We start from the raw sequence: 288,358 nt of genomic DNA, 5'->3' as shown, positions 1-288,358 counted from the left end.
GTGCATGTAGTTGATGACCGCGTTGCTGCCTTTGCTTGCTTGGGCCAGCTCTCTTTTTGATGGGAGACATTTGATCATTCTCCTTGTATGACTGGTGGAGGAGAGTCAGGCATTTTCTACTGATACTGAAAGACAAATTCCAGATACAAAAATTTTAACATTATTATACAATAGATGCAAAATGGCATTCTGAGATAACATCACTAGAAACAGTTCATACACGTCAGCTGGCTAGCTAACTGCAAGCTATAACGAGCAATACAAACTGATTGTCATAGCTAGCTAAAGTTAACCAAATAGGTTCAATGTTAGCTTGTTAGCTAGCTAACATTAGGCTATAACTAGCAATGTGAATTGGCATTCTGAGAAAATATCACTAAAGTTACACACACAAGTTCATGTTAGCTAGCAAGCCAGCCATCTAACCTCAGCTAACGTTAGCTAACAGCAAGCTTTAACTTGGGGTCTTTTGTTTAGACATGTCATGTTAACGTTAGCTAGCTAGCTAAAAAAATAACTATAATCCCAATCCATAGAGTAACGTTACTAGCAATACAAACTGATTGTCAAAGCTAGCTAAAGTTAGCCAAATAGGTTCAATGTTAGCTAGCAAGCCAGCCATCGAACTCCAGCTGGCTAACAGCAAGGTTTAACCTCTACGGGCCACGGGGGCAGTATTGAGAATTTTGAAAGAAATATGTGCCCATTTTTAACTGCCTCCTACACCAACTCAGAAGCTAGGATATGCATATTATTAACACATTCGGATAGAAAACACTCTGAATTTTCTAAAACAGTTTGAATGGTGTCTGTAAGTATAACAAAACCCATATTGCAGGCAAAAACCTGTGAAAAATAGATAAAAAAAAATGAGAATTTTGTGACTGTACTATTTAGTGTCATTGTTTTAAAGATACCACAGTGAGAAAGGATTCAGTTCGCAACTCCTACTGCTTCCACTAGATGTCAACGATCTTTAGAAAGTTGTTGGAAGCATCTGTCATGAATACAGACCGAATTAGAAAGCTTACAAGTTGACACGTCATCACTTCATTTTTTGCGCCTGCGCATGAATCTGAGAAGAGTGCCTTTGTCATTATCGTTTATTCTAGACACTTGATAGGTTGTGTGAAAATATTACTGATGTTTACTGATGTTTCACGTTAAAAATGGAACAAAAGATTAGTGCTAAACAACGTTTGACATGTTTAAACAAACGTAAATAGATTATTTACTAGGTTTTCTTTAGCTTTTCGACGTGACTTTACACTGCCCACCTCATTTTGTGGGAGCCTACTGAACGCTAACTATTTGGACATAAATTATGAACTTTGTCAAAAGAAACCACATTTGTTCTGGACCTGGGATCTCTGGCAGCGCCTTCTGATGGAGATAATCAAAGGTAAGGGGATATTTAGAATGTTATTATCGATATTAGATGATGCTAATGCTAACGGTATAGCTTAGCTTAGCTTAGCATATAGCTTATTGTTGTTAGCATAGTACCCAGTTTATGCAAAATGTGATTTCCCAGTAAAGTTATTTTGAGATCTGGCCATTCGGTAGCAATTACGAGATGATAATATATTATTCTTTGAATGACAATATTATAATTTACCAATGTTTTCGAATAGTAATTCCGTGATTTGTAATGCTGGATTCACTGGGTGCATTCGAGCCGAAAAAAATTCTGAATTTCACCGCGACTGTAAATGCTGTTTTTGGATATAAATATGAACTTGATGGAACTAAAAATGCATGTATTGTATAACATAATGTCCTATGAGTGTCATCTGATGCAGATTGTCAAAGGTAAGTGCATAATTCTAGCTAGTTTTCTGTCTGTTGATGCCCTTCTTTGAATTGGCTAAACATTACACGCAGCTATTGTCAATGTACTCTCCTCACATAACCTAACTTTATGCATTCTCCGTAATGCCTCTGAAAATCGGACAGCGTGGTTAGATTTAGGAGATATATCTTTCAAATGGAGGAAAATAGTTGATTATTTGATTTTTTGAAATGATTACTCTTGCAGTTTTGAATTCCCCGCCATGGTCACATGACAATGAATCCCAATACCGGGATAAGATCGGGATAAGATCCTCAACAGGTTAACTTGCAATGAAAACAACTTTCTGACCAAAAATAGAAACATATAATATCTGAAACTTTATCTAGATTCTTACCCGTAGACATGGATGAAAGCTTCATGACAGACTGCAACCCCTTTTATTAAATAAGACTTCCTGTGTCGTTTCTGTTTAGTTTGCACAGTTTGTTTGGCCCGTTGTGTTCCACTGATTTCAAAACTTGGTCAACTTCTTTCGTGACAACAACACTGTTGATCGCCGTTTCTTCACCATCACTGTCATCAGAAGACTCTACAATGTCTTCTTCAACTAATTTTTTTTAACCTAAATCAGGGATTTCCTCATCGTCTGATTCATTTTCAGAGTCAGAGTGAGTCAGCATGGCACAATCGTCCTCCAGAAAGTAGTCCATCACAACTTTTTCCCGCTGACCTTTGTCGATAGCGCCTGATAAATTCAGGGCAGCAATGTTATTGAGAGCAATAGCAACATTTTTGCAGTTCTCCATTGCTAACGTTATATCTTTCGAAAAAACTGCAGTAGAAAAGCTTATCTACTCATAACGAGCAGCTGATTTTATAGAGACAAGATGCTACACCGCGGACCAATCTGAAACTCATCTCTCGGCATGTCCAGCCCACTCATTATCTCAGCCAATCATGGCTAGCGGGAAGGTTCCTGACTTTTTCTTTGGTTAACCAACTAGGCTCGTAATTTAACAACTTTATTTGTATTTACAGTTTATTATTAAGGCACATGAAAGTTCAAACGTTCGAGAAGGCGTTTCTGCCCAAAAAAAATGCATTTTGCAGAATTTTGTATATTTTTTTTCAAATGGCTCTTCTGTGAATTCGTGACTTGTAACATACGCCTAGTATACTGAAAAGGTGTTAGTATTTTTTTATCTGTGAGTTATTTAGTCTTTTTGTACGCTTTTCAATCCTGTCCCTTCTACAGTTCACTTTGATGCCTACTGCCCCAGCTTTATAGGGCAGTACTGCCGTGTGTCTGCCCTGCTGGAGCTGGAGTTGCTCATGTCCCAGCAGACCCTGAGGGAGGCCTTCTCCGAGACGGAGCTCCACGCTGCCAAGCAGAAAAATCAGCAGGTCCAGGAGCACATGTAGGTAGATGGAAGTCCTAGCTGATATAACTTCTATTGGCTAAGTGGGACGCTAGCGAGCGGGACACAGCCAGTGAAATATCAGGGTGGCAAATTCAAAAACAACAAAATGTCATAATTCAACTTTCTCAAACATATAACTATTTTACACCATTTTAAAGATAAACTTCTAGTTAATCTAACCACATTGTCCGATTTCAAAAAGGCTTTACAGCGAAAGCAAAACATTAGATTATGTTAGGAGAGTACATAGACAAAAATAATCTCACAGCCATTTTCCAAGCAAGGACATGTGTCAATAAAACCCAAAACAGAGCTAAATGAAGCACTAACCTTTGACGATCTTCATCAGATGACACTCCTAGGACATTATGTTACACAATACATGTATGTTTTGTTCGATAAAGTTCATATTTATATCCAAAAACAGCATTTTACATTGGCGCGTGATGTTGAGAAAATGTAATCCCACCAAAATGTCCGGTGAATGTGCACATCAATTTACAAAAATACTCATCATAAACGTTGACAAAATATATAACAATTATTTTAAGAATTATAGATAGACTACCCCTGGATGCAACCGCTGTGTCAGATTTTAAAATAGCTTTATGGAGAAAGCAAATTTTTCAAAATTCTTAGTACATAGCTCAGCCATCATGGTGAGCTATTCAGACACCCGCCAAGTTCGGGGCAACCTAAACTCAGAATTAGTATTAGAAATATTCTCTTACCTTTGCTGATCTTCGTCAGAATGCACTCCCAGGACTGCTACTTCCACAAGAAATGTTGTTTTTGTTCGAAATAATCCATATTTATGTACAAATACCTCTGTTTTGTTCGTGCGTACAGATCACTTATCCAAATGCATAACGCGCGAGCGTGGAACGAGAGACGAAAAGTCAAAATGTTCCATTACCGTATATAGAAGCATGTCAAACACTGTTTAAAATCAATCTTTATGGTATTTTTAATGTAAAATTGCGATAATATTCCAACCGGACAATAGCATATTCATTCAAGAAGAAAAAGAAGGAACGGCGTGCCTGCGTGACCGCACATATCCAATCCCTTTGTTGCCAGGCAGACCACTTAGTGAATGAGCTCCTATTATCTGCCCAGTCACAGGAAAATGCTCAAACCACTTTCTGAAGGCTTTAGACAGCCAATGGAAAAGGAAGCGCAACGTCACCCCACAGACACTGTAGCTTCGATAGAGAATCAAAAGAAGAACTACAATTCTCAGACTTTTCACTTCCTGCTTGGATTTTTCTCCGTTTTTTGCCTGCCATATGAGTTCTGTTATACTCACAGGCACCATTCAAACAGTTTTAGAGACTTCAGAGTGTTTTCTATCCAAATCTACTAATAATATGCATATTCTAGTTTCTGGGCCAGAGTAGTAACCTGTTTAAATTGGGTATGTTTTTCATCCGGCCGTGAAAATACTGCCCCCTAGCCCAGACAGGATAACCATAACCCTGATATGGATTTAGTCTCCAGGTGCTCAATAGTGATAACTAGAGCCATATAAGCGCTAAGATATTATCACACAAGGCGCTAATAGATTACAGGTCACCTGGAGTTCAATTATTGCACATGATGTTTCAAAGAGCACTAAAAATAAATAGTTTATTTTTCCTGTGTGTTTCCCCTTTCTACAGCAAATGAAGGAGGTGTGACCGGAGGCACGGTGGATCATAGATGCTCTACAGTATGCCAGCTACAAGCAGCCCACAGGTGGCCTTTCCCTGGCCTGGATCATCAACTTCTCCAGTGACGTGGTGCCTGACACGCTCCGCTCCACCTCCTCCCAGCCAGACTACCTGCCCTTGCCTATGCCCTCCCCCGAACCCAGCCGCAAGCACTCTAGTGAGACAAGGATAGGGCCACAAGTTTTTCATTCTGATAACACGGTCTTGTGGTGTTGGGTCCGTTTTACAAGAAAATCAATTATTGTTTGTTTGTGGGTTTTACAAAAGTGAATAGTTGTGTGTGTTTTACTTCAAAGGGAATGATTTTGTGTGGTTGACCCAAAGATAAATAATTGTTCTGACCACACGGTCTTATGATGTTGGGTCTGTTTTACAAGAAAATAAATAATTGTTTGTGTGTGGGTTATCTTAAGGTGAATGGCTGTTGTGTGTATTTTACCCAAATGGGAATGCTTGTGTGTGGTTGACTTAAAAATACATAATTATGTGTGTTTTGTTTCTCCCTCCCAGTAGACTTCCACGGTCTCTCCTACAAAGAGGGTTCCTCTGAGGTCTTCCTTACCACCGACAGTGACTACAATACCAGCCATGCCCAGAGCCCCCACGACAGTGTGCTGGAGGGGGTGGAAAGGGTTCAAGGATGGGGGAGTTGAGGGACTCCACCCCCGACATCCTCCAGACCTCGGAGCCCCAAACGGGCCCTGCCGGCGAATGACAGCAGAGCGGAGTGGAGCCCGGGGGGAGAGGCGAAGGGACAGCGACTTCATCCTACTCAGCCGGCAGATCGAACTACTGAGGATTGCGGAGAAGAGGCAGGCCTTCTGTGTGAGAACCAGTAGTCTTGATTTCTCCTCTCCCTCTGGTGGTCATCCTGCCCACTCACCCTCGCCGTCGCCATCCTCCTCCCTCCACCCACTGCTAGCACCGACCCTCCTCTGTGGACTGCTACTGCCCTACTGAGCAGTGCCTGCCAAACCCCCTTGCCCGCACTCTGTCAGAGGACAATGGCACCCAGAGGCTCTCGGGTGCCCCCTCCCCGGTACCCACAGGAAAAGCTGGAACGCCACGTTACGGGTGTACCCACAGTACCGAACAAGGCTACCCAAGGAAACCAGTGTGAAGGTATGGGGAACTTGGCTTGAGGATGTCAGGTTATAATGAATTGTTGTCCAACTTCCACTGGAACTTTCTCTCCTTTTCACCCTCTCTTTCTCTCTTTTTTCCTCTTTGGTTGTTTTTCCCAACCAACTACTGTACAGAGACTAGTAAATGATTTTATGTTTGTTTATGTTCATTTTTTTGTTAACTGAAGTGCTTCTGTGAGACTCTGTTTCCATGAGGTCTCCTCCCATCCCATGTAAACTTCCCTTCCTTCCTCAACGCTCATCTGGACACCAAATGGACAAAAGCAAATGGAAAACGGTTATTTTTATATTATTTGCATCATCAAATGTTGGAGCCCAAAAAGGATGGTGATGATGATGGTGTAGAAGATCAATGAATTACACATGAATTACTCACATCAATCATCTCCAATCCAAAGTGAAATCTAGAATTGGCTTCCTATTTCGCAACAAAGCATCCTTCACTCATGCTGCCAAACATACCCTCGTAAAACTGACCATCCTAACAATCCTCGACTTCGGCGATGTCATTTACAAAATAGCCTCCAATACCCTACTCAACAAGCTGGATGCAGTCTATCACAGTGCCATCCACTTTGTCACCAAAGCCCCATATACAACCCACCACTGCGACCTGTATGCTCTCGTTGGCTGGCCTTCACTTCATAATCGTCGCCAAACACATTGGCTCCAGGTCATCTACAAGACCCTGCTAGGTAAAGTCCCCCCTTATCTCCGCTCACTGGTCACCATAGCAGCACCCACCTGTAGCACGCGCTCCAGCAGGTATATCTCTCTGGTCACCCCTAAAGCCAACTCCTCCTTTGGTCGTCTCTCCTTCCAGTTCTCTGCTGCCAATGACTGGAACGAACTACAAAAATCTCTGAAACTGGAAACACTTATCTCCCTCACTAGCTTTAAGCACCAGCTGTCAGAGCAGCTCACAGATCACTGCACCTGTACATAGCCCATCTATAATTTAGCCCAAACTACTACCTCTTCCCCTACTGTATTTATTTATTTTATTTATTTTGCTCCTTTGCACCATATTATTTACATTTGAACTTTGAACTTTCTTCAAACTACAAATCTACCATTCCAGTGTTTTTCTTGCTATACTTTATTTACTTTGCCACCATGGCATTTTTTTGCCTTTACCTCCCTTATCTCACATCATTTGCTCACATTGTATATAGTCTTATTTTTTTCTACTGTATTATTGACTGTATGTTGTTTACTCCATGTGTAACTCTGTGTTGCTGTATGTTGTCGAACTGCTTTGCTTTATCTTGGCCAGGTCGCAATTGTAAATGAGAACTTGTTCTCAACTTGCCTACCTGGTTAAATAAAGGTGAAAATTAAAAAAAATTAAAAAAATTAATGCCACGGTGCTCTGGCATGAAGCGTGATTGACGGCAACATATTTTGTCGCCTGCGTTGCCAGAACACCACGGTTTCGTCATCTGCAGCCACATGCGGGCAGACAAGCCTTTTTCTCTGGAAGAAATCTGGAATCTGTCCGGCAATTTGACCAGCCAGCTTGTCACTCTGTCAGACTCGCCTTCGTTGGCCACTGTTTTGACTTTGGGAAGGAGAGAGCTAGGAGAACACATAAGACAGAAGGATAGAAATAAGGAGGGCGGGAAGGAGGGAGGGATGGGAGAAAGGAGGATGCTATTTCTTTTGGATCCTGGCACTTACTTTCTGGTGTTTCTTTTTCATCCTGAGAGCAGGAACAAATACTTTGTGCATGGCATCTCCCGCCATACTGTGGTAGAGTCATAGAACAAACAATCATCTCATCCAAGCTATCGATAAGAAAGGAAAAGACAACAGATTTGTATTTATATTTTACGAAACACAAACAGGAACAAAAGAAAGAGAAGCAATACTTGACTTCTGCAAAGTTTTTTCCCCATTTGTTTCTTTGTGATTCGAGACAGTTGTACATCTTCCAGAATTCCTCCGAAGACTGGGTCATGCTTGTCATGTGCTAACCGTTAGTCAGTGCAGTGTTTTGTGTTATCTGACCAGTAAGATTTGTTTGTCACCTCATTGGGGGTCTGTTAGTCATTACAGTACTGTAAGTACTCCAATGGAAATAGGAATGGCCAAGTTGACCTTCAACGTGATACTAGTAAGCTCTTTGAGCTCACGGTGGCTGCAGGTTTTGGTTTTAGTCAAGCACTCATCTCAGTGTTCATTTGGTGGAAATCCAATGTAGCAAAACCTTCAAGGCACTCCTAAGTTCTTTGAAAGGGTTCAAACAGAAGGCATTTATGAAAGACCCTGGTTGAATATAATGCCCTGATGTCTGGAATGAAAGCCTGCACTTACTGTGACATTGTTGGTCCAGAAAAGTTTAGACCTAGAACCTTCTACCCTGTTCTATAGCCTTTCCTTAGACGTGATTGGGTTCTCCGAGCCAGGTTCTCTAGTTTCCTTTACCCTCCCCCCCCCCAAAATGTGTGTTTACATATAACTACGAAAATAAGTCTTAAAGAGCAACTGATGTGAAGTTGTAATTGAAAAGTCTTGGTTTTAGTGATGTTTTGAACTCTTGTGTTAGCGCTTAGATGTATCTTTTATTCACATTGTTAAAGACTGTTTTTACAAGGGCAGATTGCAAAAAAATACTTGGACATAGAGAAAACGGTACTAAATGTATCTACTGTTAGACGTCAAGCTACTGGATCTGTCAACAATATAGAAGTCAGAGGACAATTCTGAAGGGTGAAAGGGCAGAGGGTGAGGGGGGTTTGCAAGTCCCTCACCAGCCAAAGGAGAAGGAAAGCCTGATTTTTACAAGACCCCTTTGGCAGATCCACTGGGCACAGTCATGAAGGAGGCATCACGTCATAAAAAATATATATTTTTTTTTATTGAACAATAAATGAATATTATCAAATAAAACCTCCATTGTTTTGAGTTTCTATTTTACAGATCACTGTGAATAATTGTAGAAGTAGACATGGGTGCACGTTCACAATACTCAAAGTTCGGAGAGGCTTTTTTATATGATGTCGGTCCTTTTTAACACATTCTGCACTGTAAGACTTTACTGTAATTTCAACAGAGAAACACTGTAGGATGCACAGTATAATACCATACATGTGTTTTACAGCTTTCATGCCGTAGATTGTACTGCATTGTGGGTAAAATACTGAAAAATACTGTTATTAACTGTAATTCGGAAGCCTCCTGTAAAAATCACTCTAACATACTGTATTTCTTTACAGTAATATCTTATGCCTACTGTAGATTCAAATTAGCAGTTTCAGACACCAACCTCATGGTGTCAGGTGAGACACATGAAGTTCAGACTACTTCAGTAAATCTCTTCTTGAAGCGGCTGTGAAGTGTAAGAATATTTTCAGCAGCTGCTGGGTAGGTACCTTGACTTGTTCATAAGTATATTTATTGCGAGCCAACGTTGAATTACTGCATGTTTCCTTAGCTAACCTAGCTAGCTGATTAACATTTGCCAGCTAGCTCAAGTTGACAAAAGCCATTTCGGTCTGCTCCCGATTGCTCGTAAATGACCTACAAAAACATCACCCAGAGAATAATTATTGTGATTATAGGCTGTATCGCAGTGCCAAAGAGAATATCTTGAGTGCAGATTCGTGACCATTATGTTTCCACCATTATCACAGAGAAAATGGCTTGTTTCTAACAGTTCAAAAGATGACCCATATTTTTGCGCACTGTATCACCAGTGCGCACCTATAGGCCGGTGCGGTCGATACCAGCACTTCACCCGTGCTGGGCTAGGGTAACTATCCAGCCAGAACGGGTTGTGCAGGCTGTGACCTTCAGACCTCCAGTGCGTAGTCAAGGCCCCTTGTATCCAGTTCCTGCTCCTCGCACTAGCTTTGAGGTGCGTGTCCCTAGTCTGGCGCCTCCAAAGCCAGCCCCACGCACCAGGTCTGTAGTGAATCAGTCCAGTCCAGTACGTCCTGTTCCTGCTCCTCGCACTAGCCTTAGGGTGCGTGTCTCCAGTCTGGTACCTCCAGTACCAGCCCCACGCATCAGACTTCCAGTGCGCATTCCCTGTCCAGGACTTCCGGCAACAGTGCCCCGTCCAGAGTGTCCGCCAACAGTGCCCCGTCCAAAGTGTCCGGCAACAGTGCCCCGTCCAGAGTGTCCGGCAACAGTGCACCGTCCAGAGTGTCCGGCAACAGTGCCCCGTCCAGAGTGTCCGGCAACAGTGCCCCGTCCAGACTGTCCGGCAACAGTGCCCCGTCCAGAGTGTCCGGCAACAGTGCCCTGTCCAGAGCTTCCGGCGATAGTGCCCCGTCTAGAGATGGCCCACAGTCCAGAGCCAGCAGACACGGCCCACAGTCCGGAGCCGACAGAGATGGCCAACAGTCCGGAACCGACAGAAACGGCCCACAGTCCGGAACCGACAGAGACGGCCTACAGTCCGGAACTGACAGAGTCGGCCTACAGTCCGGAACCGGCGCAGCCAGAGTCGCCCTCCAGTCCGGAGCTCCCAGAGTCGCCCTCCAGTCCGGAGCTCCCAGAGTCGCCCTCCAGTCCGGAGCTCCCAGAGTTGCCCTCCAGTCCGAGGTCTCCAGTGACGCGCATCAGCCCGAGGTCTTCAGCGATGCGCCATAGTCTAGAGACTTCGGGATGGGTAAAATTTAATAAGCATTTAGCGGGGGTGGACAGGTTAGGTTGGGGACTAGGGCCGGAACCTGAGCCACCTCCGTAGGGGGGAGGATTGGGGAAGGATGGGTGTTTGCAAAGGAACCGTCGGTGATGGTGCCCACCCTCCCTTTCCTCCCTTTATTTTGGGGTTATTGTTTTGTTCATTTTTTTTTTCAGGTGCATCTGGGGTCTGCACCTTTGGGGGGGGTACTGTCACGTTCTGACCAGTAAAAGGGGTTATTTGTTATTGTAGTTTGGTCAGGACGTGGCAGGGGTGTGTTTGTTTTGTGTTGTCGGGTTTTTTGGGGTATTGTTCTATGTTTTGTATTTCTATGTTCGTATTTCTAGTATTTGTATTTCTATGTTAGTTTTGGGAATGACCTCCAATTAGAAGCAGCTGGTTGTCATTGCTTCTAATTGGAGGCCATATTTATATGGGTTTATTTTCTCTTGTGTTTGTGCGTGATTGTTCCATGTATAGTCAAGGATACCTTACAGGACTGTCGTGCGTTTTCTTGTTTTGTTTCAGTGTTCACGTATGAATAAAAATATAAGTATGGACACTTACCACGCTGCGTATTGGTCCGATATTTCTTACTCTTCATCAGAAGACGAAACGTATGACAGTGTTTTTCCTATTTTGTTGAATTACAACCTGTAATTCATATGGATTTTTATTTGGATTTCATGTAATGGACATACGCAAAATAGTTCAAATTGGTGAAGTGAAAAAAATTACTTGTTTCAAAAAATAAATCATTTTTTTTAAAAGGAAATGTGGTGTGTGCATATGTATTCACCCCCTTTGCTATGAAGCCCCTAAATAAGATCTGGTGCAACCAATTACCTTCCGAAATCACATAATTAGTTAAAGTCCACCTGTGTGCAATCTACGTGTCACATGATTTGTCACATGATCTCAGTATATATACACGTGTTCTGAAAGGCCCAGAGTCTGCAACACCATGAAGCAAGGGGCACCACCAAGCAAGCGGCACTATGAAGACCAAGGAGCTCTCCAAACAGGTCAGGGACAAAGTTGTGGAGAAGTACAGATCAGGGTTGGGTTAGAAAAAAATCAGAAACTTTGAACATTCCACGGAGCACCATTAAATCAATACAATTTTTTTTTAAAGAATATGGCACCACAACAAACCTGCCAAGAGAGGGCCTCCCACCAAAACTCACAGACCAGGCAAGGAGGGCATTAATCAGAGAGGCAACAAAGAGACCAAAGATAACCCTGAAGGAGCGGAAAGCTCCACAGTGGAGATAGGACCACTTTAAGCCGTACACTCCACAGAGCTGGGCTTTACGCAAGTGTGGCCAGAAAAAAGCCATTGCTTAAAGAAAATAATAAGTAAACATGTTTGGTGTTCACCAAGAGGCAAGTGGGAGACTCCCCAAACATATGGAATAAGGTACTCTAGTGAGATGAGACTAAAATTGAGCTTTTTGCCCATCAAGGAAAACGCCATGTCTGGCGCAAACCCAACACCTCTCATCACCCCGAGAACACCATCCCCACAGTGAAGTATGGTGGTGGCAGCATCATGCTGTGGGGATGTTTTTCATCGGCAGGGACTGGAAAACTGGTCAGAATTGAAGTAATGATGAATTTGTTCTTAACCTCTATGGGCTATGTGGGACGCAAGCGTCCCACCCCTGGTACACCCTATCAACAACAGGTGAAATATCAAGAGCGCCAAATTTGAAAACAATTAAATGTCATAATTCAAATTTCTCAAACATACAACTATCTTACACCCTTTGAAAGATAAACATCTCCTTAATCTAACCACGTTGTCCGATTTCAAAAAGGCTTTACGGCGAAAGCATAAAGTTAGATTATGTTAGGACAGTACATTGAAAATAGCTGTGTGTAATGTTTTGTCAATGCAAAGACACGCGTCACCAAAAGCACAAAACCAGCTCAAATTATGCACTAACGTTTGACAATCTCCATCAGATGACACTCCTAGGATATTATGTTAGACAATACATGCATTTTTTGTTCTATCAAGTTCATATTTATATCCAAAAACAGCGTTTTACTATGGCGTTGATGTTGAGGAAATATTTTCCCTCCAATACCGGCAGTCAATCAGCACAACAAATTAAATAATTACTATTCGAAAACATTGGTAAAATATTATATTGTCATTCAAAGAATTATAGATTTGCATCTCTTGAACGCAACCGCATTGCCAGATTTAAAAATAACCTTACTGGGAAATCACACTTTGCAATAATCTGAGCACTGCGCCCAGAAAAATACGCTTTGCGATACAGACTAACCGCCATGTTGGAGAGATCTAAAATCGAAAATACTATGTAAATAATCCATTACCTTTGATTCTCTTCATCAGATGTCACTTCCAGGAATCCCAGGTCCATAACAAATGTAGTTTTGTTCGAAAAAGCTCATAATTTATGTCCAAAAAGCTCCGTGTTGTTAGCACATGAACTATGCCCACCGGACTTGTCTTCATGAAAGAGGGGGAAAAAAATATTTACGTTCGTTCAAACATGTCAAACGTTGTATAGCATAAATCATTAGTGCCTTTTTCAACCAGAACTTGAATAATATTCAAGGCGGACGATTGCATTCTCTTTTAAAACGTATTGGAACGAGAGTACCCAACATGAACTCGCGCGCCAGAGTCTTATCGGCCACCACCGTTCCAAGGCTCTTGTTCGGTCAGATCTCACAGTAGAAGATTCAAACCACTTTGTAAAGACTGGTGACATCTAGTGGAAGCCATAGGAAGTGCTAAACGATTAATAAGCCCCTGTGTGTTTCAATGGCATAGACTTAAAGGTAATTCAACACATCAGGTATCCACTTCCTGTCAGAATTTGTCTCGGGGTTTTGACTGCCATATGAGTTCTGTTATACTTACAGACACCATTCAAACAGTTTTAGAAAATGCAGAGTGTTTTCTATCCAAACCTGAAATAATATGCATATCCTAGCTTCTGAGTTGGTGTAGGAGGCAGTTAAAAATGGGCACCTATTTTTTTCAAAATTCTCAATACTGCCCCCTAGCCTCAACAGTTTTAACTGACTTGCCTAGTTAAATAAAGGTTAAATAAAAGAGGGTGTCAATGATGCTGAATGGGTGTAGACAAAGAAGTTCTCTCCAGTAGTAGTACCAAAACATTCAAAGGCCATTTCTCAAAAGTGAGTTTCCAAGTTTATCAATGTTCAAAGCAGAAATACTTTCCCTTTGTTCCTCAACTGTAGTGTATTAGATATACCATTTTGTAGCTCTACCTTGATCCAATGTAAAAAAAAAACACAATTTGAAGTTGTGCTACATAAGACCGATTTGAGCCGGTCGCTCACATATGTAAAGACCAGATTAAACTGAGAATCCTCTAATGGGTGAGAATATTATCAGTGCTTTTCAAAATGTGAATGAGAGACTGAAGAAGTGTGTGCAGTATGCGCAAGAAACAGAGCAGAGCACACTCATGCCATTTTTGTTAGCAAATAATCATTAGATTTGCATCATGCAGCATTAGAATGTATTACAAATCAACTAAAATAAATTAAGCATATTGGAGGACCTGTTTCAAATGAACACTTTGTTAACTGCTCAATAGGTGCATGTGCGCACTCCCTCAGAAATCGTTTGGAGAAAATATCCTTTCTATTTTATGTAATATATGTTCAATTGTATTCTTCTTACATAAAACAATATAAAATAATGTCATGGACATTATAAGCAAATCTTATCTGCTAAATGAACCAGTGTATCCCACAGCAATATGGCATAGCCAGATCAGGGCCTAACCCATACGGATGAGACCATTGCTATATAGCATATGTAGGAACAAGTGAGCTCTATTTGTCACTCATTCTCCTTCATGTCAAGCCACTAGACTGGTCTTTGGTTGCGTATGCTCCTTAAAGTCGCTCCAGTTTCATTTCATGTGCTCTGCTGACATTTGGCAGGGCACCCGTTTTGTAACCGAAATTGGATTTCCTCATGTATGATCCTTCTGATTGGAGCTGGTTTGCAAGTGGATGCCTTTATTAATACAAGATGCCCTTAAAACATCCAACATGACTAGTCTGAAACATGCAGCACTAACCTTTGACAACCTTCATCAGATGACACTCCTAGGACATCATGTTACACAATACATGCATTTTGTGTTCGATAAAGTTCATATTTATATATAAAAACAGCATTTTACATCGGCGCGTGACGTTCAGAAAATCTTTTCCCTCAAATGCTTCCGGTGAATTAGCGCTACTATTTACAAAACTACTATTCGAAAACATTGTTAAAATGTAATATTGTCATTCAAAGACTTATATATTAACATGTCTTGAATGCCATCGCTTTGCCAGATTTAAAAATAACTTTACTGGGAAATCACACTTTGCAATAAACGACGTGGTATGCCCAGAAAAATAGTCTAGGCTATACATGTTTTGAGCCATCTTGGAACGATCAACCATCAAAAATACTATTGCAAAACATTAGATTATGTCATTAGAGTACCCAGCCAGAAATAATCAGACACCCATTTTTCAAGCTAGCATATAATGTCACAAAAAACAAAACCCCAGCTAAATGCAGCACTAACCTTTGATGATCTTTATCAGATGACAACCCTAGGACATTATGTTATACAATACATGCATGTTTTGTTCAATCAAGTTCATATTTATATCAAAAACCAGCTTTTTACATTAGCATGTGACGTTCAGAACTAGCATAGCCCCCGCAAACTTCCGGTGAATTTACTAAATTACTCACGATAAACGTTCACAAAAAACATAACAATTATTTTAAGAATTATAGATACAGAACTCCTCTATGCACTCGCTATGTCCGATTTTAAAATAGCTTTTCGGTGAAAGCACATTTTGCAATATTCTAAGTTGATAGCCCGGCATCACAGGGCTAGCTATTTAGACACCCACCAAGTTTAGCCCTCACCAAAGTCAGATTTACTATAAGAAAAATGTTATTACCTTTGCTGTTCTTTGTCAGAATGCACTCCCAGGACTTCTACTTCAATAACAAATGTTGGTTTGGTTCAAAATAATCCATAGTTATGTTCAAATATCCTCTGTTTTGTTCGTGCGTTCAAGACACTATCCGAAGGTTAAATAAGGGTGACGCGCCCGACGCGTTTCGTGACAAAAAAATTCTAAATATTCCATTACCGTACTTCGAAGGATGTCAACCGCTGTTTAAAATCAATTTTTATGCCATTTTTCTCGTAAAAAAGCGATAATATTCCGACCGGGAATCTGTGTTTTAGTACAAAGAGAGAGAAAATAAAAACATGGTGTCGCCTCGTGCACGAGCCTCAGTCTGATTGTCCTCTGATAAACCACTTACCAAAGGCGCTAATGTTTTTCAGCCAGGGGCTGGAATTACATCATTCAGCTTTTTCCCGGGTTCTGAGAGCCTATGGGAGCCGTAGGAAGTGTCACGTTACAGCAAAGATCCTAAGTTTTCAATAAACAGAGCCAAGAAGCCCAAGGAATGGTCAGAGAGGGCACTTCCTGTACAGAATCTTCTCAGGTTTTTGCCTGCCATATGAGTTCTGTTATTCTCACAGACACCATTCAAACAGTTTTAGAAACTTTAGGGTGTTTTCTATCCAAAGCCAATAATTATATGCATATTCTAGTTTCTGGGCAGTAGTAATAACCAGATTAAATCGGGTACGTTTTTTATCCGGCCATGTAAATACTGCCCCCTAGCCCTAACAGGTTAACAATACCACTGAAAATATAAAAAAAGAAGGTCCAAGTGTCTTCGACAGAGGGGATCAAGCTGATTCTATACTATTTTACAGAGGCCAGTTCATGGAAGGCTTGCTCATTAAAGTTTTATAACAAGCGTCTATTCAGGACAGGTCATTTCACTGAGCAGCCATTATGAACACAGGCTGTAAAACAGTGATCACTAAGGTCATTACAGAAAACACCAGACTGATGCCTATCAGTATTATTTGTGAGGATAACATCGAGGAGAGTAGCCTTTTCTGGGTGCTTAGAGTCAGAGCACACACTGGACGGTCTGACCGATGAGTAGGGTTGATACGAATGTTCTGACCTCACAACGGCAGTCAGGCACCCAAGATAACTGGCTAACATTGGCTAGCTTGCTAGCTACTCCCATACACAAATGAGAGAATACCCCACGCTGACCATTTTACTCGCCCTAGCAGAGCTGGTTAGGCTGTTTTCATGTTATCCAGAGCGTTGGTGACTGTAACTCTGCTGCTGGCAACAATTGTATAAAGCTTTTTTGCCAACGTTTACTGACACGGCCATATTCAACGTATGTTCAGCGTTCGTAAATTCATCAGTTATTCTGCGCTCTGGCACACTCAGACGAGAGTGCACTAAAATCAGAGTAGATGGGCAGACTGAATTTACGAACGCACCCAAAATGGTTACTTGCATAGTGGTGTCTTTTGTTAAGACATATAGCTAGCTAGCTAGGTAAACAATGAACCATAATCCCAACTCATGACGCTACTACACCCTGCATGAATCTGCAGGTAGCTAACCAACCAGGTTCAATGTTAGCTAGCTAACATTAGGCTATAACTAGCCAAGCAAATGGGTCTGACATACAAATAATAAGATCATACACGTAATGTTAGCTAGTGAGCCAGCCAGCTAACGTTAGCTAGCTAACAGTACACTTTCACTTGAAATGAAACCACTTTCTGTCAAAATTTAAAATGTGTAATATCTGAAAATGTAGCTAGCTAGTCTATCTTACCCTTATACATCATGGATGTACGCATCTCCTGTCGGATGCCATGGTTGCCCTTAGTTTGAAGATGTAATCCGGAGACAGGTTTTTTCCATAGCCTTAGCTATCATCCTCCAATTCCACTGATTTCAAAACTCTGTCCTCCAGAAAGTGGAGAGCAAAACTTACGTAGTTTTACGACACGATACATTTAAGAAAAATCTGCGTTAGACAGGATTACCTACAGTGCTTCCTCCTTTAAAAGTTGCTGCTGCAGCATTCTTTGGCATGTTATCTAATGGTCAGCCATTCGTTCTGTTAATGCAAGTTATTGCTAGTTTGACCACCAGTTTGACCACCAGAGAAGCATTTGATAGTCTTCCATATTGCATGCATGCAGGGAGACCGGGGTTCAATTCCCCGATGGGGAGGAAGGAGTAGGCTGTCTTTGTAAATAAGAATTTGTTCTTAACTGGTTGCATATGTGTTATTTCATAGCTGTGATGTCTTCACTATTATTCTACAATGTAGAAAATAGTACAAATATTGAAAAATCCTGGAATGAGTAGATGTGTCCAAACTTTTGACTGCTACTTGCTTAATACATTTGATTAATATTATGGTGTTTCTATTCCATGAGAAACAAAAAACCCTCTGGGTTTTTGTTTGGATGGAACGGAAAATATAGTGCTGTACAACGTGACGGTCGGCAGTACAGTACTGGGATATTTAGCTAAAGAATCCCTGTGTCGTGCTGGTGGGAGACCGGGGTTCAATTACCCGACGGGAAGGAAGGAGTAGGCTGTCCTTGTAAATAAGAATTTGTTCTTAACTGACGTGTACTGACACCGGACATATTCAAATTCATTATTCTGCGCTCTGGTACACTCAGGGGAGAGTGCTCTGAAATCAGAGTAGATAACCAGAGACAATTTACGAAAGCACCCGAATGTCCACTGAGTACGCACAACGACTATACCATTTAGCTAAGCTAAGAATGATGGGAATAATCAAGTCAATAAACTATGGGTAGTTAGAGCCTATAGTTAATATGCTGTCAAATTTGATGTATAACTACTAATGTTAGGTAGATAGCTAACATACCGATACATACTGCTGTAATGATATGCTATGTGGTTCGTAAGGACAGCGTAGCTAACAAATTGTCAGCCAACACAACATATAAGGTAACTTATTTGAAAAGTCATTACTTTATTACACTGAGTAGCAAGCTCTGCAGCTTGAGCATGCTCTTATTGCACAGTCGATAGTGCGCTGGACTTCTGGCTCTTGCCAGTTAAGGGTTCGAAACCTGCTCCCTGCTTGTTTCATTTGAAGTCGTGCACAATTATCAGTTTATTATTTGGTTTATATTGCCCATTCATTGTCAGTCAGAGACACAGTAGTGCATTGGGACCCAAAAGCATAATCAGTGCTCTAACTCCCCCATGGTCATTAAGGCAAATCTGGTCTGTGATAGGACAGGGGTTTTTCATACCTAGCTCAGCTATTAGATTATTCTTTAGTAAAGGTTGAATAGTCTATTGTTCAGCTATTAGCCCCCCTCCCCAACTTGCAACAAATGGATGTCTTTTTGTCGAGAGCAAAACTTTTATTTTCAATAAAAAATAATTGTTCTGAAAGCAAAAATGAGGCTTCAAAGTAAAAAAAAATGTGGTGATCAAATATTCTGTAATAGAGCGCAAAACTAAAAAATATTTAGAGAACAAAAAATATATTTGAAAACAAAACTCCAATTTATTTTCGTTATCAACCACCCTCCATTTTGGCCATTTTTTGAGTGTCAGTTTGGCTACAACCAATACTGTTCAGTCTTTCTTTCCGACACAAAGGAAGTCATAGAGGACACCTACGAAGAAGGACTGTGTGATGATGGCATCTCAGGTAAGAAGCACTGGGCGTTCTTCTGTCCAACTTCTACATAGCTAGTAGTTAGCTCCTACGATTCAGTGTCGGTTCATAACATACATACCGTAGAATACATAGATACATACATACCGTAGAATGATTAATCATGCAATTATTATTCTCAAGCTATCCAAAATCAAATCAAATCAAATCAAATGTATTTATATAGCCCTTCGTATATCAGCTGAAATCTCAAAGTGCTGTACAGAAACCCAGCCTAAAACCCCAAACAGCAAGCAATGCATGTGAAAGAGGCACGGTGGCTAGGAAAAACTCCCTAGGAAAAACTCCCTAGAAAGGCCAAAAACCTAGGAAGAAACCTAGAGAGGAACCAGGCTATGAGGGGTGGCCAGTCCTCTTCTGGCTGTGCCGGGTGGATATTATAACAGAACATGGTCAAGATGTTAAAATGTTCATAAATGACCAGCATGGTCAAATAATAATAATCATTGTAGTTGTCGAGGGTGCAACAAGCACGTCCGGTGAACAGGTCAGGGTTCCGTAGCCGCAGGCAGAACAGTTGAAACTGGAGCAGCAGCATGGCCAGGTGGACTGGGGACAGCAAGGAGTCATCATGCCAGGTAGTCCCGAGGCATGGTCCTAGGGCTCAGGTCCTCCGAGAGAAAGAAATAAAGAGAGAAAGAGAGAATTAGAGAGAGCATATTTAAATTCACACAGGACACCGGATAAGACAAGAGAATACTCCAGATGAAACAGACTGACCCTAGCCCCCCGGCACATAAACTACTGCAGCATAAATACTGGAGGCTGAGACAGGAGGGATCAGAAGACACTGTGGCCCCATCCGATGATACCCCCGGACAGGGCCAAACAGGCAGGATATAACCCCACCCACTCTGCCAAAGCACAGCCCCCACACCACTAGAGGGATGTCTACAACCACCAACTTACCGTCCGAAGACAAGGCCGAGTATAGCCCACAAAAATCTCCGCCATGGCACAACCCAAGGGGGGGCGCCAACCCAGACAGGAAGACCACGTCAGTGACTCAACCCACTCAAGTGACGCACCCCTCCCATGGACGGCATGGAAGAACACCAGTAAGTCAGTGACTCAGCCCCTGTAATAGGGTTAGAGGCAGAGAATCCCAGTGGAAAGATGGGAACCGGCAAGGCAGAGACAGCAAGGGCGGTTCGTTGCTCCAGCCTTTCCGTTCACCTTCACACTCCTGGGCCAGACTACACTTAATCATAGGACCTACTGAAGAGATAAGTCTTCAGTAAAGACTTAAAGGTTGAGACTGAGTCTGCGTCTCTCACATGGGTAGGCAGACTATTCCATAAAAATGGAGCTCTATAGGAGAAAGCCCTACCTCCAGCCGTTTGCTTAGAAATTCTAGGGACAATTAGGAGGCCTGCGTCTTGTGACCGTAGCGTACGTGTAGGTATGTACGGCAGGACCAAATCAGAAAGATAGGTAGGAGCAAGCCCATGTAATGCTTTGTAGGTTAGCAGTAAAACCTTGAAATCAGCCCTTGCCTTAACAGGAAGCCAGTGTAGGGAGGCTAGCACTGGAGTAATATGATCAAATTTTTTGGTTCTAGTCAGGATTCTAGCAGCCGTATTTAGCACTAACTGAAGTTTGTTTAGTGCTTTATCCGGGTAGCCGGAGAGTAGAGCATTGCAGTAGTCCAGCCTAGAAGTAACAAAAGCATGGATTAATTTTTCTGCGTCATTTTTGGACAGAAAGTTTCTGATTTTTGCAATGTTACGTAGATGGAAAAAAGCTGTCCTTGAAACAGTCTTGATATGTTCTTCAAAAGAGAGATCAGGGTCCAGAGTAACACCGAGGTCCTTCACAGTTTTATTTGAGACGACTGTACAACCATCCAGATTAATTGTCAGATTTAACAGAAGATCTCTTTGTTTCTTGGGACCTAGAACAAGCATCTCTGTTTTGTCCGAGTTTAAAAGTAGAAAGTTTGCAGCCATCCACTTCCTTATGTCTGAAACACAGGCTTCTAGCGAGGGCAATTTTGGAGCTTCACCATGTTTCATTGAAATGTACAGCTGTGTGTCATCCGCATAGCAGTGAAATTTAACATTATGTTTTCGAATGACATCCCCAAGAGGTAAAATATATAGTGAAAACAATAGTGGTCCTAAAACGGAACCTTGAGGAACACCGAAATTTACAATTGATTTGTCAGAGGACAAACCATTCACAGAGACAAACTGATATCTTTCCGACAGATAAGATCTAAACCAGGCCAGAACTTGTCCATGTAGACCAATTTGGGTTTCCAATCTCTCCAAAAGAATGTGGTGATCGATGGTATCAAAAGCGGCACTAAGATCTAGGAGCACGAGGACAGATGCAGAGCCTCGGTCGGACGTCATTTAAAGGTCATTTACCACCTTCACAAGTGCAGTCTCTGTGCTATGATGGGGTCTAAAACCAGACTGAAGCGTTTCGTATACATTGTTTGTCTTCAGGAAGGCAGTGAGTTGCTGTGCAACAGCTTTTTCTAACATTTTTGAGAGGAATGGAAGATTCGATATAGGCCGATAGTTTTTTATAATTTCTGGGTCAAGATTCGGCTTTTTCAAGAGAGGCTTTATTACTGCCACTTTTAGTGAGCTTGGTACACATCCGGTGGATAGAGAGCCGTTTATTATGTTCAACATAGGAGGGCCAAGCACAGGAAGCAGCTCTTTCAGTAGTTTAGTTGGAATAGGGTCCAGTATGCAGCTTGAGGGTTTGGAGGCCATGATTATTTTCATCATTGTGTCAAGAGATATAGTACTAAAACACTTTAGTATCTCCCTTGAGCCAAGGTCCTGGCAGAGTTGTGCAGACTCAGGACAATGGAGCTTTGGAGGAATACCCAGATTTAAAGAGGAGTCCGTAATTTGCTTTCTAATGATCATGATCTTTTCCTCAAAGAAGTTCATAAATGTATTACTGCTGAAGTGAAAGCCATCCTCCATTTGCGAATGCTGCTTTTTAGTTAGCTTTGCGACAGTATCAAAAAGAAATTTCGGATTGTTCTTATTTTCCTCAATTAAGTTGGAAAAATAGGATGATCGAGCAGCAGTGAGGGCTCTTCGATACTGCACTGTACTGTCTTTCCAAGCTAGTCGGAAGACTTCCAGTTTGGTGTGGCGCCATTTCCGTTCCAATTTTCTGGAAGCTTGCTTCAGAGCTCGTGTATTTTCAGTATACCAGGGAGCTAGTTTCTTATGACAGATGTTTTTAATTTTAAGGGGTGCAACTGCATCTAGGGTATTGCGCAAGGTTAAATTGAGTTCCTCGGTTAGGTGGTTAACTGATTTTTGTCCTCCGACGTCCTTGGGTAGGCAGAGGGAGTCTGGAAGGGCATCAAGGAATCTTTGGGTTGTCTGAGAATTTATAGCACGACTTTTAATGCTCCTTGGTTGGGGTCTGAGCAGATTATTTGTTGCAATTGTAAACGCAATAAAATGGTGGTCCGATAACCTGTTATGGCTAGGGGGCAGTATTTTCACGGCTGGATAAAAAACGTACCCGATTTAATCTGATTATTAGTCCTGCCCAGAAACTGGAATATGCATATAATTATTAGCTTTGGAGAGAAAACACTCCAAAGTTTCTGAAACTGTTTGAATGGTGTCTGTGAGTATAACAGAACTCCTATGGCAGGCAAAAACCTGAGATGCTTCTGTTCAGGAAGTACCCTGTCTGAACATTTCTTGCCCTTCTTTATTATCTCTATCGTTTACAAAGGATCTCTGCTCTTACGTGACAATTCACACGTCTCCAATGAGGTCTCATAGCCCGGGAAAAACAGGAATGACGTAATTCAAAGCCCTGGCTGAAGCACAGGAAGGCAAAAGCTAAGTGGTCACTCAATGGTCTAAGCCTTAGGCGCGTGACACGCCCCGCCCCCGGTTTTCGGTTTTTTCCTCAGTTTACAGACAGGCAGATTCCCGGTCGGAATATTATCGCTTCTCTACGAGATAAATTGCATAAATATTGGTTTTAAACAGCGGTTGACATGCTTCGAAGTACGGTAATGGAATATTTAGAATTTTTTTGTCATATTTTGCGTCATGCTCGTGGCCGAGATTTAGCGTTGGGATAGTGTCTAGAACGCACGAACAAAACGTCGCTGTTTGGATATAACGATGGATTATTTGGGACCAAACCTACATTTGTTATTGAAGTAGAAGTCCTGGCAGTGTATTCTGATGAAGAACAAGCAAGGTAAGAACATTTTTCTTATAGGAAATGTGATTTTGGTGAAGGCTAAACTTGCAGGGTGTCTAAATAGCTAGCCCTGTAACGCCGGGCTATGTACTTACATTATTGCAAAATGTGCTTCATCCGAAAAGCTATTTTAAAATCGGACATATCGAGTGCATAGAGGAGTTCTGTATCTATAATTCTTAAAATAATTGTTATGCTTTTTGTGAACGTTTATCGTGAGTAATTTAGTAAAATCACCGGAAGTGTTCGGTGGGAATGCTAGTTCTGAACGTCACATGCTAATGTAAAAAGCTGTTTTTTGATATAAATATGAACTTGATTGAACAGACATGCATGTATTGTATAACACAATGTCCTAGGTGTGTCATCTGATGAAGATCATCAAAGGTTAGTGCTGCATTTAGATATGGTTTGGGTTTATGTGACATGATATGCTAGCTTGAAAAATGGCTGTGTGATTATTTCTGGCTGGGTACTCTGCTGACATAATCTAATGTTTTGCTTTCGCTGTAAAGCCTTTTTGAAATCGGACAGTTTGGTTAGATAAAGGAGAGTCTTGTCTTTAAATAGCTGTAAAATAGTCATATGTTTGAAAAGTGTACGTTTTCGGATTTAGAGGAGTTTGAATTTCGCGCCCCGCCCATCATTGGATATTGGAGCAATCGTTCCGCTAGCGGAACGTGTAGATGTAAGAGGATAATCCAGGATTATGAGGAAAAACATTAAGATCCACAACATTTATTCCATGGGACAAAACTAGGTCCAGAGTATGACTGTGGCAGTGAGTAGGTCCAGAGACATGTTGGACAAAACCCACTGAGTCGATGATGGCTCCGAAAGCCTTTTGGAGTGGGTCTGTGGACTTTTCCATGTGAATGTTAAAGTCACCAAAAATTAGAATATTATCTGCTATAACTACAAGATCCGATAGGAATTCAGGGAACTCAGTGAGGAACACTGCATATGGCCCAGGAGGCCTGTAAACAGTAGCTATAAAAAGTGAGTGAGTAGGCTGCATAGATTTTATGACTAGAAGCTCAAAAGACGAAAACGTCATTGTTTTTTTTTTTTATAAATTGAAATTTGCTATCGTAGATGTTAGCAACACCTCCGCCTTTGCCGGATGCACGGGGGGTATGGTCACTAGTGTAACCAGGAGGTGAGGCCTCATTTAACACAGTAAATTCATCAGGCTTAAGCCTTGTTTCAGTCAGGCCAATCACATCAAGATTATGATCAGTGATTAGTTCATTGACTATAACTGCCTTGGAAGTGAGGGATCTAACATTAAGTAACCCAATTTTGAGATGTGAAGTATCACAATCTCTTTCAATAATGGCAGGAATGGAGGTCTTTATACTAGTGAGATTACTAAAGCGAACACCGCCATTTTTAATTTTGCCCAACCTAGATCGAGGCACAGACACGGTCTCAATGGGGAAAGCTGAGCTGACTACGCTGACTGTGCTAATGGCAGACTCCACTAAGCTGGCAGGCTGGCTAACAGCCTGCTGCCTGGCCTGCACCCTATTTCATTCTGGAGCTAGAGGAGTTAGAGCCCTGTCCATGTTCGTAGATAAGATGAGAGCACCCCTCCAGCTAGGATGGAGTCCGTCACTCCTCAACAGGCCAGGCTTGGTCCTGTTTGTGGGTGAGTCCCAGAAAGAGGGCCAGTTATCTACAAATTCTATCTTTTGGGAGGGGCAGAACACAGTTTTCATCCAGCGATTGAGTTGTGAGACTCTGCTGTAGAGCTCATCACTCCCCCTAACTGGGAGTGATTTAGCTACGAACACCTGTTCTCACCATTTTCAGTTGAATTCATCTTTATTTCATGGGAACTCATAAGCAGGCCATGTCCTATTTGCTTCATAGTCGATATATAATCACTGTTTCACAAGATGACAGCCTGGTATGCTGGTTTTCTCAGGAGTCCCTAAAACACAAATTACAAATGCATACTCATGTCATAACACTAGCAAGCTAGCTGGCTAATGTTAGCTAGTCAGCTAACTTGCTAAATAGCGATTTTCGTAAATTAACTTTAAGATAAATATGCACAATCGATTGCCTCTACATTAACTAACATGTACTTCTCAATTGTAATGTTTTGCTTGACTCGTTATGACTTTATAAATACTTATATTTGCTTCCCTGTTTTGTCAGCCATCTTTGCTGAAGAAAGTCACCAGGGACGGGTGGCTTGCGTCAAATTCGTCATTGGAACCACTCGATATGATTGGTGATATAAAAACCTTGGGACCCAAATGCATAATAAGTGCTCTACCTCCCCCTTGTGGTGGTCTGGAGCAATGAAGCCTTGACGCTGGGTACCTCTAGTCCCGCGGTATAAGCTCGCAACTTTTAAAGGAGTAACCACTGCAGACATACTGACCAGCTCAAATAGACAGAAGCGTGCTAAATGGCAGACCAATCCAAACTCATCTCTCGGCATGTCCAGCCCACTCATTATCTCAGCCAATCATGCATAGCGGGAAGGTTGATCACCTTTTCTGTGGTTAAACCAACTAAGCTCGTAATTTAACATTTTTATTTGTATTTACAGATGGCATACAAGTTTCTTATTAAGGGACATTGAAGTTAACATGTTCGAGAAGTCATTTCTGACAAAAAAACGTATTTAGATTTTTTTTAAAGTTTACGTTCAAACGGCTCTCCTGTGAAGTAGTGACCCGCGACATATGCCTAGTTTCCTGAAACAGGTCACATATAGCCTACTAATACAGTGCCTTTAGAAAGTATTCACGCCCCTTGACTTTTTCCACATTTTGTTATGTTACAGCCTACACAATACCCCATAATGTCAAAGTGGAATTATGTTTTTAGATTATATATATATATTAATAAAAAATTGAAAGATGAAATTGACTCTAAGTATTCAACAACTTTGTTATGGCAAGCCTAAGTAAAACATGTCCTTAACAAGTCACCTAATACATTGCATGGACTCACTCTGTGTGCAATAATAGTGTTTAACATGATTTTTTTATGACTACCTCATCTCAGTACACCACATATACAATTAGCTGTAAGGCCCCACAGTCCGAGCAATGAATTTCAAACACAGATTCAACCACAAAGACAAGGGATGTTATCCAATGCCTCGCAAAGAAGGGCACCTACTGGTAGATAGATTTTTTTTTTAAAGCAGACATTGCATATCTCTTTGAGCATGGTGAACTTATTAAGTATGCTTTGATGGTGTATCAATACACCCAGTCGCTACAAAGATACTGGCATCCTTCCTAACTTAGTTGCCGAAGAGGAAGGAAACTGCATTGCGATTTCACCTTGACGCCAATGGTGAGTTTAATGTCTGTGATAGGAGAAAGCTGAGGATTGATTAACAACATTGTAGTTACTCCACAATACTAACCTAAATTACATAGTGAAAAGAAGGAAGCCTGTACATCCTGTTTGCTATAAAGCACTAAAGCAGAGGTTACCAACCGGCCAATTGCGATTGACTGGTCGATCTTCAAGGCATTCCTAGTCGATCACCAAACTTTTCTGTAGAAAAGCCAATGATAAAATCTTCCGCTCCTTTTTTTTACATTTGTGTTGCGCTTGATTCAGAAGCTCTGCGCATGGGGAAGGTTTAGTGTTCCCATTTTGCAACATTTAATTTGTCTGAAAGACAAACTCTGCCAACCCAGCCAACCGGGAGATCTATGGCTAAATTGAGTGTGCCTACTGCGCTGGCCAATTTCATAGCTCAGATCACAGTACCTACAGCTTCCAAGATGTGAGATTTCATAACTTTTAAAACCATGACCAGAGCGAGACTGTCAAAGAATAAAGCAAAGAGCTGCTGTTTTTCTGAGTTTTTATTCAGCACTGTCAACACTGTTTTCATTCAACACTATTACAAAACATAAAATGCACTTATCCCTACTTCCACTCGCATTGCAGCTGCAATGAATGAGTAGCCAGGTGTATTGATGGGCCTGCATTTTTTAAATTATTAGCAGCTCGTCGTGTCTAATTTAATTTAGAGGAATATTTTACTTTCTCTGGTCATAAATTAATTTGTGCATGAGGCAGATGCGGTGCAACTCAAGTTTTGCCATCAGGTGGAAGACAGTGTCCCCTCTCTCTGGTCAGTTTCACCGGAGGAAAGGAAGGAGAGAGCAGGGACCATGAAAGGCGGACCCTCTGTTGCTCTCTCCCTCCCTCCACTGAGACTAATGCTGCGTTCACAACAACTGGGTACTCGCAAATCCCCGACTTCCGACTTCAGTGCATTCAAGACAATGCAGAAAAAACAAGATCCAACTGGGAAAAAAAGTTTTGAATTGTCATACAACTCGGAATTCCAAATAGTAAATGCTGGCAACATTCTAGAGCTCAGACTTTCCGACCTGAAGATCACTGACTTCATTATTTGACCTCATTTTCTTTTCAGAGTTCCCAGTTGTCTTAAAAGCACCATGACCATCAGTTGCAGGTACCATCAGTCCAGTAAAATAAACGCTAAATACTGTGCATTCAGAAAGTATTCAGACCCCTTGACTTTTTTCACATTCTGTTACTTTACAGCCTTATTCTAAAATGTATTAAATAGTTTTTTCCCCTCATCAATCTACACACAGCACTTTCAACTGTGGGACCTTAGAAAGCTGTGTGCCTTTCCAAATGATGTCCAATCAATTGAATTTACGACAAGTGGCCTCTAATCAAGTTGTAGAAACATCTCAAGGATGATCAATGGAAACAAGATGCACCTGAGCTCCATTTCGAGTCTCATAGCAAAGGGTCTGAATACTTATCTGTAGAAAAGGCCCATGGAGTTGGTGGAAGAATCCTTTAGTTCATGGCCACTTGCTCAGCTGGGCCAGGGGCGCTTTAATTAGGTCAGGTGGAAATGTCAGACAGATCTCCACTCATTAAAAGGAGGAAATCGCCATCGCCCAATCTCGTTGCTTTCTCTTCCTTAACTTCGTCTAATCCAGAAGTTCTGTGCGTCCATGAATCCACACTACCCAGTAAATATACCACTTCATGGTTAAAGGAATTCCTGCCTCAGTCTCATCCATTCCTCTGTCACCTGGCCTGTGACCACCTGTTCACCTTCACTGTCAGTCATCCTACCTGTCCAGATACCCACACAGATTCCACTAATCTTTCATATGTAAATAAGGAATTTGAGTTTTGTTTTTTTTGTTTTTAATATATTTGCAAACATTTCTAAAAACCTGTTTTCTTTTTATTATTATTGTTACGTGCCTCCAAGTAGGAGGGAGGTGCAGGAATCAGGAGCAGGAGAGCAAGGAAGTCCCAATGGCACAAACATTTATTAAAGCAGTCCCAACTCAACCACAATATGGGGGGAAACACGCTCAAAACTAAGTCGCCACACACAGGGAAAGTAACGCAACACACGGAGGAGAAACCTCTACTCCTTTACAATCTCTAAATGGTAACACTACCGAAAGAAAAGAAAACCCCATGGTGCAGACACGCACCCCTAACATAGTACACATATAAACAATCCCGCACAAAGACTAGCAGGCAGCGGAGGTAAATAAACCCACCGAAATCAACTAAATGAAACACAGGTGTGACAAAACAGACAGACACAAACGAAAAGGAAAAATGGATCAGTGGCAGCTAGTAGGCCGGCGACGACGACCACCGAGCACCGCCCGAACAGGGAGAGGAGCCACCTTCGGTGGAAGTCGTGACAATTATGGGGTAATGTGCGTAGATTGATGAGGAACATTTTGTATTTAATCATTTTTAGAATAAGGCTCTAACATAACAAAATGTGGAAAAAGTCAAGGGGTGTGAATACTTTCCGAATGCGCTGTATTTGCAAATTATTTAAATGTATGCTCATCTCTACCTCGCAAGTGCTCACACCAATTGATCTATTTGGTTATCAAAGCTCGGATTTTGAAATATAATATGGTCTGAGAAGAACAACATTGTCAGGCCAGGCATTTTTTAATGTTTAAATCTGAGCGGTAGATCTCGGCTTGCTTTTTGACTGCTAAAGTGATTTTGACTCAGAAAAGGTTGGTGACCACTAAGCTAAAATAAAACTGCAAAAATGTGGCAAAGAAATACAAAGTGTTATGTTTGGGGCAAATCCAACACAAGATGAGTACCACTCTTCATATTTTCAAGCATGGTGGTGGCTGCATCATGTTATGCCAATGCTTGTTGGACTATAGGACTATTGAGTTTAAAAAAAAATAAAAAAATAAACAGAATGGAGCTAAGCACAAGCAAAATTCTAGAGGAAAACATGGTTCAGTCTACTTTCCAACAGACACTGGAAGACAAATTCATCTTTCGGCAGGACAATAATCTAAAACACAAGGCCAAATATACACGAAGAACAGCAAAGGTAATAACATTTTTCTTATAGTAAATCTGACTTTGGTGAGTGCTAAACTTGCTGGGTGTCTAAATAGCTAGCCCTGTGATGCCGGGCTATCTACTTAGAATATTTTTAAAATGTGCTTTCACCGAAAAGCTATTTTAAAATCGGACATAGCGAGTGCATATAGGAGGTCTGTATCTATAATTCTTAAAATAATTGTTATGTTTTTTGTGAACGTTTATCGTGAGTAATTTAGTAAATTCACCGGAAGTGTTTGGTGGGAATGCTAGTCACATGCTAGTCACATGCTAATGTGAAAAGCTGGTTTTTGATATAAATATAACCTTGATTGAACAGACATGCATGTATTGTATAACATAATGTCCTAAGATTGTCATCTGATGAAGATCATCAAAGGTTAGTGCTGCATTTAGCTGTCTTCTGGGTTTTTGTGACATTATATGCTAGCTTGAAAAATGGGTGTCTGATTATTTATGGCTGGGTACTCTGCTGACATAATCTAATGTTTTGCTTTCGTTGTAAAGCCTTTTTGAAATCGGACAGTGTGGTTAGATTAACGAGAGTCTTGTCTTTAAAATGGTGTAAAATAGTCATATGTTTGAGAAATTGAAGTAATAGCATTTCTAAGGTATTTGAATAACGCGCCACGGGATTCCACTGGCTGTTGAGTAGGTGGGACGCAAGCGTCCCACCTAGCCCAGAGAGGTTAAACATGAAACTATTTGTGAAAAGATGTAATGTGATGTTAACCTTCTAAATGAGAGTCTGGATTTTCATATGAAGATTAACTAGTCAGTGGCCACACCCCCGTGAACCCAGGCATCACATTAGGCGTCACAGAACCGCCCCTTCTTCCACAGAGTATAAAACCCACTTCCTACAAAATATACATTAAGTCAGAGAACGCCAGGACATAGTCCCCACATTGGAATGGCTACAATTCTATAGACCATTAGACCATACAGCTGTAGTTTTGGCTACATGGCTGGCAATGGTTAAACTCTGAGACTATCGATCACTACAGAATAAGAGCAAATTGTAGATGTATAATTACTAGTCTGCAGCTAGAAATTACGTAAGTCTAGAACGAGAATACCAACAACCGCCTAAGCATCTATTCTATGAGAACATTTCCTAATAGTACCCTGAAGTATCCATTCTAACCACCTACAACCACAAAAGACATTGTGACTTCTGGGGAAGTTAACCAGAGTCTCTCTGGTGAACTGACTCTCCAGCAGACGGACAGGCGATTCCAACATGGAAGACAACAACGACATATGGGCGTAAATATATACACTGCAATTATTCTCGAATGAGCGGCCGTTCATGTGCAAAGGATTAGCATTTCAGTGAATTTAATTATTCACTGTGTGTAGTGAATCCATTTTGTATTTCCCACTCTTTCTCAGTCCCCACCCCTTTCCTTTGTCTACCAAGCCATCATATCGGCTTCGTCCGCTAGGAACTTTTTCTTTGTATCATGTAGTAACCCAAATATCTACTGTTTGTATGTTATGTAATTCTGTGTGATTATTTAGTTAGTTAGTAAATAAATAATTAAGCCAATTTGGATATCGCTGATTCATGATTTAGGCTAGGGTTTGTGCAGATAACCAAGGGTTTGCGACGTTCAGTAATGAGAACTGAAGAGGTAATAATAATAACGAATTAATAGAGGACTAATCGAACAGATATTAAAATATCTGAAGAGAAATATATTCTGAAAATTATAACTCTGTAAATCTTAACATTTTCCATGGTGCCCCAACTTCCTAGTTAATTATTGTTTACATTATTAGTTGAATTACGTAATAATTCAACCAAGAGAACTGATTTTATATAAATAAGTCTTCACATTTAATGATAGTCCAGACACGACAATTCCATACATAAGTTAAGGCCATGCAACCTGAGTTGAAACCTGGATGAGGTGCATGTACAGTACATAAACAGATGCATGCACCATATATTTATGTGGTGGACACTTGACACATATTGTTGTGGTACATCACAAAATCATGTTACAACCACACATCAATATTCATTTTATATATCAATATTTTACTAAGTCTTGCAAAGTGCATGGTCTCTACAGTAGGTTTAAAAGGTACAGCCAAATGGCTACTTGCATAGTACCAATATCAAAAATAGATAGTGTCAATATAAATAAAAAAGAACAATATCAAAAACGATATCAGACGAGGTAGTTATTTGCAAACAATCAGGGGTAAAGTGGCTGAGCAGCAGGATAATAAAAACAATCATAGCAGCAATGTATGGCGTGTGTGTTAGGAGAGAGTCTTTTGAATAGAGCCACTGCAGATAGTGCTGATGACTGGTCCATCTGAACAACACATGAGAAGGGAATCTATTTTTGGAGAGTCTGTTTCTGTCCTGCCCTTGACTTTGGTGCAGGGCATGTGATGTCCATAACCTCTTCGTCTCAAAACTCCCTGATCTTCTCAAAAAGATAAGTTTGTCTAGCTGTGTGGTGCTTGTACAGGCTGACCATCTATGGGAGGAAGGATCTCAGCATTGCGCAGCAGCTAAAACCTGGTCCCGTCTGAGTTCGAACGCTCCTTAGCAACAACACCAGGCTCCAGAGCATCGAAGCTGTATAACAGGAAATAACAAAACATGTATTTGAAGACATTACAACCTTGCACAACATTCACTTCCCAAGTTTGAACTGTGGCAGTGGCCTGAAGTACAGAGTCAGGTGTTGGTTTCTTAGCATCCTCCAGTTCAACCAGCTGTGGGATGTTGACCCCTGTCACAGTGCTGTCCTTCACAACACCAGCAATCTCAGATTGTTCACTCTGGTCTTTCTAAAGCACTGCTTGATGAGGCCGAAGCACCAGTCGGGGGCAAACTTGGTGTGGCCTGTGATCAGGAAGTGAAGTCCCAGACTGTGGTGGTGCTTGTGCATGGTCCACCAGGCACAATACCAGAGCACAAACTTGTTCTTGTTTTGGCCACTGTAGTTATCACAATTCAGGTCCACACGTGTTTCCCCAAATCCGTAGTCGTTGAAGAAATGGTGCATGTAGTTGATGACTGCACTGCTGACTTTGCTGGATGACATGCCTTCATCAATCAAGTAGTTGACTTGTTGTGGTATTCCTTCACAACAGACACCAAACAAGCCACACTTGCGAGGAGTTAAAAAGATTGGACCTGGCTGCATATGGTCAGAAGGATAGTGCACCTGCAAACAACAAAAGACCATTAAGATAAATTGCAATTAATTGTCTCACCCCTGTCAATCTGTCTTTACACCGCTCTGTGAAATGTATTTGCCTGCCTCCCATATATATGCAGTTGATGTCGGAAGTTTACATACACCTCAGCCAAATACATTTAAACTCAGTTTTTCACAATTCCTGACATTTAGTACTAGTAAACATTCCCTGTCTTAGGTCAGTTAGGATCACCACTTTATTTTAAGAATGTGAAATGTCAGAATAATAGTAGCGAGATGTCACGCCCTGACCATAGAGATCCTTATTATTCTCTATGTTTGGTTAGGTCAGGGTGTGACTCGGGTGGGAAAATCTATGTTTTCTGTTTCTTTGTTTTTGGGCGAGTGTGGTTCCCAATCAGAGGCAGCTGTCTATCGTTGTCTCTGATTGGGAATCATACTTAGGCAGCCTGTTTTCTTCCTGTGTTTGTGGTAGGTTGTTTTCTGTTTAGCCTCTGTTGCCTGATAGAACTGTATGTTTTCACCTTTTGTTATTTTGTTTGAGTGTTTTGTGATAAGAAAGAACCATGAGCACTTACCACGCTGCGGTTTGGTCCACTTCTCCTTCAAATGACCGTTACAAGAGAATGATTTATTGCAGCTTTAATTCTTTCATCACATTCCCAGTAGGTCAGAAGTTTACATACACTCAATTAGTATTTGGTAGCATTGCCTTTAAATTGTTGAACTTGGGTCAAACATTTCGGGTAGCCTTCCACAAGCTTCCCACAATAAGTTGGGTGAATTTTGGCCCATTCCTCCTGACAGAGCTGGTGTAACTGAGTCAGGTTTGTAGACCTCCTTGCTCGCACACGCTTTTTCAGTTCTGCCCACACATTTTCTATAGGATTGAGGTCAGGGCTTTTTGCGACCAAGCTTTAACTTCCTGACTGATGTCTTGAGATGTTGCTTCATTATATTTACACAAATGACTGATGTTACGACCTGGCTCATAGTTCGTAACAACAAAAGGAGACCACATATGGCTTAAATGTAAAAAGGAATACATGTATTAAACTAAATAATAATAAATACAAAAATGTAACATAAGCTGTGGACGTCTGTAGGATCAGCAGTTTGCGGAAGAGTGGAGAGGTTGTTGAATGGTGAAAATAGACCAAAAAACCAAAGGTAGTGGAAGCCAGCCTGCCAGTCAGAGAAGATAGAGAGTGTTGGCTGATGTGGCCACCTTTATAGCCCACTTGCGCCACATCAGCTGACGATCCTCCCAGCTCTGCCCACTGGCCTCTTGCAACAAGCAGACTACCAAACAGGAGAGATCCTAGTAGATCTCCTGTCCCCCAACCCCCCCACCCCTTAAGAATGGGGTTCCACCACAAACCTAAAACAAAACAGAAACAACCAAAACACACACAAAAAAGCCTTATTGCGCCACTTATTACAACAAATAAAAACGTGGATCCTAAGGAGCACTTTAAGAGGGAGAGAAAAAGAGACAGTACCGGGGAAGCAGTAGGGAGACAGGCGAGGGCGCGGGACAAGGCATCGGCAATGACATTTTCTTTGCACTTAATATGGCAAATGTCCGAATTGTATTGCTGCAAAAACCGCGGCCACCTCATAAGCATCTCATTTGGGTTTTGCAAGGACCGCAGATACGTTTGGGGATTATGATCTGTGTACACCACAAGAGAGGTGCCACCTGAACCAACATACACATCAACATGTTGGCGAGCCCAAATAAGCACATGCGCTTCCTTCTCTACCACAGAATAATTGAGCTGATAGGAGTCAAACTTCTTGGAGAAGTAAATAATTGGACGGTCCACCCTCTGGACATCTGCCTGCAACAGAACAGCGCCAACACCTACATTACTAGCATCTACAGTGCATTCGGAAAAGTATTCAGACCCTTTAACTTTTTCCAAATGTTATGTTACAGCCTCATTCTAAAATGGATTAAATAAAAACATGTTCTCATCAATCTACACACAATACGCCATAATGACAAAGCAAAAACAGTTTTTTTTTTTTACATTTTCACAAAAAAATTATATAAATACCTTATGTACATAAGAATTCAGACCCTTTGCTATGAGACTCGAAATTGATCTCAGATGCATCCTATTTCCATTGACCATCTATGAGATGTTTTTTCCAACTTGATTGGAGTCCACCTGTGATAAATTCAATTGATTGGACATGATTTGGAAAGGCACACAGCTGTCTATATAAGGTCCCACAGTTGACAGTGCATGTCAGGCCAAAAACCAAGCCATGAGGTTAAAGGAATTGTCCGTAAAGCGCAGATAAATGATTGTGTCGAGGCACAGATCTGGGAAAGGTACCAAACATTTCTGTAGCATTGAAGGTCCCCATGAACACATTGGCCTCTTCCTAGAGCTGGCCGCCCTGCCAAACTGAGCAATCGGGGGAAAAGGAGGTGACCAAGAACTTGATAGCCACTCTAACAGAGCTCCAGAGTTATTCTGTGAAGATGGGAGAACCTTCCAGAAGGACAACCATCTCTGCAACACTCCACTAATCAGGCCTTTATGGTAGAATTGCCGGACAGAAGCCACTCCTAAGTAAAAGGCTCTTGACAGCACGCTTGGAGTTTACCAAAAGGCACCTAAAGGACTCTCAGACCATGAAAAACAAGAATCTCTGGTCTGATGAAACCAAGATTGAACTCTGGCCTGAATGCCAATTGTCGCGTCTGGAGGAAACCTGGCACCATTTCTACAGTGAAGCATGGTGGTGGCAGCATCATGCTGTGGGGATGTTTTTCAGGGGCAGGGACTGGGAGACTTGTCAGGATCGACAGAAAGATGAATGGTGCAAAGTACAGAGAGATCCTTGATGAAAACCTGCTCCAGACCGCTCAGGACCACAGACTGGGGAAAAGGTTCACCTTCTAACAGGACAACGAGCCTAAGCACACAGCCAAGACAAAACAAGATAGGCTTCGGGGACAAGTCTCTGAATGTCCTTGAGAAGCAAAGGCAGAGCCCGGACTTTAACCCGATATAACATCTCTGGAGAGACCTGGAAATTGCTGTGCAGCGACGCACCACATCAAACCTGACAGAGCTTGAGAGGATCTGCAGAGAAGAATGGGAGAAACTACACAAATACAGGTGTGCCAAGCTTGTAGAGTCAAGACTTGAGGCTATAATCGCTGCCAAAGGTGCTTCAACAAAGTACTGAGTGCTTATGTAAATGTGATATTTCAGTTTTATTTTTTGCATAATTTGCAATAATTACTAAAAAACTGTTTTTGCTTTGTCATTATGGGGTATTGTGTGTAGATTGATGAGGTAAAAAACATGTCATCCATTTTAGAATAAGGCTGTAACGTAACAAAATGTGGAACAGGTCTGAATACTTTCTGAATGCACTGTACATTCAAACGAGGGTCAAGAAGCACTGGGGCAGAACACATTCTCGAATGCAGCTTGACATCTGTCCGACCAAATATACTTTACCTGAGCCTTAAGCAAGTCGGTCAGGGGTGCTACCACTGAGGAGAAGCTCTTACTGAAGCGTTGATAATAACCAACCATGCAGAGAAAGTGCGTAAGCACTTTCTTAGTCATGGGAGGTGGACACTGCTCAACAGCTTCAACTTTGGCATGCACTTGGTGAACCACACCCTGACTGACCACTTTTCCCAGATAAGTGACCGTTGCCTTAGGAAACTCACATTTGGCCAGATGAACTATCAAACGCACCCATGCCAACCTATCAAAAAGTGCTTGTATACGTTGGACATGCTGAGACTAGGTGTCACTATAAATTACCACGTCATCCAAGTACACTGCACATCCATCCAGACCAGAGACAACACGGTTCATGAGGCTCTGAAATGTTGCAGGTGCATTACACAAACCAAAAGGCATAACTGTATAAGAATAACATTCCAGAAGTTGTAATGAAAGCACAAATCTCCCTTTCTCTTGGAGTCAAGGGGACCTGCCAGTACCCTTTTAGAAGATTGAACTTGCTCACAAATTTTGCAAAACCCACTTGATAAACACAATCCTCCATATGAGGAAGAGGAAAGGAATCATGCTTCGTAATGTTGTTAACTTTACGATAGTCTGTCCATGGCCTTAAAGATGCATCAGGCTCTTGACTAACAGACAAGGTGAAGCCCAACTGGAAGAAGAATGTTCAGCAATATCATTATCCAACATTTACTTGACATTTACATTTACTTGACTTCTGCGTCTAAGTGCTTGCGCTTGTCACGGTAGAAATACGGTAGAAGTGCTGCCTTATTGGCTGAGCATCTCCAACATCAACATCATCCTCAATGAGATGAGTACGAGAGGGCATATCAGAGAACAGTTCCGGATAACTTTCAATGAGTACAACTAACTCAGTACATTTACCATCATCCAAATGCCCCAACAGAGCATGCAAATTCCCTAACTCTCCTGAATTTTTTTAACAGCCTTGCAAAACACCATCATCAGGAGCTGAACTCTCCTCCTCATACAATGTATGAGGCAAAAGAAAGTCTAGGTTAACTGAGAATTCTGAAAGGACAGACCTAACTCTCAGTGAACTATCACCTGACTTAGCAGGAGTCGATGCCGATGAAAGAGAGTACCAAGGTTTCAACAAATTCAGATGAAAAAAGGTGGCCTTCTGCGCTTAGGAGTTGCAATCAGATAGTTCTGTTCAGACACTTTGCACACCACTGTGGAAGAACCAGTGAACTTAGCCTGAAAACGAGAACCTACAATAGGTAAAAGAGCAGGAATGGTCACCTGGTCACCAGGGCTAAATTGTCTATGTTCAGACCGACGGTCATAAATATGCTTCATCTTTACTTGTGCACTTTTCAGTTTCTCTTTTGCCATTTCACCAGCAGGGAACAGTCTATTACGAAAACCATTTACATAATCGAGTACATTTTGTGGTGGCTCTACTGTTCCCCAGCTGTCCTGCAACACAGCCAGAGGGCCACCCACTGCATGTCCACAAACCAGATCATTTGGACTAAATATTATACTCTTCTGCCGACAGTAACCATGACCAACCTTCCAAATCACAATTTAGCTTTGTACAGTATGGATGTAGGAAAGACTTTAGGGTTTGATGAAAACACTCTAGCGCACCCTGAGACTGTGCGTGATAGGCAGAGGACTGGTTATGCTTGACATGAAGCTGGTGTAGCACTTGTGCAAAGATGTGAGAGGTAGAATTAGAGACTTGTTAACTCTGAATGACCTTAGGAATGCCAAACAGAGATGAACTGGGATGAAGCCTACACGACAGACTTAGTAGTTATTGTGTTTAGCGGATAAGCAGCAGGGTACCTGGTTGCTGCTTGGCACATCACTGTAAGCAATAACTACTGCCAGACTTAGAGCGGGGCAAAGGACCATCACAATCAATGATCAAATGTTCAAAAGGCTGACCAACGGCATAGGATACAGAGGAGGTTTAATTGATTGATTTGGCTTACCAGTCAACTGGCATGTTTGACATGTTTTAATGTAAGCAGAGATGTCACGTTTCAACCTTGGCCATAAAAAGTAACAAACAAATGACCATACGTTTTCCTAACTCGCAAGTGTCCACAACATTATCATGGGAGGTTTGAAGGACTGTCTGGTGAAACTTAGAGGGAACTACAATCTGCATGATAGGACCACCTACAAAGTTTCCCCATGAGGCACCTACCTCCGAACTAGCACTGTTTTGAAGCGAGTAACCTTGTGCAGAGTTTTCTATCCCATCAGTTGGCAACACTCTGTCAAACAGCTCCTTCAAAGAAGGGTCATCCTGCTGTTCCTTCACGAAGTCATCACGAGAAACAGACAAGAGATGCTCAGTTAAAGACGAGTCAAACGATTTTGTAACACACACAGAATTTTGTTCAGTTACTGACGGCTCATGGCACATGTCACTGCACAAGCTGGATAGATAACGGGAGAGTTCTCTGACTCCTCAGGAGCAGGGAGAACAGGTGTTTGCTCTGTAACCACAGAAAAGGTGGTGGCACACTAGCCCAGACCTGTACACCGGTTAACTGGTTACCCAGAATAAGATCAATACCCTCAACTGGTAGATGAGGACGCACACCAACACAAACCATTCCTTTCACAAGATCTGAGTCAAGTTACAATGTATGCACTGGAACAGGAAAAATTAACAACCCCATCCCAAGAATGAGTATAGGATCATCTGTATCAGACTCAGAAGAGATACGGATTAAAAAACAAATGGTTCCACAGATCCTGTGTCTTGCAAGATGTTGGCTGTGAGAAGTTGATAGAGAAGTTGATAATAAAAAGATTGTGGGAGCTGTTTTGTTAGACTTCAGTGTAGATTTTGATATTATCGATTATCTGCTGCTGGAAAAACGTAAGGGTTATGGCTTACGGCTGCAATAATGTGGATCGAGAGTTAGCACGGCTGGCCCTTAAATGTACATTTTTTATTTATTTCACCTTTATTTAAGCATGTAGGCTAGTTGAGAGCAAGTTCTCATTTACAACTGTGATCTGGCCAAGATAAGGCAAAGCAGTGCGACACAAACAACAACACACATGGAATAAACAAACATACAGTCAATAACACAATAGAGAAAAAAAGTCTATATACTGTGTGCAAATGAGGTAAGATAAGGGAGGTAAGGCAATAAATAGGCCACAGTGGCGAAATTATTACAATTTAGCAATTAAACATGAGTGATAGATGTGCAGAAGATGAATGTGCAAGTAGAGATACTGGAGTGTAAAGGAGCAAAAAATAAATAACAGTATGGGGATGAGGTAGTTGGATGGGCTATTTACAGATGGGCTATGTACAGGTGCAGTTATCTGTGAGCTGCTCTGACAGCTGGTGCTTAAAGTTAGTGAGGGAGATATGGGTCTCCAGCTTCAGTGATTTTTGCAATTCGTTCCAGTCATTGGCAGCAGAGAACTGAAGGAGAGGCAGCCAAAGGGGGAATTGGCTTTGGGGGTGACCAGTGAAATATACCTGCTGGAGCGCGTGCTACGGGTGGGTGATGCTATGGTGACCAGTGAGCTGAGATAAGGCGGGGCTTTACCTAGCAAAGACTTATAGATGGCCTGGAGCCAGTGGGTTTAGCGACGAATATGAAGCGAGGGCCAGCCAACGAGAGCATACAGGTCGCAGTGGCGGGTAGTATATGGGGCTTTGGTGACAAAACGGATGGCACTGTGATAGACTGCATCCAATTTGCTAAGAAGAGTATTGGAGGCTATTTTGTAAATGACATCGCCGAAGTCAAGGATCGGCAGAAAAGTCAGTTTTACAAGGGTATGTTTGGCAGCATGAGTGAAGGATGCTTTGTTGCGAAAAAGGAAGCCGCTTCGAGATTTAATTTTGGATTGGACACCAATTCACATATAGTGTCCAGGGCACAGCTGGGGGCAGAAGGTGGTCTATAGCAAGCAGCAACGGTGAGAGACTTGTTTCTGGAAAGGTGGATTTTTAAAAGTAGAAGAGCAAATTGTTTGGGCACAGACCTGGATAGTAAGACAGAACTCTGCAGGCTATCTCTGCAGTAGATTGTAACTTTGCCCCCTTTGGCAGTTCTATCTTGTCAGAAAATGTTATACTTAGGGTTGGAAAACAAGGATTCAGACACAGCTAGGACATCCGGGTTGGCAGAGTGTGCTAAAGCAGTGAATAAAACAAACTTAGGGAGGAGGCTTCTAATGTTAACATGCATGAAACCAAGACTTTTACGGTTACAGAAGTCAACAAATGAGAGGGCCTGCCTGGGGAATGAGAGTGGAGCAAGGCACTGCAGAGCCTGGATTAACCTCTACATCACCAGAGGAGCAGAGGAGGAGTAGGATAAGGGTACGGCTAAGGGCTATAAGAACAGGTAGTCTAGTACGTTCGGAACAGAGAGTAAAAGGAGCAGGTTTCTGGGTGCGGTTGAATAGATTCAATGCATAATGTGCAGACAAAGGTATGGTAGGATGTGAATACAGTTGAGGTTAACCTAGGCATTGAGTGACGATGAGAGAGGTATTGTCTCTAGAGACATCAATTAAACCAGGTGAGCTAACCGCATGTGTGGAAGGTGGGACAGCTGAGGGTTAGCTGAGGCAATTTGAGCAGGGCTGGAGGCTCTACAGTGAAATAAGTCAATAATCACTAACCAAAACAGCAATGGACAAGGCATATTGACATTAGGGAGAGGCATGCGTAGCCGAGTGATCATGGGGTCCAATGAGTAACTGGACGGGCTGGAGACACTGCGATTCAGACAGCTAGCGGGCCGGAGATGGCAAGCTAGCAGAAGGGCCTTAGAGGGACGGCGTGACGGAAGAAGTCTGTTGTTGTATCCCCCTCATGCGGTTACATCGGCAGACCAGTCGTGATGGATCAGCAGGGGTCCGTGTAGTAAAAGGGTTCAGGCCAATTGGCAAAATAGGTATAGTAGCCCAAGAAATTGACTGATGGACCACTTCAGCTAACAGTCCGGTATGCTCTAGACAGCTAGCGGGCCACAGCTAGCAGGCTAGCAGATGGGCATTCAGGGGACAAATCCCTCGGGCAGATTACGTCGGTAGTCCAGTCGTGATGGATCCGTATCGGCAATAAAAGGGGTCCAGGCCAATTGGCAAAATAGGTATTGTAGCCCAAGGAGTGGCTGATGGACCTCTTCAGCTAGCCGGGAGATGTGCCTAGCATAGGGTAGCTCCTCCAAGCTAATTTGTGCTTGCTTTGGGACAGAGACGTTAGCCAGGAGAAGCCAATCGGATAGTAGCTAGCTAACTGCGATGATCCAGGTGAAGAGGTTCAGAGATTGCGGTAGGAATCCGGTGATATGAAGAAAAAGGAGTCCGATAAACTCTGGATTGAAACACGCTGTACAGACTGGCAGGAGTTGTCCTGGCTAAAGGTTAGCTGATGACCACTAGCAGTGGCTAGCTGACTACTAGCTAGTAGCTAGTTACCTGCCTAGCATCTGTTGGGGGTTCTGGTTCTAAAGTAAAGAAAATAGCAGATCCATACCACATTGGGTGAGGCAGGTTGCAGGAGAGTATGTTGAAGTTGAGGTTAAGAAAAATATTTTAAAAATATGCAAAGAAATAAGATATAAAAAGATATATATAAAGATATACACGGGACACGACAAGACGAAGACAAAAGATGCCTGACTGCTACGCCATCTTGGATATGGAGAGCTAAGATTAATAATATGCATGTCAATCTCTCCTGGCTCAAAGTAGAGAAGAAACTGACTTCACATTGACTTCACCACTACTTATATTTGTGAGAAGTATTGAAAAGTTGATTGCACCGAGCTGTCGGTTTTAAATTACTAGCACACAGCTCAGACACCCTTGCCAGAAGAGGTCTCTTCACAGTCCTCAAGTCCAGAACAGGCTATGGAAGGCGCACAGTACTACATAGAGTCATGACTACATGGAACTCTATTCCAAATCAAGTAACTCATGCAAGCAGAAAAATCATATTTTAAAACAGATACAAATACCCCTTATGGAACAGCGCGAATTGTGAATAGACACAAACACAGGTACAGACACTTGCATACATGCAGACATGATTACATATGCACTATACATACACGTACACATGAATTTTGTGTTGTAGATACTGTGTGGTAGTAGAGTAGTGGCCTGAGGGCACACATTTAATGTGTTGTGAAATCTGTTGTGAATGTCATTTTTTTCATGGTATATAACTGCCTTAATTTTGATGACCACAGGAAGAGTAGCAGCTCCCTTGACAGCAGCTAATTCGGATCCATAATAAATACAAATAAAGGCCATCAAAACTCTGTTTCCTCACACAATTGCATAGCTTAGCCTATAGGAATGTTGTGCAACATGGGTTTATAGGAACACTTATTTCATTTCATGCATCAACCAGCTATGAGGAGCTGGTTCTCACTGCGCAACGAGTCATTTTATTCTGCTCAAATTCTGAATGGCAGTGCTCTCATGAACAGTTTAATTAGATTTTCGATTGCATTTGCATTGATGTCAGAGTGATTAGTCAATAGAGCGCTGATTACGAGGCCATTAGCGACTGGTCTTCAGCAAGTTTAGTAGGCTACTAATGACCATCAGCAGCATCAGAGTTTTGGAGAAGCCTAGTTATCATGACTCAAAGGTCACATGGACTATGGTCATGACTTGTGACTGCCGGTGTGGCAGTAATATGGTCAACGTAGTTATGAGCCCCACAGCCATAGTTATGAGTTGATCTGTTATCTTCATTATCGAATATCAAACATTACATGAAAAAGAGGAATTCATACTTAACACCTACCGTATATTGCTGCTTATTTTCTGCAATAACATATCATCACACTGCCCCCTTCCACACGCACGCACACAGAAACACACACACACACACACACAAACATACAGTACCAGTCAAAAGTTTGGACACACCTACTCATTCAAATGTTTTTCTTTATTTTTAGTATTTTCTACATTGTAGAATGTTGTAGAATTCAGTAGACATCAAAACTATAAAATAACACATATGGAATCATGTGGTAAACAAAAAAGTGTTAAACAAATCAAAATATATATTTTAGATTCTTCAAAGCAGCCACACATTGCTTTGATGACAGCTTTGCACACTGTTGGCATTCTCTCAACCAGCTTCTTGAGGAATACTTTTTCAACAGTCTTTAAGGACTTCCCACATATGGTGTGTACTTGTTGGTTGCTTTTCCTTCACTCTGCGGTCAAACTCAACCCAAACCATCTCAATTGGGTTGAGGTCGGGTGATTGTGGAGGCCAGGACATCTGATGGTGCACTTCAAATAGCCCTTACGCAGCCTGGAGATGGGTTGGGTCATTGTCCTGTTGAAAAACAAATGAAAGTCCCACTAAGCGCAAACCAGATGGGATGTCGTATTGCTGCAGAATTCTGTGGTAGCCATGCTGGTTAAGTGTGCCTTGAATAAATAAAAAAAAATCACTGACAGTGTCCCCAGAAAAGCACCATCACACCTCCTCCTCCATGCTTCACGGTGGGAACCACACATGCGGATATCATCCGTTGACTTACTCTGCGTCTCACAAAGACATGGAGGTTGAAACCAAAAATTGCTAATTTGAACTCATCAGACCAAAGGACAGATTTCCACCGGTCTAATGTCCATTGTTCATTTTTCTTGGCCCAAGCAAGTCTCTTCTTATTGTAGGTGTCCTTTAGTACTGCTTTCTTCGCAGCAATATCGACCATGAAGGCCTGATTCACGCAGTCTTCTCTGAAAAGTTGATGTTGAGATGTGTCTGTTACTTGAACTCTGTGAAGCATTTATTTGGACTGCAATCTGAGGTGCAGTTAACTCTAATGAACTTATCCTCTGCAGCAGAGGTAACTCTGGATCTTCCTTTCCTGTGGCGGTCCTTATGAGAGCCAGTTTCATCATAGCTCCTGATGGTTTTTGCGACTGCACTTGAAAAAACTTTAAAAGTTCTTGAAATGATGGACTGTCATTTCTTTTTGCTTATTTGAGCTTTTCTTGCCAAAATATGGACTTTGTCTTTTACCAAATAAGGCTGTCTTCTGTATGCCACCCCTACCTTGTCACAACACAACTGATTGACTCAAACGCATTAAGAATGAAATAAATTCCTTTTAACAAAGGACACCTGTTAGTTGAAATGCATTCCAGGTGACTACCTCATAAAGCTGGTTGAGAGAATGCCAAGAGTGTGCAAAGCTGTCATCAAGGCAAAGGGTGGCTACTTTGAAGAATCTCAAATATAAAATATAAATGATTCCATATGTGTTATTTCATAGTTTTGATGACTTCACTATTATGTAGAAAACAGTAAAAATAAAGAAAAACCTGGAATGAGTATGTGTGTCCAAACTTTTGACTGGTACTGTACATACATACATATACAGTTGAAGACGGAAGTTTAAATACAATTAGGTTGGAGTCATTAAAACTCGTTTTTCAACCACTCCACAAATTTCTTGTTAACCAACTATAGTTTTGGCAAGTCGGTTAGGACATCTACTTTGTGCATGACACAAGTAATTTTTCCAACAATTGTTTACAGACAGATTATTTCACTTATAATTCACTGTATCACAATTCCAGTGTGTCAGAAGTTTACATACAGTAAGTTGACTGTGCCTTTAAACAGCTTGGAAAATTCCAGAAAATGATGCCATGGCTTTAGAAGCTTCTGATAGGTTAATTGACGTCATTTGAGTCAATTGGAGGTGTACCTGTGGATGTATTTCAAGGCCTACCTTCAAACTCAGTGCCTCTTTGATTGACATCATGGGAAATTCTAAAGAAATCAGCCAAGACCTCAGAAAAAATTGTAGACCTCCTCAAGTCTGGTTCATCCTTGGGAGAAATTTCCAAACTCCTGAAGGTACCACGTTCATCTGTACAAACAATAGTACGCAAGTATAAACACCATGGGACCACGCAGCCATCATACTGCTCAGGAAGGAGACGTGGTCTGTCTCCTAGAGATGAACGTACTTTGGTGCGAAAAGTGCAAATCAATCCCAGAACAACAGCAAAGGACATGAAGATGCTGGAGGAGACAAGTACAAAAGTATCTATATCAACAGTAAAATGAGTCCTATATCGACATAACCTCCTCCAAAACTGCCATTAAAAAGCCAGACTACGGTTTGCAACTGCACATGGGGACAAAGATCGTACTTTTTGGAGATATGTCCTCTGGTCTGTTGAAACAAAAATAGAACTGTTTGGCCATAATGACCATTGTTGTGTTTGGAGGCAAAAGGGGGAGGCTTGCAAGCCCAAGTACACCATCCCCACCGTGAAGCACGAGGGTGGTAGCATCATGTTGTTGGGGTGCTTTGCTGCAGGAGGGACTGGTGCACTTCACAAAATAGATGGCATCACGAGGGAGGAAAATTATGTGGATATATTGAAGCAAAATCTCAAGACATCAGTCAGGAAGTTAAAAGCTTGGTCGCAAGCTTTTAATGGACAATGACCCCAAGCATACTTCCAAAGTTGTGGCAAAATGGCTTAAGGACAACAAAGTCAAGGTATTGGAGTGGCCATCACAAAGCACTGACCTCAATCCTATAGAGAATTTGTGGGCAGCCCTGAAAAGTGTGTGCTAGCAAGGAGGCCTACAATCCTGACTCAGTTACACCAGCTCTGTCAGGAGGAATGGGCCAAAATTCACCAAACTTATTGTGGGAAGCTTGTGGAAGGCTTCCCGAAACGTTTGACCCAAGTTACACAATGTAAAGGCAATGCTACCAAATACTAATTGGGTGTATGTAAACTTCTGACCCACTGGGAATGTGATGAAAGAAATAAAAGCTGAAATAATAATTCTCTCTACTATTATTCTGATATTTCACATTCTTAAAATAAAGTGGTGATCCTAAATGATCTAAGACAGGGAATTATCACTAGGATTAAGTGTCAGGAATTGTCAAAAACTGAGTTGAAATATATTTGGCTAAGGTGTATGTAAACTTCAGACTTCAGCTGTAAACTCACACTCTACATCCCCTGAGAAAAGAAAAAGCTGCATGTTTCCCTACCAACAGATACTACACACTAATATGCAGCTGGACACATCCCCCTCACACACACACACACACACACACAGCGTTAATATAATAATATATATTAATATATTCATGCAAATGCACATGCATACAGAGACCTTTATGCCTTTACACACACACACACACACACAGCATGACACACTTGAAACACACACACACACACACACACAAGCACACTGCATCTTTAAAATAAGTCCTTGACCGTTTATCGACAGTAACTTAAGAATTGTCCTGGAATTCTGACACCTCGTAATTTTAAACCTGAAGAGTCTGGGAAGACCATTGCTAATTTTAGGCCATGGCAAATCTGGAAATACTTCTAAAAAAATGTTTACAAATGTCCATGAATAGTGGCAATTCACACTCACAAAAGACATTGAAGGGGAGTGGATTTAGCCCTGGTGCAATGCCTCGTCAAATACATTAAAAAGTATGCGGACACTTACTCGAACATCTCATTCCAAAATCATGGGCATTAATATGGACGTGGTCCCCCCTTTGCTGCTATAACAGCCTCCACTCTTCTGGGAAAGCTTTGCACTAGATATTGGAACATTGCTGCGGGGACTTGCTACCATTCAGCCACAAGAGCATTAGTGAGGTGATCACTGATGTGATGCGATTAGGCCTGGCTCGCAGTCAGCGTTCCAATTAATCCCAAAGTTGTTTGATGGGGTTGAGGTCAGGGCTCTGTGTAGGTCAGTCAAGTTCTTCCACACCGGTCTCGACAAACCATTTCTGTATGGACATCACTTTGTGCATGGGGGCATTGTCATGCTGAAATAGGAAAAGGCCTTTCCCAAACTGTTGCCATCAAATTGGAAGCACAGAATTGTCTAGAATGTCATTGTATGCTGCATCGTTAAGATTTCTCTTCACTGGAACTAAGGGGCCTAGCACGAACCATGAAGAACAGCCCCAGACCATTATTCCTCCTCCACCAAACTTTACAGTTTGAACTATACATTGGGGCAGGTAGCGTTCACCTGGCATCCGCCAAACCAAGATTCATATCGGACTGCCAGATGGTGACGCGTGATTCATCACTCTAGAGTATGAATTTCCACTGCTCCAGAGTCCAATAGCGGTGAGCTTTACACCACTCCAGCCGACGCTTGGCATTGTACATGGTGATCTGGGAAGACCATAGGCTTATGTGCCACTGCTCGGCCAAAGAAATCCTTTTCATGAAGCTCCCGACGAACAGTTATTGTGCTGACGTTGCTTCCAGAGGCGGTTTGGAACTCGGTAGTGAGTATTGCAACCGAGGACAGACGTTTTTTACGCACTACAAGCTTCAGCACTTGGCGGTCCCTTTCTGTGAGCTTGTGTGGCCTACCACTTCGCGGCTGAGCTACTGTTGCTCCTTCACATTTCAACTTCACAATAACAGTTGACCGGGGTAGCTCTAGCAGGGCAGGAATTTGACGAACTGCCACGTTGAAAGTCACTGTGCTCTTCAGTAAGGCCATTCTACTGCCAATGTTTGTCTATGGAGATTGTATGGCTGTGTGCTCCATATTATACACCTGTCAGCAACAGGTGTGGCTGAAATAGCCTAATCCACTAATTTGAAGGGGTGTCCACATACTTTGTATACTGTAGGTACAGATAGGGAGACAGATATAGAGAGGGGTACAGAACATTGTTAAAGTAACTACCCAGTGTTCCCAGATTTCTATGAAATTTGACCTTTAATTACTTACAATATGAGTGAAATAGTTTCCTTTAATTTTTTTATTAAGTATATTAAAAAGCAGTTTTTCTGTGTTGGAATTGTGTGGGTGTACCCTAACAACAGAATGGTGTGGGCATATGCCAGTCATTAAAAACAATTCATGCAAGTAAACCGCTGATTGGCCAGCTCATCCTCCTCTAGACTGCTGATTGGTCATTTCATCCTCCTCAGGGTGATTACATCATGTTCTATGTGGAAATAGCAAGCATTTTTGAAACGGTCTGTTGGAGATACAAGTTTGAGTTGGGTTTTTTTCTCAAACTTTTCTCCAATTTAGTCACTGAGCTCTTCAGTAAGGCCATTCCATTCTATTACATGGCTGTGTGCTCGATTGTCAGCAACGGGTGTGGCTGAAATAGCTGAATCCACTAACATGAAGGGCCATGAAGTGTATCTGTGATGAGAGAGAAATAATCTGGGAGATAAATTTGATCATATTCTTTCTACAGTGCTTACTGGATCCGAAAGTGATGATTCAGAGGCAGACACCTGTGAAGTCCTGCTGCTGCTGTGTGTGTGTGTGTGTGTGTGTGTGTGTGTGTGTGTGTCCTGATGAAGGTCCCTGTCCTTAATGCAGGGGTGATACCCCCTGCCTCAGGGTAGCAGCCCAAGGGTGTAGTGATCAGAGTACCTTATAAATGACCTTACACACTCTTCAAGCACATACACACACACACTTTGGAATATAAAATGAATCCATCCTTTTGTAAAATAAGTGTTTTCTATTAAAGGATATGAAAATTCAGGACAGTAAATACATGCTGTCATATATTTTATATTATGTAATTTGTTTTGACAGGGTGTCTGTTGTGCCGGTGACAGACCAGAAACTCTCTCCTCTCATTCCATTTCATTCCTTCATCCTGTGATCACCTGTTTCCCCCAGTTCAGCCCCATACATCCACACACACACACAGCTAGCATTAGCAGCAGCAGTGCGGTGGGTGGAAAAACAGGGCTGCGGTGCATAGATTACTGCATCACTCAGCTCTCTCTCCCCAGGGCCAATAAACCTTTAAAGCACCTATAAAACACTTGGCAAGGACTTTTTGAAGTTTTTATGAAGATCTGCTTTATTGTTCCCCAGAGATGAGACCCGCTCCACTGGCGCCTCGGAGCTTTCTGGAAGTGCCAGTGAATTCAGAGGAAGGGAGGGATTAAGGGAGAGGGGGGTGTATGGAGGGATTCCCAGAGAGGAGAGGGTGTCTGCAGCAGTGGAGCCTCTGTTTTTAAGCATTGTGTGTCTGCGTGTGCACACGCAGACACACAACGGGGGAGCGTAGCAGTAAGAGTCATAGTGAAAGTAGTTGCTATTGACATAGCATGATATTGTATAGAATTAGTGACCCTAGTTATAGTAAAGGTAGGTGCTTTTGCTGTGGTAAAAATAGCATTTCTCTTGGAGCACTATATATGCCATTTAGCAGATGCTTTTTTTTCTAAAACCCCGGGAATAGAACCCACGCCATGCTCTACCAACTGAGTCATACAGGACTATCATCGTAAAATAGTAAATAACACCTTGGCCCCAAAAAATGATGCGCATGCTTGTCCATGTGTGCATGCCTACATGCTCGCTTGCCTGCCTGGGTGTGTGTGTCTGTGTGTGTAGACTGTTGCCAGTAGTGTCAGAGAGTCAGTGCTTGTTTTTGAAGTAGGGGCACTGTTGTTCACATGTAGCTGGTCCCCCCCCTGTGTCTGATCCGTCGGCACCGGCCTTCCCTCCCAAATCCTGGCTCCGCCGCCACCGCCATCCCTCAAAGGAACAGTTGGCAAACGGTCGCCCATTAAACTGCCTCCACAACAGGCTGGCGGCCCGCTCACCAGCACTTGTTGTTGAGAGAGAGAGAGATAAAGAGAGAGAAGGAACACAGCCCTAATCCAATTGAAAAAGCATTTCACAACACACACACACAGACTCTCTTTTTCTTCACACACACACAGCTAATAAATGGAGCAGGAACAGTCATGATTCACTGGCTGTGACATTAGAAGTTGCTGGTGGCTTTGACCATGTCTTTGATCTAAACAGGACCCGTCTGATTTTTACCAAAAGTGAGGGATAAAATCCCTTATCAGTCATTGAAACAGTTTGTTTTTGTCCTTTTTCTATGTATTAATTCTACCTTTATTTTACCAGGTAGTCCCATTGAGGTCAAAATACCTTTTTTAAGTGCTGGAGTCTTGTGTAAAGGTCTAAGCTCCCGACTGAGTACCATATATGCTCACCTGGCGACAGGGGTTCGAGCCCTTGCTTGGCTTACTGTCTGTGTCCTTAAAGTAACTGCCCAGTGTAAATCTCACTCTTAATAATTAATACTTTGGTTACTCATATCCCAAATAATGTTGTTGACTTGTTCTCTGCTTGTATATGTGGCCCCAAAAAATTATTGGAGAAAAAAACCCTCAAACAGACTGTTTAAAAAATGCTTGCTATTTCCTCATAGAGCATGATGTAATCACCCTGAGGAGGATGAGATGGCCAATCAGCATTCTAGAGGAGGATGAGCTGGCCAATCAGCGGTTTACTTGCATGAACGGAAACTATTTCACTCATATTGTAAGTAAGTAGTTCATATTTCATAGAAATCTGGAAACACTGGTCAGTTACTATAACAACGTTCTATACCCCTCTATATCTGTCTCCCAATCTGTACATACTGTACATAGTATGTCCTGTCAAAAACAAAATGAATACTTAAGGGGATCGGAACTCAAGGGATGCCTTCATGCTTTTGAGTGAATATATAGCTGAGAAACATTTGCACAAAAGCATAAAGATGATTGCAAGCATTTTTTGTGGCATAAGTTTAGGTAGGAATACACTATTTGTAATAGCTAGTTAATTAATCTGTGGCTATTTGGTAAATAATAGTTGGTATATTAGCAATGTTTGTGTGTGTCAGATATTCTGAGATTTTGTGCACCTTTCTTTGAGATAATAGGAATGTTATGCCTGGAGAAAGACAGACAGCTAGAGAGATGGAGTGAGATAATATATTTCACATGCCATTTAGCAGACGCTTTTATCCAATAGACTGGCAGTCATGTGTGTATACATACATTTTACCGTTGGGTGGGGCCAGCAGGGCTCAAACCCGTAACCTTTGGAATTGCAAGACCATGCTCTATTAACTGAGCCACACAGGACCCCACAGGACCACACCTCTGGAAATGCTGAGAGAAAAATAGACATTGGGATACAGAAAGTAAGATAGTGTAGTGAGGATGATAGATGGATGTATAGAGAAAAGGGAGGAGGTGAAACAAGGGAGGGTATAAGGGGTATATTGAGGATTTTGTGAAATTAGGTAAATTCTGGGTAAGTATAACAGGTTTCTGAGAGAGACAGACAGAAATAGAGAGGGAAAGCTGAAAGAAAGAGACAGAGAAATAGAGAGCTGGAGAATGTAAATAAGAGAAACAAAGGAAAGAAAGAGGAGACCGAAAGTTAAAGGAAGAGACAAGAGAGGAGTAGGAGACATTAGCGTCCAGAGCAGCTGAAAAGACAACTGGCTCTCACAGTCTCATGTTAGAATTAGCAGTTCATCCATGTTTCTCAAACTTCAAGTGTTTAAGGTTAAGTTTAGGCATTATCTCCAAAATCTTAAGGTTAGTCATTCATTCCGAGTGGTAAAGGTAAGGGTTAATGATCGGGATAGGCTTAAAACAAAAATCTCAAAAGCAACTTTCTATCGCTGGATTCAAAGACGGATGCTTACACACAGCCTCCATTCCCATCCAACACCCTAGCAAAAGCATAACCTACTTGAAGGTAACAACGCTCACTGTTGCCCCTTGTGGCCAGTTTCCACATCATCTCCCGACGTCCTCGGACATGGAAGGACGTCGAATACTGACTCTATCATGGGTGACCTGACTGGGAAAGGGCCGGTGTGCTGTAGTCTGGCCAGGCAGCAGTGTTGCTATGTGACTGATTGGTGGGTTTGTTGGTGCCCCCTCGCTCCCTATCCCGTACACTCACCCCTCCCTCTCTCCTCCCCAACCCCCTTTGTTAATGGGATGATGTCATGCCATCTGAAAAACATGGGGGGCCGAGGACGGGGCCGAGGGGATTCCTCGGGTTCCTTTTAAGTTTAGCAGAGGAGAGTTGTTCCCCTGACCAGCGGAGACAAGCAAAGGGGCAGGGGGCTCAGTGCAGGACCCCTACAGGAGCAGTCACATTAGGCACGCTCCCGCCGCGCCATCAAAGCCTGCCGCACACCGTAGACACACGCACATAAGCTCAGAGATGTGCGCGTACTCAAACCATCATGTTCACGCTCAACTAAAACAAACACATAACTAGATACGGAGATGTAACGCAAAATCACCTGTCACATACATAGACGTACACACATTTACTCACTCAAAGAAACACACTCACACAAAACACACATAAAATTACCACTGTTACCCTGACACACACTGTCATACACACACACATATTCACTCACCCCACCCCTTCACTCTCACACATGCACACACATACTCAACCGTGCGCACACACACACTCACACAATTGAATCGTGCCCCCCTGGCCCTGTTATTGTTTTTAAAATATGATTGCTCTGACGTACAGAGTGATGATCTGAGAGGGGCTGGCGCGAGTGGCAGGCCCCTCTATTGTTCTAAGCCAGTGTGGTGCTGTGTCCATATCTATAGAAACCAAGCCAGACTGGGAAGGCATGCTTTCATCTCAGCAATCGGCTCACACTGGCAATAAGGGGTCAAATAAATCCCTCAACGCACGCGCGCACACACACACACAGGGTCACACACACAGTCAAAGCCACACACACACGCGCAGGCACACGCACAGGCACATAGACAAACACACATGAGAGAATGCACACAAACACATACAAATAGACACACACACACACACAGTCATTCTCTCATTGGAACAGAGGAGAGTCAGGCTACTTGTAACACATATTACACACGCTCATAGCCTCAAACATTTTTGCAAACATCTTTCAAGATTTATCTTTTAAATAGTTATTTTCCCTTATGATCAATGGCTGCCAATTCTTCAAGAGGGGAATTCCGACCCGAGCTAAGTGTGCGTAAATGGAAAATAATTCCTTTTTTATGCACTTTTCTCTCTACACGTACAGTATTCTGCCCTTGAAGTTAAGCATGAGAATAGCATCCTATTCACCCGCTATTCGTTTGGGGTGGAGATCAAGGAAATTAAGGTGTGGCGGGGGTGTGTGTACAGATACGCCGTATTCTGACCTTGACTTAATTCCCTCATAACTTTATGCACAATGAAACGATGAATAAGGTTGAGCAACCTGTCGGTTCCAAGTGGAACACCTACTTGTTTTTTTCCCAATATAAATTACGCCATTCTCCATGCACTGTCATTTACAAATATATAAGAGCTATTGATAAGAGCAAGGTAAATGAGTAAGTCATTTGGATAAATGGATTGTAAATATGAGAATCTATTTTACCTTATGATCTTGAAAGCAATCATATGGCAGCAAACTGAAGCATATGAACATGTCACCTTTTTCACAGTGGAGTTTGTAAAATGCAGGTGTCACGGTTGTCGTCGGTGAAGGAGGACCAAAACGCAGCAGGTATGTGTATGCTCATCTTGCTTTTTTAATAAATACAAAATGAACACCATAATAACAAAGAACGAACGATCAACAAAAACAGTCTGGTAAGGCACAAGGCTAAACACAGAACAATCTCCCACAAATGACAAACACACCCCAATATATGGGACTCTCAATCAAAGGCAAAGAGAAAACACCTGCCTTTAATTGAGAGTCCCAACCCCAATTAATCCACCATAGACATACACTCACTAGACTCCACATAGAAATACCTAAACATAAACCAAAACCCGGAAATACTAAATCAAACACCCTTTTAACAAACACACCACCCTGAACCACATAAAACAAATACCCTCTGCCACGTCCTGACCAAACTACAATACCAATTAACCTTTATACTGGCCAGGACGTGACAGCAGGCCTTATAACTGAAATTTGGAGACCTAAACTATATACTCGATCACCTATTCTGCCTTCTTCTTGTAATGATTTAGTTGATAACTTTAACCTTTTCACGTGTGAGTTCCAAATATCTCTAACGGTCGCCCCAGAGTGAGTTTATTTATGCACGTGATGTCAGAATGTTCCAAAATGTGATTGTTAAGCAACAGTATAGTTAACCCGTGCTGCCCTCAAACTAAGACACGCTGCCTGCTAATTATCTATAGGCTATGTTTCAACTTGTCAATTTCAAATAATTTTCTAAAAAGTTTTATTTTCTAACAAGAGTTTAAATTGAGGTGTGTTCCGCCTCCTCATTAATTCACATTGGAGTAGCCCATTTCACTGTTGCGGACAATTTATTTTTGAGGATTTACTGAACTGGAAAAACTTCTCTCTTCAACGAGAGCACAAGTACTTCCCGTGTTTCCCCAGATCATGTATGCAGAAATTTGCGCAGGGTTGCACAAACTTTTTCCCCCTGGCACATTTTCTGGCTGGCACTCGCATTGATTTCATTGTTGTGTGCGTTCCTATCAACGTAAGTACCTAATTTTCTGTATATCGTTGTCATTACGCACACCTGGTCCCCATTTCCCTGATTGTAATTGTATAAATGTGCCCTTTGGTGTCCATTGGGTTGTCGATTATTGTTCCAATGTCCGTTGGTCGTGTGAGTACCTGTGCTGTGTTGGCTTTCGTGCCACTTGTATTGTGCAGATGATTACGGGTTTCGTCCCGTGTAGTATCATTGTGCGCCCCGTGTATTTATTTATTCGAGGTAATCCTCACTCTTTTGTTTGGGTTTCAACCCTGTGTTTTGTATACGTTTGTTTGTTCTTCGTCACCGTGCCTTTACATGGCACTCTGTAATTTGGGTCAATAAAAACCCCTATTACACATTCCTGCGCCTGTCTCCCGATCCCTTTATACAAACATGACAATCGTGTTGTCGTTTCTACTGTAGTACCGTATGTATGGAGCATAATGTATTTACTGTTTTATTCACGTTTTCAAGTACTGGTGATATCATTAATTCCGATTCTTATATAGATTGTATGATGTGTGTAAAATAACCTTTTGAAGGTCATACTGATTATGATGAGCTAATGCTAAGCTATTCCCTAGCTATGTTTGGCGCCATGTTTGTTGACATTATACAATGCATTCTGGGTGTCACATTAACATCTGTCAGACCAAAGATGTTATTACAAAATTAAGTGAAGGGATGTTTCACTCATCTTTCGAGTAAACCTCCGAAAGTGAACGAAGGGAAGTGAATGATGGTAGATGAGACACCACCTTCAAAATGCATACTGCAAACAGATCGAACTCATCTTGTCTCATCTTATCTTTGGTTGACAGAAGAAGAAAAAAAACATGGCAGCGCACACAACTACCCATCGTCGGATTAGGATTATTTTTTTAAGTGTTTTACTATGGATATATTTTGGTTGACAGACATTCTCATTAAAGTCATCACAACGTAAGCCTTCTATCTGCCTTCTCGATCCAATCCCCAACACCTTCAAAACAGTTTTTAATTGCATATCAGAAGAAATGCAAACTATTGTTAATCACTCCCTATTCCCTACTGCACTAAACTGCTATGGTGAAACCCCTTCTGAAGAAATGTAATCTAGATTCTTTAGCTCTTAGAAATTTTCTGCCAACATTCCATTCTTAAGCAAAATTCTGTAGAAATTCGTTTTCAAACAGCTAAATTATTTTTTAAGTGACAACTGTATTTTAGAAAAATTCCAATCTGGTTTTCAAGCCTGTCATGCCAAATAGTGTCCCCATGACAAAAAGTGTCACCCTCTGCGTCACAATGAGATTCGATGAGTTCTAGCTTCCGTTGCTAGGGCTGTTGCTAGAACTTGCAAAATTCTGACCAGCCTACGTAATGAGCCAAAGTGTCCATTGCTATGCTGGTTGCTTGGCTCTATTTTACTTCATAGCGGTCGCGTAGGACGGAAGACGCGGGCAGTTCTAGTTCGATTTCACCTCATAAGTGCTCGCTGAGTCCGTGTAAATGTATTACCTCAGAATTGCCCTCCAGGGACAGTGTTTTTGACGGTGACTACCTGCTGACTACCTACTTCTTCAGAGGACTGAAAAGACTGGAAAGTTAACACTTTCTTTACCATTATATTTGTCTTTATATAAGAAAATGCTGTTGAATTGAAATAAATAATTTAAGCTGTTTTTTAGATTGACACTGCTACCTACTGTAACGTTACTTATTTACCTCCGCCTGCCTAGCCAGCTAGCTAGCTAGCTAGCCAGACAGTTTTATTTAGATAATGTTAGCTAGCTAACTGTTATTGAATGTTCTGTTTATATTTAGCTTGCACTTCAATGGCTTCCCTTGAGGAGATTTTCTTTTATCTTTGCAACCAGGCGAAGTAGTAAGAAGGCACCGCTGACCTCGACAAGAGGTGCAACATTCGTAGGGGGCAGACAAATTCACAATTCAGTGTAACATTAAGCAGTTTACTTATATTAGATTACTGAATGGCTTTAGCTATATACAACCATTTTTCAACAACTATTTTCCATCTAGCTACTTGGTCATCTACATGTTGCTAGCTACACATATAGATAGTTACAGTTGGCGTCATTAAAACTCGTTTTTCATCCACTCCACAAATTTCTTGTTAACAAACTATAATTTTGGCAAGTCGGTTAGGACATCTACTTTGTGCATGACACAAGTCATTTATCCAACAATTGTTTACAGACAGATTATTTCACTTATAATTCACTGTATCACAATTCCAGTGGGTCAGAAGTTTACATACACTAAATTGACTGTGCCTTCCAGAAAATTATGTCATGGCTTTAGAAGATTCTGATAGGCTAATTGACGTAATTTGAGTCAATTGGAGGTGTACCTCTGGATGTATTTCAAACTTCAAACCTTCAAACTCAGTGCCTCTTTGCTTGACATCATGGGAAAATCTAAAGAAATCAGCCAAGACCTCAGAAAGAAAATTGTAGACCTCCACAAGTCTGGTTCATCCTTGGGAGCAATTTCCAAATGCCTGAAGGTACCACGTTCATCTGTAAAAACAATAGTACACAAGTATAAACATGAGACCATGCAGCCATCATACCGCTCAGGAAGGAGACGCATTCTGTCTCCTGGAAATGAACATACTTTGGTGCGAAAAGTGCAAATCAATCTCAGAACAACAGCAAAGGACCTTGTGAAGATGCTGGAGGAAACGGATACAAAAGTATCTATATCCACAGTAAAACGAGTCCTATATCAACATAACCTGAAAGGCCGCTCATCAAGGAAGAAGCCACTGCTCCAAAACCACCATTAAAAGCCAGACTATGGTTTGCAACTGCACATGGGAACAAATATGGTACTTTTTGGAGACATCTCCTCTGGTCTGATGAAACAAAAATAGAAATGTTTGGCCATAATGACCACCGTTATGTTTGGAGGAAAAAGGGGGAGGCCTTCAAGCCGAAGAACACCATCCCAACCATGAAGCATGTGGGTGGCAGCATCATGTTGTGAGGTACTTTGCTGCAGGAGGGGCTGATGCACTTCACAAAATAGATGGCATCATGAGGGAGGAACATTATGTTGATATATTGAAGCAGCATCTCAAGACATCAGTCAGGAAGTTAAAGCTTGGTCGCAAATGGACAATGACCCCAAGCATACTTCCAAAGTTGTGGCAAAATGGCGTAAGGACAACAAAGTCAAGGTATTGGAGTGGCCATCACAAAGCCCTGACCTCAATCCTATAGAAAATGTTTGGGCAGAAGTGAAAAAGTGTGTGCGAGAAAGGAGGCCTACAAACCTGACTCAGTTACACCAACTCTGTCAGGAGGAATGGGCCAAAATTCACCCAATGTCACATCCTGACCAGTGAGAAGGGACATTTTGACATTGTAGAATGGTCAGGGCGTGGCAGGGGGGTTGTTTTGGGTGTTTTGGGGTTGGTTTGTTTCTAGGGGCATTTGTTCTAGTTTTCTGTTTCTATGTTTCATTTTCTATGTGTGGCCAGGTATGGTTTCCAATCAGAGGCAGGTGTCTTTCGTTGTCTCTGATTGGAAGCAATACTTAGGCAGCCTGTTTTTCTTTTGGTTTTGTAGGTGTTTGTTTTCCATATAGTCTGTGTTACCTTATGGAACTGTTTGTCGTTTGGTTATTTTGTTTAACCTGTTATGGATAGGGGGCAGTATTTTCACGGCCGGATAAAAACGTACCCGATTTAATCTGATTATTACTCCTGCCCAGAAACTACAATATGCATATAATTATTAGCTTTGGATAGAAAAAACTCCAACGTTTCTAAAACTGTTTGAATGGTGTCTATGAGTATAACAGAACTCATTTGGCAGGCCAAAACCTGAGAAGATTCTGTACAGGAAGTACCCTGTCTGACCATTTCTTGCCCTTCTTGATTATCTCTATCCATTACAGAGGATCTCTGCTGTTACGTGACACTTCCTACTGCTCCCATGGGATCTCAGAAGGCGGCAAAAAGCTGAATCGTGGCTTTGCAGGCTCTGGCTGAAAAACATTAGCGCGTTTGGATAGTGGCCAGTAACAGTACTATGAGACTCAGGCTCGTGCACGAGGGAATAGCATGCTTTTATTTTCTCTCTCTTTGTACGTATACACGCTTTGCCGGTCGGAATATTATCGCTTTTTTACGAGAAAAGTGGCATAAAAATTGATTTTAAACAGCGGTTGACATGCTTCGAAGTACGGTAATGGAATATTTAGAAATCTTTTGTCACGAAATGCGCCATGCTCGTGACCCTTATTTACACTTCGGATAGTGTCTTGAACGCACGAACAAAACGCCGCAGTTTGGATATAACTATGGATTATTTTGGACCAAACCAACATTTGTTATTGAAGTAGAAGTCCTGGGAGTGCATTCTGACAAAGAACAGCAAAGGTAATCAAACTTTTCTAATAGTAAATCGGAGTTTGGTGAAGGCTAAACTTGCTGGGTGTCTAAATAGCTAGCCCTGTGATGCCGGGCTATCTACTGAGAATATTGCAAAATGTGCTTTGACCGAAAAGCGGACATAGCGAGTGCATAGAGGAGTTCTGTATCTATAATTCTTAAAATAATTGTTATGTTTTTTGTGAACGTTTATCGTGAGTAATTTAGTAAATTCACCGGAAGTTTGCGGGGGTATGCTAGTTCTGAACGTCACATGCTAATGTAAAAAAGCTTTTTTTTATATAAATATGAACTTGATTGAACAAACATGCATGCATTGTATAACATAATGTCCTAGGGTTGTCATCTGATGAAGATCATCAAAGGTTAGTGCTGCATTTAGCTGTGGTTTTGTTTTTTGTGACATTATATGCTAGCTTGAAAAATGGGTGTCTGATTATTTCTGGCTGGGTACTCTGCTGACATTATCTAATGTTTTGCTTTCGCTGTAAAGCCTTTTTGAAATCGGACAGTGTGGTTAGATTAATGAGAGTCTTGTCTTTAAAATGGTGTAAAATAGTCATATGTTTGAAAAATGGAAGTTTTGGGATTTTTGAGGAGTTTGTATTTCGCGCCACGCCCATCATTGGATATTGGAGCAGGTGTTCCGCTAGCGGAACGTCTAGATGTAATAGGTTAAGTGTTCTCTCAAATAATTGAAGATGAGCACTATACCTGCTGCGCCTTGGTCTAATCCTTTCGACGCTTGTGACACCCATCTTATTGTGTGAAGCTTGTGGAAGGCTTCCCGAAACGTTTGACCCAAGTTAAACAATTTAAAGGCAATGCTACCAAATACTAATTGAGTGTATGTAAACTTCTGAGCAACTGCAATGTGATGAAAGAAATTAAAGCTGAAATAAATCATTCTCTCTCCTATTATTGTGACATTTCACGTTATTAAAATAAAGTGGTGATCCTAACTGACCTAAGACAGGGAATTTGTACTAAGATTAAATGTCAGGAATTGTGAAAACACTATTAAATCTATTTAAATCTATTTGGCTAAGGTGTATGTAAACTTCCGACTTCAACATAATATACCTTATTTACTATTCAGTCCCTTTACTATGAGACTCGAAATTGAGCTCAGGTGCATCCTGTTTCCACTGATCATCCTTGCGTTGTTCCTACAACTTAATTGGAGTCCACCTGTGGTATATTCAATTGATTAGACATGATTTGGAAAGGCACACACCTGTTTATGTAAGGTCCCAGAGTTAAATGAATGTCAGAGCAAAATCCAGGCCATGAGTGTGGAGGAATAGTCCGTAGAGCTCCGAAACAGTATTGTGTCAAGGCACAGATCCCGGGAAGGGTACCAAGAAATGTCTGCAGCATTGAAGGTCCCCAAGAATACAGTTGCCTCCATCCTTCTTAAATGGAAGAAGTTTGGAACCACCAAGACTCTTCCTGGAGCTGGCCGCCCAGCCAAACTGAACAATCTGGGGACAAGGGCCTTGGTCAGGGAGGTGACCAAGCACCAGATGGTCACTCTGACAGAGCTCCAGAGGTTTTCTGTGGAGATGGGAGAACCTTCCAGAAGGACAGCCATCTCTGCAGCACTCCACCAATCAGGTCTTTATGGTAGAGTGGCCAGACGGAAGCCACTCCTCAGTAAAAGGCACGACAGTCTGCTTGGAGTTTGCTGAAAGGCACCTAAAGGACTCTCAGACCATGAGTAACAAGATTCTCTGGTCTGACGAAATTAAGATTGAATGTAAAAAAAAACTCTTTGGCCTGAATGTCAAATGTCACGTCTGGAGGAAATCTGCTACCATAGCTATGGTGAAGCATGGTGGTGACAGCATCACACTGTGGGGATGTTTTTTGGTGGCAGGGACTGAGAGACTAGTCAGGATTGAGGGTAAGATGAACAGAGAAAAGTACAAAGAGATCCTTGATGAAAAACTGTTCCAGAGCACTCAGGACCTCAGACTGGGGCAAAGGTTCACCTTCCAACAGGACAATGACCCTAAGCACACAGCCAATACAATGCAAGAGTGGCTCCAGGACAAGTCTCTGAATGTCCTTGAGTGGCCCAGCCAGAGCCCGGAGTTGAACCTGATCTAACATCTCTGGAGAGACCTGAAAATAGCTGTGCAGCAACGCTCCCCATCCAACGCTCCCCAGCTGACAGAGCTTGAGAGGATCTGCAGAGAAGAAAGGTAGAAACTCCCCAAATAAATGTTAGCTAAGCTTGTGGCGTCATACCCAAGAAGACTCGAGGCTGTAACTGCTGTGAAAGACGCTTCAACAAAGTACTGAGTAAAGGGTCGGAATACTTAAGAATATGTAATATTTCAGTTTTTATTGTTTTATAAATTTGGGAAACTTTCTAAAAACCTGTGTTTGCTTTGTCATTATGGGGTATTGTGTGTAGATTGATGCAGGGAAAAAAACGATTTAATCGTTTGTAGAAAAGGCTGTAACGTAACAAAATGTGGAAAAAGTCAACGGGTCTGAATACTTTCCAAATGCACTGTACCTATGGGGGAAGGATGACCAGCCACACAGGAGGGTGATTTTTACTAAGGAGGAGAAAGAGGCCGTACTGACCGAGATTCATGCTGGCCATTTCCAAGAGAAGCACATGATTGCCAAAATCAACCTACGCTTCTTCTGGCATGGAATTGTCAAGGGTGTGGACAGCTGGGCAAGTTAAATAAACTTTTGTTTATCAATCACTATCTAGTATATCTTAAATCATTATTTCAATGAATATCATATCAATGTTTCAACTTGTCACTTTGTGCTTAAAGATTAGTACCCTGTCTAGCCTGCCAGAAATTTGAGAGGTTGAAGACTGTGGTGCCGGAGTTGAAGCCCATCAAAGTTGTTTCACCATGGCATATGATCGGTAAGTGTCACAATTCAACATTTTCCCTAATAAGTTGTTTTGTAATGGTTGCTTTATTTGACCACAGCAGAGTTCAATATTATAGAATGTCTGTGTGTGTCAGTATCCTTACAAATATGAAAATCTGCATACTGTATGACACAGAAACGGGTAGGAATAAATTCATCTTCTCTCTAACACTTTAAATGTTAGGGGTGGACCTCATCGGACCCTTCACAAATTCCAAGAATCAAGAATGGCAACAGCTGATGTCTGACGGCGACCGATCACTTTACCAAGTGGGTGGAGGCAATAACCATTAAGGTCAGTGAAGAAAGAGAATGTGCTTAACTCTAAATTCCCTTCTGTAACCCATTAAAAAGGGTGATTGGAACCCAAAAAAAGATTTTTGTTTTGTCGGATAACCAACAAGGATGAGACTGGCGAGGCCGCCTCCAAGGTGATGATGGACTTCTTCAACACCCTCGGTTCTCCTGAGGTCATCTTGAGTGACCGAGGTTGTGAACGCTGGAACAAGGTACGGATGTTATAATCTGTCACCAATGGTTTGTTTATAAAAAAAAAAATCATGGTACATAATCAGAAATATTTCAATATATTACATTGTCAATAGATATCCCTTTCCTATCCCCTCTTCCAGGTTTGGATGATCGGCCCAACCAGACCCTCAAGACCCCCATGGGCAAGTCCCTTGACGGGTACCAGGAACGGTGGGAGGACAACCGGAAGGTAATTATCTTTGCACACAACAGCAGCGTCCACTGAGTACTCGCCCTATTGCCTGCTATACGGATGGTAGCCTTCAAGGACCACATTCAGGCACAGACTGAGAAGGATGTAGAGGTAAAAATGATTGTCCGCTGTTAAATGTAACTAAATGTATTTGTAATATGAAATATAATTACATTTATTCCTGTTATCAATCAAGGTGAAACTGAACATTGACAAGGCTCAGGACAAACAGAAGGAGAGCTACCAAAGGAGAATTTAGAAGGGGACCAAGTGCTTCGACATCTGGGTGAATTATTTGGTTTGGAAAAAGGATGAAAGGAAGGCTAGACCTGGGAAACCTCGCTGCTCTTTCACTCCTAGCTGGTGTCACTATTTGTTAAGGTGAATATATAAATCTCAGGTAATAACTATTTGCATTTGCATACAAAATAACCTGGAGCTAGTTTTAGTTTCCTTAACACTGATATTTTTTTCTTTGTCTTCCTAGGGTTACCTCAGTGGAAGCCAACAATCTTCTCCAGTTGGTGCAGTTGGATGGTCAACCACTGACAGCCCTGAGTATGTTAAGCTTTGGTTGACATTTGAGAAAGCAAGAAATGGTAGTTATCCTGTCTGGGCTAGGGGGCAGTATTTTCATGGCCGGATGAAAAACGTACCCAATTTAAACAGGTTACTACTCTGGCCCAGAAACTAGAATATGCATATTATTAGTAGATCTGGATAGAAAACACTCTGAAGTTTCTAAAACTGTTTGAATGGTGTCTGTGAGTATAACAGAACTCATATGGCAGGCAAAAACCAGAGAAAATTCCAAGCAGGAAGTGGAAAGTCAGAGAATTGTAGTTCTTCTTTTGATTCTCTATCGAAACTACAGTGTCTGTGGGGGACGTTGAACTTCCTAAGGCTTCCATTGGCTGTCTAAAGCCTTCAGAAAGTGGTTTGAGCATTTTCCTGTCACTGGGCAGATAATAGGAGCTCAGTTTCTGAGTGGACTGCCTGGCAACAAAGGGCTTGGATATGCTCGGTCCCGCGAGCGCGCCGCTCCTTCTTTTTCTTGTTGAATGAATATGCTATTGTCCGGTTGGAATATTATCGCAATTTTATGGTAAAAATACCATAAAAATTGATTTTAAACAGCGTTTGACATGCTTCTAAGTACGGTAATGGAACATTTTGACTTTTCGTCTCTCGTTCCGCGCTCGCGTGTTATGCCTTTGGATAAGTGATCTGTACGCACGAACAAAATGGGAGGTATTTGTACATGAATATGGATTATTTCAAACAAAAACAACATTTCTTGTGGAAGTAGCAGTCCTGGGAGTGCATTCTGACGAAGATCAGTAAAGGTAAGAGAATATTTCTAATACCAATTCTAAGTTTAGGTTTCCCCGAACTTGGCGGGTGTCTGAATAGCTCACCGTGATGGCTGAGCTATGTACTCAGAATATTGAAAAATGTGCTTTCTCCGTAAAGCTATTTTAAAATCTGACACAGCGGTTGCATCCAGGGGTAGTCTATCTATAATTCTTAAAATAATTGTTATATATTTTGTCAACGTTTATGATGAGTATTTTTGTAAATTGATGTGCACATTCACCGGAGACGTTTTGGTGGGAATACATTTTCTCAACATCACGCACCAATGTAAAATGCTGTTTTTGGATATAAATATGAACTTTATCGAACAAAACATACATGTATTGTGTAACATAATGTCCTAGGAGTGTCATCTGATGAAGATCGTCAAAGGTTAGTGCTTCATTTAGCTGTGTTTTGGGTTTTATTGACACATGTCCTTGCATGGAAAATGGATGTGATTATTTTTGTCTATGTACTCTCCTAACATAATCTAATGTTTTGCTTTCGCTGTAAAGCCTTTTTGAAATTGGACAATGAGGTTAGATTAACGAGAAGTTTATCTTTAAAATGGTGTAAAATAGTTGTATGTTTGCGAAAGTTGAATTATGACATTTTGTTGTTTTTGAATTTTCCGCCCTGATATTTCACTGGCTGTGTCCTAGCCCATAGAAGTTATGCTGAGCTTATAAAAATATACCTCTTCAATTTACTGTACCTCTCCAAATTACTTTAGGACCATCGACTGTCCGAGCCCCACAGGAGGTATCTGATCCATCAGAGCCAGTGAGTTCGGATCAGTCTGATTCTCTGTGCTCTGAGTCTGAGGCACAGCTTGAGGTAGGCTATGCCTTCCAAAACTGTTGAAAAGTACATATCTCCCATTTATAACACTGCACTAACCCATAACATTTTCTCACAGTAAAGTGTAACCTGTGTGCTTGCTTGTTTAACGTCTCTGTCCCCTACCCGGTTCCCTTTAACTCTGCTCCTGTTCTCCAGGACCTAGGGGTTCTGCCCAACACCCAGATGTGGATCCACCTGATGACCTCCATTACCAACTATCCTCCAACTTTTCATTACATCATCTACAGCTACGGTTACTGTCATGTTGTCATTATCTGCTAAAAAAGTGTTCTTTCTCTATCATATTGGGCACAGAATATATGAGATACACCGATTAACTAAAAAAACTAGCACTGCAAACACTCAGAACAAAGAGAGCAGCAGTGCCTTGACTTTGCAGTCTCCCTCTTCAAGTCTCCCTTCCGAGATCCACCTCCTCTATATTCCAGACACCAGAATTCAGAATTTTAGTCTATGATTGCCATGTGAATGTACAACAAATCTGAAAATAAATTAATGACACAACTAAAAAATATCAACTTTTATATACTGCTCAAAAATAAAGGGAACACTTAAACAACACATCCTAGATCTGAATAAAATAAATAATCTTATTAAATACTTTTTTCTTTACATAGTTGAATGTGCTGACAACATAATCACACAAAAATAATCAATGGAAATCCAATTTATCAACCCATGGAGGTCTGGATTTGGAGTCACACTCAAAATTAAAGTGGAAAACCACACTACAGGCTGATCCAACTTTCATGTAATGTCCTTAAAACAAGTCAAAATGAGGCTCAGTAGTGTGTGTGGCCTCCACGTGCCTGTATGACCTCTCTACAACGCCTAGGCATGCTCCTGATGAGGTGGCGGATGGTCTCCTGAGGGATCTCCTCCCAGACCTGGACTAAAGCATCCGCCAACTCCTGGACAGTCTGTGGTGCAACGTGGCGTTGGTGGATGGAGCGAGGCATGATGTCCCAGATGTGCTCAATTGGATTCAGGTCTGGGGAACGGGCGGGCCAGTCCATAGCATCAATGCCTTCCTCTTGCAGGAAGTGCTGACACACTCCAGCCACATGAGGTCTAGCATTGTCTTGCATTAGGAGGAACCCAGGGCCAACCGCACCAGCATATGGTCTCACAAGGGGTCTGAGGGTCTCATCTCCGTACCTAATGGCAGTCAGGCTACCTCTGGCGAGCACATGGAGGGCTGTGCGGCCCCCCAAAGAAATGCCACCCCACACCATGACTGACCCACCGCCAAACCGGTCATGCTGGAGGATGTTGCATGCAGCAGAACGTTCTCCACAGCGTCTCCAGACTCGTCACGTCTGTCACATGTGCTCAGTGTGAACCTGCTTTCATCTGTGAAGAGCACAGGGCGCCAGTGGCGAATTTGCCAATCTTGGTGTTCTCTGACAAATGCCAAATGTCCTGCACGGTGTTGGGCTGTAAGCACAACCCCCACCTGTGGATGTCGGGCCCTCATACCACCCTCATGGAGTCTGTTTCTGACCATTTGAGCAGACACATGCACATTTGTGGCCTGCTGGATGTCATTTTGCAGGGCTCTGGCAGTGCTCCTCCTGCTCCTCCTTGCACAAAGGTGGAGGTAGCGGTCCTGCTGCTGGGTTGTTGCCCTCCTACGGTTGCCCTCCTCCACGTCTCCTGATGTACTGGCCTGTCTCCTGGTAGCGCCTCCATGCTCTGGACACTACGCTGACAGACACAGCAAACCTTCTTGCCATAGCTCGCATTGATGTGCCATCCTGGATGAGCTGCACTACCTGAGCCACTTGTGTGGGTTGTAGACTCCGTCTCATGTTACCACTAGAGTGAAAGCACCGCCAGCATTCAAAAGTGACCAAAACATCAGCCAGGAAGCATAGGAACTGAGAAGTGGTCTGTGGTCCCCACCTGCAGAACCAGTCCTTTATTGGGGGTGTCTTGCTAATTGCCTATAATTTCCACCTGTTGTCTATTCCATTTGCACAACAGCATGTGAAATGTATTGTCAATCAGTGTTGCTTCCTAAGTGGACAGTTTGATTTCACAGAAGTGTGATTGACTTGGAGTTACATTGTGCTGTTTAAGTGTTCCCTTAATTTTTTTGAGCAGTATATTCAAATCTTTAATATTGCCAGGTTGGTTTTCACAGCTGTTTCACAGGGTGTTCATTATTATAAATGATATGATATCCCTTGATGGTATTTTTAGTTCCACATTATACATTTTTGTATGCTAGGACCTACAATAGATACATATATATATATATATATATATATATATTCAACCACAAGGGTGTACTAATGAGCTATGAGAGATAGAACAAAAATGTATCATAATAGAGGACTACTGAAATAATAGTATTTCAGTGTAGATAAGGGAAGGGCAGGTTAAAATAAAAACATCCCAGCCAGACATGCCAGTGTATGAATCAAAAGGATTTGCATATGAAAGGAGTGGAAATTAGCTGACTTTGTGATCTGTAAGTTAAGTGACAATGTGTCAAGCAGATTACATGTTTTCTTTGCTATTTTCAAAACGTAGCAAAGTTTAAGCCATGGATTTCATGTTGTTGTAATGTTAACATGGTACCCAAAAGTAGTTTGAAGAAATCTTTTCATCTTATTAGCTAAACAAAACTTGTTTAAACAGCTAAATTGTCGCAGATATCAGCTTTTTTTTCAAATGGCTGCTGTTTTATTGCACACTGTCTGTTACCCAGATAAGGGGGAAAAGAGAAGAGGATTGTATCGTATTATTGAGGATTGAAAAGGACTGCATTTTATTTCCATGGGGAGGTCTGAAATTACAGGAGGCCTATTATGCACGTTGAACATTTTGTTGTTGTTTTTTCGAATCCTAAAATAAAAATGACATCAAAAATCTGATTTCTGTATTGTATTTCTATAATTTCATCAATGCAACGAAACATAATACATTAATATTATAATGGAAGTTAAACTTAAAGCACCATCGTACAGCAGAGTAGTCACGTGGTGCGTCATTCTCTCCAGGATGCGCTGCAGGTAAAATAAACGTTTAATCATGAATGCTCATTATGTATTTGTAGCCTACTTATCATTTTGATAGTAGGCTAATATAGCTAATATAGACACTTACAGCATGTGTTGCCTTCATTATAAGGCTTATATAAGGCTTTTAATTTTTTGCGGCTCCAGACAGATTAGTTTTTCGTTTTTTTGGTCCAATATGGCTCTTTCAACATTTTGGGTTGCCGACCCCTGTTCTAGACAGACTGGAGAGGTGGGCTGGCCTCTTCGGTCCACTTGTAAATTGGTTTAGGACCTATTTATCCGAATGAGAGTTTTTTGTCACAATAGGTAAACATAACTCAGAGAAAATACATATCGCGTGACGTTCCACAAGGTTCAGTTTTGGGTCCGGTACTGTTCAGTTTATATATGTTATCCCCTGGCAGCGCTATCAGAATGCGCAGCATTGATTTTCACTGCTACGGAGACGATACAATACTTCGCATTTCTGTGTCACCAGAGGATTTTAGCTCCACAGATAAATTATTAGACTGTATTGGTGATTTACAGTTGAAGTCAGAAGTTTCAATACACCTTATCCAAATACATTTAAACTCAGTTTTTCGCAATTCCTGACATTTAATCCTAGTAAAAATGTCTTGTCTTAAGTCAGTTAGGACCACCACTTTATTTTAAGAATGTGAAATGTCAGAATAATAGAGAGAATTATTTATTTCAGCTTTTATTTCTTTCATCACATTCCCACATTGAACTTGGGTCAAACGCTTTGGGTAGCTTTCCACAAGCTTCCCACAATACGTTAGGTGAATTTTGGCCAATTCCTCCTGACAAAGCTGGTGTAACTGAGTCAGGTTCGTAGGCCTCCTTCCTCCCACGTGCTTTTTCAGTTCTGCCCACAAATATTCTATAGGATTGAGGTCAGGGCTTTGTGATGGCCACTCCAATACCTTGACTTTGTTGTCCTTATCCCATTTTTCCACAACTTTGGAAGTATGCTTGGGGTAATTGTCCATTTGGAAGACCCATTTGCAACCAAGCTTTAACTTCCTGACTGATGTCTTGAGATGTTGGTCCAATATATCCACATAATTTTCCTGCCTCATGATGCCATCTATTTTGTGAAGTGCACCAGTCCCTCCTGCAGCAAAGCACCCCCACAACATGATGCTGCCACCCCCATGCTCCACGGTTGGGATGGTGTTCTTGGGCTTGCAAGCCTCCCCCTTTTTCCTCCAAACATAACGATGGTCATTAGGGCCAAACATTTCTATTTTTGTTTCATCAGACCAGAGGACATGTCTCCAAAAAGTACCATATTTGTTCCCATGTGCAGTTGCAAACCGTAGTCTGGCTTTTTAATGGCGGTTTTGGAGCAGTGGCTTCTTCCTTGCTGAGCGGCCTTTCAGGTTATGTTGATATAGGACTCGTTTTACTGTGGATATAGATACTTTTGTACCTGTTTCCAACCAGCATCTTCACAAGGTCCTTTGCTGTTGTTCTGGGATTGATTTGCACTTTTCGCACCAAAGTACGTTCATCTCTAGGAGACAGAATGCGTCTCCTTCCTGAGCGGTATGATGGCTGCGTGGTCCCATGGTGTTTATACTTGTGTACTATTGTTTGTACAGATGAACGTGGTACCTTCAGGCGTTTGGAAATTGCTCCCAAGGATGAACCAGACTTGTGGAGGTCTACAATTTTTTTTCTGAGGTCTTGGCTGATTTATTTATTTTTCCCATGATGTCAAGCAAAGAGGCACTGAGTTTGAGGGTAGGCCTTGAAATACATCCAGAGGTACACCTCCAATTGACTCAAATGATGTCAATTAGCCTATCAGAATCTTCTAAAGCCATGACATCATTTTCTGGAATTTCCAAGCTGTTTAAAGGCACAGTCAACTTAGTGTATGTAAAGTTCTGACCCACTGGAATTGTGATACATTGAATTATAAGTGAAATAATCTGTCTGTAAACAATTTTTGGAAAAATGACTTGTCATGCACAAAGTAGATGTCCTAACTGACTTGCCAAAACTATAGTTTGCTAACAAAACATTTTTGGAGTGGTTGAAAAACAATTTTTAATGACTCCAACCTAAGTGTATGTAAACTTCCGACTTCAACTGTAAATACTTGGAAGCCTCACAACTTCCTCCAGCTAAATCAAGACAAGACTAACGTACATATGGTTGGAGCCAAAGCACAGAGAGAGAATCTGTCCACACATTTTTTAATTTACGGGCAATTAAGATAAAACACCAGGTAAAAAATCTAGATGTTATTTTAGATTCTGAACTCAATTTGGAATCACACAGGAATGTGACCAAAATAGCTTTTTACCACCTGGGGAACAAAGTGCGGCCGTTTCTCTCTCAGGCTGATACAGATAGACTCATCAAATGCTTTTATTACAAGCAGGCATGACTACTGTAATACTCTCCTGTCTGGTCTACCCAAGAAAGCCATTGGTCAACTGCAAAACATACAGAATGCTGCAGCACGGGTACTGACCAAGACCAGACAGAGAGCACACATTATATCGATTTTAAGGTCTCTGCACTGTCTGCCTGTGAGTTTTTGAATTCATTTAAAGATTCTTCTATTAGTTTTGAAATCAATCCACGATTGTGCACCCCAATAAATGTCAGACATGCTTTTAAGTTAAGTACCCAGTAGGTCGCTCAGGTCCTATGGCACTGGCTTTTTAACTATCCCAAAGCCTAGGACCAAAAGGCAGGGAGAGGCAGCCTTCAGAAACTATGCTCCCAGTTTCTGGAATAGCCTGCCAGAGAACCCGAGGGGGGCCAAAACTGTGGACATATTTGGACCCTTTTTTTATCACCCAAAATGACACCCAAATCTAACTGCCTGTAGCTCAGGACCTGAAGCAAGATATGCATATTCTTGATACCATTTAAAAGGAAACACTTTGACGTTTGTGGAAATGTGAAATTAATGTCGGAGAATATAACACATTAGATCTGGTAAAAGATAATACAAAGAAATTAAAACATGCAGTTTTTCCCCCATCATTTTTGAAATGCAAGAGAAAGATCACAATGTATTATTCCAGGTTAGGTGCAATTTTTGGGGGGGCCACTAGATGGCAGCAGTGTATGTGCAACGTTTTAGACTGATCCAAAGAACCATTGTATTTCAGTTCAAAATGTTATATCAAGTCTGCCCAAATGTGCCTAATTGGTTTATTGATACATTTTCAAGTTCATAACTGTGCACTCTCCTCAAACAATAGCATGGTATTATTTCATTGTAATAGCTACTGTAAATTGGACAGTGCAGTTCGATTAACAAGAATTTAAGCTTTCTGCCCATATCAGATATGTCTATGTCCTGGGAAATGTTCTTGATACTTACAACCTCATGCTAATCACATTAGCCTCCGTTGGCTCAACCATCCCGCGGGGGGACACCTATCCTGTAGAGGTTTTAAAAGAGATCTTAAAATCTCTTAGGGTGATTTTTTTTATTTGTCCAGTTTTTATTGTTATTCTTTAGTTTTTTTATCCTCTTATGTTTGTTGTGTAGTAAATATTTCAGTTTTTACACGTTTTTTCCTGTGAAGCACATTGTGTTGCATTCCATGTCTGAAATGTGCTGTACAAATAAAGCTTGATTTGATTTGATATGCTTCTGTAGCCATGCGCGAATGACAGTATAGCGCCAAACCCACCGAGTTAATTTATGATTTCTAGAATGCTTTAATTATATGCCCAGAATTTTTCACTGTATTTTTAAACATTTGCTATCGTGTTAAATATTAGCCGCTATCGGTAGCCGGCATAAGTTATACCTGTCACGCCCTGACCTTAGAGTTCCTTTTTATGTCTCTATTTTGGTTTGGTCAGGGCGTGATTGGGGTGGGCATTCTATGTTCCCTATCTATGTTTTGTATTTCTTTGGTTTTTGGCCTGGTATGGTTCTCAATCAGGGACAGCTGACTATCGTTGTCTCTGATTGGGAGCCATACTTAGGTAACCCTTTTTCCACCTGTCTTTTGTGGGAAGTTGTTTTTGCATTGCTGTGAGAAGCCTGCGAAACTGTTCGTTCGTTGTGTTGCTTCTTGTTTTGGTTTTTGCTGGTTCACCGTTTATATTAAAGTATGATGAACCCAACCCACGCTGCGCCTTGGTCTCATTCCAACAACGGACGTTACAATACCCACATACATTTATAACTGACACTTTAGTTTCCTTACATTTCGCTCCATTCCATTACCTTCCTTTCCTCTGTCACGTCCCTGTAGTTGTTCCTGAGGATCGCTAGCAATAGTGGATCATATTAAGCTAATGTTATGGAAGACAGGCAATATGTATCAGTTTAAACCTGGACCCTCTCCCATGGTTCACAACGACTGGACCGTTGTCATCACAGTTTCATGATTAGTGAGGATTATTAAGGTAGATTTATAGGACTACTGTTCAACCCTTATTGTACACTTTTCTCACCTTCCAATATTTCATGATTTGAACAATTGAATATGGTAACTTTCAGGATGAATCAAACCACTGTATTTTTGATTCACCAATATATTTTGTGCATAAAAGCTCTCCAAACCTATTTTTTTTATATTCCAAAATACTTTCCTAACCTTAAATCAGAATAATTTTTTATCTACAAATTGGTGCTGAAAAATAGAAAAATGTGCATTTTTACATGGCTTTCTTTCATTGATCCCTAATATTCTGAACTATTATCTCCGTATATTATAGTGTCTGTCTAGAAAATTCAAATTAAAAGTACACCAAATTTAAAGGGATGGCTTTAAATAAATGTACTGAAAACCCTATTGAATGAGAACTTCACGAGAAAATCTGTTGGCCAGCAAGTGGGAGGGTTTTCAGCGGATGAATAAAATGTATTCAGCATGCGCAAGGGAACCATGACTTTGTTTTTCATCATGAATCTTGCTCTGGAGGCAGCTCTGCAGAGTGGTCACTAGCTGGCACAGCCACAAAGTCTTAAAAGCTGAATTTATTAAACATATCGCTAACCGTAACCCTAAACTCAACCCTTAGGCTACAATTTCCACACCACGCGGAAACCCAATTAACATAATAAAAAAATCCCCATAAAAATATGTCTGTTTAAACTGTTTTTTTGCATGGGCTGCATCTCAATCCACCCCTTCCACCGATATCGCCGTTCCACATCTGTGGCAGACCATGAGACATCCCGAAAAGCGGTCTGTAGCGTCCGAACGGTTTGGCCTATTGAATGATGACTCTCACGAACACGATGGTTCTCCGTTTTGTTCGTGGGTGCCCACAAGCCTCACAAGACTCTTCTGAAGGTCCTCAATACCAGTTAAAAAAATGTATGGAAGTATATATGGAGATAGTTTAGTACCTAAAATAAGGGGTTAAATAAAGGTTTCCTGATCTTTCTTATATCTCTCAGATATAGGACAGACACTTCAGAAAAAGCTTCATTTAGATTTTTGGGGGGACTCTTTGTTGTTCCATGTAGTGAATCTGTTATTCAATGTGTTTCTATTGGCTAATAGCAGTAATGCCAAATTCAATGTTACATCCAATATTATCTATATATATTTTTTCCATTCCTTAAGGGGTCATAAAATAAAAAAAAATCTAATAGCTAAATTATCATTGATATGACTATCTTAAAACAATTCCACATGTTAGCTTAGAACCCCCCCCCCCCCCCCCCCCTGCTTAGACAGGTTTTAGACTCGGGTTAACCACATTGCTAACCCTAATGCCTAACCCAATGCCTAACCCAACCTTAAATTAAGTCCAAAAATCACATTTCATTTTTCATACATTTTTACAATATAGCCAATTTTGACTTTGCAGCTGGCCTATGTAAAGGGAAATTACATGACAATAAACGTCAACCTGCATTCCGCACCTGCATAAGGTAAGTCTAAATACCAAGTACTGAGAACTGTAAGGTGTGGGCCAACATTTTCTAAGTCTGAATTGCGCCCCAATTCAACCAAAGGAAAACCAGCAAGAATTGAGACCTCACAGAAATTAGCGTGTTACATCGCTTTGTAATTGAATGTGTGAACTGTTACTTTGCGTGTTTCTGGAAAAGCACTGGTTTCTGGAAAAGCAGCTAAATAGGCTGGAGTGTGTCTGCCTGTCTGTGTGTGGGTGGGTGTCTGCCTGTCTGTGTGTGGGTGGGTGTGGGTGTGTGACTGCCTGTCTGTGTGTGGGTGGGTGTCTGCCTGTCTGTGTGTGGGTGGGTGTGGGTGTGTGTCTGCCTGTCTGTGTGTGGGTGGGTGTGGGTCTGCCTGTCTGTGTGTGGGTGTGGGTGTGTGACTGCCTGTCTGTGTGTGTGTGGGTGGGTGTGGGTCTGCCTGTCTGTGTGTGGGTGTGGGTGTGTGTCTGCCTGTCTGTGTGTGGGTGGGTGTCTGCCTGTCTGTGTGTGAGTGTGGGTGGGTGTCTGCCTGTCTGTGTGTGGGTGTGGGTGGGTGTCTGCCTGTCTGTGTGTGGGTGTGTGTGGGTCTGCCTGTCTGGCTGTGTGTGGGTGTGGGTGTGTGTCTGCCTGTCTGTGTGTGGATGTGTTTCTGCCTGTCTGTGTGTGGGTGGGTGTCTGCCTGTCTGTGGGTGGGTGTCTGCCTGTCTGTGTGTGGGTGTGTGTCTGCCTGTCTGTGTGTGGGTGTGGGTGTGTGTCTGCCTGTCTGTGGGTGGGTGTGGGTCTGCCTGTCTGTGTGTGGGTGTGGGTGTGTGTCTGCCTGTCTGTGTGTGGGTGGGTGTGGGTCTGCCTGTCTGTGTGTGGGTGGGTGTGGGTGTGTGTCTGCCTGTCTGTGTGTGGGTGGGTGTCTGCCTGTCTGTGTGTGGGTGTGGGTGGGTGTCTGCCTGTCTGTGTGTGGGTGTGGGTGGGTGTCTGCCTGTCTGTGTGTGGGTGTGTGTCTGCCTGTCTGTGTGTGGGTGGGTGTCTGCCTGTCTGTGTGTGGGTGTGGGTCTGCCTGTCTGTGTGTGGGGGGGGTGGGTGTCTGTCTGCCTGTGTGTGTGTGTGGGTGTGTGTCTGCCTGTCTGTGTGTGTGTGGGTGTGTGTCTGCCTGTCTGTGTGTGGGTGTGTGTCTGCCTGCCTGTCTGCCTGTGTGTGTGGGTGTCTGCCTGCCTGCGTGTGTGGGTGTGTGTGGGTGTCTGCCTGCCTGCGTGTGGGTGGGTGTCTGCCTGCCTGCCTGTGTGTGTGTGTGTGTGGGTGTCTGCCTGCCTGCCTGTGTGTGTGTGTGTGGGTGTCTGCCTGCCTGCGTGTGTGTGTGGGTGTCTGCCTGCCTGCGTGTGTGTGTGTGTGGGTGTCTGCCTGCCTGCCTGCGTGTGTGTGTGGGTGTCTGCCTGCCTGCGTGTGTGTGTGGGTGTCTGCCTGCCTGCCTGCGTGTGGGTGGGTGTCTGCCTGCCTGCCTGTGTGTGTGTGTGTGGGTGTCTGCCTGCCTGCGTGTGTGTGTGTGGGTGTCTGCCTGCCTGCCTGCGTGTGTGTGTGTGTGGGTGTCTGCCTGCCTGCGTGTGTGTGTGTGTGTGGTTGTCTGCCTGCCTGCCTGCGTGTGTGTGTGTGTGTGTGGGTGTCTGCCTGCCTGCGTGTGTGTGTGTGTGTCTACCTGCCTGCCTGTGTGTGTGTGTGTGTGTGGGTGTCTGCCTGCCTGAGTGTGTGTGTGTGTGGGTGTTTGCCTGCCTGCGTGTGTGTGGGTGTCTGCCTGCCTGCGTGTGTGTGTGTGTGGGTGTCTGCCTGCCTGCGTGTGTGTGTGGGTGTCTGCCTGCCTGCGTGCGTGTGTGTGTGTGTGTGGGTGTCTGCCTGCCTGCGTGTGTGTGTGTGTGGGTGTCTGCCTGCCTGCCTGTGTGTGTGTGTGTGTGGGTGTCTGCCTGCCTGCGTGTGTGTGTGTGTGTGGGTGTCTGCCTGCCTGCGTGTGTGTGGGTGTCTGCCTGCCTGCGTGTGTGTGTGTGTGGGTGTCTGCCTGCCTGCGTGTGTGTGTGGGTGTTTGTCTGCCTGCGTGTGTGTGTGTGTGGGTGTCTGCCTGCCTGCGTGTGTGTGTGTGTGGGTGTCTGCCTGCCTGCCTGCCTGTGTGTGTGTGGGTGTCTGCCTGCCTGCGTGTGTGTGTGTGTGTGGGTGTCTGCCTGCCTGCCTGCGTGTGTGTGTGTGTGGGTGTCTGCCTGCCTGCGTGTGTGTGTGTGTGGGTGTCTGCCTGCCTGCCTGTGTGTGTGTGTGTGGGTGTCTGCCTGCCTGCCTGCGTGTGTGTGTGTGTGTGTGGGTGTCTGCCTGCCTGCGTGTGTGTGGGTGTCTGCCTGCCTGCCTGCGTGTGTGTGTGGGTGTCTGCCTGCCTGCGTGTGTGTGTGTGTGGGTGTCTGCCTGCCTGCGTGTGTGTGTGTGTGGGTGTCTGCCTGCCTGCCTGCGTGTGTGTGTGTGTGTGTGTGTGGGGGTGTCTGCCTGCCTGCCTGCGTGTGTGTCTTCAGAAACAATCACAGACAGTCACAGGAGCAGTGTTTTGTCACTCACCCATCAGCGCCACTGAAATAATTACCATGTATGTATGTGTGGAGCAGCCCTCCAAAAGGCTGCCCTTGTTTGGCCACTCAAAATATTTGTCCAGATTTGTCCAGGGGACCTCGCGTCTTGGACATAAGCAGACTGACAAGTGGCCAAACTGGTCCCAGAGGACAACACAGGTAACATAGGATCACAACGTTGAGCGTAAATATTCACAGTGTCTCGAGACATTCCTGACTGGATAATCAGCGCTTGACTTGGGCAGGAGCTCACCGGAGCTGAGTACCGGTATATCAAATGTTCTACTGCTTGACCTCCTGCTCCTCTTATAGAATATAAAATCAAAAGTATTGTAGAGCTCCTGCACCTAAATGTAAACAGTACCGGCACCCAAAATGAGTACCGGCAAATGTTTCAGTCCAAGTCAAGCAATGACACACAAATACCCCTGGTCCATGTATCAAACCAGACATTCCCTTCATTTTCAAGATGCCATAGACCCATCCCAGCTGTGTACCTCAGCCCCACAGGATTAGTGTCAGACCCCACTGCTTAGGGCACTGTGTGTGTGTGTTCATTCTTGCATGCGTGTGCGTGCTGCAGGGAGGGGAGGTATAAGGGCCACAGGGGGCTGGCGTGGAGACAGAGGGGTTAGCAGATACAGACAGACAGGTGAGGTAAATGGACTCCTTAGCCAGAAGAAGATGAAAGGATTATGGATATATGCACTCTCATCACACATCCACAGTGTCAGACCCTCCCCCCCCCCCCCCCACACACACAGTAATGTGACTCACTGACTCACAGCATCAATTTATTAGACACACACACTCAGGCTTATAAGGCCTATGCAAAGACTTTGACTGAAACATGGAAATGCTGGCTTACATATCACCTCATTGATGCATACACTAGGTATGTGGTTCACTAATGAACACACACAAACAAACACACACACACACTCATGGAAACAGCCGCACACATACACACATACAGAGAAAGAGAGAGAGAGAGAGCAGAGACAGCTTTCGTGTTAACACCTGTGTGTGAGCAGGACGGGCCGGGCACGGTGTCTCAGTGAGCGAGAGACACGGAGACAGAGGAGCGAGAGGAGAGGGAAGGTCACCGCATGCCAGAGACAGAGTGACGATACTTAAACTGGGCTCCTCGCCTGTGACCTGGGTGTAATTACAGCACACACACACTGGAACCAGACGGTCTCTCTGTCCTCTCTTTTGAAGGGTTCTCTGGTCACTTGTCTGGTTCAGTACTGTGCACAGCTGTGTGGTCATTTCACTGGTCACTTCTGATGTTGTTGTGTAACACACACAGTGAACGACATTAATATCACAGCAATGTACAGTGTTGTGAAAAGTATTTGCCCCCTTTCTGATTTTCTTTTTTTTAAAAACATTTTTCATACTGAATGTTATCAAATTTTCAACCAAAACCTAATATCTGGTTTTGGCCAGACATAATAGGACCCATGTTGTCCAAAACCGTATACTTTACATCTGTCCATAGAGCATTCTTCCAAGAGTCTTGATGATCATCCAGGTGCTTCTAGGTGATTTCTGGCAAACTTGAGTCTACTTTTTGGATGAGATGGGTCCCATTATGTCTGGTGAAAACCAAACACTGCATTCCACAGTAAGAACCTCATACCAATGGTCAAGCATGGTGGTGGTAGTGTGATGGTCTGGGGATACTTTGCTGCCTCAGGACCTGGACGACTTGCCTTAACCCTGGTGCTTTGCTGAAAAAAAATGACGGCCCTTGTGGTATGGGTCAGATTGACCCACACAGTTTAAACACACTCAAGACGTTCAAAGAATCAAGTAAAAAAAAAAAAACTTTATTTTGTCTTGTCAGACCTTTCAGAAAGAAGAAATACAAGAACATTTGATTTCAAAAACTCTATTTTTAAGAACTATTTGTTAAACATATTTCCGTTCTCACAAACAAGCGTTTTCTGTTTGGAGCACATTTTTGAGTGTCTGTGTCAGAGATCTGCTGCTCTCTCACTGAGAAGGAGAAGCTTTGGAAAGATCCTTTTCACCCAAACGTAATTATAAAGGTGCAACCAGAACCAGTCAAAACATAATACATCCGACTCATGTTTATTTTATACCTGGGCACATGAAATCCTTCAGGTCAAAATGACCCACAACATCATGTTTGTATACAAAATCTACACAGACATTCCACAACACATCAGTGTGTCCACATTTTGAAGTTAGGTTCATAACCCTAAATGAGGAAAAGTAATTTCATTTCATGGAGAAAAAGAGAGGTTAATTAGTATTTTAGACAACTCAAAAGTGGAAATGAGTCAAATTGATCCGCAACATAATAGGAGGGTTAATAGAAGGAACCATGAATGCTGCTCTGTATCAGGGAATTCTACAGGAAAATGTCAGGCCATCCATCTGTGAGCTGAAGCTAAAGCGCAGCTGGGTCATGCAGCAAGAAAATGATCCAAAACACACAATCAAGTCTACATGAAAATGGATAAAAAGCAACACAGTTGAAGTATTGGAATGGTTTTGTCAAAGTCCAGACCTAATCCCAATTGAGATGTTGTGGCAGGACTTGAAATGAGCAGATCATGCTTGAAAACCCACAAATGTTGCTGAGTTAAAGCAGTTCTGCATGCATGATATGGGCCAAAATTCCTCCACAGCGATGTGAGACTGATCAACAACTACAGGAAGCATTTGGTTGCAGTCATTGAAGCTAAAGGTGGCACAACCAACTATTGAGTGTAAGGCAATTACTTTTTCAGACAGGGGAATTGGGTGTTGCATAAATTTGTTAATGAAATAAATAAAATAAGTATACATTTGTTGTGTTATTTGTAAACTCAGGTTCCTTTTTATCTAATATTAGGTTTTGGTTGAAGATCTGACAACATGCAGTATCAAACATATGCAAAAATAAAGAAAATCGGAAAGTGGAAAAATACTTTTTCACGGCACTGTATCTCCCTAAATTTGATATTCCCACTGTTCTGTTATCGGGACTGGCCTATAAAAAAAAATCATTGGGGAATGGTAAGATTAACTTTTTGACTTTCTCTCAAAAGTGAACACCTTCTCTCTATGATATACTGTATGTGAATGGATACTGTTCGCTAGGTTACCCGAGGTAACCCCTGCCACCGAAATCCAAGGATATATCAAGTTAACAACATTACTCTTTTGGTAACACAACCAAGATCACTGTAACCAATAGCCCCTTGTTGATCAACTTGATTTGACTGACTGGGGCTCTCTTTCTCCTGGCTGTCTACTCCTTGTGAGGGTTATTGAAGTGTGAATAGACTTCATAGTCTCTGCTTTGCTAGTCTGGTTTGGGGTTATTGGTCATCTTTGTTAGTGTTGGTCTGTCCTCTCTTCTGTCCTTGATTACTGCTGTCTGTCGTTGCTGCCCGTTGCTTGCTGTCTCTGGCTGCTAGTGTCTTCTACTCTATAGGTAGTAGTCTGTCTGTCTGTCTGTCTGTCTGTCTGTCTGTCTGTCTGTCTGTCTGTCTGTCTGTCTGTCTGTCTGTCTGTCTGTCTGTCTGTCTGTCTGTCTGCCTGCCTGCCTGCCTGCCTGCCTGCCTGCCTGTCTGTCTGTCTGTCTGTCTGTCTGTCTGTCTGTCTGTCTGTCTGTCTGTCTGCTTGTCTGTCTGTCTGCTTGTCTGTCTGTCTGTCTGCTTGTCTGTCTGTCTGTCTGTCTCAGCAGTGTATGGTTGTTGTGCCTGGTTCTGGACACCAGCCCAATCCTTGATTTAGAGCTGAGTGACGTGGAAGTCTCCCTGCTCCCCTTCTCTTTATTTCTTTCTTTCTTTCTCACTCTCGCTCCAATACTTTCCAACTGTTCCATAATATCTGTTGTCTAATTACACATATACCATATCCCTCTTCATATTCCTTTGTCTTCCTACTCTATACACTCCCCTCTCTCTCTCTCTCTCCATTTTTCTTTCTCTTTCCATCTCTCTTTCCCCAGTCTGACAGAGCGAGGCAGACGCTGGTATTTACTCATGGCTCCAGGGGCTTGTAGCTCTCAATTAACAAACCAGTGCAAGTCAACAGTTGGTACATCCTCTGGACAATCACCCCCCCCTCACCCCCCTTCGACACATACACGCATACATACACACACACATATACACACACCGTTGCCGGTCTGCTGCCCCCCTGTCCCGTTCCCAAGCAGACAGGCTTCCCGAGGCGGGGGGACCGTTCGCACTCGCACCCCAGCGAGACATTTCCCAAAGCCTTCTCATCCCTCCTGGTGTCTTTGGGGACCATCACCCTTTTACCCTCCCGCATGTTCTCCAAACATACCAGGGAGCAAAGGGCACGGTGAGCCAACATTGGCTGTTTGTCGACATGCACAGCCCAGGGTTTGGGTTGTTCGGGTAGTTTGAGTTGCACCGTTTGCCATTCGGGCTCAAAATTACCCCAGTGTGCTTCAGCTATGATGAGTGACTATGGAACTACCCAGTTAGTCATGGAAACTCAACAGGACACATATGCTACGGGGGAGCAAAAACAGAGGGAACATCTGTTGTGGTCACCCGTCAGTTTGTGGTTGTGGGCAGGTGGTTTTGTATTGGGGGCAACACAATGACTTAGTGGTTAGGTTAGGGGAATCTGTTCCTTACTAGAAGGGCTATGGTTCTAGTCCGGTACTGGCACTGCTGCGGAGACATTCACCTTAGTTGTGTCAGTGAAATATTGAATATGAAACTGTGAAAGAAATTAAGCAAGTTTCATGATTATGAATTACATTTCATCTGTTAAACGACACTGAAACTGAAATGCACCAACTCAATGACACATTTCAGCTCTTTAACTATCCTCCAATAAACTCTGCATTATGTGACATATTATTCTTGGTAAATTTTCTCATGACACCTGTAAAGTCATGTCTGGGACAGCCCTACGACAGCCTAACGAAGGCTTTATGACTTCTCAAACACCCAGTAGAGTGAGGAGCAGAAACACTGAGCATGGTTAGATTGTAGTGAAGCACAAGCAGGGCTGCAGGTCTCAACACTGCTGGACGGGTTTTTTCTGTCTCTTGGCTGAGGTGCCACCGTGGAGAAAGTAACAGCGACCCTATTGTGAGAGGTGGGAATTTGGCAGGCCGCCAATGATGTCACCGCGCCGTAGGGAAGACCAGGGAGAACGCCCTCCTGGCGTTCGGAATGCGCTGTTCTTTCCTGTTGTTTTCCGGAAGGCAGCGATCACTTTAATTCCACCCTCATCACTCCTTCTCCAATGGGTGAAAAAAAGAGAGAGAGAGAATAGAAAGACAACGGGGTGCTTCTATCGCTCGTTCCCAAAACGGGCTGGGGCACGCATCAAATAAAAAACACCGAAAAAGCAAAGGGGAAGGGCTAAGACTGTTGAGACTGTTGTTGGGATTCGTTCTCTTTTATTTCAATTTTCAGAGACATGAATAAGGGTAATCATGCTGGAATGCAATGAGGTCACTCTACCTCCCCAATTAAAAGTTGTCTGGATGATTACGGAAGAATGGTGGCGATTCAGAGCAAAAAAAGGGAAAGGTTTACAGAAACTAACCCCCCTCCACCACCCAGCAACCACCCTCCAATCCGTTGCTTCACAACTCAGAGTACAGGGAGCCCTTAGGAACCCTCCCGTCATTGCTCCGCCCCTCCTTTCCAAGAACATTGTCTGTGTCTGTCAGGGCGAGGACTCAGTGTGCCCACTGGACAGATGGACAGACAGCCATAGAGAGTGTGTAGATCCACCACTAAGACCCTGCTTCTCCAGGGAGTCGTTGTCTAAGGATGTCCAGGGTCATCATGACAACAGAGAATGACCTCTCACACCCCACCACTTTCTCCATTCAGTGTGTGTGTGTGTGTGTGTGTGTGTGTGTGTGTGTGTGTGTGTGTGTGTGTGTGTGTGTGTGTGTGTGTGTGTGTGAGTATTCTTGTATACGTGAGCGTGGGTGTGACTCTGACTATAAGTGCCTAAATATGTGTGTGTATGAATACAGTATATAAACACAAGCATGTGTGAGTATTAGCTAGGATGTTTCCACTTTTAGTCGCATGAGTGCAAAGAGTCCCCAAGAATCCCTTAGAGGCCTAGTTCAAAGTCAACTCCAGCAGTCACATCACAAACGCATCAAGCCATTCACGATACTATTACGATTAATTAATTATAGCATGTGATAAAGCGCTGTGTTTCTTCATCCCGACTGGAATGTCATATAGGAACTGGGAACTTGTCCGACGTTCAGATTGACTTCAGATTGCCATCGACCAGAACTTGGTTCAAATACCACTTGAAATCTTTCAAATGCTTTGAGCTTTTACTCTACCCTGTCTGGAGTTCCATTTGGGTGGGCGTTTAGAGTTTTGGAACTATTTTATTGGTCAGGCAGGCTTACTCAATCAAGCAGATCAAGTATTTTACATGATTTAAAGTAATATTTGAACCTAGGTCTTTCGTTGACAGAGAGCAGGCCTCCTTAATAACGAGGGGGACCAATTTCATAAAGAGCTTAGTAGCAATTTATGATTTATTTTTTGTTGTCATCAGGCGGACAATTTTTACTTTGATGCTGTTTACTGACTAGTTTTGCAAAAAAACTTCATAAAGAATAAAAAGAGAAAGCTTCAAAAGTATCCTGTTAACGGGACACAGATTTTTGTCATGCTTCCCGACCCATCTGCTTCAAGTTAGGGTTATTGAACTGGAGGAGTGAGAGTGAGGGGTAGGATGTGAGGGGTGGTGGTGGGGGCTGTAGAGGGGTGTAATATTGACAGAGGACAGCGGGGAAATGTATTGTGTCTTTCAAACCCCTCTGTTGTTTTGGAATGAGGAGGAGGATGAGGAGGTGTGTATGTGTGTGGGTATGTGTGTGTAGGGGGGAGTACTAGTTCCAACGTTAGGTGTTGAAGAGTATTTCCAACAGGCAAGCCAAATTCCTCAATTCTCTGTATAATCTAAAATAGCCTTTCTCTCTAGTCCCTCGGGGCAACTGAAAAGATTGGGATGTAAAAATAAAAAACTTTGTCAACACAGCTACCCCTGGTGATGCTCTTTGTCTTAGTAAAGTAGTGATGCCCCCCTTTTCCCTGTCTCTTTCTCTCCTCTCCTTTATTTTCCCCTCTGTCTCCTACCCCCTCTGTCTTCTGTACCATTCTAGCAGTTCCCTGAGGACCCTAGGACCCTAGTCAGCCAGTCTGGCTGGGGCTACCCTTGGTGGTGCCTGTGCTGGTTAAGCTCCCAGTGGGCCTTCCTTGGGAAACAGCCTGTTTGTATGGAGCAGGGGGCCCTGCGCTCGCAGCTAAGGGGAAAGGGGCTCTCAATCTGTGCTGGGGCCGACCCCCTAATGCACTCTTGCCGTGCGCACTATTGAGGCCTAAGGAAGCGTGAAAAATCGCTGCCAAAACCAAAGAGCTAAGTCTCCTTGTTATACAAGGCCAATTTTCAGCACTGACCACACCCCTCCACCCCTCCCTCTGTGTGTGCCCCCCACGCCTCTCTCACACACTCAGCCCCCCTTGTCAGGCTTGGAGGGCTTCGTTAAAGCGAGCCCGGCCCTTTATCACATCATTTAATTAGCCATTCCACAGCAAACTGCTACCGCCGTGTCCCCCTGTTGCTTGCTGCCACCCTCCTCCTGCCTCTCCCCAATCCCCCACTACAACCCTCCTCCTTTCCCTCTCCTGACTGCCCCCCCCCCCCACCACCAGTCCCCCCAGTCCTCTCCGGTCCTCTCTTTATCCTAGGTAATTAGCCGGAGGGCTTGGCGCTGGTCTGGCCGGCATAAAGGGGATGGGAAGATGAGAAGATGGGAAGCGGTGTTCGCTGGGCTCCCCTGTCCTCCCCTGGACTCCCTGCTCCCTGTCAGGGGGGGCTGCCACAGGACAATAGCAGGGTCTACAGTAGCCAGCCCAGGTCAGCCCAGGTCCCCTACTGCTAACTGGTTCCTAGTCATTAGCCAGCTAGACAGCTACTGCATGATGACTAGAGAGGTTACAGGGTTTAGCGCTAGAGGGTAAATTATACTGCTGTGAGTTCTTACACAACTCCCCATAACACTCTTAATAATAACGTCATTTCTAATAGATTTCTTCTTCTTTAATCTTAGTTTAGAATAAAAAAGTGCTATTTTCTTAGAAGCTCCATGCTTTACCTCAATGTATATCCATATCTCTAACACAGAAACAATCATTGATAAGATAATTAGGGGTAATTGGCACAAAAATAACATGAATCAAAGTATACTTTGAATCAAATTCTCTAACCAATTTTCTTTAGATGGAGAAGATGCTAAAAAGATAGAAGTTAGTAAACAAAGACTTGTTATCACATTGTAATGACATATGTGATTGATTGATAAGAATGCACGGTAAGGCAGACAATCCTGAGATTCCTGCACGCTGGATCGACGCCCCCTAGTGACCACTATAAGAGCAAGTACCCTAACACAAACACAAATCAGTCTGTCTATCCACTGTGTACCGAGCATAGTTACAACAATCTACGTTTGGAAATGACAATAGACAATACAAATTATACTGATCAAATAGCCACAACTCAAAAATATTGTATTATGAGTGCATGCGTCAAAAGGTGAACTATTGAACACTATTCCAAAATATGCTACATTTGATTGACCAAGCATAAAGTCGATCTAATAACTGCTAATTGGGTATTAATGACAAGTGACTGTGTTGATAGTAAGATAATGTCAGTGGCATCAACATTCGTTTATAAAGGCCTGATTACGCGTCATTAGGCCTACAAATTAAATCAGTTTCTCCATATTAGTTGCATTATTGACAGCTACATATATTCAACTGAAACCAACCTTTGAGGCTCAAGCATCCATGATACTCTAATCACTGCGGTTAGTCAGCATGATAAAGGTTACGTTTAGTAAGGCTATCCATGACCATTTAAAGCTTTAATTGCGCGCTTATTTTGTGACCCCAAAGTTCAAACAGCGAATTCCTGTGTGCGGACAGAGGTCCTCATGAACAAAGGTGGAATGTGACGCTCGTTTTCAGTTAGAACCCCCTCATACGTGCTACTAAACGTTTCCCACCCTTCTCTCGTGAATGTTATAAACTGGTAAACACTTCAGTACTTCAATTAAATATTGACAGCGTATTGAACATATTAACTCGAGTGCGTTGCAGCAAGATAGTCATTGCGCACAAGTTCCCGAAATATGAGGAGAGACATGCAGATTGCAATGTGAGGAGACTGCTTATTACTATTTTATTTGGGGGAGAAAGCAAAATATGTGGCTACATCACAGTTTAGGATATATTGTGTCTCTCGATGATAAATCAGTTTCTTTAGGACCCTGTGGATAGTCTGATTGTGGCCGATATTTTTCGCGTTCTGTGAGGAGAGGGGGCCGAGGGGTGCTGTCAATCATAGGGAAAGTGGCAGTGGTGGGCAGGACCCGCTGACACTTTGTACTGTCGGAGGGGGATATTTAACTTGGGATTGAGCACCGCTCGCAACAGGCACACTCACACACAGTGTGCCTAAGCAAAGAGACGCTCAGCGCCAAGTCTCAGACCTCCTAAAGTAGGAGCGAGTAAGTAGAAGAACTGTACCAGCTTTCAAAGGAGTAAAGATTCTCCCCCAGGAATTACCGCAAACACTGACCGTGCAGAAGAAGGCAGAACTCGGACTGATTCAACCATGCAACGGCGGTGGCTCTTTTTGATATCCGTAGAGAAATCACCGATGTCATCGAGGTGAAAAGAAACATCAAGTTGAAGTGAACTTAAACTGGCTTGTTACCTTTTGCGTTTGATATGCATTTAATTCGTGTCAGTTTATATTAAGATGTGACTTTTTTTGTTACTTTTTGTGCGCAAAAAAAACTGCGTCCTGGAGGAGTATAATTTTGTTTTTTAGAGGTAAATCTGCATTTTGGTTGGATAGACCTTTTCAACAGGACCGAGAAATGTTTCGGCTTGCATAGGTGTGGGAGACTACAGTGGTGCGTTTTGCCAAAGAGAAGACATCTGAATACGCATGGACAATTTCAGTGAGGTCCTAAGACTCCAAGCAGAAGGAGGAATATCACACTGAATTCACAGGACACCTCTCACTCCATGGATTCTGCGCTCGCGTTTGGACTTTCTCAAGGCTGAGCGCGCCAAGCAAAGTTGAAAGAAGCCACGTTAATAAAAGTCATGCGTAAAAATAACATTGGCCAAGACAACCGTCATTGCCGGAACAGTGAAATGTAAAACTTGGTGAAGTAGCCTACTCTTTTGTGCACCCCTCTCTCTCGGGGCGCTCTGGATCTATTTTGTCTCCGAGATCTTTATAAAAACTTCATTCCATGTGACTCTCGCCTCAGCCACTGTCATCCAGTCTAGACAATTTGCCGTCCCTGGCGTAACCATGACAACCACAATAAACCTAAAGTGAATTTGAGGAAAATAGTGACACGGGAGAGTGGGTGATTTTTGTTTTTCCGTTTTGTTTTGTGCTGTTTTGGTTGAGCCTAAATTGTACTTATTTATTTTTACAAAGAAGAGACACCCTTTGCGTTCTACAAGATTGCATCAGCAAGCAAACGTAAGAGGCATATTGCTAATGATCCCTAAAAAAGAAACTCCAGTCAATGTCATTCAAACCCGACGTGGTCTATTAAAAGTATCATCTTGCTTGTGCCTCTACTTCAACTATTTATGAAGCCCCCGGGCTACTCATTTCAAAGAGCACAGTAGCTGTGAAAATAAATAAATATTTAGGCTAATACACCAGAAGAGCCTTTAAGCAAACAATATAAATATGGCCTTCTCAAAGACGCTACTAGTTTATGTACTGGTATCCATTCACCTTGGAGATTCGCAACATTATCTACGCCTGCGCCCCTCGCCCAGCGAACATCTTCCCGTGCCAGACCTCAAGGAGGACCCCGACCCGGAATACGACCCCCGGGAACAGGACTTGGCCGAGAGGACTCTGCGGAAAAAGCTTGGCAGCAACTTTGATCCCAACTTTATGTCCATCAGCTCGCCCATGCTGGTGAATCTCTCCGTACAAGACACCCAGATGAAACTGCAAGGACCCATGCCAAACGAGATTAAAAAGCTGGATATCTCAGAGTCCCCCTACGGGAAGCGGGTAAAATTGGGCAAAAAAGCCCGCAGGAAATTTCTGCAGTGGTTGTGGACGTATACGCACTGTCCGGTGGTGTATACCTGGAAGGATTTGGGCGTGAGGTTCTGGCCACGCTACATCAAGGAGGGAAACTGCTTCAATGAGCGATCTTGTTCCTTCCCCGAGGGGATGTTTTGCAAACCTGTCAAGTCAATCACCAAGACTTTTCTCCGCTGGTATTGTCAAGGGTTTTTAAGACAGAAATATTGTACGTGGATACCGGTGCAATACCCAATCATCTCAGAGTGTAAATGCTCTTGCTGAGTTTCAATGGAAGTAGAAGGGTTGGGAAGTGGATTGGAAATATACGGTTTCTATTGCACTGTAAACTCTGAACAGAGGTGGGCACCATAGCGAATCTATTTTTTTATATAGCATTTTAATTAAAATGCCAACATTGTACATATTTAAGAAAGATGCAGCTATTTTTTTTAATGAACAGGACCATATTTTATTTCATCCCTGAAACGTGTTTTTGGATGAACACAAGCACTTCAGAAAGAAGAGCTTTTATTTTTTATGAAAAATGTAAGATGGAATGCATACAACTTCTCCAAGAAGTTCACTTTTTTCAACTGAACATTGATGCTGACTGTTATTTCACTGCAATGCTGCCTAGAGTTTTTGTATAATATTAATATCATTAATAATTAAATTTAAAGTTGAGGATAAAGATACTTTTATATATATATATATATATATATATATATATATATATATATATATATATATATATATATATATATATATATATATATATATATATAAAGGCGTGAACTCAGCTTTTGGAATATTGTAGAAAAAAACAAATCTGTACGGTTTATTTATTATTTTAACGATTGTGAGTATAGAATATAAGCAAAGAAAATAGCAGAGTATACCAGAAATTATGGGAGATGTCTACTTGAATATTTCAAAAAAAAAATAAATAAAAGTTAACATATCAGTGTACATGTTATGGTTACACGTTTTAGCAATAAAGTCAGTATTTTCAACATGTATTACTGTCTAGCAAGTTGCTTATAAAGTTTGTCCCTGTCCAAGGGGGCGTGTATGGTGGTGGAGTGGAATGGAGTTGCTAAATGCACAGTAAGTCCGAGCTGAAATGAATCGGGAGGGGGACGTTACAAACGCTCCACGCTGTCACTGTGATTTTAGAAACGGGTGATATACTATGTTGTGTAACTAATGCGCAACACACCAAAAACGCCTCGACAGAACTGGCATTCATTGTTTGAGCCAGCGGAGAAGAGAGTCCATGCATATCTATCCCCTCGCTCATGCAAATGCTAATTTCTCGGGTCCAAGGTGTTAACACAACTGTAAAATATGATTCAGACGGTGTCCGATGATGAAATGGCGGGGTATACGGCAAGCCAGGGGCGTCTGGGTCTGTGCTATTCACTGGAAGCTCTGCTGCACAAAGTTCTACGGGGGGGTTGTGTTGAGGTAGAGCAGACAGGCGCCTATTCAAGCCCTATGACAGCATTCGAAAAAAACAAAGACCATTAAACAATGGTCAACTGTTTTTGACGTTACCAGACTATTAATTTGAGAGCGGCTGAGCTGTCTGCAAGTTAAAGAGATATGGTCAATTAAAGCGCCCTAGACACGCATGGACTTACTCCATGAAATCAAGCAACGACTCATTTACTCCAAGTAGGGATTTTATGGTGTTTATATTATTCTTTAAATACAATCAACGACTTAAACAGTCGCCATTACCCAATGTTTAGAACATGACCAAATGTTCCAAAACTGGAGCTGTATAATTTCCCGGAAAACACCATCTTGTGCGCCTTTAAGTGATTTGTGTCTTCGCGGGATGAGATGGATTTGACACATGCCACACGGTTATTGTGACAGATATACTGAAGGGATTTTGTAAGGAGAGGAGAGCGGCAATATGCCAGCGGAAGAGGGGGGGCTGCTTTCCTTACTGTCAGCTTCTTTCTTGATGATGTCTCGGGGTTTTGGAAACTGCGTCTCTGACTCGGCGGCGCCACTCAGCCGCCCCCTCTCGACTGCGCAGAATGAAGCACTTTGGGAAACAGTAACCCTTTCAGGCTCTGCCCGGAGTATATTTTAGAAGCGTGTGAAAGGCAATACGCCGCAATGACTCCGTCGAGCTAGGTGCGCACCTTTTAGAACAGCCCTGTCAGGCATTCTGGAGCTGTTCGTTTGGATTCCTCTGTGCCATGACTCCAGTTTCCTTGCTATTTCATATAATTGATATGTAGAATGTATATACCTCCCCAAATGTAAGGTGTGCATCTTATAGAAAAGTAAGCCCCCGGAAGACAAATTATATGCAATAAACTTGGAGTTCATATGAAAAACAGAAATTACGCACGTGTTTAATAGTTCATGTTAAAATCACAGATTATGCAGAAATTTTGTGTTAACTACTTTTAGTCTGAAATCTTGCTATTCCGTCATAAAAAAGTGCTATTCCAATAATCATAAAAACCAGTTGGATCTGAGTGTCATTTTTAAGTTTTCACCATTGGCCCTCCCTGTTTCCCTATCAAGTTGCGCACAATGGAACGAATTGCGACCATGGAAGGTATGTTGTGTGTATGTGGAGAAAACGTGCTAGCCAACCACAAACAACACAGGGGTTCTGAAACCCTTTGCTTCATTCAAACCTCAATGGGCACCTTACATTGGGCCTAGCCTAAGCTACATCACCAAGACAGGTAGTGCACTGGAGTTAACAATGCATCTGGCTGAGTATAGACTGGTTCTCTATACGCCTAGTCTAGTGGAATGCCATACTATGTCAATGGTTCAACACCCACATACCTAAGTGACCTAAAGGCTACCCGTGAAGTATGTTTTTTGACATAACACTCTATAACCAGACATAAACATCTTTTGTCAAGTTCAATTGAAATCCTATGGGCTGACAGGAGGAACCTGACCTCCAAGACATGATTGACAGTTACAGTGGTGAGGCATGAGAGTGAAAGGGGTCCCCAACAACATTCCAAGTATGCCTTTTCATGTGCACTAGTGACATGTCAATGGATTAGGGCAGTAGGCTATTGATAGGCTGGAGGATTTGTTTGAGTCATTCACTAGTTCTGCATTTGTAAACTACTATAACTGTCGTAGGAGAAAAGCTATGTCAGTGTTTTGATACCATTTAGACATACGTTTTGGAAGTTAGCTATAGGTTTCATCACCATGAAAGGTCATGAATGAAACACGTTCCATGGTAAGTATCAGCCTTTTACCACTCTACAGTCACTGTTGATCAATGGTACAGTTTCTCCATCATATTGAATTCTGCCTGAGATGTTGGTGTTTCATAAGGCCACTTTCCCAGACCCAGAAAAAGTCTAGTTTCAATGGACTAAAAAGAATTGTCAATGAAGAGTCCATCAGTAGGAAACCATCTAGGTTTTTAGTCCAGGAAACCGTCCCATAAATATTCAGAGCCCGTATTCATAAAGCATCTCAGAGTAGGAGTGCCGATCTAGGATCACGTCACTCCTAATACAGGGTTTCCCAACTTTTTCCTTGCGTCCCTCAAGATGTTTAACTTTTTTATTGTTGTATTTTACCCCCTTGTTCTCCCCAATTTTGATCTTGTCTCATCGCTTCAACTTCCCATCGGGCTCGGGAGGCGAAGGTCGAGTCATGCGTCCTCCGAAACATGACCCGCCAAAATGCGCTTCTTAACACCCGTCCGCTTAACCCGGAAGCCAGCCGCACCAATGTGTCGGAGAAAACACCGTTCACCTGACGACCGTGGTCAGCCTGCAGGCGCCCGGCCCGCCACAAGGAGTCGCTAGAGCACAATGAGCCAAGTAAATCCCCCTCAGCCAAACCCTCCCCTAACCCGGACGACGCTGGGCCAATTGTGAGCTGCCCTATGGGACTCCCGATCACAGCCGGTTGTGATACAGCCCAGGAGCAAAGCAGGGTCTGTAATGACGCCTCTAGCACTGCAATGCAGTGCCTTAGACAGCTGCGCCACTCGGGAGCCCCTCACATTTTTAGTTTTAATCCTAAACTGACACACCTGGTTCAATTAGTCAACTAATCAATCAAGCCTTTGACTAATTGAATCAGGTGTGCCAGTTTAGGGTTAAAACTAAAATGTGAAATGTCTGAGGGGCCCCAAGGAGAGTGTTGGGAAACTCTTATCTAAAAGGCAAAACTGATCCTAGACCAGCAGTCCTCTGAGACAATTTGTGAAATGGGCCCAGGACCTTATGCCTGAGATTAATGCGACTGTAAAACATTTCCCAGTCTCTCTCTCTCTCTCTCTCTCTCTCTCTTATAATTCACATACAGGCAATTGAATAATTTCGGCTTGGGGATTGTTAAGTTAACTATTAGTGGAGTTGACACAATAATGATAAGGACAGCTAAATTATGAGGCTCATCATCAGACTAACTAAATTATCATGATAAATTATAGCTGCAGTCGTGAGTGATGGGGATGTGTTGATGCTGGTTCACACCAACACACATACACACACACACACACACACACACACACACACACACACACACACACACACACACACACATGCACACACTCGTACATGTGCACACACACATGAGCACACACATTTATTTTTTGGAATGCTCAGGATCTACAATGTTTATCCAGTGATTATAAGCAATAATTAATGGCTGGATGGATGGATGGGGTGGATGGATGGATGTATGCTGACCAGGCTGATGGGGATGCTCATGTGGGTCATGAGGTCCTTGACAGCACTGCGTAAGTTCTATAGGAGGCGGTGTGGAGCGCTCTGGACATCCTGGTCCATCTCCAGAGACTCCGCCAAAGAACTGAGGGCCTGCAGCCACTGCCACTCCTACCTGACATGCACACACACACTCCCTAGTCTCTAGTGGAGACAGGGAGAGAGACACGGAGACAGGGCCTATAACCCCCAAAACCATGGGTGTAGAAGCTTGTGAGTCAGCAGTCCTGAGGTTATTGATGATGACAGTGTATTAGATGGAGAAAATAGGGAAGAAATACAGAGGGAAGATGATGGGAAAGGATGAGGAGATGCTGATACCGAAAGCACCACTTCTGCTGTCTGAGGGTTTGAGCGGAATTCCGCCCTGACTCCCAGTACCCATACGGCCCTGTTCAAAAGTAGTGCTGGTGCAGTATGTGTGTATGTGTGTAGTATATGTGTGTTGAAGTTAGTGTAGATTGTGTATGTGTTTAAGTTTAAGATGTGTGAGTGTGGTATGTGTGTGTGCATTGGGTGAGATCTGGGTAGTATGACTGCGTGTGTGTGTGTTTATGTCTGGAAGTGCAGGTTTTCCAGATCTATAACTGACTTCCTGGTGGTCTTTGGATGAGGTCACTGTCTCTGAGCCACCATATGCCGTTCATTTGAGACCCCAACCATCAAATGATGGCATTCACTTACAGAGTTGAAATGTGTTGTTGTATGTGTTGTAAGGCTGTTTATTTAACTTTTTGTCCTCTCTTGACTTTCACATTGTTACGGTATACCTCCAACGCTGTTTCCACGTCATTTCAATGAAATGACATTGAACCAACTTGGAATAGATGTTAAAATGACGTCTGTAAGCAGTGGGACCATGCATACAGTAAAAGTAGGATTACTTTGTGTATGGAGTTAACAATGCATCTGGCTGAGTATATGTACCAACCTGATATGTCTTCTATACTAACCATTTTCAAATAGCCATCTCTTGACTAAGGCTGTAGAAAACACTATAATATCTCCGTCTATATGTCCCAAATGGCACCCTATTCCCTATATATTGCACTACTTTTGAACAGGGCCATATGGGTCCTGGTCAAAAGTAGTACACTATAAAGGGAAAAGTGGGGGGGGACACCCTGTACTCTCATGTCCTCAAAGCTCAAGGTGCACACTTCTCTTACATTACCAAAACACTGATGCCTAGTCGAGGAGGTTCCATCAAAAAATAACACGTGAGCTGTTTTTTACATGTTGATCTTATATACATTTTTATCAGATACTTAGAGCCAGAGTCAGATTTCCTCAGTCACGCTCAGTGACTTCTCTATTTAAACTCTTGTTAGATGTAACAGATAGCGTAAGCCAAAAGGAAAGGGCTAAAAATAGCCGTTGTGTCTGGAGCCGTGCGAAGTGGCTTTCTGCCTGGGAATAGGGCATACACCATGCTCTGTTTCCACGGTTACTCCCTTCTTTTTCATATCCAGGATTGGCTTAAATGGCTTTTCCTTTTGCTTTCAATGCAGCCAGAAAATAGAAAACGTCAACATTTTGCCTTTATCATGTTTTCTCCAGTCAGGGCTTAAAAACAGTATACAAGTTAATGGAGCAGTGGAGCAGTGTCTAGTGAACCTAGTGGCTGTCTGGTGTTTGACTAGTACCCACTGCGACAGTCTGGTATCTAAGTTGTACATGTATAGGCACAAATTTGCACTTTACCACTATAGACATCCCCTTTGTTGCCTCAAGCAACCAAAAAAGAGACATTCGGTTCCCATCAAATCACACAAACATTTACACTGTCTAAAAATGGCATCTGAAGTTTTTAACTGTGAAGCAACAGACAATGTGGGACCTGTCAAATAGGCACGCACGCAAGCACGCAACCACACATATGTATGAACACACACACACAATGTCTGATGTTTGATAACCTCATCATCTCAACATCAACACTTACCACTAGCACACAAAAACACACGTAAGGTGTTTTTCTGTTTTCCTCAGGGTTCAATTTAATCACCTCCCATAATTCTAACAAAAAACACAGGTACTTTGGGAACAACCGTCTAAGTTGTTTACCAGCCCACTCAAGTCCATCATGATTGCTTCAGGCTGGGGGCATATAGATATAGGCTACACACTTCAGTTTTCCCCCATTACATTTTATATGTTACATATCCATCTCTCGGCTCCTGATTGCAGTTAAGTGAAGTCGTCCAGTCCAGTCCTCCCCTCCCTACACCCCTCCCTACGCCCCTCCCTACACCCCTCCCTATGCCCTCTCCATACCGCGGCTGTCTCCCAGTGCCCCTCTGTGTGCATGGTTGGCATGCCGAGAATGTTTACCTTCGCCACAGTGTGTATTTACAGAGCCTAATAGTTTTTTAGGCCATGATGGCGCCTCGCTCCGAAACATGTGTACACCCCCCAAACAACAAATCAAACCTCTCGCTTGTGGAGTTTTGCAACCACTTGTGTGTGTGTGTGTGTGTGTGTGTGTGTGTGTGTGTGTGTGTGTGTGTGTGTGTGTGTGTGTGTCTGTGTCTGTGCACCAAGTATGTGAGACTGTGTATGCATTACGGTAAAGAGCACATATTTCACGATAGAATGATTCATGACACAATTCTGACTGTATGAAATGGTAAATAACATCCTAGAAGAAGGCAGGTGTTAGAATGTGTACATGGCTATGTGAGCATGCTGGGTCTGTTCATGGATTGATGTGTTTATTCCAATATGTGCAAGGACACGACAAAGTGTGTGTGTTCATTCCAATGTGTGGGTGTGTGTATATGAGAAAGTGTGTGTGTGTGCGTGTGTGTCTGTGTATACCCATGTATACTGTACGTCTCTATAGAGTGGGGAAGGTAGCCATCCTCATCTTTCTTCTCCTGCTCTCTGAAAAGCTCTGGAAGTGAACGAGTGCGAGGGAGAGAAACACTCAGTCCATTGTTTTATTTTCTCCTCTGGACAAAGAAGGAGAGGGGACCAAACAGGTGAAAACAACTATCTCTATTGTGCCCCAGCATGACTTGGGCCACTGAACCTGAAGTTCTGATGCCTGCCTGTTTGTCATATTCAACGAGGTGGTCTATTAAGAGCATGGGGAAGCGGGGGCACACTGCCGTGGGGGAAGGGTGGGGGGGGTGTAAGGGAGGAGGACGAGGGGCAATAGGCTGAACACAGGGGCTGGAGAATGACTGGTGACGGTTTACCAAAAACAGAGCGGGCCGGTGCACAATAAGGCCAGGACATTCCTAACATAATCCCGGCACACCGGAGAGGAAGTGGCAGGGATTTATTGGTGTCAACGGCCCCGCTGAGAAAGGGCCCCCGTGCCCCCTTTTGTCCCCCCCTTACCCCAACTTCCACCGCCGGCGTTGGGACAGGGACTGAATTGAGACTCCTTGTTTGCCCTGGGTGGGAGAGAGACACATCCACACTCACACACACACACACACACACACACACACACACACACACGCACACGCACACGCACACGCACACGCACACGCACGCACACACACACACACACACACACACACTCATCCCTCTCTCCCTGGGAAGAAATAACCAATTAGGAGATGGGTATATGGGGCCACAGGGGTTCGGAGTGGGAGGAAGGGGGAGGATGTGTGTGTGTGTGTGTGTGTGTGTGTGTGTGTGTGTGTGTGTGTGTGTGTGTGCGTGTGTGTGTGTGTGTGTGTGTAGCGAATAAAATGGATGTGTCAAGGGTGACCCAAAGGGGATGCTTTTCAACTCAAAGTGCACAAGTTTGACCCCATGGGAACATTGCTATGAAACTGCTTGTGTATGTGTGCATTAGAACTCATTTAGGTATCATGTTACATTGAGAAAGAGACACATAGCAAGACAATGTAAGGCAATAGTAATGTCTTATGCAGAAAACGCACTGCCCCGGGTTATCCTATATGCTATTGGTGCTTCTTGTTAATTGTGGTCCAATGAACTAGTGTGTCTGGTATTTACGTCCTCAAATGTAGGCAAGGAAAAGAGAAAAACAATCTGAATTATATGACGGAACTTTAGCGACCATACACTTTCACAGAGTGTCCGTGTTTGTGTGATTGGAAGGGTAAGCCACATAAAAGGCTCAAGGTGGACTTAGAAAACGTATCTCATATATACAGTGCCATCTGAAAGTATTCAGACCCTTTGACTCTTTCTACATTTTGTTATGTTACAGCCTTATTCTAAAATGGATAAAAAATTAAAAAATACTCAGCAATCTACACACAACACCCCATAATGACAAAGTGAAAAAAGGTTTTTGCTATGAGACTCAAAATTGAGCTCAGGTGCATCTTGTTTCCATTGATCATCCTTGAGATTGTTCTACAACTTGATTGGAGTCCACTTGTGGTAAATTAAATTGATTGGACATGATTTGGAAAGGCACACACCTGTCTATATAAGGTCCCACAGTTGACAATGCATGTCAGAGCAAAAACCAAGCCATGAGTTTGAAGGAATTGTCCGTAGAGCGCTGAGACAGGATTGTGTCGAGGCACAGTTCTGGGGAAAGGTAGCAAAACATTTTTGCAGCATTGAAGGTCCCCAAGAACACCTTGGCCTCCATCATTCTTAAATTGAAGAAGTTTGGAACCACCAAGACTATTCCTAGAGCTGGCCGCCTGGCCAAACTGAGCAATCTGGGGAGAAGGGCCTTGGTCAGGGAGGTGAACAATAACAAGATGATCACTCTGACAGAGCTCTAGAGTTCCTCTGTGGAGATTGGAGAACCTTCCAGAAGGACAACCATCTCTGCAGCGCTCCACCAATTAGGCAGGGACTGGGAGACTAGTCAAATGTAATATTTAATTTGTTCATTTTTAATAAATTAGCAAACATTTCTAAAAAACTGTTTTTACTTTGTCATTATGGGGTATTGTGTGTAGATTGATAAGGGTAAAAAAATATTTAATCAATTTTAGAATAACCCTGTAACGTAACAAAATGTGATAAAAGTCAATGGGTCGGAGTACTTTCCGAAGGCACTGTATAAGCCTTGTAACACCCACTACCAATTAGAAGTTTAATTCTCAAGTTCAATGGAAGCAACATGCATTTAATATTTGGAGAGGATATTGAATTCCACTGTAATTACAGACTCACCTTTAACACCGACCACCCATTGTATAGCAAGGTTGAACTCCCCTTCTGTCAATAGACAGCACTAGTAGTTATGAGGAAGCGTCCATAGGGCTTACAACTGGTTGATTGACGTGTTCAAGACTTTCATGATGTCGTGGACTCCTTGGTGGTGGACTCCAAATTCCCAATATTTAAAGCAAACTGAACATTTTAATTGAACAGAGGATAAATATCAATGTCTATATCATACATGTTTCATTTAACCTTTATAAAGGTTGTTGTTATTGGGATAACATATATTTTACAAGAGAGACTGTACGTGTTTTTTATGACAGTGGAAGTTGAATCATTGCCTTGTGTTGAACCCTGGGCTAAAAACAATGCGCAATGCTACCGGTGACAGAGCTAGAAAATACACCATAAGCACATACCTAGGTACAGTGCATAGGTCTTTCAACCCCATAGCCTTGAATAGAGTTTGGAGTGGCAAAACTGGCGGACGCTTTGAGCCTCATTTTCCTACCAAGTTAGTTTATTATACAGCAAACCAATGAGCGGCTGAATTGCCTGGAGCGACAGTGCCCCCTGGCGTCAAAAGTCCAAACACTACCACTTCCATTGTTCCCTATGCTTCCTATATTCTAACATAGGGAGCATACCGCAAAACTAACCTTACATCAGCCTTTAGGGGCAAAGGGGACTGTTCACTTATGATCATTGAAACTGACAACTCAATAACTCAATATCCCTATAATATCCACTGGCATTATGCATCTATAGTTGGTTTTTCTTCACTCACAAATCTTTGAACTCCACTTAACTCTACTTTGAATTTCCACCCCGAGCAACATTAGCATAAATCATGGGCTTGTTCAGTAAGATGAAATGTTCAGAACAATACAGACATGTAATGAATGCAATGTATTGTACCCCCAAAATTCGCTACAGTTTAGAGCTGAAATGATTCCATATTGTATAAGAATCATATACACTACCGTTCAAAAGTTTGGAGTCACTTAGAAATGTCCTTAGAAAATCCTTTTGCAATGATGTTTGCACAGCTAAAAATTGTTGTCCTAATTAAAGAAGCTATAAAACTGGCCTTATTTAGACTAGTTGAGTATCTGGAGCATCAGCATTTGTCATCAGTCTATTCTTGTTCTGAGAAATGAAGGCTATTCCATGCGAGAAATTACCAAGAAACTGAAGATCTCGTACAACGCTGTGTACTACTCCCTTCACAGAACAGCACAACCTGTCTCTAACCAGAATAGAAAGAGGAGTGGGAGGCCCCGGTGCACAACTGAGCAAGAGGACAAGTACATTACAGTGTCTAGTTTGAGAAACAGACGACTCATAAGTCCTCAACTCGCAGCTTCATTAAATAGTACCCGCAAAACACCAGTCTCAACGTCAACAGTGAACAGGTGACTCCAGGATGCTGGCCTTCTAGGCAGAGTTGCAAAGAAAAAGCCATATCTCAGACTGGCCAATAAAAAGAAAAGATTAAGATGGGCAAAAGAACACAGACACTGGACAGTGGAAGATTGGAAAAAAGTGTTCTGCCTAGGCCAGCCACTTCACTGTTCACGTTGAGACTGGTGTTTTGTGGGTACTATTTCATGATTTAATCAGAACAACCGTTTTTAGCTGTGCTAACATCATTGCAAAATAGTTTTCTAATGATCAATTAGCCTTTTAAAATGATAAACTTGGATTAGCTAACACAACGTGCCATTGGAACACAGGAGTGATGGTTGCTGATAATGGGCCTCTGTACACCTATGTAGATATTCCATAAAAAAATCTGCCGTTTCCAGCTACAATAGTCATTAGCAATGTCTTGTACTGTATTTCAGATAAAGTTTATGTTATTTTAATGGACCAAAAATGGGCTTGTCTTTCAAAAACAAGGACATTTCTAAGTGACCCCAAACTTTAGAACTGTAGTGTATGTTGTACAACAGATTATCTGAACATTCTGTAACGTTGCCCCATCCTGAACAAACTCCTGGTAATACATTTTAGGTGACAATGTGCACAGTTTATTCAGTCTTGATGAATGCTGTGGAAGTAGCATTACAAAGCACAACTCATCATCCACTTCAAACCAAATCTTGTTCATAATATATACACTGCAAAAGACCGATTGTATCCAACCGAAGCAGACACAAACAAACAAGGTATTCCATCATCAGTGAGCAGCATTTCTAACTTACTGTATTCCAAAGGATTTTAAGCCTTGGGTGGCATTTTCCTTGCCATACATCAGCCAACTGATCACAATTGTTCCAAATTCAGAGCTCATGAATATCAAAGCAGAATTAGAAACAGAACATGAGCTTTGGTTAGAGTTTCTAGCACTCTCTCAGAACACACATTGAGTTCAAATGGGAACTCCAAAGCACTTCCAGATGGAAACACTTTGGGGTAATACGCTGGATTCCACACAAATGAAGAGGGCTAAATACCACCGGAGTGGTACCTGAGTGAACATGCATGCTGCCCTCTACTCTGTCTATGCCAGCGTGGACACACGCACGTACGTTTACACGTGCATGCACGCACACACACTTACAGTATCTATATGGGTGCACACACGCACACACACAAATGTATGCAAATAATAACACACAACACACACGCCTGCATACACACACACACGTATGCAAATACAAATACACAACATGTGCACACACACATCTGCATACACACACACACACACACACATAAACCTTGATCTTCGAACTGCTGGCCTCACTGTAGCCTCCCCTACAAGCCCATTTGCTGATGCTTTAGCCTTGCAAATGGGCCTTGATCCAATCTTTTTACAGTGCATCCTCTCTTTCCTCCTTCCTTAGTAATCACTATAGTTTTTTCAATTGCTTTGTTACTATTTTTAAAAGTATGTGGTACATGTTCACAACTCTTAGTACAAAACTGGTCAGACTTGTAACGCAGCCAGTCTTTCATTCAAAACCTGTCATTATGCATTCATTCAACATCTCTCACCACACAACCATTGATTCAAAATGTAAGTTTATTGTGAAATGTAATGAAAACATTGGTTTAATCACCAAAACAAAACATAATTATATATTTTCAATGTAGTCATTTTACTGTAACTACCAGTTAATCCAATAGTAAACAATTGTATTTATTTTACCTTTATTTAACTAGGCAAGTCAGTTAACCAACAAAATCTATAATTCCCATAATATCTATCCAATGTGTAACCAATGAAGACATCCTCTACAATCATTCATTCAAAAAAACTGAGGTGTACTATCTGTAATCAAATGTAAGAAATTACATGAAACAAATTAAATTTATGAAAATAAAACATCACTTTTAGCACACATTAATTTGCATCAAGCCTGTCTTTAGCATTTGGTGATACATTCTCATCCTCATCACAGTGAATGTACTCATTGTTCATGCACTGCAGGAAAAACCTTTTGGCATGGCGAATCCAAGCTTAATATTGGTCTGCGTTGATGTCGTCATAGTCACATGCCTCATCCATTGCCAGAAGGAGGGTGGCACGCTCATGGAGATGGCAAATCAACGAATCGGGGATGGGCCCAAAACCATGCCTGAACCACCTCTGCAGGCAGGCGATTGTTGGTAGACTGATGAATGCCACATGGGCAAAAGTGTCATCGTTCTCCTAAATGGCCTGATTTATTTTGGACAGCCATATGTCATTCCTGTCCCTCACCATTTCCACCACTGCCCACATCTGCTGGTCGGTCAGCACATGGCCATGGCCACCACGGGGTGTTCTGTCAATTCTGAGGGTAGAATAGAGTATACTGTCAACAGATCATTGGGTTAATAATTCCGCAGACAAACATGGTCTCTTTTTTCATTTCTTGAGTAAGGCAGCTCCAAAATGCAGGTGTTTCAGTCTAGCTCAGTGCTTTCTGTGGTGGTAGGGCAGCCAACAGAAAATACAGAGCATCGGGATTGGCAATGTTCTCTAGTCGCGTTGTGACTGGCTCAGTGTTCTGCTACTCATGGAGACTACGTCATTTCAAAATCTACGGGGAGAGTTTGGAAATTCAAGCCCCTTGGGTGCTGCCATAGAATTACATTAGAAGTGCCCATCCAAGAAGGCACCAGGTCATTGGCCACAGATTAAATTACGTCAAATCATGTTATATCTACCGTAGCTTTGATTGGACTGATCATAGCATCATGATTTCTAAATCTTAGCTAGCAAGCTAGACAAGCAGTCATCACATGACTCATGTCAACAATCTACAGGCAAAAATCCTTTTCAATCCTTGTCATATGAAGATAAATTATAGATAAAACGTATTGGTGCTCAACTGCCATTGGACATAAACACTACACAACAAGTTGGAAATTCAACAGTAAGTGGTTTGGAAGGAATCAGTGGCTAACTGCAATTATTGCAAAGCAATCACTAGCCTGCTATTCAGAGGAGTGGGTGTGTGGTCCAAGTCTGGGTTAAAGTGTCTCTTTTCCAACCTTAAAGGATAAACATTCAACACCATGTGCCAGAAAAGTTTGAATACATTGGCCATGCTGTCCAGCATGACTTCTGCCGCGTTCAAAACAACTGGAAACTCAGAACTAGGAAATCTAAATGAACTGTTTCGCTGCCAGACAAGGCTCCGCTGACAGCCAGTGGTAAGGGTTCACTCCATGGTGCTGAAAAGAAAGCTCTGCTGTTGGGACAGCTTTATGTAGGCCCTAATAGTTTGAGGGCACCGTTTGTCACCATTATGGTGCAACTTATGTATTGTTTAGTGTTGTGTAGTGGCTTTGCTGGCATGCATAAAAAATTTATTGGGGGAGTTTGCCCCACCAAGACTTACACAAAATAATAATAATAAAAAAAAAATAATAAAAAAAATATATGTTTACCAAACAGTTAAGTGATCAACCATTAAAAGCAGTGATGGTAAAATTGTCACGCCCTGATCTGTTTCACCTGTCTTTGTGATTGTCTCCACCCACCTCCAGGTGTCCCCCCTTTTCCCCATTAGTCACTGGGTATTCATTCCGGTGTTCCCTGTTTGTCTGTTGCCAGTTTGTCTTGTCAAGTCAAGTGAAGTAGCGTGGTTTTTCATGTGCCTGCTTTTTCTTATCTCGCTTTTGCTAGTCCTCCTGATTTTGACACTCGCCTGCCGTGACTCTGAACCCGCCTGCCTAACCATACTGCCTGCCACTCTGTACCTCCTGGACTCTGACCTTGTTATGATCTTTTGCCTGTCCACGACCTTTCTCTTGCCTGCCCCTTGGATTATAATAATTATCAGAGACTTGAGCCATCTACCTCCTGTGTCTGCATCTGGGTCTCGCCCTGTGCCCTTATAAAAATTAAATTAAACAAATGAGAAGAGAATCATATTAAAATATTGTGAGCATTGCATTGTGAAAGGCAAGTGCTTTATATGAAAGGTATTTTTAGATGAAACACCGATTAGGTTTGGTAAAAACTTTACTGTGTGATTGTGTGTTGTACTTGGTCAATTGAAAATGTGCTTACATTTTTGGAAAAACAGCCTTTTTGATGATCTGTTTTGAGTTTTGCACTAAGACTTTTGTGAAATTTTATCACAAGCTTGTGAAAACAGTACCAAAGCGATTAAAAAAAATAAACAGAATATGCTCAAGTTTGATGAGTGAAGGCAACATGATGAAAGACCTCGGCCCTCACCGACGAGATAATTATACTGAACAAAAATATGAACGCAGCATGTAAAGTGTTTCATGAGCTGAAGTAAAAGATCCCAGAAACGTTCCATACCCACAAAAAGCTTATTTCTCCCAAATTTTGTTCACGGATTTGTTTACATCCCTGTTAATGAGCATTTATCCTTTGCCAAGATAATCCCTCCACCTGACAGGTGTGGCATATCAAGAAGCTTATCAAACAGCATGATCATTACACAGGTGCATCTTGTGCTGGAGATAATAAAAGGCCACTCTAAAATGTGCAGTTTTGTCGCAAAGCACAATGTCACAGAGCCAGTTTGCGAGGTTCTGTGAAGGGAGTAGTACACAGCGTTGTACGAAATCTTCAGTTTCTTGGCAATTTCTCACATGGTATAGCCTTCATTTATCAGAACAAGAATAGATTGACGAGTTTCAGAAGAAAGTTCTTTGTTTCTGGCCATTTTGAGCCTGTAATCGAACCCACAAATGCTGATGCTCCAGATACTCAACTAGTCTAAATAAGGCCAGTTTTATTGCTTCTTTAATCAGAACAACTGTTTTCAGCTGTGCTAACATAATTGCAAAAGGGTTTTCTGATGATCAATTAGCCTTTTAAAATTATAAACTTGGATTAGCTAACACAACGGGTCATTGGAACACAGAAGTGATGGTTGCTAATAATGGGCCAAGGTACGCCTATGTAGATATTCCATACAAATCTGTCGTTTCCAGCTACAATAGTAATTTACAACTTTAACAATGTCTACACTGTATTTCTGATCAATTTGATGTTATTTAATGGACAAAAATGTGCTTTTCTTTCAAAACAAGAACATTTCTAAGTGTCCCCAAACTTTTGAACGGTAGTGCACATGAACTGTAACTCAGTAAAATCTTGAAATTGTTGCATGTTGCGTTTATATTTCTGTTCAGTATATATTTTAGATCAGTGATCTCCAGGAAAAAGAAGGAAAGGAATACAGACTCTCATCTCTACAAATGGTCCCCATATTTTAGCTTAGACTTCACTCTACCCTACACGCTTGCCCTTCCCAGCTAGCACATTTAGTTCCTTGTAAGTTGTGTGAAAGTAAGTTTTTGGTTTCCCGTTGGTTCTAGGAATGAAGCCATAAGTTTCCCGACTGTTAAAATGGAAAGTTTTTTTAAACGTTCTGAGAACGGAATAAAAAATTTCAACTGTTCTGGGAACATTTATTTTTAGGTTGCAGGGCGGTTCTGAGTAAGTTTTACTATAGTTCCCTGAAAGGGTTCCTGGAAGGTTTTATGAACCTTCCAAGAATAGAAATTATAGGTTATTTGAAGGTAATTTAACTTCTATGGGAAACGTGGGACGTGAGCGTCCCACTCTATTCAACAGCCAGTGGTATACCGTGGCGCGAAATACAAAAACCTTAAAAATGATATAACTTCAATTTCTCAAACATATGACTATTTTACACCATTTGAAAGATAAGACTCTCGTTAATCTAACCACATTGTCCAATTTCAAAAAGGTTTTACAGCGAAAGCAAAACGTTAGATTATGTCAGGAGAGTACCCAGCCAGAAATAATCACACAGCCATTTTCAAAGCAGGCATATATGTCACAAAAACACAAACCACAGCTAAATGCAGCACTAACCTTTGATGATCTTCATCAGATGACACTCCTAGGACATTATGTTATACAATACATGCATGTTTTGTTCAATCAAGTTCATATTTATATCAAAAAACAGCTTTTTACATTAGCATGTGATGTTCAGAACTAGCATACCCACCCAAAACTTCCGGTGAATTTACTAAATTACTCATGATAAACGTTTACAAAATACATAACAATTATTTTAAGAATTATAGATACAGCACTCCTTTATGCAATCGCGGTGTCAGATTTTAAAATAGCTTTTCGGCAAAAGCACATTTTGTAATATTCTGAGTACATAGCTCGGCCATCAAGGCTAGCTATTCAGACACCGGCCAACGTCGGGGCTCAGTAAACTCAGAATTACTATTAGAAAAATTGGATTACCTTTGCTGTTTTTTGTCAAAATGCACTCCCAGGACTTCTACTTCAACAACAGATGTTGTTTTGGTTCCAAATAATCCATAGTTATTAACCAAATACCTTCGTTTTGTTCGTGCGTTCAGGTCACTATCCAAAGGGTATCCACTTTCCACTTTCTGGCACCTTCAGAGAGCCAATGGAAGCCTTAGAATGTGTCACATAACCCCAAAGATACTGTAATTTCAATAGAGATGCAACAGAAGGACCACAAATTGTCAGACAGGCCACTTCCTGCTTGTAATCTTCTCAGGTTTTTGGCTGCCATATGAGTTCTGTTATACTCACAGACACCATTCAAACAGTTTTAGAAACTTTAGAGTGTTTTCTATCTAAATATACTAATTATATGCATATTCTCATTTCTGGAAAAGAGTAGTAACCAGTGTAAATCGGGTACGTTTTTTATCCGGCCGTGAAAATACTGCCCCCTAGCCCCAACAGGTTAATAATGTTCTGAGATCGTATCACTAAGACTGCTAATAGCACTGCTCGTTTAGTAGAACTCCAAGCACAGATAAGACACATGGACATTTATTTGCTTAGGAATTAATCATGCAAACACATTTCTTTTTTATTTATTGTGGGATGGTGTCAGTGTGATCCAAACCAATAATCTTCTGTTCCCTATCCATGGAATTAGTCCAGTGGTCCACCAGGACAGAGCTAGCATGCCATTGTTTTTCACTCATATAAAGCTGTTTATTTTGTTCTATTCAAACAGACCCCATTTCAAAGGAAACAACCCGTCAGTAAGATCAGGTGTAGCCAATTAGTGGGCGTGGCCTACACACCTGAACACACTTAACAAGAAAGGGTATAGAGAGAGTTTTGTTGAGGCTGAAAATGGAATGAATATTTATATACTTTTAAACAACATTCTTAGAACATTCTCTGAACGTTACTAAAGTTATTTTGTGGTTTCTATTGAAAGTTTTCTTAACGTTCTCGGAACAATCTGAGAACATAACTTTAAGTAGAACCATGAGGAAACCTGTAGGAAACGTTATGCTGAAGTACTGAAATTCCCACAGAAGAACACTATTTCTTAACGTTCTCGGAACAATGTGAGAACATGACTTCAAATAGAACCATGAGGAAAGCTGTAGGAAACGTTACGCTGAAGTACTGAAATTCCCACAGAAGAACATTGTTTCTTAACATTCTCTGAACAATTTGAGAACATGACTTTAAATAGAACCATGAGGACACCTGTAGGCTTATTAACAGATTCTACCCCCAAGACATAAGACTGCTGAACAGTTAATCAAATTGCGTCTCGGACTATTTGCATTGACCTCCTTTTTTACGCTGCTGCTACTCACTATTTATTTCCCCGACCTACAGTACATATTACCTCAATTACCTTGACTAACCTGTACCCCTGCACAATGACTCGGTACCGCTACCCCCTGTATATAGCCTCGTTATTGTTATTTTATTGTCTTACTTTTTTTTACTTTAGTTTATTTAGCAAATATTTTCTTTAAAAAAAACTCTGCATTGTTGGTTAAGGGAATTTCACAGTAAGGTCTACACCTGTTGTATTTGTATGTATTATGGATCCCCATTAGCTGCTGCCAAAGCAGCAGCTACTCTTCCTGGGGTCCAGCAAAATTAAGGCAGTTTATACAATTTTAAAAACATTACAATACATTCACAGATTTCAAAACACAACATTTCACATACTGCACCACTACCACATATCTACAGTACTAAATCCATGTGTTTGTATAGTGCATATGTTAGTGTGTGTGTTTTGTGTGTGTGTGTGTGTGTGTGTATGCAAGTGTCTCTGCCAATGTTTGTGTTGCTTCACAGTCCCCGCTGTTCCATAAGGTGTTTATTTATCTGTTTTTTAAATCTACTTTTATTGCTTGCGTCAGTTACTTGATGTGGAATACAGTTCCATGTAGTGATGGCTCTATGTAGTACTGTGTGCCTCCCATAGTCTGTTCTGGACTTGGGGACTGTGAAGACACCTCTTGTGGCATGTCTTGTGGGGTATGCATGGGTGTCTGAGCTGTGTGCCAGTAGTTTAGACAGACAGCTCGGTGCATTCAACATGTCAATACTTCTCATAAATAAAAGTAGTGTAGAAGTCAATCTCTCCTCCACTTTCAGCCAGGAGAGATTGACATGCATATTATTAATATTAGTTCTCTGTGTACATTCAAGGGCCAGCCGTGCTGTCCTGTTCTGAGCCAATTGCAATTTTCCTAAGTCCCTTTTTGTGGCACTTGACCACACGACTGAACAGTAGTCAAGGTGCGACAAAACTAGGGCCTGTAGGACCTGCCTTGTTGATAGTGTTGTTAAAAAGGCAGAGCATCGCATTATTATAGACAGACTTCTCCCCATCTTAGCTACTACTGCATCAATATGTTTTGACGATGACAGTTTACAATCTAGGGTTACTCCAAGCAGTTTAGTCATCTCAACTTGCTCAATTTCCACATGATTTATTACAAGATTTAGTTGAGGTTCAGGGTTTAGTGAGTGTTTTGTTCCAAATACAATGTTTTTAGTTTTAGAAATATTATAACTTATTCCTTGCCTCCCAATCTGAAACTAACTGCAGCTCTTTGTTGAGTGTTGCAGTCATTTCAGTCACTGTAGTAGCTGACGTGTATAGTGTTGAGTCATCCACATACATAGACACTCTGGCTTTACTCAAAGTCAGTGGCATGTCGTTAGTAAAAATTGAAAAAAGCAAGGGGCCGAAACAACTACCCTGGGGAATTCCTGATTCTAATTGGAGTAAATTTGAGAGGCTTCCGTTAAAGAACACCCTCTGTGTTATGTTAAACAAGTAACTCTTTATCCACATTATAGCAGGAGGTGTAAAGCCATAACACATACGTTTTTCCAGCAGCAGACTATGATCAATAATGTCAAAAGCTGCACTGAGGTCTAACAACACAGCCCCCGCAATTATTTTATCATCAATTTCTCTCAGCCAATCATCAGTCATTTGTGTAAGTGCTGTGCTTGTTGAGTGTCCTTCCCTATAAGCATGCTGAAATTCTGTTGTCAATTTGTTTACTGTGAAATAGCATTGTATCTGGTCAAACACAATTTTTTCCAGAAGTTTACTAAGGGTTGGTAACATGCTGATTGTTCGGCTGTTTGAGCCAGTACCGGGGGCTTTACTATTCTTGGGTAGCGGAATGACTTTAGCTTCCCTCCAGGCCTAAGGACACACGCTCTCTTGTAGGCTTAAATTGAAGATGTGTCAAATAGGAGTGGCAATATCGTCTGCTATTATCCTCAGTAATTTTCCATCCAGATAGTATCCAGATTGTATTCGGCGCATGTGACAAATACAATTTTATTTGATGCTGTAGTACTGAAATTCCCACAGAAGAAAATTGTTTCTTAACGTTCTCTTAACTATTTGAACATTCCCAATGTCAAACCAATCGGAGAACATTCCTAGAAAATTACCAAAATAGAAATTAAAAGTCACCAAGTTTGAACTTATAGAAAACGTTCTGTTAAAGTAATGAAATACCGAGAAAATTAAGTATTTTTGTCAAGTTCCTTAATAAATGTGCTGAGAATGTTCAAATGACAAGCAACTATTCTGCACCCTTCCCAGAAAGTTGTGGGAAGGTTGTATGCAAAATAACCATATGGACAACTACGCTCTCACCAAGCTGTAAGAAACAGATGGTTCTCAGAACGGTATGTGCTAGCTGGGTTAGCTTTAGTCTAAACCTCCTTTTGGTCTACACCCTACACAAAAGAGCACTAGCAGGTATCCTAACTCTAACCCCAGTCTCACTCATCTGACTGGCTTGTGAAGGCATACGGATGACCACTTCAGCTTAAGAGTCTGGAAACATCACTAGAGAGACAATAACACATGTAAGAGCATACTTAAGTGATACTGATTGTGGCACTGATTGTGTGTGGAAAATCTCCTATTTCTCTCTCCATGGTGTGTGTGTGTGTGTGTGTGTGTGTGTGTGTGTGTGTGTGTGTGTGTGTGTGTGTGTGTGTGTGTGTGTGTGTGTGTGTGTGTGTGTGTGTGTGTGTGTGTGTGTGTGAGTGCACGTGTCTTATCACCATTATCATTATTAATAACTTTCTTGCTCTCACCATGTCAGCAATCCTTTGAACTGGGCCTCTTTTTCCCATGAGTGAGTGAGTGTGTGAGAGGATGTATACAAAAATGTCAGCGTGCCACCTTGACTTAAGATGAGTCAAGCGGGGAAAGTAAACAGGGTCGGCTCCCAGAGAGGCTTGGATATAAACAGTAGATGTGTTGAGAAGGGCCCGACGGTGTTTATTTTATAATGGACCTCTATGGTGTTTGAAGTGGTTTGCGGTCTTCAGGCTTTATATGCTCAATACTGGTTGATCTTTGCCAACAGCCCCCAATATCACTATGTTGGAGTTTATTAGACTTCTTTGTTTCTTAATTTCACCCTCCTTTCTCTTTAGAATGCATCGGTGGACGAATATGGAAATTGCATATTTTAGCCTAAACCTGTTAGCTTACATTCAATATTGCCCTCATCTGCAAGCTACATTTTACTTTTAAACTTGAAATGAAATAGCTCTAGTCCAGACATATTAGTATGGCTTTGTAAATCATGACTTGTCACTGTGTTACTCTTTTTATTAACGGGACGAAGTAGGTCTACTTTGCAAAGGGCTGGCCGGCATGGTGTGGGCTTGTTACGACCTTATGCTCCAACAGGAAGCAAAGAGGAGTAAGTGTAATGGTGCTTTCAAGAAAACTCTGAAACTCTGATCCTCTGAGTTAAACATTGCTTAGGTTGTGTAGAGCTTCCTATTGGTTGATTCCGATACTTTCCAAGTGGGAAACTCAGAACTCATCTTTCTACAACAAGGTTCCAAGTCTGAAATTTGTAGGTTGGTGTTATTGAAATGCAATTACGCCCACCTCTGCTGTTCATACTCACCCAGTGATGAGTACCCATCAAAGTGATGGGTAGGAAGAGATATGGGGTGAGGTTTTCATAATTTCTCCACCCAGGGATGGAAAATAGCTGGCAGCCGTCAAGGATGTGAGGAACCTTGCGGGTTGGGAATTGTCTGTGAGTGGATAAACTCCGGATCTGATGATGCTCTGGCATTCTGGGCCAAACAAACATGAGCAACACAATTAAAATGGGATCACTCTCTGGGGCTGGCTCTTCCTGCATACGCCTGATGGATGACATTTCTAATGCTGCATAATGATTTCCAGAGGATGGAAACGGGCCCCTAGTTCCTTTAGAAATTGATTAGTCTCTTAGTCACACAGATTACTCACACTACTTAAATGTTTTAGAAGCAGTTTGGCATTTCTCTCTCACCTCCATGTGTAGGCCTACAGTAAATATATGCTGGTTATAGCCTAGCTATTTGCATGTTGAAATTTAGTAGGTTAAAAGTATTTTAATTATGAAGTTTGTTTGTTTTAGCTTTAGCAATAGCCTAATATAGACTTGAATAGTAGCCTATTAATCTTTTTTTAGATGTACAAGTAACACATGATTATAGAAATGGCATAGGCCAAGGCCTCCTACATTCCCTAACCTTGAAACCTGGGCTGTGTTCAGTACAATTTTGTTTTTAATTAAACAGAAACATTGCTGTTCTGAACGACCAGTTGAAAAACGAGGAGGGGTTGGATTGTGGGTTGGGGAACGCTCCTCTGCCCTTTAATTACGTCACTAATTTCTTCAAGCCACACCCCGCTTCACCTACCAAACTGAGCAAACGTACCTAAAAGGTTCCATGCTATCCGGAATCCTTGGGACATCGTTACCCCATTGAAGTTGATGGTTATGGTAAAGGTTAGGGTTAGGGTTACAGTAGGTAAGTTTAAGGGTACAAACCGTCACGAAACGTAGCAACTTTTAGTAAAACTGAACGAACCCACAGTGAAAAGTATCCTCATCCTTAGGCTGGTTGCGCATGAGCGGAAGTATTTGGTGAACAAGATTACTTGAAAAGTGTTCTAGGGCCTTGATCAATGAGATTTGCTCACCTCCTGCGTCCTCTCTCCTCAGTCCTCTCTCGCTTACTTTTGAAAAAGGTCAAAGTTAATCGAGGATAGTTGGTGAGGAGAGTGAACTTGGATGGAAATGCGCTTGCTTCAAATTAAACGGTCCTTCTCCACACGTGCAACATTAGGCAAAGGACGTTTACAGGGGTGGATCCCAAAATAAATGTGTGCGTTCAGTTTGACTAAAAGTTTGTTAGCCCAGAAAATCTAAAATGTTATTACATACAGCTGTGAAGAACTATTGGATATAAAAGCGTTAACTTACCAACATTAAGACCAAGAATACGACATTCCCGAAGCGGATCCTTTGTTCGGACCTCCACCCTGGACATGGGATCTAATCCCAGAGGCCAACCCAAAACAATGCGGTCGCCACAGGAGAGGCAGTCGGAGCGGCCTGGTCAGAATTAAAAGGCGAGCACACCATCCACAGCTTCCGAGCATATTAGCATATCACTCACCATTGTCCAATCTCTAGACAACAATGTGGGCGAAATTAGGGCACGAGTTGCCTTCCAGAGAGACATCAGAGATTGTAACATTCTCTGTTTCATGGAAACATGGCTCACTCGGGATATGTTGTCAGAGTCGGTACAGCCACCTGGTTTCTTCATGCATCGCGCCGACAGAACATCTCTCTGGTAAGAAGAAGGGCAGGGATGTATGACTTATGATTAACCTGTTGGGGATAGGGGGCAGTATTTGCACGGCCGGGTTAAAAAACGTACCCGATTTAATCTGGTTACTACTCCTGCCCAGTAACTAGAATATGCATATAATTGTTTGATTTGGATAGAAAACACCCTAAAGTTTCTAAAACTGTTTGAATGGTGTCTGTGAGTATAACAGAACTCATTTGGCAGGCCAAAACCTGAGAAGATTCCAAACAGGAAGCGCCCTCTCTGACCATATCTTGGCCTTCTTGATCATCTCTATCCAAAACAGGGGATCTCTGGCATAACATGACATTTTCTAACGCTCCCATAGGCTCTCAGAAGGCGCCAGAAGGTTGAATGATGACTTTGCAGGCCATGGCTGAAAAACAGTAGCGCATTTGGATAGTGGTCGATCTGAGAACAATGAGACTGGGGCGCGCATGCACGAGTCGACTCCATGTTTTCATTTTCAGTCTTTGAACGAAAACTGTGTTTCCCGGTCGGAATATTAACGCTTTTTTATTAGAAAAATTGCATAAAAATTGATTTTAAACAGGGTTTGACATGCTTCGAAGTACGGTAATGGAATATTTTGACATTGTTTGTCACGAAACGCACCGGGCGCGTCACCCTTCTTTACCCTTCAGATAGTGTCTTGAACGCACGAACAAAACGCCGCTAATTGGATATAACTATGGATTATTTGGAACCAAACCAATGTTTGTTATTGAAGTAGAAGTCCTGGGAGTGCATTCTGATGAAGAACAGCAAAGGTAATCCAATTTTTCTTATAGTAAATCTGAGTTTGGTGAGGGCCAAACTTGGTGGGTGTCAAATTAGCTAGCCTGTGATGGCCGGGCTATCTACTCAGAATATTGCAAAATGTGCTTTCACCGAAAAGCTATTTTAAAATCGGACATAGCGATTGCATAAAGGAGTTCTGTATCTATAATTGTTAAAATAATTGTTATGTTTTTTGTGAACGTTTCTCGTGAGTAATTTAGTAAATTCACCGGAAGTGTTCGGTGGGAATGCTAGTCACATGCTAGTCACATGCTAATGTAAAAAGCTGGTTTTTGATATAAATATGAACTTGATTGAACAAAACATGCATGTATTGTATAACATAATGTCCTAGGAGTGTCATCTCCGATTTGTCCGATTTCAAAAAGGCTTTACAGTGAAAGCAAAACATTAGATTATGTTAGGAGAGTACATAGCCAGAAATAACCACACAGCCATTTTTCAAGCAAGCATATATGTCACAAAAACCAAAAACACAGCTAAATGCAGCACTAACCTTTGATGATCTTCACAGACACCATTCAAACAGTTTTAGAAACTTTAGAGTGTTTTCTATCCAAATCTACTAATAATATGCATATTCTCGTTTCTGGGCAAGAGTAGTAACCCGTTTAAATCGGGTACGTTTTTTATCCGGCCGTGAAAATACTGCCCCCTAGCCCCAACTATTCTTTAACTATAAATTCTTTAACTATTCCTTAACTATTCCTGGCCATGTGGTGCCAAGACAACAACCTCTCCCTCAACGTGATCAAGACAAAGGAGAGGATTGTGGACTACAGGAAAAAGAGGGCCGAGCACGCCCCCATTTTCATCGCTGGGGCTGCAGTGGAGCAGGTTGAGAGCTTCAAGTTCCTTGGTGTCCACATTACCAACAAATTAACATGAAAAGATTTGGCATGGGTCCTCAGATCCTCAAAAGTTTCTACAGCTGCACCATCGAGAGATGGGGTAGTTAGAGTGTTGGGCCAGTAACCAAAAGTTTGCTTGATCAAATCCCCGAGCTGACGTGGTAAAATCTGTTGTTCTGCCTCTGAACAAGGCAGTTAACCCACTCCTCCTAGGCTGTCATTGTAAATAAGAATTTGTTCTTAACTGACTTGCCTAGTTAAATAAAGGTTAAAAAAAATTCCTGACTGGTTTCATCACTGGCAGCTGCTCAGCCTCCAACTGAAAGCACTACAGAGGGTAGTGCGAATGGCCCAGTACATCACTGGGGTCAAGCTTCCTGCCATCCAGGACCTCTATTCCAGGCGGTGTCAGAGGAGGGCTCTAAAAATAGTCAAAGACTACAGACACCATAGTCATAGACTGTTCTCTTTGCTACCGCACGGCAAGCGGTACCGGAGTGCCAAGTCTAGGTCCAAGAGGCTTCTAAACAGCTTCTACCCCCAAGCCATAAGACTCCTGAACATCTAATCAAACGGCTACCCAGACTATTTGCATTGCCCTAAACCTCTTTACACCGCTGCTACTCTCTGTTGCTGTCATCTATGCATACTCACTTCAATAACTCTACCTACATGTACATACTACCTCAACTAACCGGTGACCCGGCACATTGACTCTGTAATTACTTGGTACTTTTATCTCTTATTCTTGTACGTATTTTTTTAAACTGCATTGTTGGTTGGGGGCTCGTAAGTAAGCATTTCACTGTAAGGTGAGATGCTGTTGTATTCGGTGCATGTGACTAATACAATTTCATTTGATTTGAGATATTCACTTACTAGAAACAAAAAAATGAAGGAGAGAGGACGGTCTTTTGCCCAAACGAGAATCTCACTAGGATTAGGCCTACTAGTTTATGTTTGAAGATTTCATAGGCCTAATGTTATCAGCTGTCCAGTAGATTAATTGCAATCCTATTTTGTGTTACTACCTACAGACCGACGATCCTACAAATTATTTTCCAGCTCTATTATGAGCACACCACATTTCATCAGTGGTTTCCACAAATCAAATCACCTATTCCATTAGACGCAGGACATTTGTAAGAAGTTTTGCTATTCTTTCACTGTTTCTTGACAGAGTCAGTTAGGTGGGTCTTAGGTGTCCAATTTGTCTGTGTATTTTGCATTGTTTGTAGCCTATTTTGTTGACTTTTGGGTTTGTTTAATTAGTTACATTATTAAGGAAGGTTTCTTATTGAATGGCCTACTGTTGCAAGTGCGAAGTGTGGTCAGAAGAGGGCGGACTCTACCCACGTGCATGCAGTTGTGGAATTTCACTCAGAGGAAGGTGCCAAAAATGAAGCGAGGTAAAAGCCGGGGGCTGACATTTTCTTAAAGGTGTCCGCTGCAGGGAACCCAACACTGGACAACGAAGCTTTGGAAAAGTCCCTAGAGATTGTTTTTGAGACACATTCAGTAATCCAAGTGCAGCAACACAAAGGACTGCAGAGTGCCCCCCCGCTTGGATTCCCTTTGACAGAAAGTGAGTGTGTGTTGCCTGTTCTTACTCTTTCATTCCTCCTATAATGCAGCCTAATCTGTCCCCACTTGTAATTAGAGTGAAAATCAACCTAGATTAGTGCCTGCCTAGTTTAAGTTACATTGTCCTGGACAAATGGGACAGTTACAGTGGGATGGAGATGTTTGAGTGGTGCATGTTTCATGCTGTGAGCATGCATCGCTTCATAGGCCTACTTATGTACAGTATTAAAATGTTACTGCTTGTTAAATGTTTACTGCATGGAGACCAGGCTAAACTACATCATGGCACACCGTTTAGTAGCCAAATTCCTATTCAGTGTCTGACTGCTTGGTTTAAATCATTGGCATGATCACCCATGTAATCAAATTGCTGTTCCATCATAAGGTAATGATTGGGGTGGACAGATTGATGAGTCAGGGGTTTAGTGTTAAGTGCTTTCAAATGATTACAGCCCTATACAGATATAATTAACAAACTAAGTAGATTTAAAACTATATTATTTTTACAATAACAACCTCAACAAATACACTGCAAGAGATCATATTATTATGACAGAGATAAGGTCAAATTAGTAAGTGCAAAAAGTAGATGGGCCTTTTTCTTCATCATGGTTTTGTAGATGTGGGTATTTAAAACAAAATGTTGATAAAACTTATAGATTAAGGGCCTATATAACAAATATACAGCTTTAAATGTATCATTTATTAAGAACTGTATCAAGTTTTCCATTATGATGAGAGGGAAAGTATTTAGATTAGTTTAACTAACAAAAAGGAGAAGAGGGGAGTGATAAAAGAGAGGCAAATGTGAAGGTATTGTAGAGTGAAGCAAAGAAAGCAAAAGCAGAAGGGAGAGGGACTCCTGAAAAGAGGAGATGAATAGCAAAGGGGCCTTCATGGAGAGGAAGAGGAATGAGGAAATATTAACCATGGAAGGAAAGGAAAAGATCATCTGAAATAGTGTCACATTATATAGCAATTGTTTACAACACATTATAAACCGGGTAGTTTGGGTCATAGATAGGGTTGGGTGATATGGCCTAAAAATACTGTTTTCATTTTTTCAAAGATTCATGATATATATCTTGATTTTTGATGTTTTCTGTAAATAAGCTTTGATGCACAATAAAAGGTCAAATACACTGCATTTGAAACAGTCAGCAATAATCAGGGCTTGTGAAAGCATACCAAGGCTAAATCTAAGCTTTTAATTTTACCCCTTTTTATCCCCAATTTCGTGATTTCCAATTACGATCTTGTCTCATCGCTGCTACTCCCCAACGGGCCTGGGACAGGCGAAGGTTGAGTCGTGCATCCTCCAAAACATGATCCGCAAAGCCGCACTTCTTAACACCTGCTCGCTTAACCTGGAAGCCAGCTGCACCAATGTATTTGAGGAAAAACCGTTCAACTGACGACTGAAGTCAGCTTGCAGGTGTCCGACCTGCCACAAGGAGTCGCTAGAGCTAAATGCGCCAAGTAAAGCTCACCCCCCGGCCAAACCCTCCCCTAACCCGGCGATGCTGGGGCAATTGTGTGCCGCCATATGGTACCCCCAGTCACGTCCGGTCGTGACACAGTCCTGGGATCGAACCCCAGGCTGTAGTGACAATGCAACATTGCAATGCAGTGCCTTAGACCTCTGCACCATTCAGGAGGCTTGATAAAAATAGTTTAACCTGCCTTTTGTCAATAATCACTGATCTGGCTTTCAAGTCTATCATTGAAAATGCCATTTTTGTTACAAATTTAACCAGAAGCATGCATAATTCACATGGACTAATAATGACTAACATCTTGTAACAGGCATGGTAGAAAATTAACACAGGTCTCATAAACAATCTCTCAAGCACAAGCCCAGGTGCTACTGAGTAACCAGTTAATCTTTATATTTAAAGTTTAGCCAACTTGGATATATTTGCTAGATAACAGATTAATTGTTTTGAACACACCCATCTGTCCATCTCCTATTGTTTGAACAGCATGCTAGCCTGTCTACTTTGTTCAGATATAGAAATCAAGTGGCTTACCTTATTTCTCAGAATGAGAATGAGTTGCCATTTCCTTTTATAATTGTGTTTTATGCTTATTGCACATTTATAAAACACAGACTAGACGCATAGTATAATCCGTCTTTGGCTAAAATGCTGCTAGCGGTATGTGGTACCGCAATGACACGCTCAACAAACTGAGTAGAGCATACATTTTCCAGAATCAATGTTCATTGATAGGCCTACTCCCATTTAGTAGTGTCTGCTCTGCACACAATTTGAGGAGTTGAGACATGAAAATGGTATCGTCAGAAAAGTTCATTTCTCCCCTATTACAGTAAAATAAAGTATAATTGTGTTTCGGTGTCCATATGACCAATTCTGTTGGACCAAACCTCAAATAGCGAGTTGAAAACACCTGTCAGATAGGAAGAAGTGATCTCTCATCTTTGTTGTTTTGAGTGGCAGGGGAGGGGCTTGGCCATGTGTAAATGGGAAGGTGCACACAGCACAGAAGGAGTGAAGGAGACGAGACCAAAAAGACGACATGAGAACAAGCAGACATACTGTAAACGCTAATAAATAAAAATAAAGATTCTTGCATGTAAGCATTTGGAATATTGCGCTAAAACATACATTTTAATTAATCAAGTCAATTTGATATATCGCCCAGCCCTACAATAGTCCTGGATGTTGATTGGCTGAAACAGCATTTCAACCGTGTGAAAATCAAACAATGCACGATGGGTATGACGTAAATATACTTGTTTACTGTTCTATTTATGTTGGTAGCCAGTTTATAATAGCAATAAGGGACCCCAGGGGTTTGTGGTTTATGGCCAATATTGCTTAAATAGAATGGAGGTTATTCATGCATTCACCTATAGTTGTTAACTATGAGCCTCTCACCCTGAGAAGAAAAGATAGGGCTTAGGAGAGCAGGGGAGGGGATGGTGATGAGACTGTGGTTTAAACTTCTCTGTAGGGCAAGAAAAATAGGAAAGAAGATACACTTTTTCAGCCCTCTGTATTTATTTATTTACTTCTCATCCACACCTCTAAACCTGTCCACTGTACTCTATTCCACTGTTTTTGTGTAATTCAGGACAATAGTGTGAAAATAATTGTCTCTCTGTGTTGTTTACTTTAAAGGTGAATATTTTCTGTTGCCCATTGATCTTCTCCTCTCTGTGTGAGAAGCTGTCTAGAGGTAGACCATGGCTCTAGGATTCATGGATTCCACTCTCTGATTTAACCCTTTACACCAGCACTGTTTGACCCTTCCTGAGACAGACAGACAGACAGACAGACAGACTGATGCATACACACCACACGCAGATACACAGAGCTATCTCTTTAACTCATGTACAAACTTTTAGAATGTACGATTTTTTCAGGGCTAAGAACCATATTCGAGAATATTAAAAGAGCCATTGTTTTAGTTCAATGTGTTAAAAAGGAACAAATGAGTCAGTGGGATACCTAGTGCTGTTACCCCCAGTGGATGGTACATTAAATACAGTAGGAATGTTGATCATTTTACAATGGAGTTAGGAGACGCTAAGGATTTGAACGAACCACATGGGGTGCAGGCCCACAAAATAACGGTGTGTGTAATTATTCATTGCTACAGTACACCTGCAATAACACACCTGACGGAATATTATGTGTGCGGTGTAAATGAACGATTTAGAATGAAACCAAACACGCAATTGTGCGCCGTTAACCAACCCGGTTTTCAATGAAATAATGAACGCTTACTCTCGCTGGCAAAGCATATGCCACATAATATATGGCCTATTAACACATTAACCACGAGGAATAATGAATGACCTAGAGGGGGTCTTTATTGATACAATGCAGTTATTCTTACCCCTAGCCATAGTGAGACATTGTGGGCCTGAAGGGACCGATCTGGAATAGGCCTATAGAAAATGCCTCTAATATCTTAACGTTTTCACAATAGGCCTGTTCTTGGATCTTCAACCAAAGACCGTCGCAGGAAACAAAATATAATACCCTTTTATTTAATAAGGTTCCCTGTTCCCTTGACTGTCATAATACGCATGTCCTATTATGTGGCTGTGCTGGCGTTCCTTTTAGCACCCTCACAGTAGCACAATTAGAAAAGCATCTGAGGTAGACCTACAGTATATGCTGGTTGTAAAATGATACACGTTGTTTCGTTTAGATATAGCTCTTCGTTATGTTATTTAGCCTACTACACATTACGTTGAGGCAAAGAACAAGTTGCCTTATTATTTCAAAAATATTTATTCTCTCTCTCGCTCTTTGTGGTCGCCAGACGCTCTTGCGCGCAAGGCTGAGAAAATCTGCAATTGATTTTAATGGGGAGTAGCCTACTTTTCGACTGCTTTTCAACACTATGGGTGCTTTGGTCTCTTTTCACTTGGTCTGAACGGCGCAGGCGAGTGCAGTGTCTCACCTCTGTACTGTGTACTTGCTCACTATATCTGTCGCTATTTGGACAACACTGAACGTGCCTCTGTTTCTTAACGGCTTTCTATAATGTAGCCTACCTCCGCAAAACGCTCGAGATTGAGCAGACGGGATTCGTCAGTTGTGTTTGGGAAGTTTATATTTTCTTCCAACAGATGCGTATTTATTTTTTTATTGTTTTGGACCTCAATCATTGGACCGTGTTATCGTTTTAAGATTCGCCAATACACCGGGCTTTGGTAAGTTTGATAGTGTCAATTTTACGCATTTAACAGGTGAGTTTATGAAGTCAATTTCAGTCATTTCCAGTAGCTTTAATGTTTGTCTGTCTTCACACGCTCTATTATTTAGCTCACATTCATGGCGTTTATTAAAACGGATTTCACTGTGGGATTTTTTCTTTCTTCTGATATATTATAAGGCCGAGTCACTGTGCGTAAAGCACTGTTAATTACGCAGTTGGCGACTTAATATTTATAAGAACTCAAGTATTGAGTGAATTCAAGTAACATTATTTCATTCTTGCAGTACGATTTGTAGTTATTATTAAGTTATCGTTATTAGCTTGAAATGATGGCGCAACAGCCAGCCTATAATTTGTTCAGATGAAAACGGATTACTATTATTATTATTGTTTATAGTCATAATAGTGTAGTAATATTACATTTTTTGAGAGAACCTCTGGATGCACTCAAATGGAAAGGCACGGAAGACAGGTGGGCGATGAAAGAACGTGGGGCGCGAGATCTGGCGCGCGGTGTGAACTCTCCTCGGTTTACAGCTGCCGGGTGGGTCCGAGGAAAGTGCAAGAAAAGCAGCCTAAGCAATATAGGTTACAATAAGTAGGCTATGGAGTCCATGTGTTTTAATAGCTCTCCAATGTAGGCCAAGTAGCGATGCCAAGCCAAGCAGCACTTCTCGGATCCCGCATTCGACTGTACACCATATGCCAAGTCTCCCAATGCGTTTGTCAATTCTAATGTTTTCCCTTTACACCACTGCATTCGTATAGACAAACGCATTTAGGCCTATGAAATATTGGGAAGTTATATTTTTAAGTCTAAATGCTGATACCAACAAGTGTAAACCCAATCAGAATGCTAGTGAAAGGAATTGAAGGATAATATTGATTTGTTCCCCACTTATTGTTGAGAGATACAAGTCATAATTGAAGATTGCTTATGAGATTATTTTATATATATGAATCCAAGTATCTTAGAAAATAGTAATGCATTTAAAAAAAGACTCAGGAAATTACTTGGCAAGTTGTCTTGTCTTGACAAGCTTGAGTTGGCTGATATGGCCCTGAGCATGAGTCCTATGAAACGAAATCACCTTGCAATTATAATTCGGAGGCCAACCATTTAAATCAATGTACAAATCATATAGCCTACATATGACAGATTAGTAGTAAAAAGCAGACAAGCTGCTGGGAGAAAGGTACACCACAACTGCAATGGATTCCTTATCTTAAATGCTTTAATTGAGCTAAAGTGTGCCTCTATTAGAGATTAGTGTCAACCACTTCACCCACTTATCCTCATTCTCCTGGAATATTGCTGGAAGCTGTCCTGAAAGATGAGGTTGTTGATGCAACCTTTATTTGTTCACTCAGATAAAGAAAACATTGATATGGTTTTAAATGTGGTACAATTATGACCAGGATTTTCTGGTTGATTGCAACAACAACATTTATTCACAGAGAATATCCGTAATTTCATTGTTTTTTAAAATTAATCATGGTCTTTTAATTGCATCATGTTATGATCCATCAATAACACACAGCCAAAGATTGCGCCAGGAGCCACCAGGGCTCAGGCACACAGTTGTGTAAGCTAATCCACAGGAACTTACTCCAGCAGGTTTATAAACTCCTTCTGGTGGTGTGTGTGTGTGTGGCCGAATCTTCTGGGAGTGTGTGTGTGTTGCCGTAACATAAGCAGATCATTTTCTCTTTGCTTTGAAAGGCAGGATTCCTCCGGACTCTTGGCTCCGTCCACCTGAACGAGTAAAGTCAACACGTCCAATATATTTTTCTTCTCTGGTTTGAACAGCTTGATGGGGGAAAGGAATGCTGCTGGTTCTTTTTCCCCCTCTTGTTTTTTTTCTTATTTCGGTGGGCCTGAGACAGCTGTTGGTTTGCAGAAATAAATATTTGTAATCCTTAACAAATTAAACAAGCTGATTGGAGTGTTAAGCTAAGTCCCACACATTGGACTGAACTTTGACCCTTATGGAAGAACAACAATTGAGCCCAAGTATCGCAGATTCATTTGATTCATATCTGAACATTTTTATTTATGAATCAATTATTGCCTTACCAATAACAACAGCTTCTATGGTAAGGCTATTAGACTGTAAAATACATGTAAAAAAAAATATATATATATATATATATAAATCCTGATATTTACTATATCTCTCAGATACAGTGCATTCTAAAAGTATTCAGACCCTTTCACTTTTTCCACATTTTGTTAAGTTACAGCCTTATTATAAAATGGATTAAATTGTTTTTTTTTACCTCATCAATCTCCACACAATACCCCATAATGACAGAGAAAAAAACAGGGTTTAGAAAATGTTGCTAATTTATAAAACATAAAAAAACAGTAATATCACATTTACTTGAGTATTCAGACCCTTTACTCAGTACTTTGTTGAAGCACATTTGGCAGTGATTACATCCTCGAGTCATCTTGGGTATAACGCTGCAAGCTGGCACACCTGTATTTGGGGAGTTTCTCCCATTCTTCTTTGCAGATCCTCTCAAACTCTATCAGGTTGGATGGGGAGTGTTGATGCACAGCTATTTTCAGGTCTCTCCAGAGATGTTTGATCGGGTTCAAGTCTGGCCTCTGGCTTGGCCACTCAAGGACATTCAGAGACTTGTCCCGAAGCCGCTCCTGCATTGACTTGGCTGTGTGCTTAGGGTAGTTGTCCTGTTGGAAGGTGAACCTTCTCCCCAGTCTGAGATCCTGAGCGCTCTGGAGCAGGTTTTCATCAAGGATCTCTCTGTACTTTGCCCCGTTCATCTTTCCCTCGATCCTGACTAGTCTCCCAGTCCCTGCCACTGAAAAACATCCCTACAGCATGATGCTGCCACCACCATGCTTCACCATATGGATGGTGCCAGGTTTCCTCCCGACGTGACGCTTGGCATTCAGGCCAAAGAGTTCAATCTTGGTTTCATCAGACCAGAGAATCTTGTTTCTCATGGTCTGAGAGTCTTTAGGTGCCTTTTGGCAAACTCCAAGCGGGCTGTGAATGTGCCTTTTACTGAGTGGCTTCCGTCAGGCCACTGTACCATAAAGGCTTGATTGGTGGTGCTGCAGAGATGGTTGTCCTTCTGTAAGGTTCTCCCATCTCCACAGACGAACTTTGGAGCTCTGTCAGAGTGACCATCGGGTTCTTGGTCACCTCCCTGACCCTTCTCCCCTGATTGCTCAGTTTGGCCGGGCGGCCAGCTGTAGGTGGAGTCTTGGTGGTTCCAAACTTCTTCCATTTAAGAATGATGGAGGCCACCGTGTTCTTGGGGACCTTCAATGCTGCAGACATGTTTTGGTACCTTTTCCCAGATCTGTGTCTCGACACAATCCTGTCTCGGAGCTCTATGGACAATTCTTTCGACCTCATGGCTTTCTTTTTTGCTCTGACATGCACTGTCAACTATGGGACCTTATAGAGACAGATATGTGTGCCTTTCCAAATCATGTCCAATCAATTGAACCACAGGTGGCCATCAATCATGTTGTAGAACAATCTCAAGCATGATCAATGGAAACAGGACGCACGTCAGCTAAGGGTTGAAATACTTATGTAAATAAGATATTTCTGTTTTTCATTTGTAATACATTTGCAAAAATTTCAAATAAACTTTTCGCTTTGTCATTGTGGGGTATTGTGTGTAGATTGATGAAGAAAAAAAAGATTTAATCAATTTTAGAATAAGGCTGTAACGTAACAAAATGTGGAAAAAGTCAAGGGGTCTGAGAACTTTCCGAATGCAACGTATATATACCCTAAAAATAAATGGTCTTCATCCATAACCGTCAGTTACACGGTCATCCCATTACGTCACAGCCATACTTTTCAGTCTGGAGGGGTGTGTGTCGATGCAAGCCGGATTTCCCTGTTTAACTTCTGCTCGTCATTCGTCAGTGTGAAGCCTCGCTCCCCATCCCATAGGATGATCCCGGGCCAAGATTCCAAAGCTCCATTATTCGTCAGTTTGACGACTCGCGCGCCCTTTCCGTTGAGGTGATGCCGAGATTGCAAAGCTCCATCCCATCACTCCCCATGCCCTGCTAAGTCCACATTTGTCAACCGCACACATTTCCTCCAGATGCAGAAGGATGTGTGTGTGTGAGGTCTGTGCATGTGTGAGGTCTGTGCATGTGTGTGTGTTTGTTCTCAGGGTGCTATCTAAACCATTTTAAGGTTTAACTGTTGTTTTATCTCAACTATCGATAAAGGAAATGCCACTAGTGTACACATGCAGGTGTTTTAGTTCTATCCGAATGTATCCAATACTTCCCTCATATCTTCTCTTCTCCTCTGGCCCTGGGGGCTGCCATGGCAACATGGAGCAGACCAGCTTGATGGACTGGGAGGCCCTAGGGCCACTCTCTCGCCTCCCGGCCACGCTGTGCAGTGTACCATTACCCTGCTCCAGCCTGAAAAATGGACTTCACCGTCGAGCCTTGTGAGGAAAGGGAGGGAGAAAATGGGATGAGGAGGAGAAGGAGGTGGAGAGGGAGGAGAAGAGACAAGGGGAAGGGTGGGTTGTCCGATGATTCAGCCCCTGCCTTCAAAAGCCCTGGCACCCCTGATAATGTATGAGTCTCCATGTGTGTGAGTGAGAGCGCATGTGTTTGTGTGATTGAGTGTGGTGCGCCTATGTGTTTGTGCGTGTACATGTGTGCGAACGCTAATAGTATTTTGAACTCTTAATAAAATTATTTTATTAAAGTTCAAAGTGGCCCAGCTAGCTCTGGCTGTGAGAAGTCTCTTGTGCAATGGAAAAAGTAGTTTTCCTGTCGGAGGGCTCGGGGAGAAAGTGCAATTCTGCCTACCACAGAACCAGGCATCAAAGGGCTTTGAAGCACACACAGACACCCCTCTCTGGAATGGCCATATATGCCTTACATGGAGTTGTCACTGATGTCTCGATATTGTGAGATCTTCATTTCGAAGATCCTGACGGGAAGTATTCCGTCTTCTCTCTGAAGTCTCACACAGCAGTCCCATTTGAGTACACATATAGGGGGAAATACACAGTAATGAAAAAGTACCCAATTGTCATCGTCACGGTTGTCGTAGGGTGTAGACCAAAACGCAGCGGGAAATGTATACTCATCTTCTTTTTATTTGGTGAAGAAGGAAAACACAAACAACGTATACAAAAACAAATGAACTGGACAGTCTCGTCAGGCACACAGCTAAACAAGAAACAATCTCCCACAAAATCCCTTGACAAACACATACCTATTTATAGGACCTTCAATCAGAGGCAACGATAGACAGCTGCCTCCAACTGAAGGCCCCATCACCAATTAACTAAACATAGAAATACAAACGACTAGACTGAGCATAGAACTAAACTAACATAGAACAATAACCAAAACCCTGGACTAATAAATCAAATACCCCTCTACATAAACAACCACCCCGAACCATATAAACCAAATACCCCCTCTACATGAAGACATACACAAACACACCCTGAATCACATAAAACAAATACCCCCTGCCACGTCCTGACCAAACTAACAGAACAAATAACCCCTTTACTGGTCAGGACGTGACAGTACCCCCCCCCCCCCCCCCCCCAAAAGGTGCATACCCCGGATGCACCTGAAAACAAAAAATACCCAAAAAATGAACCCCTAACTAAAGGGAGGGAAGGAAGGGTGGCTGCCATCACCGACGGCTCCTGTACTAACACCCCCCCTCCCCCTTCCCCAAACCTCCTACAGTGGAGGTGGCTCAGGCCTTAATCCCCTACCTGACCAAACCACCTCCACTGCATACCTCTGCCTGAGGCCAGTCACTGCAGACCCTGGACTGTACTCTGGGAGCTCCAGACTGTAGGGCGATTCTGGTAGCTGCGGACTGTAGGGTGATTCTGGGAGCTCCAGACTGTAGGCCGTCTCACTCGGTTCCGGACTGTACACTGTTACCAGATACTCTGGACGGGGTACTGTTGCCGGATACTCTGGACGGAGCACTGTCGTCGGACACTCTGGACGGGGCACTGTCGTCGGACACTCTGGATGGGGCACTGTCGTCGGACACTCTGGACGGGGCACTGTCGTCGGACACTCTGGACGGGGCACTGTCGTCGGACACTCTGGACGGGGCACTGTTGTCGGACATTCTGGACGGGGCACTGTCGTCGGAAGCTCGGGACTGGGCTGACGCACTGGAAGCCTGGTGTGTGGTGCTGGTAGTGGAGGTACCAGACTGGAGACATGCACCTCAAGGCTAGTGCGAGGAGCAGGAACAGGATGAGTTGGACTGGGCTGACGCACTGGAAGCCTGGTGTGTGGTGCTGGTAGTGGAGGTACCAGACTGGAGACACGCCCCTCAAGGCTAGTGCGAGGAGCGGGAACAGGACATACTGGACTGGGCTGATGCACTGGAAGCCTGGTGCGTGGTGCTGGTACTGGAGGTATCAGACTGGAGACACGCACTTCACGGCTGGTGCGAGGAGCAGGAACAGGATACACTGGACCGTGAAGGCGCACTGGCGGTCTCGAGTGCAGGACTGGTACCGCCCATACTGGCTGGGTGCCCACTTCCCCCTGGCAAATGCGGGGCGCTGGCACTGCGCACACCGGCCTGAAAATACTTGGCCTCGCCACAGTACGCATTAACCCGAAGCACGGGACCTGTCCAGTCAAAGGTTGCTTAACAAATGCACGGGGATTTGGCTTGGGGCTTAATCCTCGCCCAGCCAAACTACCCGTGTGCCCCCCCAATTTTTTTTATTGGGGCTGCCTCTCCGGTTTGAACGCCAACCGTGTTCCCCTGTAACATTCCCGGTCCTCTTTCGCCTTCCTCCATGGGCCCACTCCGGCTTTAATCTCCTCCCAGGTCCATGACTCCCGACAGTCCATCTGTTGCTGCTTCCTCCGCTGCTTGGTCCGTGGTTGGTGGGAGATTCTGTCACGGTTGTCGTAGGGTGTAGACCAAAACGCAGCGGGAAAATGTATACTCATCTTCTTTTTATTTAGTGAAGAAGGAAAACACAAACAACGAATACAAAAAACAAACGAACTGGACAGTCTCGTCAGGCACACAGCTAAACAAGAAACAATCTCCCACAAAATCCCTTGACAAACACATACCTATTTATAGGACCTTCAATCAGAGGCAACGATAGACAGCTGCCTCCAACTGAAGGCCCCAACACCAATTAACTAAACATAGAAATACAAACGACTAGACTGAACATAGAACTAAACTAACATAGAACAATAACCAAAACCCTGGACTAATAAATCAAATACGCCTCTACATAAACAACCACCCCGAACCATATAAACCAAATACCCCCTCTACATGAACACATACACAAACACACCCTGAACCACATAAAACAAATACCCCCTGCCACGTCCTGACCAAACTAACAGAACAAATAACCCCTTTACTGGTCAGGACGTGACAGTCATACTAAAGTAAAGATACCTTAATACAAAATGTCTCAAGTTAAAGTGAGTCACCCAGTAAAATACTACTTAAGTGAAGTCTAAAAGTATTTGATTTTATACTTAAGTATCAAAAGTAAATGTAATTGTTCAAGTACACTTAAGTATGAAAAGGAAAAGGAAAAGTACAAATCATTTAAAATTCCTTATATTAAGGAACCCAGATGGCGGCATTGTCTTTTTTTTAACGAAAAGCCAGGGGCACACTCCAACGCTCAGATATCATTTACAAACGAACCATGTGTGTTTAGTGAGTCCGCCAGATCAGAGGCAGTAAGGATTACCAGGGATGTTCTCTTGATAAGCGCGTGAATTGGAACATTTTCTTTTGGGTGTCAGGGAAAACGTATGGAGTAAAAAGTACATTATTTTCTTTAGGAATGTAGTGAAGTAAAAGTAGCCCAAAATAGAAATAGTAAAGTACAGATACCCCAAAAACGACTTAAGTAGTACTTTAAAGTATTTTTACTTAAGTACTTTACATCACTGAAAATACAGTATGTTAACTTTATATACAAGTGGATCACACTTTGACACTGGCTATAATTTATTTTGGCAAAGTCTAAACCGCCACTACGTTATGAAATGAACAAGCCTCTATCTCCTCATTAACGAAGCATATTTCATATGAAAGTATGTGTTCTATGAAACTCAGGGATGAGCTTAAGCCCTTATTCTTGCCCAGACTCCACGTTAAATCTGCATGTTTTCAAACCCAGATGGGGGGGATTTGTAGGGCTATTGGCAACAATTTTAAGTTTGGACTGGCAATATTCAATTGGCTCTCTCTCTCTCTCTCTCTCTCTCTCACACACACACACCCACTCACTCATCCAATCTCAATAAGCTCAACGGAGGAAGCCACTTTAGACTAGTGTGTGTTGGTGGGAGTCTGTTGAGAGTAGGATGATATTTCCCTGACACTGATCTAAGGTCAGTTGTGTTGTCTAACGCAACCTCCCCGTCTTTGCCCCCTAATGTTTGACACATGAGTTGACATTGTGCCATGCTCGCGGTCTCATATCCTTCCCCTTCCTCTTCAAACCCTCCTCCTCTACTCCACAGACTGTTACTCACAGACCAAAAACACAGAATTCACAGAAATATCTAATGAACAGAAAATACCCCAAACATGTGATATCAGCAGTTTTGCCTCCCTTTGTAGTGGAGTGTAACACACAGAACCGTAAGTTTAGTACAGCTTCCTGTCTGGATCTATGAGAAGTGGCCTGACCTGAGGTTCTACCTCCTCTCCTTTCCTCTCCTCTTAGTAGTTCTGGATCAGGTTCTGTTGTTTTACAACTGCTGGCCAGGAGAGCAGGCTGGCTGCATTCCTCTCCTGGGCGTTCTCGCTCTCTCAGAATGATGAGAAGGAGGGCGAGAAAGAAAGAAACTGATCTCTGCCCCTGAAACCCACCTTCAGTGGCACACTATGTGTCTGTGTGTCAGAGCTATAGTCCAGGGCTGGGGGACAGTGGGGGGAGGTTCCCTCTCAGCTTCAGAGCAGACTCAAGGCTTTTCTGAATTGGTCAGTGATGCCCCTGCTAATGACACCCTCAGCTGTGAGAGTTGACCCCCTTTTGCCTCCCCCTCTCTCATTCACTGCTAATGAATACCAGAGAGCCACACTGAGACCCCCCCATTTTTTTATTTTTTTATTTAACCTTTTTTTAACTAGGCAAGTCAGTTCGGAACAAATTCTTATTTACAATGAAGGCCTACCGGGGAACAGTGGGTTAACTGCCTTGTTCAGGGGTAGAACGACAGATTTCACCTTGTCAGCTCAGGGATTCAATCCAGCAACCTTTTGGTTACTGGTCCAATGCTCTAACCACTAGGCTACCTGCCCCCCCCCCCCCTCCCCATTACACCCCCCCTCCATTATTGGATTTGGTTTCTGCCACTAGTACCCTTTTACATGTGGACTGTCAGTCACGTTTATTTACCCAGTGTGTGTGTGTGTATGTATGTGTCTTTATGGGGTGATGAAACTGGACCATGATAGACGGTGCACAGTGCCCTCTTGTTCACCAATTTAAAAGTCCTCCACAGTTGCCACAACTTCTAACAGACCAATCAGGGATTACTGTACACTGGGCACTGTGACAGACAGCCAGTGGGGCATTGGGCCTCCTCCCAGGGTCTTCTGAGTGGAGGATACCCAAGGAGCTCCATTCAGCCTCATGGTGAGGGGGCCACCTTCCCAGCACATTGCCCCAGCATGGGAGCCTCTGACTGGCTACGAGGTGGCTCAGCTGTCCCTCTGGTTCTCCTTCCCCGATCCCTCACGCCCAAGCCAAATTAAGCCTCTCAGCACCTCTCGTTTTCCTAATCCGTGAAGTCTGCCAGAGTAGCCACGCTTGAAAGAGATACAACTCAACATGGGATGATCTCATGGTAAAATGGCAAAGCTGAAAAAAACTTTCCCCGTAATCTCTTATCCGGGACCACCCTATTCCTCGCTCACTTAAATCAAATAAAATGTTATTATTCACATGCTTCGTAAACAACAGGTGTGGACCAACAGTGAAATGCTTCCTTACGGGCCCTTCCCAACAATGCAGAGAGAAAGAACATTTTGAAATAATAGAAAAATAAAACATGTAATAATAAATACACAGTAATGAAAATGTGTCTATATACAGGGGTACCAGTACTGAGTCGATGTGCACGGGTATGAGGTAAATGAGGCAGATACCTATAGTGCCGTGAAAAAGTGTTTTCCCCCTTTCTGATTTTCTAAATTTTTGCATATTTTTTAAACTGAATGTTATCAGATCTTCAACCAAAACCTAATATTAGATAAAGGGAACGTGAGTTTAAAATATATATACATATATTTACAGTACAGTGCCTTCGGAAAGTATTCAGACCCCTTGACTTTTTCCACATTTTGTTACGCTAACAGCCTTATTCTAAAATTGATTAAATCATTTTTTTCTCATCAATCAACACACAATACCCCATAATGGGCTATACCGCAGACATTTTTGCTTATGTATTAATAATAAAAATCTTAAATATACATTTGCATAAGTATTCAGACCCTTTACTCAGTACTTTGTTGAAGCACCTTTGGCAGCGATAACAGCGTTGAGTCATCTTGGGTTTGACACTACAATCTGGCACACCTGATTTGGGGAGTTTCTCCCATTCTTCTCTGCAAATGCTCTCAAGCTCTATAAGGTTGGATGGGGAGCGTTGCTGCACAGCTATTTTCAGGTCTCTCCAGAGATGTTTGATCGGGTTCATGTCTGGGCTCTGGCTGGGCCACTCAAGGACATCAAATCAAATTGTATTGGTCACATACACATGGTTAGCAGATGTTAATGTGAGTGTAGCAAAATGCTTGTGCTTCTAGTTCTGACCGTGCAGTAAATTCTAACAAGTAATCTAACAATTTCACAACAACTACCTTATACACACAAGTGTAAAGGAATAAATAAGAATATGTACATATAAATATATGGATGAGCGATGGCCGAACGGCATAGGCAATGTGCAGTAGATGCTATAGAGTACAGTATATACATATGAGATGAGTAATGTAGGGTATGTAAACATTATATAAAGTGGCTTTGTTTAAAGTGACTAGTGATACATTTATTACATCAAATTTTTAATTATTAAAGAGGCTAGAGATTTGAGTCAGTATATTGGCAGCAGCCACAAAATGTTAGTGATGGCTGTTTAACAGTCTGATGGCCTTGAGATAGAAGCTGTTTTTCAGTCTCTCGGTCCCAGCTTTGATGCACCTGTACTGACCTCGCCTTCTGGATGATAGCAAGGTTAATAGGCAGTGACTTGATGATCTTTTTGGCCTTCCTGTGACATCGGGTGGTGTAGGTGTCCTGGAGGGCAGGTAGTTTGCCCCCGGTGATGCTTTGTGCAGACCTCACTACATTCTGGAGAGCCTTACGTTTGTGGGCGGAGCAGTTGCCGTACCAGGCGGTGATACAGCCCGACAGAATGCTCTCGATTGTGCATCTGTAAAAGTTTCTGAGTGTTTTTGGTGACAAGCCAAATTTCTTCAGCCTCTTGAGGTTGAAGAGGCGCTGTTGTGCCTTCTTCACCACGCTGTCTGTGTGGGTGGACCATTTCAGTTTGTCCGTGATGTGTACGCCGAGGAACTTAAAACTTTCCAGCTTCTCCACTACTGTCCCGTCGATGTGGATAGAGGGGTGCTCCCTCTGCTGTTTCATAAAGTCCACGATCATCTCCTTTGTTTAGTTGACATTGAGTGTGAGGTTATTTTCCTGACACCACACTCCGAGGGCCCTCACCTCCTCCCTGTAGGCCGTCTCGTTGTTGTTGGTAATCAAGCCTACCACTGTAGTGTTGTCTGCAAACGTGATGATTGAATTGGAGGCGTGCATGGCCACGCAGTCATGGGTGAACAGGGAGTTCAGGAGAGGGCTGAGAACGCACCCCTATGGGGCCCCAGTGTTGTGGATCAGCGGGGTGGAGATGTGTTTCCTACCCTCACCACCTGGGGGCGGCCCGTCAGAAAGTCCAAGACCCAGTTGCACAGGGCAGGGTCGAGACCCAGGGTGCAATAGTAGAGAAAATTAGAAAAGGGGCAAATACTTTTTCACAGCACTTTACATGTCATTGGCTGATCATTTGGCATTCCATACACATACACATAAAGGCATATATCAACCTGGGGAAATACATTGGTTAACGTCTCAGTACTCGGTAAAGCATCTTGCTCCTTTCCCGAACCAGTAAAGCATCTTGTCATGAGCAGCATAAGATTGAAACTGGCCATTTCAGTCCTTAATGAATGACTAGGCACTTTAGCCAAGTGGGTAGAACTGCTGTCTTTTGAGTAGGTTTGTGTTTTTAGATGATAGATTTGAATTTAACCTGTAGTACATGACATGTGGAGTGCTCCACTTTGTAACAAGTAGCCTCTCCTCAGTAGTTAGTTGTAGTTATAGCTAGCAAGCACAGCGTTTCTGTTTGGTATTCCCTACTCACACACATTCACACAGCTGTTGCTACTTCAACCACATTTAATGAGACAGTGTCTGCCCCTGTCGAGGATAACGTGTGGCTTGTGAAAAATGCAGTCGAGGCTGAGCGGAGCAGAGAATTTCTTGCTGGAGCTCAAACTTACCAAGTGTTTCATAGAGGTCAACATGCTATGTCTTTTAGCTGACATCTGGGCTGAGAAGTTTGCTGAATTGGCACGTACACTTGTCTTCGAAAGTTCAACAGAGAACAGTCAAGTGGAACAATGTCAGTCAGTGACGTTTGCATACTGAGCACAGCTTCTTGTTCAGAGCTAGACTAGAGTGGCTATGTGGTGGTTATCTTGAGTTGTTAGCATTAGCGTATGTTTTTACTATCGTATTATGTTTTGAAAAGCTAACACATAGTTGCTTCTTAAGTGTGCTTTTCAGGGGGCTGTAGATGTGGAATTAGACCGGCGACATGCCTGCTCCGTCTCTGTTTAACCTATGCGTCTCATCTGCCAGACGTGCTTGAGAGCACCAAACCCCTGTAAGAATCTCCCGGCAGGCCGAGCAAAGCTGTGTTTTGACTGCACCATATTTAGTCATCCGCAGGCCACCACAGACCAATGCTGTCCTCCTCCATCTTAATCTGTCTCCATCCTTTTTTCTCTCCATCCCTCTACTTCCTCACGTCTTCTCTTTTACTTCCCCCTCATCCCATTCTCCTCTCTGCCTCTTTCAGTTATTTGTTTTGCTCTATCACTCTGACAAGTTGCACCCTACTTTTTACCCCTCTGCCTTTCCGCCCAAATGCTCTCTCTCTCTCTCTCTCTCTCTCTCTCTCTCGCTCTCTCTCTCTCTCTCTCTCACTCTCTCTCTCTCTCTCTCTCTCTCTCTCTCTCACTGTCTGTCCCTGTAATGGTCACTGCAGCCCCCTCCCTCTCTCTATTCTTTCCTATCTCTTACCTCTCCCTCTTTCTGATGGATGCAGTGCTGAGGGAAGTATCACCGCGACGCTAATGAGTTGCTAATTCCATCAGAGTTCTCCTCCTCTGGGCCTGCCCTGGCTGCCTGGTCTGCCAGCCAGACTTTGATGATGCCTCCAATACTCCCACCTGCACACCCACTTTAGACTTCCCCCTCAGACATGTCCCATTGATCAACGTTTCCATCCGGCCCTCCCTGCCAAATAACTTATGAACCACCTTGGTTCCATTCCAACTCTCCATTTTTCATTTCATGGAATTGTATTTTTTTATGTGAGGTCTACAGGTTTTTTAGGACTTTTGGAAGATGCTTGGATGGCTATTTGAGAGGATTCCATTCTGTACTTCAATTTGGCCTTCAGTCCTGTTTAATGTTTGGGAAGCAAAAGAGTTGGTTTATTTATTTATGTGTTGCCTTTCTAGATCCAAACACTGTTCACCAGAAAGGCAAATCATATTTTACTTTATTTCCCTACTGAAAAATACTAAGAACTGATCCGGGAGCAGCATAAATAATGGACAATAGGTGACAGTGGATATGGTTCAGCCACCACAGGTATGTCCGGCAAGAACAAATCCAGATGTCTTTAGGACAGGTTTATTCCAGATATAATGGTTCCTTAATGAATAACTGGAGATAGAGTGTGTGTGTGTGTGGCTTGGTATTTGAAATACACACGCAACAAGTCAAGCTGTAGTAAAACTTAGGGACTCTCTTGTCAGCTGTACACATTCTCATGAGGCGATCTGACTCACTCTGACTAGAAAGGGGGAGGGGCAGTGAGATGCGGGAATAGCTAAGCTATGATTGGCTGAGAAAATAGTTGAGTCTAATTAAAGGGACAAGCTAAGGGTATATAGAGACATTCTATATTGGAATGATTGGCCTTTTTAACAGCCCACTTATACTGGGTAAATATGAACTTTAAACAAAACGCTTGACTTCAAGGGGATGACATGAGACTACTAGTGTGTGTTCATCCACCAGGGCAGGGAGGCATAGGTGTAAAGGAGCCAGACAAGGGAAACCCCAGTCCTTGAGTGTGTCTGGCCACCCTGTCAGAAACTTAGAGTATAGGCATCTGGCCACCCCGTCAAGAAGGCTCTGGGCCTACTGGGAAAGACAACTGGGGTCCTATCAAAGCAGGAGACTGTAAAGACTCTAGGAGATCAGGGAACTGAGAGCTAAGATGCTCTGGGCATACTGTGGCTATAGACTGGAGACATAGTAGGGCAGAGTGAGGTGCCTCTTACAACAGGACACTGGCTACCTAGGTCAGGAGGGTCCCCCACGGGGATGTTAGGAGGGTCTCCCGAGGCGAGAGTTGGAGGGTATGGAGGTAGGTCGGCTGGTGTAGTGTGCTCTTTCAGGTTGAGATCTGGTAGCTCCTACATCCCTGGAGAAGACTGTGGGACCACTGTGAGGGACTCTGTCAGAAGTCGACTAGGGCACATTGGTAGGGTGCTCCCCCAGGGTAAAATCTGGCAGCTTCTCTGGCCCTGGAGAAGGCTATGGAAACACAGTAGAGACAGTGTGGAGTTCAATAGCACTCCACAGTGGAGTTCAATAGCAATACAGAAAAACAGAACCCAATCCACAAATACTGACTTATAAACCATTATGACATGGAATCAAATGTGAGTAATTGTCCCTATTAATAAACACTGTAAGGTGTTTAAGTGTAGCATGTGCTTATAACAATCCCACTGCAATGTATGATGCAATCCTACCACAGCGTAGTATGGCAGTGCCAATTCGGTGTACTCCAAGGAAAATCAATTAAATGTATTTATAAAGCCCTTCCTACATCAGCTGACGTTACAAAGTGCTGTACAGAAACCCAGCCTAAAACCCCAAACAGCAAGCAATGCAGCTGTAGAAGCACAGTGGCCAGGAAAAACTCCCTAGAAAGCCCAGAACCTAGGAAGAAACCTAGAGAGGAACCAGGCTATGAGGGGTGGCCAGTCCTCTTCTGGCTGTGCCGGGTGGAGATTATAACAGAACATGGCCAAGATGTTCAAATAGGGTCAGGGTCAAATAATAACAATCACAGTGGTTGTTGAGGGTGCAACATGTCAGCACCTTAGGAGTAAATGTCAGTTGGCTTTTCATAGCCGATCATTCAGAGTATCTCTAACGCTCCTGCTGTCTCTAGAGAGTTGAAAACAGCAGGTCTGGGATAGGTAGAACATCCGGTGAACAGGTCAGGGTTCCATAGCCGCAGGTAGAACAGTTGAAACTGGGGCAGCAGCTTGGGACAGCAAGGAGTCATCAGGCCAGGTAGTCCTGAGGCATGGTCCTAGGGCTCAGGTCCTCTGAGAGAGAGAAAGACAGAGAGAAAAAGAGAGAAAGAGAGAATTAGAGAGAGCATACTTAAATTCACACAGGACACCGGATAAGACAGGAGAAATACTCCAGATATAACAGACTGACCCTAACCCCCCGACACATAAACTACTGCAGCATAAACACTGGAGATAAATATTCGCATGCAAATCTTCTTATTGATGTCCTGGGTTTGGGCGGCTTGCCATCCTTGGTGGAAACTGAATCCTTACTCAAAAAAAAAAGAAAAAATCCTGGCTTCAATCTTTCCCTCAATCCCTTCACAGCACGTTTGTATAGATAAGTGAGTGTTAATATTCAATTCTGTGTTTTTCTCAACGATTTGAAACTTACTTTTTCTTCCATGGAATGGCGGTAGCTCTTCACGTTCCGTTCTTGCTCTTTTTTTTGCATGTTTGCGCCAACTGGTGTATAACGTGAGGTTAGGAGAGGGACTAAGAGAATATTGAGTTTGATTGGCTAAAAATAAACTGCTCGTCATGCAGTTTCTGACAGCTGATTTGTAATAGCTGTCAACTTAAGGCTAGACGTCCCGCCAACGGGACACCTGTCGACAATTTCTGGTGAAATTGGAGGGCGCGCAATTCAAATAAATAATCGTAAAAATGGTGGATATTAAACATCTAGGTACATAGAAGTGTCTTATATTGGTTAAACGCTTCAATTATTGTTAATCTAACTGCATTGTCCGATTTACAATTGGCTTTACAGCGAAAGATTGTTTGAGGACGGCGCCCCACATCAACATATTTTTCAACCAGCACAGGCTTCATAAAATCACAAATAGCCATTAAATAATCACTTACTTTTTGAAAATCTTCCTCTGATTTGCAATCCAAGGGTCCAAGCTACAACATGCATGGTCGTTTTGTTAGATAAAATCCTTCTTTATATCCCAAAAAGTCTGTTTAGTTGGCGCCATCGATTTGAGTTCAACATGCAGACAAAGGAATCCAAAAAGCTACCGCTAAACTTTGTTAAAACAAGTCAAACTACGTTTCTATTTAATCCTCAGGTACCCTAAAATGTAATTAAACTATAATATTTAATACGGAAAGTAGTATGTTCAATAGAAAAGTAAAATTAGCAGGTGCGCATCCTCTTCATCACGCGCCTACAGACTGATTTCCAACTCTGTGACTCCCAGTACCAAAACTCTAAATTCTTCCTCGTTTTGGAAGAAACGAGCCTGAAACCTTGAACAAAGACTGTTGACATCTAAAAAAATTCTGGTTAGTTTTTCTTTGGATTTTCTCCTACCATATCAATTGTGTTATAGTCTCATATATTATTTTAACATTTCTACAAACTTGAGTGTTTTCTATCCAATGGTACCAATTATATGCATATCCTGGCTTCTGGGCCTGAGTAACGGGCAGTTTACTTTGGGCACGTCAGTCAGGCGGAGATTCTGAAAAAAGGACAGTAGCCCTTTTAACATATCAATAGCAATATAGTATAATATGATTGGTTACTGGAATCTCACTAGTAATGATTAGTATTCAACATTAGTTGACCTGCGTTGCACATGGCTGAAGTAGGTTTGAGCACAGTGGTGGGGTGCTCCCTCCAGGGTAAGCTTTGTTAATAGAGACCAGGGCAGCTGGCGACTCTGATGCTGATAGAGGGCGTAGTCAGGGGCTCATGCTGATAAAGGTGCTTTAGGCTGGCGAGAGTGGATGGCACTGCAGGGTGTAAATCTGCAGCATCCCCATGATGGTGAGCCACAACAGCTTGCAATGAACGAGAAGGTGCTTGAGAAAGGGAACGTGAGGACTGGTCAGACTCCACTTGGTCGGGTTGGGCATCCCTATGGTGACCAATTGTGGTGATCTTCTCCTCGTGGTAGATCCATTTCATGTATCTTTTCATTGGCCCTCTGGGATGTGCTGGGACGAGCCTGTGGCACTAAAGGTTCAGCTGGCTGTGGGGTGGTTTGGCAAGTGTAGCCTTGGAACTGCTCCATCTGTTTGAGCTTCTGCTTGGCCTCAAGTAGCATCAAAGATGAGCTCAAAGATGAGAGCTGTGCTGCGGCGGAGGTCTTCGGACCTCTCGCTGATAGTATGCAACCAGTCTTCTGCCAACTGGTCACCATGACCAGGAAAGTGGCACTTCGTGTCTTGAGACTTGTCTGCTCGTCTTCGTCAAGGGAGAGAAGACTGGGATGAGTTGGAAGGTGACCAATACCTGGACACTAACATCTTGAGCTCTGGTAGCTGATGATATCTAGCTCGTAGGACCATGAAAAATACTAAGGTTTGATCCCGGAGGATCATGAATAACAGGCAGTAATGTAAGTGCCAATGGATATGGTTCAGCCGCCACAAGTCTGTCCGGTCCAGATGTCTTTAGAACAGGTTTATTCCACATATAATGGTTCCTTAATGAATAACTGGAGATACAGTAGTGTGTGGTTTGGTATTTGAAATGCAAACGCAATAAGTCAAGCTGTAGGAAAACTTAGGGACACTCTCCTAAACTGTACACATTCTCATGCTGACTAGAAAGGGGGAGGGGCAATGAGGTGCAGGATTAGCTAAAATGTGATTGGCTAAGAAAGTGGGTGATTCTAACTAAGGGGACAAACTAGCGGTGCCTATAGAAATTCTATATCAGAATGCTTGGTCTTTTTAAGAACTACAACATTGTTAGGGAATTATAGGTAAACCACTTTCTCATATTTTACAAGAATGCATTCTTTTGCAACCAAATTCAAAATAAATCTTAGACAAAGCTGTCGGAACAGAAATTAAAATTGTTTTCTAACTTTCCTGGTAATAATCTTAAAATTAACCAAGCCCAGCTTTGATATTTGTCACTGACTACTACCATTGAGAGATCTCTTAATAACTAAATATAGTCACAGTGTCACGAATCCCACCGAAGGTGGCTCCCCTGCCTGCTCGGGCGGCGCTCGGCGGTCGTCGTCACCGACCTACTAACCGCCGCTGATCCCTTTTTCCTGCGTTGGCCCTGGAGTGGGCCAACACAGTGTGGTATGGCCCAGACTCGGCAAGGGATCATTACCCCGAGTTCACCCGCCGTTTCCGGGCCGTGTTCGACCACCCAGCAGAAGGCCGGGCGGCGGGTGAACGGCTGTTCCACCTGCGTCAGGAGACGAGGAGCGCACAGGACTTTGCTCTGGAGTTCCGGACCTTGGCTGCTGGAGCGGGGTGGAACGACAGGGCCCTGATGGACCACTATAGGTGTAGCCTCCGGGAGGACGTCCGCCGTGAGCTAGCCTGTCGGGACACTACCCTGTCACTAGATGAACTGATCGACATGTCCATTCGTCTCGACAATCTGCTGGCTGCGCGCGGGCGTCCAGACGGGGCCCTGTTGGTTCCACCTCCAGGTCCTCCAGTTCCCATACCTATGGAGCTAGGGGGGGCCGCGTCCAGGGGAACCGGAGGAGGAGGCTCCCCTTGTCCCCAGTGTGGTCGGAGAGGACACACTACCGACCGGTGCTGGGGGAGCTCCTCTGGGAATCGGGATGGCAGGCGGAGCACTCCTCGTCCATCTCAGGTGAGTAAGCACCAACCTCACCCAGAGCCCCCTGTTGGTCACATGTTCGTTTTAGTAACTTTCCCCTTGTTTTCTCCCTCTTTCCAGCATAAGGCGCTAGTCGATTCAGGCGCAGCTGGAAACTTTATGGATCGTGGGCTCGCATTAAGGCTAGGGATTCCCCTGGTATTGTTGGACCAACCTTTCCCCGTGCACTCCTTAGATAGCCGACCATTAGGGTCAGGACTGGTCAGGGAGGCCACGGTGCCACTGGACATGGTAACGCAGGGGGATCATGGGGAACGGATTAGTCTCTTCCTCATTGATTCTCCTGCGTTTCCAGTGGTGCTGGGGATTCCCTGGCTGGCCAATCACAATCCCAATATTTCGTGGAGACAGGGGGTTCTCAGAGGGTGGTCAGAGGAGTGCTCAGGCAGGTGTAAGGGAGTTTCCATCGGTGCGACGACGGTGGAGAGTCCAGACCAGGTTTCCACAGTGCGCATTCCCTCAGAATATGCCGATTTGGCTATCGCCTTCTGTAAAAAGAGGGCGACCCGATTACCACCTCATCGACGAGGGGATTGCGTGATAAATCTCCAGGTAAACGCTGCACTTCCCAGGAGTCATGTGTACCCATTGTCACAGGAGGAGACGTTGGCTATGGAGACATATGTCACGGAATCTCTGAGACAGGGGTATTTACGGCCCTCCATGTCACCCGTCTCCTCGAGTTTCTTTTTCGTGAAGAAAAAGGATGGAGGTTTGCGCCCGTGCATTGATTATAGAGGTCTAAATTCCATCACAGTAGGGTTCAGTTACCCACTACCTCTCATCGCTACGGCGGTGGAATCATTTCACGGCGCGCGTTTTTTCACGAAACTGGACCTCAGGAGCGCTTACAATCTGGTGCGTATCCGGGGAGGAGACGAGTGGAAAACCGCATTCAGTGCCACATCGGGCCACTATGAGTACCTCGTCATGCCGTACGGGTTAAAGAATGCTCCAGCCGTCTTTCAATCCTTTGTTGACGAGATTCTCAGGGACCTGCACGGGCAGGGGGTGGTGGTGTATATTGACGACATCCTGATTTATTCCGCCACCCGCGCCGCGCATGTCTCCCTGGTGCGCAAGGTGCTTGAGCGACTGCTGGAGAATGACCTGTACGTCAAGGCTGAGAAATGTGAGTTTTTCAAACGAGCCGTTTCCTTCCTGGGGTATCGCATTTCCACCTCGGGGGTGGTGATGGAGGATGACCGCGTTAAAGCCGTGCGTAATTGGCCGACTCCGACCACGGTAAAGGAGGTGCAGCGGTTTTTAGGGTTTGCCAATTACTACCGGAGGTTTATCCGGGGCTTTGGTCAAGTTGCGGCTCCCATTACCTCACTGCTGAAGGGGGTCCGGCGCGCTTGCGCTGGTCAACAGAGGCGAACAGAGCGTTCAGTCGCCTGAAGGAGCTGTTTACCGTTGCTCCAGTGCTGGCTCATCCGGATCCCTCTTTGGCATTCATAGTGGAGGTGGACGCGTCCGAGACTGGGGTGGGGGCCGTGCTATCACAGCGCTCGGGCACGCCACCCAAACTCCGCCCATGCGCTTTCTTTTCTAGGAAGCTGGGGCCGGCGGAGCAGAACTATGACGTGGGGGACAGGTAGTTGTTAGCTGTGGTCAAGGCTCTGAAGGTGTGGAGACATTGGCTTGAGGGGGCTAAGCACCCTTTCCTCATCTGGACTGACCACCGTAATCTCGAGTACATCCGGGCAGCTAGGAGACTGAATCCGCGTCAGGCCAGGTGGGCCATGTTCTTTACCCGTTTCCGGTTCACGATCTCTTATCGGCCAGGTTCACAGAACACGAAGGCCGACGCACTGTCCCGCCTATATGACACCGAAGAGAGGGCCATCGATCCGGCTCCCATTCTTCCGGCGTCGTGTTTGGTCTCCGTGATCGATTGATTCGATGGGCCCATAATCTCCCCTCTTCGGGTCACCCTGGGATTGAGAGGACAGTGCGGAACCTGAGGGGAAAGTACTGGTGGCCCACCTTGGGTAAGGACGTGCGGTTCTATGTTTCCTCCTGCTCTGTGTGCGCTCAGAGCAAGGCTCCTCGACACCTGCCTAGAGGGAAATTACACCCCCTCCCCGTTCCACAGCGGCCATGGTCACACTTGTCAGTGGACTTCCTCACTGACCTTCCCGTATCTCAGGGGAACACCACTATCCTGGTCGTTGTGGATCGGTTCTCGAAGTCCTGTCGTCTCATCCCGTTGCCCGGTCTCCCTACGGCTCTGCAGACTGCGGAGGCACTGTTTACCCATGTCTTCCGGCACTACGGGGTGCCCGAGGACATCGTTTCTGATCGGGGTCCCCAGTTCACGTCCAGAGTTTGGAGGGCGTTCATGGAACGTTTGGGGGTCTCGGTCAGCCTGACCTCGGGTTTCCACCCCGAGAGTAATGGGCAGGTGGAGAGGGTGAACCAAGAGGTGGGTAGGTTTCTAAGGACGTATTGCCAGGACCGGCCCAGAGAATGGGCGAGATACGTGCCATGGGCGGAAATAGCCCAAAATTCTCTACGGCACTCATCTACCAACATGTCACCGTTCCAGTGCGTGTTGGGCTACCAGCCGGTCCTGGCTCCATGGCACCAGAGCCAGACCGAGGCTCCTGCGGTGGAGGATTGGGTACAGCGCTCGAAGGACACCTGGAGAGCCGTCAAGGACGCACTCACAAAGGCGAGTGGACGGCAAAAGAAGAGCGCTGAGCAGCACCGCAGTGAGACCCCTGTGTTTGCACCAGGGGATCGAGTCTGGCTCTCGGCTAGAAACCTGCCCCTCCGCTTGCCCTGCCGGAAGCTGGGCCCGCAGTGTGTGGGGCCGTTTAAAGTCCTGAGGAGGATAAACGAGGTGTGTTACCGATTACAACTTCCATCTTACTACCGTATTAACCCCTCGTTTCATGTGTCTCTCCTCAGGCCGGTGGTGGCTGGTCCCATGCAGGAAGGTGAGGTGCCGGAGGTTCCTCCACCCCCCGCTGGACATTGGGGGGTCCCCGGCGTATAGGATACGCGCCATTCTGGACTCCAGACTTCGGGGGGGAGGCCTACAGTACCTCGTCGACTGGGAGGGGTACGGCGCGGAGGAGAGGTGCTGGGTACCCAGGAGGGACATTTTGGACCCCCACTTCTGAGGGAGTTCCACCGCCTTCATTGGGATCGCCCTGCGCCTCGTCCTCCGGGTCGCCCTCGAGGTCGGTAGCGGCGCGCTGCGGGAGCCGCGCGTCAGGAGGGGGGTACTGTCACGAATCCCACCGAAGGTGGCTCCCCTGCCTGATCGGGCGGCGCTCGGCGGTCGTCGTCACCGACCTACTAGCCGCCGCTGATCCCTTTTTCCTTTTCGTTTGGTATGTCTTATTGTTTGCACCTGTCCCTCATTTGGTCTTTTGATTTTGGTTATTTAAGCCTGGTTAGCCCGCCCAGTGTTGTGCGGGATTATTTTAGCGTCAGGTTGTATTTGATTGTTGGATGTGCTGGCGATTTATTACTTATGATTAGTTGCATGCTGTGCACCTGTTTTGGGCACTTGGCAATTTTCCCACGCCGTTTGTGTTGGCGTTTATCGTGTTGGTTTTTTTGTTCAAAATAAACACGAAGTTCTGTACCTCTGCTCTCTGCGCCTGACTCCTACCACCACTCCTAGCAACATTTTGACACACAGTTGCTATTGAAATCATTCAAAATGGTAAGTTTAACAGAGCAAATGAAACGTAACAGTACTTTATAAGTCATATCATAAATTATACTATTTAGACCTATATAGCATTTGCAAAGTCATCAACAGTTATTGTTTCAATTAAACCCAATGTTCAATTAAAAATAGACAATACATGTAGGCCTATAGCATTGGTTGATTTCAAATGTAATCTTGAAGTTAATAATTAATATGTTGGATTAACATTCCATCTCAACCAAACATCAAAGTTCGAGAATAGGACTAAAGCAAATCAAAGTTTGATTTGATTTAGTCCTAGTCTTTAAGGTGAATTCTTGTTTGAGTTGGAGACGTGAATCTAACATATCAATTATTCATTTGTAGACAAACTGAACTAAGTCATTGGCACAAATGATTCATCTCCTTCAAATGTTGATATTTGGTTGTCTTGACAACATATATCTTTCAATATCACTTTCAAATTCAATAATGTAAATATTATTTACATTAACTTGTTGACAAGTTGCTAAATTATACGTTTGATTCACATCTCCAACCAAACCAAAAACAAAAGTTAAAACTTCTTTAAGGATCCACCCCTTTTTTCAATTTTAGCCTAAAATGACATACCCAGTACCTGGAGCAAGGATATGGATTTTCTTGATAAGATTTGAAAGGAAACACTTTGAAGTTTGTGGAAATGGTGCCGGAGAAGAAGGCAGACGTTTTACGTGTCCCCATCCGATTGTGTTTTTTTGTTTATTTATTTGCATTGTTTGTAACTTGTTTTTTTACTTATTTTGTGCATAATGTTGCGGCTACCATCTCTTATGACCGAAAATAACTTCAAGACATCAGGACTGTGATTACTCACCTGTCACGCCCTGACCTGAGAGTGCCTTTTTTTATGTCTCTATTTAGGTTTGGTCAGGGTGTGATTTGGGTGGGCATTCTATGTCCTTTTTTCTATGCTTTGTATTTCTTTGTTTTGGCCTGGTATTGGCTCTCAATCAGGGACAGCTGTACATCGTTGTCGCTGATTGGGAGTCATACTTAGGCAGCCTGTTTTCCTTTGGGGTTTGTGGGTAGTTAATTTCTGTTTAGTGGTTTGCACCTGACAGAACTGTTTGGGCTGTCGGTTTCTTGTTTTTGTTGTTTAAAGTATTCTATCTTTAATAAATTCATGATGAGCACCAACCACGCTGCGCCTTGGTCTACTCTCTTCAACGACGGCCGTTACATCACCACAGACTGGCAGAATCCTTTTTTTCATTTAACGAGTCTGATGAGCCCGACGCAAACGATATAATGCTTTCTCGGGAACAGGCCCAGGTCCCCGTGATTTGCGTGAAGAGGAGGCGGAGAAAAAGGGGTCAGAGGGCGGGCTGCCTTCTGAGAATTCGTGGGCGATCGAGAAAAACCCCCACTTCCTTCCATTCTGCTAGCAAATGTGCAATCTTTGGAGAATAAACCCGATGACCTACTCGCAAGATTAAACTACTAACAGGACATTCAAAACTGTAATATCTTATGCTTCACGGAGTCGTGGCTGAACGACGACAAAATCAACATATAGCTGGCTGGTTATTCACTGTGCCGGCAGGATAGAACAGAGGTGTCTGGTAAGACAAGGGGCGACGGACAATGTATTTTTGTAAATAACAGCTGGTGCACGATATCTAAGGAAGTCTCAAGCTATTGCTCGCCTGAGGGAGAGTATCTCATGATAAGCTGTAGACCCCAGTATCTACCTAGAGAGTTTTCATCTGTATTTTTTGTAGCTGTTTTACATACCACCACAGTCAGAGGCTGGCACTAAGAGAGCATTGAATGAGCTGTATTCTGCCATATGCAAACAAGAAAAGTAGCCAGGGACTTTAATGTAGGGAAACTTAAATCTGTTTTACCAAATTTTTATCAGCATGTTAAATGTGCAACCAGAGGAAACAAATCTCTGGACTACCTTTACTCCACACACAGAGATGCATACATAGCTCTCCCTCGCCCTCCATTTGACAAATCTGACCATAATTTTATCCTCCTGATTCCTGCCTAAAAGCAATAATTAAAGCAGGAAGCACCAGTGACTAGATCTATAAAAAAGTGGTCAGGTGAAGCAGATGCTAAGCTACAGGACTATTTTACTAGCACAGACTGGAATACGTTCCGGGATTCCTCCGATGGCATTGAGGAGTACACCACATCAGTCATTGGCTTCATCAATAAGTGCATAGATGACGTCGTCCCCACAGTGACCATATGTACATACCCCAACCAGAAGCCATGGATTACAGGCAACATCTGCACTGAGCTAAAGGTTAGAGCTGCCGCTTTCAAGGAGCGAAACCAAGGTTTATAAGAAAGACCGTTATGCCCTCCGATGAACCATCAAACTGCGAAGCGTCAATACAGGAATAAGATCGAATCGTACTACACCGGCTCTGACGCTTGTCGGATGTGGCAGGGCTTGCAAACCATTACATACTACAAAGGGAAGCACAGCGGAGAGCTGCCCAGTGACACAAGCCTACCAGACAAGCTAAATTACTTCTTTGCTCGCTTCGAGGAAAATAACACTGAAACATGCATGAGAGCACCAGCTCTGCCGGACGACTGTGTGATCACGCTCTCCGCAGCTGATGTGAGTAAGACCTTGAAACAGGTCAACATTAACAAGGCCAAAGGGACAGACAAATTACCAGGACGTGTACTGCTAGCAAGCGCTGACCAACTGTCAAATGTCTTCACTGACATTTTCAACCTCTCCCTGTCCGAGTCTGTAATACCAACATGTTTTAAGCAGACCACAATAGTCCCTGTGCCCACGAACACTAAGGTAACCTGCTTAAATGACTACTGACCTGTAGCACTTACGTTTGTAGCCATGAAGTGCTTTGAAAGGCTGTTCATGGCTCACATCAACGCCATTATCACAGAAACCCTAGACCCACTCCAATTTTTATTCCACCCCAACAGATCCACAGATGATGTGGATCTATTGCACTCTACACTGCCCTTTCACACCTGGACGAAAGGAACACCTATGTGAGAATGCTGTTAATTGACTACAGCTGTTAATTGACTCAGCGTTCATCACCATAGTGCCCTCAAAGCTCATCAATAAGCTAAGGATCCTGGGACTAAACACCTCCCTCTGCAACTGAATCCTGAACTTCCTGATGGGCCGCCCCCAGGTGGAAAGGGTAGATAACAACACACCCGCCACGCTGATCTTCAACACAGGAGCCTCTCAGGGGTGCGTGCTCAGTCCCCTCCTGTACTCCCTGTTCACTCATGACTGCAAGGCTAGGCACGACCAACACCATTATTAAGTTTGATGAGAGCACAACAGAGGTAGGCCTGATCACCGACAATGACGAGATAGCATATAGGGAGGAGGTCAGAGACCTGGCCTTGAGAGCTTCAAGTTCCTTGGGAGTCCACATCACCAACAAACTAATATAGTCCAAGCACACCAAGATAGTCGTGAAGAGGGCACGAAAAAAACCTATTCCCACTCGGGAGACTGAAAAGATTTGTCATGGGTCCACAGATCCTCAAAAAAGGTTCCATAGCTGCACCATCGAGAGCATCCTGACTGGTTGCATCACTGCCTGGTATGGCAACTGCTTGGCTTCCGACCGCAAGGCACTACAGAGGGTAGTGCGAACGGCCCAGTACATCACTGGGGCCAAGCTTCCTGCCATCCAGGACCTCTATACCAGGCGGTGTAAGAGGAAGGCCCTGAAAATGGTCAAGGACTCCAGCCACCCTGGTCATAGACGGTTCTCTCTGCTACCGCATGGCAAGCGGTACCGGAGCGCCAAGTCTAGTTCCAAGAGGCTTCTAAACAGCTTCTACCCTCAAGCCATAAGACTCCTGAACACCTAATCAAATGGTTACCCACACTATTTGCATTGCCCCCCCCCTCTTTTACACCGCTGCTACTCTCTGTTGTTATCATCTACCCATAGTCACTTTAATAACTCAGCCCACATGTACATATTACTTCAACTAAACGGTGCCCCCGCACATTGGCTCTGTACCGGTACCCCCCCCCCCCCCCCCGTATATAGTCTTGCTATTGTTATTTTACTGCTGCTCTTCAGTTACTTGTTACTTTTATTTCTTATTCTTATCCATATTTTTTAAAACTGCATTGTTGGTTAGGGTCTCGTAATTAAACATTTCACTGTAAGGTGAACCTGTTGTATTCAGCGCATGGGACTAATAACAATTTGATCTGAAATGTGAAAGGAATGTAAGAGAATATAAAATATTAGATCTGGTAAAAGATTATCCAAAGAAAAAAAAAACATTTGTTTATGTTTTTTTGGTACCGTCATCTTTGAAATGCAAGAGAAAGGTCATAATGTGTAACGTTCGTCGCCTGGTGACGAGGAAGCGGACCAAAACGCAGCTGGGAGCGAACACATGTTTATTCAACACACTGGAATTAAACATTTACACAAAATTCAAGCACAATGCCGATACGTTACGTGCTCAAACAAAGAGACAACACCCCACAAACAGCGTGGGGAAAACAGCACTTAAATGTGATCCCAATCAGAGACAATTAGCGACAGCTGTCTCTGATTGGGAATCGACAGAACCCAACATAGAATTTCCCACCTAGAGCCTACACAAGGCTAAAACGTAAACAAAACACAAACCAAGGAAAAATACCTAACATGACACACCCTGACCCAATATACCCGAGTTCACCTGGTCAGGGCGTGACAGAACCCCCCCCCAACGGTGCGTACTCCCGGCGCACCAAACTTAAGTCTATTAGGGGGGGGACCCGGGTGGGCGCTCTAGGTGGGAAAGCAGACCACAATAGAAAGAACACGCCCCGGGCGTGTTCTTTCCCCCGCCTTCACCTTAACCCTACCCCTCTGGCCCGGACTGGACCACTGTGGAGCGGCATGCTCAGGCTCCGGAGCGGAGCCGTCGACCGGAACAGGATTGGGCACCGGTGGACCGGACACGGGCCGTGCCGAACTGTGGACACGCACCGTGGGCTTGGTGCGGGGAATAGGAACGGGCCGGACAGGACTGGGGACACGCACCACTGACTTGGTGCGGGGAGCAGGAACGGGCTGGGCCGGAGGGCAGTCTGGCAGCTCGGGACAGTCTGGGCAGTCTGGCAGCTCGGGACAGTCTGGGCAGTCTGGCAGCTCGGGACAGTCTGGGCAGTCTGGCAGCTCGGGACAGTCTGGGCAGTCTGGCAGCTCGGGACAGTCTGGCCAGTCTGGCAGCTCGGGACAGTCTGGCCACTCCGGCAGTTCAGCGCAGTCTGGCCACTCCGGCAGTTCAGCGCAGTCTGGCCACTCCGGCGACTGTTGACTGGCGGGCAGCTCCGACAACTGTTGACTGGCGGGCAGCTCCGACGACTGTTGACTGGCGGGCAGCTCCGACGACTGTTGACTGGTGGGCAGCTCCGACAACTGTTGACTGGCGGGCAGCTCCGACGACTGTTGACTGTCGAGACCCACCGGAGGCCTAGTCCTGGGAGGTGGCACAGGACGGACCAGGATGGGGAGACCCACTGGAGGCCTGGTCCTGGGAGGTGGCACAGGGTGGACCAGGATGGGGAGACCCACTGGAGGCCTGGTCCGAGGAGGAGGCACAGGATAAACCGGGCTGTGGGGGAGCACTGGAGTTCTGGTACGGACACTCCTTACCCACACTCCAGGCTGAATGCCCACTTTGGCCCGGCACGGGCGGAGAGCAGGCATTGGGCGAACTGGACCCTCCCAGCGCTCTGGAGACACAGTGCGCAACGCCGGCGCAGGATAACCTGGACCGAGGAGGCGCACTGGAGACCAGACGCGCTGAGCTGGCACCATCCACCCTGGCTCGATGCCTGCACTCGCATAGCACTTGCGGGGGGCTGGTATGTAGCGCACCGGGCTTTGAACGCGCACTGGGGAAACCGTGCGCTCCACAGCATAACACGGTGTCTTACCAGTACCACGCTGCTTCCGGTAAGCACGGGGAGTTAGCTTAGGTCTACCACCTGACTCCGCCAATCTCCCCGTGTGCCCCCCCAAAAAAAATTGTGGGGCTGCCTCCCGTGTCCGTTGCGCTCCCTCTCCTCATACCAGCGCCTCTCAGCTCTCGCCGCCTCAATCTCCCACTGCGGGCGGCGATAATCCCCAGCTTGAGCCCATGGTCCTTTCCCCTCCAGGATTTCCTCCCAAGTCCATGACTCCAGATAGCTTTTCTCCTGGTGCTGCTTCTTGTCCTTGCCAGCCTTCCTCCGCTGCTTGGTCCGTTGTTGGTGGGGTGTTCTGTAACGTTCGTCGCCTGGTGACGAGGAAGCGGACCAAAACGCAGCTGGGAGCGAACACATGTTTATTCAACACACTGGAATTAAACATTTACACAAAATTCAAGCACAACGCCGATACGTTACGTGCTCAAACAAAGAGACAACACCCCACAAACAGCGTGGGGAAAACAGCACTTAAATGTGATCCCAATCAGAGACAATTAGCGACAGCTGTCTCTGATTGGGAATCGACAGAACCCAACATAGAATTTCCCACCTAGAGCCTACACAAGGCTAAAACGTAAACAAAACACAAACCAAGGAAAAATACCTAACATGACACACCCTGACCCAATATACCCGAGTTCACCTGGTCAGGGCGTGACATAATGAATTATTCTAGCCCAGGCGCAATTTAGACCTTGGCCACTAGATGGCAGCACTGTATGTGAAATGTTTTAGAGTGATCCAGTGAAATCTTGCGTATCTATTCAAAATGTTGTATCAAGACTGCCCAAATGTGCCTAATTGTTTTATTCATACATTTTCAAGTTAATAATTGTACACTCTCCTCAATCTATAGCATGGTATTCTTTCACTCTAATAGCTACTGTAAATTGGACAGTGCAGTTTGATTTACAAGAATTTAAGCTTTCTGCCCATATCAGATACCTGGCTTTTTTTGTTGTTTCTTACAACTTCATGCTAATCACATTAGCCTACGTTAGCGCAACCATCCCATGGACGGAACACCGATCCTGAAGAAGTTTTAAAGAATAGGATTTAGCCAGTGGCTCAGATTAAACTATCCAAGCATTAGATATCATTTAAATGATATTTGGTTGCATTGAAACCCAAACACAATTCAATATTACTTTTGTAATACAGAAAATAGCTTAATGTTATCTTACAAGCTAATGTAACAATTGTAAAATGAGTAACACATCCATGGCCACATGTTAAGGTTAGTCTACTGTCACACCTGATCAGTTTCACCTGTCGTTGTGATTGTCTCCACCCCCTCCAGGTGTCGTTTGTTATCCCTGATGTATATATCCCTGTTTCCTGTCTCTCTGTGCCAGTTCATCTTGTATGTTCCAAGTTAACCAGCGTCTTTTTCCCGTGCTCCTGCCTTTTCTATTCTCTTTACTAGTCCTCCCGGTTTTGACCCTTACCTGTTTTCTGGACTCTTTACCCACCTGCCTGACCTCGAGCCTGCTTACCACACTGTACCTCCTGCACTCTGAACTGGTTTTGACCTTTTGGCTGTCCATGACCATTCTCTTTAGCCTACCCCTTTTGGATGTAATAAATATCAGACTCAAACCATCTGCCTCTCGTGTCTGCATCTGGGCCTTGTGCCCTTATATCTACTGTAACTATAAATGTCTTATGTGCCATAACTTAAAATAAATGCAGTCTCAAATAGCCGCCTGTCCCTTTTTAACCTTTTCACTCGTGAGTTCCAAATATCTCTAACAGTTGCCCCAGCGTGAGTTTTGTTTGATGCGTGTGATGTCAGAATGCACTCACTGTTCCAAAATGTGATTGTTATGCAATAGGACAGTTAACCCGTGCTGCCCTCATACATAAGAATACATTTATAGTTACAGTAGGCTAACCTTAACATGTGACAATTTATGTTTGAGGCTTTACTGAGCCTTCAAGAGCCCAATCACTACCCTAGTGTTTCCCCAGATCAAGTATGAAGGCATTGTGCATCTCTTGTCAAAACCGGCCTTGCACAGCACATTTTCTGTCTGGCACTTTCATTGCCTTCATTGTTTCCTTACAAATTGGACTTTGGACATGTATGTGTTCCTATCACAGTAAGTGGCTTATTTTCTGTATATTGTGTTTTCGTTTTTACTTTTTCACACCATTTGTGTGTATGGATCATAATGCATTTAATGTTTTCAAGTACTGGTGACAAATCATGAATTCCGATTCTTGCATAGATTGTAATGGACACATATGATGTGTGTAAAATACTTTTTTGAAGGTTGTACTGATTATGATGAGCTAATGCTAAGCTTTTTGCTGGCTGTGTAGGGCGCCATGCTTGTTGACATCATACAATGCATTCTGGTTGTCACGTAAGCGCCTGTCAGACCAAAGATGTTATAATAAGGGATAGTTCAATCGACTGACATAGTGCTTTGAAGACAACTGTGATCTCTGAAAAATACTAGGTCAAACTATGACCTCAGTGATCTACAGGTTGGAAAGTCGAAGCTCTAGAAAGAGGCCCGAGTTCCCGAGTTGGATGACCATTAAAAAAATAAATCCCAGTCGGAGCTAGTTTTTTTCAGAGTTCCCAGTTGTCTTGAATACACTGTAGTCAGAAGTCAGAGATTTTTGAGTTCCAAATTGTTTTGAACGCGGCATCAGATTGTAAACCCTTTCCAAGGGTTTTATTTTTATTTAGAGTATAAACTCCTGTGTTTGCCCCCCATTTATTGATAAATCCCCCCCATCAAAGTAATATTTCCTGCATCATATCCCCCCACGATACCTTTCCATTTCTACCCCATGGACTTGAATGCCCACAAACCACCTAAAATGGTTTCATCCCTGTTTAGCTTTCATGCTACGGCTAGGCAGTAGGCTTGTATTTGGTGTGATGATCTGTGAGGTGATAACATTTTATTTGCTTTGTGATTTGTCAAAAACAGTAAACGACTTGTCAAGTCATGAGCTCCGGTTCTTGTAGACACTGTAACAAGTACATTGAAGGTTTGTAATATATAGACTGGTTTACGGAATGAGTTTAGCTGTGGATGTGTTCCGTGTGATGTTTGGATGATGAAGTTCGCATTTATCTTTTACAATAAATGTAATGTCTGCGTCCAACTCACACTCCCAAACACTTAGATCCCCAGAACTCAGCCCACTTTCCAGCTCACTCTCCAGATCCCAATCACCGGAATTCTAATCACCTGTTCACACACCTGCATGTCATCATCCCACACTATTTAGTTCAGTTCCTTGCACCCCATCACTGTGAGGTATTGTTTGTTTTGAGACACACTTTCAGAGCGCTGTTTTTCCCCATCCTTCTCTCCTCCCATGTATGATAGTTTTTGCCTGCCTCACTCACGATGCCTTTTGCCTATTCCCTGCCTGTACTGTTGCCATTTTTGGACCTACTGTATATGACCTTCTGCCTGCCGCTGGACCCATCTACCTGCCTCCTCCTATGGTCCCTTTCATTAAACACATGCTGCTCTCTGCGCTTGAAACCAGCTCTCTGTCTCTCTCGTGTTCATTACAATAAAAGGTGAACTTGAGGAATAAAGTTGTGAAGCCCTTTATTTCCCATCAGTACAAAACATTGTTTAGATGCTTTTTGACAACAATGCTGTTTAGACGCATTTGTTGCATCATACGTTCTGTTGCTACTGTTCCAGTAACATATTTGTGATCGTACGCTGCAAGGACCGCTCAACAATGATCACAAATTCGTGATCGTACGCATCAAAGGGTTAATGGCTGGGCAACGGCACACATTCAGCAAATAAATGCTTGTTTTAAATAAACGCTAGGTCTAAATGAATTGTTTACGAGGTTACCCTGAATTACCATGACTTGTTAAGAGGTTTGTTTGATTTTGTTATATTAAATAATTCAGTAATGACTCAGTAATGACTCAGATAAAATGATGGCAATCATACATTTTTATCGCCCGTAAGAAACTGCTAGCCATTTGCTGCTAACAGCTGAGAACTGCTAGCTAACTGACAAGCATAAAAACAAGGCAACAACTTCGGGAGTACAGGCCCCTAGAAATACTCTGATTGTCCTCTAGTGGCGAAAGTAAGAACTGACAAATGCAGTCATAGGATAATAGTAATTCTGTCAAGGAAGTTTATTTACATTTTTTATACAGGCATACTAACACAAAATAAATGTGACACAGTGAGTAAATGATAACAGATTAGTGCAGGAAATGAAGAAATGTATATAAATGCTGGAAGTGAATGCTTGAGTTAAACAATTAACTATGCAAATGAGCAAAAGCTGTGTGCATTAAGGAAATGGATACCTGGCCCCAATAGAAGCCTGTCTCTAATAAGCGCCTGTTGTATTAAGTGATTTAAGTAAATAAATGCCCAGGCTATTAATTTAAGTTTTACGGTAATCATAGGAAGTGTGCCTGTTCAAGAAAGCATGAAAGGGCACAGGTCTGTGGAGATCTTCACAATTGCTATAACAATCAGTGCAGAATCTCGAACAGCATTGATCACTTGCACTATGTACTTTTAATGTAATATCAACTGCAATCCAGCTAATTTGGTGTTGCTATTGGATAAAGCACAGTGATAACACATGAAGTTCTTCTATAAATACAAAATATCTGACACTGTATTCCCATCAGAACTTTGTTGTGCTTTTAAGTGGTTGAAAGTGCAGTGATAACACATTTAGGTGACAAATAAACCAAAAATCAGACATTGTTTTCCATTGGAGTTTGGTTGCGCTTTTAGATCATAGAAAACATTGGGAATTCAATGAACTTCTGGCTGACTTTTAGAGTTGGTGAATAAAGGTTGAAATCTCATTGGGAACATTTCAATTTGTAAATTTGATCAGTGGATTTTCTCCCTCTATTTCTCTCTCTGCCCCACATCTCTCGCTCTCTCTCACACATCCGAAATCAGGCTCATGGGACTTTTGATAAATGCAGAAAATTGCCACCACAGTGACTTTCTATAACAGTGACCATGTTGTAAATAAAGTTTGTATGTGAAAACTATTTTGAAGATGCATACTTTCAGTTTTCCCAAATTCACTTCACTTGTGTATAAGAGAGAGGCTTGCGCAGATCAAATACCCCACTGGAACTACATTTTAAGCTGTTTACGTGTCCTAATAATTCGAAAGATCGCTCAGAAAATCAGATGTTTTAATCGGCATATGCTTATTTCGATTTTGACCTTACATCGATTTAAGACGAGCAGAGTAAGGTGTTTACATGACTATTTCCATACTCTGACTACTGCCATAATCAGTTTAATATTGAATTATTAGTGTTATGTAAACGCTGAGATTTATAGAGAACTTTCAGTCCAAACCAATGGCTTTGTTACAGCCAGCTCTGCCAATGGAGTCTGCAAAGAACCCATTGTCGCCATCGTAGCCTACATATAGCAGCTACCATGGTATATGTTCAATGTTTTATGTTCAATAGGCATATAACGTTGCAATTGCCAAGTGGGGAAATAAATACTATATTGTGTTTAACACTGTGTGCAGCTAGTTATTCCTCTACAGTCCTACTCTGTAAAGCTGGATTGACAACGATAAGTGGTTTATACCTCCAAAGCAAGGCACATTACTTGTTCCTCTTTAGTTCCTTTTTAGGTCAGAGTTTTTTTTAACTGTTGAATTGGGTATTGGCTAAGGTCACGTGCGGCTGATGGCTCTGCCTGCATATTTTGAACGGGGGGATTATTGGGTGACTTCTGCCGCGTGCGCCGCTGAAGCATGACCAGAATGCCTCGCCACGAACTGAATGGAGGTGCTGAAAGAGTGGTGCCATTGAAATTCAGGACACAGTTGCTCCAATCCGGCCCCTAACGTCTCTCTTTATATGGTTATTCTCTTTCTCCTTCTCTTACTCTCTCTTCCCCCATTTCTCTCTTTCCTTCTCTCACTCTCTCGCTCCTCCTTCTCCTCTCTCTCCTCTCTCTCTCTCTCTTTTGCAGGGTTTGAGTTAATGAAAACACTCCATTACTCATCATAAGGTTCTGAGGTGTTTTGAAATGTCACAAACGTGATATTTAGCTCATATGAGTAAGCTTGCGCATATAGTAGGATTGAATTGATGACAATAGGATGACTGGATGTGTTTGGGACAAATGGACGTGTCAACAATGACATGAGAATAACTACATTACTGAACTGTGAATATTTTCATCAATAAGCAGGTGTCAAAAATGTTGCTTGTTGCTTTGAATCCTTTTATGGCAACGATGGCACTGATCTCTTTCTTGCTTTTCTCTCTCTTGTCTCTGTTTCACAGGACAGACTGCGGTGGTCACGGTCACCCTAAAGGAAGGGTCTGTGAGCTGGGATTCTCTCCTTCCACTCCCCCTCACAAACACACACTCCCTTGCATAGACACTCTGCAGGATGAGGGAAGCCTGGAGGTGCTTGCTGGGACTGTGCCTCCTGGCATGCTCTGCCTCCCCCGCCTCCCCCCACGGTGCCGCCAACCCCTTTGCTGGGCAACAGATACCCCCAGACCCCTGCTACGATGACGCAGGCGTCGCCCGCCACTGCATCCCAGAGTTCATCAACACCGCCTTTGGCAAGGAGGTGGCCGTGTCCAGCGTGTGCGGCTGGCCGACGTCGTCGCGCTCTTGTAGCATGGTGGAGCGCATTGAGGAGCGGCCTTCAGTGCGCACCTGCCAGATCTGCGACGCAGCGGACCCATGGCGTGCCCACCCGCCCTCTTACCTCACCGACCTCAACTCGGCCCACAACCTCACCTGCTGGCAGTCGGAGAATCTGCACACCTCGCCAAACAACGTCAACCTCACCCTGTCGCTGGGAAAGAAGTTTGAGATCACCTACGTCAGCTTGCAGTTCTGCTCGCCCCGCCCAGAGTCACTGGCAATCTACAAGAGCATGGACTACGGCAAGAGCTGGACGCCTTACCAGTACTATTCGTCCCAGTGCCGGCGCATGTACAACCGGCCCAACAAGGCGGCCATCACAAAGCAGAATGAGCAGGAGGCCCTTTGTACCGACGGCCACACTGACCTCTACCCCCTTTCCGGAGGGCTCATTGCCTTCAGCACTCTGGACGGGCGGCCCTCCGGGAAAGACTTTGACAACAGCCCTGTGCTCCAGGACTGGGTATCAGTCACCGACATCCGTGTGGTCTTTAGCCGGCCCCAGCTGCCCCGCGAAATAGGGGCAGGAGAAGGGGGGGGGATGGGCAGGGGAGGCCAGCCGGACGAGGACCCAATGGTACCGTCCACGTCTCTGCCGGCGTACTTCTACGCGGTGGGGGACTTCCAGGTGGGCGGGAGGTGTAAGTGCAATGGGCACGCCTCACGCTGCCTCAAGGACAAAGAGGGCAAGCTGGTGTGCGACTGCAAGCACAACACAGAGGGGCCCGAGTGCGACCACTGCAAGCCCTTCCACTACGACCGGCCGTGGCAGAGGGCCAGCGCCCGTGAGGCCAACGAGTGTTTACGTGAGTCCCAGGTCTATTCAGCATTTTCTATCGGTTGTGATTATTCTTTTAGATTATGCACTTTTCCACTCTTTTCACTCTCTTATTTTCCATTATTTATTTTTGGGATCAATTCTTTATTGTTGACCCTTGTTGGTTAGCAGGTATGTGCACTGTAAATAGACATAGTAATTCCTAATATAGTAGCATTCATAATGTTAGTATGGTTTTACAAAGAGATGCCATCAGCTTTGCCCACTTAAATCAGTGACATGGGCACACAAAGGCAGATCTGACTCGGTATCTCAATGCCAATGACATCAGCATGCCTTCGGGAAAGTATTCAGACCCCTCGACTTTTTCCACATTTTGTTACGTTACAGCCTTCTTTTAGAATGGACTAAATAAAACATTTTCCTCAGCAATCTACACACAATACCCCACAATGACAAAGCGAAAACAGGATTTTAGACATTTTTTAAATTACAAACTTATTTACATAAGTATTCAGACCCTTTGCTATTAGACTCGAAACTGAACTCAGGTGCATCCCGTTTCCATTGATCATGTTTCTACAACTTAATTGGAGTCCACCTGTGGTACATTTAATTGATTAGACATGATTTGGAAAGGCACACACCTGTCTATATAAGGTCCCACAGTTGACAGTGCATGTCAGAGCAAAAACCAAGCAATGAGGTCAAAATAATTGTCCGTAGAGCTCCGAGACAGGATTGTGTCGAGGCACAGATCTGGCGAAGGGTACCAAAACATTTCTGCATCATTGAAGGTCCCCAAGAACGAAGTGGCCTCCATCATTCTTAAATGGAAGACGTTTGGAAACACCAAGAATCTTCCTTGAGCTGGCCGACCGGCCAAACTGAGCAATCGGGGGAGAAGGGGCTTGGTCAGAGAAGTGAGCAAAAACCCAATGGTCACTCTGACAGAGCTCTACAGTTCCTCTGTGGAGATGGGATAACCTTCCAGAAGGACAACCATCTCTGCAGCACTCCACCAATCAGGCCTTTATGGTAGTGGCCAGATGAAAGCCACTCCTCAGTAAAAGGCACATGACAGCCCGCTTGGAGTATGCCAAAATGCACCTAAAGACTCTCAGACCATGAGAAGCAAGATTCTCTAGTCTGGTGAAACCAAGATTGAACCCTTTGGCCTGAATTCCAAGCGTCACGGCTGGAGGAAACCTGGCACCATCCCTACGGTGAAGCATGGTGGTGGCAGCATCATGCTGTGGGGATGTTTTTCAGCGGCAGGGACTGGGAGACTAGTCAGGATGGAAGATGAATGGAGCAAAGTACCGAGAAGTTCTGATGAAAACTTGTTCCAGAGCACTCAGGATCTCAGACTAGGGTGAAGGTTCACCTTCCAACAGGACAACGGTCCTAAACACACAGCCAAAACACCGCAGGAGTGGCTTCGGGACAAGTCTCTGAATGTCCTTGAGTGGCCCAGCCAGAGCCCGGACTTGAACCCGATCGAACATCTCTGGAAAACCTGAAAACAGCTGTGCAGCAATGCTCCCCATCCAACCTGACAGAGCTTGAGAGGATCTGCAGAGAGGAATGAGAGAAACTCACCAAATACAGGTGTGCCAAGCTTGTAACATCATATCGAAGAAGACTCGAGGCTGTAATCGCTGCCAAAGATGCTTCAACAAAGTACTGAGTAAAGGGTCTAAATACTTATGTAAATGTTATATTTCAGTTCATTTTTTATTTTTTTATACGTTTGCAAAAATGTCTATAAATCTGTTTTTGCTTTGTCGTTATGGGTTATTGTGTGTAGATTGATAAGGAAAATACACATTTTAATAAATTTTTGAATAAAGTTGTAATGTAACAAAATGTGGAAAAAGGATCTGAATACTTTTCAAATGCACTGTGTGTGCTAGTGTCAACATCATTTTGTATATTATCCATTAACAGTAAGGTATATGAATACGCACAAAAGGGGAGGAAACTAAAGAAAGACAAAAAATCTTTTAAGAATTAGGTTTTGTTATTGGAGAACTCACCCCCGTAACTAGAAATGTATTATATATTATATTTATTATACAATTTATACACAACCATACATATTCTTACAATGACTGTGTAAGCATGGATGGGAATTCTTCAGTATTCAGTTATAACAGAATAAGTTTTGTGATGTTCTATTGATTGGATTTACCATACATTGGTATCTTGCAACTTTGTACAAATCGTTATAAAAACATCATTCAATTGTCTGGTCTGTGCGAATACTCATTTCAATTGCCATCATGTTGGAAGGACCATGCAAATTTAATGCGACTGAGAGTGGGGTCTACTCTCTTCATTATCTTTCTACAATGAGTGTACAAAACATTAGGAACAACTGCACTTTCCATGACATAGACTGACCAGGTGAAAGTTATGATCCCTTATTGATGTCACCTGTTAAATCCACTTCAATCAGTGTAGGTGAAGGGGAAGAGACAGGTTAAAGAAGTATTTTTAGGCCTTGAGACAATTGAGACATGGACTATGTATGTGTGCCATTCAGAGTTTAAATGGGCAAGACAGAAGATTTAAGTGCCTTTGAATGGGGTATGGTCGTAGGAGCCAGGCACACCGGTTTGAGTGTGTCAAGAACGGCAACGCTGCTGAGTTTTTCCACGTTCAACAGTTTCCCATGCGTATCAAGAATGGTCCACCACCCAAAGGACATCCAGCCAACTTGACACAACTGTGGGAAGCATTGGCGTCAACACGGGCCAGCATCCCTGTGGAACGCTTTCGACACCTTGTAGACGAATGGAAGCTGTTCTGAGGGCAAAAGGGGTGCAACTCATTAGGAAGGTGTTCCTAATGTTTTGTACACTGTGTATATCCAGACCTATTTCTCTCTCTCTCTCTCTGCTTCTCATCCTATCTCGCTCTCTCCCTCTCTTCACCATTCTGGGTCTCTTTCTCTCTCTCTCTCTCTCTCATCCTGTCTTGCTCTCTCCCTCTCTTCACCATTCTGGGTCTCTTTCTCTCTCTCTCTCTCTCTCATCCTGTCTCGCTCTCTCCCTCTCTTCACCATTCTGGGTCTCTTTCTCTCTCTCTCTCTCTCTCTCTCTCATCCTGTCTTGCTCTCTCCCTCTTCACCATTCTGGGTCTCTTTCTCTCTCTCTCTCTCTCTCTCATCCTGTCTTGCTCTCTCCCTCTTCACCATTCTGGGTCTCTTTCTCTCTCTCTCTCCTTCTCATCCTGTCTCGCTCTCTCCCTCTCTTCACCATTATGGGTCTCTTTCTCTCTCTCTCTCTCTCTCTCTCTCTCTCATCCTGTCTCGCTCTCTCCCTCTCTTCACCATTCCCGCCCTCCCTTTGTGTGAAGGAGTTATTCTCTGCCAGTGACAAGCACCTGAATGTGTCTCAGAATTCCTAATGAGGGAATGTGAGTGGGATGGGGATTTAGCCCTATTGCACACCTACCCATCAGTGGTATTGTGAGGCGAGACAGGCCCAATACAAACACACGTCTGTCTGGGATTCTGGGTCTCTCTCCCTCTCTCCATCTCTCTCTCTCTCCCTCTCTCCATTTCGCTCTCTCTCTCGCTTTCTCCCTTCTCTGCATTGTCTTCCCAAAAGCCCATGAATAATTAGCTAATTGTTGAATTACATTTGGCAGTTCCTTTATGTGACAAGTAGCATAACAATATTTTGTATTTATTTATGGACAAAACATTTGAAAGCAAAACATGAATTAGTCATTTTCCATATGACTATTTATAATCCACCAAGTGAGGACATTTTCTCTCATTTTCAACAAATCTTTCCCTAATGCTATCTTAAAAAGTTCCTTTGATTCATTCTCAATCTGTGTTCTCTCTGAAGTTGCTGTAATGTTCTCAGCATTGCAGATAGAGAAAGAGATAGTTAAAATGAGATTTGACTACAGTAAGGCTAGATGTACAGCAGGTGACTTGCTGCTGACACAAGTGAAGATGAGGGTGAAATGTTCTTGTGGAGTTACTTAATGCCAAACGCCAAATGCAACCCATCCCCAACCCTACATTGCTCAACAGACTTTACAGTGCACTGAAACGCAAATCAAATAAAACATTAAATAAAATTGTATTTGTCACATGCGCCGAATACAACAGGTGTAGACCTTACAGTGAAATACTTACTTACAAGCCCTTAACCAACAATGAGGTTTTAAGAAAAATACCAAAAAAAATAAGAAATTAAGTAATTAAACAGCAGCAGTAAAATAACAATAGCGAGGCTATATACAGGGGGTACCGGAACAAAGTCAATGTGCGGGGGCACCGATTAGTCGAGGTAATTGAGGTAATATACACTACCGTTCAAAAGTTTGGGGTCACTTAGAATGTCCTTGTTTTCCATGAAAACATACATGAAATTAGTTGCAAAATGAATAGGAAATATAGTCAAGACGTTGACAAGGTTATAAATAATGATTTTTAATTGAAATAATAATTGTGTCCTTCAAACTTTGCTTTCGTCAAAGAATCCTCCATTTGCAGCAATTACAGCCTTGCAGACCTTTGGCATTCTAGTTGTCAATTTGTTGAGGTGATCTAAAGAGATTTCACCCCATGCTTCCTGAAGCACCTCCCACAAGTTGGATTGGCTTGATGGGCACTTCTTACGTACCATACGGTCAAGCTACTCCCACAACAGCTCAGTAGGGTTGAGATCCGGTGACTGTGCTGGCCACTCCATTTCAGACAGAATACCAGCTGAATGCTTCTTCCCTAAATAGTTAATGCATAGTTTGGAGCTGTGCTTTGGGTCATTTTCCTGTTGTAGGAGGAAATTGACTCCAATTAAGCGCCGTTCACACAGTATGGCATGGCGTTGCAAAATGGAGTGATAGCCTTCCTTCTTCAAGATCCCTTTTACCCTGTACTAATCTCCCACTTTATCACCACCAAAGCACCCCCAGACCATCACATTGCCTCCACCATGCTTGACAGATGGCGTCAACCACTCCTCCAGCATCTTTTCAGTTTTTCTTCCTCTGTCCAGTGTTTGTGGTCTTTTGCCCATCTTAATCTTTTATTTTTATTGGCCAGTCTGAGATATGGCTTTTTCTTTGCAACTCTGCCTAGAAGGCCAGTATCCCGGAGTCACCTCTTCACTGTTGACGTTTGCGGGTACTATTTACTGAAGCTTCCAGTTGAGGACTTGTGAGGCATCTGTTTCTCAAACTAGACACTCTAATGTACTTGTCCTCTTGCTCAGTTGTGCACTGGCGCCTTCCACTCCTCTTTCTATTCTGGTTAGAGCTAGTTTGCACTGTTCTGTGAAGGGAGTACTACACAGAGTTGTACGAGATCTTCAGTTTCTTGGTAATTTTTCACATGGAATAGCCTTAATTTCTCAGAACAAGACTAGACTGAAGGGTTTCAGAAGAAAGTTTTTTGTTTCTGGCCATTTTGAGCCTGTAGTCGAACCCACAAACGCTGATTCTCCAGATACTCAACTAGTCTAAAGAAGGCCAGTTTTTTATTGATTCTTTAATCAGAACAACAGTTTTCAGCTGTGCTAACATAATTGCAAAATTATTTTCTAATCATCAATTAGCCTTTTAAAATGATAAGTTTGGATTAGCTAACACAACGTGCCGTTGGAACCCAGGAGTGATGGTTGCTGATAATGGGCCTCTGTACAGTAGATATTCCATAAAAAAATCAGCCGTTACCAGCTATCAATAGTCATTTACAACATTAACAATGTCTACAATGTATTTCTGATCAACATGTGATTTTCTTTAAAAAACAATGACATTTCGAAATGACCCCAAACTTTTGAACGGTAGTGTATACATTTCGGTAGAGTTATTAAAGGGACTTAAGCATAGATAATAACAGAGAATAGCAGTAGCGTAAAAGCTTGAGGGGGGGGGAATGCAAGTAGTCTGGGCAGCCATTTGATTAGGTGTTCAGTATTCTTATGGCTTGGGGGTGGAAGCTGTTTAGAAGCCTCTTGGACATAGAATTGGCTCTCCGGTACTGCTTGCCATACGGTAGCAGAGAGAACAGTCTTTGACTAGGGTGGCTGGAATCTTTGACCATTTTTAGAGCCTTTCTCTGACACCGCCTGGTATAGAGATTCTTGATGGCAGGAAGCTTGGCCCCAGTGATGTACTGGGCCGTATGCACTACCCTCTGTAGTGCCTTGCGGTCGGAGGCCGAGGATTTGCCATACGATGCGGGGATGCAACCAGTCAGGATGCTCTCGATGGTGCAGCTGTAGAAACCTTTGAGGATCTGAGGACCCATGCCAAATATTTTTAGTCTCCTGAGTGGGAATAGGTTTTGTCGTACCCTCTTTACGACTCTCTTGGTGTGCTTGGACCATGTTAGTTTGTTGGTGAAGTGGACACCGAGGAACTTGAAGCTCTCAACCTGTTCTACTACAGCCCCGTCGATGAGAATGGGGGCGTGCTCGGTCCTCCTTTTCCTGTAGTCCACAATTATCTCTTTTGTCTTGATCACATTGAGGGAGAGGTTGTTGTCCTGGCACCACACAGCAAGGTCTCTGACCTCCTCCCTATAAGCTGTCTCGTCATTGTTGGTGATCATGCCTACCACTGTTGTGTCATCGGCAAACTTAATGATGGTGTTGGAGTCGTTCCTGGCCATGCAGTCATGAGTGAACAGGGAGTACAGGAGGGGACTGAGCACATACCCCTGAGGGCCCCCCGTGTTAAGGATCAGGTTGGCGGATGTATTGTTACCTACGCTCATCAAGAAGTCCAGGATCCAGTTGCAGAGGGAGGTGTTTACTCCCAGGGTCCTTAGCTTAGTGATGAGCTTTGGTGGGCACTATGGTGTTTAACGCTGAACTGTAGTTAACCTCTCTGGGGTATGTGGGACGAACTCGTCCCACCTACGTAACAGCTACTGAAATTCCAGTGGCGCGATTTTTGAATCGTTAGAAATACTATTACTTCAATTTCTCAAACATATGACTATTTTACAGCTATTTAAAGACAAGAATCTCGTTAATCTAACCCCACTGTCCGATTTCAAAAAGGCTTTACAACGAAAGCAAAACATTAGATTATGTCAGCAGAGTGCCCAGCCAGAAAAAATCAGACACCCATTTTTCAAGCTAGCATATCATGTCACATAAACCCAAACCACAGCTAAATGCAGCACTAACCTTTGATGATCTTCATCAGATGACACACCTAGGACATTGTGTTATACAATACATGCATGTCTGTTCAATCAAGTTCATATTTATATCAAAAAACAGCTTTTTGCATTAGCATGTGACGTTCAGAAAAAGCATAACCCCCGCAAACTTCTGGGGAATTTACTAACAGTTTGCTAAATTACTCACGATAAACGTTCACAAAAAGCATAACAATTATTTTAAGAATTATAGATACATTACTCCTCTATGCACTCGATATGTCCGATTTTAAAATAGCTTTTCGGATGAAGCACATTTTGCAATAATCTAAGTACATAGCCCGGCATTACAGGGCTAGCTATTTAGATACCCACCCAGGTCAGCCTCCACCAAAATCACATTTCCTATAAGAAAAATGTTCTTACCTTGCTTGTTCTTCATCAGAATACACTGCCAGGACTTCTACTTCAATAACAAATGTTGGTTTGGTCCCAAATAATCCATCGTTATATCCAAACAGCGACGTTTTGTTCGTGAGTTCTAGACACTATCAGAATGCTTCTTCACGGTCCCGCGCATGGCGCATTGGCGTGTCAAAAATGTCTAAATATTCCATTACCGTACTTCGAAGCATGTCAACCGCTGTTTAAAACCAATTTTTATGCCATTTAACTCGTAGATAAGTGATAATATTCCGACCGGGAGTATGCATTGAGCCTAAACAGCCGAATAAAATTTCTCCTCAGAAGCGACTCGTGCACGCGCCTCATTCAAAGGTCCTCGGAGCAGCCACTTACAAAAGGTGATAATGTGTTTCAGCCTGAGGCTCCCTCGTAAACCTTCAGTTATTTCCCGGGCTCTGAGAGCCTATCGGAGCCCTGGGAATTGTCACGTTACAGCTAAGATCCTTACTTTTCAATAAAAAGATGCAAGACGCACGACTCCTTGTCAGACAGGGTACTTCCTGCTTGAAACCTTGTCAGGTTTTTGCCTGCCATAGGAGTTCTGTTATACTCACAGACACCATTCAAACAGTTTTAGAAAATTCAGAGTGTTTTCTATCCAAACCTGAACAATAATATGCATATTCTAGCTTCTGAGTTGGTATAGGAGGCAGTTAAAAATGGGAACATATTTTTTCCAAAATTCTCAATACTGCCCCCTAGCCCAGACAGGTTAATGAATAGCATTCTCACATCGGTGGTCCTTTTGTCCTGGTGTGAAAGGGCAGTGTGATCTGCTTGAAACATGTGTTGGTATTGCAGACTCAGGGAGGGAGAGGTCGAAAATGTCAGTGAAGACACTTGCCAGTTGATCAGCGCATGCTCTGAGTACCCGTCCTGGTAATCCGTCTGGCCCTGCAGCCTTGTGAATGTTGACCTGTTTAAAGGTCTTACTCACATCAGCTGCGGAGAGTGTGATCACACAGACTTCCGGAACAGCTGGTGCTATAATGCATGTTTCAGTGTTACTTGCCTCGAAGCGAGCATAGAAGTAATTGAGCTCGTCTGGTAGGCTCGTGTCACTGGGCAGCTCTTGGCTGTGCTTCCCTTTGTAGTCTGTCATAGTTTGCAGTCCCTGCCACATCCAACGAGCATCGGAGCCGGTGTAGTATGATTCAATCTTAGTCCTGTATTGATGCTTTGCCTGTTTGATGGTTCGTTGGAGGGCATAGCGGGATTTCCTATAAGCTTCCGGGTTAGAGTCCCGCTCCTTGAAACCGGCAGCTCTACTCTTCAGCTCAGTGCGGATGTTGCCTGTAATCCATGGCTTCTGGTTGGGTATGTACGTACAGTCACTGTGGGGATGACTTCATCAATGCACTTATTGATGAAGCCAGTGACTGATGTGGTGTACTCCTCAATGCCATCGGATGAATCCCGGAACATATTCCAATCTGTTCTAGCAAAACAGTCCTGTAGCTTAGCATCTGCTTCATCTTACCACTTTTTTATTGACTGAGTCACTGGTGCTTCCTGCTTTCATTTTTGTTGTAAGCAGGAATCAGGAGGATAGAATTGTGGTCAGATTTGCCAAATGGAGGGCAGGGGAGAGCTTTGTATGCATCTCTGTTTGTGGAGTAAAGGTGGTCTAGAATTTCTTTCCCTATGGTTGCACATTTGACATGTTGATAGAAATGAGGTAAAACAGATTTCAGTTTCCCTTCATTAAAGTCCCCGGACACTAGGAGCACCGCCTCTGGATAAGCATTTTCCTGTTTGCTTATGGTAGTATACAGCTAATTGAGTGCAGTCTTATTGCCAGCATCGGTCTGTGCTGGTATGTAGATATCTACGAAAACTACAGCTGAAAACTCTCTAGGTAGATAGTGTGGTCTACAGCTTATCATGAGATACTCTACCTCAGGCGAGCAAAACCTTGAGACTTCCTTAAGTATCGTGCACCAGCTGTTTACAAATATACATAGACCCCTATCCCTTGCCTTACCAGAGGCTGCTGTTCTATCCTGCCGATGCAGTGTGTAACCCACCAGCTGTATGTTAATCATGTCATCGTTCAGCCGCAACTTGGTTAAACATAAGATATTACAGTTTTTAATGTCCCGTTGGTAGGATATACGTGCTTTTAGCTCGTCCAATTTATTTTCCAGCGATTGTACGTTGGCCAGTAGTACGAATGACAAGGGCAGATTAGCCACTCGTCGGCGGATCCTCACAAGGCACCACAATCTCTTTCCGCGATATATTTTCCGTCTCTTTCTCCTGCGAATGATGGGGATGAGGGTCTGTTCGGGTGTCTGGAGTAAAACCCTCTCGTCCAACTCAGTAAAGAGAAATTCTTTGTCCAGTTCAAGTTGAGTAATCGCTGTTCTGATTTCCAGAAGCTCTTTTCTGTCATAAGAGACAGTAGCAGCAAAATTATGTTCAAAATAAGTTACAATTTTGTTTTTTAAACGACATAATAGCACGGTTGGCTAAGAGCCCATGAAATGGCAGCCATCCTCTTCGGCGCCATCTTACTGCAGCAGCAGCATTTGTGATTTCTGTTTCATTAGCTCTATAAACAGGACTCCTCTACACTCAACCCAACATGATGTTTACTGCACTCCCCTATGAATAATGAACATGTCTAAACAGTGAATGACAACAGCTCCAAGAATGTCATTTGGCAGTGATTGCCCTTACCTCAAGACGAATAAAAAACACCATATAGACACTCTGAAAGCTTGCCAAGTCAAATTGCAGTAATTTTTGTAACCTTGTTCATGTTAACAGATTACATTCTATGGGATTACTGTGTCATTTGATCAAGTGAATGTGGATTTTTGATATGTCAAAAAATAATCATAGGTGCAGTAGCATTTCTCTTCAAAGGGATATTACATCATACAAAAGTATTTGGACACCCCTTCAAATGAGTGGATTCGACAATTTTAGCCACACCCATTGCTGACAGGTGTATAAAATTGAGCACACAGCCATGCAATCTCCATAGACAAACATTGGCAGTAGAATGGTCTTACTGAAGAGCTCAGTGACTTTCAACGTGGCACCATCATTGGATACCACCTATCCAACAAGTCAGTTCGTCAAATTTCTGCCCTGCTAGAGCTGTCCTGGTCAACTGTAAGTGCTGCTATTGTGAAGTGGAAATGTCTAGGAGCAACGACGGCTCAGCCATGAAGTGGTAGGCCACACAAGGTCACAGAACGGGACCGCTGAGTGCTGAAGCGCTTAGAGCGTAAAAGTCATCTGTCTTCGGTTGCAACACTCACTACCGAGTTCCAAACTGCCTCTGGAAGCAACGTCAGCACAATAACTGGACATCAGGAGCTTCATGAAAGGGGATTCCATGGCTGAGCAGCTGCACACAAGCCTAAGATCACCATGTGCAATGCCAAGCGTCGGCTGGAGTGGTGTAAAGCTTGCCGCCATTGGACCCTGGAGCAGTGGAAACGCGTTCTCTGGAGTGATGAATCACGCTTCACAATCTGGCAATCCGACAGATTAATCTGGGTTTGGTGGATGCCAGGAGAACGCTACCTGCCTAAATCCATAGTGCCAACTATAAAGTTTGGTGGAGGAGGAATAATGGTCTGGGGCTGTTTTTCATGGTTCGGGCTAGGCCCAGTGAAGGGAAATCTTAACGCTACAGCATACAATGACATTCTTTTTTTTACCCCTTTTTTCTCCCCAATTTCATGATATCCATTTGGTAATTACAGTTTTCTCACATCGCTGCAACTCCCCTAAGGACTCAGGGGAGGCAAAGGTCAAAAGACATGCGTCCTCCGAAACACGATCCTGCCAAGCAGCACTGCTTCTTGACACACTGCTTGCTGAACCCGGAAGCCAGCCGCACAAATGTGTCGAAGGAAGCATCGTCCAACTGGCGACCGAAGTCAGCTTGCAGGCGCCCGGCCCGCCACAAGGAGTCGCTAGAGCGCGATGGGATAAGAAAGGCCTGACCGGCCAAACATCCCTTAACCCAGACAACGCTGGGCCAATTGTGCGCTGCCTCATGAGTCTCCCGGTCACTGCCGGCTGTGACACAGCCTGGGATCGAACCCATATAATGACATTCTAGATGATGCTGTGCTTACAACTTTGTGGCAACAGTTTGGGGAAAGCCGTTTCCTGGTTCAGCATGACAATGCCCCTGTGGACAAAGCGAGGTCCATACAGAAATGGTTTGTTGAGATTGGTGTGGAAGAACTTGACTGGCCTGCAAAGAGCCCTGACCTCAACCCCATCGAACACTTTTGGGATGAATTGGAACGCCGACTGTGAGCCAGGTCTCATCGCCCAACATCAATGACCTCACTAATGCTCTTGTGGCTGAATTGAAGCAAGTCCCTGCAGCAATGTTCCAACATCTAGTGGAATGCCTTCCCAAAAGAGTGGAGGCTGTTATAGCAGCAAAGGGGGGACCAACTCCATATGAATGCCTATGATTTTGGAATGAGATATTCGACTGGCAGGTGTCCACATGCTTTTGGTCATGTAGTGTATTTCACGAGCATTCTACAAGTAATTCTGTTATAGTATGCCAGTGGTGATAGCGCTGCTGGCCTGAAATCATATTGAGCAGTGCCAGATCTGCTTATTAAGGGGAAGAGAGAGTGACAGGGCCAGGGAATAGAGTCGGGCCATTGCAGTGCTGGGCCAAGATCTTTTTCTATTTCCACCCTACTCTGTCCCCTGACACCCCCCCCTCGCCCTCTCTGCGCCCTACTGTCCAGCTCTTTTTACTACACTCTTTCTTACTCTCAACCCTCTACCACCACACCCGACTCTATCCCGTAACACTAACTCCCTCACTGTTCCCCTCTCCTCTCCCCACCCCTCTTTGGGAAACATTATGCCTGGGTTGATATGTCACCTTTGTCCATTACTCTCAGACTGAATTCCTGTGTGCTCCAGCAAACACTGATGACCTAATCCCAGCGCTGATACAGGGCAGTAAAAACCTAACGTGCGCTGCATGCTATACCTGATCACATAACAGTGGGGACACCAAACCCACGTTTCATTCCAACATGTCCCTAATTCCATTGTTCCAAAAGGCCCTTTAGGGTTCATTCTAGAATGTCTCCGCCGCAGTGTCAAAAAGGTCCTCAAGGCACACTAAAGCTCATTTTTAGTGTCCCCTCCCTTTGTTCTTTTTTTATTTTCTTCATGGTGCTCCAGAAAGCAGCGGGACGAGCAACAACCCCTGTGGGACACCACCGTCTCGGCAGCAACAGCCGTCTGTGGTGCTGGCCAAGGTGTGTGTGTATTTTTAGACTGGGAGAAGGTGTGAGATTGCCACATTTTTAAGAAGACGGAGTCCCCCAGGTATCACCGGAGCCCTTCTCTGGGCCGCGGGGCGTTGGGGCTAGGGGTGTGTTTGGGGGGGCGTGCTGAGGTCATGATTCTCTGTGGGGTGATGACAAGGTTAAGCTGATGAGGAGATGCCCCGGGGGATGCTGGGTTTAAAGGGGAGTTTAAGAAGGGGAATGGGGTGTCAGGAGCAGGTGGGCAGAAAGAGAGACTGACCAACAGAACAATCCAACCCCCCCTTACTGACTACCATGAAGTAAATGTGTTTTATTATATTCAAACAAAAAATATTTTTTGCCATTGATACCATTGGAAACTAGCACTACTATGTTGCTGAAGAGAAAGCGCGCCTTTCGTTTTTGTGACACATACATCGTGCCCTATAGCGTTTAAAAGTTCTTTAAGGTTATTAAAATATACTTTTAATCCACCTCCCGGTTCTGAACTGAATCGAGAATTTGTACTGTGCATAGCAATTAAACACATACAACAACACAGAGTTACACATGGAATAAACAAAACATACAGTCAATAATACAGTAGAACAAAAGAAAACAAAAAGTCTATATAGAGTGAGTGCAAATGAGGTAAGTTAAGGCAATAAATAGGCCATGGTGGCGAAGAAATTACAATATAGCAATTAAACACTGGAATGGTAGATGTGCAGAAGATGAATGTGCAAGTAGAGATACTGGGGTGCAAAGGAGCAAGATAAATAAATACAGTATGGGGATGAGGTAGGTAGATAGATGGGCTGTTTACAGATGGGCTATGTACAGGTGCAGTGATCTGTGAGCTGCTCTGACAGCTGGTGCTTAAAGCTAGTGAGGGAGATATGAGTCTCCAGCTTCAGAGATTTTTGCAATTCGTTCCAGTCATTGGCAGCAGAGAACTGGAAGGAAAGACGACCAAAGGAGGAATTGGCTTTAGGGGTGACCAGTGAGATATATCTGCTGGAGCGCGTGCTACGAGTGGGTGCTGCTATGGTGACCAGTGAGCTGAGATAAGGCGGGGCTTTGATTGAGACTATAGACGTGGACTTTGGAGATCAGGTATTTATAATCAAGCAGAATTCTCTGCATCTGCATCCAAAAGAAAATACAACATTTGTAGAGCACATATGTCCTGCGATTCGTAGGCCATTTCTCTTGTATGAGAAAATTAGTACAGCCTCTCCTTATTATGCATCAACACATTTTACATAGATAAAAGCACATACCTGCATCCAAAAGAAAATAAAACATTTGTAGAGCACATATGTTCTGCGAATCGTCGCCTCTTTCTACAACAGATGCACAATACAAGGGACTGGGACCATTCGAGGAGCTAGCCATCGTTCACACATACCTTAGCTAGCTATTAACCACATGTTGAATTCAGAATGTTGACATCATCCTAAAAAGTACAATTACAAGTGCATCTTAACAATACCACCCACTTATGAGTAACCTCTAAATATACATCATTATTCATGAACAAAACACTGTGTGTATGACTTTGTGCTTAAAAGAATCAAACTTTTCTGAAGACGACAGAAAAAGCGTGCCTACCTCTCATAGTGAATCAAAATGATTTGAGCATGAGCACGCAGGGCAAAACGTAAGTGCACACTCCCCTACTCCCAGGATGCAGGCATGCATAATAACAAATCAACATGACATATTAATATATGAACCTAGTGAAATTCACATATTACTTTAACAACTTGAGCCAAAAGATAAAATGTGGTTGGGAACAGGTGAATAACAAGTGTTAGTTTACTTACAGTGAGGGATGGTGAGTTGGCATTGGTGTGACAGTGGTGATGCTGTTATGGCTATGGCATGCTGGTAGTACAGAGTTACAAAGATGTAGTACCGAGATGATATGGTGGTATGAGAGCCTGACTGGCAGGTTATGGTATGACGTGTGATGCAACGACTTTAATTTGACTTTGACAAAAAAAACTGACTTTGACTGTTGACTCTCTGACCGTAACTATTTCTTCTATGACTTTGTAGCCCTCCAGTCCTGGCTCTCTACCTGTTATAGCCCTGCTCACCCCTACCCTGCCCTGCCCAGGTTAGCTCTTTGGCCAGCCAGTCCTTTTGCTCTTCCCTCTTGCTATTCCTTCTCATTAGTGTTGACCAGTGGTCACCAACCGGTCGATTGTAACCAAGACATTCCTAGTCGATCAGCAAACATTTCTGTAAAAAACCCAAGGATAAAGCCTTGCGTTCCTATTTTTTTGTATTTGTTTCATGCTGCTGGCAGTAGGTGCACTTGATTCAGCAGCCCTTGTACCGGGAAGGCAAAGTGTTCCCATTTTGAACTATTTCATGTGTCTGAAGGTAGAACTCTGCCTACCCAGCAGGCCCAGAAAGCAAATCAAGTTCACCTATATGCCTACCGCTGGCCAATCAGATAGCTCACATCACTGTGTCTGACCAGTTTCCTCGAGCCATAGACTGTAAAAAGAAGCCTCGAATGGACAGGAAAGTTGATACTGTGAGATTTCAAAACCTTTAAAACCCTGACTAGAGAGACTCAACGAATACAGCAAAGCGCTGCTGTTATATGAGTAAGTTCATGCTTAAGTTCTTACTGTCAACGCTTTGTGCAACACTTTTATAAAGTATCATAAAATGGGCGTTCTTCCTACTTCCACTCACGCTACCACCAGCACTGCAGCTGCAATGAATGAGTATAGCAAAGTGTTCCAATAAGCTTGTGTTGTTATTAGCAAGCAGCTTGTGTCTTTTTTAATATAAAGGAATATTTAACTTTCTCTGGTCATAGGAGTAACAACATGAATTGGTGCATGAGGCAGAAATAATGCAGTGTGACTTGAGTATCTGTCACGCCCTGACCAGGTGAACTCAGGTATTTTGGGTCAGGGTGTGTCATGTTGGGTATTTTTCCTTGGTTTGTTTTATGTTTACGTTTTAGCCTTGTGTTGGCTCTAGGTGGGTTATTCCTATGTTGGGTTCTGTCGATTCCCAATCAGAGACAGCTGTCGCTAATTGTCTCTGATTGGGATCACATTTAAGTTGCTGTTTTCCCCACGCTGTTTGTGGGGTGTTGTCTCTTTGTTTTTTGAGCAAGTAACGTATCGGCATTTTCTTGATTTTGTGTACGTGTTTAATTCAGTGTAAAGAATAAACATGTGTTCGCTCCCAGCTGCGTTTTGATCCGCTTCCTCGTCACCAGGCGACGAACGTTACAGAACACCCCACCGAACCAGGACCAAGCAGCGGGAGGAAAAGGAGCGCGAGAGATGGGCTCGCGAGGGGAAGGAGTTCTGGACCTGGGAGGAGATCAAGTCGGGGAAAGGACCCTGGCGGAAGGATTCCCAGGTCGAGGAGGTAAAGCCAGCCGGTGAAAGGAGTCGCAAGCGGCGTTCAAGGAGGCCCGGAAGACACCCCCAAGAAAATTTTGGCGGGGGCTAATGGGGTGGTCCGGAAGGGCAGAGGAGGAGCCCAGACCACTGCTCTCGTGGGGGATGACGGCGGAGGAAGAGACGAAGATGAGACAGTTGATTGAGGACCTGCAGAGGGAAGATCTGGAGGAGGAGCCATGGTATGCGGAGTTGCGCGCTGTGTTGCCAGTGCGCCCGCACAGCCCGGTGCGTCCGGTGGACATGCCCAGCACATGCCGTGCTAGGATGGGCATCCAGCCAGGACGAGTGGCTAAACCGGCTCCACGCTTCAGTTCACCAGTGCGTGTTCACAGTCCTGTCTGGCCCGTTCCTGCTCCCCGCACCAGGTTAGTGGTGCGTGTCCCCAGTCCGGCCCGGCCCGTTCCTGCTCCCCGCACCAGGTTAGTGGTGCGTGTCCCCAGTCCTGTCCGGCCCGTCCCTGCTCCCCGCACCAGGTTAGTGGTGCGTGTCCCCAGTCCTGTCCGGCCCGTTCCTGCTCCCCGCATCAGGTTAGTGGTGCGTTTCCCCAGTCCTGTCCGGCCCGTCCCTGCTCCCCGCACCAGGTTAGTGGTGCGTGTCCCCAGTCCGGCCCGGCCTGTTCCTGCTCCCCGCACCAGGTTAGGGGTGCATGTCCCCAGTCCTGTCCGGCCCGTCCCTGCTCCCCGCACCAGGTTAGTGGTGCGTGTCCCCAGTCCTGTCCGGCCCGTCCCTGCTCCCCGCACCAGGTTAGTGGTGCGTGTCCCCAGTCCGGCCCGGCCCATTCCTGCTCCCCGCACCAGGTTAGTGGTGCGTGTCCCCAGTCCTGTCCGGCCCGTCCCTGCTCCCCGCACCAGGTTAGTGGTGCGTGTCCCCAGTCCTGCCCGTCCCTGCTCCCCGCACCAGGTTAGTGGTGCGTGTCCCCAGTCCTGTCCGGCCCATCCCTGTTCCCCGCACCAAGCCCACGGTGCGTGTCCACAGTCCTGTCCGGCCCGTTCCTGTTCCCCGCACCAAGCCCACGGTGCGTGTCCATAGTCCTGTCCGGCCCGTTCCTGTTCCGGTCGACGGCTCCGCTCCGGAGCCTGAGCATGCTGCTCCACAGTGGTCCAGTCCGGGCCAGAGGGGTAGGGTTAAGTTGAAGGCGGGGGAAAGAACACGCCCGGGGCCAGAGCCTCCACCGAGGGTGAGGCGGCCACCCGGGTCCCCCCCCAATAGACTTAAGTTTGGTGCGCCGGGGGTACGCACCGTTGGGGGGGGGGGTTCTGTCACGCCCTGACCAGGTGAACTCGGGTATTTTGGGTCAGGGTGTGTCATGTTGGGTATTTTTCCTTGGTTTGTTTTATGTTTACGTTTTAGCCTTGTGTTGGCTCTAGGTGGGTTATTTCTATGTTGGGTTCTGTCGATTCCCAATCAGAGACAGCTGTCGCTAATTGTCTCTGATTGGGATCACATTTAAGTTGCTGTTTTCCCCACGCTGTTTGTGGGGTGTTGTCTCTTTGTTTTTTGAGCAAGTAACGTATCGGCATTTTCTTGATTTTGTGTACGTGTTTAATTCAGTGTAAAGAATAAACATGTGTTCGCTCCCAGCTGCCTGGTCCGCTTCCTCGTCACCAGGCGACAAACGTTACAGTATCCCATCAGCTGGAAGACTGTGTCCTTTTTCTCAGCGGAAGGAGGGAGAGCGGAGGGATGGTGAGTCAGGTGACAGGCAGTCTCACCACTGCTCCCTCCCTCCCCTCAGACTGACCATCGGATGTAAGCCATCAGTCCAGTAAAAAAAACAGTATTATGCTCACTCAGCTGTGCCTCACAAGTAATACAACAAATTATTTATCGCCAGCGTGACTATACCTAAATGTTTTTTATATAATTTCAAAATGGTTTGAGAAGAGCAACATTGGCAAGGCAATTCAAGCATAGCTAATATAAAGTGAGCCTATAGCCTACTGCACAAACCTCATTGCTACAGAACTATGTTTAATTGGTTAATGTTACAAAAAAGATCTGAGCAGTAGACCTCGGCTTGCATTTCGACTTCAAAGGTGATCTTGACTCAGAAAAGGTTGGTGACCACTGGTGTAGACTATAGTCTACACACCATGCCTGGGTTGCACTAGGCTTGGCCTTCTGTAAACCAAATGTCCACACTGGGAATCGCAGTAGAGGCCAGACCCCACCAGATCTAATGGAAACAGACAGGACATGACCAGACACTCGGGGGATGAAGCACATGAACCAAGCATGGAGCACATTACTTCTAAAATATGCCTAGCATTTGTCTGAAAGCAGGTCATAAAAATGTGTCTAGAGCCCAGCCGCTAATGTAAAGTAACTATCCCCCCAAAAAGATATATACAGTTGAAGTCAGAAGTTTACATACACCTTAGCCAAATACATTTAAACTCAGTTTTTCACAATTCTTGACATTTAATCCTAGTAAAAATTCCCTGTCTTAGGTCAGTTAGGATCCCCACTTTATTTTAAGAATGTGAAATGTCAGAATAATAGTAGAGAGAATGATTTGTGGACAACTACAAATACCTAGGTGTCTGGTTAGACTGTAAACTCTCCTTCCAGACTCACATCAATCATCTCCAATCCAAAGTGAAATCTAGAATTGGCTTCCTATTTCGCAACAAAGCATCCTTCACTCATGCTGCCAAACATACCCTCGTAAAACTGACCATCCTACCAATCCTCGACTTCGGCGATGTCATTTACAAAATAGCCTCCAATACCCTACTCAACAAGCTGGATGCAGTCTATCACAGTGCCATCCGTTTTGTCACCAAAGCCCCATATACAACCCACCACTGCGACCTGTATGCTCTCGTTGGCTGGCCTTCACTTCATCATCGTCGCCAAACACATTGGCTCCAGGTCATCTACAAGACCCTGCTAGGTAAAGTCCCCCCTTATCTCCGCTCACTGGTCACCATAGCAGCACCCACCTGTAGCACGCGCTCCAGCAGGTATATCTCTCTGGTCACCCCTAAAGCCAACTCCTCCTTTGGTCGTCTCTCCTTCCAGTTCTCAGCTGCCAATGATTGGAACGAACTACAAAAATCTCTAAAACTGGAAACACTTATCTCCCTCACTAGCTTTAAGCACCAGCTGTCAGAGCAGCTCACAGATCTCTGCACCTGTACATAGCCCATCTTTAATTGAGCCCAAACTACTACCTTTTCCCCTACTGTATTTATTTATTTTATTTATTTTGCTCCTTTGCACCATATTATTTATATTTTAACTTTTAACTTTCTTCAAACTACAAATCTACCATTCCAGTGTTTTTTCTTGCCATACTTTATTTACTTTGCCACCATGGCATTTTTTTGCCTTTACCTCCATTATCTCACATCATTTGCTCACATTGTATATAGTCTTATTTTTTTCTACTGCATCATTGATTGTATGTTGTTTTACTCCATGTGTAACTCTGTGTTTTTGTATGTTGTCGAACTGCTTTGCTTTATCTTGGCCAGGTCGCAATTGTAAATGAGAACTTGTTCTCAACTTGCCTACCTGGTTAAATAAAGGTGAAATAAAAATAAAATAAAATTTATTTCAGCTTTTATTTCTTTCATCACATTCCCAGTGGGTCAGAAGTTTACATACAATCAATTAGTATTTGGTAGCATTGCCTTTAAATTGTAAAACTTGGGTCAAACGTTTCGGGTAGCCTTCCACAAGCTTCCCACAATAAGTTGGGTGAATTTTGTCCCATTCCTCCTGACAGAGCTGGTGTCAGGTTTGTAGGCCTCCTTGCTCGCACATGCATTTTCAGATCTGCCCACAAATGTTCTATAGGATTAAGGTCAGGGCTTTGTGATGGCGACTCCAATACCTTGACTTTGTTGTCCTTAGGCCATTTTGCCACAACTTTGGAAGTATGCTTGGGTCATTGTCCATTTGGAAGACCCATTTGCGACCAAGCTTTAACTTCCTGACTGATGTCTTGAGATGTTGCTTCAATATATCCACATAATTTTCCTGCCTCATGATGCCATCTATTTTGTGAAGTGCACCAGTCCCTCCTGCAGCAAAGCACCCCAACAACATGATGCTGCCACCCCTGTGTTTCACGGTTGGGATGGTGTTCTTCAGCTTGCAAGCATCCCCTTTTTGCCTCCAAACAATACAATGATCAATATGGTCAAATAGTTCTATTTTAAACCGCAGTCTGGCTTTTTTATGGCGGTTTTGGAGAAGTGGCTTCTTCCTTGCTGAGCGGCCTTTCAGGTTATGTCAATATAGGACCCGTTTTACTGTGGATATAGATACTTTTGTACCTGTTTCCTCCAGCATCTTCACAAGGTCCTTTGCTGTTGTTCTAGGATTGATTTGCACTTTTTGCACCAAAGTACGTTCATCTCTAGGAGACAGAACGCGTCTCCTTCCTGAGCGGTATGATGGCTGCGTGGTCCCATGGTGTTTATACTTGCGTACTATTGTTTGTACAGATGAATGTGGTACCTTCAGGCGTTTGGAAATTGCTCCCAAGGATGAACCAGACATGTGAAGGTCTTGGCTGATTTCTTTAGATTGTCCCATGATGTCAAGCAAAGAGGCACTGAGTTTGAAGGTAGGCCTTGAAATGCATCCACAGGTACACCTCCAATTGACTCAAATGATGTCAATTAGCCTATCAGAAGCTTCTAAAGACATGACATCATTTTCGGAATTTTCCAAGCTGTTTAAAGGCACAGTCATCTTAGTGTATGTAAACTTCTGACCCACTGGAATTGTGATACAGTGAATTATAAGTGAAATAATCTGTTTGTAAACAATTGCTGGAAATATTTCTTGTGTCATGCACAAAGTAGATGTCCTAACCGACTTGCCGAAGCTATAGTTTGTTAACAAGAAATTTGTGGAGTGGTTGAAAAACGAGTTTTAATGACTCCAACCTAAGTGTATGTAAACTTCCCACTTCAACTGTAAATCATAGTATTTCTTGTTATCCAACAAAATGGTTACATTTATCACAATATGACGTTTTGTCCATATTGCCCAATTCTAGCACCTCCCCACAATTTGTTTTTTCATAAATTATCGCAGATGTATTATTATCGCAAAAAAGAATGTCAATTCGTCACAATATAGATTTTGTCCAAATCGCCCAGCTCTAATTCCTTTCTAATATTGAGTTGACCCCCCCCCCCCCCCCCCAACTTTTGCTCTCAGAACAGCCTCAATTCGTCGGGGCATGGCCTCTACAAGGTGTTGAAAGCGTTCCACAGGGATGCTGGCCCATGTTGACTTCATTGCTTCCCACAGTTGTCAAGTTGCCTGGATGTCCTTTGGGTCTTGGTTAGTCTTGATACATACGGAAACTGCTGAGCGGGAAAAACCCAGCAGTGTTGCAGTTCTTGACACAAACCTGTGCACCTGGCATGTACTACCATACCCCGTTCAAAGGCACTTAAATATTTTGTCTTGCCCTTTCACCCTCTGAATGACACACATACACAATCCATGTCTCAATTGTCACAAGGCTTAAAAATCCTTCTCCAAGTGACATCAATAAGGGATCATAACTTTCACCTGAATTCACGTGGTCAGTCTATGTCATGGAAAGAGCATGTGATCTTAATGTTTTGTTTACTCAGTATACACTAGAGCAATATTGAGGCAAGCTTGACTTGGAAATAGGTGTTCTATAGAGAGAGAGAGGGGAATTTTGGAGGAGAAAGACTAGTGATTTTTGAAGTTTTATTGACAAAATCTTTCTGTCTTCAAAGGGGGCAGAGTATTTTTGGTGGGCCTCTGTTTTTTTGGAAACTATTAGCTGGAATTAGGGGGATTTGACAGATGGGTTGCAGGAGAGAGCAGGGCGGTCCAGGAGGGTGTGTGTGTCTGGTTGCGCTCTACTTATGTCGGACCCAGACCCAGCACAGACACATCCCCTGGGACAGAGCTATAAGTGCTAAGCAAACATATCTGTGTTGAACTCTGGAAACTCTGAAGGAGCTCCAAACGCCAAAACCGGCAACTCATTTCTCCTTCTTTCTCTCTTTCTCTCTCTCTCCTGGTCACCTCTCCTCTTCTGCTCCACGACATATTCGGCACACAACATTTAGACACCAGATCATTAAATTACTTCATTTTCACACACAAACACATCGGTTCAGGTTGCAAGGTCACATAGAATTTTAAAAACATAGCGCATTAGAATGTAATAACTTATAGTCACTTCTAGACATGAGATGTAGATGTGTGTAGGTCTACATATTTCCACTGTTGGAGGGAGACCTATAGGGGTCAGTTCTGATGTTGGGCCCTAGAGGGCACTGGTGTGTCCGTGAGTGTCCATGTGTCAGACAGACACATTTGGCTTTCTCTGAGTGCCTCATCCTGTGTTGTTGTTACATGTATGTTGCAATGTTCCTGCTTTCACCTCTGCTGTCACCCGGGGCTCGCTGGGACCCGACACTTCAATTACTTACAGCGTGACGGCCAAATAAATTGGGCTGGGTTGACGGAGGGTTGTGTAGTGGGGATACCTCCTGTGCTTTCAAATCACACGGGTGAGGAATGTTGTTCTAAAATCATCAGCCCTGTGAAATGGTGCCTTTTGGGTGGTTAGCGTGAGACACTGTCGGGGGCATGTATGGCGAAGCTGACAGTGCCTTTGTGTGTGTGTCTGAGTGGGGCATCAGGTAAGGGCTTGATGCGGTATAGGTTTCCCTTATTATTGATGATAGGTTTGGTAGTTTAGTAGTTTTCCTCTGTTTTTACAGAAGCTTTTGGGATTGTTTGACGTTGTTGATTGGATGTGTCTGATTCATTTGAGTGGTTTGTCGAGGTTTAATTGGTGTTTATTTTTCTATTAAGCCACGCATTTGGTTTTATGGCAGCAAGAAAACACACTAAAACACTAAAAACAATATTTTAAGACAGTCATATCCACAGTATCAGCAGAGTAATGTTGGAACCCTGGGAACCTTCTGTGAATGCTGGCAGCGGGGTGTGTGTGTGTGGTGTTTGCGTGTGCGTACATGCGTTTTGTGTATGTATAGGTCTGTGTGAGCCACATACTGTATAATCTGGGAGTGTGATCTGAGATGTGCCGTTTCATCCCTGTGCCAAGGCAAGCTGCCGGGCTGGGGCTCCAGTTAGCTAGCGTGCCCACCCGCCCAAACTCCCATGCCACCATGTAAAGGTCTGGGTGTAGCTGGTGCAGAGGAGTCAGGCGCAGGACAGCAGAGATGAGTAATAAAAGTAACTTTACTCAAAATTACCAAATACATGTAGTAATACCAAGCCCACACAAAAGGCCCGAAATACATAAAACATACACGCACAAAACCCATGGGGAAAACAGAGGGTTAAATAATGAACATGTAATTGGGGAATTGAAACCAGGTGTGTAAAACAAAGACAAAACAAATGGAAAATTAAAAGTGGATCGGCGATGGCTAGCAGGCCAGTGATGTCGACCGCCGAACGCTGCCCGAACAAGGAGAGGGACCGACTTCGGCGGAAGTCGTGACACCGCAACCCACTCTGTTCCACAGATGTTTGCAATCACGACCATACTCTATGGGAGTTGAGTTTTTTAAGGATGGGGTATACTATTTTATGCTGAATATGTATGTTTTTATTTTTATCATCTTAATATCAAAAAATGTACTATATTTCTAATATGTTTCAGTTTTGGACTTTTTTCTGTTTGAAGTCTCTGTGGAGTATTTCTTTTAAAGTATTCGTGTTAAAATATGTGGGTTTGTGCTCCTAGCCATTGTTCATCGTGGCAGGAAAATCTGTGGGTCTATGGAGAGCAGAACATATCTGTCTGAAGAACGTAGATCTGTCCACCTGTGCTGTCAAGACTGTTTCATCCGTGTTTTGGATGGCTGTGTGTCCATAGTCTACTCTTTAGCTGAGCGGTATACTACAAAGCAGGATCAATGAGTTAGCCAGCTAACTTGCCTTAATGTTCTGAAATTAATTTAAATTATTTAGAAGGACTAGCTTGAAATGGGCATGGAATGATCTAATTGACTCAACAACCAAAAATACAAAGTTGAGCTTTCTTAATGAACCAGAAAATCAATAGTTATTTCTGGTTGTTTATCAACGTTAGCTGGCTAACGTGTTGATCCTGCTTTGTAGTATACCCCTCTGGTCTCTGTGTATGTTTGTACATACTCTCTGTCTATAGTTAACTCTAGAATACTTGATCTACAGTATCTATAAAGGTGTATACAGTATCTTTGAGATGTGTGTCTGTGTCTGTCGTGTTTGACTGGACAGATACAGATATTTGTAGACTGGTTTTTAAATGTGGAGCACTGGAGGTTTCAGGCTAGAGACTCATCCCTTTCCTTATCTTTTCCCCTCCTTTTGGAACAGCTCCACTGGGACACTCAAACCTAGTTCTGCTTTTTCAGTTTTTCTCTCTGACTGCTGTGCAAAACTGTCAGCCTCTTCTCTCTACTACAGGGCTTTCTATGTCTCTATGAAAAATGGTTGGTGGGTGAAAGGGGATGGACAGACACTGGCATATTCAAGGCTCAGAATGTCACAAAGGTAGTAGGGGTACATCTATCTTTAGCTGTTGAGGTGAGATGATGGATCGATGAAGACTGGCTGTGAAAAGATCAAACCAGGGTCAAGTTCAGTAGGCACAATACAGAATGGGTTTTGAAATGGAGGAGATGTTACCTGATCCCATTGAGAATGTTCATTTCAGTTTTCTGTTCTCCAGGTGTTGTGAACATGTCGCTCCAATGCCACCCAGGTGGTGGAGAGAGGAGGGAGGGTGTTGGTCTGCTCATAGGGGGTTCAATTGGGAAAGGGGTGGATACCTAGTCAGTTGTATAACTGAATGCCTTCAACTGAAATGTGTCTTTCGCATTTAACCCAACCCCTCTGAATCAGAGAGGTTCGGGTGGTTGCCTTAATCGACATCCACGTCTTCTGAGTGGTGGGCTGCGGGCCGAACAAATAGACATGATCTATTTAGAAATATAAAAGGTAAACAATAGCTTTAGGGTCTTTAAACAATAGCTTTTTAGTAAGCAATCATAAAATAACACTTTAAACATTAATGACATTTATATTTTAGCAGATGCTCTTATCCAGAGCAATTTACAGGAGCAATTAGGGTTAAGTGCCTTGCTCAAGGTCACATCAACAGATTCTTCAAATAGTCGGCTCGGGGATACAAACCAGCAACCTTTCAGTTACTGGCCCAGTGCTGCAATCACTAGGCAACCCTGCCGTCAATCAAATTGTTAATCAAATTGTAGCCATATATCTTGACACCTAATAACACATTCTGATTACCAGATAAAAAAATTATAATATCTGAATTTCCTTCTGTCTCTCTGTTTTTCATCCCCTTACCACCTTTCTTCCTCGTGCCATCTGGCCAGGCGATCTGCTTGTTTGAGGTCATGGTGGCCTGGCCACCACATCGCCACGTGGCTGTCTGTCTTTCTTTCTTCTAATTTATCTCTCTCTTTTTCCTCTCTCTCTCTCTCTCTCTCTCTCTCTCTCTCTCAATTTCAACACACCAGTCTTCTCTCTGTCTTTTTTGCAATGTTTTTCTCTCCCCATCTCTTTCTCTCGTTCTCTCTCTCTCTTTCTCTCACTCTCTGTTTCCACACACCATTATTCTGTTTCTCCCGCTCTTTTTCAGTCCCCATCTTTCTCTCTTTTTTTCTCTCTCTCTTCATTAGAATATCTCAGTCCTTAATAGTCCCACTTTCTGTTCACTGCAACACATAACCCCTCATGTCACTATTACTTGACAACTTACCTTTACCATTTGCCTCAACACTTTAACCCTTCACTTCTTCACCTGACCCACAGCATACAGTTCATGTCTCTGAATATGATCCATCTTTCCTAAACAATTTCCAGCACCACCTAAAGCCTTAGCATTCCATTTGTCCTCTAATGCCAAATGCAGTGGGTATCATAAGTATTCACCCCGCTTGGATTTTTATGTTATCTTGTTGCATTGCACAAAATACTCTAATGTCAAAGTGGAAGAAAAATTAAGGAAAATTATTGAAAAATAAAACACTAATACACTTTGATTTAGATAAGTATTTACCCCCTCAGTCAATGCATGTTGGAAACACCTTTGGCAGCATATTACAGCTGTGAGTCTTCTTTGGTGTGGTGAGTCTCTAAGAGTTTCCACACCTGGATTGTGCAATATTTGGGCATTATTCTTTTCAAAATTCTTCAAGCTCTGTCAAGGTGTTGGTGATGATGGCTAGACAGCAATTTTCAAGTCTTGCCATAGATTTTCAAGCAAATTTAAGTCTAAACTTTAACTTGGCCACTCAGGAACATTCACTGTCTTCTTGGTAATAAACTCCAGTGTAGATTTAGCCTTTTATTAGGTTATTGTCCTGCTGAAAGGGGAATTATTCTCCCAGTGTCTGGTGGAAAACAGACTGAAGCAGGTCTTCCTCTAGGATTTTGCCTGTGCTTAGCTCCATCCTATAACTTTTTATCCTGAAAAACTTCCCAGTCTTTGTCAATGTCAAGCATACCCATACCATGATGCAGCCACCACCATGCTTGAAAAAAGGAGGCAGTTACTCATTGATGTGTTGTGCTGGATTTCCCCAAAGATAAGGCTTTGCATTTAGGCTAAAAAGTGTTTTCCTTTGCTGTGTTTTTTTTGCAGTATTACTTTAGTGCCTTCTTGCATACAGGATGCCTCTTTTGGAATATTTTTATTCTATATATTTGTATTGTTCTTTTCACGCTGTCATTTAGGTCATCATTGTAGCTCAGTTCAGAAGGATGAGTGGGTGACTATCTTTGTTGTGTCTGCGTGGTTTAATACATAATATACATCATAATTATTAACTTGACTTAAAGAGATATTCAATGTCTGATTTGTTATTGGTACCCATCTACCAATCTAAGCCCTCCTTTATAAGGCTTTCAAAAAGCTCGCTGGTCTTTGTTGTTGAATCTGTACTTGAAATGCAATACTTGACTGAGGGACTAAAGACTAAAGATGTTGTATGTATGGGGGACAAAGGAAGGGGTAGTCATTCAAAAACCATGTCAACCACTATTATTTCACACAGAGTCCATGTAACTTATGTGTTTTGTTAAGCCAATTTTGACTCCTGATCTCATTTAGGCTTGCCTTAACAAAAGGTGTTAATTCTTTTGAAACTACTATATTTCAGTTTATTTCAGTATTTTCACTTTGACATTATGGAATATTTTGTGTAGATCAATGACATAAAAACCAAATCCATTTCAATCCCACTTTGTCACACAACAAAATGTGAAAAAATCCAAGGGGGTGAATACTAATGACACCCAGAGTTGCTTACATGCTGTCTTAATTCTCATTGGAGATGCTATTCCAAAACGGTTATCTTTCTCATCTCATTGTATCAGTCCTACATGGAGCGAACATGATTGTGTAATAGGGTCCCTGCCTGTCTGAGGATCACTGGTTCTTTCCAGTGGAAAGAAATAGAGAGAGAGGGGATAGAGTTAACAATGTTTATACGTGGCGAGGTGAAGTGGACTAGAAAGACCAGAGCTTAGCAGACTCCCACTGGCAACATGCCCCAATCTGGCAACCCTCCAGCCTTATCTTGTTAAACTCTTCGCCCTGTTGGTGTCATCCAGAGGGAGGGAGGAAAAGGGAAAGTGAGGGATAAAGTAGGATGTAAAGAGAGAAAGAGAAAGTGAGTGATAGAGAGAGAGAGTAGGATGTATAAAAGAAAGTGATACTGTAGAAAGAGGGAGGGAGGGAGAGAGGGAGGGAGGGAGGGAGGGAGGGAGGGAGGGAGGGAAGGAGGGAGGGAGGGAGGGAGGGAGGAATTAAGGGTCTCCCAATTCAAAAGGACTCCCGAGAACTGGCTCTTAAGCCGACGCTGTGTGGCTAACCGCAAAATGAGGGGAGGGAGAGTCAAGAGGGAGGAAGGGAGAAACTGAGACGTGTGTGTGTGTGTGTGTGTGTGTGTGTGTGTGTGTGTGTGTGTGTGTGTGTGTGTGTGTGTGTGTGTGTCCCTCCCACCCCTCCTTGTGCTACTGGGCCAGAAGTGTCTCTCTTAGATATATGATAGATATGGGGCTGTTGAGAATCCTTTAAGAGGTCTGTTGTTTCCCCAGGTCTTTAGGCCCTAGTAGTGTCAGGTGTCTAGCCTTAGTCTACACTCACATAATCTAGTCTTCCATCTTTAGTTTCTGGTCATTGTGGTTGTCTGATATGGTCTCATGTCTCTCTGCTTTCTGGTGATTAGCTGTGGTCTTCAGTGTGTGGTCATTAGTTTTGGTCTGTGTGTGCGTGCATTCCTGTTTCCGTATATGTGTGTGTACACTGGACCTGGCCCTAATGAGAAGTTAAAAGTAACCTGGCTCCTCCAGAGCTCTGGAGCAGGTGGCTGGACCAGGCCAGGCGGAACAGAGCCCACACACAGGCAGGGGCGTGCCTGTGGTCATACCCTGGACAGGGAATTATGGACCTGCCTGCAGCCTGGCACACACGGACATGCAGGTGTCGGGCAGCCCCCAAAGTGACTCTTTACACTATATGCAAGCATTCTCTGTGTTATCTTGCCATCCCCCAATGTCACACTTCTAACCAGTATAGGTTCTGTTGTCTTTACAGGTCTGGAGGTCAGGTATCTGATTGGAGGTTAACTTTACAGTAATACCATTGGTCAACAAATCCCATTTTCAATCCAAACAAATGTTGTAAAAGGGTCTTAGATTCATTGTTCTCTCTTTTTTGTTCCTGATCTGCGCTGGTGAGATACTCTGTATTTTATTCTCCCTCTCCCATGAGCTATGGGCCATGGCACAAGTCATGGTTTCTTTGTTCCTCTATATCCCTCTGTGATCATGCTAATGATAATGCCTTGTAATGCTTGTTAATGCTCCGTAACTTAAGCTTTATGCCTTGTATGTGAATCCATTCATTTTACGAAGTAATTAAGTACACTTGTATTTAGAATTCCGTTCTCAGGCATTTCTTGATTGCCTGTTACTGTAACTCAACAATATATTCTGTTGCGTATTGCTATTTATGGTGTAAGATAAACATTTTAATAGGCTAATTGGGGCTCCCGAGTGGCGCAGTGGTCAAAGCCACTGCATCTCAGTGCTAAAGGTGTCATTACAGATCCTGGTTTGATTCCAGGCTGTATCCCAACTGGCTGTGATTGTGAGTCCCATAGGGCGGTGCACAATTGGCCCAGTGTCGTCTGGGTTAGTGTTTGGCTGGGGTAGGCCGTCAATGTAAATAAATATTTGTTCTTAACTGACTTGCCTAGTTAAATAAAGGTTAAGTAAAATAAATACAATTGCATTGTCTTATCACTGGTTGCATATGGGGTAAATATCATATACACATATTCAATATTACCCCACCAGTAAATGGTGGCACACACACAAAGCACACTCACAGAGGATGGCCGGGTCCCACATAGCAAGGATGGGGGAGGGCCCTCAAGGACCAATTTTAGCAATGGGATTTGGGTTTGTACAAGCATCCATGGCTGGGCACACCTGCTTGGCTCAGGACGGGCGAAGGAAAAAGGAGGTTAATTTATCCCCAACATATGGGCTGGAGTTGAGACGTTGCACACTCAATGCAATTTAGTTTTATTTGGATAGCACTATTTTATGAGGCAATTTGTCATAGGACACTTGACAAACTCGTTCATAGGCTGAAACAGTTTGTGTTTAGACACCTGCTAGTTCAGCTCCAGCGAGCGAGCGGGAACATTTGTCAATGAACGTCTGCCACTAAGAAAACATGCCACAATTCCTCCTTACCTATTTTTGCGAACAGCTAAGGTTGTTCTCTAAAACACACTACTCTGTAGTTTCTGTACTTTGCACATTAACAAGACACATTAACAAGGCTATAAAGGTGTGTTACAAGACTGCTAAGTGTGGTTGGAGAAAAAGTAGTGATATGTTGGGTTTGATATGGTAATCAGACTGAAATAATGCCAGACTGATATAAAGCGTTTGGAATGAGTGGAACCAATTAGGACCCACTGTGAGAAAATGATGGAGGCAGCTGTTCTCCCTAGAGAGAGGGTGATGAAGATCTCAAAAGAAAAATAAATGTTCTCTTTAGCTCTCTCTCATCTTACTCCCTCTGCACCTTTCTTCTCTGGGTTGTACTTTATCAATTCAATCACTTTTTGACTTCATTATTCTCTCTCTCTCTGTTCTTCTTGCTATATCTTCATTCTTCAGCAAACGTATCATCTAATTTATTCAACACCAAAGTACTACTAGCAGACCGGGGGAGTATAATGCACGCTACTTTGCAATATTTCAGAATAAGCACTGTGTCTGCGTGGGTTTAATATTTTACAGAGAATCTACCAATTTTCCTACTAAGAAAATGGCAAGAAATGGCTGGGCACCCCGGTATTCCCGTTCAAACCAGAAGTGCTATTTAAAAGCATATGCAGTTGAAGATGGAAGTTTACATACACTTAGGTTGGAGTCATTAAAACTCGTTTTTCAACCACTCCACACATTTCTTGTTAAAACTTCTTAAGGCTAGGGGGCAGTATTCTGACATCCGGATGAAAAGCGTGCCCAAAGTAAACTGCCTGTTACTCAGGCCCAGAAGCTAGGATATGCATATAATTGGTAGATTTGGATAGAAAACAGTTTCTAAAACTGTTAAAATAATGTCTGTGAGTATAACAGAAATGATTTGGAAGGTGAAACCCCGAGGACAAACCATCCAGGGAAAAAATAAATTGAGGTCATGGGATTTCCCAATAGTTTTCTATGGGAAACCCTATTTATGAGGAACCTGGTTGCGGTTCCTATGGCTTCACTAGATGTCAACAGTCTTTAGAAATTGGTTGATGTTTTTCTTTTGAGAAATGAAGAAGTAGTGCTATTCATTCCATGTGTCACTCTGAAGGTCCCTACTATTTTGATGAGCGTGAACAGGAGCGCGCTCCGTGTTATTTTTCTTCGGTATTGGAAACAGATTATCCCATCTTAAATTGTATCGATTATTTACATTTTAGGATACCTGAGGTTGGATTAGGAATGTTGTTTGGACCAAGTTTACAGGTAACTTATTAGATACTTTTATAGTCATGTTGGGCGAATTGGAACCATTTCTGAATCAAACACGCCAAATAAATTGACATTTTGGGGATATAAAGAAGGAATTTATCAAACAAAACGATCATTCATTGTGTCACTGAGACATTTGGGATTGCAAAAAGAAGAAGATCTTCAAAGGTAAGGCATTTATTATATTGTTATTTCTGACTTTTGTCCCGCACCTGCCTGGTTGAAAAATGATTTTCATGTGTTTGTATGTGGGGCGCTGTCCTCAGATAATTGCATGGTCTGCTTTCCCGTTAAAACCTTTTTGAAATTTGACACAGTGGCTCGATTAACAAGAAGTGAACCTTTATTTTGATGTATTACACATATATTTTCGTGAATGTTGAATATTGATATTCCTGTAGTTTGAATTTGGCGCTCTGCAATTTCACTGGATGTTGTCAAATCGATCCCGCTAAAGGGATTGGCGCGTGAAGGGATCACTAAGAGGTTTTTAACAAACCATAGTTTTGGCAAGTCGGTTAGAACATCTACTTTGTGCATGACACAAGGAATATTTCCGACAATTGTTTACAGACAGATTATTTCACTTAAAATTCACTGTATCACAATTCTAGTGGGTCAGAAGTTAACATACACTAAGTTGACTGTGCCATAAACCTCTATGGGACCCCTTCCCGTTCTCATCCCGGTAACGGGATTGCTTGACAAGATAGCAAGGCGCGAAATTCAAAACAGCAAAAATCTAATAATTTCAATTTCTCAAACAATCAACTATTTTACACCATTTGAAAGATAAACATCTCCTTAACCTCTCTAGGACCGGCGGGACGAATTCGTCCCACCTACGTAACAGCCAGTTGAATCCTGTGGCGCGATTTTCAAAACCTTTGAAATGCTATTACTTCAATTTCTCAAACATATGACTATTTTACAGCCATTTAAAGACAAGACTCTCGTTAACTTGTTGGGGCTAGGGGGCAGTATTGAGAATTTTGGAAAAAATATGTGCCCATTTTTAACTGCCTCCTACACCAACTCAGAAGCTAGAATATGCATATTATTGTTCAGGTTTGGATAGAACACACCCTAAAGTTTCTAAAACTGTTTGAATGGTGTCTGTGAGTATAACAGAACTCCTATGGCAGGCAAAAACCTGAGAAGGTTTCATGCAGGAAGTACCCTGTCTGACAAGGTGTTGTTGTTCTTGCTTCTGTTTATTGAAGAGTCAGGATCTTAGCTGTAACGTGACAATTCCTAGGGCTCCAATAGGCTCTCAGAACCCGGGAAAAACCTGAACGATGACGAGGCAGCCTCAGGCTGAAACACAGAATCCCCTTTTCCAAGTGTCCCATCAGAGGACAATAGAATTAGGCGCGATTCAGTGTGGTTAGATTAACGAGAGTCTTGTCTTTAAATAGCTGTAAAATAGTCATATGTTTGAGAAATTGAAGTAATAGTATTTCAAACGTTTTAAAAATCGCGCCACAGGATTCAACTGGCTGTTACGTAGGTGGGACGAATTCGTCCCGCCGGTCCCATAGAGGTTAATCTAACCACACTGTCCGATTTCAAAAAGGCTTTACAACGAAAACAAAACATTAGATTATGTCAGGAGAGTGCCCAGCCAGAAATAATCAGACACCCATTTTTCAAGCTAGCATATAATGTCACAAAAACCCAGAAGACAGCTAAATGCAGCACTAACCTTTGATGATCTTCATCAGATGACACACCTAGGACATTATGTTATACAATACATGCATGTTTTGTTCAATCAAGTTCATATTTATATCAAAAACCAGCTTTTTACATTAGCATGTGACGTTCAGAACTAGCATACCCCCGCAAACTTCCGGGGAATTTACTAACAATTTACTAAATTACTCACGATAAACGTTCACAAAAAGCATAACAATTATTTTAAGAATTATAGATACATTACTCCTCTATGCACTCGATATGTCCGATTTTAAAATAGCTTTTTGGATGAAGCACATTTTGCAATATTCTGAGTAGATAGCCCGGCATCACAGGGCTAGCTATTTAGACACCCACCAAGTTTAGCCTTCACCAAAATCACATTTACTATTAGAAAAGTTTGATTACCTTTCCTGTTCTTCTTCAGAATGCACTCACAGAACTTCTACTTCAATAACAAATGTAGGTTTGGTCCAAAATAATCCATAGTTATGTTCCATCAGCGACGTTTTGTTTGTGCGTTCTAGACACTATCCCAATGGTAAATAACGGTCATGCGCACGGCGCATTTCGTGACAAAAGATTTCTAAATATTTAATTACCGTAATTCGAAGCATGTTTAAAATCAATTTTTATGCGATTAATCTCGTAAAAAAGCGATAATATTCCGACCGGGAATCTGCAATTAGCTAAACAGCCGAAAGAAAATACTGCACAGGGTCGAATCGGGCACACGCCTAATTCCATTGTCCTCTGATAGACCACTTGGCAAAGGCGATTATGTGTTTCAGCCTGAGGCTGCCTCGTCATCGTTCAGGTTTTTCCCAGGCTCTGAGAGCCTATTGGAGCCGTAGGAAGTGTCACGTTACAGCTAAGATCCTGACTCTTCAATAAACAGAAGCAAGAACAACAACACCTTGTCAGACAGGCCACTTCCTGCATGAAATCTTCTCAGGTTTTTGCCTGCCATAGGAGTTCTGTTATACTCACAGACACCATTCAAACAGTTTTAGAAACTTTGGGGTGTTTTCTATGCAAAGCCAATAATTATATGCATATTCTAGTTACTGGGCAGGAGTCGTAACCAGATTAAATCGGGTACGTTTTTTATCCGGATGTGAACATACTGCCCCCTAGCCCAAAGAAGTTAATCCAACCACATTGTCCGATTTCAAAGAGGCTTTACGGCGAAAGCATAAAGTTAGATTATGTTAGGACAGTACATAGACAACAAATTACACACAGCCATTTTCAATGCAAGGACAGGCATCACCAAAAGCAGGAAACCAGCTAAAATTATGCACTAACCTTTGACAATCTTCATCAGATGACACTCCTAGGACATTGTTAGACAATACATGCATTTTTTTGTTCTATCAAGTTCATATTTATATCCAAAAACAGCATTTTACAGTGGCGCGTGACGTTCAGAAAATGTATTTCCCCAAAACTGCTGGTGAATTTACAAAAATACTCATTATAAACGTTGATAAAATATTAAACTGTTATTCAAAGAATTATAGATTAACATCTCCTGAATGCAACCACATTGACAGATTTCAAAATAACTTTACTGGGAAAGCACACTTGGCAATAATCTGAGTACTGCGCTCAGAAATATACACTAGGCAATACAGATACCCACCATTTTGGAGTCATCTAAATGCATAAATAGATTAGAAATATTCACTTACCTTTAATAATCTTCATCAGAAGGCACTTCCCAGGTCCACAATCCCAGGTCCACAATAAATGTTGTTTTGTTCGATAAAGTTCATAATTTATGTCCAAATAACTCCATGTTGTTAGCGCGTTCAGTAAGCTACTCAAAATGTAGGATGCGTGAGGAAAATGTCACGACGAAAAGTAAAAAAATCTATTTACATTCGTTCAAACATGTCAAACGTTGTATAGCATCAATCTTTAGGGCCTTTATAATGTGAAACTTCAGTAATATTCCAACCGGACCATTGCTATGTCTTGAAAAACGTTTTGTAACACAGGTCCCTTCTCACGTGAATGCGCGCAATGAACTGATGTGATTTTCTGAGTCACCTACTTCCCAGCCTTCTCGTTCGGTCTGTGTTTACCGCAAAAGCCTCAAACAACTTTCTAAAGACTGTTGACATCTAGTGGAAGCCTTAGAATGAATCCTTAGTCACTGTGTGTTCGATTGGCAATGACTTGAAAAAACTACAGGCACCAGACTTTCATTTCCTGGTTGTATTTTTCTCAGGTTTTTGCCTGCCATATGAGTTCTCTTATACTCACAGACACCATTCTAACAGTTTTAGAAACTTCAGAGTGTTTTCGATCCAAATATATTCTAGTTTCTGGGCCAGAGTAGTAACCTGTTGAAATTGGGTACATTTTTCATGCGGCCGTGAAAATACTGCCCCCTAGCCCCAACAGGTTAAACATCTTGGAAAATTCCCGAAAATTATGTCATGGCTTTAGAAGCTTCTGAGAGACTAATTGACATCATTTGAGTCAAGTGGACGTGTACCTGTGGATGCATTTCAAGGCCTACCTTCAAACTCAGTGCCTCTTTGCTTGACATCATGGGAAAATCAAAAGAAAATCAGCCAAGACCTCAGAAATAAAATGGTAGACCTCCACAAGTCTGTTTCATCCTTGGGAGCAATTTCCAAACACCTGAAGGTACCACGTTCATCTGTACAAATAATAGTACGCAACTATAAACACCATGGGACCACGCAGCCATCATACCGCTCAGGAACGAGACACGTTCTGTCTCCTAGAGATGAACATACTTTGGTGCAAAAAGTGCAAATCAATCCCAGAACAACAGCAAAGGACCTTGTGAAGATGCTGGAGGAAACAGGTGCAAAAGTATCTATATCCACAGTAAAACAAGTCCTATATCAACATAACCTGAAAGGCCGCTCAGCAAGGAAGAAGCCAGTGCTCAAAAATTACCATAAAAAAGCCAGACTACGGTTTGCAACTGCACATGGGGACAAATATCATACTTTTTGGAGAAATGTCCTCTGATCTGATGAAACAATTTTGAACTGTTTGGCCATAATGACCATCGTTATGTTTGGAGGAAAAAGGGGAATGCTTGCAAGCCGAAGAACACCATCCCAACCATGAAGCACAGGGGTGGCAGCATCATGTTGTGGTGGTGCTTTGCTGCAGGAGGGACTGGTGCACTTCACAAAATAGATGGCTTCATGAGGGAGGAAAATTACGTGGATATATTGAAGCAACATCTCAAGACATCAGTCAGGAAGTTAAAGCTTGGTCGCAAATGGGTCTTCCAATTGGACAATGACCCCAAGCAGACTTCCAAAGCTGTGGCAAAATGGCTTAAGGACAACAAAGTCAAGGTATTGGAGTCGCCATCACAAAGCCCTGACCTTAATCCTATAGAAAATGTGTGGGCAGGACTGAAAAAGCGTGTGTGAGCAAGGAGGCCTACAAACCTGACTCAGTTACTCCAGCTCTGTCAAGGCTACCCGAAACATTTGATGCAAGTTAAACAATTTAAAGGCAATGCTACCAAGTATTAATTGAGTGTATGTAAACTTCTGACCCACTGGGAATGTGATGAAAGAAATAAAAGCTGAAATAAATAATTCTCCCTACTATAATTCTGACATTTAAAATAAAGTGCTGATCCTATTTTTACTCGGAGTAAATGTCAGGAATTGTGATAAACTGAGTTTAAATGTATTTGGCTGAGGTGTGTGTAAACTTCCGACTTCAACTGTAATACCAGGAAAAAAAATACAATTATTTAACCACTGAAAATCGATTTAATGGTCTTTTCTAACGATTAACTCAAAATACTCTGTCAAAGTGGAAGAAACAGTCTAACATTTTTTTATTTCAAGGTTATTTAAGTCAAAACTGTAACTAGGCCACTCAGGAATATTAAATGTCGTCATAGTAAGCAACTCAGTGTATATTTGGCTTTTTAGCTTATTGTCCTGCTGAAAGGTTAATTTGTCTCACAGTGTCTGTTGGAAAGCAGACTGAACCAAGTTTTCTTCTAGGATTTTTCTTGTGCTTAGCTCTATTCCGCTTTTTTTTTTCAACAACAAAAAACTTCCTTGTCGATGACGAACATAATGCAGCCAAAACCATGCTTGAAAATATTGTACTCAGTGATGTGTTGTTACGTACACCTCTTGGAGGGAACGCAACACCCCGCTACACTCAACTCCCTGAAGAGTGAAAGACGTATGAGATTGCAGGTGCGGGTAAGGATGACAGAAGCAGAGAATTTGACCGTTAACAGGGAATTTATTTCCTTCACACAGTAATTTGGGAAAAAGGGGGCTGGACGGAACCAAAGCAAAGAAAGTAAAAGTTAAAGAGCCCCCTCTCCTACCTTACCTACCCATCTTAGCACCACCTGGTGCGTTAACCAAAATACAGCGGATGGTCTGCCCAGGTCTTACCTAGTGTGCGTAGACATAGTAAATACTACGGGTATATGTATGCCCGCAGGCCTCTTGTCTAAGCACTCCCAAGGAGCCTTCCCCTTCCCCCCTAGGAACAAAAACAGAATAATTAAAACTTAAAGTGAACAGTTTCACTAATCAAAAACATTGTGTCCTATTGGCGCACACAAAACCTGTCTCTGATCAACAACCAACACAGGACATCCAAGAAGCTCTCTTCCTACAAGGGAACATTGGATTTTAAAGCTATGAAGGAGTCGGTAATTGCCGACAGCTGTATCCCCTAACAAGAGGGCGGGATCAGAGCTCCAATCTGCACTGGGGCCGACCAATCAGCTGCTTTGGACTTCAGGAAGCCATTTCCTGAAATACACACATACACACATACAAACCCACAACAACACAGAAACTGGGGAACGTAACAGTTGTGTTGGATTTGCCCCAAACATAATTCAGAACATAATATTCAGGACAAAACTGTAATTATTTTGCCACATTTTTTGCAGTTTTACTTTAGTGCCTTATTGCAAACAGGAATATTTGTATACTGTACAGACGTCCTCCTTTTCACTCTGTCACTTAAAAAAATAAAAAATATTTCACCTTTATTTAACCAGGTAGGCAAGTTGAGAACAAATTCTCATTTACAATTGCGACCTGGCCGAGATAAAGCAAAGCAGTTTGACACATACAACAACACAGAGTTACACATGGAGTAAAACAAACATACAGTCAATAATACAGTAGAAAAATAAGTCTATATACAATGTGAGCATATGAGGTGAGATAAGGGAGGTAAAGCCAAAAAAAGGCCATGGTGGCGAAGTACATATAATATAGCAAGTAAAACACTGGAATGGTAGGTTTGCAGTGGAAGAAAGTGCAAAGTAGAAATAGAAATAATGGGGTGCAAACGAACAAAATAAATAAATACAGTTGGGGAAGGGGTAGTTGTTTGGGCTAAATTATAGATGGGCTATGTACAGGTGCAGTAATCTGTGAGCTGCTCTAACAGCTGGTGCTTAAAGCTAGTGAGGGAGATAGTTTCAGAGATTTTTGTAGTTCGTTCCAGTCATTGGCAGCAGAGAACTGGAAGGAGAGGCGGCCGAAGGAGGAATTGGCTTTGGGGGTGACCAGTGAGATATACCTGCTGGAGCGCGTGCTACAGGTGGGTGCTGCTATGGTGACCAGCGAGCTGAGATATGGGGCGACTTTACCTAGCAGGGTATTGTAGATGGCCTAGAGCCAGTGGGTTTGGCGGCGAGTATGAAGCAAGGGCCAGCCAACGAGAGCGTACAGGTCACAGTGGTGAGTAGTATATGGGGCTTTGGTGACAAAACGGATGGCACTGTGATAGACTGCATCCAATTTATTGAGTAGGGAATTGGAGGCTATTTTGTAAATGACATCGCCGAAGTCGAGGATCGGTAGGATGGTCAGTTTTACGAGGGTATGTTTGGCAGCATGAGTGAAGGATGCTTTGTTGCGAAATAGGAAGCCAATTCTAGAATTAACTTTGGATTGGAGATGTTTGATGTGAGTCTGGAAGGAGAGTTTACAGTCTAACCGGACACCTAGGTATTTGTAGTTGTCCACATATTCTAAGTCAGAACCGTCCAGAGTAGTGATACTGGATGGGCGGGCAGGTGCAGGCAGCGATCGGTTGAAGAGCATGCATTTAGTTTTACTTGTATTTTACTTGTATTTAAGAGCAGTTGGAGGCCACGGAAGGAGAGTTGTATGGCACTGAAGCTCACCTGGAGGTTTGTTAACACAGTGTCCAAAGAAGGGCCAGAAGTACACAGAATGGTGTCGTGTGCGTAGAGGTGGATCAGAGACTCACCAGCAGCAAGAGTGACATCATTGATGTATACAGAGAAGAGAGTCGGCCCAAGAATTGAACCCTGTGGCACCCCCATAGAGACTGCCACAGGTCCTCCGATTTGACACACTGAACTCTATCAGAGAAGTAGTTGGTCAACCAGGCGAGGCAATCATTTGAGAAACCAAGACTTTTGAGCCTGCCGATGAGGAAGTGGTGATTGACAGAGTCGAAAGCCTTGGCCAGGTCAATGTATACGGCTGCACATTATTTTTTTTTATCGATGGCGGTTAAGATATCGTTTAGGACCTTGAGCGTGGCAGAGGTGCACCCATGACCAGCTCTGAAACCAGATTGCATAGCGGAGAAGGTGCGGTGGGATTCGAAATGGTCAGTAATCTGTTTGTTGACTTGGCTTTCGAAGACCTTAGAAAGGCAGGGTAGGATAGATATAGGTCTGTAGCAGTTTGGGTCAAGAGTGTTCTCAACTGCTTTCCAATCTTTGGGAATCTCAGACGACACGAAAGACAGGTTGAACAGGCTAGTAATAGGGGTTGCAACAATTTCAGCAGATCATTTTAGAAAGAAAGGGTCCAGATTGTCTAACCCAGCTGATTTGTAGGGGTCCAGATTTTGCAGCTCTTTCAGAACATCAGCTGACTGGATTTGGGAGAAGGAGAAATGGGGAAGGCTTGGGCACGTTGCTGTGGGGGGTGCAGTGCTGTTGACCGGGGCAGGGGTAGCCAGGTGGAGAGCATGGCCAGCCGTAGAAAAATGCTTAATGAAATTGTCAATTATAGTGGATTTATCGGTGGTGACAGAGTTTCCTATCCTCAGTGCAGTGGGTAGCTTGGAGGAGGTGCTCTTATTCTCCATGGACTTTACAGTGTCTGTCACGTCCTGACCAGTAAAAAATGTTATTTGTCATTACAGTTGGTCAGGACGTGGCAGGGGGTGTTTGTTTTGTGTGTTTGGGTATTTTGAGTTTAGGTTCTAGATTTCCTATTTCTATGTTTAATCTAGCTTTTCTATTTCTATGTGAGTTTTGGCAATGACCTCCAATTAGAGACAGCTGGTTGTTGTTGTCTCTAATTGGAGGCCATATTTAGTTGTGTTTGTTTCCACTTGTGTTTGTGGGTGGTTGTTTCTAGGATAGTCTGTGCACCTTACTGGACTGTTTTCGTTGTTTGTTTATTTTGATTAAGTGTTTTCTTGAATAAAATAAGAAGATGAGCACTTTACCCGCTGCGTTTTGGTCCCCCTTCAATGACGCTTATGACAGAACCACCCACCAAAGAAGGACCAAGCAGCGGAGGAAGGAGCAGCAGGAGAGCTATTTGGAGTCATGGACATGGGAGGAGATCCTCGATGGCAAGGGCCCATGGAGCCAGGCTGGGGAGTACCAGCGCCCGAAGGAGGAGCTGGAGGAAGCGAAGAGGGAACGACGGAGGTATGAGGCATTATATCCTCCATTTCAGGAGGTGAGTAGGCAGCCCCAAACATTTTTTGGTGTGTGGCATACGGGGAGTTTAGCTAAGTCAGGGGGGAGCCCTGACCTAACTTCCCGGGCGTACAGGAGAGAGCCGTGGAGCAAAAAGGAGCCAGTCAAGGAATTAAGCGAGGAGCTTGACGCGAGATTCCGGAGAGAGGTACTGGCGGAAAGGGCACGAAGGAGCACCTGTGCTTACTATGGGGAGCGATGGATCAAGCAAGCACCATGTTATGCGGAGATACGCACGGTGTCGCCAGTACACAGCTACAGCCCGGTGCGCTTGGTGAAGCTCCTCAGAGGTGTCATGCTAGAGCCAGCATCGAGCCAGGACCGGTGATGCAAGTTGCAAGCATCAGACCACCGGTTAGGGTCCAGGGCTCAGTGTATCCTGTTCCTGCTCCTCGTACTCTTCCTCCAGTGCGCCTTACCAGCCCAGTACGTCCTGCTCCTCGCAATAGCCCTGTGGTGCGTGTTACTAGTCTGGCCCCTCCAAAGCCAGCCCCACGCATCAGGCCTCCAGTGCGCCTGCCCAGCCCAGTACGTCCTGCTCCTGCTCCCCGCACTAGCCCTGTTGTGTGTGTTACTAGTCTGGCGCCTCCAAAGCCAGCCCCATGCATCAGGCCTCCAGTGCGCCTGCCCAGGCCAGTACGTCCTGTTCCTGCTCCCCGCACTAGCCTTGAGGTGCGTGTTACTAGTCTGGCGCCTCCTAAGCCAGCCCCACGCATCAGGCCTTCAGTGCGCATTCCCAGTCCAGAGCTTCCGGTGACAGTTCCCCGTCCAGAGCTTCCGGCGACAGTTCCTCGTCCAGAGCTTCCAGCGACAGTTCCTCGTCCAGAGCTTCCGGCGACAGTTCCCCGTCCAGAGCTTCCGGTGACAGTTCCCCGTCCAGAGCTTCCGGTGATAGTTCCCCGTCCAGAGCTTCCAGCGACAGTTCCCCGTCCAGTGCTTCCGGCAACGTCCTACAGTCCGGAACCGTCAGGCCTACAGTTCGGAGCCTGCAGAGACGACCTACAGTCTGGAGCCTGCAGAGACGGCCTGCAGCGACGCTCCTCAGCCCTGAGTTTCCAGCGACGCTCCTCAGCCCTGAGTTTCCAGCGACGCCCCTCAGCCCGGAGTCTCCAGCGACGCCCCTCAGCCCGGAGTCTCCAGCGACGCCCCTCAGCCCGGAGTCTCCAGCGACGCCCCTCAGCCCGGAGTCTCCAGCGACGCCCCTCAGCCCGGAGTCTCCAGCGACGCCCCTCAGCCCGGAGTCTCCAGCGACGCCCCTCAGCCCGGAGTCTCCAGCGACGCCCCTCAGCCCGGAGTCTCCAGCGACGCCCCTCAGCCCGGAGTCTCCAGCGACGCCCCTCAGCCCGGAGTCTCCAGCGACGCTCTTCAGCCCGGATTCTCCAGCGATGCCGCGCCGCCCAGAGTTTTCAGAATGGGGACTAAGACCGGAGCCAGAGCCACCTCTGTAGTTAGAGGATTGGGGGGGGGGGGTCTAGCACGGGAGCCGTCCTTGACAGTGGCCACCCTCCCTTCCCTCCCTTTAAGTTTGGGGTTGTTTGTGGGGTTTTTGTTTAAGGTGCATTCGGGGTCTGCACCTTTGGGGGGGTACTGTCACGTCCTGACCAGTAAAAGGGGTTATTTATCATTATAGTTGGTCAGGGCCTGGCAGGGGGGTGTTTGTTTTGTGTGTTTGGGTATTTTGGGTTTAGGTTCTAGTTTTCCTATTTCTATGTTTAATCTAGCTTTTCTATTTCTATGTGAGTTTTGGCAATGACCTCCAATTAGAGGCAGCTGGTTGTTGTTGTCTCTAACTGGAGGCCATATTTAGTTGTGTTTGTTTTCACTTTTGTTTGTGGGTGGTTGTTTCTAGTATAGTCTGTGCACCTTACTGGACTTTTTTCGTTGTTTGTTTATTTTGATTAAGTGTTTTCTTTAATAAAATAAGATGAGCACTTTACCCGCTGTGTTTTGGTCCCCCTTCAACGACGCGTATGACAGTGTCCCAGAACTTTTTTGAGATTGTGTTGCAGGAAGCAAATTTCTGCTTGAAAAAGCTAGCCTTGGCTTTTCTAACTGCCTGTGTATATTGGTTTCTAACTTCCCTGAAAAGTTGCATATCACTGGGGCTGTTCGATGCTAATGCAGAACGCCACAGGGTGTTTTTGTGTTGGTTAAGGGCAGTCAGTTCGGGAGAGAACCAAGGGCTATATCTGTTCCTGGATCTACATTTCTTGAATGGGGCATGCTTATTTAAGATGGTGATGAAGGCATTTTTTTTAAATAACCAGGCATCCTCTACTGACGGGATGAGGTCAATATCCTTCCAGGATACCCGGGCCAGGTCGATTAGAAAGGCCTGCTCGCTGAAGTGTTTCAGGGAGCGTTTGACAGTGATGAGTGGAGGTCGTTTGACCACGGACCCATTACGGATGCAGACAATGAGGCAGTGATCGCTGAGATCTTGGTTGAAAACAGCAGAGGTGTATTTAGAGGGCAAGTTGGTTAGGATGATCTATGAGGGTGCCCGGGTTTTACGGCTTTGTGGTGGTACCTGGTAGGTTCATTGATCATTTGTGTGAGATTGAGGGCATCAAGCTTAGATTGTAGGATGGCCGGGGTGTTAACCTCTCTGGGCTAGGTCGGACGTGACCATCCCACTCTATTCAACAGCCAGTGGAACACCGTGGCGCGAAATACAAAAACCTCAAAAATGCAATAATTTCAATTTTTCAAACATACGACTATTTTACACCATTTTAAAGATAAGACTCTCGTTAATCTAACCACATTGTCCGATTTCAAAAAGGCTTTACAGCGAAAGCAAAACATTAGATTATGTTAGGAGAGTACATAGACCAAAATAATCACACAGCCATTTTCCAAGCAAGCATATATGTCACAAAAACCCAAAACATAGCTAAATGAAGCACTAACCTTTGATGATCTTCATCAGATGACACTCCTAGGACATTATGTTATACAATACATGTATGTTTTTTTCGATAAAGTTCATATTTATATCAAAAAACAGCTTTTTACATTGGCGTGTGATGTTCAGAACATGCATTCCCACCAAAACTTACGGTGAATTTACAAAATTACTCATCATAAACGTTGACAAAATACATAACAATTATTTTAAGAATTATAGATACAGAACTCCTTTATGCAATCGCTATGTCAGATTTTAAAATAGCTTTTCGGCGAAAGCACATTTTATAATATTCTGAGTACATAGCTCAGCCATCACGGCTAGCTATTTTGACACCCGCCAAGTTCGGGGCAAACTAAACTCAGAATTAGTATTAGAAATATTGTATTACCTTTGCTGATCTTCGTCCGAATGCACTCCCAGGACTGCTACTTCCACAATAAATGTTGTTTTTGTTCCAAATAATCCATAGTTATATCCAAATACCTCCCATTTTGTTTATGCGTTCAGGTCACTATCCGAGCGCATTTCGAGACAAAAAAAGTCAAAATGTTCGATTACCGTACTTAGAAGCATGTCAAACGCTGTTTAAAATCTATTTTTATGGTATTTTTCTCGTAAAATAGCGATAATATTTCAACCGGACAATAGTGTATTCATTCAAAAAGGAAAAGAAAAAACAGCGTGCATCGCATATCCAATCTCTTTGTCCCCAGGCAGACCACTGAGAAGTTGAGCTGCTATACTCCGCCCAGAGACAGGAGACGGCTCAATCTGCTTTCTGAAGGCTTTAGACAGCCAATGGAAGCCTTAGAAAGTGCAACGTAACCCCACAGATACTGTAGTTTTGATAGAGAATCAAAAGAAGAACTACAAATTTGCTTGGAATTTTCTCAGGTTTTTGCCTGCCACATGAGTTCTGTTATACTCAGACACCATTCAAACAGTTTTAGAAACTTCAGAGTGTTTTCTATCCAAAGCTACTAATAATATGCATATTCTCATTTCTGGGCAAGAGTAGTAACCAGTTTAAATCGGGTACGTTTTTTATCCGGATGTGAAAATACTGCCCCCTAGCCCAGACAGGTTAAGCATGTCCCAGTTTAGGTCACCTAGCAGCACGAGCTCTGAAGATAGATGGGGGTCAGTCAGTTCACATATGGTGTCCAGAGCACAGCTGGGGGCAGAGGGTGGTCTATAGCAGGCGGCAATGGTGAGAGACTTGTTTTTATAGAGGTGGATTTTTAAAAGTAGAAGTTCAAATTGTTTGGGTACAGACCTAGATAGTAGGACAGAACTCTGCAGGCTATCTCTGCAGTAGATTGCAACACCGCCCCCTTTGGCCGTTCTATCTTGTCAGAAAATGTTGTAATTAGGGATGGAGATTTCAGAGTTTTTGGTGGTCTTACTAAGCCAGGATTCAGACACGGCTAGGACATCTGGGTTGGCAGAGTGTGCTAAAGCAGTGAATAAAACAAACTTAGAGAGGAGGCTTCTAATGTTAACATGCATGAAACCAAGGCTATTACGGTTACAAAAGTCATCAAAAGAGAGCGCCTGGGCAATAGGAGTGGAGCTAGGCCTTGCAGGGCCTGGATTCACCTCTACATCACCAGAGGAGCAGAGGAGGAATAGGATAAGGGTACAGCTAAAAGCTATGAGAATTGGTCGTCTAGGACGTCCGGAACAGAGAGTAAAAGGAGCAGGTTTCTGGGGACGATAAAATAGCTTCAAGGTATAATGTACAGACAAAGGTATGGTAGGATGTGAGTACAGTGGAGGTAAACCTAGGCATTGAGTGATGATGAGAGAGATATTGTCTCTAGAAACATAATTGCAACCAGGTGATGTCATCGCATGTGTGGGTGGTGGAACTGAAAGGTTGGTTAATGTCAATATGCCTTGTCCATTGCTGTTCTGGTTAGTGTTTATTGGCTTATTTCACTGTAGAGCCTCTAGCCCTGCTCATGATACCTTAAGTGTGCCTTGAATTCAGTGTCACCAGAAAAGCACCCCAACACCATCACACCTCCTCCTCCATGCTTCATGGTGGAAACAACACATGCGGAGATCATCCGTTCACTTACACTGCGTCTCACAAAGACACGGAGGTTGGAACCAAAAATCTCAAATTTGGACTCATCAGACCAATTTTTTTTTGCTGTTGCAGCAATTCGACCATGAAAGCCTGATTCATGCAGTCTCCTCTGAATAGTTGATGTTGAGATGTGTTTGGTACTTATTTATTTGGGCTGCAATTTCTGAGGCTGGTAACTCTAATGATCTTCTCCTCTGCAGCAGCGGTAACTCTGGGTCTTCCTTTCCTGTGGTGGTCCTCATGAAAGCCAGTTTCATCATAACGCTTGATGGTTGTTGCGACTGCACTTGAAGAAACTTCAAAAGGTCTTCACATTTTCCAGATTGACTGACCTTCATGTCTTAAACTGCCGTTTCTCTTTGCTTATTTGATACAGAAATATCTCATTTACATACATATTCACACCCTTGAGTCAATACCTTGTAGAAGCACCTTTGGTGGCGATAACAGTTGTGAGTCTTTCTGAGTAAGTCTCTAAGAGCTTTGCACGCCTGGATTATACAATATTTGCCCATTATTCTTTTTTAAATTCTTCAAGCTGCCAAGTTGATTGTTGATCATTGCTAGACAGACATCTTCAAGTCTTACCATATATTTTCAAGATGATTTAAGTCAAAACTGTAAGTTCAAAATCTTCTTGGTAAGCAACTCCAGTGTAGATTTGGCCTTGTGTTTTATGTTATCATCCTGCTGAAAGGTGAATTTGTCTCCCAGTGTCTGTTGAAAAGACGACTGAACCAGGTTTTCCTCTAGAATTGTGCTTATAGCTGTATTCTGTTTATTTTCATAACAAAAAAACTCCCTAGTCCGTGCTGATGGCAAGTATTCCCTTATTTAACCTATATTTAACTAGGCAAATCAGTTAAGAACCGATTCTTATTTATAATGAAGGCCTAGGAACAGTGGTTTAACTGCCTTGTTCAGATTTTTACCTTGTCAGCTCGGGGATTCGATTTAGCAACCTTTTGGTTACTGGCCAAATGCTCTTACCACTAGGCTACCTGCTGCCTCAAGTATACCCAAAACAAGTTGCAGCCACCACTGTGCTTGAAAATATCAAGTGTGGTACTCAGTGATGTGTTTCATTGCATTTGCCCAAAGCATAATGCTTTGTATTCAGGACAAAAAGTTAATTTCTTTGCCACATTTTTTGCAGTATTACTTTAATGCCTTATTGCAAACAGGATGCAAATATTTGTATTCTGTACAGGCTTCCACTCTGTCATTTAGGTTAGTATGGTGGAGTAATTACAATGTTGTTCATCTATCCTCAGTTTTCTCATATCACAACCATTAAACTCCATTTTAAAATCACCATTGGCCTAATTGTGAAATCCCTGAGCAGTTTCCTTCCTCTCTGGCAACTGAGTTAGGAAGGATAGTTGTATATTAGTATTGATACACCATCCAAAGTGTAATTAATAACTTCACCATGCTCAAAGGGATATTCAGTGTCAGTTTATTTTTTATTTTTACATAACTACCAATCGGTACCCTTCCTTATGAGGCATTGAAAAACCTCCCTGGTCTTTGTTGTTGAATCTGTGCTTGAAATTGTCTACTTGATTGAGGGACCATACAGATAATTGTATGCATGGGGTACAGAGATGGGGTAGTCATAAAAAATTATGTTAACCACTATTATTGCGTACAGAGTCCATGCAACTTATTATGTGACTTGTTAAGGAAATGTTTACTCCTGAATGTATTTAGGCTTGCCATAACATACAGTAATAATAAGATAGGAAGGAAACTGCTCAGGGATTTCACCATGAGGCCAATGGTGATTTTCACGTCTTGTCGTGTCCCGTGTATATAAATATATATTTACATATTTTCTTCACACATCTTTTTATTTTTATTTTTCTAAAAACTCAACTTCAAAACACTCTCCTGCAACCCGCCTCATCAATTGGTTTAAAAGTTCACTGGCTAACGTTAGTATTCAGCTATCCACGGTTGGCTGTCATCAGCTATCCTTTAGCTCGAAAAGCTATCGGCAGTTTTGTATAACGCGACTCAGACCAGAGCATACCGGACCTATTTTCTCTCCATATCCCCGGATTTGTACCGCAAGCTCTGGACATTTACACCTGGATCTTGCAGCTAGCTAGCTGCTATCCGAGTGACTATTGGCTAACGTCGGTCCCGGAGCAAACATCAATTATTCCGGAGCTAGCCAGCTGAAGAGTTCCATCAGCCACTCCTGGGCTACAATCACCTATCCGGACCCGTTTTACTGCCGATGCGGAGCCCCACCTGTCCTTCACGACTGGACTACCGACGTTATCTGCCCGAGGGAGTTATCCAACTGGCCCCTCCATCGCAACGTAACCTGAACGCCCATCTGCGGCCCGCTAATTGTTAGCTGTCTTATCGGTTGCTATCTGAATAGGTCTATCGGACAATTTTCTTGGGCCACTATAACTATTTTGCCAATTGGATTGGTCCCCTCTACCACACGGAACCCCACTAATATTCTGCCAGCTTGCTGCCCATGGCCCGGCTAGCTGTCTGAATCGCCGTGACCCCAACCAACCTCACTACTCACTACTCATTATGATCACTCGGCTAAGCATGCCTCTCCAACCTGTTGAGGACCTGATCCCAGTATTGGGATTTATTGTCAAGAGACCATTGCGGGAAATTCAAAACTGCAAGAATCTAATAATTTCAATTTCTCAAACAATCAACTATTTTTCACCATTTGAAAGATAAACATCTCCTAAATCCAACCACATTGTCCGATTTCAAAGAGGCTTTACGGCGAAAGCATAAAGTTAGGTTATGTTAGGAGAGTACATTGAAAATAGCTGTGTGTAATGTTTTGTCAATTCAAAGACAGGCGTCACCAAAAGCAGATAACCAGCTAAAATTATGCACTAACCTTTGACAATCTTCATCAGATGACACTCCTAGGACATTATGTTATACAATACATGCATTTTTTGTTCCATCAAGTTCATATTTATATCCAAAAACAGCATTTTACAGTAGCGGTGAAATTCAGAAATCTTTTTCCCTCAAATGCTTCCGGTGAATCAGCGTTACAATTTACAAAATTACTAGTCGAAAACATTAGTAAATTATAATATTGTCATTCAAAGAATTATAGATTAACATCTCGTAAATGCTACCGCATTGCCAGATTTCAAAATAACTTTACTGGGAAATCACACTTTGCAATAAACGGGGTGCTATGCTAAGAACATGCTAAGAACAATAGGCTAGGATATACAGGTTAGCACCATCTAATATCAATAATACTATTGTAAATAATCGCTTACCTTTGATTATCTTCATCAGAAGGCACTTCCAGAAATCCCAGGTCCACAACAAATTGTGGTTTCTTTCGACAAAGTTCATAATTTATGTCCAAATAACTCCAAGTTGTTCCATGCTGTTAGGCGTTCAGTAGGCTACTCAAAATGTATGGCGGGGGGGGGGGAAGTCACGACGAAAAGTAAAAAAAAAAATCTATTTACGTTCGTTCAAACATGTCAAATGTTGTTTAGCATCAATCTTTAGGGCCATTTTTAACGTGAAACATCAGTAATATTTCAACCCGACCTCTCCTGTGTCTTGAAAAACGTTTTTGAAAAATGTCTCGCCTCACATGCACGCGCAGGTGCGCACAATAATGAAGTGACGACATCCCAGGGACGTCAACTTCCCTGCATTCTAATTCGGTCTCTGTTCATCATAGACGCTTCAAAAAACTTTATAAAGATCGTTGACATCTAGTGGAAGCCGTAGGAAGTGCAAAATGAATCCTTTGTCACTGTGTGATCTATTAGCAATGACTCGAAAATAGTACAGCCACAAAATTCTCTTTTCCTGGTTGTATTTTTCTCAGGTTTTTGCCTGCCATATGAGTTTTGTTATACTTACAGACACCATTCAAACTGTTTTTGAAAATTCTGAGTGTTTTCTATCCAAATCTGTTAATAATATGCATATCCTAGCTTCTGAGTTGATGTAGGAGGCAGTTAAAAATGGGCACATATTTCTTTCAAAATTCTCAATACTGCCCCCTAGCCCATTCTGCAGCGATACGCCATCCCATCTGGTTTGCGCTTAATGGGACTATCATTTGATTTTCAACAGGACAATGACCCAACACACCTCCAGGCTGTGTAAGGGCTATTTGACCAAGAAGGAGAGTGATGGAGTGTTGCATCAGATGACCTGGCCTCCACATTCACATGACCTCAACCCAATTGAGATGGTTTGGGATGAGTTGGACCGCAGACTGAATGAATACAGCAAACGAGTGCTCAGAATATGTGGGAACTCCTTCAAAACGGTTGGAAAAGCCTTCCAGGTGAAACTGGTTGAGAGAATGCCAAGCGTGTGCAATGCTGTCATCAAGGAAAAGGGTGGCTACTTTGAAGAATCTAAAATCTAAAATACATTTTGAACACTTTTTGAGATACTACATGATTCTATATGTGTTATTTCATAGTTTTGATGTCTTCACTATTATTCTACAATGTAGAAAATAGCAAAAATAAAGAAAACCCCTTGAATGAGTAGGTGTGTCCAAACTTTTGACTGGAACTGTACATTTTAAGATCTAATAATTGTTAATAATGTTTTCGGTCAACTATAAAATAAAGTTTCCGTGAGCTATTTCCTGCTATTCTACACATTTTGCCATTTGGCTGAGAGAAAATGTCACAATTTTACAGCAAATTTCCTGTATATTAAAATATATATATACTGCTAAAAAAAATAAAGGGAACACTTAAACAACACATCCTAGATCTGAATGAAATAAATAATCGTATTAAATACTTTTTTCTTTACATAGTTGAATGTGCTGACAACAAAATCACACAAAAATAATCAATGGAAATCCAATTTATCAACCCATGGAGGTCTGGATTTGGATTAACACTCAAAATTAAAGTGGAAAACCACACTACAGGCTGATCCAATTTTGATGTAATGTCCTTAAAACAAGTCAAAATGAGGCTCAGTAGTGTGTGTGGCCTCCATGTGCCTGTATGACCTCCCTACAACGCCTGGGTATGCTCCTGATGAGGTGGCGGATGGTCTCCTGAGGGATCTCCTCCCAGACCTGGACTAAAGCATCCGCCAACTCCTGGACAGTCTGTGGTGCAATGTGGCGTTGGTGGATGGAGCGAGACATGATGTCCCAGATGTGCTCAATTGGATTCAGGTCTGGGGAACGGGCGGGCCAGTCCATAGCATCAATGCCTTCCTCTTGCAGGAACTGCTGACACACTCCAGCCACATGAGGTCTAGCATTGTCTTGCATTAGGAGGAACCCAGGGCCAACCGCACCAGCATATGGTCTCACAAGGGGTCTGAGGATCTCATCTCGGTACCTAATGGCAGTCAGGCTACCTCTGGCGAGCACATGGAGGGCTGTGCGGCCCCCCAAAGAAATGCCACCCCACACCATGACTGACCCACCGCCAAACCAGTCATGCTGGAGGATGTTGCAGGCAGCAGAACGTTCTCCACGGCGTCTCCAGACTCTGTCACGTCTGTCACGTGCTCAGTGTGAACCTGCTTTCATCTGTGAAGAGCACAGGGTGCCAGTGGCGAATTTGCCAATCTTGGTGTTCTCTGGCAAATGCCAAACGTCCTGCACGGTGTTGGGCTGTAAGCACAACCCCCACCTGTGGACGTCGGGCCCTCATACCACCCTCATGGAGTCTGTTTCTGACCGTTTGAGCAGACACATGCACATTTGTGGCCTGCTGGAGGTCATTTTGCAGGGCTCTGGCAGTGCTTCTCCTGCTCCTCCTTGCACAAAGGCGGAGGTAGCGGTCCTGCTGCTGGGTTGTTGCCCTCCTACGGCCTCCTCCACGTCTCCTGATGTACTGGCCTGTCTCCTGGTAGCGCCTCCATGCTCTGGACACTACGCTGACAGACACAGCAAACCTTCTTGCCACAGCTCGCATTGATGTGCCATCCTGGATGAGCTGCACTACCTGAGCCACTTGTGTGGGTTGTAGACTCCGTCTCATGCTACCACTAGCGTGAAAGCACCGCCAGCATTCAAAAGTGACCAAAACATCAGCCAGGAAGCATAGGAACTGAAGTGGTCTGTGGTCCCCACCTGCAGAACCACTCCTTTATTGGGGGTGTCTTGCTAATTGCCTATCATGTCCACCTGTTGTCTATTCCATTTGCACAACAGCATGTGAAATGTATTGTCAATCAGTGTTGCTTCCTAAGTGGACAGTTTGATTTCACAGAAGTGTGATTGACTTGGAGTTGCATTGTGTTGTTTAAAGTGTTCCCTTTATTTTTTTGAGCAGTATATATATTGCTTTTGACGTGTTCATATGCTATCTGGAGCCCTGACCTCCGGTGGAGCTTTGATGTGTTAATGAATTGAAAAATGGCCCTCTCCGGTGTTCAATTATCCCTGCTGAGCCTAATTAGAGTGAGTTTGTCTGGTGTGCGTGTGCATGTGCATGTGTGTGTGCATGTCTTGTGTGTTCTAGTAGTTGTGCACAAAGCACTTCAAAACAAACCCAGAAACATTCCAAGTGCCGCAGCAAATCCTCGAGCAGGCACTGAGGTGAAGTTAACACCCCCCCCACCTCTCTCCAGATTTCTCTTCTTTCTCATTTCTCTTCCTTCCCCTCTTCCCAAGCTTTTTTTAAAGAGAGGAATAATGGGAACGTCTTGTTTAAGGTATCAGATCCAGCCGGTAGTGCAAGAAACTCTTTCACAACACATAAATGCACTCTCCCTTCCTCAACAGGTCTAATCCAGCATCTGAGCTTTCCTCTTATATTGGTTGCCAGCTCTAGAACTGGATTTTTATTGTCCAGTTTATTCCTATTCACAATGGCAGTTTAGACAATCTGTTGATCCAAATTATTTGTCCGTTTTGTGTAGAAAAGTCCTAATATTGAATTGAACATTGAATTCCTCAATGTGAAGGAAGGATGTATGGCAGTATAGGATTTAGGCTGGAGAAAAATGAGAGTGCCAGTGATCCTGCTACAAGGTCTTAATGGACACAATTGCTCACAGCTGTGTGTGTGTTTGAGGAGTTTGATCACAATCTCCATCCCTCCTCCAGTTCGACCACCCTCCACACCAGTGTTACTCTCAATTTTTTGTAAGGGGGCCACTTTGGGTTGAGACAATCATTCAGAGGGCCGCACAGATCTTTAATTTGAACTTTTTCTTCCAATATTATCAATGATCAATTGAGAGAAAATTCAGAGCAACAGAGCACATGCAATCGATTTGATGTACAGCACATCACAAATATATATATATATATATATACACACACACACACAACAAATAGGCTACGTCACATATATAAGACCCATATTAAGGGTTACTTAAAATGTCCCTTCTGCCCCTTGACTGAATTCATTCTAAATTTATAGTCTGTTGTTGCTTGTGAGGCAATCCAGGTGTTCATTGGTAAGTCTGTTTATCTGTTTTTGTTTCACAATGTTCATTGTTGAAAATGTGGCTTCACATGAATAAGTGCTGACAAAAAATGTCACCTTCTGCACACATTGCTTCAGAAGTGGATAATCTGTGTGACACAAGGCCACAGAAATGGGTAACACCTGATCTTAGCTCACCTTGCAGTGTGTAATTTGCCTGCAGCTCCACTATCTCACTCTATTCCAGTACGGTCAGGACAGAGGGCTGTGACGACTGGGGTCAGAGATGACACTGGCACATGAAAGGGGTTCTCAATGAAGTTGAAAAACTCCTTGTACTCCATGATATCCTTGAATCTTGACTCATACTCCAACTTCAACTCTTCCAACACATGCACAAATGCATCATAGCTAAAATGTCTGGGTATTTGGTGACTGCTCTGTTTTGGGAAATGAACAAACTGTTTGTCAGGTACGAACAGTGTGGAGATTTTATTTTGAAATGCTGTGACCACACGCAGCATTTGCCCGGAGTTTTAGCTTTCCTTTGGAGCTGGAGATTCACCGTGTTCACGTGGCAGGTGATGTCAGTTATAAAAGCTTTAATATCCACTGTGGATCATCCAGCTCTGGCTCCTCTCCCCTTGTTTGCAACAAATTCAAGGATTTGAGGGAGGAGAGAAATAAATATTTTCAAAACTCGCCGTATTCTGTCTGGTATTCCTCCAGCAACTCACGGAATTGCCAGTCATTCAGTGCCCTCACAATAATAATGTTCACCACGCACACAACTTGCTGAATCACATTCTGTAAGTCACAGTTTTTGAGTTTAGCCACAAGTGCTTCCTGATGAATGATATAATGAAACGTAACAAATTCGAGAATATGCTCTCTCTTTCTCATCAGGCCCATGAGTCCCTTCTCCTTCCCTCGCATGTCCGGGGTGCTGTTAGTGCACACAGATGCCAGATTTGACCAGTCAATATTATTATCAGCAAAAAATGCAACAAGGACTATCAAGATATCCTCTCATAGTGTTTGTCCCTGAAGGGGCAGTAAACAGAAATGTTCCTCTCTGAACAACTCATTTTGAGGGAAGCGGACCCAAACACATAATTGGGCAATGTCACTTACATCAGTGCTTTCGTCAAGCGCAATACTAAAACACGGCGCCACGGATGTGTCAGTAATCAGTTGCTTACCGATGGCCTCGCTGATGTTGTCTATTCATCTTGTTATGGTCAAGTCTGAGAGATGCAGTCCCTTAATTTGCTTTAAAATAGCTTCCTTGTTTGTGAAATCAGCATACAATATTTCGGCTGAGGCTTTAAAACATTCTTTGACAATCTCCGCGTCTGTGAAGGTTTGTTTCTCGCGAGTATCCAAGCAATCTTATATGTTGCCTCTGTCGTTTTCTCTGCAACAGTGCTAGATCTGTCCATCACTTGTTGTTGTCCTTTGAGCTGTCCCTTTTGAGTTGCGTTATTTTGTTGTTTCTGAGGTTGCTTTGTGGTGGATATGTTTTGTCGAAGTGGGCATGGTGTGACTGGAAATGTCACTCTAAATTTTCTCGTTTAAAACAATTGACTGCCTTCTGGCAGAGTGAACTAGTCCCATCATGCAGTACAAAAAAATACTTGTCTGTCCATTTCTCTTGGAGTTTTCTGTGTTCTTCTTGAATCGACCATATCCTTCTCTTAGCCACTGGAGCCACGTTAGCCACATTAGCTAGCTGCATTTCCCAGCCGCCATCTTCCGGATTTTCCTGGCTCTCCGGTGATTGTTCGTTCATTGATGTCACGTTGTTCTCCAGCTCATCCCCCTCATTTTCATTGTTAATAGATTTACGATTCTTTTTTACAGTAAATTGATCCATGTCGACCAGACTGCTAAATTAGCTAGTAGCAAACTGATATGTCTCGTTCGCTGTAGCTGAGCATTTCTAGTTCGGCAAACATTCTATTTCGGCCTTTCTGTTCAACAGCTGCACTATACTGCCATCTTTCTGCTGTCCAGGGAACAATAGTTATATTCAATGGACATTTTTTTTAATTATGGTAAGTGTTTTTATTAAACCTACTGTGGGTTTCACCCGTCCCAGTTATTCATACAGTACCTCAATAACATCCATCCATGTGTCCAGACCAATGATGTCATGTCTATGGTCCAAACCCTTCTGTTAAAATGGCTTGAGGTCAAGGGTCAAATCCAGACCCCATGCCACCAGCCTCCCAGAACACAGCACTAAAGAGCTAGCAGCAGCGTAGCTTCAGAAACAGGACATGTCCAAGGGGGATTCAAATCCAACTAGTATTTCATTAAATGTAGAATTCCATGGAAATTGGCTGCATAATAACTGGCAGATGGAATTGAGGGAAGGAGTCTGAGAATGTGCTCTTTTCCTGGGGCCTGCGACCCTGGAAAACTGGGTGGAGAAAGGTCTTCGTTCCCATCTCCCTGTGCCAGGCATTCCTCTTCCGAGGGATGTAGCATTTGAGAAACAGAATTCCACTCTCGGCTGGTTTAAAATTCCCATTATTATTGATATGGCCTTGAGATTTTTTGTTCAAGTATCTCATGGTCCCATCAAAGGTAATTTTGTTATCAAATTAAAAGCCATGCTTGAAAATCCATTCTTGACGTGGTGGCAATCTCTGTACTGGATGTGGTTATAACACTGTTCTTGGCTATAACAAAGAAGTCCGTCACAGTCAGTCTATCTCTCTCACACACACTGTGATTGGCAACACTTCATGGCACCATGCTAACATTCAGTGCAGACTAGAGTGACCAAATGTCCCAGATTGTGCGGGACAGTCCCGCATTATGGCCCTTTGTTCCGCATTTGATCAACAAATTCAAACAACAGTAATTTTGAAAAAATATTTTATTTCTCCCATATTTAAGTCAGACATTCCAGCCTGTCTCTTGGAGTCACTTTGCGATTAAGACAAGATATATATCACAAGGAAGTGGTACTGGTGACATTAATCACTTCTCCAATCATTGTTGACATATGATATTCTGCTCCGCCCAAGACGAGAGGTAGGCCTATCATCAAGAAATGGCATTTCTCAAATCTTTTCAGGTTAAATTCCAGCCAAACTTGGAGAGGACAGTTACGACTAACTAGACCTTCTTACAAAAAGTGTGCTTCTGACGAAGAGCTACAGAAGTAGGCATAAGTAAATAGCCATATTAGACTGAAAGAAATAAGGTAATTTTGTCAAACTTGTGAGGATCTCTAGGCTCATTCGTTGCTCATTCTACATATTTGCTACTACTTCACTCAATCCCATTTTAAAAGTATCCCTTCCTAACTGTTTTACATTCTCTGAGACCAAACAGAAATGTTTCCTTGGCCAAAGATACCCAGATTTTCATAAAACAGTCACGTGGTCTCTCGTTTCTGCATTAACACATTTTGCGCCAGGCAAAAGAGTAGGCTAGGTGCAATTCAATTGACTTCTTTGGTGCAGCAGTGTAGTGCTGCTGGAGCTCACCGGAGTGTCACTTGGCCACTTCTTACAATGGTGCTATTAAAGTTAGATCAAAGCTGAATCAATGCCTTGGAAGATCACATAATGATTCATTAGTAGTCTACATAACATAACCAAATTTAATAGCATAGTATAACGTAACTATTACAGCAAAAACACCACATAATTTCTTATGGGATTTTAGGATGGTTATCTGAATAGTCACACATTTTTCTCATGCGGCCAAAACTCAAACGCGCTCGCCATTAAGCCGAAAGTGATTGGATTTAAACACAATACAGGAAGGCTGTTAGACTAGGCTATAGTTTGTTAACACCATCTGCTCTAATTTGTTCACAAAACAGTAATTCAAGAAGATCAAAATGCATATTCCCATGAAACTGATTAAGATTAAATGACTGCTATGCAGATGCAGTTTGCTTGGCTGTTTCACCGGTAAAACGTGAAGAATTATCATTCACGATTGACAGTGACGGTGGTCTATTTTGAAATTAGATATACCTAAATTGGTGTTTGAGCATAATAAAAACAGAAAATGTTCTTAAGACAATATAAACTCAGCAAAAAAAGAAACGTCCTCTCACTGTCAACTGCGTTTATTTTCAGCAAACTTAACATGTGTAAATATTTGCATGAACATAACAAGATTCAACAACTGAGACATAAACTGAACAAGTTCCACAGACATGTGACTAACATAAATGGAATAATGTGTCCCTGAACAAAGGGGGGGTCAAAATCAAGAGTAACAGTCAGTGTCTGGTGTGGCCACCAGCTGCATTAAGTACTGTAGTGCATCTCCTCCTCATGGACTGCACCAGATTTGCCAGTTCCTGCTGTGAGATGTTACCCCACTCTTCCACCAAGGCACCTGCAAGTTTCTGGGCATTTCTGGGGGGAATGGACCTAGCCCTCACCTTCCGATCCAACAAGTCCCAGACGTGCTCAATGGGATTGAGATCTGGGCTCTTCGCTGGCCATGGCAGAACACTGACATTCCTGTCTTGCAGGAAATCACACACAGAACGAACAGTATGGCTGGTGGCATTGTCATGCTGGAGTGTCATTTCAGGATGAGCCTGCTGGAAGGGTACCACATGAGGGAGGAGGATGTCTTACCTGTAATGCACAGCGTTGAGATTTCCTGCAATGACATCAGGCTCAGTCCGATGATGCTGTGACACACCGCCCCAGACCATGACGGACCCTCCACCTCCAAATCGATCCCGCTCCAGAGTACAGGCCTCGGTGTAACGCTCATTCCTTTGATGATAAACGCGAATCCGACCATCACCCCTGGTGAGACAAAACCGCAACTCATCAGTGAAGAGCACTTTTTGCCAGTCTTGTCTGGTCCAGTGACGGTGTGTTTGTGCCCATAGGCGACGCTGCCTTACAAGAGGTCTACATCTACTGAGCAAGCTACAATCATATATCTGAATGAGTGTTTTGAAAATGTGCTTTGAAATAGTGTGATTTATGGCCTATACCCAGACTATACCCATAATGCTGATTGTAGTACTTTGATTTCAACCTGTGGCGATGCCAATTTACCCAATGCTTTTCAACTATTACTGGTTTTAAGTACCTTGGACATGTTTTGATATATGTATAAGTAAAGCTATTCTCACTGAACATACACATCTAAACTTTCTTTCTTTTTGCCTCTCTCTTTTCCCATTCCCTCATTCCTCCCTCTTGTAGCGTGTAACTGCAACCTGCACGCCCGGCGCTGCCGCTTCAACATGGAGCTGTACAAGCTGTCAGGGAGAAAGAGTGGAGGCGTCTGCATGAACTGTCGCCACAACACGGCTGGACGCCACTGCCACTACTGCAAGGAAGGCTTCTACCGGGACATGGCCAAGCCCATCACACACCGCCGCGCCTGCAAAGGTATGGAGAATACTCTCTCTCTCAGAACAGTGTTTATAGTGTAAATGGTCCTTTTCAATTCAGTCGATTCAGGAGATTAATTTACATGTTTTATTCAAAATTTGTATTTATTTACATCAATTGATGGATCACAGTTATAACAGGATTAGTAAAACTATTCTAAGAAGTAGGCTGGCAACCTCACTTCCAACTCATTGGCTCTTTCCACTCTCCTAGCGTAAAAACAAATTAATACCAAGCCTCCTTAAGTAAATAATTTAAATCTGTCACAGAAGCTGTTCTCCTGAAAACCCACATAAAAAATATTCCACTGGACCACAAGTGTTACATGCCTCCAAGTAGGAGGGAGGTGCAGGAATCAGGAGCAGGAGAGCAAGGAAGTCCCAGTGGCACAAATGTTTATTAAAGGAGTCCCAACTCAACAACAACATGAGGGGAAACACGCTCAAACGAAGTCGCCAAACACAGGGAAAGTAACGCAACACAAGGAGGAGAAACCTCTACTCCTTTACAATCTCTAAACGGTAACACTACCGAATGAAAAGAAAACCCCATGGTGCAGACACGCACCCCTAACATAGTACACATATAAACAATCCCGCACAAAGACTAGCAGGCAGCGGGGGTAAATAAACCCACCGAAATCAACTAAATGAAACACAGGTGTGACAAAACAGACAGACACAAACGAAAAGGAAAAATGGATCGGTGGCAGCTAGTAGGCTGGCGACGACGACGCCGAGCACCGCCCGAACAGGGAGAGGAGCCACCTTCGGTGGAAGTTGTGACAACAAGCCACATTAAATTAGCAGCCGATTTAGTTATTTCTCGTGGAAAAAGTGGTGTTTGAATTGTGGAATGTTTAGAATTTGCACATTTTTACACTAAGAGCTTTTTATCATTTCAAGAACACCAGTTTCCTGCCCTTGTTGCTTGGGGAAATGTGAAAATCAGTAGAAGAGGGAGCTGCCATTTTTTAGAGTGAGAAGTTAAAGGAATACTTACAGAGAACTCAAAACAGCATGGATGGTGAGAACTACCAACACTCCTAGCTGTGAAGGGCTTTTGTTGGAGATTCATTTACATTTGAGTCATTTAGCAGATGCTCTTATCCAGAGCAACTTACAGTAGTGAATACATATATTTCACTTCACGTATTTATTATTGTTTGTGTTTTTTTTGTACTGGCCCCTCGTGGGAATCAAACCCACAACCCTGGTGTTGCACACACCATGCTCTACCAACTGAGCCACAGGGAAGCTGTGGTGGGAATCTCCCCTCATTGGCTCCTGGTCAGTTTTCCACTCCTGGGCCGACCCAAACCTGAGGTGATGACCCAAGTAACTATAAACGAAAAGGAGTTCCCAATGGTGTGATGGCACATTACTATTGTCCATATTATATCAATATTAAATATATTTTCATTATACTGTACAGTACAACAGTGCCACAACAGTGATTTTTTGGGAGGGCATACCCATGCAATTGACCATAGCACAAGGTAGCTATGACTCAGCTGTAACGAAACGTATGTCCTTGTTGCCAATGCAAGACACATCACACACACACGCAACCCGTGCCTGGGAGTGCTGCACTGCTCGGGCCCTGGAGGCTGTGCGATCTGTTTTTATCAAAGCGGAGCAGTGCGCAGCAGGTCAGACCCACTCAGCGGTAAAAACTTTATCTCCCTCCCCTCGGAAGGCCAGATGTGACGGATATTAAAGTTCCTGTGGAAACGACCCTCAACCTGGGCGGCTGGTACAATGATTGATCAGACCAATCCCAGCCCTTTTTTTAGGACCTGTCTCTTTCCCTTTCTCTCCTCCTCTCTCACTTTCTCTCCCTCTCGCGAGGACCAAGCTCTCTTCTCATCTATTCTCTACTTCTCTCTGATCCTCTGATTCGTTCTAGCTTTTTTTCTGCCACAGTGTTTTATATATTTGTCCACATGTGACAGGGCCAGGATAATGGTCAGGGGTTAAAATATGATCGGTGTCATGTCTGAAGTGGAGTAACGGCAATAAAATACAGCTGTTTCAAAAAAATAAAAATAAAATGTTTTTACTTTATTTAACTAGGCATAACAGCCCAGGAACAGTGGGTTAACTGCCTTGTTCAGGAGCAGAACAACAGATGATTTTTACCTTGAAAGCTGGGGGATTCAATCTAGCAACCTTTCGGTTCCTGGCCCAACACTCTAACCACTAGGCTACCTGCCACCCCAATGTTTAACGGAAGTGAGGAATGGGCGGGTGGGTTTTGAAGGTTGGGGGGCGGAATGTCTGCCTGCTTCCAATCAGACCTCCTTTGTGGACAAGTGTCCATGTCGGACCTGCAGTGTGTGTGTGTGTGTGTGTGTGTGTGTGTGTGTGTGTGTGTGTGTGTGTGTGTGTGTGTGTGTGTGTGTGTGTGTGTGTGTGTGTGTGCGTGCTAATGTGTGCGCGTGTGTCCGCGTGCTTGAGTGAGTGTCCAACACACACTCTTTAAGGATTGCCAGTTTAATGGACAGGCCAGACTCTGATGGAGGGTCAAGTGGCAGCGTCTCTCCCATCTGCTCCCAGTTACATCCTGGTGCTTAGGTAACACACACACAGGTCCCAACCCCCATCCGCAGTGCCTCTCCGTGGGGTTCTCAGCTCCTGCACGCCGGGGCACGCCGGGGCAGCGGCCGCTGCCACTCTCAATCCACGGCTTTATGCTGCTACGTGCATAAAAACAGCCAGCAAATTAAAGAAACTTGCAGGCCATCACCGGTGCGACTGTAACCAGTCTTACCTATGAGGTCTTCAATGTCAGCGCTTTATGTGCCTCCTAACATGTTGTAATTTTGGCATCTATGTTGACAAGAATTAATGGAATTCATATTCAGACCGTTGAGTACGCCAGCAGCACTTCAACAGAATGCCTCAAATAGACTTTATACTGAATGTATTGAGACCTCCAAATAGCTTCTGAAGTGGAGCTAAATAATTTTTATAGAATAACTTTATAGAAAAGGAGTTAAGAAATCCAAGATGAGTCATTCCAATACCAAAATGCCCATGCCTATCAGGTTGCAGGTATGACCCAGATGCAGACAGTGTCGAAAGAAACAAAAGTGTATTTCTAATGCAGGTGCGGGCAAACGACAGTTCAAAGGCAGGCAGGGGTCTGTAATCCAGAGAAGGAGCAAAGGGTCCAGAACCGCAGGCAGTCTCAAGGGGTCAATAATCCAGTGAGGTGGGGTAAGGTATAGAACGGCAGGCAGGCTCAGGGTCAGGGCAGACAGAACGGTCAAAACCGGGAAGGACTAAAAAACAGGTGCAAGAACAAACAGGAGCAGGGGAACAAATGCTGGTAGGTTTCACGAAACAAAACGAACTGGCAACAGTCAAACAGAGAACACAGGTATAAATACACAGGGGATAATGGGGAAGATGGGTGACACCTGGAGGGGGTGGGTTGAGACAAGCACAAAGACAGTTGAAACAGATCAGGCTGTGACACATGTCAGTATCGAGCAAATGTCTACAGAGCAAACAGCCCAATTAGAAAAAGTGAAATACTTGGACCCCTTTAAAAGGACGGTGTACTTACTTACCCACACACACTCGCACTGTTTGCTCAAACACACGCATGCTCACAAACTTGCATACGCACACACACACACACACACACACACACACACACACACACACACACACACACACACACACACACACACACACACACACACACTGAGCGCTACTGATTCATTCAGAGTTCAAGAGTGGGCAAACGTCCTTCAGTCACACAGACTTGAAAAGTCATCAACTGGCCCAAGCCCCTGCATACAACTTTAGAAAGACAGTGTGGGGACGGAGAAGAGTGGCTGGGGGAGGCGAGGGGATGCCCCTCCAAAAACACCATCCTGGCACTCGTCTGTTGTTTTCTGAGCAAAGACTGTTCACCCACAATATGTAACAGTAGATTTACAGAGTACTCTAATCCTGTTTTAAAGAGGTCACATGGATAGAACACACATAAATGTACATTATAGCAACATATTTGACTTTAAATGAGGTGTTACGTATGACTCATAAACGTGTAGCTAAATATGTTTTGATTGTACCCATATAAGACCATCATATTCTGACATCTCCTTCATTTCGTTCTGATTGAGTAACACTAAGTTTGGTACCAGTTGCCTTTGTCATTAGAAAATCAGTGAGACAATGGATTGGTCTAGACATGCAGGTATCATCCAGACGGGAACAGACTTTACCAGACAGATCAAATGATGAAACGTTTACACTTCTGTCCCCCCCATTTAGTACAGCAAACCAGTTTGTACATGATTTGCTATATTTCTTTTATAAACTACTAGATTATTATAGTCCCTCCATTTGGATTGTAGAGCATTGCTATTATGCATAGAGAAGTGTTGTGATATGAAATCAGAGGCGTTCTACGTGTTGTTCTACTACCTATGGCCACTGGCTCCAAAACAATGACTTTTTACTGGACTCATCAGCTCTGTTTCATTAACACGTCTAAAGGGGCACCAATTCCAGGGATGCCCAAAATTCCCAAATAGAGATGGAGGCCCCGTACGCGCTGCACCTAGACACAGGAACAAGTTCGGAGAGTTTGGCAGTAGAGAAGTCACATGGTAGACATGGAACGAAACAGGAACTAAGTCGTACCAGAAGTACCTTGAGTCCGGACCCATATTTGACTTTCAACCTCCCCGTGCCTCACCCCACTCAATACAGACTAACACTGTACTACAAACCCTGCCAACCCACAGCTAATCAAAGCCTTCCGTGAGTTTGGAGCCGGGTCAGGTGGTGGGGATTTTGCACGGAATGGGAGCTGTTAGATTTACGGAGCAAACGAAGAACTGTGTCTGAAGAACAGAGCACTAACCCCCACCCGACCACACCCTCCCTCATTACCAGCTCACATGGTACAGACTTCCTCCACCTCCCCACCCTCTCCCAAATCAACAGGTTGTAGACTCCTTACTCCTCATTGACGGCAAAATGAGCAGCATAAATAAACAGATTCATACTAAGGGGAACAACAAAGCAAGGCCCTGAAGAAAACTCCTGTTAGCAGCTGCCATTCCTTGGCAGGCCCTATCAGAGACTGTTTGGTTACTGGGTTTTCCCCAAATGCTTGTTTCGCCATTTCTTGTTGTTTTTATGAAAGCGAGAGGACAAATACCAGCTATCACATTACGGTTAAAGGGATACTTCGGGATTTTTGCAATGATGCCCGTTAACTACTTCCCCAGAGTGTGATGAACTTGTGGATAGCATTTTTATGTCTCTGTGTCGAGTATGATAGAAGTTAGTTGGTAGCATGCTAGCTAACGCTAGTTAGCAACTTCCTTCTAACTGCACACAGTTCTGACTCTGTGGAAGTAGATAAAGGACCTCATTGCCAAAATCCCAAAGTATCCCTTTAAGTAAGGCAGTTTGCTTTGGCCATTTTGCAACTCAGCGAATGTGTTTTCTACCTAATTAAGTAGGGGAAAAGAGGCTTCCTCCCCTATCCTTTCAAAGTTTTTTGGCCAAAAGCTATTCTCGATGCCAGAACTGATCGACAAGATAAAATGTACCATTTCATTATTAAATCATGGGGACAGAGTTTTTTTAAAAACGTTTTTCAAATTTTGAAAGCATTGTTTTTTTATTGGCTCTGGACAGAGGAACTGCAGTTTCAAGCCAAGTCAAAGCATTCAATTGCACCCTTTAAAGCAGAATGTTACTGGGATATTCAAGTTTGTGTTTTTATGTGTCAGGATGGGTCACGTCTGTCAAATTGGATCAGTGTAAAGTGTAATGGTGATACTTGGTAGTGTGTGGATGGAGAGGTTAATCTTCCGATAGTATGTGTGTGTGTGTGGTTTCTTAAAGAACACATTCACATTTCTGTTTTAACTGTTGAGCTGGGTTGAGCTAAGGTGAGGTGGGGGAGATTTAGTATTGTTGATGATGATGAGCACACTAGAGGCAAAGTTTGGACCATGTTATCTCTCACCCTCTCCCTTTCACACTTCCTCCCCTCTGTGTGTCTCTCTCTTTATTCTACTTTTTCTTTCCTCTCTTTCTTTCTATCTCTTCTCTCGCTCTCAATTTTAACACACCATTTTTCTCTTTCTCTCTCACACTCTTTCCACTTTCTCTGTATTTGTCCCTCTCCCCTGTTCTGCTTCTCTCTCTCTTTCTCTCTCTCTCTCTTCTCCTCTGTCTCCTCTCTGTCACCTTGTAAAGAGCTCTTGGGAGAGAAGAGTTGACCGACAAGCCGAGTCTTGTATTCTGCAGCTTTGTAGACATAAAAAGCCCTCTATTGCTCAATGTGCATTGGACGGCCAGAGCGTACCATAAAGGACAGAGGGACTGGGACTCTTTCTGGCTGGCGTATTGCTGTTGGCACTCAGCGGGCGGCGGGCGGATTTTCGGGAAGCGATGAAACGGCAGAGTGTGTGTGTGTGTCAGAGTGTTTCACACACACAGGCACCAGCGTAGCACTTGAGAGACTAGACAAATGGAGGCTTTTCTTCCCTGTCCACACAAACATATGCAAACACACACAAACACATATATGCACTTGCACGCACAAACACACACATATGCACGCACACAAACACACCTTTGCAGGGTGTTGCCAGGTCCCAAAACCTGGATGCGACAGTAGCAGGGTAGCCCAAGTGAGCAGAAGTAATCTCAGACCTAAGTATCTGGAGGATAGAGGAAATAGACTAGAGGAACACTCAGTCCCGTTGCATCTGGAATACTATGGCAGATGATGATTAACTACAGAGCCTATTCATGAAAGGGTTCAAAATGCCATCGTGTTTGTGTCGAGTCACACATAAACCTTGAAAGTGACACTGAACATCTGTGTGACAAACCATTGATTGTTTCTCAAAATGCCACATCTAACCACCCGCCCTCCTTGCCTTCTCTCTCCCTCTCACCTTTTCCCCCTCTCCCTCCCTCTCTCCAGCCTGTGACTGCCATCCGGTGGGTGCGGCAGGGAAGACATGTAACCAGACGACGGGCCAGTGCCCCTGTAAGGACGGTGTGACGGGCATCACCTGTAACCGCTGTGCCAAGGGCTACCAGCAGAGCCGCTCGCCCGTGGCCCCCTGCATCAGTGAGTAGATCACAAGCACACACACTCATAGCTTGCAGGTCACCCTCGCATACACTCGCAGGTCACATATTCACTCATAGCTCTCGTAGCTCACACATACATACACACACAAGCACACACATAGGTTTCACAATTATGGGTCACACTGACAAGTCACACACTCACAAGTCCCACTCACACAAACTGCTTGCATATACTCACAGCCACATACACACAGGGCCACTGATTGCAAAAACAGTACTTCCACTGATGACTGAAGTAAATATGTGCTTCTGTTAAGTGCATGTCAATGACTTTATGACACAGGGGAGGCCCCAAAGCAGGAACACATTCTCATGAGTGAAGCGTCATGTATTGATGAACCATCTTTCAAAAACATCCATTATGGTGTGCATGATTGTTGTGAGTGGCTCTGTGTGTGTAACATAATGGGGAAACCATGAACCAAGTACCAATTAGAGCCACACATGTAATATGGCAGGTACACCTGTTTCATTCCCGGTCTCATTTCTATAGCCAGATAACACCATTGCCTGTGTTTGAAGGAGAAAGTCTGAGTTTTCAATGCCTTTTGCAGCAATTGTTTAAAAAGGGATTAATTAGACAATAACCCCAGAAACATTTGCTCACTCTTTGGCCGGGTTGTAAAAGAGAATGTGTTCTCAGTTAACCTGCCCCGGTGAAACAAAGGTAGGGATAGAGCGGTTCCAAGCTGGCATCAGTCACACATATGAAGGCAGATCATGGTGGTCTGGTCTGTTCTGGTGTAGATCAGTGCTACTCTGAGACCCCAGTACTTGTTTACCGTTCAGGCTTTAGTACAGTCACGTGTGTTTGTGTGTGCACTTGCGTGCGCGTGCTCTGTGAGTGAGTGTGTGTTTGTATGTATGAATTGGATCACTAGTCCACCACCTGCGGCCTGGAGGAATAGAGGGTAGCTTTCCATCGTGCTCTGCCATGTGGTTTGGCACAATGACACACACACACACACACACACACACACACACACACACACACACACACACACACACACACACACACACACACACACACACACACACACACACACACACACACCAGGCTTGTGTAACCCTGAACCAGCCACAACAGACCATGCTGTACCACGCTGTGCCATGCCAAGCTACGCTGTACCACGTCGTGCCACATGGTGCTGTGTTGTTGGTTTCACATTGGTGTTACAGAGCAGATGGTGGAGGGCAAAAAGGAGAAAACAATGGTGGTCACGGCCAACTAACCAACCATACACTTTCCAGGGCCACTGAAGACACCCAATGAGGAAAAAGTGTTTATTGGCCTCAGTGTGTGTGTGTGTCTGTCAGCACGTGCATGTACGAAGGCATCTCTTCCCAAAACGCCTTCCATTTTGTTGGTACTATCCATCCGTCCCCGGTCAAGCCCTTTGCCCCCTAACACAGTAAGACACAGAGACCAGGACTGCTAATGCCCAATTAGTATGATGCCACTGCCCCTCATCTCAATATCCCTTTTTCATCTGAATATCTGCCCCTCAACCCTTCACCTTCAGAGGACACGCCCACAGCTTGCCGTGCCTTTGACCAGCTGTTCTCCTCTCCTCTCTGCCTTTACCAAGCACTCCAAAGCTCAATGCCCTATTTGTTTTTCTTCGTGGGGGTGCCCGTAATTTCAAAGTGCGACAACTGCCACTTGCCTCTCAAAACACTCTTTCCAAGGAAGCCCCCTGTCTGTTTGTTTGACTCCAACCCGGTTCATCGTCCCTCTAACTCCCCAGTCGAAGTCCCTCTGGGTGCACGCTAACGATGCTAAGCCAGCGTCCAATTAGCCTTTTGTTATCACTGAGGCAGTGGATTTGTTGTTAGCATTAGCCTAATTTTTGCATAGTATTAGCATTTGTATTGAATAACGACCCTTGTTTTGGAGGGAATTCCTTAAGGATTGGATTGTTTTGACTGTGGTCGAGACCGGCGAAGGGTTTTGGTTGAGCTAATCAGGCGGATTGAGGGAGTTTGCATCTGTCTAACGATGTTACTACTATAGGTGGCTCCCTCCTTTGCCATCTGTCTGATATTTCCATTTTTTAATACATTGATATCTTGCACAATATGTTTGTTTGGTGCTACTGTTCTCAGAGGAAGAGAGTTCGACTCAAAGTATATTTCCACAAAGTGTGTGTGTGTGTGTGTGTGTGTGTGTGTGTGTGTGTGTGTGTGTGTGTGTGTGTGTGTGTGTGTGTGTGTGTGTGTGTGTGTGTGCCAATATCACTATCTTTATCACTGTGTATTTAGGTTGATATTTTCAACCTACACCCTCCTCTCTTTCTTCCTATGTCAAATAACTGTGATTCAATTCGGGCATACTGAATTTGCTTGACCACATATGCAAATAGTAGGCATATGGCCAAAGCAATGTCTATGTCTACATAAACTATATGGACATACATTTTTTCCATAAAGCTCTTGTTAAAACTCTGTTGTTCTGTGTATGTGTTTCAGAGATCCCAGTGGTGAACCCTACAGCCATGGTCAGCAGCAGCACAGAGGAACCGCCAGGTCAGCTACTCCCCCAGCCTCATTTCACACCTGACACCTGTGTAGGAGAAGAAAAAAAACTTGTAAAGATTTCTGGCATCCCTTTCTAACTGTGTTTCTATTTTGATGTTCCATGACTGCTCTTTATCCAAGTGAGATGTTCCATTGTCTTAAAACCTGGGGGGGGGGGTGAGTGTTGGCGACCAACAGTTTGGGTCAATGATCCCCCCTCCCGTTTTTTAACGCTTTTTGCCTCGTGGAATCGCAGCACGGTGATTCATCACAGGCTTTAACGACATAACTCAACGCTGCAGCGACCACAGATATACCTCCCACAACTACATCAACCCCTCCTCAGCTTTCACAGTTGGTTTGAGATACGGTCCACTTTGCAAGGCCCAGGACAGAAGATATGTGCTGCCAGGCCTGGAAGTTCTCACAACCCACATGAAAAAATACTATAGTATACTATGGTATAAATACTATAGTATTCACTGTAGTGTTTTTGCGGACTTTACTGTAGTATTCACTGTAGTGTTTTAGTCCAAAAAAAACACTACAGTGAGCCTAAGACAGACTTGGTCTCAACTTGAAGGAATTGCAGTAGGAGCGAACTTAAAATAACTTAAATGTCTAGCTCGGCCATGACAGTTTTGGTGTCATCTCATCAGCCCAACTGCCAGACCGCGGTTAACTGCCAGACCACAGCTAGCCCACCGATAGGCTTAGCAGTTCCACCTTGCCCTCTGATAGGCGAGGTGGAATTTTCACCACATTGCTTACACCAGCCCAATCTCTGCTTGGGCTTGTAACCCTCACACACACACAATACACTTCTCTGTGTTTCTGCTTCCCTGGAAAAGTGTTTTTCCACTGCATCAAACAAACAAGAATGGTTGTTTATCGTCAATTCATCTCTGCACAAGTGGGCAACATACAGGAAAATGTCCCATCCATCCCTCTCTCTCCTCCCATCCAACCCACCATAGACGAACACACCTCTCCTCCTTCATAAGGCCCTCAGAAACACAAAACCTGAAAATGTCTCGGTGTGTGTGTGTGTGTGTGTGTGTGTGTGTGTGTGTGTGTGTGTGTGTGTGTGTGTGTGTGTGTGTGAGAGAGAGAGAGAGAGAGAGAGAGAGAGAGAGAGAGTGTGTGTGTGTGTGTGAGAGTATGTGTGAGTGTGTGTGCGCAAGGGGGTGGTAGATGCAATTTGTAACTGTCACCGTGCTGTGAATAGGGACAGGGGAATAGGGACAGGGGAACCGGAGCCTCCAATGCATGTGATTGTGTTTTCAGCCGCGGCTCTTCTGGGTCAATGGGCGATTCATGGGGGGGTTTCCAGGTGAATACCCATCAGTAAGTGACTCTTCATGGGAAAACACACACTGGCCCTGAGCCAGAGTTTCACCACTCTATATCATGGGCTGCACAGCTGGCCACTGTACCAGGGTAACATGCACACACATGCAGGCACGCACACACAGATGTGCATATACAGTTGAAGTGGGAAGTTTACATACACCTTAGCCAAATACATTTAAACTCAGTTTTTCACAATTCCTGACATTTAATCCTAGTAAACATTCCCTGTCTTGGGTCAGTTAGGATCACCACTTTATTTTAAGAATGTGAAATGACAGAATAATAGTAGAGAGAAGGATTTATTTCAGCTTTTTATTTCTTTCATCACATTTTCAGTGGGTCAGAAGTTTACATACACTCAATTAGTATTTGGTAGCATTGTCTTTAAATTGTTTAACTTGGGTCAAACGTTTCGGGTAGCCTTCCACAAGCTTCCCACAATAAGTTGGGTGAATTTGGCCCATTCCTCCTCTGAAGAGGCACCTCCGGTATGCTGGCCTTCTAGGCAGAGTTCCTCTGTCCAGTGTCTGTGTTCTATTGCCCATCTTAATCTTTTCTTTTTATTGGCCAGTCTTAGATATGGTTTTTTCTTTGCAACTCTGCCTGGAAGGCCAGCATCCCGGAGTCGCCTCTTCACTGTTGACGTTGAGACTGGTGTTTTGCAGGTACTATTTAATGAAGCTGCCAGTTGAGGACTTGTGAGGCGTCTGTTTCTCAAACTAGACACTTTAATGTACTTGTCCTCTTGCTCAGTTGTGCACCGGGGCCTCCCACTCCTCTTTCTATTCTGGTTAGAGACAGTTTGCGCTTTTCTGTGAAGGGAGTAGTACACAGCTTTGTACGAGATCTTCAGTTTATTGGCAAATTCTCACATGGAATTGCCTTCATTTCTCAGAACAAGAATAGACTGACGAGTTTCAGAAGGAAGTTCTTTGTTTCTGGCCATTTTGAGCCTGTAATCGAACCCACAAATGCTGACGCTCCAGATACTCAACTCCAGATATTCTAAAGAAGGACAGTTTTATTGCTTCTTTTATCAGCATAACAGTTTTCAGTTTTCGAAAGGGTTTTCTAATTATCAGTTAGCCTTTTAAAATTATAAACTTGGATTAGCTAACACAACGTGCCGTTGGACAACGTGCCATAGAGTTTCTGGCATGATGGTGTTCATGGCTACCGACTTGAGTGCTACGGGGCGTTAATCATTTAGGCAGGTTACCTTCGCTATCTTGGGAACAGGGACTATTTTGGTCTGTTTTAAATATGTAGGTAATAAAGACTTACAGGGAGAGATTTAAAATGTAATTAAAGACACTTGCCAGTTCGTCCACGAATGCTTTGAGTACACGTCCTGGTCATCTCTTTGGCCTCGCAGCTTTGTGAATGTTGACCTGTTTAAAAGTCTTGCTCACATTGGCAATGTGATCACAGAGTCGTCCCGAACAGCTAGTGCTCTCATGCATACTTTAGTGTTGCTTGCCTCAAAGCAAGCATAAAAGTTATTTAGCTTGTCTGGTCGGCTCGCGTCACTGGGCAACTCGCGGCTGGATCTCCCTTTGTAGTTCATAATAGTTTTCAAGCCCTGACACATCCGACAAGCTTCAGAACCGGTGTAGTAGGATTCAATCTGAGTCCTGTATGGACGCTTTGACTGTTTGATGGTTCGTCTGAGGGCATAGCGGGATTTCTTATAAGGGTCCAGATTAGTGTCCCGGTCCTTGAAAGTGGAAGCTCTAGCCTTTAGCTCGGTGCGGATGCTGCCTGTAATCCACGACTTCGGGTTGGGAAATGTACATAGGGTCACTGTGGGGACAGTGACTGAGGTGCTATAATACTCTACAATGCTATTGGATGAATCCCGGAACATATTCCAGTCTGTGCTAGCAAAACAGTCCTGTAGCATAGCATCCATTTCATCTGACCACTTCCATATTGAGCAAGTCAGTGGTACTTCCTGCTTTAGTTTTTGCCCTCTGGTTGCACATGTAACATGCTGGTAGAAATGAGGTAAAAACGGGCTCCTGAGTGGCGCAGTGGTCTAAGGCACTGCATCGCAGTGCTAGCTGTGCCACTCGAGATTCTGGGTTTGAGTCCAGGCTCTGTCACAGCCGGCCACGACCGGGAGACCCATGGGGCGGTGCACAATTGGCCGAGCATCATCTGGGTTAGGGGAGGGTTTGGCCGGCAGGGATGTCCTTATTCCATCACGCACTAGCGATTCCTGTGGCAGGCCGGGCGCAGTGCACACTGACATGGTTGCTAGGTGCACGGTGTTTCCTCTGACCCATTGGTGAGGCTGGCTTCCGGGTTAAGTGGGCATTGTGTCAAGAAGCAGTGCTGCTTGGTTGAGTTCTGTTTTGGAGTTTGCACGGCTCTCGACCTTCGCCTCTCCCGAGTCCGTATGGGAGTTGCAGCGATGAGACAAGACTGTAACTACCAATTGGATACCACAAAATTGGAGAGAAAAATTGATTAAAATGTAAAATAATTATAATAATAAAAGAAAGGAGATAAAATGGATTTAAATTTGCCTGCATTAAAGTCCCTGGCCACTAGGAACGTCGTTTCTGGATGAGGATTTTCTTGTTCGTTTATGCCCTTATACAGATCATTGAGTGCGGTCTTAGTGCCAGCATCAGTTTGTGGTGGTAAATAGACAGCTACGAATTATATAGATGTGAACTCTCTTGGTAGATAGTGTGGTCTACAGCTTATCATGAGGTATTTTATCTCAGACGAGCAATACCTCGAGACTTCTTTAACCTCTCTAGGGCAGGTGGCACCAAATCGTCCCACCTACGTAACAGCCAGTTGAATCCTGTGGCGCGATATTCAAATACCTTAGAAATGCTATTACTTCAATTTCTCAAACATATGACTATTTTAGACCATTTTAAAGACAAGACTCTCGTTAATCTAACCACACTGTCCGATTTCAAAAAGGCTTTACAACGAAAGCAAAACATTAGATTATGTCAGCAGAGTACCCAGCCAGAAATAATCAGACACCCATTTTTCAAGCTAGCATATAATGTCACAAAAACCCAGAAGACAGCTAAATGCAGCACTAACCATTGATGATCTTCATCAGATGACACACCTAGGACATTATGTTATACAATACATGCATGTTTTGTTCAATCAAGTTCATATTGATATCAAAAACCAGCTTTTGACATTAGCATGTGACGTTCAGAACTAGCATACCCCCCGCAAACTTCCGACGAATATACTCACGATAAACGTTCACAAAAAGCATAACAATTATTTTAAGAATTATAGATACAGAACTCCTCTATGCACTCGATATGTCCGATTTTAAAATAGCTTTTCGGTGAAAGCACATTTTGCAATATTCTGAGTAGATAGCCCGGCATCACAGGGCTAGCTATTTAGACACCCAGCAAGTTTAGCCTTCACCAAACTCCGATTTACTATTAGAAAAGTTTGATTACCTTTCCTTTTCTTCGTCAGAATGCACTCCCAGGACTTCTACTTCAATAACAAATGTTGGTTTGGTCCCAAATAATCCATAGTTATGTTCCAACAGCGGCGTTTTGTTCGTGCGTTCAAGACACTATCCGAATGGATTTATAAGGGTCACGTGCACGGCGCATTTCGTGACAAAAGATTTCTAAATATTTCATTACCGTACTTCGAAGCATGTCAACCGCTGTTTAAAATCAATTTTTATGCCATTTTTCTTGTAAAAAAGCGATAATATTCCGACCGGGAATCTGCAATTAGGTAAACAGACGAAAGAAAATACAGCATGGGGTCGACTCGGGCACGCGCCTAAGCTCTTTGTCCTCAGATCGGCCACTTTGCAAAGGCGATAATGTGTTTCAGCCTGGGGCTGCCTCGATATCGTTCAGCTTTTTCCCGGGCTCTGAGAGCCTATGGGAGCCGTAGGAAGTGTCACGTTACAGCTAAGATACTCACTCTTCAATAAACAGAGACAAGAAGAACGACACCTTGTCAGACAGGCCACTTCCTGCATGAAATCTTCTCAGGTTTTTGCCTGCCATATGAGTTGTGTTATACTCACAGACACCATTAAAACAGTTTTAGAAACTTTAGGGTGTTTTCTATCCAAAGCCAATAATTATATGCATATTCTAGTTACTGGGCAGGAGTAGTAACCAGATTAAATCGGGTACGTTTTTTATCCGGCCGTGTAAATACTGCCCCCTAGCCCTAATTAATTTTAGACATAGCGCACCAGAATTTATTGACACTGAGCTCTTCAGTAAAGCCATTCTACTGACAATGTTTGTCTATGGAGATTGCATGGCTGTGTGCTTGATTTTATACATCTGTCAGGAACGGGTATAGCTGAAATAACCGAATCCACTAATTTGAAGATGTGTCCACATACTTTGTTTTACATATAGTGTGTATCAAATCAAATCAAATGTTATTTGTCACCTGCACCAATACAAAAGGTGTAGACTTTACAGTGAAATGCTTACATACAAGCCCTTAACCAACAATGCAGTTTTAAGAAAAATAAGACCTTATATACATACCGTACATACACACGCGCAAGCATATATGTACACAAATAACCCTTTAGAGCCCAAGCCCCTATGGTTAAAAGCCAGGGAGCAGGTTGAACCTTCCTTTTCTACTTGACTGGCCAGTTGAACTGCTCTCCCACATCACTAAGTGTGTTTTCTCTCCACTCCAATAGTTCGACATTCAACAGATTTATTCAGCTCTCCCCATGACAGATTCAGTGTGACCTACTTCATCAATTCATTCAGTGCGCCCCTTCCACAACCCACGCACCCACGCACTCATACCAAATCCTCTCTCTCTCTCACTTACTCACACACACATTAACCCAGGTTTGTTTAAGTGTGGTTTATTGAAAGCTGCTGTGAGTGAGAGGTATAGGCACTAGGCAGCTGCTCTGGCCTCTCTCTCTGCTTGTCGCTAATAAAAGGTCTATCACTTTGATATATGGGCCAAGCTTCCCTGACATTTTTACTGGTTCCTCGGCCTCCTCTCTCATCCTCCTCCCCCTCCTTCTCCTGCCCTAGTCTGCTCCGGCTCTCTCCAAACCCTCAGCAAAAGGAGCGTATGCGACCTACCCAGAAACCGTTTCTTGGGCCATATTCCTGCAAGCAATCACTTTTCTTTAGTTTGGTTTGGAGGGCGAGACCGCTTCCCTTTACAACATCTGAATGTTTTCACTTTGAAGGCAGCTAGAGAGGGAGACCAGAGAGTTCGCAGATACCCGGGCTCAGTGTCTTTGCAATTTTACGCCAGCTGCAAATGCAAACTGGTGTTTTCTGGACTTTTGAGTGTGTCCCTTTCAAAAGCCTGAATAAAATTAGATCAGACACCAAGCTCCCTGGCTTGCTCACTAGAAGACAAGTCAGGTCGGCAACTCTGTCCCTCTGTAACCTTTTAAACCAAACCATATATTAAAGTACACCATCCATTTATAATCACAAACTGTAGGCAAAACTAGTACTGTAGAGGTGGTTTAATGAACATGGTTGACACTTTGTCCTTTTGTCACAACTCCCACTGCAGTGACATTAAAGCCAATAGGCAATTTTAATGGTCATGTGTTTTCTAATGTCCTATATAGATCTCTATGGGTTCAATTTAATCAAATCCGTACTGCAATATGTATGCAGTCGATCAACTCTGTTAACTGCAAAAGTTTTTCAACCTCTCTGGTTTACACATCTATGACGCAACACCCACTAAACATGGTCAAGTCCCAGAGAAACACATCGACCACAGGGCAGCTTCTTCCTCCTTATACATACAGCAGTCAGCTTTGTGGTCTCTTTCTGGTCGTGGTCTCACAGCCATCCAACCATGACCACTTCCACTGCACGCTGTCTATTCTCTGGGCCCCACAAAGGCAGGAAGACATGTCAAACGGAACACTTTCCCCCCTCTGTAATATTTCACCGGCCGCGACTCCCCCACCGGTTATTGCAGGGGCTTACATGTGATTTGTCTAAGGTCGTATTTTACTCCAACTTACCTGACCAAACCTAACATTTCCTCTATCCAGGCGCCTGTCTCACAACCCCGGCACATGTGGCGTGTGTGTGCGCATGCGGGCGTTTGTGTGCATGCCTGTATGTGTGTGAGTGCATGTGGCCGTGTGTGTGTGTTCCTGTGTGTGTGTGTTCCTGTGTGTGTGTGTGTGTGTGTGTGTGTGTGTGTGTGTGTGTGTGTGTGTGTGTGTGTGTGTGTGTGTGTGTGTGCGCGTGTGTGTATGTTTGTGTCTCTTGGTGTGTATGTGTGTGTGCTACGTGCGTGTGATATGTGCATTTAATTGAAAACACTCTTGGTGTGTATGTGTGTGTGCTACATGTGTGTGATATGTGCAATTAAATGAAAACACTCTTGGTGTGTGTGTGTGTGTGTGTGTGTGCTACGTGCGTGTGATATGTACATTTAATTGAAAACACTCTTGGTGTGTGTTTTCAGTGTGCAAAAGCCTGCTGCGTGTAATGATTCCTAATGTGTATTCCAACTTCTAATGTGAATTCAGCCTTAAGTGTGTAATAGTTCTGAGAATGTAACCATGTCACCATCTTCACTTTTTTATCATCTCCAGTGTGTAACTACTGTCTGGTTATGTGCGTAATAGTCCCTATATGTGTCACTGTCCTGTTTTGTGTGTAAGTGTGTAACTATCCCCAGCAAGTTAGACTTCCAGATGTGAGACTGGACTTCCAGATGTGAGACTGCCTTTTAGTGGGTGTGTAAAAGTTACTCTTTCTTTTATCAGCAGATTGTGAGTCATATTGCAAACCAGTGAAAGGGAATCTGAAGATCAACATGAAGAAATACTGCAAGAAAGACTATGGTGAGTGATTGAACAGACGAATACAGCCTATTTATTTATCAAACATGATTGGTGAATATGGTGAAAAAAGAAAGTACCCATACTGGATCAGTGAACTATAACAGTGAATTACCAACCCAGCACTCCAAAACATGATTGTTAGTAGCTATATTTTATTATGATATTATATCATGTTATTATTTTTTGTTGAATAGTATTTTCAATTCGTTTTTAATTTTTGTTAGTACTGTACCTGCATCAGTTGTAATGGTTGGTTTGTCTGTGTGTCTCGTCAGCGGTGCAAGTCAACGTGCTGGACATGGAGACGGTGGGCGACTGGGCCAAGTTCTCTGTCAACGTGGTGTCTGTCTACAAGAGCCGTGGCGAGCCACTCAAACGGGGCGACAACGTCCTGTGGATCCACATGAAGGACCTGGCTTGCAAGTGTCCAAAAATCCAGATGAGCAAGCGCTTCCTGGTTATGGGCACTAGCAAGACCGGGCCCGGGGGTTCTGGGCCTGGGGGACCCAGAGCTGGACCAGGGGCCGTAGGGGTCACTGCGGGAGCAGAGCGAATAGGGCTCCTGGCCGATAAGAACAGCCTGGTCATCCAATGGAGAGACATTTGGACACGGCGCCTCCGGAAGTTCCAGCGCAAAGAGAAGAACGGCAAGTGCAGCAAAGCATGATGGGAGAGAGAGCAGCACATCCCATCCGACACCACCCCCCACCCATACTCCTACCCCCCCATGACCCCTTCCGAGCTCTCAGCTAGTTTACAAACACGACCCCACCCCCGACCCCCTAAAAACCCTGAACCGGGGGTTTGCACATTACAGCGACTGCATGTATTTTGCCTGTTTAAGGACCACTTTGTGTATATTGTATAACTATTTAATTTTTATTTTCTGTTTTAATCATGGGACTCTTTTATCTATTGGTCTGCCTTAAAAAGGGACCATTAAAAAGGGTACGAAATGACAACGACAGCAAAAATGTCCACTCTCGCCCCCACTCACAACTCCCCCCCCTCAGACTGCTTTAGTCCCCCCTCCTGCCACCATGTTTTAGTGTTTTGAAACTATCAAAGCTTACATTTCTGTTTTTTTTACCAGGAGTATTTATGAAGCTCACATAATCAGAGAGAGAGAGAGAGACTGATTTTTTTGTGTTGTCGCAAAGTCCCCCATGCAGGCTGCAACTAATGAAAAGAAAAACTGCACAACCTCAGCTCGTCTGCCTACTCCACCACTGTTTCACTGTCTCTAAACCCCACCTTGTTCTACGCAACTGAGATTACTGGCCTAGAGAGGCCATTTTGTCTTGTACTCTTATTCCATATGTAAGATATGTAGACATCAACTCTCTGCAGTAGCATCTCTGGACCAGAACCCGCAACGGCTGCATCCTCGTCCACAGGGGATCGTCACCACAACAGGGGCCTTCTCCACCTCCAAACCTCACTTTTACCACCACTGCCATTGCAGTATATATATAACTTCAGACAGAGGCACCTGCTAGACTCTAGTCCACACGCTACAGCTGTTGACAATGACCCCACCGCTCACTCACTGGTTCTACAGATCCAGTCATAGGCAGACAGTGACACTGCTTAGAGACTGTCTAACTCTAAACCCTAATAATGTTTCTCCTTTATTCTATATTCACGTAATTCTGTTCTCAGATTCCTATACTTCAACCGACTCACTGTCTCACTATTTAAGTGAAGTCCCAGAACCCATGCCCCCCCCCCCCGCCAGCCCTCGCACCACGAGCAGGAAATTGAACCATGCATCGTTATCTGACTCAAATATATATATATAATCTTTTTAGAGAGAGAGAGAGACTCCAGCAGGGTGGAAAGTAGCCAGCTTCAGAACAGAACAATACCCACAACTTCAGGAGGATATTATGCATAATGTCTTTGAGTATTTCTTGATAAAAAGGTCCTGCACATGTCATTGTGTGACCAATATTGTTTATTATTTCTGTCTTTTTCTTTTCTACCACTTTTGACGATGTGTCCAATGACGGACTAGTGATCGCTTGCCAAAAGAAGAGCTCAAAACAAAGAGTGCCATTTCACGAAGAACAGAAAAAGGTTGGATTTAGCTCTACCTTTTCAACTGTAGCTTATTGACAAAATGTCTGGAAACTTCTAGGCTACTTGTTTTTGTACATTTGCATGTTTGTGGTTTTGCTGGTCTGTCCGATGCGAAGAAAAAAGTTACAATAAGCAGAGCAAGGAATTAACAAATGTTAACATCACAATCCAGAGGAAACATTCTTAGTCATCTTGCCGACATACCCCTCTCTTCTTTTGCCAATAATGCATCGGGCTGTTTCTAAATTTAATCAAGAAAATTAGAAAATCAGGCCAGAAACGAAACCACAAAGGACCGTCTGTTTGCTCTTAATGCTGATGTTTGTCTTTGACCTTACTTCATTTATTTAAAAAGAGAGTACAACGTAAAGACATTGTTAAGGGGTCATTCTAGTGAGCAGTAATGTGATGCTAGCGGTTGGTTGGCTGCAGTGCTATGTTTGGTTTGTCACATTTTCAAGCCCCTCAGAAGTGTCTCTCCCTCTCTCCTTGTCAGGCCTCTGTTCCTTTCTGTTTTGTAATGTGTGTTTCTGTGTCTTAGATAAGTGACAGTAGTCAGCTGCAGTCCTTAAGTGGTTTAGGTCTTGTTTTCATTTTGAGTTTTTCACACTGAGTGTACAAACATGCATTTCCATGCAGGTGAAAGCTATGCTCCCTTATTGATGTAATTTGTTAAATACACTTCAATCAGTGTAGAAAGGTTAAAGAAGGATTTTTAAGCCTTGAGATAAGTGAGACATGGATTGTGTATGTGTGCCATTGAGGGTGAATGGGAAAGACAAAATATTAAAGTGCCTTTGAACGGGTTATGGTAGTAGGTGATAGACGCACCTGTTTACGTGTGTCAAGAACTGCAACGCTGCAGGGTTTTTCATGCTCAACAGTTTTCGGTTTGTATCAAGAACGGTCCACCACTCAAAGGACATCCAGCCAACTTCATACCACTGTGGGAAGCATTGGAGTCAAAATGGGCGAGCATCCTTGTGGAACGCTTTTGACGAATAGAGTCCATGCCCCGATGAATTGAGGCTGTTCTGGGAGCAAAAGGGGGTGCAACTCAATGTTCCTAATGTTTTGTACACTCAGTGTCTATAAATGAGACAATGTCAAATGTAAAAACCACATACAGACACATGGTATGATTGTATTTCTTCTGAGATCATGTTGTTGCAGTGAAGAATGTTTACTAAATATTGTCAGTCCAAAAAAACTGAATGGATTTACAATTTGTTCATACAAATTGTGTCTGGCTAGACTAAGTTTTATGGGTAATGGTTATATACAAAAGTATGTGGACACCCCTTCAAATTAGTGTATTTGGCTATTTCAGCCACATCCAGTGCTGACAAGTGTATAAAACTGAGCACACAGCCATGCAATCTCCATAGACAAAAGGGCCTTAATGAAGAGCTTAGTGACTGTCAACGTGGCACCATAATAGGATACCACCTTTCCAACAAGTCAGTTAATCAAATTTCTGACCTACTAGAACTGCCCCGGTCAACTGTAAGTGCTGTTATTGTGAAGTGGAAACGTCTTGGAGCAACAATGGCTCAGCCGAAAGTGGTAGGCCACACATGCTCACCGAACGGGACCGCCGAGTGCGGAAGCATGTAATGGGTAAAACTTGTCTGTCCTGGGTTGCAACACTCACTACCGAGTTCCAAAGCAACGCCGGCACAAGAGCTGTTCGTTGGAAGCTTCATGAAATGGGTTTCCATGGCCGGCCGAGCAGCCGGCCATGGAAAGCCTAAGATCAAGCCTAAGATCACCATGCGGAATGCCAAGTGTCGGCTGGAGTGGTGTAAAGCTAGCCGCCATTGGACTCTGGAGCTGTGGAAAAGCGTTCTCTGGAGGGATGAATTACGCTTCACCAAAAGGCTGTTCGACGGACGAATCTGGGTTTGGCGGATGCCAGGAGAATGCTACCTGTTCCAATGCGTAGTGCCAACTATAAAGTTTGGTGGAATAGGAATAATGGTCTGTTTTTCATGGTTCGGGCTAGGCCCCTTAGTTCCAGTGAAGGGAAATCTTAACGCTACAATGACATTTTAGATGATTCTGTGCTTCTAACTTTGTGACAACAATTTGGGGAAGGCCTTTTCCTGTTTCAGCATGACAATGCCCCGTGCACGAAGCGATGCCCATACAGAAATGGTTTGTCAAGATGGGTGTGGAAGAACTTGACTGGCCTGCACAGAGTCCTGACCTCAACCCCATCAAACACCTTTGGGATGAATTGGAACATCGACTGCGAGCCAGGCCTAACCGCCCAACATCAGTGACCTCACTAATGCTCTTTAGCTGAATGGAAGCAAGTCCCCACAGCAATGTTCCAACATCTAGTGGAAAGCCTTTCCAGAGGAGTGGAGGCTATTATAGCAGCAAAGGGGAACCAACTCCATAATAATGCCCATGATTTTGTAATGAGATGTTTGACAAGCAGGTGTCCACATACTATTGGTCATGTAGTGTATGTATCAATGTTTGTGTCCTACAATGTTAGTTCAACATTTGTGTAGCACATAACCAAAGTGAACTAGGTTGTTTTCCATAAATGTTGGTGTAATATGTCACTGTATTTCTTAGAACAGTAATGAGGTCAGACAGAACCACTGACATTTCCAAGTAGAAGTAAAGGAATACTCATAGATGGAGTTTCACAAAAATACAGAACCAAATCGTCTGATTATTCATGTATTGCCGTCCATGACAAGCTGTAAAACAGGTGGTGCTACAGTAACCACTATTTCCTGGCCTGATATATGGGGATAACATTGGCAGGTTTGATGGATGTCCAGAATCCCTCTCAGACTCAACCCATAACTAACCTGCTTCCTCATAGGGTTATACTGCACTGTCTACAGTGCCTAGCTGCTCAAGTATGAACTTCAACACTTCATCATATAGCCTGGTCCCTGACCTGTTTGTGCTGTCTTGCCAACTCCTATGGTCATTTGCCATAGGAGTTGGCAAGACCCCACAAACAGATCTGGGACCAGGCTATAAATCATATCCAGCATGTCAAAAATCACTACACTCAGTCTCCATTTTCTTCCTGTTTGATCTGTGCCACCCTGAATATTGGACTAGAGATAATGTAACAATCTTCATTAAACCCTGCCAATGTTTCGAAATTGAAACGTACCCTTCGTGAAGCCATTTTGCAGTCTTCATAGGGTGAGTCACCCCGTTGTTTTACGTTAACAAGCCCAACAGCTTGGTATTGGAACCGGGGTCATAACTCGTGCTCTTTGTTTTCCTTCAGCAGTATTTATAATGTCCAAAGGTAGGTGTGTGTGTGTGATAGTGAAAGAGAGTGAGGGTGTGTGTGAGCGCTTGAAGGGAGAGTGAGAGAAAGTGTGTTTGTGAATGAATGTGTTCGTTAAAATACCTTAGTACCTTAAAAACAATGAGATATACACACAAATGGAAAGTGAGGAAAAGTGAGTTAAGGTTAAACAGGTTGAAGGAGAGCGTTTGCCCATTGAGTATAATATGTAAATATGTACTGAACTGCCAATACTTTTTCTGTCATTGTCTTTGTAAAGCCAATTCTTGACCTAACAAGCCAGAGAGGCAAACTAAATGGTTATACATATAACATTTAGGTACATATCCAAGCCCAAAATGATTGTGACCACAACAGTAGACCTACTGCCACCAGGTGTTATTTAAGCAATAAGGCATTAGGGGGTGTGGTATATGGCCCACATACCACGGCTAAGGGCTGTTCTTAGCACGACACAACGCGGAGTACCTGGATACAGCCCTTAGCCGTGGTATATTGGCCATATACCACAAACCTCCCAAGGTGCCTTGTTGCTATTATAAACTGGTTACCAACGTAATTACAGCAGTACGAAGAAATGTTATGTCATACCCGTGGTATACGGTCTGGTATACCACGGCTGTCAGCCAATCAGAACCACCCAGTTTATAAGACTACTTATGAAATATGTGAAATCTTGCTCAAAAAGCAGGGTCATTCAGTGAAATGCTGCCTCCCCCTTCCTCCTCATGACATTCTGGCCACAGAGTTACAGTATGGTGCACTACTCACACAGACATTGTCCACCTGCCTTGGGGTGTTGCCTTCCGCCCCATGCACCCTCCTTTCATCACTTCTGTTATTATGAAGTCTTCCTTATACATTTTCCTCTGACGCAGTGACCACTGACTTTAAATAGTAAATGACAAATAAATTATTAGTTAATTAAATATTTATATTGTTTGTCTTTGTTTGTGCAGCAGAGGTAAATGCAATGCTGTCATCTCGGGCCCAGACCCAACAGTCTGTGTGTGTGTGCGTTCCCGTGTGTGCTGCATGTGCTCTTATACTGATGACTAATTCCTTTCTGATTTTGGGTGCTGCACGGGGCTGACCCTGAGGGTGAGAGTCTGCGCCTGCATCCTGCTCTGGTGTTTTTACTCACAATGTAGAAAGAAGGGTCAGACTACAGAAAGTGGGAAGACTAGGAGGGATGTAGTCGGGAGAGGCTGGGTGGCTCCCCATCCAATGCACAGCTAGAGCTGAAGCTTTGAAAATAAACAGTGGCAGCACCCCTTTCCCGCCACCTCCATCTCAGTCCAGACCGCCCCAGCTACACCTCACCTGGGCCATGGCAGGAAACTCCCCAATCCTCGCCCTTCCTCCTCTCTTCTCTCCACCCTCTAACCAAACAAGCCACCTCCATCATTTCGGTTAATTACAAGAAAGCAGTAATTTATCATCAGTCTCTCTCCCTGGACCAGAAATATGGCCGGATCTGAGACGAAGACCGACAGAGGTTGTGACGGTCTGGCACACTGCAGCACATCTCCATCTGTGACAGAAGTGTCAATCCCACCTTACCCTGTGGCCTAGCCTATCAGCCTCCAGTCCCTATTACTCACAGAATGAACGGTTGGACTGGAACTCTTCTTCTAAAGTTCCAGTCCAACAGAGAACTTGGACTGGAACTCTTCTTCTAGGGTATGAGGACCCCACTCCCCTCTCTTGCCACTTTCCCAGGGGTTGGCAGACTGGCTAGACTTGGACTCGGGCTCAGCCCTTCGCCACCTCCATAGGGGTGACAAATGACGTGCTGAAACCTTGCTCCGCCATACAGGAAGTACTTGCCTGACGTGACATCTCAGACACGCGCCATCGGGCCCTGGTTGGCCTCTCTGTCTACCGGCAGGCCAGACAGACTGATTGAAAACAGAGGCTGGGCTGAAGGCAAGGGCCAGGGAGCTCTGCTGTCACTCTCACGGGGAGACTGGGGTGTCTATCAAAAACACCCCCATAAAATACAGTACCCAAAATACATTGATTGATAGAAACTAACTTGGCGGCTAAAAGACAGTCCCCTCCCCCTTTTTTTAACAGAAACTGTTTTATATTTAGACATTATCCAGAAGCAACCCTTAATAGACATGGTAATAGTCCACGGTTTATTAATTGTTTAGTACTAGTGAATAAGCATTGAATAATGGGTTCTCCTAAATACATCACTAATATCATTAAGGACTCCAGCCATGTCAATCTTACCTCATCCCTCAGCTCTGGCAAGGCTTCTTGAGGCCGGACCTTTGGGATACTCACAGCCTCTGATTGGGGGTCTTCGACCAATAGCTCCCGGGGTCCAAACCGCTGCCCTCGACAGCTACAGTATGTGTTGACATCAGGGCCGTACCATTTCACCTGGCTTACCTTGGCAAACGCTCCCACAAAATGATTGAACATATGGCTGTTACTCTTCCCCTCAATGTTATGTAATGGTAAGAATATGGGAGTCATTATGATTTGGGGGGCTCAGCCCTGCGTGGGTGGTAGGTTACAGGGAGAGTTATGGAGGTGATAGAAAAACGTGAGATTTTTTCAGGATCTTGCTTCTTTTTTTATTTTGCTCTCCGTTCATGATGTCTTGTTAATTGGTTGCTCACGATGTTAGGAGCTTTGTGATCTATGTCTGTAAATAAAAAGCACTCCTTTTAATTATGCTAATTCGATTTCTACGGGGGCACAGACATTAACTCTAGGGTTAAAGTCACCATTGGCCTCATGGTGAAATCCCTGAGCGGTTTCCTTCCTCCCCAGCCACTGAGTTAGGAAGGACGCCTGTATCTTTGTAGTGACTGGGTGTATTGATACACCATCCAAAGTGTAATTAATAACTTCATAATGCTCAACGGGATATTCAATGTCTGCTTTTGAATCTACCAATAGGTGCCCTTCTTTCGAGCAATTGGAAAACTTCCCTGTCTTTGTGGTTGAATCGGTGTTTAAATTCACTGCTTGACTGAGGGACCTTACAGATAATTGTATGTGTGGGGTGCATAGATGAGGTAGCCATTCAAAAATCATGTTAAATATTGTTATTGCTATTAATCCATGCAACTTATTATGTGACTTGTTAAGCACATTTTTTTCTCCTGAACTTATATAGGCTTGTCATAAGAAAGGGGTTGAATACTTATTGACTCAAGACATTTAAACTTTTCATTTTTAATTAATTTGTCAAATTTGACATTATGAGCTATTGTGTGTAGGCCAGTGACACAAAATCTAAATTTAATCCATTTTAAATTCTGGCTATAACACAACAAAATGGGAAAAAAGTCAAGGGGTGTGAATACTTTCTGAAGGCACATGCATGTATGTCTTGAACTATTTTAGCTGGTCACCTAATATTAGCCCCCTGGAAACCACAGAAATGTGGTGAGAAGTCTGTATGAACCACCATAAATATTCAGTGTCTCTCCTCTCTCTCTCTCTCGCTCTCTCTCTCATCGCTTCCTTCTTTCCTGAGTAAAAACAGCTGTTGTCCATTGAAGACATCCTGGTTCTCTCTGAACTGACAACATGCGTGACGATGACCACACCTCTGTTCACACATCTGTCCTCCTTCAATATTTCCATCTTTCCATTTTAAAAACCTTGAAAAACATTCTACGCATTTTTATCTCAGAGGCACCCCTTCAACCTTGTTATCCCTCGCAGGTGAACCAACCCTGTCATTACAGGCTTACGTGCCATTCTAATAACGTACATTTTTCATACACAACTGAACAATGTTTGTCGCATGAAGGTGATTCAGTACATACCTTGAGTCTGTGTTCCTTTGTTGAGTTCATTTATTGGAGATAAAAATCTTATTGTGCTATTTATTGAGTGACTGAATGTGAGGAGAAAGGTGAGTAATTTAATACTGGTGTGGTCCTGTGAGGGCTTTGATAAGAGCATTGTGTTCGAGTGGCTGGCTCCATCCTAGTCCGGTCCTCAGATTTGTGTTTGATTGGGTACTGTTGAAAATGGGGATGGGTTTTCCTCTTTAACGCCTGTAGCATTAGATGTTTGTGTGTGTGTGTGTGTGTGTGTGTGTGTGTGTGTGTGTGTGTGTGTGTGTGTGTGTGTGTGTGTGTGTGTGTGTGTGTGTGTGTGTGTGTGTGTGTGTGTGTGTGTGTGTGTGTGTGTGTGTGTGTGTGTGTGTGTGTGTGTGTGTGTGTGTGAATAATCACCAGCAGTGGAAATAAAATGCCAACACTACTGGACTAACAAACTGTCTGACTAACCTTTTCAGGAACTTTAACCTGTTGGGGGTAGGGGGCAGTATTGACACGGCCGGATAAAAAACGTACCCGATTTAATCTGGTTACTACTCGTGCCCAGTAACTAGAATATGCATATAATTACTGGCTTTGGATAGGAAACACCCTAAAGTTTCTAAAACTGTTTGAATGGTGTCTGTGAGTATAACAGAACTCATATGGCAGGCAAAAACCTGAGAAGATTCCTTACAGGAAGTGCCCTCTCTGACAAGATCTTGTTCTTCTTGTCTCTGTTTATTGAAGACTGAGGATCTTTGCTGTAACGTGACACTTCCTACGGCTCCCATAGGCTCTCAGAGCCCGGGAAAAAGCTGAATGATATCGAGGCAGCCCCTGGCTGAAACACATTTGCGCTTTTGGCAAGTGGCCGATCAGAGGACAATGGGCTTAGGCGCGTGCACGAGTCGACCCCGTGCTTTATTTTCTTTCGTCTTTTTACCTAAACGCAGATTCCCTGTCGGAATATTATCGCTTTTTTAGGAGAAAAATGGCATAAAAATTGATTTTAAACAGCGGTTGACATGCTTCGAAGTACGGTAATGGAATATTTAGAAATTTTTTGTCACGAAATGCGTCGTGCTCGTCACCCTTCTTTACCCTTTCGGATAGTGTCTTGAACGCATGAACAAAACGCTGCTGTTTGGATATAACTATGGATTATTTGGGACCAAACCAACATTTGTTATTGAAGTAGAAGTCCTGGGAGTGCATTCTGACGAAGAACACCAAAGGTAATCAAACTTTTCTAATAGTAAATCGGAGTTTGGTGAAGGCTAAACTTGCTGGGTGTCTAAATAGCTAGCCCTGTGATGCCGGGCTATCTACTTAGAATATTGCAAAATGTGCTTTCACCGAAAAGCTACTTTAAAATCGGACATATCGAGTGCATAGAGGAGTTCTGTATCTATAATTCTTAACCTCTTACGTCTAGACGTTCCGCTAGCGGAACACCTGCTCCAATATCCAATGATGGGCGTGGCGCAAAATACAAACTCCTCTAAAATCCGAAAACTTGAAAAATGGGTGTCTGATTATTTCTGGCTAGGTACTCTGCTGACATAATCTAATGTGTTGCTTTCGTTGTAAAGCATTTTTGAAATCGGACAGTGTGGTTAGATTAACGAGAGTCTTGTCTTTAAAATGCTGTAAAATAGTCATATGTTTGAGAAATTGAAGTAATAGCATTTCTAAGGTATTTGAATAACGCGCCACAGGATTCCACTGGCTGTTACGTAGGTGGGACGATTTCGTCCCGCCGACCCTAGAGAGGTCAATATCCCTTGGCATTGGGTTGCAGCAGCATATCATTTCATCTTCTTTATCCTCTCTAGGGTATGTGGGACGAAATCGTTCTACTTTAGTGGGTCTCTGATCGTGTTTATCTTGGCTGCGTATAGGCTACTTTCAGAAGGCCTATCAAACAGATAAGGACCTATCCTTAGTGTGTGGGTCGCTCAGGTGGGTGTCTAGGGTATGTATATCCCATATCTGCACAAAATCTAAAACTCTCTCTGTCAAAACTACTGCTTGCAGACACACATGGGCTCTGGCATTTGCAACCATTTTCCTTTTTCACTCACTTAACTCACCATCTTTCATCACAACCACACTCCCCCCACATATGCACACGCACATACCCACATACCGTGCCTTCGTTGTCCTCTGTTTGCTGTGTTTTTATCTCTACCATGTTGATTCCTACCTAATTTCAGGCTTTTGTGTTCTAGTTCCTTATATTTGAAGATGTATTATTTTAATAATTGTATTTTCTTAAAATGCTGTATTTTATCTATTTATAAATACTGTAAATAGAACGTTGAATGCTAATTATTTTACAACATTCCCTATCTTGAATGGTATAGTGTATTTGTAGTTTATTTCTTTATCAATTGTTGTATTTGATTGTTTTTCTGTTTTTTTATTACAATCCCTGCCATGGATAGTATTGGGAGTTCCATTATTCGACTCCTCTATGGGAACTTTATATTATTTAGAATAGCCATGGAGTGGTCTTTGTGTCTCGGAACAGTTGGTTATCAATGTCCAGTTTATCTACTGCGAGAGCTAAACGTTTCCCTTTTAGTCTATTCTCTTTGAAGAGTGGGTACAGAACTTTGTGCCATTCTGCAATTTCCTTCGGGAACTGTTCATTCATGCCTATTTTCGTGCCAGTGAGTCTTTTGCCCAGGCTTTTAACCATTATTTTATCTTTAAAGAATGCATCCATTCTTTTTGGTTTTCCTCCGTATAAAATTGTGCCAAAACAGTTTTAAACCTTGACACCTGCTCTGACATTCAGCGTTACAGTGGAAAAAGTCAAGGATCGATTACTTCTCTTATTCTTGCTCGATCTCTCTCTTCTGGTCCAAACCACCTTATGTTTAAGAGAGTGTGAGTGAGTGGAGTGTTTGGCTTCATTTGTTCCACTTTCTATCCAGTGTGAGTGATTGAAGTCTGCTTGGTTTTGTTTGTGCCTCTCTTTATCCAAAGGCTGGTAAAAACAAAACCAGTTTCACTATCACGATCCAGACTCAAGTCTTTACCCAAAACAAGATGGCCGCTTAATCACTCACCCAGGGACGTCACCAGGAACAGGCTTTAGGGATTTTGGGTCAGCCCCAAATCTTGTGTGCTGCTGCGACGGTGTAAAAAAAAAAGTAGTCAACTGAATGCGCCACTTAGTCCATAGAGCCGTGGTAATGTGAAACTCTCAAAGTCATCCAACTGTCATAATAAAAGTAAAGCAATTGCTGTGTGTGGTCAACTAGATGGTAATTTCAGTAGTGTTTTGATTGGGACAGTGCCATTGTGCTGCTTTGAGACAACCATTGGAGCTCAGTTTGATAAATCAACTTCAGATTTTTTTTCATTGAATCTCTGTTTGGATATTTGGTTACAATTAGGCTGTGAAATGTTAACTAAATTGACGGGAGTGCTCATGTTAGTCTAGCAAATAAAAGCAATGCAGCTCTTCTCTACACAGATAATAAGGCCTATATAGGCTAACTGATGAGCTTCCCTGATGTTTTCCTGAAATTTCCAATACATTTCTGATGCGTTTCAATAACTTAGCTTACTGATGCAGATACACACACTTTTCCCATAATATATTCAATACATTTGACATTTTCTTATTAGTTAAGAACATAGAAACTGTGCTCCAACGGTTAAAAAAGGTCATATAGGTCTATATCGTTTCTATAACAATATAGCTGAAACCACTATTGGCTAAACGGGGAAAATAAGTGATTGGATAGAAACACTTGTTCATTGACTTACTGAATTTATTCTACAGGCTACATGCTGATAGATTATTTTAAATATTATTGTAACAATAGGCCTACCTACGCAATAACCTCCTATGGTGTTACTGAGTGTTGATTATTTGGCCGTGGGGAGAGCACAGCGCATGGCAGAGCCGCTGGAAAATGTGTGGTGAAAGCATTTGCACCAGTACTTTTCAATCTGGTGTGGCGCCACCATACCTCTTTCAAAGCAGGAGCACCGAACACATTTACCAGATATATTAATTAGTTCAGGTCATAGAAAAATGTATAAAAACGTTTTGCAACAGGTAAAAAAGCAGGTTTTTCTTATTGGACAAGTTGACATAGTACCTGCTCACTGCGACAGGTGGATTCACTTGTCAGTCACTGTGGTCTCCTAACTACAGCCTACAGAGCCTCATCAACCAAGCCTCTCATCTACTAAAGTTTGGTTGCACCAGCAGCTCCTTGTTTGACTCTGCACTCGCTTTCCCTTCTTTGCTAAAGCTCGTCTCCTGCCTGCCCTTTTGCCTGCTTCATGAGAGAGCCAACACATTTTCATGGAAAACAAGGTGTTAATAAAAGCAGTTAATTAAAGCAGTTCAGTTGTCCTCTAAAATGATCTAGAATGATCCAATCTATAGCCAACAAAACTAACGTTATCTTTAGTAGCCTAGCTAGATAGCTGGCTAGCAAACATTAGCTAGCTAGGTTGATGCAATCATACAGCCAGCACATAACGTTAATAATTTAGTCTCACTGAATAAATGTTTGGCACAGGATAATATCCTCTCTAGGGTAGGGGGCAGTATTTTCACATCCGGATAAAAAACGTCACCGATTTAATCTGGTTATTACTACTGCCCAGACACTAGAATATGCATATAATTGTTTGATTTGGATAGAAAACACCCTAAAGTTTCTAAAACTGTTTGAATGGTGTCTTTGAGTATAACAGAACTCATATGGCAGGCAAAAACCTGAGAAGATTCTGTACAGGAAGTGCCCTCTCTGACCATTTCTTGGCCTTCTACACTCTCTTTATTGAAAACAAAGGATCTCTGCTGTAACGTGACACTTCCTAAGGCTCCCATAGGCTCTCAGAAGGCGCCAGAACGTTGAATGATGACTTTGCAGTCTCTGGCTGAAAAACAGTAGCGCATTTGGATAGTGGTCGATCTGAGAACAATGAGACGGGTGCACGCGTGCACGTGAAGAGTCACAGCTTGCCTACGGAGCTGTGAGGGGAACGGCACCTCCGTACCTTCAGGCTCTGATCAGGCCCTACACCCAAACAAGGGCACTGCGTTCATCCACCTCTGGCCTGCTCGCCTCCCTACCTCTGAGGAAGCACAGTTCCCGCTCAGCCCAGTCAAAACTGTTCGCCGCTCTGGCACCCCAATGGTGGAACAATCTCCCTCACGATGCCAGGACAGCGGAGTCAATCACCACCTTCCGGAGACACCTGAAACCCCACCTCTTTAAGGAATACCTGGGATAGGATAAAGTAATCCTTCTAACCCCCCCCCTTTAAAGGATTTAGATGCACTATTGTAAAGTGTTTGTTCTACTGGATATTATAGGTGAATGCACCAATTTGTAAGTCGCTCTGGATAAGAGCGTCTGCTAAATGACTTAAATGTAAATGTAAATGTGAATTTTAGATTTTGAGTCTTTGAACGAAAACAGGGTTTCCCGGTCGGAATATTATCGCTTTTTTACGAGAAAAATTCCATAAAAATTGATTTTAAACAGCGTTTGACATGCTTCGAAGTACGGTAATGGAATATTTTTACATTTTTTGTCACGATATGCGTCCGCTCATCACCGTTCGGATAGTGTCTTGAACGCAAGAACAAAACAGAGGATATTTGAACATAACTATGGATTATTTTGAACCAAAACAACATTTGTGGATGAAGTAGAAGTCCTGGGAGTGCATTCTGACGAAGAACAGCAAAGGTAATCCAATTTTTCTTATAGTAAATCTGAGTTTGGTGAGTGCCAAACTTGGTGGGTGTCAAAATAGCTAGCCCGTGATGGCGAGCTATCTACTCAGAATATTGCAAAATGTGCTTTTGCCAAAAAGCTATTGTACCCGATTTAATCTGATTATTAGTCCTGCCCAGAAACTAGAATATGCATATAATTATTAGCTTTGGATAGAAAACACTCCAAAGTTTCTAAAACTGTTTGAATGGTGTCTGTGAGTATAACAGAACTCATTTGGCAGGCCAAAACCTGAGAAGATTCTGTTCAGGAAGTACCCTGTCTGACCATTTCTTCCCCTTGTTGATTCTCTCTATCTATTACAAGGGATCTCTGCTGTTACATGACACTTCCCACGTCTCCAATGGGCTCTAAGAGCCCGGGAAAAACCTGAATGACGTAATTCAAAGCCCTGGCTGAAACACACGAGTGCTTTTGCTAAGTGGTCTATCAGCAGACAAAAGACTTAGGCGCGTGACCTGCCTGCCCCCGCCTTTCTGTTTTTCCCTCTATTTACAGACAGGCAGATTCCCGGTCGGAATATTATCGCTTTTCTACGAGATAAATTGCATAAAAATTGATTTTAAACAGCGGTTGACATGCTTCGAAGTACGGTAATGGAATATTTAGAAATTTTTGTCACATTATGCGCCATGCATGCGACCGTGATTTACCATTCTGATAGTGTCTAGAACTCACGAACAAAACGTCGCTGATGGAACATAACGATGGATTATTTGGGACCAAACCTACATTTGTTATTGAAGTAGAAGTCCTGGGAGTGCATTCTGACGAAGAACAGGAAAGGTAAGACCATTTTTCTTATAGGAAATATGATTTTGGTGAAGGCTAAACTGGGTGGGTGTCTAAATAGCTAGCCCGTGATGGCTGGGCTATGTACTTAGAATATTGCAAAATGTGCTTCATCCGAAAAGCTATTTTAAAATCGGATATATCGAGTGCATAGAGGAGTTCTGTATCTATAATTCTTAAAATAATTGTTATGCTTTTTGTGAACGTTTATTGTGAGTAATTTAGTAAATTGTTAGTAAATTCGCCGGAAGTTTGCGGGGGGTATGCTAGTTCTGAACGTCACATGCTAATGTAAAAAGCTGTTTTTTGATATAAATATGAACTTGATTGAACAGACATGCATGTATTGTATAACATAATGTCCTAGGTGTGTCATCTGATGAAGATCATCAAAGGTTAGTGCTGTATTTAGCTGTGGTTTGGGTTTATGTGACATTATATGCTAGCTTGAAAAATGGGTGTCTGATTATTTCTGGCTGGGTACTCTGCTGACATAATCTAATGTTTTGCTTTCGCTGTAAAGCCTTTTTGAAATCGGACAGTGTGGTTAGATTAACGAGAGTCTTGTCTTTAAATAGCTGTAAAATAGTCATATGTTTGAAAAATGGAAGTTTTCGGATTTTAGAGGAATTTGTATTTCGCGCCACACCCATAATTGGATATTGGAGCAGACGTTCCGCTAGCGGAACATCTAGATGTAAGAGGTTTTAAGGTATCATGTTCATCTGTACAAACAATAGTATGCAGCTATCATACCGCTTAGGAAGGAGATGCTTCTGTCTCCTAGATATGAATGTACCTTGGTGCAAAAAGTGCAAATAAATCCCAGAACAACAGCAAAGGACCTTGTGAAGATAATGGAGGAAACAGGTACAAAAATATCTATATCCACAGTAAAACGAGTCCTATATCGACATAACCTGAAAGGCCGCTCAGCAAGGAAGAAGCCACTGCTCCAAATCTGCCATAAAAAAGCCAGACTACGGTTTGCAAATGCACATGGGGAGAAAGATCGTACTTTTTGGAGAAATGTCCTCTGGGCTGATGAAACAAAAATAGAACTGTTTGGCCATAATGACCATCATTATGTTTGGAGGAAAAAGGGGGAGGCTTGCAAGCCGAAGAACATCATCCCAACCGTGAAGCACGGGGGTGCCAGCATCATGTTGTGGGGGTGCTTTGCTGCAGGAGGGACTGGTGCACTTCACAAAATAGATGGCATCATGAGGGAGGAAAAGTACATGGATATATTGAAGCAACATCTCAAGACATCAATTAGGAAGTTAAAGCTTGGTCGCAAATGGGTCTTCCAAATGAACAATGACCCCAAGCATACCTCCAAAGTTGTGGCAAAATGGCTTTATTTTAAACACATTTATTTTAGACAAAGAACATTTTACATTTACATCCCGCCCTGTAAAATGTTCTTTGTCTAAAATAAATCACTGCACAAAAATAAATCACTGCATTTGACTCACACAGCCTCCGTCACTTACTCACCTTGTCCACTGTCTGTGTGCCTCTCTCTGACATAAGCTAAACATCTAGCTGGCCAGCTCATCATGTCTCAGTCTAAACTTTACACTCAAAAATACAGAAAGGAGTGGGAATCAAACCCTGAATTCAAAGGCTGGTTGAAGCCGTTTATTGGAGAGGATACACGGACATACTGCCTGTATTGTAAGGCTGATTTCTACGCCAAACTTAGTGATGTAAAAAAAACACGACAACTCAAAACACAGTCAAAAGGCAAAGCCTTTTAACAGTTCCCCCCAAAAACAAGACTCTGCAAAAAAGACTGAGGCCACCATGGCATTAGCTATCGCTGAACACTGTTCCATGCTGGCATGTGATCACATTGGAGAAGCATGTAGAGCTGCTTTCTCAGACTCCACTGCTGCTACCCACTTCAAAATGCACAGGACAAAGTGCACAGAAATGATTAATAGTGTTCTAGCACCATACTTTCTGAAAAAGTTGGTTGCAGATGTGAGTGACCAGCGTTTCAGCCTCCTCCTCAATGAGTCCACGGATGTAAGTGTTTCTAAGTACCTGGGGGTTGTGATAAGGTACTTTAGTGACACCAAGCAGACAATTGTATCAACATTTCAGGGGCTTGTTGAGTTGGAGGGAGGAGATGCCAAATCTATAGCCCGTGCTGTTGTGGCTTTCCTCGAGAAGTGTTGTCTTAAAAAGGAGAAACTCCTAGGGATAGGGACTGACAATGCCTCTGTTATGATGGGGATTAACAACAGGGTCCATAAAGTGCTGAAGGAGGAGTATGGCTTCAAATATCTTGTTCTTATTCGCTGTGTGTGCCACCCTCTGCAGCTTTCTCATTTGTAGTTCTAAACATATTTAGGGTGATTTTTACTCACTTTTTGTCTCTCCCACGACGTTATTCCTCTCTCCTACAGCGTCCATCACAATTACATGCACATGGCAAATTATGCAAATTAGGTGATGACGTCATTTAGCGACTTCTAGCGACTTTTAGGACAGCCAATAGCTACTTTCCTTACTGAGGAGTTGGCAACACTGCTCAAGGCAGTATTTGCTGCCAAAGGTGCTTCAACAAAGTAACGTACTGAGTAAGGGGTCTGAATACTTATGGAAATGTGATATTTCATTTGCAAAAATTCCTAAAAACCTGCTTTTCTCTGTCATTATGGGGTATTGTGTGTAGATTGATGATGGATTTAAAAAAAAAATCAATTTCAGAATAAGGCTGTAATGTAACAAAATGCGGAAACGTTAGCTACCTAACGTTACGTGTATGATCTGTGTGGCTAGCTAACATTGAAACTGGTCTGTTATTTACCTGCAGATTCATGCAGGGTAGTAACGTTATGAGTTGTGATTATGGTTCATTGTTTAGCTAGCTACATGTCTAAGCAAGTAACTATTTCAATAGAATGTTTATGATGTCACTGCGACAACTGTCGATAGACGTAGCTGGTAAATTTGTTCTGGCACACTGACACTCAGAGGACACTCTGGCACTCCAGATTAAATTTACAAACACACCTGTAATATAAGCCAGCCTTCAGTCTTGAAATCTTTGGATGTTTAGTACATAGCCTCACATGTACTAAATAGACACATATAGACAGGTGTGTGCTTTTCCAAATCATGCCCAATCAATTGAATTAACCACATGTGGACTTCAATCAAGTTGTAGAAACATCTCAAGGATGTTCAATTGAAACAGGATAAACCTGAGCTCAAGTTCGAGTCTCATTGCAAAGGGTATGAATACTTAGGTAAATAAGGTATTTCCGTTTGACAATTTTCATAAATTTGCAAACATATCTAAAAACCTGTTTTCGTTTTGTCGTTACGGGGTATTGTTTTTGGATTGATGAGGATTTTTTTTTAAATGTAATCCATTTTAGAATAAGGCTGTAACGTAACAAAATTTTGAAAAATGGAGGGGGTCTGAATACTTTCCGAATGCATTGTATCTACAGTACATGTCATTTCAGAATATGAAACTCATTTATCTTTTCACTTATAGAATTAATGTTTTCTGATAGGGTCCAATACATTGGCTTATGCCTATTTTAGGAGTGTGCATATCTTTAGCAGTTGACAGTGGAGGGTATGGCCATCATTTTCTATGAAAGTAAAGAGCTTCTGGACATCAGAACAGCTATCATTAAACTCGATTTGGTCGAGAATTTCTATTTCAATGAGCCGGAGGCGAAAGACATATTGATTACTCCCCTCACCTGGTTGTGTAGGTTTTAACATATCAGACCAGAGAGACGTAGAGCTGCAGCTTTATGTTTAAAGTGGTCTGAACTCTGAATCTCAACACGGGGTAAACTCACCTCCCGGACAATTACTGGTACGGCTGATTAGCTGTCCTAAGTAAAGTATCTTCAAAAGGGAATTTAAGTGGGACCATTCTACTACTCTGTTCAAAATCATCATATTACGCTACTCTCATCACCCCACTGGGAACCATCGACACGGCTGGCTAGCCTATCTTCAAAGCAGCATCTTCCAGAGCGAATGGAAAGAGAATAAACTCTGTAGTTCTGTTCATGACTACACAATAAGTCACCGGATACCAGACAACCGAAGAGAAGAACAACTGTAGAAGAATTGTTGGAACCATTTTTGGACAATCAGAGCTTTACAAGTGTGCCGCAAAAAGGCCCAACCCCCTTTCCAAGGCGGCCTGGTTCCGAGAGAGATACACGGCGAACCAAGGCATTTCACATAAATACATTCATGATTTCTTACTCTAAGCGGGTGGCGGTTCGTGTGCAAAGTATAGGAGTACTATGTGAGAGTAGTTTCTAAATGTACCAATGTTTAGTGTCTCTGTCCCTCTCTCTCTCTCATCCTCTCCATGTCTTTTGTAACAAACAGCCATGTTGTTGTCAGTCCGCTAGGGGCATGTTTTTAACATATTAAGTCTGTATGTTTATCCTGTGTTAACATTTAAATAGCTAGTAAATGAAATATTAGGCCAATTTGTGTAGTACTGAATAATAAGTAAGGCTCAGGTTTTTGCAGATGCAGGATGTTACGATTGTTCAGAGTGATGATATGATACGAGGTTATGATTAATGAGTTGAATGTTTATAGATGTGATGGGTAAAGACCTTTACAGTTTAATTCAGGAGATGGTTACTCTTTAAAGAACCGCTCTCGTGGTGCCCCAGATCCTAATGAGTTATTGTTACATGATTAATTTAGTCAGGTAACAATGAAACATATTTAGGTAATTAAATAAATAACAGTATTCAGATTAAAGTCAAGTCACTACAATTGGCTTATAAGTAAGTATTTCACTGTAAAGTCTATACCTGTTGTATTAGGCGCATGTGACCAATAAAATTTGATTCGATTTCACGCACCTTTCCGACGACTGAAGGGTCTATATGTCACTTACCGGAGGCTGCCTCTGCATATGTGGGCGGCAGTGAGGCTGAGTTATGGTCTGGGCTGAGCTACCCTCCTGTTGGCCACTATTTGTCTTATCTTAGAGTACAGTCCAGTGCTGTGAATGGTTGTGTTGGGCTGAGCTGTGTCTGGCACCGCTGGGCTGAGCTGGGCTGGTTCTGTCACCTCTAGGCTGAGCTGGGATGATTCTGGCACCACTGGGCTGGGCTGAGCTGGTTCTGGCACCGCCGGGCTGAGCTGTTTTGGTTCTGGCACTGCTGGGCTGGGCTGGTTCTGGCACTACTGGGCTGAGCTGGTACTGGTACTGCTAGGCTGAGCTGGGTTGGTTCTGGCACCATTGAGCTGGTCTGGATGTAGCGCCACTGTGCTTGGACATTGGTAGGGGCTGGTGATGTCTGTGTCTGTCTGAATTGTTTCCTCTTGCTTGTGTAAGTTTAGGTACTTGTTTTCCTCTCCTTTGTCCTCTCCTTTATCGTTTTTGATTGTTGTTTTTGTTATTTGTTAGCTAGGTTTTTTAGCTAACAGCAGGTAGCCAGTTACTAGAAACTATCTTAGCAAATCCCTAGCAACATGTAAACAATTGTTAGCTTGTTAGCTATCAAGTTGAGTTATAAGGATAAAAGTTGTTTTCTGATGTATTTTCTTCTTCTGATTTTATATTCTTAGTCCTTCTTCCTTCATCTTTCACTTACTTGTTTTTCAAATGTATTCTTCCTCTAAATCATTTGAAATATGATATATAATTCCAGGAGAGCCAAGTCTAGGATCAAAAGGCTCCTGAACAGCTTCTATCCCCAAGCCATAAGACTGTTGAACAGCTAATCAAATGGCCACCAGACTATTTACATTAACACCCCACCCCACCTCCATTTGTTTTGTACACTGCTGCTACTCTCTGTTTATTATGTATGCATAATCACTTCAAACAGTTTTACTTTAGTTTATTTGGTAAATAGTTTCTTAACCAACAGTGCAGTTCAAGAAGAGTTAAGACCCCCAATAGCAAAAACCTTGGTTTAGATTAAAGTACTTATCTTCTTCTGTCCTTACCCCTTGGCTCCATAGGATGTGATGTGCTGTACTGTACTATTCTATGCTCTGATATGCCATGCTCCCATCTGTTGACGTTTAGCAACAGCTCTCCCACCCCCGTGCTGATCTCCGGTCCGTATTAACCAGGCTAATTTGTCTGCCAAAGCCCCCTCTGATTGCTGCCATGTGATGTCATGTGAAAGGTGAGGGATGCTCACTTATCTGTAGAGAGAGAGAGAGGGAGAGAGTAAGAACGAGGGCGAGAGAGAGAGAGTGGGGGGGTGAGAGAGGGAGAAGGGCAAAGGGGAAGAGAGAAAGAAAAGAAGGTCGAGAAAATAAGAAAAAAATACAGATTAAGAGAAAGAGAGTCACTTTATCCTTACCTATATGTACATATCTACCTCAATAACCTCGTACCTCTGCACATCGACTCCTACTGGTACCCCTTGTATATAGCCAAGTTATTGTTACTCATTGTGTATTTATTCCTTGTGTTATTATTTTTCTATTATGTCTCTTTTATTATCTCTGCACTGTTGGGAAGGGCCCGTAAGTAAGCATTTCACTGTTAGTCTACACCTGTTGTTGATGAAGCATGTGACAAATGAGATTTGATTTGAGGGAGTGAGAGTGAGAGAGCGAGAGAGAGAGAGAGAGAGAGAGAGAGAGAGAGAGAGAGAGAGAGAGAGAGAGAGAGAGAGAGAGAGAAGAACATTACCTGTGCTGTTTCAGGTTCCTTGTCCAGGGCCTGAGCTTGAGACCAGACTGATATCTCATCTGAGGCTCCTCTGAGACCATACCAGTTGTGTGTCTGTCTGGGATTCTGGAAGCAGGCCTGGATCATGGATGACCACACAGAAAAAGAACAACTCTTCCATATGGAGCCTCTGACTTTGAGATTCCCAGAACCCCAGATTCCCAGTCCCTCTCTGTACTTTTACGAGCCGAAGACCAGGAGGCTCTCCTGTACAGTACGCACCACAAGGGAGGATCAGGATTATGAGCTTTGTCCGTGCGACAGGCAGGTGAGATGGAGGAAATACGGGGGCACCGTATTGACAGAGACCCACACAGATAAAGAGGCTCAGGGAGTTGTTCCATCTTCTTGGAGGATTCCTACGGTACGTGCTGCCGACGCTCCACTCAGTATAGCCTCTCTTGGAACACTGTACTAACTTCCCCCTCAAACCCCACTTTGGCTAGAAGATGTGGAAGATGCCTTTAGGCACATAGGATCAGCTTACCCTAACCTAAACCACTAGGGATGGAAAATTGCAAAACTGTCCTTAGATCAGTGGCTAGGGGCAACTTCCTCCCTCCTTCCTTCACTACCATAGGAAGACCACTGCATTCAGTCAGAGCATTCCAGCAGTAAGACTCTTCTCAGCGAACCCACACCAACCCAAACAACCTGGGGCTGAACAGCAGACATGACTTGGCTTGGGGCCTGGTGCTCCAGGCCTGTCAGTTTATCCTGCCACTGAGCCAAGATTGGACATGGGACTGTGATATACAAAAATGCTGATGTAGTGTTAAAAACAGACAGTTCGCATGTCCAGGTAGTAAGAGCATTGGGGTTTTTCTATGGCAAGTTATGAACTTAATCATTCGAACCCTGACCCTGAGAAAGTACTGTAAGCCAATCAAAACTAAGTCAAAACAGAAGTACGGAGGAAGAGGTGGTCAAACTCGACATCAAATATATCTCGCAGTGACAATAAACACATTCAGTCCTTGATTTATAAATGCAATAATATATTCAAATAATGGAGGACCAGACTGGAGGCCCGAAGAGAGCGAGATTACATTTTTAAAGGGAAAATTTCCTGATGGACCAGAAAGCAGGCCCCCTTTCACCAGAGGAAATCCTGGACAACTGTGGGCCTTGTGTGTGCCAGGGAAAGCAGGAGTCAGGCTCGAGGTTCAACAACACGGAAACCTGTGAAAATACAAGCAGCACACCAACGTATCAAACCAAATAAACCCACTTTAGAGCGGAGCGAAGAGGCACACTTGCCATTAGCCAGCCAATATATATTTTTATTTTACCTTTATTTAACTAGGCAAGTCAGTTAAGACTTCATTCTGCCTTATTCAGGGGCAGAATGACAGATGTTTACCTTGTCAGCTCAGGGGTTTGATCTTGCAACTTTTCCATTACTAGTCCAACACTCTAACCACTAGGCTAAACCAGAGAGGATATACAGTGCTCACAGGATTGGAGCTGGCAAGTGCTAGCGATGTAAATAATAGTCTTTCTTTCACACTGCAGCGTCCAAGCAGTGGGGGAAAAAGTACCCAATTGTCATACTTGAGTTAAAGTAAAGACACCTTAATAGAAAATGACTCAAGTAAAAGTGAAAGTCACCCAGTAAAATATTTGAGTAAATGTCTAAAAATATTTGGTTTTAAATATACTTAATAATCAAAAGTAAATGGAATTGCTAAAATATACATAAGTATCGAAAGTAAAAGTATAAATAATTTTAAATTCCTTATATTAAGCAAACCAGATGGCACAATTTTCTTGTTTTTTTTATTGACGGACCAGCGGCACACTACAACACTCAGACATAATTTACAAACAAAGCATTTGTGTTTTGTGAGTCCGCTAGATCATAGGCAGTAGGGAGGAGCAGGGATATTGTCTTGATAAGTGTGTGAATTGGACCATTTTCCTGTTCTACTAAGCATTCAAAATGTAACAAATACTTTTGGGTGTCAGGGAAAATGTATGGAGTAAAAAGTACAATATTTTCTTAAAAGGACTGTAGTGAAGTAAAAGTAAAAGTTGTCAAAAATATAAATAGTATAGTAAAGTAATGTACATATACCCCCAAAAATGACTTAAATAGTGCTTTAAGGTATTTTTACTAAAGTACTTTACACCATTGCGTCCAAGCATCCGGGCTCTGCACACATGGATGCTACATTTAATGCTAGTTGTAGCATTGCTGATTAACAATAAAATGTCATGTAGCGGCCGAACATGGAAAGTATAGTGCATTGATTCCATCTTTCTTCACACATATGCTACATTTAAGCTAATGCTAATTGCAGCCTAGGTGATTTACATGTCACGCCATTAACAACCCACTGGGTACACCACGTCATTTCAATGTGGAAATGTGGGTAATATTTGTTTGAGATTTCAACCTTTATTTATTTACCTACTCAAAAAGGACAGCCAGAAGTTTGTTGAATTCCTTGCTTTCCATGCTTTCAACCATTTAAAAGCACAACCAAATTCCAATTGTCATCTAGATGTGTTATCACTGCGCTTTCAACTGTTTAAAAGCACAACAAAGTTAAATTGTGAATACATTGTCATATATTCTGTATTCATACAACAAAAACTTAATGTGTTATCGCTGTGCTTCATCCAATAGCACAACCAAATGACCTAGATTGCAGTTGAGATTACATTAAAAGTACATAGTGCAAGTGATTATTAGCAATTGTGAAGATCTCCACAGACCTGCGACCTTTGAATGCTCTGTTGAACATGCACCTTTTCTATGACTGCAAAATAAGACATTTATAGTTAGAGTATCCAAAAAATGTGGCCATCGGTGTATTCCTCATTTTAAGTTGGAATAAATACTAATACCTTATAGGCTTAACTATGGGTTATTTATTGTACTACAAAGGCAATATTGAATTGTGTTTGGTTCTTAATGCAATGTAATCAAATATCAACATATGAAGGCGATGTATCTTTTGTACCACTGACTTAGTCTGGCTTTAATTCCAGTTTGTCTACAAATGAATAATTGATATGCTAGATTCACCTCTCCATCTCAACCAAAATCGAAGTTAAGGAATAGGACTATATCAAACAAAACTTGATTTAAAGTGCATTTAAAGTTGTGACAATTGTGACAAAACCAACCATGTAAAATATGACAGAAACCTGTGCATTATAAAGGGTGGTATAAGCATCACTTAATCAATGCTTTTAAATCATATTAAATTGAAGCTTCACAAAGCATTAATAACCTTGTCATGCATCTTGGCAGAGTATTGCAATGCCAGGATAGTGGGTTAGATTGCTGGGACCAGGCCTCCAGTGTGGCGCAGTGGTCTAAGGCACTGTATTGCAGTGCTAGCTGTGCCACCATAGATTCTGGGTTTGAGCCCAGGCGCTGTCGCAGCCGGCCGTGACTGGGAGGTCCATGGGGCGACGCACAATTGGCCCAGCGTCGTCCGGGTTAGGGAGGGTTTGGCCAGCAGGGATATCCTTGTCTCATCACAAACTTGTGACTCCTGTGGCGGCCCGGGTGCAGTGCACGCTGACCAGGTCGGCAGGTGTACGGTGTTTCCTCCGACACATTGGTGCGGCTGGCTTCTGGGTTGGTTGTGCGTTGTGTCAAGAAGCAGTGCGGCTAGGTTGGGTTGTGTTTCGGGGGACGCATGGCTCTTAACTGACTTGCCTAGTTAAAAAAGGATATGTATGTTCTTGGTACCATTTCAAAGGAAACACTTTGAAGTTTGTGGAAATGTGAATTGAATGTAGGAGAATATAACCAGACTTTTAAAGCTTTTCCTCTTTTTAGTGCTGAGGTTTGGGCCCACTGCTCGGGAAGTTTGATGGAACTTTATTCCAAACCAGCACATTGTTTCCATAACAACTTAATGAACCTGCTTATTATTGTTTTGCACAATGGAAGCAAAGCTTGACTTAGGTAATCAATGGGGATAGTGGCTTTTCGTTGGGAATTTTGCTAAGGCGTAGTGGGGATGGATAAAGTTAGCTTCACTAATCATTGATAAATCATTCTCATTACACAAAGCGATTAGCGAGTTTGACTGCTTTTGTTCTGCTTGGATTATGTTGGAATCTGCTGAGCCTGTGAACAAGAGGCAAGTTCTACGAGCCTCTTATGACCACAACGGATTCTTAAGCCAAATATATTTGTTTTGATGTTACCAGCCAGATGACCTGTAGATGTCACATGTTCGAGAGAAAAAAAGCAGAAATGACAAAAATGCAGGCAAAAAAACTTTGCACAATACAACATGAATAATATTGGTATCTGATACATGGGACTGTCAGTAAGAAGCAATCAAGTGAATCTGTGAATGGCTGCCCCAGCAGAGCACAGCCCACCTGTGCAGGGGTGGAGCCAGAGGGGTGTCCGGGGTGGCACTGGACACCCCTGACATCTGATTGCCACCCCAAACTTTCATTCGCTACTGGCAGTTTGATGCTGATTGACATCTTATTTCACCTCTTGTTGAAAGAAGCATTTTTCAAATCGAGGACGAGGAAGAGAGAATATTAATGTTGGTGTCGAGATACAGAAGAATAAGAATAAGAAGAGCATACAGAAGAAGAAGAGAGAATATTTCCACAGATCCACGAGCTCTTTTCGAAATTGGCGAAAGGATGCAGTAATTGATTTTAAGGCACAGTTATGACAATGGGGATTTGTAATTGAGATTGGACAAAAATGTGGGTAATTGGATGCTTAGATGTAACCATAGACTGTTTTATTTTTGCATAGGGTCAATTAAACATGAAAAGAAAGGGAGAGATATCAAACTTCTTTTTAAAGAAGCAGAAACAGGCAGATCAGGTGCAAACAGACCCCAGCGCTTGCATCACCACCGGACCCCAGAACAGCTCCCTACCTGAGGCTAGTCAGTCAGTGTGGTCAGACTTCACAAGAACCCAGTCTACCACCATGAGGTCAGAGCATCTACCACGCAGTCAGTCACATGCCCTGTTAAAAATGTAAGTTGAGCTTCAGCTTGTAATAGATGATTTTGTCAGATCAAGCCTCACTTTAAAACGTCGGTTGTTGATTCATGTGTGTTCTTGTTTTATTGGCTGTGGCATTTTTATTGTGATTATACACTAATGCTTCTTGTGTTATTTTAATGTAATAGATGTATCAAGAGATGACACAGAGACCTCTGGCTCTGAGCAAGACAGTGAGCCAGAGCTGCCAGGAGATGTCATCGAGCCCCTCCCAACTGCATCAAGCACCAGATATGCTGTTCCAAAAAGACTCAATGGTAGGCCTTGCCTATACTTTAACCTACACATTTTAGTTAGCAGCTGTTAGTATCTAATCTTGTGGATCCCTTAATTATACATTTCCATAGAGATATTACACATTATTTAACGTGTATTTCAGACATTTCCAGATCCAGAGAAGAGGGTCTTGTACAGCCGTGTTAGAAAACCTTTTCCAGAATTCAGCATGGTACTAAGAAAAGGGCTTTCAACAGCTCCTGGTATAAGGACAATTCATAGTTTGAATATTATTTAAGTCAAAATTTGACTTTCGCCTGTAGGCATTTTTCTCTGCCCAATACACCTGAATCTGCCTTCACATCACAGTCAGGTTTTTGTAACTGGAAAAAGGTGCTGTTTAAAGATTCTGGGTTAAAGCTCCATTCGAAGGCAGAGCATCATATTAATGCTATGTATGCTTGGAATCAGCATAAAAGGGCTATTGACAGCAACTCATCAATGTTAGATGTCATAAATGAGGACTGTAAAAAGAAAGTGGAGGAAAACTGTACTTACATTAAAACAATTGCAGATGTGCTCCTATTAACTACCACTCAAAATATAGTGCAGAGAGGTCATAGAGAGTTTGATGACTCTCACAACAAGGGTAATTCTTTCCTCTCATAGACAAAAGGATGATTGCATGTGGCAATGATAAGTACATAAGCCACCAAATCCAGAACAAAGTTCTTGAGGGCTGAGTTGAGATGGTACAAAGTTAAATAATAAGACAAGTAAAAGAAAGTGAAGTTTTTAGTGTAATTGCAGATGAAACCAAAGATTTAAAGAAAAAAGAACAAATGTCTTTAGTTGTGAGGTACTATTACAACGGGGCCATCCATGAAAGTTTTTTACACTTTCAGTCAGCTGGAAGCTTAGATGCAGCAAGTCTCACAAAAATGATAATTGATTGCCTTGACAAACATGGTCTGGACTACAGAAATAATCTTGTGGGGCAAGGCTATGATGGTGCATCCGTCATGAGCGGAAAGCATTGTGGTGTGTCTGCACTTATTAAAAACAGTGCAAGATTTGCATTTTATGTGCACTGTAATGCACATTGTTTGAATTTGGTTCTTGTCGATGTTGTAAAATCAGTGCCTGAGGCAGATAACTTTTTTGCTCTCCTGCAGAAGCTTTATAACTTTGTATCTGGCTCCTACATTCATCTCAAGTGGCATGCAGTTCATAAAGAGCTGTATCCACAGCAGCAGCCCAGGGAACTACGGAGACTTACGGATGTAAGGTGGGCATGCAGATTCATGGCATGCCGTAATCTGAGGGACAGGCTTCCAACAGTTCTGAGAGTGCTACAGGATATCACACTTGAAAATAGTGGTGATAGATCAGTTGAGGCAAGGGGCCTTCTTTCTCAGATAGATTAACATTTCATAGGGCTTTTGGTTACATTTTGTAAATCAAATCAAATGTATTTATATAGCCCTTCTTACATCAGCTGATATCTCAAAGTGCTGACATTCTAAAATGATAAATCCAAAGGGTATCATGCCACACAGATTTAATATGGTCTTGATTAGGCCAATTCCAAAACTTTTCTTTGCTATTAGTTAACATAATATATATGACCATAAATTTGATACTGTACGTTTGTAATATTGATGGGCACCAACATTTTTTTTTTTAAGTCCATTTCTGCTTGATACCTGATGTGAAATTGCAGTGTTTTTTTGTGAATTAACTTTTTTGTAAATAAACTATGCAATTTATGTGACACGCAAATGCTATCTTATCTCCTTGGTGCATGAGCTTTATTTTCTGAAAATATTTTGGATGTTCAACACTTATAGACCCAGATTATATATTCATGAAAACAGAGTGACCCAAGTCTCTCCAGTAAGTGAGTACAGTACTGTGTGTGTGAGAGAGAGAGTGGGAGAAAGAAATTGAGCTGCAGTTCCGAGGTAGAGACACTGACTATTCATAGTATGTTAAAGAGTTCTAGTGAAGTAACCCTTTTGGACCACATTATCTGCCACATTGAAGAACTCCGGGTTAAGTGAATTTTCTATTCGGCAATCATAGGATTCATTCATGCTCCTTAGATGCCAGGTTAGGGTTACATACACATTTTCTGTCATGGTCTATGGACCCTCTGAAGTAGCCTTGGCCACCCCCTGGCCACCCCATGTATAAAAGTCTAGTTCCGCCACTGCACCTGTACCAGCTATCCCAGAGACTCAGAGATGGGGGGGCGTTTCTTGCCCTGGTGGCTGAGAGAGACGGTGTGAATGTAAGTCTTTGTATCATAAGAGAGAGAGAGAGACAGAGACAGAGACAGAGGCAGAGACAGAGAGCGAGAGAGTGCACCAGGGTTTATTTTTCAGAATATGGAGAATTTGATGGCTTGAGAGTGAATGCATGTGCTACTCTAGAATGCCAGCAGTGTTATCGGCTGGTACCTTAAGGTTCTGTAGGACACTTAACTTGAGGTTAGAAGTACACCGGCTTCATGGTGACATATTGGGGCAGCATTTCTGTACGGCCGCGAGTCTGCATCCCTTTAATCTCTTCTTACACCGCAAACTCCTAGCTAGTTAAATCGTCCTTATATTCCCTTAGCCTTGCCCTCTGAATCTGACAATGTTATCCCTACCAACCCTGAGACCCTCATACCCCATTCCAGATGTTTAGAAAGCCTATTGACACAAGCAAGTCACTTCTCACAGAGATGAAGTGGTCTTATAAGTAACCAAAATCACTCCTACTTACACCCATATACCATAAGAACATGAATACCATAAGAACATGAAGAAACACTTAACTTTGCCATTCAACCTCAATCTACCCGCCATATTGACGAAAGACCTCAACAAATGATGGTTACTCTAAGAGGTCAATCTCCCAATCTCCCCCAGACCTCCTGGCCTGGCCCAGGCTTTGGGAATGTGTGTGTGCCAGGGTGTCATGGAGAAGTTATGTTTATTGTTTCAAGAAAGAGGTGGGGAGAGAGGGAGTGTGCGTTTGTGTGTATGTGTATGTGTATGTGTATGTGTATGTGTATGTGTGTGTGTGTGTGTGTGTGTGTGTGTGTGTGTGTGTGTGTGAAAAAAGGGCAGGTCTAATAACAACCAGGTGAGACGAGCTTTGTAATCTCTGTGGAATGTGACCGCTTCTCAAAAACGAGGGATTTTTTTTAATAATATACACTGCTCAAAAAAATAAAGGGAACACTAAAATAACACATCCTAGATCTGAATGAATGAAATAATCTTATTAAATACCTTTTTCTTTACATATTTGAATGTGCTGACAACAAAATCACACAAAAATAATCAATGGAAATCCAATTTATCAACCCATGGAGGTCTGGATTTGGAGTCACACTCAAAATTAAAGTGGAAAACCACACTACAGGCTGATCCAACTTTGATGTAATGTCCTTAAAACAAGTCAAAATGAGGCTCAGTAGTGTGTGTGGCCTCCACGTGCCTGTATGACCTCCCTATAACGCCTGGGCATGCGCATGTCCATAGCATCAATGCCTTCCTCTTGCAGGAACTGCTGACACACTCCAGCCACATGAGGTCAAGCATTTAGGCGAGGGCCTAGAACAGAGCCCTGGGGGACACCAGTGGTCAGAGCGCGTGGTGCGGAGACAGATTCTCGCCACGCCACCTGGTAGGAGCGACCTGTCAGGTAGGATGCAATCCAAGCGTGGGCCGCGCCGGAGATGCCCAACTCGGAGAGGGTGGAGAGGAGGATCTGATGGTTCACAGTATCAAAGGCAGCAGACAGGTCTAGAAGGATGAGAGCAGAGGAGAGAGAGTTAGCTTTAGCAGTGCGGAGAGCCTCCGTGACACAGAGAAGAGCAGTCTCAGTTGAATGCCCAGTCTTGAAACCTGACTGATTAGGATCAAGAAGGTCATTCTGAGAGAGATAGCAGGAGAGCTGGCCAAGGACGGCACGTTCAAGAGTTTTGGAGAGAAAAGAAAGAAGGGATACTGGTCTGTAGTTGTTGACATGGGAGGGATCGAGTGTAGGTTTTTTCAGAAGGGGTGCAACTCTCGCTCTCTTGAAGACGGAAGGGACGTAGCCAGCGGTCAAGGATGAGTTGATGAGCGAGGTGAGGTAGGGGAGAAGGTCTCCGGAAATGGTCTGGAGAAGAGAGGAGGAGATAGGGTCAAGTGGGCAGGTTGTTGGGCGGCCGGCCGTCACAAGACGCGAGATTTCATCTGGAGAGAGAGGGGAGAAAGAGGTCAAAGCACAGGGTAGGGCAGTGTGAGCAGGACCAGCGGTGTCGTTTGACTTAGCAAACGAGGATCGGATATCGTCAACCTTCTTTTCAAAATGGTTGACGAAGTCATCCACAGAGAGGGAGGAGGGGGGGGGGAGGATTCAGGAGTGAGGAGAAGGTAGCAAAGAGCTTCCTAGGGTTAGAGGCAGATGCTTGGAATTTAGAGTGGTAGAAAGTGGCTTTAGCAGCAGAGACAGAAGAGGAGAATGTAGAGAGGAGGGAGTGAAAGGATGCCAGGTCCGCAGGGAGGCGAGTTTTCCTCCATTTCCGCTCGGCTGCCCGGAGCCCTGTTCTGTGAGCTCGCAATGAGTCGTCGAGCCACGGAGCAGGAGGGGAGGACCGAGCCGGCCTGGAGGATAGGGGACATAGAGAGTCAAAGGATGCAGAAAGGGAGGAGAGGAGGGTTGAGGAGGCAGAATCAGGAGATTCGAGCAGAGGGAAGAGATGATAGGATGGAAGAGTAGAGAGTAGCGGTGGAGAGAGAGCGAAGGTTGGGACGGCGCAATACCATCCGAGTAGGGGCAGAGTGAGAAGTGTTGGATGAGAGCGAGAGGGAAAAGGATACAAGGTAGTGGTCGGAGACTTGGAGGGGAGTTGCAATGAGATTAGTGGAAAAACAGCATCTAGTAAAGATGAGGTCAAGCGTATTGCCTGCCTTGTGAGTAGGGGGGGAAGGTGAGAGGGTGAGGTCAAAAGAGGAGAGGAGTGGAAAGAAGGAGGCAGAGAGGAATGAGTCAAAGGTAGACGTGGGGAGGTTAAAGTCACCCAGAACTGTGAGAGGTGAGCCATCCTCAGGAAAGGAACTTATCAAGGCGTCAAGCTCATTGATGAACTCTCCAAGGGAACCTGGAGGGCGATAAATGATAAGGATGTTAACCTCTATGGGACCGGCGGGATGAATTCGTCCCACCTACGTAACAGCCAGTTGAATCCTGTGGCGCGATTTTCAAAACCTTTGTAATGCTATTACTTCAATTTCTCAAACATATGACTATTTTAGAGCTATTTAAAGACAAGACTCTCGTTAATCTAACCACACTGTCCGATTTCAAAAAGGCTTTACAACGAAAGCAAAACATTAGATTATGTCAGCAGAGTACACAGCCAGAAATAATCAGACACCCATTTTTCAAGCTAGCATATAATGTCACAAAAACCCGAAACCACAGCTAAATGCAGCACTAACCTTTGATGATCTTCATCAGATGACACACCTGGGACATTATGTTATACAATACATGCATGTCTGTTCAATCAAGTTCATATTTATATCAAAAACCAGCTTTTTACATTAGCATGTGATGTCCATTAAAAGCATACCCCCTGCAAACTTCCGGGGAATTTACTAACAATTTACTAAATTACTCACGATAAACGTTCACAAAAAGCATAACAATTATTTTAAGAATTATAGATACATTACTCCTCTATGCACTCGATATGTCCGATTTTAAAATAGCTTTTCGGATGAAGCACATTTTGCAATATTCTGAGTAGATAGCCCGGCATCACAGGGCTAGCTATTTAGACAACCACCAAGTTTAGCACTCACCAAAATCACATTTACTATAACAAAAATGGTCTTACCTTTCCTGTTCTTCGTCAGAATGCACTCCCAGGACTTCTACTTCAATAACAAATGTAGGTTTGGTCCCAAATAATCCATAGTTATGTTCCATCAGCGACGTTTTGTTCGTGCGTTCTAGACACTATCAGAATGGTAAATCACGGTCGTGCACATGGCGCATAACGTGACAAAAGATTTCTAAATATTTCATTACCGTACTTCGAAGCATGTCAACCGCTGTTTAAAATCAATTTTTATGCCATTATTCTCATAAAAAAGCGATAATATTCCGACCGGGAATCTGCAATTAGCTAAACAGCAGAAGGAAAATACTGCACGGGGTCGAATCGGGCACGCGCCTAATTCCATTGTCCTCTGATGGGCCACTTGGAAAAGGCGATAATGTGTTTCAGCCTGAGGCTGCCTCGTCATCGTTCAGGTTTTTCCCGGGTTCTGAGAGCCTATTGGAGCCCTAGGAAGTGTCACGTTACAGCTAAGATCCTGACTCTTCAATAAACAGAAGCAAGAACAACAACACCTTGTCAGACAGGCCACTTCCTGATTGAAATCTTCTCAGGTTTTTGCCTGCCATAGGAGTTCTGTTATACTCACAGACACCATTCAAACAGTTTTAGAAACTTTAGGGTGTTTTCTATCCAAAGCCAATAATTATATGCATATTCTAGTTACTGGGCAGGAGTCGTAACCAGATTAAATTGGGTACGTTTTTTATCCGGATGTGAAAATACTGCCCCCTAGCCCAAAGAAGTTAAGCTTGAAAGGGCTGGTAACTGTGACAGCATGGAATTCAAAGGAGGCGATAGACAGATGGGTCAGGGGAGAAAGAGAGAATGTCCACTTGGGAGAGATGAGGATCCCAGTGCCACCACCATGCTGACCAGAAGCTCTCGGGGTGTGCGAGAACACGTGGGCAGACGAGGAGAGAGCAGTAGGAGTAGCAGTGTTATCTGTGGTAATCCATGTTTCCGTCGGTGCCAAGAAGTCGAGGGACTGGAGGGTAGCATAGGCTGAGATGAACTCTGCCTTGTTGGCCGCAGACCGGCAGTTCCAGAGGCTGCCGGAGACCTGGAACTCCACGTGGGTCATGCGCGCTGGGACCACCAGGTTAGAGTGGCAGCGGCCACGCGGTGTGAAGCGTTTGTATGGCTTGTGCAGAGGGGAGAGAACAGGGATAGACAGAGACATAGTTGACAGGCTACAGAAGAGGCTATGCTAATGCAAAGGAGATTGGAATGACAAGTGGACTACACGTCTCGAATGTTCAGAAAGTTAAGCTTACGTTGCAAAAATCTTATTGACTAAAATTATTAAAATGATACAGTACTGCTGGCTGATGAAGTAGGCTAGCTAGCAGTGGCTGCGTTGTTGACTTTGTTTGAAAGTGTAGCTGGCTAGGTAACCTCGATAGTACTGAAACTACACCTTATCATGATACAAAGGCAACTATGTAGCTAGCTAACATGAGCTAACCATGCTAGCTAACCTCGATAATTACTCTAAACTACACAATTATCTTAGATACAAAGACAGCAAAGACAACTATGTAGTTAGCTAACACTACACTAATCAAATCGTTCCGTTGTAATGTATTAGTTTCTACAGTGCTGCTAGTCGGTAGAAGTTGGCTAGCTAGCTAGCAGTTGTTGACTAAGTAGAACGGTGGCGCGGCGCGGCGGACGAAAATAGCTGGCTAGCTAACCTAGATAATTACTCTAAACTACACAATTATCTTAGATACAAAGACAGCAAAGACAACTATGTAGCTAGCTAACACTACACTAATCAAATCGTTCCGTTGTAATGTATTAGTTTCTACAGTGCTGCTAGTCGGTAGAAGTTGACTAGCTAGCTAGCAGTTGTTGACTAAGTAGGAGAACGGTGGCGCGGTGCGGCGGACGAAAATACCTGGCTAGCTAACCTCGATAATTACTCTAAACTGCACAATTATCTTTGATACAAAGACAGCTAAGTAGCTAGCTAAAAAATTGCTCAGATCAAACAAATCAAACCGTTGTAATGTAATGAGATGTAATATTACCTGCGGAGCGGAGTGCAGCACGACTACTCGCTCCAAACCCGGAAGATCCGGCCCATGTTCTGAATTCTGTTGCTGTACATTTCAAAAGTGCTGAACAAATAATTATATGTAACCAACAGGCTCAAATCGGTCTTATGTAGCAAAATGTATATATTTTTCTACGTTTGATAAAAGTAGAGACTCAGAGCTACAAAATGGGATATCATACACTACAGTTGAGGAACAATGGGAAAGTAATTTTGCTTTGAAAGTTGATAAACTTGTAAACTCAATTTTGAGAAAATGGCCTTTGGATGTTTTTGTACTAGTATTGGAGAGCCCTTCTTTGTCTACACCCATTCAGCATCATTCACACCCTCTTAAGCTTTAGCCCCACCCATCTCTTTAAGGGTTTATCCAAATGTACTAACAACAGCAGTCAAGCACCCAAGCTAACTTGCTAGCTACTTCCAGACATCTGACTGAGAGAGAACAGCTCACTGAACATTACTCGCCCTAGCAGAGCTGGTTAGGCTGTTATGTTATCAGAGCGTTGGTGACTGCAACTGTGCTGTCAGATTGTCCGTTGGTAAATTCAGAGCGTTTCGCGTTCAGAGCGCACATCGGAAACTCTGGCCAATGAGTTTACTGACATTTACTGACACCGTTCGTAAATTCATCAGTTATTTTGTGCTCTCTGGCACACTCAGACGAGAGTGCTCTGAAATCGGAGTAGATGGCTAGACTGAATTTACAAACGCACCCAAAATGGTTAATTGCATAATGGAGTCTTTTGTTAAGACATGTAGCTAGCTAGCTAGGTAACCAATGAACCATAATCACAACTCATGACGTTACCACCCTGCATTAATCTGCAGGTAGCTAACCAACCAGGTCCAATGTTAGCTAGCTAACATTAGGCTATAGCTAGCCAAGCAAATGGCTCTTTCTGTCAAAATTAGAAATGTGTAATATCTGAAAATGTAGCTAGCTAGACCATACATAATTCATGGTTGGACGCGTCTCCTGTCAGATGCCATGGTTGCCCTTAGTTTGAAGATGTGATCCGGAGACAGGTGTTTTCTCCATCTCCTTAGCTAACATACTCGAATTCCTCTGATTTCAAAACTCAGTCTTCCAGAAAGTGGAGAGCAACACATTTGCAGTTTTAATACACAATATATTTTTTTAAAGCTGTGTTAGACAGGATTACCTAGATATACTGACCAGCTCAAATAGACAGAAGTGTGCTATGGCAGACCAATCCAGAGTTCTCTCTCGGCATGTCCAGCCCATTCGTTATCTCTGCCAATCAAATCAAATCACACTTTATTTGTCACATGTGCCGATTACAACAGGTGTCGATCTTACAGTTAAATGCTTACTCACAAACCCTTAAGCAACAATACAGTTGTAGGAAAAATAAGTGTTAAGTAAAAAATAGATAAGTAGAAAATAAAAAATAAAAAATAAAAGTAACAAATAATTAAAGAGCAGCAGTAAAATAACAGTAGTGAGGCCATATACAGGGGGTACCGGTACAGAGTCAATGTGCAGGGCACCGGTTAGTTGAGGTAATTGAGGTAATATGTACATGTAGGTAGAGTTATTAAAGTGACTATGCGTAAATAATGAACAGAGAGTAGCAGCAGCGATTAAGAAGGGGTGGATGGGCAATGCAAATAATCTGGGTAGCCATTTGATTAGCTGTTCAGAGTCTTATGGCTTGGGGGTAAAAGATGTTAGAAGCCTTTTGGACCTAGACTTGGCGCTCCGGTAGCGCTTGCCATGCGTTAGCAGAGAGAACAGTCTGTGACTAGGGTGGCTGGAGTCTTTGACCATTTTTAAGGCCTTCCTCTGACACCACCTGGTACAGAGGTCCTGGATGGCAGGAGGCTTGGCCCCAGTGATGTACTGGGCCATACACACTACCCTCTGTAGTGCCTTGCAGTCGTAGGCTGAGTAGTTGCCATACCAGGCAGTGATGCAAACAATCAGGATGCTCGATGGTGCAGCTGGATCTGAGGACCCATGCCAAATCTTTTCAGTCTCCTGAGGGGGAAAAGGTGTTGTTGTGCCCTCTTCACGACTGTCTTGGTGTGTTTGGACCATGATAGTTCGTTGGTGATGTGGACACCAAGGAACTTGAAACTGCTGACCCGCTCTACTACAGCCCCGTCGATGTTAATAGGGCCTTTTCTGCACACCTTTTCCTGTAGTCCACGATCAGCTCCTTCGCATGCTTTGAGTACACGTCCTGATAATCTGTCTGGCCCCGCGGCTTTGTGAATGTTGACCTGTTTAAAGGTCTTGACTTTAATGCAGGCAAATTTAAAAGGGGCTTTAGTGGAGCAGGTTGAGAGCTTCAGATTACTTGGTGTCCACATCACCAACAAACTATCATGGTACAACCACACCAAAGCAGTTGTGAAGAGGGCACGACAAAGCCTATTCCCCCTCAGGAAACTGAAAAGATTTGGCAATGGTCCCCAGATCCTCAAAGTTCTACAGCTGCACCATCGAGAGCATCCTGACCAGTTGCATCACCACCTGGTATGGCAACTGCTCGGCATCTGATCATAAGGCGCTACAGAGGGTAGTGCTTACGGCCCAGTACATCACTGGGGCCATGCTTCCTGCCATCCAGGCCATATATACTAGGCGGTGTCAGAGGAAAGGCCAAAAAGTCAAGGACTCCAGTCACCCAAGTCATAGACTGTTCTCTCTGCTACTGCACAGCAAGCGGTACCAGAGCGCCAAGTCTAGGACCAAAAGGCTCCTTAACAGCCTCTTCTCCCAAGCCAATCAAATGGCCTCCCAGACTAACCTGTACCCCCCCCCCCCCCGCATACCCCCTGTATATAGTCTCGTTATTGATATTTTGTTGTGTTACTTTTCATAATTTTTTACTGTAGTTTATTTGGTAAATATTTTCTTAACTCTTTTTTGAACTGCATTATTGGTTAAGGGCTTGTAAGTAAGTACTTCACGTTAAGGTTTACACCTGTTGTATTCAACGGATTTGACAAATAAAGTATGATTTGATTTGTCATTGTAAATAATGGTATTGGCACAGACACTGGAACTAACCCTGTATGTGGCTTATATTCTTTTTCATGTTCTTCTTATTTCTATTTCATTGTGTGTGTGTTTTTTCAACTACTTTTTTTATATTACTACTTATATTGATTACTGCATTGATGGGAAAGAGCTTTCAAGAAAAGTATTTCACTGTACTTGTGCACATGACAATAAAACTTGAAACTTGAAAGACACACATGTTACTTCTGCTATCCAAATACAAAGATCTCATTGAAAAGACGGGTTTAGACGCACAAAAGTTGCATTGTGGTCAGATTGTGTTCAGATTGTGTTCAGATCTGGCTGACTACTTCAGGTGGGGGTCAGGAACGTATTGTGTGCGGATTTCTCTTCAGTCTGGAAGCAATCAAGCTACCGTAAGTGCATACAGTAGGTGACATCATCAGCACTCCGCCCACAGCACTCCGCTTCACAAGGTAGCGAGAGGCACTTTTTTTCATTTCATTTTTTCATAATTTTTTCACATTGAAATACGTTCCTAGTGTGTGAAGAAAGTGTTTGCTGACTTCATAAATGCTAGCCAGCTAGCTTATTTAGAAAAACATTTGTTAGAGTTATGCTAAACTGTTTGCAATCCCTTTAGCTTTGCTAGCTAGCTTACTGGCTAGTTACAGAGGTTAGCTGGCTAGTTAGCTACAGTACAGTAGTTGGCTACTGCCATCAAGTTGTTGTGTTATCATCAGACTTTGCCTGTTCCACTGTTTGCAGAATGCATAAAGGCATTTGGGGTGGCAGGTAGCCTAGTGGTAAGAGCGTTGGGCCAGTAACCGAAAGGTTGCTGGATGGAATCCCCAAGCTGATAAAAATGTGTTGTTCTGAACAAGGCACTTAACCCACTGTTCTCTGGTAGGCTGTTATTGTAAATGAGAATTTGTTCTTAACTGACTTGTCTAGGTTAAAGGTAAATAAAAAAAATTAATATAGCTCCGAAAAAGGGAATCTTTTCGGTCAAAATGTGGACACGGTAGACACATTTAAATGTAGGTGCAGATGCATGACGTGTTCAGAATTACATGATGAAAATACAAAAACTGTCAAGTCTAGACACTGTCACACAAACACACATTCTCACTAGTAACAGATCAAAATGAATCTCCATTTGTGCAATCTGCTCTAAATAAATCTTAGTGAAGACCTGAGTGACTTGGCCACAGTAACATTATAACATTATATTAATTACTTTATTAAACAAGAAGACTGCAGTTTATTATCCATGTGGCAAGTCAATGACTTGTCGAGCTATGCACAGTTTAGTAGAGAGGCTATGACCACATCTATTGAAGTATCCATCATTTTCTTCCCTTTTGATATTTTTGGCCCATTTTGCAATGACTCTGCACACTTTATGTTCTATCACCCAGAACCTCTACCTCCCCACCTCCTCCTCCTCACCCCCAAATGGGGAGATGGTGGCCAGCCAGACTCATTAAATTCATCTTCAGGCCTGTAAAGAGCCTTAAGAGAGGCACACCTGAGCTCATAAAAACCCTGGTTGGAAAGGGTCCATGCAGCTGGCTCTCTGTCTGCAGCCACTGGCCTTTTTCCTTCCTCTACCAGTTACCCTACTGCCCCCCCACGATCACCTTCTTCCCCCATCTCACTCCCCTCTCTCCCTCAGTCTACCTCAGTTTATCTCATTGGCTCTCGCTCCATGGATGACCCTGTGTCCATCATGTACATATCTCCCCCTATCCACTGCGCCACTCCCTTATGTGTCCCCCCTTCGTGAGCTCTGTCTGTAGGTCACCTACTATCTTCCCAAATCGTACACACACACCACTTTGTCTCTCTCTCTTCCAAACCCTTCATTATTTACTCCTTTCCCTTCCCCTGAATTCCCACTTGTTTCTGCCTAAGTAGCCCTCTCTGCCCACAGGGTAGGTGAGACAAAATCGTCCCGCACTATTCAACAGCCAGTGACACATCAGAGCGCCAAATTTAAAACCACAAAATGTCATAATTCAAAGTTCTCAAACATAGGACTATTTTACACCATTTGAAAAATAAGACTCTCGTTAATCTAACCACATTGTCCGATTTCAAAAAGGCTTTACAGCGAAAGCAAAACATTAGATTATGTTAGGAGAGTACCCTGCCAGAAATAACCACACAGTCATTTTCCAAGCAAGCATATATGTCACAAAAACCAAAACACAGCTAAATGCAGCACTAACCTTTGATGATCTTCATCAGATGACACTCCTAGGACATTATGTTATACAGTACATGCATGTTTTGTTCAATCAAGTTCATATTTATATCAAAAACCAGCTTTTTACATTAGCATGTGTTGTTCAGAACTAGCAACTAGCATACACACCGCAAACTTCCGGTGAATTTACTAAATTACTCACGATTAACGTTTACAAAATACATAACAATTATTTTAACAATTATAGATACAGAACTCCTTTATGCAATCGCAGTGTCAGATTTTAAAATAGCTTTTCGGTGAAAGCACATTTTGCAATATTCTGAGTAGATAGCCCGGCCATCACGGCTAGCTAATTTGACACCCACCAAGTTTGGCCCTCACCAAACTCAGATTTACTATAAGAAAAATTGGATTACCTTTGCTGTTCTTCGTCAGAATGCACTCCCAGGACTTCTACTTCAACAACAAATGTTGTTTTGGTTCGAAATAATCCATAGTTCCATTGAAATAGCTCCGTTTTGTTCGTGCGTTCAGGTCAGTATCCAAAGTGTGACGCGCCGGCGCATTTCGTGACAAAAAAAATCCAAATATTCCATTACCGTACTTCGAAGCATGTCAAACGCTGTTTAAAATCAATTTTTAGCGATTTTTCTCGTAAAATAGCGAAAATATTCCAACCGGGCGACGTTGTATCCATTCAAAGACTGAAAGAACAAAATGGAGAATTCACATGAACGCGCATCTCCAGTGTCACTGTCCCCAGGCAGGCCAGTAACTCTGCTGCTGTACTTAGCCCAGAGACTGCAGACATCTCATTACACTTTCTGGCGCCGTTCTGAGAGCCAATGGAAGCCTTAGAAAATGTCACGTTACAGCACAGATGCTGTATTTTCGATAGAGAGGCTACAGAAGGACAATAAATTGTCAGACAGGGCACTTCCTGTATGGAATCTTCTCAGGTTTTGGCCTGCCATATGAGTTCTGTTATACTCACAGACACCATTCAAACAGTTTTGGAAACTTGAGTGTTTTCTATCCAAATCTACTAATTATATGCATATTCTAGTTTCTGGGCAGGAGTAGTAACCAGATTAAATCGGGTACGTTTTTTATCCGGCCGTGCAAATACTGCCCCCTAGCCCCAACAGGTCAATATATAATGAACAAAAATATAAATTCAACATGTAAAATGTTGGTCCCATGTTTCATGAGCTGAAAAACAAGATACAGTATGTACGAATATTTGTTTACATCATCCTTTGCCAAAATAATCCATCCACCTGACAGTTGTGGAATATCAAAATGCTGATTAAACAGCATGGTCATTGCAAAGATGCCCCTTGTGCTGGGGCCAATAAAAGGCCACGCTAAAATGTACAGTTTTGTCACACAATACAATGCCACAGATGTCTCAAGTTTAGAAGGAGCGTGCAATTGGCATGCTGACTGCAGGAATGTCCAACAGAGCTGTTGCCAGAGAATTGAATGTTCATTTCTTTACCATAAGCTGCCTCCAATGTAGTTTTAGAGAATTTGGCACTACATCCAACTGGCCTCACAACCGCAGACCACGTGTAACCCCGCCAGCCCACGACATCCACATCCGGCTTCTTCACCTGCGGGATCATCTGAGACCAGCCACCCAGATAGCTGATGAAACTGTGGGTTTGTACAAACAAAGAAAATCTGCACAAACTGTGAGAGACTGTCTCAAGAAAGCTCATTTGCGTGCTCGTCGTCTTCACCAGGGTCTTGACCTGACTGCAGTTCCGCGTCGTAACTGACGTCAGTGGCAAAATACTCACCTTCGATGGCCACGGGCATGCAGGAGAGGGGTGCTCTTCACGGATGAATCCTGGTTTCAGCTGTAGCGGGCAGATGGCAGATGGCGTCGTGTGGGTGAGCGGTTTCCGGATGTCAATGTTGTGAACAGAGTGCCCTATGGTATGTGCAGGCATTTTATCTATGGCACAGAGATACCGTGATGAGATACCGTGACGAGATTCTGAGGCCCATTGTGATAATGCACTGCCACATATCGCAAGGATCTGTACACAATTCCTGGAAGCTGAATGTGTTCCAGTTTTTCTGGCTTGCATACTCACCAGACATGTCACCTAATGAGCATGGTTGGGATGCTCTGGATCAACGTGTATGACAGCGTGTTCCAGTTCCTGCAAATATCCAGCAACTTCGCACAGCCATTGAAGAGGAGTGGGATAACATTCCACAGGCCACAATCAACAGCCTGATCAACTCTATGCAAAGGAGATGTGTCGTGCTAAGAAAGAAAGAAATAAGACAAAAAAACTGAAAACTTGGGCGTGCAAAACTATTCACCCCCCCCAAAGTCAATTCTTTGTACAGCCACCTTTTGCAGAAATTACAGCTGCAAGTCTCTTCGGGTATGTCTCTATAAGCTTGGCACATACAGCCACTGGGATTTTTGCCTATTCTTTAAGGAAAAACTGCTCAAGCTCCTTTAAATTGGATGGGTTCCACTGGTGTACAGCAATCTTTAAGTGGTACCACAGATTCTCAATTGGATTGAGGTCTGGGCTTTGACAATGACATTTACATGTTTCCCCTTACACCACTCGAGTGTTGCTTTAGCAGTATGTTTAGGGACATTTTCCTCCTGGAAGGTGAACCTCCATCCAGTCTCAAATCTCTGGAAGACTCAAACAGTTTTCCCTCAAGAATTTCCCTGTAATTAGTTGCATCCATCATTCCTTCAATTCTGGCCAGTTTCCCAGTCCCTGCCAATGAAAAACATTCCCACAGCATTATGCTGCCACCACCATACTTCACTGTGGGGATGCTGTTCTTGGGGTGATGAGTTTTCCCCAGACATAACATTTTCCTTGGTGGCCAAAAAGTAAAATTTGTGTCTCATCTGACCAGAGTACCTCCTACATATGTTTGGGGAGTCTCCCACATGCCTTTTGGCGAACACCAAATGTGTTTGCTTTTTTTCTTCTTTAAGCAATGGCTTTTTTTCTGGCCACTCTTTCATAAAGCCCAGCTCTGTGGAGTGCAAGGCTTAAAGTGGTCCTATGGACAGATACTCCATTCTCCGCTGTGGAGCTTTGCAGCTCCTTCAGGGTTATCTAATTAATGCCCTTCTTGCCTGGTCTGTGAGTTTTGGTGGGCGGCCCTCTATTGGCAGGTTTGATGTGGTGCCATATTCTTTAAATTTTTTAATAATGGATTTCATGGTGCTCCGTGGGATATTCTAAGTTTCAGATATTTTTTTATATCCCAAGCCTGATCTGTACTTCTCCACAACTTTGTCCCTGACCTGTTTGGAGAGCTCCTTGGTCTTCATAGTGCTGCTTGCTTGGTGGTGCACTTTGCTTAGTGGTGTTGCAGACTCTGGGGCCTTTCAGAACAGGTGTATACATACTGAGATCATGTGACACTTAAATAAAGTCCACCTGTGTGCAATCTAACTAATGATGTGACTTCTGAAGGTAATTGGTTGAACAAGATCTTATTTAGGCACCTCATAGCAAAGGGGGTGAATACATATGATTGCACCACTTTTCCGCTTTTTATTTTTTAGAATTTTTGAAGCAACTTATTTCATTAATTTCCCTTCACCAATTTGGACTATTTTGTGTATGTCCATTACATCAAATCCAAATCCATTTCAATTACAGGTTGTAATGCAACAAAATAGGAAAAATGCCAAGGAGGGTGAATACTTTTGCAAGGCACTGTAGTACCCAACCATGTCCCAATACTTGACCATATGTATTACAGTAGAATTGTGGTTTTATAAAGGATAATCCCAGTTGTTCCAGCCACAGGGACACTCGTACACCACTATCCTCAGTAAATTACCTCTGAGACACAGGGCCGAGCCTGTCTGGTGTGAGAGCACATCCATCAGCTTGTCAATGCACATACACATTCACCACACACTATCTCTCAAATACACAACTTCCCTACATAAAGTATCACAACCCATACGCCCCTGATTGACACCTGAGGTGTGTATTTGCACTCTGAGGGTAGCAGGGGAAGTCTATATTTGTGCGTGCGTGTGTGCATGAGTGCATGTATGTGTGTGAATGCGTGTGTGCGTGTGCAAGATTGTGTTTACATTCCTGAAAGATGAGGGTGTTTCCTCTCCAATTATGTTACTGTGTGGTATGGTGGGGAACTTCCCTTACTCAAAACAACTGAGAAGAGCACAGTGTAAGTCAGTAAGGAGTAGTGGGCCTGACCGTGTCAACATGTCTGGTCTGAAAAGTACAGGGATAAACACTACTATCAGCAAAATTTGTGAAACCACCAAATGAAATAACATTAACAGTAACTCAGAATCAAACCATACTCTGGGATTAAAAACATCAACCGAAAAAGACAAACCATCAACTAAAACAGCACAAGCTATAACGGCTGTCGTTGGGTATAGAGGACCAAGGCGCAGCGGGTTGCGTGCTCATCATATTAATTTATTAAATAAATCCTACTGCTACTACTGCTATACAGATACGCCTATATCTGTATAGCAGTAGTAGCCTATCTGACAATTATAAATAAATTCATAACAACTTTGGGAACATTTCTCACGTATATCTCTATCTTTCTCTTGGACTATCTAGGGCTAGACCTAAGCTTGTCTCCTTTAATATTTATTTTTAAAATATGAATATCATATAGTGGACGCCTAGGGCCTATAGGCCTATATGCATGCAATGCCCTGATGCATGTATTGCTAATTTCGCCGACCGTTGAACCGTGAGGTAGACAACTATTGTTTTAGGAAAGTAAAAACCAATAAAACATTGGAATAGTTTTGAATATTTTCGAAACACAACAAATATTTTTAGGGTAATTTGTTATAGCCATTTTTTTAGGACAAGTAACTGTGGATAATTTGGCCAAAATTGCTTGTTTTTTGATGGTGCTGGCGGCGCCCATTTGAAGGTTTCTTTCTCTCGGATCTGAACGGATCTCTTGGATCCAAACCAGCATGGGTCTGTTGTCCACTGTGAACAGGAATGACTGTCCTCTGGTCCATTCGGAACGGGGGGGAAAGCCATGGATCCATTTTGTAACTTTTTGGACCTGTGAAGACCTCTAATCTGCATCTCTGTACCCAACACCCCACCTGTAATTATCTAGGGATTACCCCTTTATACGAGCCGTCTTTATAGCATCCACAGGGACTTCCTACTTCCCCTCAAAAACCCTCCAATAAATAGCCACCTCTGCAGGATCGCAGCAGGGCACCGGCCAATCAAACCCATTCACAGAATTCTAAGGCCACCAATGTGACCATATGGAAGTGAGGGCACCATTCAATATTAACGTGGTCTCTAGAAGGTTGATGAATGGATATACCAGTATTGAATTCCTAATGAGTGTTACAGTATAATGGTAGGTGGAGGATAGCGGTGGAATTGGCAAACTGATCCATACCCCTCTGTTCTTTAAAACACCCACACTCCTCAAGCACCTGCTCTCTTACTGTTTACCTTAAGTTTGGGTGGCTTTCTGTTTACAGGCGTTTTTGATGATATACATTGAGTATTGGGTATTACTGGATTTCCATTAGCCCTTGTGCTTCTAAGAAAGAAATGGACTGATCCTGATAGAATGACTGGTGTATGGCATCCATAATAGGAAGTTCTGTATGGTTAGGGCTTTTCTTATTTTGGTGGTGCTGTTCAGATCAGTAATGGAGTAGGGGGCATTCCATTTCCCAACACAGATCCCAAATCTCCTACCACCCATCCTTCTTATCCACATTCTGTTGAGGGGAGCCGGGAGAAGGAAATAACTGTAAAATCAGGCAGGAATTCTGTTTATGGGCCGTCAGGACACAGCTGCTGCTGGCGAGGGAAGACATTATATATCTCCAATGGCAACGTTGGAGCTGCTGGGTAAAGTAGCACTGCCAGATGGTAAAGTGCTTTTGACCAGATTGAAGTATACACACAATCAGACATACACACACACATATGCACAACCATTAATTTACAATAACCCACACACACAGAGATATAAATTCACATTTTCACACATACACACATACATACACACACACGCACATAGCCATGTAATTGTTCTTGGAATGCTTTACCATAGCCTGTAGCACCACAGTCGCACACAATGTGCCTATCGGGAGCTCCCCAAGTCACAGAGAGAGAGAAGAGGCCAACAGAGAGAGGCAGAGAGGGAACGAGGGATAGAAAGTGAGTGGTGGTGAAAAAAGAGACAGAAAGCCCAACATAAAAGGTTCTGGCTCTGTCCAACAAGGTCACACCCAACCCAATGGAGCATGGGATCAACCCTATGGGTTCCACCACCTGCTATCAGCTGTCCTATAATACACACTGAAAGAAAAGGTGCTACCTAGAACCTAAAATGGTTCTTCGGCTCCCCGTAGGATAACCCTTTCAAAAACCCTTGTAGGTTCCAGGTAGAACCGTTTTGGGTTCCATGTAGATCCCTTTCCACAGAGGGTTCTACATAGAAAACAAACCAAGGAACCAAGTTCCGGACCAAGTTCAAGTCCTAAATTAACCTCTAGTTATAACACCATCATTGGACACTTCTATACAAAATAAATCAATGTAATATTAACACTCACATTGTATATGTCTGATGTGGGAATCGATCCCACACCTCTGACGTGGCTCGCACCATGCTAAACCTTAACAATCCATCTGTCACCACAATAATTCCAGCAACTGAATAATATACTGAACTAAGTCAGACTGGAACAAAAACCAGCACACACAGGTGGTACAGTACCATGAACCAAAAGGGATGAACGCCCATTTTTACAAGCCACAAAAACCCCAGTGTGTATGATACTACCCACCCTGGCTTTTGTAAGTACCACATTCTTACACTATAAATAGGTGCAGATTGAGAAATAATGACAAGGACGAGAAGTGTTTTCAAAGAGCTCTCGGCCGGGCTCTCTCCAAAACGAGACCCCTGGAAACATGTGGTGGTCTCTCCTCAATGCCTCATGTGAGAACAATTTTGTCTTACCTTTTGCCGAGAGTTATCTGGGGAATTTGAATCAATATTCCACTGACCCATTGACAACAATATGCCAAGCTAACATTCCACTCTTCAAACACACATCAATCTTTATGATTGTTATCAATTTGAAAAATCTGGTTGTAAATCTAATACTGTGACAGGGTTTTATGGACATTACTTTGGATTTGTATTTGGGATAATAAAACTTCCACGCTGCCAATGTACTCCTCAAGCTTAATTTAAATCTCATTTATTTGCTCCATGTTTGTTACAATGTGCAAAATCATCATCCATGCCCATTAAATGGTATGTTTATAGAATAATATCACAAAACTGGGGAATGGGAATCTTCGTATGAATAGAATATCACTATACACACTTGAAAAGAAGTTAGGGGGATGTTGTTGAAAAAGTCAGTATTACTATGTACCGGGGTGTGAGTTCTGCACTCATGAAGTTTTGTTTTGTAATATATGTCCTGTCCTCTATTGCCTGTACCATGTTGTATGAACCACACCACACAAGAAGTTCCCTTTCGGGACAAAAAAGCTATTTGATTTGGCATCCCGGAGTCGCCTCTTCACTGTTGGCGTTGAGACTGGTGATTTGCGGGTACTACTAAATAAAGCTGCCGGTTAAGGACTTGTGAAGCATCTGTTTCTCAAACTAGACACTCTAATGTACTTGCCCTCTTGCTCAGTTGTGCACCGGGGCCTCCCACTCCTCTTTCTATTCTGGTTAGACCCTGTTTGCGCTGTTCTGTGAAGGGAGTAGTACACAGCGTTGTACGAGATCTTTAGTTTCTTTGCAATTTCTCGAATGGAATAGCATTCATTTCTCAGACCAAGAATAGACTGACGAGTTTCAGAAGAAAGTCTTTGTTTCTTGCCATTTTGAGACTGTAATCGAACCCACAAATGCTGATGCTCCAGATACTAAACTTGTCTAAAGAAGCAATAAAACTGGCCTTATTTAATCAGAACAACCATTTTCAGCTGTGCTAACATAATTGCAAAATTATTTTCTAATGATCAATTAGGCTTTTAAAATGATAAACTTGGATTAGCTAACACAACGTGCCATTGGAACACAGGAGTGATGGTTGCTGATAATGGGCCTCTGTACGCCTATGTAGATATTCCATAAAAAAATCTGATGTTTCCAGCTTCAATAGTCATTTACAACATTAACAATGTCTACACTGTATTTCTGATCAATTTGATGTTATTTTAAGGACAAAAATGTTTTTCTTTCAAAAACAAGGACATTTTTAAGTGATCCCAAACGTTTGAACGGTAATTAATGTAAGTATTCACACCCGAGTCAATACATATTAGAATCCCCTTTGGCAGTGATTACATCTGTGAGTCTTTCTGGGTAAGTCTCTAAAAGCTTTGCACTCCTGGATTGTACAATATTTGCCCATTATTCTTTAAAAAATTCTTCCATCTCTGTCAAATTGCTTGCCATATATATTCAAGCATATTTAGTCAAAACATTAACTCGGCCATAACAAAGGGGTTGAATACTTTTTGACTCAAGACGTTTCAGCTTTTCATTTTTAAATTCATTTCGACAAATATAATTCCACATTATGGGGGATTGTGTCTAGGTCAGTGAGAAAAAAAATCTACATTTTGTCAATTTTAAATTCAGGCTGTAACACAACAACAAAAAAGTAAAGGGGTGTGAATACTTTCTGAAGGCGCTGTATGTACATCCCAAATGTTCTCCAGACATATTCAAGATTCTCCTCACAAACAACCACACCCTCTGGGATGACACGTTGTTTAGTACAGGGACATCATCAGGACCTGGCTTTCGGGGTTTTAGCCCCGAATGATTTTGGGTCAGCCCACAATTATTTTGCACTGCTGGGATGGTGTAAAAAAAAAAAGGTCAACTGAATGCACCGCTTAGTTCATAGAGCCGTGGTTATATGAAACTCCCGAAGTCATTCAACAGTTATAATCAGAGGTGTAGTGCTGGCGGAGCATAGTGGAGCGACTCTTCGCCACTTCTCAGAATGGTGTTATGTCTCACAAGATCACAAAATTATGAATTAGTATTCTATATAACAAACCGAATGCAATACATAGATAATGTTAGGCTACTCTTAGACAAAAACACCACGTAATGCTAAATATGCTTTGATTGAAACAAAATAAAGGTGGCTGTGTTTAACATTAGTTAGGCTACTTATATCATTCAAGAAGATCAAAATGCATATTCCCAAACAGATTGGGATCAAATGGTTGGCATGCAGTTGCAGATCCAGTAAAACGTGAATAATTATCATTCACGGATTAACTTTGTCACGTGTCTTTTCAACATTCGCTTCAACAGACAAAGCCTCTCAGTACCCGTAGCGTTCAGGTCGCCATCCAAGGCATCTTCTATGTGTGCTAAGAATGTCTCAGTGTGGTTTGGCTTCCCTGGATCGGGGTCAAAGGTGCAGAAGTTTTTGCCGATTATGTCAAGGCGTTCCGTGCCAAGTGCCTGGACAGGGTTGGCTTCATTCTGTGGGGAATTGTGGGCCGAAAGACCAAGAGGAGAAGCCAAGCTTTGGCTTTGTTGGCAAGGCGGCGCCATATTACCCTGTGCCAAATGGTCAAGAGAAAAAGACTGAGGGACACCTGAGAGAGGCAAAGTCTGAAACCTTTTGTTGTCTTCACTCCTTTGTGTGCCAAGCTCCGTTGCAAGTTTGGTTGCTTTGTTGGGTAGTCACGCTGTAGCGCGTGACTGTTCTGGAATTCCTCCAGATGGTACCTAATGGTGGTATTTTGCTGCATAGCAGAGTCCACTTGGATGCTTAGAGTACTGATTTTAGACACGTGAGTGTCACACTGGCTCCGTTCGGCCTCATACTCATCTGTCATGGTTTGCATATAGAGGTCTTGAGTGAGGAGCGAGAGATTCAGTGATGAGATTTCCTCCGCTTGTCTAGAGATACATTTTTCCATCTTCATCAAATGGGTTTTCTCATCAATAATTTGGTCAGCGACTTCAATGAGTTCCGATGTTTTGTCTTCCAACTTAGTCAATGTGTTCATTAATTGATCATCTTCGGTCTGCAGCATTTGGACTGGAACATTACTGCTTTGAGCGTTGTTCATCAAAACTGCATACATGTTATCAAGTTGCGCGCCCCTGTTTGTAGATAACTCATCAGATTTATCTAGTTTTGCGTGGACTTTGTCATATTTCGTTTTGGCTAAATCGAGTGTTCCTGTAGAAGACGTATTTCTGCTCTGCACTGCAGTACTGGACCGATGTCAATCTTTGATGGTGGCCATACATCAGGGCTTAAATGTAGAGAACCTTTACAAGGCCTGCGCCTGATGATTTACTTTGGAGGGAGTTTTTTGCAATTTCTGCTGTTTTTTTTGCTAATAGCATAGCTTGGGTTTATATCGCTGCTGAGATCAGCAATCAATCGGTCCATGGGTGAGGGTTCAATAATTAGTGAGGGACTGGGGGCCACCCCCTCTGACAGCTTGCACATTATTATTAAAAAAAATACTGAATTTGGAGTCGTTGGAAGCTGCAAAAACTATTGTAATCTATTTATAGATGTTAATGAATCATCAATACTGCATCTAATGTGGGAGTTGGATGTCAAAGAATTTTGCAAAAGCACATTAATGATTAATCATACCGGTATAGGCTATCTGGGAATTAAACTTGAATTAACCTGAAAGTGTTGCTGTATCTAGGTTAATGGTTGGAACACATTACTGATGCAGTATTGATTATTCTTTAACCTCTATAAATAGATGACAATCGTTTTTGCAGGAAAACTGTGCCAGTAGCATATGCTTGTCTCAAAGATTAAGCCATGCAAGTCTAAGTACACACGGCCGGTAGAGTGAAACTGCGAATGGCTCATTAAATCAGGCACAGTCAACTCTGTGTATGTTAACTTCTGACACACTGGAATTGTGATACAGTGAATTATAAATTAAATAATCTGTCTGTAAACAATTGTTGTAAAAATGACTTGTGTCATGTACACAATAGATATCCTACCCGACTTGCCAAAACTATAGTTTGTTAACAAGAACTTTGTGGAGTGGTTGACAAACGAGTTTTAATGACTCCAACCTAAGTGTACATAAACTTTACCTGTCCTTGTGATTGTCTCCACCCCCTCACGGTGTCGCTTATTTTCCCTGGTGTATTTATCCCTGTGTTTCCTGCCAAACACATACCCATATATAGGACTCTCAATCAGAGGCAACGAGAAAGCACCTGCCTCCAATTGAGAGTCCAACCCCCCATTAACCTAAACATAGAAAAACAACTAACTAGACTAAACATAGAAATACATAAACAAGGAACAGTGCCCAAAAACCCCGGAATACATAAATCAAATACCCTTCTACCAAAAACACCACCCTGAACCACATAAAACAAATACCCTCTGCCACGTCCTGACCAAACTACAATAACAAATAACCCTTATACTGGTCAGGACGTGACACTGTGTCAGGAGGAATGGGCCAGAATTCACCCAACTTATTGTGGGAAGCTTATGGAAGGCTACCCGAAAAGTTTGACCCAAGTTAAACAATTTAAAGGCAATGCTACCAAATACTAATTGAGTGTATGTAAACTTCTGACCCACCGGGAATGTGATGAAAGAAATAAAAGCTGAAATAAATAATTCTTTCTACTATTATTCTGACATTTCATATTCTTAAAATAAAGTGGTGATCCTAACTGACCTAAGACAGGGAATTTTTACTAGGACTAAATGTCAGGAATTGTGAAAAACTGATTTTAAATGTATTTGGCTCAGGTGTATGTAAACTTCTGACTTCAACTGTAGGTCTCCTGATTTAAACCTGATCGAACTTGTTTGGCATCAACTGAAAACATCAATCCGTAACTCTGCCAAGCCCATAAGCAAAATTTAACTGGTGAAGGCCATCAAGATGTTTAGGCGTGAGAAACTGGCGATACAACAATGCAACAAATACATTGATCATCTCAGAAAGGTTTTACCCGTGGTCGTGGAGCTGGGCAGAAGTTTATCTAAAATGTAGCTGAGATAGCTGAGTAGTGTCCGGCTGTTTAAAGGATCGGACCAAGGCGCAGCGTGTTTGTAGTTCCACATATTTATTGTTATCGTGAAACGTTGCAATACACAAATAACTTGAATTTACAAAACAACAAACCGTGACGCCTCGAATTGTAGATCAACCCAAAAAACAACAACATAGAAATAGAAAAACTAGAACTTAAACATAGAAATAGAAAACATAGAAAAACACAAAACACCCCCTATCACGCCCTGACCTACTCTACCATAGAAAATCACATCTTACCATGGTCAGGACGTGGCAAGTAGTTGATTTTTTGTATTAATGGAAGCATAAAGATGTTGATGAACAAATACTCATTTTGCAGTTGTATGAGTTTCGGAGTTAGAAATGTTAAACTTTAGAGTACTTACGCATCGAATACATTGCAAGTTGGGGGAACTTTTTTTGGAGGTATAAAGAGTTTATTGTCTTCAAAATGCCTCCATCTGTCAATCACTACTGTAAATATAAACGCAGCATCAACAGTGTTACAAATATATTATTGAATTTGATTTTTTTTAAAGCTACATTTGCCTCGGAATCCATCCCAGTTGGTATTCTGTGTCCACTCGTGGTATCTCTCTTCGGTTACACATCCTTGGAATAGCAGAACAGTTTGAATTACATTTGGTCAAAAATACACCAACATCCCTGCAAATGAAAACGGTCTGATCTCCACAAACCCTAACCAAACTGAGAAATAAGTTTGCTTTTTATACTAACAAGTGTTTGCCATGATGAATAATCCAATAATAATTGGTAGGACACATAAAAGGAAACATCAAAGAGTTTACCGGAATTTAATAAATACTAGCAGATCTATAAAATGTCCTTGTAGAGCTAATTAAATTTAGAGGATTCAAGGATTCTAAATTAATATCTAAGGAGCTTTTATACAATGATAATACTAGCAGATCAAGAAAATGTCCTTGTAGATCTAATTAAATTTAGAGGATTCAAGGATTCTAAATTAATATCTAATGAGTTTTATACAATGATAATACTAGCAGATCAATAAAATGTCCTTGTAGATCTAATTAAATTTAGAGGATTCAAGGATTCTAAATGAATATCTAAGGAGCTTTTATACAATGATAATACTAGCAGATCAATAAAATGTCCTTGTAGATCTAATTAAATTTAGAGGATTCAAGGATTCTAAATTAATATCTAAGGAGCTTTTATACAATAATAATACTAGCAGATCAATAAAATGTCCTTCTAGATCTAATTAACTTTAGAGGATTCAAGGATTCTAAATTAATATCTAATGAGCTTTTATACAATGATAATACTAGCAGATCAATAAAATGTCCTTGTAGAGCTAATTAAATTTAGAGGATTCAAGGATTCTAAATTAATATCTAAGGAGCTTTAATACAATGATAATGTAGGGTTAACCTCTTATGGCTAGGGGGCAGTATTTTCACGGCTGGATAAAAAAACGTACCCGATTTAATCTGATTATTAGTCCTGCCCAGAAACTAGAATATGCATATAATTATTGGCTTTGGAGAGAAAACACTCCACAGTTTCTGAAACTGTTTGAATGGTGTCTGTGAGTAAAACAGAACTCCTATGGCAGGCAAAAATCTGAGATGCTTCTGTTCAGGAAGTACCCTGTCTGAACATTTCTTGCCCTTGTTGATTCTCTCTATCTATTACAAGGGAACTGTGCTGTTACGTGACACTTCCCACGTCTCCAATGAAGTCTCAGAGCCCGGGAAAAACAGGAATGACGTAATTCAAAGCCCTGGCTGAAGCACACGAGAGCAAAAGCTAAGTGGTCACTCAGTGGACTAAGCCTTACGCTCGCGACCCGCCCCGCCCCCGGCTTTCGGTTTTTCCCTCAGTATACAGACAGGCAGATTCCCGGTCGGAATATTATCGCTTTTCTACGAGATAAATTGCATAAAAATTGGTTTTAAACAGTGGTTGACATGCTTCGAAGTACGGTAATGGAATATTTAGAATTTTTTTTGTCAAATTCTGCGTCATGCTCGTGGCCGAGATTTAGCGTTGGGATAGTGTCTAGAACGCACGAACAAAACGTCTCGATGGAACATAACGATGGATTATTTGGGACCAAACCTACATTTGTTATTGAAGTAGAAGTCCTGGCAGTGTATTCTGACGAAGAACAAGCAAGGTAAGAACATTTTTCTTATAGGAAATGTGATTTTGGTGAAGGCTAAACTGGTTGGGTGTCTAAATAGCTAGCCCTGTGATGCCGGGCTATGTACTTAGATTATTGCAAAATGTGCTTCATCCGAAAAGCTATTTTAAAATCGGACATATCGAGTGCATAGAGGAGAGGAGTATCTAGAGGAGTTCTGTATCTATAATTCTTAAAATAATTGTTATGCTTTTTGTGAACGTTTATCGT

General features: G+C 43.1%; 2 protein-coding genes across 2 annotated transcripts; both read left to right on the top strand.

Moving 5' to 3' along the window:
• The first annotated feature begins 86,277 nt into the window (after window positions 1-86,277).
• Window positions 86,278-88,471, top strand: LOC115200970 (noggin-2-like). The gene has a single exon (XM_029764135.1). It carries the CDS (start codon window positions 87,573-87,575, stop codon window positions 88,206-88,208), a length of 636 nt encoding a protein of 211 aa, XP_029619995.1. The 5' UTR covers window positions 86,278-87,572; the 3' UTR covers window positions 88,209-88,471.
• Window positions 88,472-119,805: 31,334 nt separating this feature from the next.
• On the top strand, window positions 119,806-235,616 carry LOC115200969 (netrin-3-like). Its single transcript, XM_029764134.1, has 7 exons — window positions 119,806-120,140; window positions 155,417-156,598; window positions 214,993-215,181; window positions 222,157-222,306; window positions 224,799-224,855; window positions 232,969-233,043; window positions 233,319-235,616. Exons 2-7 carry the CDS (start codon window positions 155,527-155,529, stop codon window positions 233,708-233,710), a joined length of 1,935 nt encoding a protein of 644 aa, XP_029619994.1. The 5' UTR covers window positions 119,806-120,140; window positions 155,417-155,526; the 3' UTR covers window positions 233,711-235,616.
• The last annotated feature ends 52,742 nt before the right edge of the window (window positions 235,617-288,358 follow it).

The sequence above is a fragment of the Salmo trutta genome, chromosome 10 (assembly GCF_901001165.1).
Source record: "Salmo trutta chromosome 10, fSalTru1.1, whole genome shotgun sequence".
NCBI classification, from domain to species: Eukaryota; Metazoa; Chordata; class Actinopteri; order Salmoniformes; family Salmonidae; genus Salmo; species Salmo trutta.
The sequence above is the reverse complement of the archived record's forward strand: the minus strand, read 5'-3'. Positions and strand labels throughout refer to the sequence as shown.

What these genes read in the sequence shown, in the direction of transcription:
- LOC115200969 (XM_029764134.1), top strand. Translation starts at nt 155,527, where the DNA reads ATGAGGGAAGCCTGGAGGTGCTTGCTGGGACTGTGCCTCCTGGCATGC. An exon ending in GCCCGTGGCCCCCTGCATCA is followed by an intron (nt 222,307 to 224,798) that starts GTGAGTAGATCA and finishes TATGTGTTTCAG; the next exon opens with AGATCCCAGTGGTGAACCCT. An exon ending in ATACTGCAAGAAAGACTATG is followed by an intron (nt 233,044 to 233,318) that starts GTGAGTGATTGA and finishes GTGTCTCGTCAG; the next exon opens with CGGTGCAAGTCAACGTGCTG.
- LOC115200970 (XM_029764135.1), top strand. Translation starts at nt 87,573, where the DNA reads ATGGCCTTCTCAAAGACGCTACTAGTTTATGTACTGGTATCCATTCAC.